Source organism: Mauremys mutica, chromosome 2 (genome assembly GCF_020497125.1).
Source record: "Mauremys mutica isolate MM-2020 ecotype Southern chromosome 2, ASM2049712v1, whole genome shotgun sequence".
In the NCBI taxonomy this organism is placed as follows: Eukaryota; Metazoa; Chordata; order Testudines; family Geoemydidae; genus Mauremys; species Mauremys mutica.
In genome coordinates this window covers 62,999,407-63,240,637 of record NC_059073.1, presented here as the reverse complement: position 1 = coordinate 63,240,637, position 241,231 = coordinate 62,999,407, and the positions used below count along the sequence as shown (strand labels likewise).

The following is a 241,231-nucleotide window of genomic DNA, read 5'->3' as shown; positions in this document are numbered from 1 at the left end:
TTGCTGGGTCTGAGTGGGAAAAGTATAGAACAGGGGCTTTTTTTTGGGTGGGGTGGGGATTGTTAAGGAGTCCAGAGCCGGATTATGACATTCTGAGGCCCTAAACTATGTCAAGTGTAAGAGGCCCCATACCATAAAACAAATGAATTAATTATTTTCACAGAAAGGATATTGAATATATAAACACGAAAGCTTTATACACCTCTACCCCGATATAACGCTATCCTCGGGAGCCAAAAAATGTTACCGCGTTATAGGTGAAACCGCATTATAGCGAACTTGCTTGGATCCGCCAGAGTGCGCAGCCCTGCCCCCCTGGAGCGCTACTTTACCACATTATATCCGAATTCATGTTATAGCGGGTCACATTATATCAGGATAGAGGTGTATTTGCGTATATACAAAGGTGAAGTTGTAAAAATAGAATAATAATCTAAAACACATCTTGCAATATGCCTGTTTGCGTTATAAAATAGTTTCAAATTAACATATTTTCATCTATGATTTCTTAATTAGTAGATATGAAAACTTTATATCTACAGCAATACAAAAGCAGTTACAGTTACACAGACCAGCTTACTTCATGGAAGCAGTACATCCTGCAGTATGTCTGCACATCACATCAATTTTAACACTGAAATTTAAAATACTTTCTTTTATGAGTTTTGGAGAGCAAAGTCATTGATGATGTCTTCACATGATAAGCTATGGAGTTTGTCTCTTTCGATGCACAGAATGCTTAGGGCAAATAGCTTTTCTTGCAGCATTGTTGTCTGCAGTTCATTCTTGATATATTTCAGTTGCGAAAATGACCTTTCTCCTGAGCAATTTGTTAGCATTAGATTAAAAAAAAGCTGCAAAATCACTTAAAAAAAACAGTAAAAAATTATATAATAAATATTGAGATTTTATATAGCTATTCAACTATTAATATATGTATGCCAAAAACCTGTGTTATTTTACCAGGATATTTCTGTGAAAGTTAGTGCTATTTTGTCTATGTTCTCATAGGAAAACAAGATAGGATATGTAATTTTGTTTACACCATGAATAAGGAAAATTATCTTTCTTTTCATATGAATAGATGAAGAAACTTTTGATTAATTTTGTTAGGGAAATACAAAGTTTATCCAAACTATATATTTACAAATGTTTATTCTGATTTTATTTTCACTACGAAACAGTGAATTGTTCTGATTTTTCTTTTGTCATACTATAAAAATACAATATATTATGCATATGATATGTGATTTATAAGTCTATATAAGAATTTTTACATAGCATACTACCTATAATAAAATATTATCTTGTGTGCTCCAAACCCACCAAGCAGAAAATCCCAGTCTTTTTTCTAGGCAGACATCTCTGCTGGTGTTTGCTTCTCTATCCTTTGTCTTCCCCCAGGACTACTAATTAATCTCGAATAAACACCTGGGACACACAGAGTGACAACAAGCTATATGCTCAAAGAATTTATCAGAAAGAAGACTGGTAATCTCTAGACAGGCATTGAGAAAGTGAGAAAAACTAGCCTATTTTCAAGCAAATATAATGAATATTTAATAGCCTATAAATCATATATGCACATAGTTTGAAATAACTTGCTCACCAAGTACTCAGAATATTTTGATATATATATCTTCCTTCACTTCTCTCAAAACCCTCTGCATAGGCGGCAGGTTTGTATAATTTTTGGTGGGGCCCAAAATGGTGCCCCCCCCCCGCTCCCGCCCTGTAAGCCGATATAAAATGAAGCTACAACGCGTAAGTGCCACAAAATTACAAGGGTTAATTAAAAGTGGAAAGTCAGAAGCGGCACTTGCCTACTTCAATATACAGTATTATATTTTGTTGCACCTGTTGTGATGAATTGGGAATGTTCTTAATATTTTCTCTGAATACTGTGTGGGTGCCTCAGTTTTCCCTGCAAGATGCCAACTGAAGGTGTTGGGGACAAAGAGATCAGGTGGCCTCCCTGTCCGGAAGAGACACAGAGGCCAGAGGAGGGAGTGTCAGTTTGGAGCTGTCTGGGGAAATGGGGAGAGACCCAGAACTTGGTTCTGGGCTCCCTACCCCCCAAGATGGACCTGACAGAGGGGTTCTGTTTTCTGTACCAACAAGCTCTGTTTAAACTGTGTTCCCGTCATCTAATAAACCTTCTGTTTTACTGTCTGGCTGAGAGTCACATCTGACTGCGGAGTTGGGGTGCAGGGACCTCTGGTTGCCCCAGGACCAGCCTGGGCAGACGCGCTGTGGAAAGTGCATCATGTGGAAGGGCATGCTGAATGCTCCGAGGTCAGACCCAGGAAGGTGTAAGCTTCTTGCCCTGGAGACAGTATGCTCCAAGAGAGGAGGCTCCCCCAGAGTCCTGACTGGCTTTGTATGGAGTTGTTCCAAAGCATCACAGCATCCCCTTCCACACCGTGCACTTTCCAGAAGTCCGCACAGGCACTGACACTCCCTCCTCCGGCCTTTGTCTCTTTTCCAGGCATTAGGAGGCCACCTGATCTTTCTGTTCTCCAACACCTTCAGTTGGCACCTTGCAGGGGAAACTGATTTGGGAGAAATGAAGTAAAAGCTGCCCAAACCAAGCTTGAGCACTCCTAAATTTTGAGGTGTTCAAATCTGGAAGGCAGGTGCTGGGAGTGGGAGAGGGCTGTGGGCTCTATGGGGGAGCATGGCAGCAACTCTCTGGAGCTGCATGGAGCCAGACACGCTGGTCTGAGTGGCACAGTAAGCGGTTTGGGGGTTGGAGAAGAGGTACGAGGTTCCGGGGGGCAGTCAAGGGACAAGGAGCAGGGGGGTTGGATGGGGCAGAGGTTCGGAGGGGCAGTCAGGGGACAGGCAGCAATTGGATAGGCATGGGAGTCCAGGAGGTTTATCAGGGGACAGGTAGGAGGGTCCTGGGGGGAAGTTGGGTGGGGTCTCAGGAGGGGGCAGTTGGGGACAAGGAGAAGGGAGGCTTAGATAGGGGCTGAGGTCCCAAGGGGCAGTTAGGGGCAGGGGTCTCGGGAGGGGGTAATCGGGGGACGAGGACCAGTGGTGCTTAGATAGGGGGTGGGGATCCTGGGGGGCAGTTGGGGCAGAGGTCTGGGGAGGGGGCAATCAGTGGCCAGGGGCTAGGATTCAAAGGGCTCTGGGCTGCTGGCAGCCATGGGGAGCCCAGAGCCCTTTAAATCCCAGCCGCGGCCGGGAGTCAGAGGGCTCTGGGCTGCCCGCTGCCATGGGGAGCCCAGAGCCCTCTGACTCCCGGCCGCGGCTGAGATTTAAAGGGCTCTGGGCTCCCCGCCGCAGCGGGCAGCCCAGAGCCCTCTGACTCCCGGCCGCGGCTGGGATTTAAAGGGCTCTGGGCTCCCCGCCGCAGCGGGCAGCCCAGAGCCCTCTGACTCCCGGCCGCGGCTGAGATTTAAAGGGCTCTGGGCTCCCCGCCGCAGCGGGCAGCCCAGAGCCCTCTGACTCCCGGCCGCGGCTGGGATTTAAAGGGCTCTGGGCTCCCCGCCGCAGCGGGCAGCCCAGAGCCCTCTGACTCCCGGCCGCGGCTGAGATTTAAAGGGCTCTGGGCTCCCCGCCGCAGCGGGCAGCCCAGAGCCCTCTGACTCCCGGCCACGGCTGGGATTTAAAGGGCTCCCCGCTGCAGCGGGCAGCGCAGAGCCCTCTGATTCCCGGCTGCGGCTGGGATTTAAAAGGCTCTGGGCTCCCCGCCATTGCAGGCAGCCCAGAGCCCTCTGACTCCCGGCCGCGGCTGAGATTTAAAGGGCTCTGGGCTCCCCGCCGCAGCGGGCAGCGCAGAGCCCTCTGATTCCCGGCCGCGGCTGGGATTTAAAGGGCTCTGGGCTCCCCACCACCGCGGGCAGCGCAGAGCCCTCTGATTCCCAGCCGTGGCTGGGATTTAAAAGGCTCTGGGCTCCCGGCGGCTGCCCGCAGCCCAGAGCAGGGGAGAAACCTAGCTCCAAATATTGCTGGAGCAGAGCCCCTGACTGTGAATATTCCTGGGGCTAAAGCCCCAGGAGCCCATATAAGTTGGCGCCCATGACCCTCTATTTATCCTTTTGTCAGCACTCTCTGATATTTGTCAGCACTCTCTGAAGGTTCCCAAAACTGACGGAGGGAAACCAACACAAATTTATCCTCCTCAAGATTCACTTGACACAAGTACCTAAAACAATCACCTTCAAACTCAGTCATGTGAAGCATGGATAGACATGAAGCAGAAAGTGGCATGCATACTAAAATACACAATTGTACATATGTACAGATCAAAAGAAGAAAGAACACTCTAACACTTAAGAAAACAATACATGATGTCACTCCTAGGATGAGTCCCATAGGAGTATGAGCTTGGCAGGATTGCTTAATGACATTGCCATCTCCAACCTCACATTTTTCCTGATTTTATCAGCAGTGAAATTATTTATTTATTTAAATAAGTTATGAAGGCATGGTCAGAATTTTACCAGTAGCAGCTGGCCAACAAAACGCTGCCTTAGGAAACTGATAGCAGACTTATAGAAATACTAATTTTACAAGTGCAATTATCATTTTTTTCTCAGCCCCGGCCTCCCACCTGTCAATAATGAACAATTATTGAAGGGTAAGGGTATTTGTGTAGCCAGATGTGTATATTTTTGTCATAGTTGAACAAAAATGTCTATTATTTAGAGAGAATCTTCTTTTTCCCATATCTCCTTTATTTATCAACCAATTTTGATAAAATCTGAAATGGAGTCAGTTTTTTCTTTTTTAGAGGCCCCTCATAATAGACTCTTATAGATTCATAGACTCTAGGACTGGAAGGGACCTCGAGAGGTCATCGAGTCCAGTCCCCTGCCCTCATGGCAGGACTAAATACTGTCTAGACCATTCCTGATAGACATTTATCTAACCTACTCTTAAATATCTCCAGAGATGGAGATTCCACAACCTCTCTAGGCAGTTTATTCCAGTGTTTAACCACCCTGACAGTTAGGAACTTTTTCCTAATGTCCAACCTAAACCTCCCTTGCTGCAGCTTAAGCCCATTGCTTCTTGTTCTATCCTTAGAGGCTAAGGTGAACAAGTTTTCTCCCTCCTCCTGGTGACACCCTTTTAGATACCTGAAAACGGCTATCATGTCCCCTCTCAGTCTTCTCTTTTCCAAACTAAACAAACCCAGTTCTTTCAGCCTTCCTTCATAGGTCATGTTCTCTAGACCTTTAATCATTCTTGTTGCTCTTCTCTGGACCCTCTCCAATTTCTCCATATCTTTCTTGAAATGCGGTGCCCAGAACTGGACACAATACTCCAGCTGAGGCCTAACCAGCGCAGAATAGAGCGGAAGAATGACTTCTCATGTCTTGCTCACAACACACCTGTTAATGCATCACAGAATCACGTTTGCTTTTTTTGCAACAGCATCACACTGTTGACTCATGTTTAGCTTGTGGTCCACTATAACCCCTAGATCCCTTTCTGCCATACTCCTTCCTAGACAGTCTCTTCCCATTCTGTATGTATGAAACTGATTGTTCCTTCCTAAGTGGAGCACTTTGCATTTGTCTTTATTAAACTTCACCCTGTTTACCTCAGACCATTTCTCCAATTTGTCCAGATCATTTTGAATTATGACCCTGTCCTCCAAAGCAGTTGCAATCCCTCCCAGTTTGGTATCATCTGCAAACTTAATAAGCGTACTTTCTATGCCAACATCTAAGTCATTGATGAAGATACTGAACAGAGCCGGTCCCAAAACAGACCCCTGCGGAACCCCACTAGTTATACCTTTCCAGCAGGATTGGGAACCATTAATAACTACTCTCTGAGTAAGGTTATCCAGCCAGTTATGCACCCACCTTATAGTAGCCCCATCTAAATTGTATTTGCCTAGTTTATCGATAAGAATATCATGCGAGACTGTATCAAATGCCTTACTAAAGTCTAGGTGTACCACATCCACCACTTCTCCCTTATCCACAAGACTCATTATCCTATCAAAGAAAGCTATCAGATTGGTTTGACACGATTTGTTCTTTACAAATCCATGCTGGCTATTCCCTATCACCTTACCACCTTCCAAGTGTTTGCAGATGATTTCCTTAATTACTTGCTCCATTATTTTCCCTGGCACAGAAGTTAAACTAACTGGTCTGTAGTTTCCTGGGTTGTTTTTATTTCCTTTTTTATAGATGGGCACTATATTTGCCCTTTTCCAGTCTTCTGGAATCTCTCCCGTCTCCCATGATTTTCCAAAGATAATAGCTAGAGGCTCAGATACCTCCTCTATTAGCTCCTTGAGTATTCTAGGATGCATTTCATCAGGCCCTGGTGACTTGCAGGCATCTAACTTTTCTAAGTGATTTTTATCTTGTTCTTTTTTTATTTTATCTTCTAAACCTACCCCCTTCCCATTAGCATTCACTATGTTAGGCATTCCTTCAGACTTCTCAGTGAAGACCGAAACAAAGAAGTCATTAAGCATCTCTGCCATTTCCAAGTTTCCTGTTACTGTTTCTCCCTCCTCACTGAGCAGTGGGCCTACCCTGTCCTTGGTCTTCCTCTTGCTTCTAATGTATTGATAAAAAGTCTTCTTGTTTCCCTTTATCCCTGTAGCTAGTTTGAGCTCATTTTGTGCCTTTGCCTTTCTAATCTTGCCCCTGCATTCCTGTGTTGTTTGCCTATATTCATCCTTTGTAATCTGTCCTAGTTTCCATTTTTTATATGACTCCTTTTTATTTTTTAGATCATGCAAGATCTCGTGGTTAAGCCAAGGTGGTCTTTTGCCACATTTTCTCTCTTTCCTACCCAGCGGAATAGCTTGCTTTTGGGCCCTTAATAGTGTCCCTTTGAAAAACTGCCAACTCTCCTCAGTTGTTTTTCCCCTCAGTCTTGATTCCCATGGGACCTTACCTGTCAGCTCTCTGAGCTTACCAAAATCTGCCTTCCTGAAATCCATTGTCTCTATTTTGCTGTACTCCCTTCTACCCTTCCTTAGAATTGCAAACTCTTTGATTTCATGATCACTTTCACCCAAGCTGCCTTCTACTTTCCAATTCTCAACACGTTCCTCCCTATTTGTTAAAATCAAGTCTAGAACAGCTTCCCCCTTAGTAGCTTTTTCAACCTTCTGAAATAAAAAGTTGTCTGCAATGCAGTCCAAGAACTTATTGGATAGTCTGTGCCCCGCGGTGTTATTTTCCCAACATATATCTGGATAGTTGAAGTCCCCCATCAACACCAAATCTTGGGCTTTGGATGATTTTGTTAGTTGTTTAAAAAAAGCTTCATCCACCTCTTCCACCTGGTTAGGTGGCCTGTAGTAGACTCCTAGCACGACATCACCCTTGTTTTTTACCCCTTTTAGACTAACCCAGAGACTCTCAACACTTCCGTCTCCTATGTCCATCTCCACCTCAGTCCAAGTGTGTACATTTTTAATATACAAGGCAACACCTGCTCCCTTTTTCCCCTGTCTATCCTTCCTGAGCAAGCTGTACCCATCGACACCAACATTCCAATCATGCGTATTATCCCACCAAGTTTCAGTGATGCCAACAATGTCATAGTTGTATATATTTATTAGCATTTCCAGTTCTTCCTGCTTATTACCCATACTTCTCTCATTTGTATATAGACATCTAAGATACTGGTTTGATCTTGCCTCCCAGTTTTGCCCTGACCCTTCTTTCTCTCTGCCATTATAGCCCACGCTCCCTCTTGTTTCCAACCCATTTCCCAGGTCTCCATGTTCCCCACTTACCTGTGGGCTTTGCTCACCTGTCCCCATCGAACCTAATTTAAAGCCCTCCTCACTAGGTTAGCCAGTCTGTGTGCAAATAGGGTCTTTCCCCTCCTCAAAAGGTGAACGCCATCTCTGCCTAGCAGTCCTTCCTCGAATAGCATCCCGTGGTCGAGGAAGCCAAAGCCTTCCTGGCGACACCATCTTCGCAGCTAGGCATTCACCTCCATGATGCACCTGTCTCTGCCCGGGCCCCCACCTTTGACAGGAAGAATCGAAGAGAATATCACCTGCGCTCCAAACTCCTTCACCCGTACTCCCAGAGCCCTGTAGTCACTCTTGATCCGCTCAGTGTCACACCTCGCAGTATCATTTGTGCCCACATGGATGAGTAGCATGGGGTAGTAGTCAGAGGGCTGGATAATCCTCGACAATGCCTCTGTAACATTTTGGGTATGTGCCCCCGGCAGGCAGCATACCTCCCGAGATGAAATGTCGGGGGGCAGATGGGCACCTCCGTCCCCCTCAGCAGAGAGTCTCCGACCACCACTACCCTACGTTTCCTATTCACAGTGGTGGCAGCAGACCTCCCAGCCTTAGGGGTACGAGGCTTCTCCTCCTTTACTGTAGGGGGTGATTCCTTCTCTCCTGTATCAAGAAGAACATAACGGTTACCTATTACCACGGCGGGAGGGTTCGGAGCAGGGGTGGAGCACTGCCTGCTGCCAGAAGTAACCAGCTGCCAGTGTCCACCCTGAGCCATCTCCTCCTCCACCAGTGTGTGTCAGCAGTCCCGTGTACTGGGACAGCTACCTCAGCTGTCTCCACATGGACACTGTCCAGAAATTGCTCGTGGATTCGGATGCTCCTCAACCTAGCCACCTCCTCCTGTAGCTTTCCCACCTGCTGCCTGAGAGATTCCCCCAGCAGGCACCTTTCACATTGGATGCCCCTCCCCCCGCCCCAGCCTGGATATCAGTAAGTGGAAATTGCAAATTACAGTCCCTGCAAAACCACACCAGGATCTGGGTGGAAGCATCCATGCTCAGGTGCTCTGTCTGGCTACAGGCGCAGGTGGAGGAGACAGAAGCAGTGCTGGCACAGGTGTTGCGGGTCTTCCTAACCATCATAAGCCTCCCTCTGTCAAACTCCCTCTCAAACTCCCCTGTCTGCAGCTCCCTGTCCGCTCTGCTCCCCTGATTCCTCTGCCTCTGGGTGGGGAAATTGTATGCAGGGCAATAAATGTAGGGCTGGGGCAGGAGGTTGGGGTACAGGAGGCAGTGCGGGGTGTGGGAGGCAGTGCAGTGTGTAGGAAGGGGCTATGGGCAAGGGGTTGGAGTTCAGGAGGGATGCAGGGGGCTCGGCAGGGGGTTGGGGTGCAGGAGGGGTGTGGAGTGCAGGAGGGGGCTCAAGGCAGGAGGTTAGGGGGCTCAGGGCAGGGGGTTGGAGTGTGGGGTGCAGGAGGGGTTCGGAGTGCAGGCTCCGGCTTTGAGCAGCTCTGGGGTGGCAGTGGTGTGCAACGTATGGTTATGTTGTAAATGTCCTGGAGCAGGAGAAGTAAGGTAAAATGAGGTAATCTTGGTTCTAAAGCAAAAACAGTTCAAACAAGCATGTGCAGAATGAGATAATGTATGACATTGAGCATATACAGTACTCAAAGTAAAAGGGTGACAGAAAAGTTCAAACAGCCTTTACCTGAACTGGCTTCAGCCAGCTGAAGGTTCTTTCCATTGGTTATTAAAAATGAGGAAATGTTTGGTAGTGAGCATTGTCAGTATGAAAGGTGAAAGGACAGCTAAGTAGGTGAATCAAACATGCTCAGTAGAGGTCTGATGGCCGGTGGAACAGTATACAAGTTATTAATTTATACTCCTGGGTGAATTCTGCACCAGTGTGCACATGCCTAATTCATGTGCAGCACATATTTGTTATATTTTTCCACAGAAAATAACTTCTGCTGGAAAGTGCTGCAGTTCTCCCTCTTGCCCACCGTGGAGGGCGCTGTGGTGCTAGAACAGAGCAGCTGCTCCCAGTCAGCCCCAGCTACCATAGGGAAGAGAAAGAGCTTGCAGTGCCCCCTTCACAGTGCCTGTTGTGCCAGGTCATGAGACAGACAGCGTGAGGCACATTTGGCTGCTTGGGGTCACAGGCAGGGGTTCATAAGGGCTAGTGGGGGAGGACAGACTGGGGCAGGGGTCAAATAGGAGTGGACACGCAGGGCCATAGGCGGGGAGAGGGGTCCAGGGCCATATGGGGGAAGAGGCTGAGTGGGGGGCACAGAGACACATGGGTACGGAGGAGGGAGTGTCTGAGTGGGGGTGGAGGAACACATGTGGACGGGGGGTGAAAAGACACATAAGGACAGGGGCAGATATGTCTGACTGAATTGGAGATGCCAGGGGTCAGCCAGAGTCTGCATGGGAGAAGCTCCCTAATAGCAGTGCCAGATGAATGCATAAGCTAACTACACTTCAGCTTAGGGCAGGGGAGGGTAAAGTACGGCCCATGGGCCGAATCTGGCCCATCACGGCTTTCAATCTGGCTCACGGGATTGCCAGCCTCATGGCAATAGTAATTTTTCCTATTGGGCATGCTCAGCCAAGAGGTACTTCATGGACAGACTTCTTAGTCCATCTTTCTCCATCTAACCTCAGCGTCATCGAGCTCAGTTTATGCAGTAGTGTGAGGGAGCGGTTCCCCAAAAGGGAAGGAGAATGGACTGAGAAAATGTTGTGGTTTAAAAGGCCTCCTTTTACTTCGCCCTCCCACACTCACAGCGTAGACATCTAGCTATGGATCTCAGGCTTCGGAAGTGCCATTTATCACCCTGGTAGCGGGGCGCCTTTGTGCCCAATGTTGCATACGACTAGCAGCTAATGGGGGAATGCCTGTGTAGGGTCCAAAAATTGACGTCAGAGGTCGATGGTCTGTGAGAAGAGTAAACTTTCGCCCAAACAGGTACTGATGAAACTTCCGAATTCCAAAAACAATTCCTAATGCCTCACGTTCGATTTTGGCATAGTTAGTTTCTGCTTTGCTTAGAGTGTGTGAAGCAAAAGCAATAGGTCTCTCTTCTCCCGAAGGCATAATGTGTGACACAACTGCTCCCACTCCATAAGGGGAGGCATTGCAGGCCAATTGTAGGGGTAAGGATCGATCAAAGTGCGTTAGAACTTCAGAATTTAACAATGCATCCTTAGCTTTGTTAAATGCAACATCACAGGCTTCAGTCCACTTCCAGGCTTTGTTCTGCCCAAGGAGCTCATGAAGTGGTTTTAGCAGTGTGGCTAACTGTGAGATGAACTTTCCATAATAGTTCAGTAGTCCTAGAAACGAGCGCAGCTGGCTTACATTTCGAGGTCGGGGAGCTTCCACAATAGCTTTAACTTTTGCAGGGGCCTTATAAAGACCTGCAGAATCAATGATGTGTACCAAATATTCAAAGGGCTTGAAGAATTCACACTTGTCTTTGCGAACTCGTAAGCCATACTCTTCCAGTCTTTGTAGGGTAGCCTCTAAATTCTTTAAGTGATCCTCTTCATTTCTTCCAGTGACCAGGATATCATCCAGATAGCACTGAACTCCTGACAAGCCACACAAGATCTGGTCCATAGCCCTCTGGAACAGGGCGGGAGCAGACGTTATTCCGAAGGGTAGGCGACAGTATCGATAAAGCCCCTTATGAGTCACAATAGTCAACAGCTCTTGGGACTTTTCATCGACGTGCATCTGTAAATATGCTTGACTCAGATCAATCTTACTGAACTTTTGTCCCCCAGCCAGGCCTGCGAAGAGGTCATCGATGCGGGGAAGCGGGTATTGCTCTGCACACAACACTGGGTTGACAGTGACTTTAAAATCACCGCAAATCCGGAGAGAGCCATCTTTCTTCACCATTGGAACGATAGGAGTGGCCCATGAGCTATGGGTAACTGGTATTAGGACTCCATTGGTGACCAGGCGCTCCAGGTATGCTTCAACTTTTGGCCTGATGGCATATGGCACAGTTCGGGCTTTTAGATATTTTGGTGGACTGTCAGGTTTAATGTTCAATGTCACAGTGATTCCCTTCATACTTCCCAAATCATCTCCAAAACAGCAGCATGTTTCCTTAGTATAGGGGTTAGACTGGTTTCTTCTGCCCAGTTCAGTTGAATCTTCCCAAGCCAAGACCTACCCATTAAGGCTGGGTAGTTACCTCTCACCACAAACAGTGGCAATTTAGCAGCCTGTCCATTGAGCTCCACCTTAACATCAATAGTGCCCAACATGGGCACAGCTTCTCCCGTATACGTCTTCAGAACAGTTTTTGTTGCCTTAAGCGGAAGATGCTGTAGCTTTTCTTTATACCCAGTCTTGGAGACCAGCGAGACGGCTGCACCGGTGTCCAGTTCCATGCGTATAGCTTTGCCATCCAACAACGGGGTTACCCAGTATTCATGTGAGCCCACTGCCAAAGACAAAACATGCAGTGGCACTTCCTCTTGCGATGAGGTGTCACCTTGATCATCCTGGGTCTGCTCTAGGGTATGCAGGGTTCCTCTTTTTGTCGGCCAGACCACAGGCCTCTTTTTCTTTTGTTTACAGGCACACTCAATGTGTTCCTTTTTGCCACAGCGTCGACACACCAGGTCCTTACACCAGCATTCTGATGCCTGGTGACCCGGCTTACCACAGCGGTAACATTCTTGACACTGCACAGTTTTGTGGGTCGGTTCTTGTGACACTTTTTGCACCCTAAGGGATGCACCGATGTATTGCGCCTCCCTTGTAGCCAGTTCCATGGAGACAGCAATATCAACAGCCTTCTGTAATGTAAGCTGAGCCTCTGTCAGTAGGCGCTTCCGTATAGCTTCACAGTAGAGGCCACACACTAACCTGTCACGCAGGGCATCATTTAACATCTCTTTAAATTCACAGTCTTCTGCTAGCTTTTTTTTAATTGCTACAAATTGTACAACTGTTTCATCTTCCTTTTGGTCTCTTTTGTGGAACCTATATCTTTCAGCAATTACCAGTGGTTTTGGGGAAAAATGGGACCCCAGGATTTCCACAATGTCACTGTAAGATTTAGTCTCAAGCTTAACAGGGTGTAGTAAAAGCTGCGTAGCAGCGAGTAGGTTTTAGCCCCTACAACACTTAAGAATATTGGCATCTTCTACGCTTCTGTAATGTCATTTGCAATAACAAAAAGCTCAAAACGCTCAGTATACACATGCCACTGCTCTATATTCTCATCAAAAGTTTCCAGTGGCCTGGTCAGAGTAGCCATGATTTTTAGTTTCACTTTCACAGTCAATGCAAACAAGCAGTTTTTTGTTTGTTTGTTTGTTCTTTACCTTGACTTCTACTTCCTACTGTTACTGGAGCAGCACCGGAATCCCATCCTCGTCGCCACTTGTTATATCCTTGGGGGCAGCCAGTTTAGGAAGAAATCACTTCAGGCCAGACAGCAGACAGCTAAAAAAACTACCATTTTATTTACAGACACAGAGCTCACCCAACCAGCTGAAACTGGCTGGGCTATCCCCTAATAATCTAACTCAGTTGCCATAGGAACAAAAACCATGACAACCAAATACACAACAGCTGGTTCAACTCCGGCTCAAAGGAGTGGGCTTTTGTTTCCTCGGTTACACGCTCTTCTTTAGAGCGCCCACTCTGGCCACCGCCATGCTTTCCTCCATTCGTGCGAGACTGGCCGCTGGAAGTCTGCTGCATTTAAAGCACCACTTGCCACTACTTTCATCTACCACACCTGCTTCCAAGTACCTAGGCCACAGTTTACGCCTTTATAGGCAGAGTTCCTTTTTCTTCGCCCTCCCGCACTCACAGCGTAGACATCTAGCTATGGATCTCAGGCTTCGGAAGTGCCATTTATCACCCTGGTAGCGGGGCGCCTTTGTTCTTAACAGAGACCGGCCGTAGCTATGTTCCCAAGCCGTCTCCGGTGTTTTTTGCATGGGGCAGAGGTGCCGCGGGGACGTAGTTTCTGGTGGCAGGGAGTGGGGGAACGTAGGGGGAATAGGAAAGGCCCTTTAGTGGCTGAAAAGGAGAGTCCCTTGTCCTTCAGCCTCAACCGATTGTGTGCGCTGCTGACGGCGGGCTATTATGCTCAACGTTGTAGCAATGTGTGCGTTTCAGTGGTTTGCTCTCTCTTTGTCCATCTTTCCTCAGCGTCATAGAGCTCAGTTTACGGAGTAGAGTGAGGGAGCGGCTCCATTTCTTTCCGTTTTGGGCTTTTGTCCATCCCATTGGTAGAGCTGGGATTTCTTCGGGCAACCGTGATTGCACATAGTGTGTAAAAGGCTTCTGGCGGAGAATTGCTACAAGCCCGATCTGGCGGACTTTCTGGCAAGGAGCTGCCGGGCTATCCGTAGATAATCCGAAGCTTTGCTGTCCTTGACCTAGGCGGGCAGGGAGGCAACTCGTCCCCTTTCCTTTGCAGGTTTTGCTCTTCTTGTTGTCATGAACAGAGGCGTTAGGTGTGTGTGGGAGTGCAAGGCCTGGGCGTGTGTGAGTTTCTCTGATGGTCTCCGGAAAGGTTGGTTGAAAGGCAAGAAAGGGGAGCAGCGTTCTTTGCTATGCCACGTGTCCTTGTTGAGTGGAGGTCCTTTCCGAGGGGGTGTGCAAGCATAAAGGTAGTTTGTTTTGCGGTGTGAAGCGATCGCTGGATGGGGTTTGCGCTGAGTTGACAGTGCATGGCGGAGGGGGCGGGTCTCACGGTGTGGGCATGGGGAATTAGCTCAAATGGTAGAGCGCTCGCTTAGCATGTGAGAGGTAGCGGGATCGATACCCGCATTCTCCAGGCTGTTGCTCTTTCTCTTTGTTTCATCCCCACCCGCTTGCACCCACCTGCACCATTTAATGTCTGCGCAGAAAGGAGCGTTCCGGTCTGCTCTTGGCTTTGCGGTAAGCCTTTTGTCCTGAGGGAGCAAAAGGGGCAGCTTCTCTTTCAGGAGTGTGTGTGTGTGTGTGAGTTCTTTTCTGTTGCCAGTCGCTTTGTGTTTGTTTTTCCTGAGGTAGGCGTGGGAGGCCGAGACGGGTGTGAAAGGGTACGAGCGGGAATGTGTCAATTATTGACGAAGGGGAAGGGGAATGGACTGAGAAAATGTTGTGGTTTAAAAGGCCCCTTTGAAGCCAGGCAGGAGGCCGCAAACATGTTTTCCGTTGCACCACTGTCCCTATTCTGGGTGGGAATCAGGGCTGGGGTCCCAACATTGTGCTGCGCGTGCTTGAGACAATCCCGGGTCCCTTGCGGGTCAGCGGGAGGATGCGGCGTCCCGGCTAGCAGGCAGGGCTAGCGTCGCGCCCCCGGCGTTCCGTTCTTACCTTGCGGCCTTGTCTTCGTGCCATGCCTGTTAGGGAGCCTTTGAGTGGTAGCTGTGTGCGGGCTTCCCGGTGGATGAATTGAGGGTAGACTAGGCGGCTACCCAGCCCCCGGGGCAGCCGTGAGGGTGAAGGGCTAGGCGTGTGTCGCTTATTCCTTTCAAGGGCTGGGCAGAGGCAAGCCTATAATGATGAGTGAGTGCCAGTGGCAGTTCTGCCTGACACCTTGAGTGACTCGTGGCCCTTTGCTCCTGTCTTCCTTCGATAGCTCAGCTGGTAGAGCAGAGGACTGTAGGCTTCGCTCCCCTGGGAATCCTTAGGTCGCTGGTTCAACTCCGGCTCGAAAGAGTGGGCTTTTGTTTCCTCGGTTACACGCTCTTCTTTAGAGCGCCCACTCTGGCCACCGCCATGCTTTCCTCCATTCGTGCGAGACTGGCCGCTGGAAGTCTGCTGCATTTAAAGCACCGCTTGCCACTACTTTCATCTACCACACCTGCTTCCAAGTACCTAGGCCACAGTTTACGCCTTTATAGGCAGAGTTCCTTTTTCTTCGCCCTCCCGCACTCACAGCGTAGACATCTAGCTATGGATCTCAGGCTTCGGAAGTGCCATTTATCACCCTGGTAGCGGGGCGCCTTTGTTCTTAACAGAGACCGGCCGTAGCTATGTTCCCAAGCCGTCTCCGGTGTTTTTTGCATGGGGCAGAGGTGCCGCGGGGACGTAGTTTCTGGTGGCAGGGAGTGGGGAACGTAGGGGGAATAGGAAAGGCCCTTTAGTGGCTGAAAAGGAGAGTCCCTTGTCCTTCAGCCTCAACCGATTGTGTGCGCTGCTGACGGCGGGCTATTATGCTCAACGTTGTAGCAATGTGTGCGCTTCAGTGGTTTGCTCTCTCTTTGTCCATCTTTCCTCAGCGTCATAGAGCTCAGTTTACGGAGTAGAGTGAGGGAGCGGTTCCATTTCTTTCCGTTTTGGGCTTTTGTCCATCCCATTGGTAGAGCTGGGATTTCTTCGGGCAACCGTGATTGCACATAGTGTGTAAAAGGCTTCTGGCGGAGAATTGCTACAAGCCCGATCTGGCGGACTTTCTGGCAAGGAGCTGCCGGGCTATCCGTAGATAATCCGAAGCTTTGCTGTCCTTGGCCTAGGCGGGCAGGGAGGCAACTCGTCCCCTTTCCTTTGCAGGTTTTGCTCTTCTTGTTGTCATGAACAGAGGCGTTAGGTGTGTGTGGGAGTGCAAGGCCTGGGCGTGTGTGAGTTTCTCTGATGGTCTCCGGAAAGGTGTATTTGGTTGAAAGGCAAGAAAGGGGAGCAGCGTTCTTTGCTATGCCACGTGTCCTTGTTGAGTGGAGGTCCTTTCCGAGGGGGTGTGCAAGCATAAAGGTAGTTTGTTTTGCGGTGTGAAGCGATCGCTGGATGGGGTTTGCGCTGAGTTGACAGTGCATGGCGGAGGGGGCGGGTCTCACAGTGTGGGCATGGGGAATTAGCTCAAATGGTAGAGCGCTCGCTTAGCATGTGAGAGGTAGCGGGATCGATACCCGCATTCTCCAGGCTGTTGCTCTTTCTCTTTGTTTCATCCCCACCCGCTTGCACCCACCTGCACCATTTAATGTCTGCGCAGAAAGGAGCGTTCCGGTCCGCTCTTGGCTTTGCGGTAAGCCTTTTGTCCTGAGGGAGCAAAAGGGGCAGCTTCTCTTTCAGGAGTGTGTGTGTGTGTGTGTGAGTTCTTTTCTGTTGCCAGTCGCTTTGTGTTTGTTTTTCCTGAGGTAGGCGTGGGAGGCCGAGACGGGTGTGAAAGGGTACGAGCGGGAATGTGTCAATTATTGACGAAGGGGAAGGGGAATGGACTGAGAAAATGTTGTGGTTTAAAAGGCCCCTTTGAAGCCAGGCAGGAGGCCGCGAACATGTTTTCCGTTGCACCACCGTCCCTATTCTGGGTGGGAATCAGGGCTGGGGTCCCAACATTGTGCTGCGCGTGCTTGAGACAATCCCGGGTCCCTTGCGGGTCAGCGGGAGGATGCGGCGTCCCGGCTAGCAGGCAGGGCTAGCGTCGCGCCCCCGGCGTTCCGTTCTTACCTTGCGGCCTTGTCTTCGTGCCATGCCTGTTAGGGAGCCTTTGAGTGGTAGCTGTGTGCGGGCTTCCCGGTGGGTGAATTGAGGGTAGACTAGGCGGCTACCCAGCCCCCGGGGCAGCCGTGAGGGTGAAGGGCTAGGCGTGTGTCGCTTATTCCTTTCAAGGGCTGGGCAGAGGCAAGCCTATAATGATGAGTGAGTGCCAGTGGCAGTTCTGCCTGACACCTTGAGTGACTCGTGGCCCTTTACTCCTGTCTTCCTTCGATAGCTCAGCTGGTAGAGCGGAGGACTGTAGGCTTCACTCCCCTGGGAATCCTTAGGTCACTGGTTCAACTCCGGCTCGAAGGAGTGGGCTTTTGTTTCCTCGTTTACACGCTCTTCTTTAGAGCGCCCAATCTGGCCACCGCCATGCTTTCCTCCGTTCGTGCGAGACTGGCCGCTGGAAGTCTGCTGCATTTAAAGCACCACTTGCCACTACTTTCATCTACCACACCTGCTTCCAAGTACCTAGGCCACAGTTTACGCCTTTATAGGCAGAGTTCCTTTTTCTTCGCCCTCCCGCACGCACAGCGTAGACATCTAGCTATGGATCTCAGACTTGAGAAGTGCCATTTCTCCCCCTGGTAGCGGGGCGCCTTTGTCCTAAAAAAGACCGGCCGTAGCTATGTCCCCAAGCTGTCTCCGTTGTTTTTTGCATGGGGCAGAGGTGCCGCGGGGACGTAGTTTCTGGTGGCAGGGAGGAGAGGAACGTAGGGGGAAAAGGAAAGGCCCTTTAGCGGCTGAGAGTCCCTTGTCCTTCAGGCTCAACCTTTTGTGTGCGCTGTTGACGGTGGGCTATTACGCTCAACGTTGTAGCAATGTGTGCGTTTCAGTAGTTCGCTCTCTCTTTGTCCATCTTTCCTGAGCGTCATAGAGCTCAGTTGATGGAGTAGAGTGAGGGAGCGGTTCCATTTCTTTCCGTTTTGGGCTTTTGTCCATCCCATTGGTAGAGCTGGGATTTCTTCGGGCAACCGTGATTGCACATAGTGTGTAAAAGGCTTCTGGCGGAGAATTGCTACAAGCCCGATCTGGCGGACTTTCTGGCAAGGAGCTGCCGGGCTATCCGTAGATAATCCGAAGCTTTGCTGTCCTTGGCCTAGGCGGGCAGGGAGGCAACTCGTCCCCTTTCCTTTGCAGGTTTTGCTCTTCTTGTTGTCATGAACAGAGGCGTTAGGTGTGTGTGGGAGTGCAAGGCCTGGGCGTGTGTGAGTTTCTCTGATGGTTTCCGGAAAGGTGTATTTGGTTGAAAGGCAAGAAAGGGGAGCAGCGTTCTTTGCTATGCCACGTGTCCTTGTTGAGTGGAGGTCCTTTCCGAGGGGGTGTGCAAGCATAAAGGTAGTTTGTTTTGCGGTGTGAAGCGATCGCTGGATGGGGTTTGCGCTGAGTTGACAGTGCGTGGCGGAGGGGGCGGGTCTCACAGTGTGGGCATGGGGAATTAGCTCAAATGGTAGAGCGCTCGCTTAGCATGTGAGAGGTAGCGGGATTGATACCCGCATTCTCCAGGCTGTTGCTCTTTCTCTTTGTTTCATCCCCACCCGCTTGCACCCACCTGCACCATTTAATGTCTGCGCAGAAAGGAGCGTTCCGGTCCGCTCTTGGCTTTGCGGTAAGCCTTTTGTCCTGAGGGAGCAAAAGGGGCAGCTTCTCTTTCAGGAGTGTGTGTGTGTGTGTGTGAGTTCTTTTCTGTTGCCAGTCGCTTTGTGTTTGTTTTTCCTGAGGTAGGCGTGGGAGGCCGAGACGGGTGTGAAAGGGTACGAGCGGGAATGTGTCAATTATTGATGAAGGGGAAGGGGAATGGACTGAGAAAATGTTGTGGTTTAAAAGGCCCCTTTGAAGCCAGGCAGGAGGCCGCGAACATGTTTTCCGTTGCACCACCGTCCCTATTCTGGGTGGGAATCAGGGCTGGGGTCCCAACATTGTGCTGCGCGTGCTTGAGACAATCCCGGGTCCCTTGCGGGTCAGCGGGAGGATGCGGCGTCCCGGCTAGCAGGCAGGGCTAGCGTCGCGCCCCCGGCGTTCCGTTCTCACCTTGCGGCCTTGTCTTCGTGCCATGCCTGTTAGGGAGACTTTGAGTGGTAGCTGTGTGCGGGCTTCCCGGTGGGTGAATTGAGGGTAGACTAGGTGGCTACCCAGCCCCCGGGGCAGCCGTGAGGGTGAAGGGCTAGGCGTGTGTCGCTTATTCCTTTCAAGGGCTGGGCAGAGGCAAGCCTATAATGATGAGTGAGTGCCAGTGGCAGTTCTGCCTGACACCTTGAGTGACTCGTGGCCCTTTGCTCCTGTCTTCCTTCGATAGCTCAGCTGGTAGAGCGGAGGACTGTAGGCTTCGCTCCCCTGGGAATCCTTAGGTCGCTGGTTCAACTCCGGCTCGAAGGAGTGGGCTTTTGTTTCCTCGGTTACACGCTCTTCTTTAGAGCGCCCACTCTGGCCACCGCCATGCTTTCCTCCATTCGTGCGAGACTGGCCGCTGGAAGTCTGCTGCATTTAAAGCACCGCTTGCCACTACTTTCATCTACCACACCTGCTTCCAAGTACCTAGGCCACAGTTTACGCCTTTATAGGCAGAGTTCCTTTTTCTTCGCCCTCCCGCACTCACAGCGTAGACATCTAGCTATGGATCTCAGGCTTCGGAAGTGCCATTTATCACCCTGGTAGCTGGGCGCCTTTGTTCTTAACAGAGACCGGCCGTAGCTATGTTCCCAAGCCGTCTCCGGTGTTTTTTGCATGGGGCAGAGGTGCCGCGGGGACGTAGTTTCTGGTGGCAGGGAGTGGGGGAACGTAGGGGGAATAGGAAAGGCCCTTTAGTGGCTGAAAAGGAGAGTCCCTTGTCCTTCAGCCTCAACCGATTGTGTGCGCTGCTGACGGCGGGCTATTATGCTCAACGTTGTAGCAATGTGTGCGTTTCAGTGGTTTGCTCTCTCTTTGTCCATCTTTCCTCAGCGTCATAGAGCTCAGTTTACGGAGTAGAGTGAGGGAGCGGTTCCGTTTCTTTCCGTTTTGGGCTTTTGTCCATCCCATTGGTAGAGCTGGGATTTCTTCGGGCAACCGTGATTGCACATAGTGTGTAAAAGGCTTCTGGCGGAGAATTGCTACAAGCCCGATCTGGCGGACTTTCTGGCAAGGAGCTGCCGGGCTATCCGTAGATAATCCGAAGCTTTGCTGTCCTTGGCCTAGGCGGGCAGGGAGGCAACTCGTCCCCTTTCCTTTGCAGGTTTTGCTCTTCTTGTTGTCATGAACAGAGGCGTTAGGTGTGTGTGGGAGTGCAAGGCCTGGGCGTGTGTGAGTTTCTCTGATGGTCTCCGGAAAGGTGTATTTGGTTGAAAGGCAAGAAAGGGGAGCAGCGTTCTTTGCTATGCCACGTGTCCTTGTTGAGTGGAGGTCCTTTCCGAGGGGGTGTGCAAGCATAAAGGTAGTTTGTTTTGCGGTGTGAAGCGATCGCTGGATGGGGTTTGCGCTGAGTTGACAGTGCGTGGCAGAGGGGGCGGGTCTCACAGTGTGGGCATGGGGAATGAGCTCAAATGGTAGAGCGCTCGCTTCGCATGTGAGAGGTAGCGGGATCGATACCCGCATTCTCCAGGCTGTTGCTCTTTCTCTTTGTTTCATCCCCACCCGCTTGCACCCACCTGCACCATTTAATGTCTGCGCAGAAAGGAGCGTTCCGGTCCGCTCTTGGCTTTGCGGTAAGCCTTTTGTCCTGAGGGAGCAAAAGGGGCAGCTTCTCTTTCAGGAGTGTGTGTGTGTGTGTGAGTTCTTTTCTGTTGCCAGTCGCTTTGTGTTTGTTTTTCCTGAGGTAGGCGTGGGAGGCCGAGACGGGTGTGAAAGGGTACGAGCGGGAATGTGTCAATTATTGACGAAGGGGAAGGGGAATGGACTGAGAAAATGTTGTGGTTTAAAAGGCCCCTTTGAAGCCAGGCAGGAGGCCGCGAACATGTTTTCCGTTGCACCACCGTCCCTATTCTGGGTGGGAATCAGGGCTGGGGTCCCAACATTGTGCTGCGCGTGCTTGAGACAATCCCGGGTCCCTTGCGGGTCAGCGGGAGGATGCGGCGTCCCAGCTAGCAGGCAGGGCTAGCGTCACGCCCCCGGCGTTCCGTTCTTACCTTGCGGCCTTGTCTTCGTGCCATGCCTGTTAGGGAGCCTTTGAGTGGTAGCTGTGTGCGGGCTTCCCGGTGGGTGAATTGAGGGTAGACTAGGCGGCTACCCAGCCCCCGGGGCAGCCGTGAGGGTGAAGGGCTAGGCGTGTGTCGCTTATTCCTTTCAAGGGCTGGGCAGAGGCAAGCCTATAATGATGAGTGAGTGCCAGTGGCAGTTCTGCCTGACACCTTGAGTGACTCGTGGCCCTTTGCTCCTGTCTTCCTTCGATAGCTCAGCTGGTAGAGCGGAGGACTGTAGGCTTCGCTCCCCTGGGAATCCTTAGGTCGCTGGTTCAACTCCGGCTCGAAGGAGTGGGCTTTTGTTTCCTCGGTTACACGCTCTTCTTTAGAGCGCCCACTCTGGCCACCGCCATGCTTTCCTCCATTCGTGCGAGACTGGCCGCTGGAAGTCTGCTGCATTTAAAGCACCACTTGCCACTACTTTCATCTACCACACCTGCTTCCAAGTACCTAGGCCACAGTTTACGCCTTTATAGGCAGAGTTCCTTTTTCTTCGCCCTCCCGCACTCACAGCGTAGACATCTAGCTATGGATCTCAGGCTTCGGAAGTGCCATTTATCACCCTGGTAGCGGGGCGCCTTTGTTCTTAACAGAGACCGGCCGTAGCTATGTTCCCAAGCCGTCTCCGGTGTTTTTTGCATGGGGCAGAGGTGCCGCGGGGACGTAGTTTCTGGTGGCAGGGAGTGGGGGAACGTAGGGGGAATAGGAAAGGCCCTTTAGTGGCTGAAAAGGAGAGTCCCTTGTCCTTCAGCCTCAACCGATTGTGTGCGCTGCTGACGGCGGGCTATTATGCTCAACGTTGTAGCAATGTGTGCGTTTCAGTGGTTTGCTCTCTCTTTGTCCATCTTTCCTCAGCGTCATAGAGCTCAGTTTACGGAGTAGAGTGAGGGAGCGGTTCCGTTTCTTTCCGTTTTGGGCTTTTGTCCATCCCATTGGTAGAGCTGGGATTTCTTCGGGCAACCGTGATTGCACATAGTGTGTAAAAGGCTTCTGGCGGAGAATTGCTACAAGCCCGATCTGGCGGACTTTCTGGCAAGGAGCTGCCGGGCTATCCGTAGATAATCCGAAGCTTTGCTGTCCTTGGCCTAGGCGGGCAGGGAGGCAACTCGTCCCCTTTCCTTTGCAGGTTTTGCTCTTCTTGTTGTCATGAACAGAGGCGTTAGGTGTGTGTGGGAGTGCAAGGCCTGGGCGTGTGTGAGTTTCTCTGATGGTCTCCGGAAAGGTGTATTTGGTTGAAAGGCAAGAAAGGGGAGCAGCGTTCTTTGCTATGCCACGTGTCCTTGTTGAGTGGAGGTCCTTTCCGAGGGGGTGTGCAAGCATAAAGGTAGTTTGTTTTGCGGTGTGAAGCGATCGCTGGATGGGGTTTGCGCTGAGTTGACAGTGCGTGGCAGAGGGGGCGGGTCTTACAGTGTGGGCATGGGGAATTAGCTCAAATGGTAGAGCGCTCGCTTAGCATGTGAGAGGTAGCGGGATCGATACCCGCATTCTCCAGGCTGTTGCTCTTTCTCTTTGTTTCATCCCCACCCGCTTGCACCCACCTGCACCATTTAATGTCTGCGCAGAAAGGAGCGTTCCGGTCCGCTCTTGGCTTTGCGGTAAGCCTTTTGTCCTGAGGGAGCAAAAGGGGCAGCTTCTCTTTCAGGAGTGTGTGTGTGTGTGTGAGTTCTTTTCTGTTGCCAGTCGCTTTGTGTTTGTTTTTCCTGAGGTAGGCGTGGGAGGCCGAGACGGGTGTGAAAGGGTACGAGCGGGAATGTGTCAATTATTGACGAAGGGGAAGGGGAATGGACTGAGAAAATGTTGTGGTTTAAAAGGCCCCTTTGAAGCCAGGCAGGAGGCCGCGAACATGTTTTCCGTTGCACCACCGTCCCTATTCTGGGTGGGAATCAGGGCTGGGGTCCCAACATTGTGCTGCGCGTGCTTGAGACAATCCCAGGTCCCTTGCGGGTCAGCGGGAGGATGCGGCGTCCCGGCTAGCAGGCAGGGCTAGCGTCGCGCCCCCGGCGTTCCGTTCTCACCTTGCGGCCTTGTCTTCGTGCCATGCCTGTTAGGGAGCCTTTGAGTGGTAGCTGTGTGCGGGCTTCCCGGTGGGTGAATTGAGGGTAGACTAGGCGGCTACCCAGCCCCCGGGGCAGCCGTGAGGGTGAAGGGCTAGGCGTGTGTCGCTTATTCCTTTCAAGGGCTGGGCAGAGGCAAGCCTATAATGATGAGTGAGTGCCAGTGGCAGTTCTGCCTGACACCTTGAGTGACTCGTGGCCCTTTGCTCCTGTCTTCCTTCGATAGCTCAGCTGGTAGAGCAGAGGACTGTAGGCTTCACTCCCCTGGGAATCCTTAGGTCGCTGGTTCAACTCCGGCTCGAAGGAGTGGGCTTTTGTTTCCTCGGTTACACGCTCTTCTTTAGAGCGCCCACTCTGGCCACCGCCATGCTTTCCTCCATTCGTGCGAGACTGGCCGCTGGAAGTCTGCTGCATTTAAAGCACCGCTTGCCACTACTTTCATCTACCACACCTGCTTCCAAGTACCTAGGCCACAGTTTACGCCTTTATAGGCAGAGTTCCTTTTTCTTCGCCCTCCCGCACTCACAGCGTAGACATCTAGCTATGGATCTCAGGCTTCGGAAGTGCCATTTATCACCCTGGTAGCGGGGCGCCTTTGTTCTTAACAGAGACCGGCCGTAGCTATGTTCCCAAGCCGTCTCCGGTGTTTTTTGCATGGGGCAGAGGTGCCGCGGGGACGTAGTTTCTGGTGGCAGGGAGTGGGGGAACGTAGGGGGAATAGGAAAGGCCCTTTAGTGGCTGAAAAGGAGAGTCCCTTGTCCTTCAGCCTCAACCGATTGTGTGCGCTGCTGACGGCGGGCTATTATGCTCAACGTTGTAGCAATGTGTGCGTTTCAGTGGTTTGCTCTCTCTTTGTCCATCTTTCCTCAGCGTCATAGAGCTCAGTTTACGGAGTAGAGTGAGGGAGCGGTTCCGTTTCTTTCCGTTTTGGGCTTTTGTCCATCCCATTGGTAGAGCTGGGATTTCTTCGGGCAACCGTGATTGCACATAGTGTGTAAAAGGCTTCTGGCGGAGAATTGCTACAAGCCCGATCTGGCGGACTTTCTGGCAAGGAGCTGCCGGGCTATCCGTAGATAATCCGAAGCTTTGCTGTCCTTGGCCTAGGCGGGCAGGGAGGCAACTCGTCCCCTTTCCTTTGCAGGTTTTGCTCTTCTTGTTGTCATGAACAGAGGCGTTAGGTGTGTGTGGGAGTGCAAGGCCTGGGCGTGTGTGAGTTTCTCTGATGGTCTCCGGAAAGGTGTATTTGGTTGAAAGGCAAGAAAGGGGAGCAGCGTTCTTTGCTATGCCACGTGTCCTTGTTGAGTGGAGGTCCTTTCCGAGGGGGTGTGCAAGCATAAAGGTAGTTTGTTTTGCGGTGTGAAGCGATCGCTGGATGGGGTTTGCGCTGAGTTGACAGTGCGTGGCGGAGGGGGCGGGTCTCACAGTGTGGGCATGGGGAATTAGCTCAAATGGTAGAGCACTCGCTTAGCATGTGAGAGGTAGCGGGATCGATACCCGCATTCTCCAGGCTGTTGCTCTTTCTCTTTGTTTCATCCCCACCCGCTTGCACCCACCTGCACCATTTAATGTCTGCGCAGAAAGGAGCGTTCCGGTCCGCTCTTGGCTTTGCGGTAAGCCTTTTGTCCTGAGGGAGCAAAAGGGGCAGCTTCTCTTTCAGGAGTGTGTGTGTGTGTGTGAGTTCTTTTCTGTTGCCAGTCGCTTTGTGTTTGTTTTTCCTGAGGTAGGCGTGGGAGGCCGAGACGGGTGTGAAAGGGTACGAGCGGGAATGTGTCAATTATTGACGAAGGGGAAGGGGAATGGACTGAGAAAATGTTGTGGTTTAAAAGGCCCCTTTGAAGCCAGGCAGGAGGCCGCGAACATGTTTTCCGTTGCACCACCGTCCCTATTCTGGGTGGGAATCAGGGCTGGGGTCCCAACATTGTGCTGCGCGTGCTTGAGACAATCCCGGGTCCCTTGCGGGTCAGCGGGAGGATGCGGCGTCCCGGCTAGCAGGCAGGGCTAGCGTCGCGCCCCCGGCGTTCCGTTCTCACCTTGCGGCCTTGTCTTCGTGCCATGCCTGTTAGGGAGACTTTGAGTGGTAGCTGTGTGCGGGCTTCCCGGTGGGTGAATTGAGGGTAGACTAGGCGGCTACCCAGCCCCCGGGGCAGCCGTGAGGGTGAAGGGCTAGGCGTGTGTCGCTTATTCCTTTCAAGGGCTGGGCAGAGGCAAGCCTATAATGATGAGTGAGTGCCAGTGGCAGTTCTGCCTGACACCTTGAGTGACTCGTGGCCCTTTGCTCCTGTCTTCCTTCGATAGCTCAGCTGGTAGAGCGGAGGACTGTAGGCTTCGCTCTCCTGGGAATCCTTAGGTCGCTGGTTCAACTCCGGCTCGAAGGAGTGGGCTTTTGTTTCCTCGGTTACACGCTCTTCTTTAGAGCGCCCACTCTGGCCACCGCCATGCTTTCCTCCATTCGTGCGAGACTGGCCGCTGGAAGTCTGCTGCATTTAAAGCACCGCTTGCCACTACTTTCATCTACCACACCTGCTTCCAAGTACCTAGGCCACAGTTTACGCCTTTATAGGCAGAGTTCCTTTTTCTTCGCCCTCCCGCACTCACAGCGTAGACATCTAGCTATGGATCTCAGGCTTCGGAAGTGCCATTTATCACCCTGGTAGCGGGGCGCCTTTGTTCTTAACAGAGACCGGCCGTAGCTATGTTCCCAAGCCGTCTCCGGTGTTTTTTGCATGGGGCAGAGGTGCCGCGGGGACGTAGTTTCTGGTGGCAGGGAGTGGGGGAACGTAGGGGGAATAGGAAAGGCCCTTTAGTGGCTGAAAAGGAGAGTCCCTTGTCCTTCAGGCTCAACCTTTTGTGTGCGCTGTTGACGGTGGGCTATTACGCTCAACGTTGTAGCAATGTGTGCGTTTCAGTAGTTCGCTCTCTCTTTGTCCATCTTTCCTGAGCGTCATAGAGCTCAGTTGATGGAGTAGTGTGAGTAGGGAGCGGTTGCATTTCTTTCGGTTTGGGGCTTTTGTCCATCCCCTTTGTAGAGCTGGGATTTCTTCGGGCAACCGTGATTGCACATAATGTGTAAAAGGCTTCTGGCGGAGAATTGCTACAAGCCCGATCTGGCGGACTTTCTGGCAAGGAGCTGCCGGGCTATCCGTAGATAATCCGAAGCTTTGCTGTCCTTGGCCTAGGCGGGCAGGGAGGCAACTCGTCCCCTTTCCTTTGCAGGTTTTGCTCTTCTTGTTGTCATGAACAGAGGCGTTAGGTGTGTGTGGGAGTGCAAGGCCTGGGCGTGTGTGAGTTTCTCTGATGGTCTCCGGAAAGGTGTATTTGGTTGAAAGGCAAGAAAGGGGAGCAGCGTTCTTTGCTATGCCACGTGTCCTTGTTGAGTGGAGGTCCTTTCCGAGGGGGTGTGCAAGCATAAAGGTAGTTTGTTTTGCGGTGTGAAGCGATCGCTGGATGGGGTTTGCGCTGAGTTGACAGTGCGTGGCGGAGGGGGCGGGTCTCACAGTGTGGGCATGGGGAATTAGCTCAAATGGTAGAGCGCTCGCTTAGCATGTGAGAGGTAGCGGGATCGATACCCGCATTCTCCAGGCTGTTGCTCTTTCTCTTTGTTTCATCCCCACCCGCTTGCACCCACCTGCACCATTTAATGTCTGCGCAGAAAGGAGCGTTCCGGTCCGCTCTTGGCTTTGCGGTAAGCCTTTTGTCCTGAGGGAGCAAAAGGGGCAGCTTCTCTTTCAGGAGTGTGTGTGTGTGTGTGAGTTCTTTTCTGTTGCCAGTCGCTTTGTGTTTGTTTTTCCTGAGGTAGGCGTGGGAGGCCGAGACGGGTGTGAAAGGGTACGAGCGGGAATGTGTCAATTATTGACGAAGGGGAAGGGGAATGGACTGAGAAAATGTTGTGGTTTAAAAGGCCCCTTTGAAGCCAGGCAGGAGGCCGCGAACATGTTTTCCGTTGCACCACCGTCCCTATTCTGGGTGGGAATCAGGGCTGGGGTCCCAACATTGTGCTGCGCGTGCTTGAGACAATCCCGGGTCCCTTGCGGGTCAGCAGGAGGATGCGGCGTCCCGGCTAGCAGGCAGGGCTAGCGTCGCGCCCCCGGCGTTCCGTTCTCACCTTGCGGCCTTGTCTTCGTGCCATGCCTGTTAGGGAGACTTTGAGTGGTAGCTGTGTGCGGGCTTCCCGGTGGGTGAATTGAGGGTAGACTAGGCGGCTACCCAGCCCCCGGGGCAGCCGTGAGGGTGAAGGGCTAGGCGTGTGTCGCTTATTCCTTTCAAGGGCTGGGCAGAGGCAAGCCTATAATGATGAGTGAGTGCCAGTGGCAGTTCTGCCTGACACCTTGAGTGACTCGTGGCCCTTTGCTCCTGTCTTCCTTCGATAGCTCAGCTGGTAGAGCGGAGGACTGTAGGCTTCGCTCTCCTGGGAATCCTTAGGTCGCTGGTTCAACTCCGGCTCGAAGGAGTGGGCTTTTGTTTCCTCGGTTACACGCTCTTCTTTAGAGCGCCCACTCTGGCCACCGCCATGCTTTCCTCCATTCGTGCGAGACTGGCCGCTGGAAGTCTGCTGCATTTAAAGCACCGCTTGCCACTACTTTCATCTACCACACCTGCTTCCAAGTACCTAGGCCACAGTTTACGCCTTTATAGGCAGAGTTCCTTTTTCTTCGCCCTCCCGCACTCACAGCGTAGACATCTAGCTATGGATCTCAGGCTTCGGAAGTGCCATTTATCACCCTGGTAGCGGGGCGCCTTTGTTCTTAACAGAGACCGGCCGTAGCTATGTTCCCAAGCCGTCTCCGGTGTTTTTTGCATGGGGCAGAGGTGCCGCGGGGACGTAGTTTCTGGTGGCAGGGAGTGGGGGAACGTAGGGGGAATAGGAAAGGCCCTTTAGTGGCTGAAAAGGAGAGTCCCTTGTCCTTCAGCCTCAACCGATTGTGTGCGCTGCTGACAGCGGGCTATTATGCTCAACGTTGTAGCAATGTGTGCGTTTCAGTGGTTTGCTCTCTCTTTGTCCATCTTTCCTCAGCGTCATAGAGCTCAGTTTACGGAGTAGAGTGAGGGAGCGGTTCCATTTCTTTCCGTTTTGGGCTTTTGTCCATCCCATTGGTAGAGCTGGGATTTCTTCGGGCAACCGTGATTGCACATAGTGTGTAAAAGGCTTCTGGCGGAGAATTGCTACAAGCCCGATCTGGCGGACTTTCTGGCAAGGAGCTGCCGGGCTATCCGTAGATAATCCGAAGCTTTGCTGTCCTTGGCCTAGGCGGGCAGGGAGGCAACTCGTCCCCTTTCCTTTGCAGGTTTTGCTCTTCTTGTTGTCATGAACAGAGGCGTTAGGTGTGTGTGGGAGTGCAAGGCCTGGGCGTGTGTGAGTTTCTCTGATGGTCTCCGGAAAGGTGTATTTGGTTGAAAGGCAAGAAAGGGGAGCAGCGTTCTTTGCTATGCCACGTGTCCTTGTTGAGTGGAGGTCCTTTCCGAGGGGGTGTGCAAGCATAAATGTAGTTTGTTTTGCGGTGTGAAGCGATCGCTGGATGGGGTTTGCGCTGAGTTGACAGTGCGTGGCAGAGGGGGCGGGTCTTACAGTGTGGGCATGGGGAATTAGCTCAAATGGTAGAGCGCTCGCTTAGCATGTGAGAGGTAGCGGGATCGATACCCGCATTCTCCAGGCTGTTGCTCTTTCTCTTTGTTTCATCCCCACCCGCTTGCACCCACCTGCACCATTTAATGTCTGCGCAGAAAGGAGCGTTCCGGTCCGCTCTTGGCTTTGCGGTAAGCCTTTTGTCCTGAGGGAGCAAAAGGGGCAGCTTCTCTTTCAGGAGTGTGTGTGTGTGTGTGTGAGTTCTTTTCTGTTGCCAGTCGCTTTGTGTTTGTTTTTCCTGAGGTAGGCGTGGGAGGCCGAGACGGGTGTGAAAGGGTACGAGCGGGAATGTGTCAATTATTGACGAAGGGGAAGGGGAATGGACTGAGAAAATGTTGTGGTTTAAAAGGCCCCTTTGAAGCCAGGCAGGAGGCCGCGAACATGTTTTCCGTTGCACCACCGTCCCTATTCTGGGTGGGAATCAGGGCTGGGGTCCCAACATTGTGCTGCGCGTGCTTGAGACAATCCCGGGTCCCTTGCGGGTCAGCGGGAGGATGCGGCGTCCCGGCTAGCAGGCAGGGCTAGCGTCGCGCCCCCGGCGTTCCGTTCTTACCTTGCGGCCTTGTCTTCGTGCCATGCCTGTTAGGGAGCCTTTGAGTGGTAGCTGTGTGCGGGCTTCCCGGTGGGTGAATTGAGGGTAGACTAGGCGGCTACCCAGCCCCCGGGGCAGCCGTGAGGGTGAAGGGCTAGGCGTGTGTCGCTTATTCCTTTCAAGGGCTGGGCAGAGGCAAGCCTATAATGATGAGTGAGTGCCAGTGGCAGTTCTGCCTGACACCTTGAGTGACTCGTGGCCCTTTGCTCCTGTCTTCCTTCGATAGCTCAGCTGGTAGAGCAGAGGACTGTAGGCTTCGCTCCCCTGGGAATCCTTAGGTCGCTGGTTCAACTCCGGCTCGAAGGAGTGGGCTTTTGTTTCCTCGGTTACACGCTCTTCTTTAGAGCGCCCACTCTGGCCACCGCCATGCTTTCCTCCATTCGTGCGAGACTGGCCGCTGGAAACCTGCTGCATGTAAAGCACCATTTGCCACTTCTTTCATCTACCACACCCGCTTCCAAGTACCTAGGCCACAGTTTAGGCCTCTGTAGGCAGAGTTCCTTTTTCTTCGCCCTCCCGCACGCACAGCGTAGACATCCAGCTATGGATCTCAGACTTGAGAAGTGCCATTTCTCCCCCTGGTAGCGGGGCGCCTTTGTCCTAAAAAAGACCGGCCGTAGCTATGTCCCCAAGCTGTCTTCGGTGTTTTTTGCATGGGGCAGAGGTGCCGCGGGGACGTAGTTTCTGGTGGCAGGGAGTGGGGGAACGTAGGGGGAATAGGAAAGGCCCTTTAGTGGCTGAAAAGGAGAGTCCCTTGTCCTTCAGCCTCAACCGATTGTGTGCGCTGCTGACGGCGGGCTATTATGCTCAACGTTGTAGCAATGTGTGCGTTTCAGTGGTTTGCTCTCTCTTTGTCCATCTTTCCTCAGCGTCATAGAGCTCAGTTTACGGAGTAGAGTGAGGGAGCGGTTCCATTTCTTTCCGTTTTGGGCTTTTGTCCATCCCATTGGTAGAGCTGGGATTTCTTCGGGCAACCGTGATTGCACATAGTGTGTAAAAGGCTTCTGGCGGAGAATTGCTACAAGCCCGATCTGGCGGACTTTCTGGCAAGGAGCTGCCGGGCTATCCGTAGATAATCCGAAGCTTTGCTGTCCTTGGCCTAGGCGGGCAGGGAGGCAACTCGTCCCCTTTCCTTTGCAGGTTTTGCTCTTCTTGTTGTCATGAACAGAGGCGTTAGGTGTGTGTGGGAGTGCAAGGCCTGGGCGTGTGTGAGTTTCTCTGATGGTCTCCGGAAAGGTGTATTTGGTTGAAAGGCAAGAAAGGGGAGCAGCGTTCTTTGCTATGCCACGTGTCCTTGTTGAGTGGAGGTCCTTTCCGAGGGGGTGTGCAAGCATAAAGGTAGTTTGTTTTGCGGTGTGAAGCGATCGCTGGATGGGGTTTGCGCTGAGTTGACAGTGCGTGGCAGAGGGGGCGGGTCTTACAGTGTGGGCATGGGGAATTAGCTCAAATGGTAGAGCGCTCGCTTAGCATGTGAGAGGTAGCGGGATCGATACCCGCATTCTCCAGGCTGTTGCTCTTTCTCTTTGTTTCATTCCCACCCGCTTGCACCCACCTGCACCATTTAATGTCTGCGCAGAAAGGAGCGTTCCGGTCCGCTCTTGGCTTTGCGGTAAGCCTTTTGTCCTGAGGGAGCAAAAGGGGCAGCTTCTCTTTCAGGAGTGTGTGTGTGTGTGAGTTCTTTTCTGTTGCCAGTCGCTTTGTGTTTGTTTTTCCTGAGGTAGGCGTGGGAGGCCGAGACGGGTGTGAAAGGGTACGAGCGGGAATGTGTCAATTATTGACGAAGGGGAAGGGGAATGGACTGAGAAAATGTTGTGGTTTAAAAGGCCCCTTTGAAGCCAGGCAGGAGGCCGCGAACATGTTTTCCGTTGCACCACCGTCCCTATTCTGGGTGGGAATCAGGGCTGGGGTCCCAACATTGTGCTGCGCGTGCTTGAGACAATCCCGGGTCCCTTGCGGGTCAGCGGGAGGATGCGGCGTCCCGGCTAGCAGGCAGGGCTAGCGTCGCGCCCCCGGCGTTCCGTTCTCACCTTGCGGCCTTGTCTTCGTGCCATGCCTGTTAGGGAGCCTTTGAGTGGTAGCTGTGTGCGGGCTTCCCGGTGGGTGAATTGAGGGTAGACTAGGCGGCTACCCAGCCCCCGGGGCAGCCGTGAGGGTGAAGGGCTATGCGTGTGTCGCTTATTCCTTTCAAGGGCTGGGCAGAGGCAAGCCTATAATGATGAGTGAGTGCCAGTGGCAGTTCTGCCTGACACCTTGAGTGACTCGTGGCCCTTTGCTCCTGTCTTCCTTCGATAGCTCAGCTGGTAGAGCGGAGGACTGTAGGCTTCGCTCCCCTGGGAATCCTTAGGTCGCTGGTTCAACTCCGGCTCGAAGGAGTGGGCTTTTGTTTCCTCGGTTACACGCTCTTCTTTAGAGCGCCCACTCTGGCCACCGCCATGCTTTCCTCCATTCGTGCGAGACTGGCCGCTGGAAGTCTGCTGCATTTAAAGCACCACTTGCCACTACTTTCATCTACCACACCTGCTTCCAAGTACCTAGGCCACAGTTTACGCCTTTATAGGCAGAGTTCCTTTTTCTTCGCCCTCCCGCACTCACAGCGTAGACATCTAGCTATGGATCTCAGGCTTCGGAAGTGCCATTTATCACCCTGGTAGCGGGGCGCCTTTGTTCTTAACAGAGACCGGCCGTAGCTATGTTCCCAAGCCGTCTCCGGTGTTTTTTGCATGGGGCAGAGGTGCCGCGGGGACGTAGTTTCTGGTGGCAGGGAGTGGGGGAACGTAGGGGGAATAGGAAAGGCCCTTTAGTGGCTGAAAAGGAGAGTCCCTTGTCCTTCAGCCTCAACCGATTGTGTGCGCTGCTGACGGCGGGCTATTATGCTCAACGTTGTAGCAATGTGTGCGTTTCAGTGGTTTGCTCTCTCTTTGTCCATCTTTCCTCAGCGTCATAGAGCTCAGTTTACGGAGTAGAGTGAGGGAGCGGTTCCATTTCTTTCCGTTTTGGGCTTTTGTCCATCCCATTGGTAGAGCTGGGATTTCTTCGGGCAACCGTGATTGCACATAGTGTGTAAAAGGCTTCTGGCGGAGAATTGCTACAAGCCCGATCTGGCGGACTTTCTGGCAAGGAGCTGCCGGGCTATCCGTAGATAATCCGAAGCTTTGCTGTCCTTGGCCTAGGCGGGCAGGGAGGCAACTCGTCCCCTTTCCTTTGCAGGTTTTGCTCTTCTTGTTGTCATGAACAGAGGCGTTAGGTGTGTGTGGGAGTGCAAGGCCTGGGCGTGTGTGAGTTTCTCTGATGGTCTCCGGAAAGGTGTATTTGGTTGAAAGGCAAGAAAGGGGAGCAGCGTTCTTTGCTATGCCACGTGTCCTTGTTGAGTGGAGGTCCTTTCCGAGGGGGTGTGCAAGCATAAAGGTAGTTTGTTTTGCGGTGTGAAGCGATCGCTGGATGGGGTTTGCGCTGAGTTGACAGTGCGTGGCGGAGGGGGTGGGTCTCACAGTGTGGGCATGGGGAATTAGCTCAAATGGTAGAGCGCTCGCTTAGCATGAGAGAGGTAGCGGGATCGATACCCGCATTCTCCAGGCTGTTGCTCTTTCTCTTTGTTTCATCCCCACCCGCTTGCACCCACCTGCACCATTTAATGTCTGCGCAGAAAGGAGCGTTCCAGTCCGCTCTTGGCTTTGCGGTAAGCCTTTTGTCCTGAGGGAGCAAAAGGGGCAGCTTCTCTTTTAGGAGTGTGTGTGTGTGAGAGTTCTTTTCTGTTGCCAGTCGCTTTGTGTTTGTTTTTCCTGAGGTAGGCGTGGGAGGCCGAGACGGGTGTGAAAGGGTACGAGCGGGAATGTGTCTTTTATTGACGAAGGGGAAGGGGAATGGACTGAGAAAATGTTGTGGTTTAAAAGGCCCCTTTGAAGCCAGGCAGGAGGCCGCGAACATGTTTTCCGTTGCACCACCGTCCCTATTCTGGGTGGGAATCAGGGCTGGGGTCCCAACATTGTGCTGCGCGTGCTTGAGACAATCCCGGGTCCCTTGCGGGTCAGCGGGAGGATGCGGCGTCCCGGCTAGCAGGCAGGGCTAGCGTCGCGCCCCCGGCGTTCCATTTTTACCTTGCGGCCTTGTCTTCGTGCCATGCCTGTTAGGGAGCCTTTGAGTGGTAGCTGTGTGCGGGCTTCCCGGTGGGTGAATTGAGGGTAGACTAGGCGGCTACCCAGCCCCCGGGGCAGCCGTGAGGGTGAAGAGCTAGGCGTGTGTCGCTTATTCCTTTCAAGGGCTGGTCAGAGGCAAGCCTATAATGATGAGTGAGTGCCAGTGGCAGTTCTGCCTGACACCTTGAGTGACTCGTGGCCCTTTGCTCCTGTCTTCCTTCGATAGCTCAGCTGGTAGAGCTGATGTGCGAATGTAGTGTCTGGTGGCAGTGAGGAATGGAACAGGAAACTCTCTTTAGCGGCTTAGAGTTCCTTGTTGTTGAGGGTGAACGGACACCACGGAATGAGCTTATCTTTCTTAAAGGTCTTTTTCTCTGCTGAATTTTTCAGTGCTAGAGCAAGTATCCCTTGGTGTTTTGATGAGTTGCCAGTGAAGCACTTGACCATGTGCGTAGTCCCATCTAAGTGAATAGCAGTAGACAGGTTTTTAGAGACACTAGGTAATATAGAGTGCCACTGCTAAATATGAGGTGGAACAGTGTTTAGCATAATTATTTAACATATTTCAAGGGACTTTTCAAGGTGAAGTGACCCGTTAAGACTCCGCCTGGAGGGAAAGAAAGGGTGAGGAAGGCAGCTGGTTTTAGACTGTAATAAGCCTCAAATCCAGTGTATTCAGGCCATGATATTTAGTGTCTAGCAAAGTTATGCATTTAAGCTCCCGGGCTTGTCTTTTGAAGGTGTTGTGCAGATTTCGTGTGAGGATGAGTACTGATAGATGAGACATAGCCTGATCACTTTGTGAAAAAAGTGTTCACCCACAGATGATATGGTATTTTTGTCTTTTATCATTTTTCTGTGTGAGTTCATTTCAGAGCATCATGACGTTCTGCCCCCCCCCACATCCCCCCCATTAACTAGTTGAGGTACACTGCATGTTGCGATAGGCATGTGTAGGACCCGTGGATCTTGAAAGTGTGTTGTCGGGGGTACATAGGTACTTAGCTGTTTTGCTAGACTGGGGACTAAAAGCATGTCATTTAATACATATTCACTTAGAATTTCTCTTTCTTGGGAACAGGATCTCTTCCAAGCGTAGGAATTGTCTTCTTTGTAACTTTCTCTCAATATCCTGAAAGATTTTAACAGAAAAGTGTTTTTTTCCCCCTAAGGGCCCAACGTTCTTCCCCTTGAAGTCAATTGCAAAACTCCTTTTCAATGGGAGCAGGCTTAGGGCTCAGTTTTTCTTTTAAGTGTATAACTGCACCTATATTTACTGAATGTGTAGGCCTTGCTTTTTAACATTTGTTAGAAACGGGAGCAAAGCCTAAAACCTTCCCATTCTTCAAACCTGGAATTTCCTATATCCGCCTCGCCAATGACCAAGACTATACCACAGGATGACCTTATTCCTGCAATTTAGTGTGGAATCCAAACTGAGTGTGCCCTGGAGGTGTCTATGCTGGGAAAAAAGTTTCTTTTTCAAAAAATTAATATTATGAAAGTTAATTTTGTATTTAGCTTGCCCTCCTCATGGCTACAGGTTTTGCAGGTGTCTAAAGCTGTCTGTTACTAATCTGATTTTAAAAATAGCTGAGAGGTTTAAGAGAAAATGTTTGTTCATTAAGATTTGAAATACGATTTTTGTCTAGGGGCACAGAGCTTTAAACAGTCATCTGCGTACTCTCCAGTGTAGCAGAAATTTGGCAGAGTACATGAAGTCCTTGTCTTCAAGAAAGCATTTGGACATATAGTTTAAAAACATCAAGGGCTGGATTTCTTACAGTTCTAGCCTGTATCTTTTAACTGAAAGTCATTTTCTAAGTACATTAAACACCTCGAGAATCTCTCTTTTATAAACACGAGGATACATTTTGCATGATTTCATTTCTGAACTGATGTATTTTAAAAACATCCCAACTATAATTGTTACATAACTGATAGGAATCTAGATATTTTCTGAGAAAATTGTTAGAACACTTCCCCCAGAGAGGAAAGTTACGAAGTGAAGCTTTTAAATATTTAAAAAAGCTAGAAGGAGAATGTGGTTAAACTTTTTAAAGATCAATTTTCAGACCTTTTATTCTGTAACATTTAAAAATCTGTCCTGATTATTGAACAATACACATGCTCTCCTATTTCTCCTGGAGAGTGAGATATCTATGTAAAATAGGACCAGCATTGTAGTTACTTCATTTAATGCAGTTTAAAAACACATATGACAACTTGATTTAATTTTTATCACTGAAAACTAATTATAGATTTAAATTTTATATATATATTTGGAGGACAGTAGAATGTTCCCAAAACAACGTGGGCCAGATCAGATGACAGACCATATTAACTGAACCTATGTAGAGAGTGACACCTCAGACATTTTACTATACTTGTATATTTAAAAAACAAAACTAGACTTAGTCAAATATAAGGTGGATAAGGAACTGGTTAAAGGGGAGACTGCAGCGGGTCGTATTGAAAAGTGATCTGTCGGGTTGGAGGGAGGTTACCAGTGGAGTTCCTCAAGGTTCGGTTTTGGGTCTGATCTTATTCAATCTACTTATCACTGACCTTGGAACCAAAAGTAGGAGTGGGCTGATAAAGTTTGCAGATGACACGAAGTTGGGAGGTATTGCCAATTCGGAGAAGGATCGGGATATCCTCCAGGGAGATTTGGATGGCCTTGTAAACTGGAGTATTAGTAATAGGATGAAATTCAATAGTGAGAAGTGTAAGGTTATGCATTTAGGGATGACTAACAGGAATTTTAGTTATAAGCTGGGGACACACCAGTTGGAAGTAACGGAAGAGGAGAAGGACCTCGGAGTCCTGGTTGATTGCAGGATGACTATGAGTCGGCAATGTGATGTGGCTGTTAAAAAAGCTAATGCGGTCTTGGGATGCATTAGGCGAGGTATTTCTAGTAGAGATAAGGAGGTGCTAGTCCCGTTATACAAGGCGTTGGTGAGACCTCATTTGGAGTACTGTGTGCAGTTTTGGTCTCCCATGTTTAAGAAGGATGAATTTAAACTGGAATGGGTACAAAGAAGGGCCACTAGAATGATCCGAGGAATGGAAAGCCTGTCGTATGAAAGGAGACTTGAGGAGCTCGGTTTGTTTTCCTTAACCAAAAGAAGGTTGAGAGGAGATATGATTGCTCTCTTTAAATATATCAGAGGGATAAATACCAGGGAGGGAGAGGAATTATTTCAGCTCAGTACTAATGTGGACACGAGAACAAATGGATATAAATTGGCAGTCCGGAAGTTTAGGCTTGAAATTAGACGAAGGTTTCTAACCATCAGGGGAGAGAAATTCTGGAACAGCCTACCGAGGGAAACAGTGGGGGCGAAGGACCTCTCTGGCTTTAAGATTAAGCTTGATACATTTATGGAGGGAATGGTTTGATAGGATAACGTGATTTGGTCAATAACATGCGACCACTGGTAATTAGTACCGAGGGTCAATGTTGGGATATTGAAAGTCTTTTTCCTGAGTGTCTGGCTGGAGAGTCTTGCCCGCATGCTCGGGGTTCAGCTGATCGCCATATTTGGGGTCGGGAAGGAATTTTCCTCCAGGGTAGATTGGCAGTGGCCCTGGAGGTTTTTCACCTTCCTCCGCAGCATGGGGCAGGGGTCGCTTGCTGGAAGATTATCTGCTACTTGAAGTCTTTAAATCAGGATTTAGGGACTTCAACAGCTGAGTCAAGGGAGAGAATTATTTCAGGAGTGGGTGGGTCAGCTTTTGTGGCCTGCATTTTGCGGGAGGTCAGACTAGATGATCATAATGGTCCCTTCTGATCTTAAGTTCTATGATTCTATGGCACTTTTATTAGACAGATCTTCTCCCAAATTACTAAAGGCTTGTCTATACATTACATTTATTCTGGAATGAGGCAGGGTGTGAATTTAAAGCAGAATAGCTATTCTTTATACACAGCCCTAAGATAGCATGCAAGTATTTCACATTCTTCACTCATGCCTATCTAGGTACATATATGTCAGTACATCTTTGCCAGCTGCCTCTGATCCTGCAATTGACTGCATGCTCCTTCCACACATTTGAGTCTAGGAGGAGCAGCACTCCACCCACACCTTATCAACTGCAGGATTGGGATTTAAGGACCAGTACTGTCCCCTCTGGGTGGTGGGGATGCAAATTTAGTGAATCCCCATTCTGTGTGTGAGCAAGAGAGGTAAGGGGAAGAAAGGCTACCTGTGCTGTGAAACATTCAAAACAAAGGATAACAGTTCACCTCCAAGAAAAGATCAACCCTGGAAAATTTTACCTCAGAAAATAAATATTTTAGAAACTTGTGAACAAGAGAATGCAGAAGATTAGAATGGAAGCTATTTTGCAACCCTTCACTATAGTGAGCATGATCAGAAGTTGCTATAATAACCAAGCTTAGGTTAAAACTGGGTAAAGAAAGAGCTTCAGGATTTATCACAAAAATAAATTTAAATTTTCACCAGTGTTATATGATAAGAGAGAGAGAGAAAGAGAGAGAGAGAAACAATGCAGGTATTTCTAACTTTTCTAATCCTTTTATTTTCTACTAAGACATTTTAACAGTTTGACATATGTAAAACAAGAAAAGAAAAAGGTAAAAATATTACACACCGCTGTCATTCAGTAACCATTATAACATGTCCTGGTACTGCAAGATTATTTTACCAACACTGTGTGTGTGTGTGCGCGCACGTGTGTACATATGAGAAAATTGTACAAACACTTCCCACAGAGAGGGAAGTTATATATACTCACACGAATAATTTTTTTTTAATAGATTTTTTATAAATGTAAATCAGACTTTTTCAAATGCATTCATCAATTATGGCTAGCTGATATTTTACATAGTACTTCAAGTGCTGCAATTGTGCAGCCTTAGCTGGCTGTAATAACAATATTTTTAAGAGTTGAAAATTAAGATGTCTCATGGTAGTATGGTATAAAGAACTGCTAATTTGGAATCTGCATCATGAGGTTCAAAATACCAACACAATTAATGCATTCATTGCACTTTTTAAACATATCTGCCATTTCAATACTCCCAGCTTTCTCACGAATTTCAGGCATCTATCATACAACAAACTATCTCCTTTAGAAAACAAAACAATATGTGCTTCACTCCAGACACAAATAATATCTCAAATGAAGGCAGGTTGTCTTCAACAGCAGGAAAAAAATTCAGATGGTTGTAATTACTAAAGATTGTACGTCCTGAGATGCAGGCATATAAATTAATTTCCTTTTTAATAAAAGTTATGCCATTACAGTTATACACAAGCCCTAAGGTAACTGGGTCTAAAATAAACAGAGAAATTCACAGAGGAAATGATAGATGAATTACATAGGAGTTGAATGCAAGTTTCAGTAAAAAATTCAAGTTCCTAAAATAATATATATAATCCTCTCAAAGGGCTTAAGCATTTCCTATCCATGATGATCTAAACAGACAAACAGGCAAAAAATAGAGTAAATGTTCTTTGTTATTAGTATTACTAATACTTGTTGGATAGTATGGCAGTGTCTGACAAAAAAAATTGAGATGACATCCACTAAATGAATAATAATACTTAGCACTTACATAGTGCTTTTCATCTACAGTTCTCAACAGGTAAGGATCATATCTCTATTTTACAGACAAGAAAACATGCACAAAAATGCCTTACACAGGGTCACCCAGTTGATTCATAGGACGAGTCTAGAATAGAAGCCAGGTCTCTTGAGGCCTAGTCTCACAACCTAGCTGCTGGACCATACAGCTTGCCAGAAGTCTGCAGTTTCAGAAAGGCTTGCATTAAGCAAGTTTTCATAACAAGAACCAAACCAAATGTCACAGCAAATATTTCATACCCTTAACATTTCACAGAAGGGTCAAAACTTAACTTTCCTAAAGTACATTTTCTCATGGATATGACTCTGAGGCTGTGAAAAGTATCACTGTCGTTAATAAAAAATGAGCCCTTAAGGAACAATATCATTTTAAGTCATTAGTTTAGTGTAATTGCTGTTAACTCCAAAATAAATATGCATATTGCCTAACTAACTGGAGACTCCCTGATATCAGTTGTTCCATAAGTCTTGGCACAAAAAAAATCCTATGTGCAATCAATCACTTATCACACCGTATTTTAGCCATTTATTTCTTTTAAGCACTTGTACCCTCAAAATGGATATAGCTTCAAGTTGTTTTTGTAGTATATTTATATTTCAGATAAACAATCAATTTTTGAGTTTCTATATATCTTAGCACAGTGTGACCCCAATTCTGACTGGGGCTTGTGGGCTATAGCCCTACAAATAAATAATCTACTTAACTACTAAGAAATGTACCCTGACTTTAAGTAGCAGTGTAATCTAAAAATGAACAAGTCATATGAGCTTTGCCAAAGGGAAGGAAGAGGAACAAATATTAACCATTGTTAAAAGTTTATGTTCACTTGTGCTTTTTGAACCATGTAGATAAAATACTGATTAACATGTCAACATAATTAATTTACATCTCCTTAACAGAAATGCATTATTCTTACTTTGGAAGTATCTTTGGTAACCAAAAAGAGGTTTTGTAATAATAAATAAAATAAAAAATAAAGAAGAGATGGAGATGATAAAACTTTAAAATAGAGATTCCCTCCTTATTCTGGACTACTTAATCTCATAAAATACCCACTGACATCAATATTCAATGAAATTGCTTGCATAAATAATTACTTGCGTGAGCAAGTGTTGCAGGATTAGGATTTAATTTAGGCAAACAAAATAAACCTATCATATCAGAAGCTAAAGTTGGTGCAGACAGTTTTGTGGAGCAGAACATTTCTTGTAACCTTTACATTGCAAATATATAAGGATCAATTTTCCAGAATGCTCGGTACGCCGAACTGGGGCTAGATTTTCAAAAGAACTCTGCTCCTAAATTAAGTGACCAAGATTTTCAGAAATGCTTAGAACTCACCAGCTTTCTTTGCTGTCAAAGGGAGCTGTGGACTTTGAAAATCTGGCTACATTTGTTAGTTGCTTAAATGGAAGATGGGTGCAGAGTCCTTTTGAAAATCTGGCCTTTGTATCCTGAATATCTAAGCAAGCATGTTTTCAGTTTTGCTAAATGCTGTTTGCAATCACTGATTAAGTATTACCAGTCTTAATCACTTCAGAAATTAGTGATGGGTAAATATACTGAGTAGTTGATACAACCCTTATTGTGGAACTTCACAGCTCAATTCCATAACCTTAAATATTTTGCTATGTATATGAAATCTAAGAATTAATAATAGTGGTACTGCTGCTTTATGTAACTAATGACCCCAGAGATACCATATACATATTGCTCGCAGATGTTGCCTTTGCAGTTTAACTCTTAAAATAATCCAGGAATATAGAAAGAAAATTTGAAAGCTGAACAGTTCATTTTCAATTCAATGTATATATTTAGATATAGTGCAGACATCAGCAACATAATTAATTCCTGAGATGCATGATTCCTACATCTGTACCTCATCATTAACATACAAGTGTTTCTGAAACTCTTATTTTTGCAGATTTCAAATACCACATTCTTACCCAGAATCACTGCAAGTTCTGTGTTCTTCCTCTGTTGTGTTTATTTGCAAAAGGCTGCACTGTACTTGAGTTTATTACCCTATTGTGCAATATTGTGGCTGGTCAAAATATGAAATACTGTCTAGATATTGTTTTATAAATAGGGCCCTACCAAATTCACGTCCATGAAAAACGTGTCAGACCACAAAATCTGGTCGTGTGTGCTTTTATCCTATATTACTCAGATTTTACGGGGGAAACCAGTGTTTCTCAAATTGGGGGTCCTGACCCAAAAGGAAGTTGCAGGGGGGGATCATAAGATTATTTTAGGGGGGTCATGGTATTGCCACCCTTACTTCTGTGCTGCCTTCAGAGCTGGGTGGCCGGAGAGTGGTGCCTGTTGGCTGGGCGCCTAAGTCTGAAATCAGCGCCCTACCAGCAGTAGTGCAGAAGTAAGGGTGGCAATACCATACCATGCTATCCTTACTTCCGTGCTGCTGCTGCTGGCGGTGGCTCTGCCTTCAGATCTAGGCTCCTGGCTAGCAGCCACCGCTCTCCAGCTGCCCAGCTCTGAAGGCAGTGCTGACGCCAGCAGCAGCACAGAAGAGTAGCAGTACCGCAACCTCCCCTAGAATAACCTTGCGTGCCCCCTCCAACTCCTTTTTGGGTCAGGACCCCTATAATTACAATACCATGAAATTTCAGATTTAATTTTTAAAATCCCATGACTGTGAAATTGACCAAAATGGACCGTGAATTTGGTAGTGCCCTATTTCTAAATCAACAATCTCTTAGCTAGAATTTCAAAATGGACTGCACAATATTTGAATCATGTCACAACGTATTATAATATAGTCTTAATGTAGTTGGGTAAAAAGTAGTCTTAAAAAGTATCAGAGGGGTAGTCGTGTTAGTCTGGATCTGTAAAAGCAGCAAAGAGTCCTGTGACGCCTTATAGACTAACAAACGTATTGGAGCATGAGCTTTCCTGGGTGAATATCCACTTTGTTGGATGCATCCGACGAAGTGGGTATTCACCCACGAAAGCTCATGCTCCAATACGTCTGTTAGCCTATAAGGTGCCACAGGACTCTTTGCTGTTTTTAAAAATTAGTAATTCAAGTATAAAACCTCAGAAAAGTTAGTGAACAGTTAAAACAGTGGTTCTCAACCTTGGGCCACACACAGCCCAGTTAGTACACAGCTGCAGTCCAGCTTATCTGTGTGCTAAAGGCAGAGCAAAAAAAAAAAAAAAAGCAAATACAGTACAGTAAACTACTAAAAAAATAAAGGGAATGTTAAAAAAATTGACACTGTAAGGAAACTTTCTGTGCTTGTTTCATTTAAATTAAGATGGTTAAAAAAGCAGCATTTTTCTACTACATAGAGAAGTTTCAAAGCTATATTAAGTCAATGTTCAGTTGTAAACTTTTGAAAGAACAGCCATAACATTTTGTTCAAGGTTATGAACATTTCAGAGTTACGAACAAACATCCTTTCCCGAGGTGTTCTAACTCTGAGGTTCTACTGTAGACAAATAATCAGGTGAGTAAAAGCAGAGGCAATTCTACCACTTTGGCACTATCCAAATGAGAAAATATAATCAAAATGCACCTTCATCCCAGTTCAATGTGCTATTCACAGAAGCACATTTCCATCTTCAAGACAAAAGGATTCATTTAGAGCAGTGGTTCTCAACCTATTTACCATTGTGGGCCGCATCCAATGCTACCTGTATGCCCCGAGGATGTCACATGGGCCGCAGCTCTGTGCTGACTGGGCTGAAATTGGCCCGCAGGCAGCAGATTCAGAACCACTGATGTAGGGGTAGTTGCTCCATTGCCAGAATTTAGTGTGCATTTAAACAGAGAACTGCAAAGCAGCAGTAGTAGTTCTGGTGGGGCACCAGTGCATCCTTGAATAGTTCAGTAATCAGAGAACAAGACTGAAAGGTAGTTTAAGAAGATCTTTCTTTAATAAGGGCATGTACAGTAAAGGAGGTTAGCATCCTATCTATAATTCTGGCTAGTCTCTAATGGTTAGATTTAAAAATACACTTTTCTCCTGTGCCGTGGAGCTTCTACATACTAAAATTAATACAACGCAGTAAAATACAGTACTCACAGGTTGGAAATATCTGAGCATATATTGAGATAGAGGAGAAATGTTGATGACTTCAGAAAGAATTGCGATTTCAAATGCAATTCTCAACATAAAAGTTGGTAATTTCATCTAACACCTCTGTTTGTAACACTAATGGAGGAAACTACTGTGCTTGTTTGAATTGTTTGTATTTTTTACATGCAATTTGTTTTCTAAAAATAAAAATAGTTACCTGCTATCAAATGAAATGTGGTTGTGCAACAGAAATACAGGCCCTGAAATACTGCACTGTGCTGTAAAAATTAAACTCCATGCATACCAGGGATTGAATTGTGTAATCTATTAATTTGTAAATAAGTGATATGTCAAACAGAAGTGTGCAGGATCAAGATCACACATTTCTATACCAAAGAAAGATGACATGTAGCTGTCAAGTCCAAACACACAAGGTTTTCACATTTCAACCACTATTCTACTTAATTAGGTTAGAGACTAGCTCCCTACATTTTTTGAGGCAGTTGGCCAGTTGTGTGTATATTGTTTACCATACATTTTATGATTCTCTATGTTCCGGACTATGCCCATAAATGTGTTTATATAATATAGCTAGCAACTTGTTACTGTTGGGCAGCTTGGAGGGAAAGAAACCGCACTGTGGCCTCAGTGAAAGCCAAGTCAGGAATAGCAATAGGAGTATGAATGCCTCACCAAAATATTAGCAAGTTACTATTTCATTTCCTGAACAGTCCCAAGAGCCTGGCATGGGACACAGGCAAAGTGTGTGCTCAGTAAATGATGAAACAAATTATATAAATGAATAGTAGCTTAGATCTGTATATTTTTGTCAAATTTAGATTAATTAAAAATTGCTATGATTTAGCTAAAACATTATAAAATAGCACCTGAACATCTAAAGTCTGAGTATTATATGCAATAACTATTTGGCCTGATAATATGCAAGTGAAGCTTCAGTTCACTGCCATTTTAAACAGGCAGTTTAAATCTATGAAACCAGGGTTTTAAAAAGTAACTATTAAAACTATATCATGTACACATGCTAAAATACAGAGGATTTCTGAAAAGGCTATATTATACTAACATTTTACATAGATATTTGTACTGTCACAAAACTTGAGATCAGCACTTACAGAGCAAATTCTCACTGATGACTTGAGTTGTGTTTCCAAAGAGATATTTAGTATACAGCTAAAGAAAAACCCATTTTCTAATGTTCTGTGCTTAGTATTCTTATATTGTATTCTTTCTGTGTGATAAAGGTTGCATGCTAGAATGTAGAGTTTTGTGAGCTCTCGTATGGGAAACACTGGGGAAAAAATTACTTTACCCAGTATCCCAATACAGTTGCTGTATTTTTTTTTTTAAGTTTTCTAAAAGGGACTACATACTGTGCAGCTCTGAGCACTGTGTCTGCTCCTGCACAACCTACAGTTGCCAGTGTTAGGTCACAGGGGAAGGCCACGAAGACACTGATGACTGACCATCTTGTGATCATTAAAGATCCCATGGCATTTTTTCCTATGGAGAAGAATTTATGCTGGTGCCCTCACTAAATTTTAAGTCAAGTAATTACATTCTGCCTAAGCTACCCCTGAAGTTCTAATTAATTTCCTTTCTTAAAATTTTGCTCTTAAGTATTTGCTTCATTTTAACTTTAGAGGTGCCTGTATTTTCCTCATGAGTGACATAATTCCATTTTATAACTTTTATTTCTGCTTAAAGTACACAGGAATCCATTTGGATGGAAAGCATTACACAAATGATAGCTATTAAAAATTCTCAGACAAAAGACTGACATCAGGGCATAGTTAAGATTGAGAGTACGTATCAATTATGTAAGGTATAAAGCTTTACAGCATGTTACATGAAGCATATTGTAAATTATCCCCAAAATAAACATTGTAAACACAGAAAATTCAGGATTAAGAATAAACTTAAAAGAAACCTAAACATCTTAAAGTATGGAAATACAGCATAAAGGCACCCAAACAAACTTAATTTAGCCCTGTAGTGACACCACATTATAAGCATACAATTATGATTGATGCATTTTAGTGTTTATAGTCCTAGATTAGATTAAACTGATTTTTCAAGACATTAATTTTTCATCTTTTTTCCCCGTCATGCAACAAGTGTATGTGACAAGCAACAGAGGGAGGGCTGAAAAAGGATAATGGTAATATTATATGGTTACATAAACTTATGTATAACTAGATGGCTTAACTGCAAATTTGTTATTTGACTACTCAGCTATGTCTTACATTTTCAATTACTGTTTGGAATTCTTAAAAAGTTAAAAAACAAAATTTAAAAAGGCAACACATTAAAACGTAAATTAAAAACACACATTCAGCCCTCTTGCAAAAAGCTTTGTTTGCTAATGGTGTCCCCTCACTATAAATGCAAATTATGCACTCAGCAAAAACAGAGGTTTTGTGCATTTGCAAGAAGCTTCTGCTTTTCCTTTTTTTTTTTAATCAAATCCACTTATTTTCAGTTAAGTACTTTAATAGACAGTGCACTAAGTACAGCATAAGAGTCTTCCAGAGAGAAATTGCATGAAGATCAGCTCAAGCATGATAATTTATTAAGACTTAAAACTTTTGAATAAAAAAAAGAAAAACTTCACAGAAGACTAATATTTCAACTGCACATCTTTCTCTGGATGTTTATTTTAGTTTTAGCATACACATTTTGTTTGCCACAATCTTCTTGTTCATAAGGAGGTTAATGACCCTGTATTATACACATATAATAGAGTTACATCAAGGCTTTCAAACATTGAATTATTGGGCTTTCATAACTGCTGATTTGTATGTAAAGAATAACTAAATTAATTTTATTTTCTATTCTCTAATCATATCTGGATGACATTAAGGCATTGTGTACTAATAATTCTATCACTGCCCTGGCCTTCCATTCATTTGCCACTCTTTTTTCTATGAAAGACAGTAGGGTATTAGCAAATAAATTCCACTGCATGGCTGCAAGATATTCTTACAATACATGAATGAGAATAGACCCCCACAGAGTCAATCTGCAAAAATAGGCTATTAATGTTTCAATCAGAACTTTGTTTAAAAAACTAACCTAAAGGGATTCAAGATTTTAAAATTAAAAGAAGAGTTGGGAAAGCATATTAAAATTATGTTCTTAACAAAAATGGAATTTCTTAAATTAGCTTTATTGTCTCTCTGAACTAGATGAATTAGAAGAATTATTCTGGGGAAACAGCAGAAAATAATTAAAAGCTAGAAATAAGTGTTTACAAAAAAATCACTTCCTCATTTTTATTTTTTTTATTGCAGATTGATAACAGATATAAATACTACAGAGCAGCATCTAATAACAGTCACATTTACTTTTCTTGTGAAACAATTATCCAAATTGGTTGTGTTTTATGATAGAGAACAAAGTTTACAATAAATTTCAGAACCATCCGTTCTTTAAAACTGGGCAAAAAGGTGGGAAAAATGATTTAAAGTACTACAAATTAGCTGAATTATCCATTCTTACTTTAATTCCAAAACTGAACATGTTCAAAAGAAAGAAATAACCATGACTTTTTCAGCCTTGGAGATGTGTATCAGCTGGCGATGCGCTTCAAGCAATATTAATTTGATTAAACAGTTTATCCTTAATAACCTGAGACATCAATCCATGTATAGCTTCTATGGTGGTCTTGCAACTGAAAAACAAGCGTAAATTCAACATTGGCTAAACACCGAACTGTCACTGTATTATAAGTTATTCAGCTGTCTCAGGAGTTCGGGGTGCCCATAACCCCATGAATCTTCACAACTGTCCAGATATGAAAAGTCACACAGAAATTTAGTTGCTGTTGCCAAAAGCTATTTGTTATCTAAAAGGGTAAACTGACAAGCTCTTTATATGTCAAGAACCAATTTCAGACAGTACATTTTGTCCAACAGTTTAGGACATTAACCTAAAATACAAGAAACCGAATTCAATCCATTATTTTAGGTTTTAATTTAACTATAGTAAAAGAAATATAAAACCTTGAACTCATGTAATAGAAAATCAGTTCCAATACTTTTTTTTAGCAAGTGTATGTGTGAAATTAAGTATGTTCTGCTGATGGTTTTAGCATAACAAAATAATAACAACAACAACAACAAATAATAGCATAACAAAACCAAACCCTCATTCACTTCTAAAAGAGTTATAGTCTATATTTGATCAGTTCAAATCCCGGTAAAATTAGAAAGGAAAGAAACCACAGTACTTCACTGAAGCCATGCCACTGAAGTGACATAGTGGACTGAGAAAGTTAAGTGTTCTTTTTTGTGACCCACAAGAACTTATTCACTCTAGATTCTAATAGCTTTTTAAGCTTGTTAATAAAAAATGCTATGAATATATGAAAGGACAATAACTATGCCAGAACCTATAATGACCACAAGGTACAATAAGTGGTGGGGCAGCCATCATGCTTGCTGGAGGAAGAAATTTGAGAGGCATGGTGTGATTTTTACAGCAACTTTAGAGCAGGTTAGCATGGGGACACTGACCCATCCTTTCCCACTAGGTGACCAGAAGAGAGGGAATACTATATAGGTCCATGGACCAGATTAGCCAAAGTGTTGTTTTTTTCCTGCCTTCCCCACAGCAGGTTGGCATGGAGGGGGAGGGCGCCTTATTCGGGGAAAACATGAAACAGAAGTTAGGCTACGATGTCAGAACTCATGTAAATATGGGGTGGATGTCCAGTGCAGGTATTGTGTAAGGAATGGATACAGTGGTCAGATAAAATGGATTTGTGAAAGATTTAAAAGAGATATTAGTTAAAGGAGCAGAAATGAGGGGCTCCTGTGTCTAGCACAGCTGGGAGCGAACCCCCTGCCTTTTTAGCCCCCACAACCCTCATTCGAGGGGGGGGGTGCGAGTGAGTGAGGGGGCTGACGGAAGCCCCCGGATGTATATGAAAATGATCATGGAATTACCTGAACTGTACACTTTTATCTGCCGGGTACTCCCAGACTGTTAAGAATAAAGTTGTATTCCAATTAAAGCACATCCAGTGCCTCCTGTCCTTCCAGCATAGCTGGACAATGATGAGTTCTAGGAACACTTATTTGGAGTAAATTACTTGAAATGCTTCTTTCTTACTACACAACACAGGATGACATTTCATAGTTTGTAAAGCATCACTGTTCAACAGTTATATAGTGCCATAGATATACTTTATATGTAACCATATTGGAGATTAAATGAAGTGGTAAAAAAACTGATTTGGCGACTGATGAAAGTTAACAAAAAAGCAACAGGTGATTGCCGAAGAGCTTCACAGCCCGAAAAGGAGGTTGGGTAATACTTTAACCAATCATAGGAGCCCTTCCCCATTCCGTTCCTTTAGCAAGCACCTCCTTTTTAAGTTCTTTACCAGGCCATCTATCTGGCTACTGGATGTCTTCCCCATGGAGCACCTGCACTGGACATCTGCCCCACACTTACAAAATGAGTTGTGATATACAGCCTAACCCCCTTTCCTCTTCACCATAATAAGCCAATATGGTTGTGAAGGAAAAATTCCTTCCCAGCCTCCCTAAAAAGGAGCAACTAGCACAATACCCACAGCAGGTGCTAACCAATATGATATTTGTCACCTTGAGGGGAGGGAGAGTGGGTGCTGCCTTGCTTGCTGTGTGGAGGAAGGTCTTCTAACCTGCCTTTTTAAAAACCATCCGCACTTATGTTCCCAGATGAATCAGCGTCACCCACACTGACCCCCACCCGCCCTTTTTGCAGCAGCTTCTGACCTCCTTCTTCCTCCTATCCATAAAGCACTGCTACCCCTCTTCCAGCAAGCCATGACAATGTCAACCCCCACCCTGCCACGCCCATTTCAGGTGCAGCACAGTCATTTGTGGAAGGAAGTGTTTTATGCAAAAGATGGGAAAAGGCAAGTCCTCAGTTTTTTAAAAGACTAACCACATGGATTAGACAGAACTGTAAAATGCTGTATAGAGAGATGGTGAAAGTCTATAATGTATATATTGATTACTTGTATTTCTCTCCTCTTTCCCATTGTTGGAACCCACTTGCAAAAATAAGAAATTAAATGCTCAACCTATGCTAGCCTTTTGCATTTGACAAATTTCCTATATTTTGGATGGACTTTAACAGATATTTTTGATTAAAAACAGATCAACTAGAAATACAGAATTGGTTAACAACTTTAGTGGAGCCAACATAGAAGGTTGAAATGTCATTTTTATGATGCCCACCAAAGCCATGCTGAAAGCAGGTCAAAGGTCCCTAGCATCTTGTCTGGATGCTTCAGAAGACACAAAAGATTTACAATACATAATAAACCCAAAGGGATTCCTTCATGGCTTCAGTTAATAAATAGTTTACTCACTGTAGTAAATACAAAAATTGTAATTATCCTTGTGATGGAAATAAGAGGTATTTCTACATTTTAATTTCTAAATTACAGCAGTGTATTTTTTACTCCGACTCCTCCAAAATTCTTAGGAACTGGAGAATAATTCCCTACAGGTCATAGTTTAAAGTATGTGAACTTAGGGTTTAAAACACAATAGAATTTCTTATAAAAGAGAATCCAGACATGTATTATCTCACCTGTCCCTTGTTGCTTTAGCAAGTTTGTCTTCTGATTTTCTGTCATGTGTCTCTAAACCCAACATGAAACTCCCTCGGCCCAGCTGGGCTTCTGACTGTTCTAACTTTTCAGACAAATCAAAGACTTGGCCAGTTGTGTAGTCAGCATTCTGTTGGAATAAAATACCATTAAATGTATTATAGATAGAGCTGTAAGTCATGTTGGTATTTATGCACAAAATACACAAGTAAGCAACCTCACAAAATACCTTTAAGTCTAAGTAGTGCTGGACTTAGCTTGGCAGACCAGCTGGAGCTCAACAGATTATACACTGATCTATATCTCGGAGCACCACAGATGGTGGGATATGGAGTATCTCCAAATTCACAGCAAGCTGAACAATTGAATTTAGAGTCAATGATGGCTGCAGAAGATGGAGCCCAACACAGACACAGCAAAGTCTTGACTTCATCACTAACGTGTGAGGAAGCACTGAAGTCTCCTGCTCAACATGTAGCATCCTCCAAAATGTTGGAAGCTCTCCTACTTGTCCCTCCTAAGTCTGCTCCTTGTCTGGTATTTCTTTCTACAGCTCACAGGAATATATAACTACATGTCAACAGACTAGGTTCCTATGGACTGCAGAAAGTATTCAGTTTTCATAAAAAGAACAGGAGTACTTGTGGCACCTTAGAGACTAACAAATTTATTTCAGCATAAGCTTTCGTGAGCTACAGCTCACTTCTTCAGATGTATAGAATGGAATACACAGACAGGAGATATTTATACATACAGAGAACATGAAAAGGTGAAAGTATGCATACCAACAGGAAGAGTCCAATCAATTGAGACGAGCTATCGTCAGCAGGAGAAATAAAACCTTTGAAGTGATAACTGAGATGACCCATGGAAGGTGTGAGGAGAACTTAACATAGGGAAATAGAATCAATTAGTGTAATGACCCAACCATTCCCAGTCTCTGTTTAAACCTAAGTTAATTGTATCTAATTTGCATATTAATTCGAGTTCAGCAGTCTCTCTTTACAACAAAAAAACTTCAAAAACAGACTCCAAAGAGAGACTGTGGAACTCGAATTAATATGCAAATTAGATACAATTAACTTAGGTTTAAACAGAGACTGGGAATGGTTGGTTACACTAATTGATTCTATTTCCCTATGTTAAATTCTCCTCACACCTTCCATGGGTCATCTCAATTATCACTTCAAAGGGTTTTTTTCTCCTGCTGACAGATAGCTCGTCTCAATTGATTGGACTCTTCCAGTTGGTATGCATACTTCCACCTTTTCATGTTCTCTGTATGTATAAATATCTCCTGTCTGTGTGTTCCATTCTATGCATCTGAAGAAGTGGGCTGTAGCTCACAAAAGCTTATGCTGAAATAAATTTGTTAGTCTCTAAGGTGCTACAAGTACTCCTGTTCTTTTTGCGGATACAGACTAACATGGCTGCTACTCTGAAACCCGTCAGTTTTCCCAGGTTAAAGTATTCAAGCAAAGCAGTGCTCTCTGTTCAATTTATGCAACCTCACTGAGAATAATGGATATTATTCTGCTCTAATTTACAAACTATGCAATCCAACTGAATACAACAGACTTGCACAGGTATTACTGTGGGCAGAATCTTTTACTAGGCATGAAGTGCAAGCTGAAAAAAGCAAAGTTTGACTTTCAAATCCCTATTCAAGTTTGCAGGATTAGAAGTTAGGAAACAAAAATATTTTTATTTGCAAATGCAGCAAATTTGATTTGGAATAATCAAGAGAACAGGGAGCCTCACAGTATCATTTTACAGAGTTGCTTTACAAAGTAAAAACACATATTAAAGACTGTGTGCATTCTACCCCTGTGACTAAAATAATCACTATGTGTTGGATTTTTATTGAAGAAAGTAAATGAGATTTTAATCCAAAGTAAACAAGTATGTTTATAACAGAAATACAATTAATGCAATGGACGGTAGTTATCTAGTGGTCAAGTCACAATTCCTACTTGAGGCACATGGTTACAACAAAAAAAGTCCCTTTTTAAAGATACTAATTATGGTTTAAAAAGAGTTGTTATAATAAAATTAGTAACACCACCAATAATATCTAGCCTATATATCTGGTAACCTTTAATGGATACTAATTACTACTGTAAGGGGATACTAAATGTTGAGGGTACATTTAGTAAGGGAATACTAAATGTTATGAGGGTTTAAAAAATAGATTTAACTGAAACTCATCTTAAACAATGAGAATAAACTAGTTAGCTTCACTTTCTGGTTATCAGACAGTAAAACCAGAAAAATGTTTACAGAAAGGTTTTATTTATATTCATGAAAACTTTCCTCTATTATTTGGTTTTGTAAAACCTGATGCACAGAATCTAAATCTGGAGTCAAAATTACTCAACAGTGTCCCATTAAGCAATTTGCAGCAGAGATCCTTGTCTCTACTACCAAGGAGTCAGAGGTACCTGCCCTCTTAAAGGATATGCTATTCTACTTACAGTAAGCAAACTAGAAGAACTGAGTGTGTTCACCCAATATTTGTTCCACAATAGTTCGAGCAATTTACGATCCAAAGATGATTTGAAGTAGGAGACCTCTAAAGCATAATACCTATTTAAAAAAAACAAAGCAAATTTTTCAAAGTTAGCTACCAAAGATTTTACAATCAAATCCTCAAGGTCATAGGCATCTGAAAAGGATAAATAGAAAGTAAATGCATTTCTCAAAAATGCAAAGACTAATAGAACACCGATGTGGCAAATTATACAATGTTTTATGGTCCAACAGTAACACACATTAAGATCTACACCATCTTCCAAGAATGTTTCTCTGAAGAGGGATTTCCCTCCTGTGTCTAATGTATGCAGTTTTAATAGTTATAACTAACCAAATGCTGTTTTCTTCATCTGCTTGGGTTCTGTTGTAACACATCATCTTTGGGGTCAGCTACTGTCCTGTTAATAGTGTTTGTATAATGCATATTACAAAGAGGCCCTGATCCTGCTTGGGACCTTTGGGTGCTATCATAATATTAGTATAATTTATATATAAAAGTAAACTGAAATACTGCTGATCTAGTGGAATGTAATAAGTGGTAATGTTAGATAGTGGTAAGCTTAACAAAGAGCCTATTTATCCCTTGTTATGTATCTTATGTGTTAAGAAGACAGATTTTCCTGATATTACAGAATTCATAACCAAGGAATAAGGAAGATAAGCTATCCTGTTTTGTTTTAAATACATGATTCCTATTGCATCTTACAAGGCAGCAGTACATGTTGCAACCTTCTCTGCTGCTCAGATATTCATTATACTGAAAGTAAAAAATATAAGGTTCTGTATTTTTAAAAAATACTTATTTCTTCCATTAAGCTTTTTTATAAATACAGATGTATATAGAAAGCCTTGCCAACTGAAGAACATATCCCCTTTCCTATTAGTGGGAATTCATCTTAAATGCGTAAATCAAAAGGAACCCTCCTGCCCTCCCTAGCTCATGCCTTCTATAGATTATCTCTTTTGATGTACTCATTCTGAAGTGCTTGCAAAATGGATTGAGGCCTGCAGGAAGAGGAAGAGAAATCAGATTTGTAAAGGAACAAGAAGGCTGCAATAGGACCAGGGGAGAAAAGAGATCTGTACATTTGTTTTTAAGTTTTGTTACAATTTTTCAAACATCTGTTACAAGCAATTCTCAGAAGGCTGTTGGAGGATGTGATGCTCCTGAAAAAAGAAATTTCATGTAAGATTTAATAAAAGGAGAACCTGACACGCCCATAAGGTAATCTTCACTTTAAGCTATGCAAGAACATTTCTATCAATGTACTAAAGGGTCATACTGGGAGTTGGAACATGAGGTACAATTTTTTGGGGTATCAGAGAAGTGAAGTTAAGTTAAACGATTGCTGGGTTTCTTGTTCTTGTGTGGCTACTACAGCATTTACATGGTTTTATTTTGATGCAGCTATAACTACCACTTATACGTTATCCAATTAAAATAACTAAAACATCATTATTTTAAAAAAAATTATTGCCTGTCTTTCCTTGTCACTGCACATAGTTATTTTTGAATAATTTAAATTAAATTATTTAAATGGCACACATCCACTAATCCATTAGCAATGATATATTAACCCTGCTCTTGGGAGAACTGTTTGGTAAAACTCAACCATATTAGGAAAAATGCACTTATAAGTGAAATCTTCTAATGCTGACCAATTCAACCACATAAATGAGCTAGAAAGCCAAAATAATAATAATTGAGTCTTTTATAAAAATTGATTAAACTTCATATTGTTGTGATGCAGAGAAAGATCCTCACTTTAGAGAAAAATTAGGCACAAAGGTGAATTTCCCAAGGAAATCTGTGGCAGAATCAAAATTAGATCCCTGATCTCCCAATTCCCAGGCCTGTGCTATAATCATTTGACAAATAAATCGGCGAATAAACTAGTAAAAATAAAGGAAAATGATGCCCAATTTAAAATATCACAGAAGAGCATATGTGTGTGTGTGTGTTAGGTCATATATCTACAAATATATAATTGAACACAATTTTAAAATGTAAATTAACATGCCAAATATAATTCCTTTTAAAAATTAAATGGCAAAAGTTTCACATTTGCAAAAGTTTCACATTTGTAAATTTACAAGCTAAATGCTTTTTCAACATTAATTGGGGTGCTTATCATTAGGAATTGACACTTTAATTAAGAGAGATGGCATTTGGTATAACACACAAAACCTATTTAGCATTTCCTCAAAGACAACCTCTCTATTAAGTACTGTAATAGAATAGCAGCCAAAAATGAGGTAAAAGTGCACCCACAGGGACTGATGTATAGATTCATGGCTGAGAAGTGTTGGAATGCAGTCACTCCCCGGGGCAGGAGGTGGTGGTGGGGATTGGACATGTGTATAAGATTATAAAGCAGTAGCTCTGCTTTTCTACCCAGTGCCCACTGGCATTGCCAGCATACCAGGACCCAAACATAGAAACTCATCATTAAGGTAGGAAAGAGAAGCCTAGAGAAACTGTCACTAAAACCAGAATTACAAACCCTGGTACAAATACTAGTGGGTGGAAACAACTATTCTAATCTTCTGTGGTACAAATAATTCATTCACATTGCAGGAGAAGGAACATCAGAGACACCACAATGTTAGCAACTCCTCACCCAACAGGCTAAGGCATAGTGTCAGCAATTTCAACCCCTCCTCTTTTTTTCATGGCTATCCTCCACTGGGGAAGATTGAAAGTCCTCTTCCGTAAATCTTTCCATGTAACTTCAAGAAAGATAATGACTTAGAACAGATACTAACTAGCTATCTGAGAGGGAGACTATTATGGTAATTATTACATTTTTCATAAAATTGAAAAATTCCATTTATCTGCGAACAGATTAAAAATGGTAATGGTAAATTTAAAGAAAAAATCTAATGCAACAGAAATGCACAAACAATCACACTTCATCTAGAAGGTTTGCTTTATAATGAATAGTCAGAATGACTAGCAGTTAAGTGTTTGCCAGGGATTTCTACTTTGATGGTAATGCAAATAATTATTAACAGTTACCAGCTGAGATTTTTATAGAGCTTTATTTTTTTAAGTGCATGGCCTTCAAGTTGTTAGTTTGGAAAAGGGAAAAGTGTTTTTTTTTTTGGTTAATATGACAGGAAAGCCTTGAAAGACTATATATATTGCCAATAATGCAATTTTCCACAACTCTCCAGAGTTTTAACTACCTATCCCTTTGGAGTCCAGTCCTTCATCAACATATGAATCATTCAGCATGTAACTCATTAATTCTAGTGAGAGTTGTATGCATAAGTACCAAATGTTCCAAAGAGATAATTTGCTCTCCCAAGTGAATGGGTGTTAAGTAATACTTTATATCAGACGTGATAAACTGACAATAATATGAATTTGATAATTATTTTGAACACTGATTTCCTGAGTTCAAGAGCTCTCAAACTGGGGTTGCAAACTTCAATTGGGTCATGAGGACAGGTATGGAGCAAAAATTGCTGAAACCAAATGTCCTCTAGGACTAAAAGAAAGCAAACTAACAGGAGAGGAGAAACAGCTCTTTTTCCTGCCTCTTTTGATGCTATCAGCCCATTCTCCTTGCAGCAGCTCCTCTTTCCACCCCTACTACACTCTGCTTCAGAGAAGCAATGCTTGAGGATGGCAAGATGCTAGCTGCATTGACCCAGCTGCTCACAGCGTTCATCTGGCTCACTGAAGCAGTGTTCCCCAAATCATCTCCCTGCTGAATGACAGCTAGCAACACCTCTCCATAAAGCTAGCAGCCGAAGAAAACAAAGGCTTGTAGTATTTGGGTCACTGCAAGAAACCATGGCATTTAGGGCCATCGTTGAAGGTGGAGAAAGATTGAGACCTTCTACTTATGATTCAGATACTAATTCATGAGTTACTTACTGTTTACAGTGTACACCAAAGTCTTCTATTTTATTAAGTGGAATAGTCTGGTATTCTGATGGACCTTCATCTGGAGGCTTAAAGCCCTGAAAAGTTAAACAAACAGCAACCACGACAGTAAGTGGAAAAGTAATAGATATATTTCTTTTGCATGAAGAAATGTGTCATTTTAAGGCTGCTTGCAAATGCTATTCAAGTTCCCAATAAAGACAACAACTTCCATAGGGAAAACAGATGGCCCAGCAGACTTATGGATTCTGGAATCTTCTCTCTTGATCCCTGGTTCATCTGGCCTGGGTTAATAGTCATTACTATTTGATGGATGTGCAGAAATGTGTAGGAAGTAAGTTGCTGGTCTCAGACCGGTTCTCATTGGGCAGATATCCCCACCATAAGTGGCCATATCGTTTTCTCTTAGGGCAATGATGGAAGGGGCATGGAGGCCAGACTACTCTCTTCATCCCTAGAAATGATTGCGCCAGAACAGAATTGACAAACACTAGCACAGTAGTGAGATGAACCCTGCACTATTATTGCCCATCTTGTACCTGTCCCAGAACTTCAGTCTCCAATTTAGTCAACAGCAGCCTTCACAACCACTGAACTGGCAAATACTACCCACCTGAATCATTTCCATTACTCCTCTTAAAACATTCTGCTAAAATGAACGTCTAACTGTGATTTGGTTTTTAAGTTTAAGTTACATTTCCTCTTCCTGTTTAGTGCACTGAAAGTATTTATATGAGATTTTTTTGGTTCATAGATGAGTATTTGTTGTTGTCTGAACTTATTTCCTTTTGTTTAGAAAAATAGTCTATGCAGATCTGCTGTTCATTCGTAAGAAAAAGTTACTGCATGAATGCAATGGGGAATTTTTCACACATATTTTTACAATTACAATGTGATGCCAGATTGGAGTCTTCCATAAGACAATAATGTTTTTATTTTCTTATAATAGGATCCACTAGCCCAGATTCTCATGTCCAAACAGAGTCCTTTTGACTTCACCTGTACTCTGCATGAGCGTAAAGGTCCATGCTAACAAATCACATTGCAGAAGTAGGCTCCAATCCTGCAAAGACATGCTTAATTTCATGCACCGTGAGCGATCATACTGAAGCCAATAGAACTACTCATAGTGCATAAGAATGTGTGTAAGTCTTTGCAGGATTAGGGGTTTAACTGGGATTCAAGAAGGTGTAATTATACTTGATTATATATCAACTAAGTTATACTTTTATTTGTATATCATTGATATAAAAATAAAACTAGACTTAGAAAAATTTAGATTTCAGCTTTACATAATTTCAAGTTAAAATAAATATCTTAAGCTTGATATGTTATTATTTGGAGCTTAAAATTTCCATTTCAAAATGTGGTATTTTATTTTTTGTTTTATCCTGTGAATCTGTAAACATTTCTTTGAAAAGACTGTCAAAAATAAAAGTAAAAAGAACGAGGAGTACTTGTGGCACCTTAGAGACTAATAAATGTATTTGGGCATAAGCTTTCATGGGCTAAAACCCACTTCACTGGATGCATGTATGAGATTTTGACTCTTGCTTTTCTCAAAGCAATCGCAATACAGATTCCAGGTTTAAAAATATGTGCAGCCAAAAGCTGATTTTTGAACTAATAAGTCTTAGATTTACTATTTCTTCTTCCCTATAACAGTCCAAATTCTTAGATGCCACAGAAACTTTAGAAGTAGAACAACTATATTTAACTGCTGTAATTATGTTGCAGCTCCAATATCTAAAAATACATTTAATACAACAGGGAATAAAACTCTGTGGAAAGAAGACTGTGTTTAGAGAGGTCGAATTATAAACAACATATAAAGAAGACTATTTAAGTACAACAATACCCAGATTTATTATTTATGTCAGTTAGTAATGCAGTGGAATCCTGAAACAGGAATCAGATTATTTACCAATGTTATTTTTCTTCTAAGAGGCATACATAATATGATGATATTTTAATACTTATTGTAGGTTAGAAAAAAATTACATCTTTTGCTGAAAAAGGAAGATACAGAATATAAAAAAGGAAAAATAGGTCAGATTATGTGCTTTTCAGTCTTAACAGTGACTCTTAAAAATGGGATCCATGCATTTAGTTATATACAGTTTAATAACCTTGATAATAACCATATACTTTTTTTAACCTTAACTTTTACCTTGGGATATGTTCTAAAAGCTCCAAGATTTACTTTTCCTGCAGATATCGTTCTTGTTGGATCAATCTGTAAAAATATAGGTGATTTTTGATATATGCAGGTGGCATGCTTATTGATCTATTTTAACTTTAGTTATTACACTGAATCACTGTAACTTGAAAAGTTGCATTATGTTCTGCAATAAAGCACAGTACTTTTGTAATTGACATCAGTTTATAAGGAGCACTCATGAAAAGAAAGTGGAACATCAACAGCTGCCTATTAATCCCACTTCTCTACATTAACAGAATGGTCAGTATCAGTCTCAGCAAATCCTGTTCTATAGTGTGTGATAAAAATGTTACCATCTGTCAGTCAATACATTGGTGATACTTATTGCTTTTAATTTTAACCCCTGCAATAAATTAGGGATGGAAAAGACCTATTAGATCATCTAATCTATTCTGGGGATAGGGCAGGAGGATAATGCAGGATTATTCTCTACAATCTATTTACTAGTGCATTGGCCAGTTTCATTTTACTAGTAAAACTGAAGGGGCTTCCAACATTTCCTTGGGACACTATGCCACAACATAACAGATCTTAGTGTCCAGAAGTTTTTTCTAATATTTGGTCTATACTTTTCTAATTTAATCCCACAATTTTAGTTAGATTGCCAACTATTCCTTAAATAATTTCATTCTTTTGTTGATGTTTACACTCTTTAGTAGAGCAAGTGATTATGTAAGTTGTTGTTTAAACCAAAGGCTAAATTTTTATTTCAATTGTTGTGACCTGCAGTCCTCAGGGGTTGGAGGGCCCAGTGAATTTCCTCAGAATATATAAAAAAATAATTTTGTACAACTCTCTGATGCCATGTCAGTGACTGCATGTTATATAAGGAATACCACAGTTTAGTGAGCAATTTTGCCCGGTGTCCCTTACTACAGAAGGTTGAGAGAATCACAGAACTAGAGTTTTTAGGTCTAAGGCAGAAGGCTCAGTTTGGGCTATTCAATTCTTTGATGAAGTAACAAGCATGATTTCTAATCTAAGATTAGAGAAAAGATTTTAACAGACTACACCTGGAATGATGAAGTGAATGAAAGCTCTCCAGTCCCAGTGAACAAATTTGTTTGTATACCATTGTCTTGACTTTCTCTTTAGCCCAGAAAGCTTGGCAAGGGAGATATACTGATCTGAAGCCTGGATTCTACCCCGCCATAAAAAAATAATACTATCAGAGGGTTATTTAACAGTATATATATAGAGATATATAGATAAAAACTACAAGTAAATATTTTCACCTCAACACAAAGATATTAAGTTATTGCACCATTCTGTCAGTCTATGGAATGCTTAACTAATAAACTTCTAATACTTACAACCACTGCCACAAATGGTTCCTGAAATTGCTGATTAAGCATCTGAGTACTGACATCTATCCCTGAAAGCCAGCAACCATAGCCAGGGTGGCTGTGGTACCAGCCAATTGCATTTTCTAGACGACCAACCTAATGAAGTGAAAGGGGAAGAAATACATATAGTTAAAGGTCTCTGCATATAAAGAAAGTGACAGATGCCCTCTTTTGGGCTTTTAGCATACTGCAGATACATTATGGGGAAGAAAAAATGCAAGTATCTACATGCACTACTATGCCAAGTTTCAAACCCATATGTTTATTAAATAACCTAAACCTTCTCTGGTTAAAATGTTTTTAGAAGTCATATGGCACAAAGTTATAACTACACTGATACTAACAACTCAATTCCTGGCATCCAACAATTGGTTTTTCCAACATACAATATCAGAGGTGCATGCTTTTGGATTTATACAGGACAACCAGTTCTGCCAAATATAGACCTTGTAACAAGAAACTCAAATCACTAAAATAATAATACAAGACAGAACACAGTGTCTGATTTGCATCCATTGTAATCAATGGATGTTTAGCCACCAACTTTAAACAGAAGCAGGATCTCGCTTAAAATAAAAGCATCTTTTACTTGCTTTACAGTTTACATGCTTAACAGATACAGATAGAAGAACAGATCATTTACACATCACTACATTCTTCCAAGAGAGAGTAATACTTTTTGGTCTTATTAACCCTATAGGTGAGATCTGATTAAATGAACACAGAAGTCAATGTCTCCATCTGATATAAGGGGACACTGTGAACTTGCTATCAGTTAATTTAAAAAAACAAAACTATTTTCAGATATTACAGGTTGAACCTCTCTAGACCAGCACCCTCGGGACCTTACCGGTTCCAAACCAGAGAATTTGCCGAACCATGGGAGGTAAATGCAGAGTGCCAGCGGATCTCCATAGGCACTGGAAGAAGAGGTGCAGGGGTGCTGCAGCACCCACAGGCTTTGCACCCAGCATGGCCCCTCGCCCGGGGTCCTGGCCGCTGGCCCCTCACCCGGGGTCCTGGCTGCTGGCCCCAGGTCTTCCCCCATCCTCCTGGAGACTGAATGCTGCGGATCAGCTTTTCACAGCACTCCAGAAGCTCTGGGAGGGAGGAGGAGGAGTTGGTAAGCCCGGGGCCACCAGCGTGTGAGAGGCATGGGGGGGAAAAGGGGAGCTTGACGCCAGTAGATGCTCCGCACCAATTTTTCCGTTCTCCAGCCCCGGAGCACTCATGGAGTCGGCACCTATGCCAGACCACAGATGTTGCCAGACGAAGGAGTGCTGGATTAGAGACGTTCAACCTGTACTGAAATCATCCCTCAACCAGGGCCTATGAAAGAGCATGCACATGAGCTCCTCATTGAGCAGTGAATGAAAATGAAGTCATCATAGTAGTGCATGAGACTAATAGCAAAAGTGACCATCAACAAAATTAAGACGCTGATTACATATCAAAGTGCTCAACAGCACAAAGTAAAAAGACTGCAGAAAAAATGTCTTTCCCACTCCATTAGAAGTAACCTGTAAGATTATAAACAAATTGGCACAAATTTTTCAGATGAAAATGTAATGTTCACATTAGCTAGATCACTGTAACAAACAATAAATATACATAATACTAATATTTTTCAGATACACATGCATATATTATTGACAAAACAAGCTAGATTAAAAAAATCTCAAAATCACCTGCTTAAAATGGAATAGTGAGGTACCTAAAACAGTCTGAATAAGCATAAAGTTATATTTAAGACAGTAAGAAAATAGCATTCCGCAATTTTGTTGAGAAACCACAACTTTTAAAACACACCACAACCTGTTATAGTTGCTGCAAATTTGAGTGATACTGCAAGCCACTCACTCAAATTTAACCCAGATGCCCCTCTGTCATGACCCAATAACAGTGTTGGGTTTACAGTGGTGCCATGGAGCCGGGCCCATGCTTAGAAGGGTCCCCCCCGGCCTGCTCTGCTTTGCACTGTGCCCTGAGACCCCGCCAAACCGCTGGCTTCCCCCACCCGCCCACTTGCTCCTCTCGGCCTGCAGGCCAAGGACTCCTCTTCGCCCCCAACCCCACCCGCTGGCTTCTCTCTGCCCTCTGGCCAGACCCCAGTGCACCTCCAGCTCCGGGCAGTCTCTGCTTCCCACCACCTGTGGGACTCCACCTGTCTCCCTGGAGTTGAGCCACCTGGTACTGGTGCAGAAGCCTGGCCAGTCTCGGCCAGTTGGGGGTGGGGGGCAGTGTGGGGGGCTTGGCTGGACCCCTCCAGGCAAGTGGGGCCTGAGTGAGGCTGGCTGGGGCAGGCCCTAACCTGGCTGATCGCACCACTCCTGAGGGGCCAGAGCAATTCCCTGCACTGGTAGCACAGCACGGCAGACAATTGCCTCCCAGCAGGGCTGGTGAATGCAGCCAGGAGGCAGAGCGTGGGGGAAGAGAGCCTGGGGGTGCGGGGCTATTCAGGGGCAGGGAAGATCTGTGTGTGCTGGAGCACTAGGGGGTGGGGGTTCTGTGTGGGATGCTGGGAAGTTGTGGGGCTGTAGTCAGGGGTTGCTGGCCAGGGAAGGTGTTGTGCAGGGCATTGTGCATTTATGGCAGGGTTGGGTGGGGACTGGGTATAGTGGGTCTGGGGGGGCTCTGGCCATAGGGAATAGGAGGGCTGTTCCAGTGTTGGGTGGGGGGGGCTCTGTGGCGTGGCATGGGCCCACCCCTGAGGGGAAGGGGCATGCTGGCAGCACAGGGCTGGGCGGGCCACTGTGCATCTGGCAACTGCCAGTTTGTAAATAGGGCCCTTGCACTGGGCTGGGCGGAGCAGGGCCGCCCACGTCAGGCCATGCCCCTGGCCAGCCGCTCGATCCAGGGACCGACCCCCGCCCCCACCATGCTCCATTGCCTCTACGGGGGCCCACAGATATGGTTAATCTGGCCTTCCCAACAGGAGGTGGATGAAAAAGGCGGGGCCGGGCACACATATGGATTGGGGCAGAGCTCTCTGGGGCGCTCACTCCACAGGTGCAATTCCACCTCCACCAGGTGGCATGGGCTAGGCCTAACAAACACCAGCAGCAGCTCCCTTGTGATCTGGAAGAATTCACCTCCCGCGGCTGCCCAGTGTGTGGGGCTTGTACTTCCCACAGGGCCTTGTGCTCCGGGAGAGAGTAGCCTGGGCGGTGACAGCCCCTACATGGCCTCCAGGGGTGTCTGAGCTGGGACTGGTTCTAGTGTCCAGGGGAAAGCCCACTACCCAGGGATAGGAGAAATGTGGGGGGGGTAATCCAGCCCGTTGGAGGGCAAAGGACCCTACTGCCAACTCAACCACCATTTCTATTTTTGGCTTTTTTGTTTTAATGGTATTTGAACTAGTCATACCAAAACAGCAAATTACTAAAAATATAACTGTGGCTGTAAAAAAGTTGTAATTTTTTATAACAAAAATGACCTCTAGTGTGCATGCTCTTTTCTCATATATTATAATCTAATCCAGGGGTAGGCAACCTGCGACACACGAGCTGATTTTCAGTGTCACTCACACTGCCTGGGTCCTGGCCACCAGTCCGGGGGGCTCTGCATTTTAATTTAATTTTAAATGAAGCTTCTTAAACATTTTAAAAACCTTATTTACTTTACATACAACAATAGTTTAGTTATATTATAGATTTATAGAAAGAGACCTTCTAAAAGCATTAAAATGTATTACTGGCATGCAAAACCTTAAATTAGAGTGAATAAATGAAGACTCAGCACACCACTTCTGACAGGTTTCTGATCCCTGATCTAACCCAATTTGCAATTTATACGGAAATCTATAAGTAAACAAAGTGTAAATATAGCAGGAATTCCATAAGAATTCCCTAATCCTGCAATCTGAGCTGCATCACTAACTTTAGAACTCTGCACAAATGAAACGATCTGCCCAATCACATCAGATATAGTTAATGCAGTAAAACTTTTTAAGTATAGACAGGGCCTTATTAAAACTAATTAAACCAGGAGAACTGGATGGGATCTAATGCTCATTCTGCACCACAGGACTATCAAGCTTTCAGTAGACGATTACAATAAAATAAGTATATGATGTGGTAGATGAATGTAAGAGCAACTCCAACCTGGGACAAGCTCTCCAGATCTACCAGAGATTAAAGCTCCAATTCTGTCTGCAGTGACCCTACTGGAAGATCAGGGCCTAAATGTGAATGTAACATGGGAACTTTGTATGGGGGAGGAAAGAAATATTTCACAGTTGTTAATCCTTCCTTCTTGACTCAAACATTCATAGCTTATAAAGTCCAATTACTAGTAAACAGCCTTGACAACTATATACTCCTTTATTTTTATTTTTTCTTCCCAAATTAATTGTAGGGGTTCTTTTGATGGAAAACAAAAAAATTATCCAAAAAGAATAAGCAGATAAAACACTATACCTATTATGTATATGCTATATAGCAACCAGATAAGATAGTTGTGAAATACAAAGATTTAATGCTTGACACTAACTTTAATTTCTATGCCACAAATAATCGTGTTAAATTTGTGAATATGCTCCTTTGCTATTCCATTCTTGAGCAACCGACTGCACCCATAAAAACATTTCCTAGGCGATGAGCACAAATGTAAAAGAAATTACACTAAATTAATTGGTGACCTAACTCTGAATTTAAACTCAGAACTACAAAGGTGAAAGAACATGGCAATATTTAAATATGATAAACAAAGATATTAAACATACAGGAGAAAAAAAAAAAGAGATCAACTTTTTATTGGTCCAGATCTTGTGCATGTATATCCTGGTGATGGGAACTTTATAAAAAACCTACACAGACTATCTCAAAACCCAGTGTAAATTACAACAGGATTTGTTGTTACTGTAGCGCCAATAAAAAATCATAGTTCTCTTTATTTACCTGTTTTGCATTTTCTATATATGCAGCCATATATTCATATGCAGCAGCCTGAGCATTGACTCGAGTTTCAGTGCCTTCTACCGGTAAAGCAAAGCTGTCCATGATAATCATGGTTTCCCCATCCACTTTCCCAAGCATCAGCCCCATCACTTCCAGATTTCCCCCAGACCGGGCATGCATGACCATCTTCAGCAGGGCCAGGGCGGAGATCTTGCAGTATCTGAAGTAGTGGTTGCTGCAAGAAAAAAAGCGGAGAGAGGCTAGGAAGAGGCCAAGTATCTGATCTAAGCAGACACAGGAAACACATGCAAAATACAGATGAAGGAGGTTTATCATAACAGAGCCCCATCTCAACCCCCTCCCACCCCGGAATCGCTCCTTGGTTCATGACCCAAAGTACCCCGGACCCGATGGCCCCCCCCATCCCCCCTTGCAGCCCCGCTGCCTCCCCGGGCCATCGCCCCCATTACCCTGAACTCCCTCCCGGGGCCTCGCGTCCCAGGCCCGCCCCGCTCCTTGCCCGGGTATCCCGGCCCCTCACCCCCGGCCCGGCCCCGGCCCCGGCTCTCACTCCTTGGTCCAGGGCTTGGCCGCCAGGATCTCCTGCTGCTGCTTGCGGTCGTACTTGTAAATCTCGTCGATGCTCTGCGCCTCCTGCATGTTGTTGGCCAGTTCCCAGCTCTTCTGCGCCATCCCGCTCCCGGAGGCCCCGGCCGCCGCCGCCGCCGCCATCCCCCCACCGCCCGACCGGGCCCGCCGCGCAAACCAAGTGCGCCGCGGGAGAACGGGGGGAGCCCAGTCCCGGAATGTCCTCGAGTAGCCGAGGGGAGGGTCGGGAATGGTACATTCCGCAGGGCCTGAGACACCCCGGTTAGCGCGCCCTCTAGCGACCAGCCTCGGAAGTGCCGCCCGAGCTCCGCTCAGAGAACCACGCGCGCCTGCCAGCGGGGTGATACGTAACCAACGCGACACAGAAGCTCCGGTGGATACGCAGGTGCTCTCACGTATTCACACATGCAGGACTGGTGTTCACGCGCGCATGTGCAACACAGGGATGTTCAAATCTGGCAATTAAGAGTTAGGACCTGGGGTGAAGAGTTGCTAAATCTCACGATTTTATCGTGAGTCTCCTGGTATTTGGTGTAAAGAGTGGAAGCAGAGAGGCTAATCTGACAAAAAAAATATTGATAGAGTTCTCATTCTTGATTTTCACTCCCACTTTTTTTTTTATAACAAACTGTACCCACAACCCTCCCCCTCGTAAATCACAATTGTGGAAACACTGCAATGAGAGTTCTTTTACAAACGTTTTGGCATAATTTTTCTGTTAATTCTCAGAGAGGCCAGTGATTACTATTCCTCCCCTTCTTCAGTCACATATCTGTGATCACTCTAGACCAGAGATTATTAAATATTCCATCAAACTATCTGACTATTTTTTCTGACAATTTTCCTCCAAACTTTTACACTTTGGGGGTACCCTTTGATTTTAAATGAAAGTAATTTTACTGATGGTTGAGAGCCCTGTGTATGAAGTCTGTGTGAGGAGGGAGGAGGGGAGATTCTGCTTATGGGGAATCCCAGAGGGTATTTGTGAGGGAAAGGAGGGTTCTCTGTGTATGTGATCTCTCTCTCTCCCTCTGTGTGGTGTGTATGGGAGGATGGGGGTGTCTGTGGGAGGAATCACTGTATGCGTGTGGCGGGAAGATAGGGTAACGAAACGGCAAGTGCAGCAAAGAATCCTGTGGCACCTTATAGACTAACAGACGTTTTGCAGCATGAGCTTTCGTGGGTGAATACCCACTTCTTCAGATGCAAGAAACGGCAAGTGTGAAAAATCGGGACAGGGGGTGGAGGGTAATAGGCACCTATATAAGACAAAGCCCCAAATATCGGGACTGTCTCTATAAAAATCGGGACATCTGGTCACCCTACGGGAAGAGGCCAGGAGTCCTTTGTATGAGATATCTGTTTGTGGGATGCTTGCAGGGCCGGCTCCGGGCCCCAGCACGCCAAGCACGTGCTTGGGGTGGCATGCCGCGGGGGGCGCTCTGCCGGTCGCCGGGAGGGCGGCAGGTGGCTCCGGTGGACCTCCCGCAGGCGTGCCTGCGGATGCTCCACCAGAGCCGCAGGACCAGCGGACCCTCCGCAGGCGGTCCACCGGAGCCGCAGGACCGGCGACCGCCAGAGCGCCCCCCACGGCGTGCCGCCCTGCTTGGGGCGGCGAAATTGCTAGAGCCGCCCCTGGATGCTTGTGCATGTTGGCAGGAGGGGCTCCTCTGTGTATAGGCTGTCTGTGTGGGATTTATGTGGATGGAGAGGAAAGGGGTCCTCTGTGTATGGCGTGTGGTCTCCCGCGGAGTAGGGACTGGCTCCCTGCGCCTGAGCAAAGAGACACGGCCCCGCACAGCCGCTCAGGGAGTCTGGCCCCGGCTCCCACGCACCAGGGGGCGCTGTTTGTAGCGGCGCAGGCGCGGCCCCGGCTGCTGCAGGTCTCCGGAGGAGGCGGTAAAGTGTGAGAGGCGGGGCGGGAGCTGCCGCTTGCAAGCCCGGTGGGTCCGAGAGCGAGCCGGTGAGTGACTCCGCGGGCTGGCTCCAGCCGTGACTGGGGTCCCGCAGGCTCCTGAGGCGAAGGGCCGCGCGCAGGGACCCCCCCCCGGCTCCCAGGGCTGCGGGGGCGTAGTTCTGCCCCGTCACCTGCCTCCTGGGGCGGGCGGGTCTCCAGGGGGCTGCGGCCCCTCGCTGCGAACTGCCCCGGGACGGGAGAAGCGAAGCGAGCACCACTGGGGGTCTGTGCCCCGTTGTGGGGCGGGCGGCTCGGGGCTGTCTGGGGTGTGTGTGTCTGCGGGGTGTGTGTGTGTGTCTGTGCCCCTCGGGGCGGGCTGGGGTGTGTGTGTGTGTGTGTGTGTCTGTCTGTGCCCCTGCGGGGCGGGCTGTGTGTGTGTGTGTCTGTGCCCCTCGGGGCGGGCTGGGGTGTGTGTGTGTGTGTGTGTGTGTGTGTGCCCCTCGGGGCGGGCTGTGTGTGTGTCTGTGCCCCTGCGGGGCGGGCTGGGGGGTGTGTGTGTGTCTGTGCCCCTCGGGGCGGGCTGGGGGGTGTGTGTGTGTCTGTGCCCCTCGGGGCGGGCTGGGGTGTGTGTGTGTGTCTGTGCCCCTGCGGGGCGGGCTGGGGGTGTCTGTGCCCCTCGGGGCGCGGGAGTGAGAGAGGCCTCGCTAGGCCCAGGCTGAAACCGCAGCAGTTTTTGTTGTAACCTGGTTGCCTAACAACGCTGAGAAGCGTCTTAAAGAGGCAGAGCCCGAGGCCGCCGGCGCCGCCGCTCTGTGCGAGGAGCTCGGGGCCGCGCGGCGGGGCTGTGCTTTATCTGCCCCTTGGCTTCACTCCGGCGCCCGGCTGCAGCTTGTCCCCTTATCGCTCTAATACACTCTGCCAGTTTCTCGCAATTCGTATCTCTGTGGTTTAATAACCAGGCATTTTAATTTTTTGTATCTCCCATGACACTGTGTCATGCAGCTGTTTAGAAGTGTTTATTTAACTTTGGGTTTGTTTGCAATATGACAATCAATCTAAAGCTGTATAATACACATTTATTTTGGTAGGTTTATAGGAAAGATGCTATCTTGAACTGCTTTATAGAGTTATAGAGTAGCAGTGGGAGTTTGAAATTAAGAGGTCTAGGCAAAGGAGGAAAGAGTGGTTTTCAAGTGAGATTTAAAAAGAAGTGGAGAATTGGAGGAAAAAGATTCAGGAGGAAGCCCCTTACTGATGGGAAGAGCTGCAGAAATAAGAGGCTATTCTTATTACTGTTCAGAGGGATAGAGGGGAGGCAAGTGCTAATAGTTTTGAAAAATCCAGAAAGTATTGCTGAAAAATTTAAAATAACTTTTTAATATAACAGCTCTGTGGCCATATAATTTGTAAATGCAGTGACTAAATGTGGCATCAAACTGTGGTAAACATTTTTTTTTTAATGTATCAGTTTTTCCCCCTAACACATCCTTTTGGGGATATTACATAGAGTTGATGGGAATTGTGATTCTGTCTGTTCTTTTTGCATAGTAGCACTCTTCCTGCTGTACTGTATTAATGGCAGTATAATATACATAAATAGAAATGCAGGAGATCAGCTTGGATTTTGCTGATCAGTTTTCTTCTTTATAAGTCTGGCGTAGAATTGGAAAAGGGTGTTGTAGGGGGAGAAAGAGGGAGGGAACATGTTGTAGAGACTCTCCTTCACATAAACAATAAAATAGACACAGTGTACATGTAGGTGCCTTCCCAACATCTTAGTATAGTGAATCTTGTTTAGGCACCAGTCCTGCATAGATGTGTCCCCATGCTTAATTTTAATGTGTAGTCCTATTGAAAACAGTGGGACTACTCAAGTAAAGTCATTAAAGGATTAGATTGGAGGGTTGGGGCCTTTGCTGTTAGAAGGAAAATCAGCCAGAGCGTTTCCCTTGATTATTTTCCTGTTCTGTGCTCTGTGTCATGCTTTATATATCTCTAAATTGCACTCGCTAGTTGACTCCTTAATTATTATTAGGTATCACTTATGCAAATTTCCTTTTTTAGATGTTAACATATTTTGCTCTTTGGTAAACTAAATATTACATTGAGTTTTGACCGAGACCAATGCAGGTTCGAGTGAAATATTTGAGTGAGAGAGGAAAATCAAGACGTGACAAATTAAAACTTCAAACCACGTGGCCGTTTATTAACAAGGGTAAATTGCAACTTGGGCTGGGGAGGACCGATTTTACCAGCCAACAATATTATCAGAACAGGAATACACACACACACACACAACTCGAATCAAGAGAAAAACAAGTCACCAATCAAAAAATATCATCAGAGCAGCAATATGCACAACTTGAAACAGTCTATTTACATCCAACGACAAGAAACTAAACAATCTGTGATTAGCCGCTCACTAAAATCTGAAATGGACACGCAAACTGAAATACACCAACTAACTACAATGGCAATTAATACAGCAATATGGCTCTCATATACTATGTACACAACCTTGCATCAAATAAGGAAAGGGAAAAGGGAAAGAAGCTAAACCAACAGAATATTTACAGAAATTAAAATGCACATACCACACTCCAGGTGCAGCTGACCAGCAGTACAGACACCAAGTGCATGACGAATTGGGGAGCGGGGGTTAATCCAAAAACGACACGACATGAGCCGGCAAAATCTGGAGGAGACCCTGGCTGAAAGGGTGATGAGGCCTTTCAGCTAACATGCGGATACTCCTGCCGTTTTTGGCGCGGGACATAGTTTTATTCGAAGACCCTTACTCGTGTCAGCATCTGATTGGTCCCCAGCTCCTGCACCAACCAGGTTCCGAGCTGGTGCCCTCTATGTCAACAGGTACTACACCCGGCACACTAAGTTTATGCACACGATACGCTGGTATTGTAGCACACGGTACCAATGTGACCTACAATTGACCAGACAGAAGGTTCGAGAATAGGCACACGGCACTATAATGTTGCACACCGCAGCTTAGGGTAGCACACGGCACCATGGTGTTGCACACGACACCAATGTGACCTTTTCACCGACAATTGGCCATACAGATGCCATGTTTGAGCATAGGGTTGCGACAAGTTGGTTGTGGGTTTTTTTTTTGTCAATAACTAAACATAGCAGCAATTAACATGATACTTAACACTTACATAGTGCATTACTTCTCTGAACTGAGATATATAACATTAATTAGAGGCAAAGATGTATGCTATCAGAAAATCATTTTTTATGAGTATCCTTTAAAATATTATCTTCTGAAATATATTTTTTAAAAATCCTTTAAAAATTGTTACGGGTTTTTCTCCTTCCCTGTTTTATGTTTAGAAGGGTATTTGGTTGGGCCTGAGAACAATACCACCAAGTATGCTCAGATCCCAACTCTGCCTTTCTCTCTGCACACTTCTGGCTGGTGATTGCTGCTGCTTCATTTTTGGCTCTGGTTCTGTTACTAGTAATAATCTTCCTGAAGGTGCTAGAAAAGTGTGTGTATGGTCAACAAAACAGTGAAAATTGTGATACACAAAGTGCTGTCAAATGCACAAATGAAAAAAAAAAATTTTTTTTCTCTAGTGTATCTGAGGTACAGTAATTTGTGGTCCTGATACCAGAATAAGCTCTGCTTGGGATCTCTGTAAACCACATGGAGCCTGACTGAAGTTAATGGAGCTCCATGTGATTTTAGGGGTTTAACACCTACAAAATTCTTTGCAGGATTGGCACCTACGAGGTTACTTATAATTCTAGAAAGAATATTTTCAGATGAAAGTATGATTTGTATGTTGAGGTTGTCCCTTTAATCCTCACAGCATCCCTGTTCAGAAAGTAATTTACTTTGATATCTTTTGGCTAATTTCTAAATTTTTATGGAAAAATAAAATAAAATTAAATGCTGAAAAAATGAAATTGGGTGCGTTTTCTGTGGTTTTCAACTAAAAAACAGAAACTATTAAAAATGAGGATGACCTCTTAAGGTGCTACTATAGATCACAAAATTGAATAGAAATAAATCATTCACATTTTTATTAAGCATAAATATTTACTGAACCAATGTATACAACAACCCTCAAAATGTTAATACACCTCTATCCCGATATAACACTGTCCTCGGGAGCCAAAAAAGCTTACCTCGTTATAGGTGAAACCGTGTTATATCGAACTTGCTTTGATCTGCCGAAGTGCGCAGTTATGTAATTTTTCATGATGCTTTTCAGCAATCTCTGCTAAAAAGTTAAAAAACATTTAGTGTCTTCATATTATCTGTATTAGAGCTTACTAACATCCATTTACCAATTTTTAAATTCTCTTGAACCAGGTTTGGCATCATCACGCTATTGTGCTGTTACTTGAAACAGAACTCTTTGGAAACAATCCCAGTGTTTACACATGCTAGTCTAAGTGAAGGTCAGAAATTCAATTGCCACAGTCCAATGAGATTTCTTTTGGTGCATGACTAGCACTGCATTGGTATTCTTGCAGGTGAGTATGCTGCAGTGGATAGTTGGTGTGAGCAAAGGTGGAGTACTAGGGAATTTACTATGAAAAGTTACTTTTTCCATTCAAAATAACTTCTGTGATTAAGTGATCCTTCTGTAGCGTTGCAATGCTGAGTATAATATATGTATGTGGCTGGGAACATTTGTTCTTTTCAGGTTACTTTTATCCTTTGACTTTATCAGTATGCAAAACTTATGAGATTTAGGACAATCAGATGGGGAATTTATTTTCAGAATTGATTGTCCTATATCACTAGTAAGACAACTGGGTTGTCCCAGGACTGCTTCATTTATGAGAATCGCATAATATTTTTACAATACTAATTAAAGAATAACATATAATTAATGATATTGCTTTATGCAAAGATTTTACTGTAACTCAGGAGTCAATATTTTTTTGCTATCACATTACACTGCACATACATTTCATTTTTATTGCAGTGATTTCTTTCTGCATTGTCACATTCCAACTATCTCTTCCCATTTCATATTTTTCTTTCCAAATGTGTTTTTTGTTTAACCGCATTAAATCTCACCCCTTAAGGCTTTGCCCATTTTTTAAACTCTCTTGGCCCTTTGATCAGGATGTGCAGGCAAATAAATAATGGACACATGGGTAGAGCCCTGCGCAGATACAAAATTTGTATCCGCATCTGATCCACGATCCGCAAACATGGTCTGCGGATATCAGCATCTATATCTGTGGATATAAAGCAGATATCCGCAGATTTGTAGTGCTCTGCACGTGGGATGGATTTAAATGGAAGGTCACAATTTTATTAATTTAACACTGGGAAGAGGTGCTGTATCTCCTTTACCTGTTCTAACAGTCCAGGCATTTAATTGAGTGCAGTGCAGGGTTAAAGGGCTCCCACTTTGTCACCAGCATTTTGAGGAGGACCTGCTTAGGCCCGCCGCTAGGATTCAGATCACTTTTTATTCTAGGGATGGGGACGGACAGGATGAGAGAGCAAAGCAGCTAACCTATCCCCAGCCAGTGGGAAGATGATAGATGGTGGTCCTGAGGGGGCAATCGCTTTCTTGGAGCGCATGCGCTCTCACATCCCCCATCCTTCCTTCAGAGCACTGCCTTACATCCCCCTGTTGACTGTCGGGGAGGGGGTATGTTCATTTTCTGTCTCTGCTAGTATAGTCTCAACAGTAAGTTTACAAAGTGAATTCTGTGCAATTTATACTTAGGCCCAGATACTGCAAACACTTACCCACATGCTTAATTTTATTCACTTAAATAGCTCCTTTGGCTTCAATGGGGCTATTAAAGTGATTAAAATTAAACACATGAATAATGTTTTAAGGATTTGGGATTGTAATTATCACCTTAGTTTACAGTACCATTTATGTGTACTTTCTATGGACTTAACGTTATAAACCCTTACTCCCAACACAGTCACTGGAACTACTTGCATGAGTAAAGATTAGCAGGATTTGGCCTTGTGTGCAGTTCATTGGCTTTCTTTTCATACTTAGCTTTTAATTAGATAGTATATGTTTAGTCAGAATGTCATTTAAATATCATATTGAAGAATTTACTAACCTCTAACTGTTGGGCCAAACTCATCTCATGTGTAACTTAATTGAATTTGACCTATTTGAATTTGTATTATGATACTCCTTAAAGGCCTAGGTGCTAGAACTAGAGGTGGGGGGTGCTGCCACACCCCCTGTCTTGAAATTATATACAGGGTTTACAGTTTGGTTCAATGGCTCTCAGCATCCCCACTATAAAAAAATGTTCCAGCTCCCCTGCTTAGAGGCCCCAACTGAAATCAGGGCTGCTATGTACTAAATAGACATTGTACTAACATTAAGTAAGAGAAGGTTCCTGCTCTGAGGCGCTTACAACTAAATTGACAAGACAGACACTGGGTGTGGGGGAAAAGAATTGGCAGCCTTCTCTTGATCTACAAAACTTATAATTTTATGATATCTAAATAAAAGCAAAGTATGAAAAGAGCCAATTAATAAACTGTACTTGAGGCCAAATCCTGCTAACCTTTACTCATGCAAGTAGTTCCATTGACTTTGTTGGGAATAAGGATTTATAGGGTATTAAGTTATAAAGCTACTTCTGCAAAACTAGTAACATTTTAAAAGTGGGGCACTTTGCTTATTGAACATATTAACGTCCTAAACTTGCAAACATTTATGCATGCACTCAAAGTTAAGTGTGTGTAAGTGTTTGCAGGATTGAGGTTTAAAGCAACAACATTGAACTGGAGTTTCATTACGCATAAAATAATCAGTTATTGGAACACAATACAAATATAATACATCATATGAACTACAGGCTCTATAATGGGTCTCTTTCCCTATCCCTTTGCATCATGTTGACTAGTAATCTTGATGTTTCTCTCCCCTTCTCCTATAGGTGGAAAGTGTGGGAGGACATGGCATTCCTCTGATCTCATTCCCAATTTAAACTGCTAAACTAATCAGTGCTAAATATTCTTTTCAGCGGTTTTAGCAGTTGAAAATCTGTCATATTTAGGAGCTGCTCAGTATTATTCTCGTACCGGATTAAATTATTTTAGGTAATAAAGTAATAATTGGAGATATACCAATCTCCTAGAACTGGAAGGGACCTTGAAAGGTCATCGAGTCCAGCCCCCTTCCTTCACTAGCAGGACTAATTTTTGCCCCAGATCCCTAAGTGGCCCCCTCAAGGATTGAACTCACAATCCTGGGTTTAGCAGGCCAATGCTCAAACCACTGAGCTATCCCTCCCTGTTTTGTTTAAGAAAAATCTTTTAAAAGAGAATCAGAATAATCTATATTTGAAAAAATTATTGGGACTGTCTTTTGGAATCTTAATTTCTCTCTGAAGAGAAATTTTAAAGGTTGCAACATTGATCAGATATCTCTAGGGAGGAGGTTGTCTTAACATTTTTTAACATTTGCACCTCTTAGGCAGATCAATGCAGTAATTTGATGACTAAACTTGAGTTGATTAAAGCTATTAATAGTTTAACTGATAGTAAATTTCTGCTGATACTGAAGAGGAACCATATTAGCACAATGATATGTATCTTTCCTAGAATTGAAGAAATGATGGCAAATGATTTAGATCAGTTTATTGAAGATCAAAAGGCCAAGTTGGCACAAGACAAAGCAGAACTTGAAAATGATCCTCCTTATATGGAGATAAGGGTAAGACTACTACATTATTTACCTATTTCAAACAGTTTTATGTTTGGAATCTTGGTTTAAGTCTGCTTCTATTGTACTGATAAGAGCTTCCTCTTTATAAAGGTATTGTATTACTGAGTTACCTGTTGTAAAATAATTTCTAAGGTGTCTTTCTCCATCTTTGCTTATAGGGACACTGTCAAATCAAATTTGCCCCCACATTTAACTTTTATATTGGTCTTCACATTTGTGAATGTTTATTTAAAAGTTTTCATGGTTTTTCTAAATTCGAATGGAAGCCACGCCAAGAATTGCACTCATACATGAGAACCTCAGGGTGAAATTGCCTAGAAATGAACGTCTGCTTTCATTATCCAAGCTTAAAGAATGCAAAAAATAAACAGTACAAATAGCATAAATATTTTTTTATGGTCAGTTCAATAAGGTACTATTCATACCACAGGTAAGAACACTAAAATATTAAATTTTTATCCTGATAGTTCCTTCATTATTACTAGGATATATTTTTTGAGTATTTTGTGTCTCAGGTATTTACTGTTTATTCAGGAGCACACTAAACAATGTCAAATTTTTTTTGCTTTATTTAAAAAATATGGTCATAGGTAAATTTTGTTAATGTTTTTGCGATCTGAAATTTATTTGCTGTTTTATTTTTGTACAGATTATCATAATCAGGGATTGTCACTATTTATTCAAAAACTTTTCATGTAAACAGTATTTCAGAATTATTTAAAAATAGAACCCCCCCCCGTGTTGTCAAGTTAGCATTGTAGCATCGAGACTTCATGAGGTATCAAAAGTATTTTTTTCTTGTAAAAAGTACTGATAATGTCCCCAGTCTTGCAAATATGTAAGCATGTGCATAACTTTACTGACACGAGTAGTCTCATTGACATCAGTGGGCCTTCTCACATGAGTAAAATTATGCATATGCTTGTGTTTGCAAGAGTAGGGCTGAATTCATTGTTAGAGATTCATCTGAATGATGATATGAGCTGGAACATGCAGTTACCTATGGGAGGATGTCCAATAAATATGTTTTTTCACCAATATTGCTCAAAAGTTTCCAAACATATACAATATTTTGGAAAGGGTCAGAAAAGTAGTGACTTGCCTTCCCATGTTGACAACCTTGCTAACTCTACAGTTGTGCATTGGTATTTATAATGTGATTTGATACTGGGGCTACATGTGGGAGAAGGTTCTCTTTAAAAACTTGGGCTGGCATACTCCTTGCCCTGTTTGAGTGCTGTGCACGTAATTCTAAAGCTATAAAGATTTGATAATCTTGCAGATCACCTTAATTTGCTCAGTAATGGGAGTACTAACATGGAGAAAGTTTTGATTTCTACAACTCTGTCCTAGCTATCCTGAATCATGACCTTGATGAAGAGAAGGTTTTGGTTAGTCAACATTGTATGTTTGCACCTGTTGGTTCTGACCTATAAAGCCTTAACTGGCTTGGGGACTTGCTTACCTCCTTCTGTATGTAAGAGAAGGAGTTGCTAGTAAGACTTTCTCTGAGTCAGGTTGAGACTTTGGAATTTGCAATCCTACCTAGTCTGCATATTGACATCTAGGGCACACTGCAAAACATATCTGGTCAGATGTTTGGGGTGGGTTGTGGTTTGGGTATGTTCACAAATAAACATTCCATTATGGATTTTGCCAACCCACGTATTGCAATGCTGAAATTTAAATTAAATTTCAAATAGTTTATAAGCACTTTTATTGTCCAAAATGACACGTGTGATCAGAGAGAGTCTTCCATTTTGTTAACTAGTAGTATTTAATTACAAATACACAGGTTACAGCTACTGTCTGCAGAACACTCGGACATAATCCACACATCAGCATGATAAATTTCAATACTAATTGGCTGCAGTCTTGAACCAATATGCTTGGCTGTATATACCTTAAATCATGTTCTGAGACAAGGATTTAATTTAATTTTTGTTGGAGGGGTTTGTCTCTCACTTCCCTCAAGCAATATTTCAAGTGGAGGGAATTAACTGCTTTTCACTTTTGAAGGGGGATGCAAAAATTAGTTTGGGGTGGGGGTGTTGACTGTCTTTCAGTTACCAAGTCTAGTAATTTTGTATTCTTATTGAATTGGTAGCCAATGACCCTCAAACACAAGCCCTACTTTAAAGTGAAGTAGATTACTTTTAATTAAACTTTCCTTTCCATGTCATGCTTCCCATTATCCTGCCTGCAGTTGATTTTAGGTTCCAGTTTGCCTATCCTGGGACTCTCTTCTGGGATGGTGGGGGAAGGTTAGTCAGAGTTCCTGCTTCTAGAATACATTTTTTTTTTTGTGGTTCACCAATCCTGTATTTATTCTTCCCCTTCCTCTGCCTGCCCTCCTGTGTTTGTCTCTTCTATTTGTCTCTTTGCTGTGTTTACTATTTCTTATTGCACCCATTATAATCTTATTCCCCCTTCCTTGTGTCTCTTGCATGGTCCTCATGTTTTCTTGCGTGACTATGTACCCATAATTTTCAGGGTGCTGAGAGGAGACAAGCTTTCATCTTTGCCTCCCCTAAAGTTGCTGCCTAATCGCTGTTCAGAGCAGCTCCAAGGAGTGGGGTGAGATGAACGAGTCATCCCTGTTGAACTGCTTGGGTGCAGTGTGCAGTGTGGGTGTACAGTGAAGACACTGGTCTGAACTTCATCCATCATGCCCAGATATTCATTTAGCACAGTAGTTTTCAACCTGTGGTCTGTGGACCTCTGGGGGCCCACAGACTAAGATTTCCAGAAGGGTCCACACCTCCATTCACTTTTTTTAGGGGTCCACAAAGGAAAAACAGTTGAAAACCACTGATTTAGCCGATGACTAGTCATGGTGCCAAATAAGGTGGATTAGATCTCTTGGGAAAAATACTGAGCATGGAGAGGCTATGAAATCCCTGTGAGTACATAATCAATTTAAAGTGCTGTTGGGGATCAAATGTAGCAGAGTAATTATTGCATTAATACAGGAGCTACTTTTTAATATAAGTGAAATACACTATTACATGTATTAAAAAATAACCAAAACCCTCTCTTTTCCAGTCAAACATTAAATCATGTTGTTTCAGGTATGTTATGGTTATTTCCCTTATCTATTCTTGCAAAGACATACATTTTTTTTTCTTTTCAGAGCAAAGGTGCAGAGAAGCTTTCTGAGACCAGCAAAGCATTAATCTCTATGGCTAAAGAAAATATACCACCAAACAGTCAACAGAACTATCTTCTAGGTATGATATGTCTTTAATACATAGTATTTTAGGTGTAGATAGTGAAGTGCTATCTTAGAGATCTAATTAAAAATGAATTCTTTTGATTCTTAATTATAGGAGCATCACAATAATTCAGGCACTTAGTGTTTATATCCTTTTAAACATCTTGAGTTTTTTGAGGTTGCATTTGTCCTCTGAAAGTTAAAATTCACTCAGTTTTTTTATCGAAACAAGGTGGCTGAGGGAATGTCTTTTATTGGGCCAACTTCTGTTGGTGAGAGTGACAAACTTTCGAGCTTACACAGAGCTCTTTTTGTGTCTTGTGCTAATGTCCATTTGCCGGTCTTTGAGAGAGGGTTTGTGTCTGTCTTTATGGTGTTCAGGGTTGCTGAAAGAAAACTGTATGTTGGGATAGCATTTCAAGTGGATCGCCCATTCAGCTGTCTGCCAGAAGTTCTGCATCTGTGCTTGGAGCTAGAGAAGCAAGATGCTTTTTCTGTCAGCCTCTTGGGATAAGGTCCTGTCCTGTCACCATGGCATGGCTGATAGGAACTCAAACAAATAGACTAAATCTCCTGAGAAGCCTAACAAGGCAAAGATAATCTAGATGGATGTCAGACTTGGAACTGCAGTGTCTCCTTTGGGTTGGCAAGGGCTGCTAACAAAGAAAACATTGAATCTCTGAGAGCAAGCAATGCCTCATGTTATTTAAATAACTGCCCCCCAGCCTACCACGATCAATTACGCCCTTTCCACATTACAATTTTAGCTAACTTTGTAACCAATTAGTAACACGGTTGACTTTAAACATGGGACAAGACTCTCAAATTTGGGGGCATAACTACTCTTAAGTCAGTATATAAGCTCTTAAATAAATGGCTTGATTCTCAAAGGTGTTAGGTGCCTACAAGTTCAGTTGAAGATAATGACAGCTGAGGATGCTCATCATCTTTGAAAATCAGGCTATTTGTGTAAAAGCTTACATTTGGGCAGTTGAGTCTGAAAATTTTGGCTATGGTTTGTGTGTGCACACCATCTGGTTAACACTAAGTTACTAAACATTGCAGCTAACAGTTTCACCCTTGCCAGATGCCTTATTTTGCATGTGATTGTGTTTCTGAGACTGGTTCAGAACACTTTCTTTTTGCATTGTGTCTGGACCCTCTAACCTTGCCTGTGGTAAGACATCTCAAAGTGCATTGCCACATGTGCTGCTGATGTTGCTCTTTGTGTTTTTTCTTTTGGACAGTCGTATCGCTTGCTGAGGTGCTACAGGGCAGCTGCTCTGGTTTCCCCAGAATGTAACAAACAAACAAGATTAGGCAGTATGTTGGGTACTACATTATACTTACAATTCTTCACCCACTGCTTTGAAAGAGAAAAGCTGAAGAATGGCCAAAACTCAAACCATGTTTGTTGTAAATTGTGGTCAAGAAAGTGTCACAGATTGGTTACAAAAACATGCTTGTAACTGAACTGGGAACTGGGCCTTAGAGTGGCACTGAGGGTTTGTGCTGTGCTCTCTCCTGTAAATACGACATCAGATGGGCTGAGAGATTTAGACTGAATAAGCATGGGAAGTTGGAGGACACCCTCAAGCCCCTTTCAAAAATATGGAGATGTCCTTTCTTCACCTCCTTTCAAAGAAATAATAATGCTGCCATTAGCATTTTCTAATTTTTGTGTCTGAGGCCTGGTCTACACTACGCGTTTAAACCGAATTTAGCAGCGTTAAACTGATTTAACCCTGCACCCATCCGCACAACGATATAAAGGGCTCTTTAAACCGATTTCTGTACTCCTCCCCGACGAGGGGAGTAGCGCTGAAATTGGTATTGCCATGTCGGATTAGGGTTAGTGTGGCCGCAAATCAACGGTATTGGCCTCCGGGCGGTATCCCACAGTGCACCATTGTGACCGCTCTGGAAAGCAATCTGAACTCGGATGCACTGGCCAGGTAGACAGGAAAAGCCCCGCGAACTTTTGAATTTCATTTCCTGTTTGCCCAGCGTGGAGCTCTGATCAGCACGGGTGGCGATGCAGTCCCAAATCCAAAAAGAGCTCCAGCATGGACCGTACGGGAGATACTGGATCTGATCGCTGTATGGGGAGACAAATCTATTCTATCAGAGCTCCGTTACGGAAGACGAAATGCCAAAGCATTTGAAAAAATCTCCAGGCTATGATACAGAGTCCACAGCACAGTGCTGTGTGACAAGCGTAACAGAAAGCCAAAGAATCAAATGGATGCTCATGGAGGGAGGGAGGGAGGGGGTACTGAGGACTCCAGCTATCCCACAGTCCCCAAAAAGCATTTGCATTCTTGGCTGAGCTCCCAGTGCTTGAAGGGTCAAAAACATTTTCCCGAGTGTTTCAGGGTATATGTCATCAATTTACACCCTCCCACCCCCACCCCCCGAAAGAAAAGGGGAAAAAAAATGTTTCTCGCCTTTTTTCAGTGTCACCCTGTGTCTACTGCATGCTGCTGGTAGACGGGGTGCTGCAGCGCTGAACACCAGCATCCCCTTCCCGGTGGCAGATGGTACAATATGACTGCTATCCATCGTCATCATCAGCCTGTGAGTGCTCCTGGCTTGCCTCGGTGAGGTCGGCCGGGGGCACCTGGGTAAAAATGGGAATGACTCCCGGTCATTCCCGGCAGATGGTACAAAACGGCTGGTAACCGTCCTTATCATAGCAACTGGAGGCTGAACTCTATCAGCCCCCCGCCCCCTTTCATGTCTAAAGAAAAGATTCTTTACTGCCTGGACTATCATAGCAGCTGGAGGCTTCCTCCCCCTCATTTTATCTCACTAAAAAGTCAGTGTTTCTTATTCCTGCATTCTTTATTACTTCATCACACAAATGGGGGGACACTGCCACGGTAGCCCAGGAGGGTTGGGGGAGGAGGGTGGGGTTGTTGCAGGGGCACCCCTAGAATAGCATGCAGCTCATCATTTCTGCGGGATCTTTGGGGCTCTGACATGGAGCGGCTGTGCTCTCTGGTTCTCTAGTACACTTGCCCCATATTCTAGGCAGGACTGACTCTATTTTTAGACAAAACATAAAGAAGGGAATGACCCGGGGAGTCATTCCCATTTTTGTCCATGCGCCCCCGGCTGACCTCAGCGAGGCCAGCCAGGAGCACCCATGACAGCAGCAGACGGTACAAAACGACTGATAACCGTCATCTCATCGCCAATTTACAATGGCAGACGGTGCAATAGGGATGGTAACCGTCTCTGCTACCTTGCAAGGCAAATGAATGCTGCTGTGTAGCGCTGCAGTACCGCGTCTGTCAGCAGCATCCAGTACACATACAGTGACAAGGCAAAACGGGCTCCATGGTTCCCTTGCTATGGCATTTGCCAGGGCAATCCAGGGAAAAATGGCGCGAAATGATTGTCTGCCGTTGCTTTCACGGAGGAAGGCTTGAGTGATGACATTTACCCAGAATCACCAGCGACACTGTTTTTGCATTGGGATCTCAACCCAGAATTCCAATGGGCGGGGGAGACTGCGGGAACTATGGGATAGCTACGGGATAGCTACCCACAGTGCAATGCTCCAGAAATTGACGCTTGCCTCGGTACATGGACGCACACCGCCGAATTAATGTGCTTAGTGTGGCCACGTGCACTCGACTTTATACAATCTGTTTTACAAAACCGGTTTATGTAAAATCGGAATAATCCCGTAGTGTAGACATATCCTCTGTAAAATCACATGTAAAATCGCTTCTTTAAAATAGAGAGAGTAAACTGCAAAAGTTCTTATTCAGTGATGCATGTTAATAACATCAGGTATAACAGCAGATGGCACTGCAGTCAGTGGATATTTCTTCTCTGTGTTTTTAAAGAATGTGAGGACTTGATAAGACCAAAAAGCCACAGGGATATTTTTAGTTTCAAAATGAAATAATATTTCTAAAGTGCCCCATGTCATGGTGTTGCAGAAATAATTAATAGCTGCAATGATAAATGGGTAAACAATTAAAACTTTATGGAATATAGTACCCAAACCACCTCGATAAAAGGATTTTTAAAAGTGCGGGGGTTATGAACTTGGGAGGACATCCATGTGGAAATAGTTCTTCTACTCAGGGCCCCCACAGTCTAACATGCAGTGGTGGCATCAGGGCATAGGTATCTGTCAAGCTGATGATAAAGGAGGTGGTGCCAGATGTAGCCAGATAAACTTGTCTTGTTAATTTCTAAAGGTAAGTTAAGTTCTCTAAATGAAACCTATATTAGTATTGAAAAGTAATGGTGTATATTTCAAATATACATTCATATAATACATGGGATTTCTAATCTTGGCTGTAGCACCAACTCTGTTTTGTGGCTTTGGAAATCACTTATCCTCTCTCTCTCTCTCTCTTAGTTTTCCAAGCCATAAAATAAGGCTTGGGATACTTACCTTCATCTCAAAGGTGTTGTGAGGATTGATGTTTTTAAAGTGCTTTGAAGATGCAAGAGCATTACTCTCCTTGAGTTATTACTCCTGAGTTCAGAAGATAAGTGCTTTTGTAATGCCCACAGGTGTACTAGAAACTTAACAGAAAACACTTAAGACAGGCCCTTGCTCTGAATAATTTATAATCTAAATAATAGACATGACAGACAAGTGAGATATAACACATACAGAAAAAGTAGAGATGAGGAAGGACTGTGTTCAATGTACAAGTCTCTCCCCAGCTCTTGATTGTAATGTTAACTAGTGAATAAACTATTAGGTACTGTGACAATTTCAGCACTGAAAAAAATAACCATCAAGCAAATTGTGATGACTCCAGAAGTGTGCTTGATTGAATGATAATTTCGAAAAATAAAATGTGAAATCCTGGCCCCATTGAAGTCAATGGCAAAACTCCCTTTGATTTCAGTAGGGCCAGAATTTCATGCAGGAGTGGTTGTACATAAAAGTATGGTCTGTTTAATCATGTGTTGACTTTACATTAATTACAGTGTTAAAAGAGAGGTTAAAAACAAATATAATATCTTGCCTGCATTTTAAAATATGCCTACATTTTAAAACAGAGGACTATGTATTATTGTCATTAATGTTACTCTATATGAAATGACATCACTAGGAATGACATAAAATGACAATTAAGAGTTGCTTGTCACCAGAAGTCAAGGGTAAACTTGGGTAGAAGACAACACATGAATAAGTATGTGCCTCAGATTTTTTGCCACTTTCATTGTTGATCAGTAAGTTAGTTTACTATAGTCATTAGTGTTTTATTGATTTAACTGTAGAAACATAAAATATAGAGAAATAGTACTGGTGGACTAATTATTTTACTCTTCCTTCCCCCACCCATGACTGTGACGAGGCCCCTTCAGTTTCACTAGATATATCAGTAATATCAGTTGTTAATGTGCTGTAATGAACTGACAAAGACATGTATCCACTGGATAGATTAGGAAGCGTTCAACTGTCTGAGGGCATTGTATTGATAAGAGATAGTAAAGTTTTTATTTTGTTTAAGTATTAGGGTCTTGAGTGTTTGGTAAAGGCGCATGTGAAGTATATTTCCTTTGTTGCCACAAAGCTGCTAATGACGATGATGTACAGTATAGTGATAACAGTGAAATTCCTAAATGTGTATAGATTTATTACAGTAACAACATGAAAATGCCAGTTACACAATAGCTATTTCTTATGTCAGAAAAAGAATGAGGTCCAAGTAGTGTGGTAAAAAGATACAACTCAGTGGACGGTGAGACTAAAAACAAACTCTGCCTATGATATTATTGTCACCTCTCTATGTGGCATAAGAGATTGTTTGGGCCAGATTCTGATCTCTCTTATACCCAAGTAAATTTGGAATAACTCCACTGAGGATCATGCCAACACTTCTGGTTTAAAAAATGGAGAACAATGAAGTTGATCTGGACTTGCGTGTAGATCAAAATCTTTCTTTTTATGTTCAACAGCTGGGCCATACACTGTGATATTGGGAACTCATTTTTGTGTCTTGGTGATGTTTTGTCTCATCCTAACCCCCTCCTACCAACAGATAATTAAAAATTAACTAAATTTTAATAAAAATTTAAAAAATTGAACTACGCACATCAAATTACTCACTTTCCAGGTACTGTAATGGATAGTATAATCATACTCTTGTTAAAGTGGATGGTTACATACATTAATTCAATTAAAAGGAAACTCAGCCTCCTGATTCATTGTTGAGGCAAAGTCCATCCTTTAGCAGAAGTAATCCAAAGAGGTGGTGAGAATCTTCTCTGCCATGACAGGGACTCTGGGCCCCTGTATGTGGTCTCTGAAGGAATAGAGGGAAGACCTAGCGTGAGGACACTCTCTGTGGAGGTTATAATTCCAGGGGTGATCATAAAAGCAAAAAGACTAAAAAGAAGTGGAGAGTCTTCGTAGGGGACCAGAAATGCTTCCGGTCCAGAGAATGAAAGTGAAATAATTCCAGAGCTTAGTGGAATCGGCCACCACATATGTAACTTCTTATCTTTTATCAGAAATATTTCCATGATGTCATAAAGGAATAAGTTATAACATAGTGTGTGTCATTGCCATTGTCATGCTTCATGCAGATTATGAGGCGCAGAAGTAGTGAGCTCTAACACCACATGACCTGAAGTGCCTTATTACTGTAAACAGTCCCTCAGATTGGTAACCAAATGTATTCACTTTGTTTAAACAAAATTAAATAATCTAGATTAGTGACCTGAAAGCTGCCTTAAAGGCCAGCTAGCATACAGCTGACATCATCAGCTCTAGGCTATGCATCCCCGTCCCGGGAGGGTGATACATGGCCTGTGGGGCCATTATAAGTTGATGTGATTTAGAACAGTCCTGAGGCTGCTTTAAATTGCAATAGAGGCCAGATGTGGGGGTTTTCCTCTTTGCTTTTTTGAGCATTTAGCAGTGTGTTGTCAGTCACTTGGAAAGTGAAGTTATTCAGTACAATCATGCTTTAATAACTTAAAAAATAACATATAAAGTAGTAAAATATATTTGTAAAAGTTTTTATTTAAATACACTTGAGGATGTGACATTTCATTTTTTTTTAAATTATTGCCTTTATTAGTTCAAAGGTTGTCCACTGCATACAGAGAAGACCTTTAACACTGTATTGAGTAAACATATGCATAAAACCAACAGAAGTGAAAGAGCAAGGCTAGGACTCAAAGTTAGTAGAAACATAGTTTTAGTATTTTTGCTCCCCTAGTCCCTCTCATAGTCCAAGCCTCTATAAAAAGAAAGTTTCTAAACCTATCCAAAACCATTCTTTTCGGAGTATCTGTCCACCCTGCCCCTGCATAGGCCCTCACTACAACTACACCTCTACCCCAATATAATGCGACCCGATATAACACGAATCCGAAGGGGCGGGGCTGCGCACTCTGGCAGATCAAAGCAAGTTCGATATAACGCGATTTCACCTATAACGCAGTAAGATTTTTTTGGCTCTCGAGGACAGCATTATATTGGGGTAGAGATGTATTAATAACAGTAGTAAACTCCCAGGTTACTATCCAGTTGTGATTGTTATCTTCAGAGTTTTTCTGGATGGATAATCAAAAAGATAATTTAACAAATAAAATGAAACTCTAAATACTTTCCCGCCCAGTACCTTATACTTTGTGACAAAAGACTGGATTATGATTTCTCACTGGTTTTACACTAATGACATTTCATTGGCTTCAGAGGATTTACTGCTGTAAGTGAGAACAGAATTAGGCCCAGATTCCATAGACTTTTTTTAAATTGGCATTTCCAGGTCTCATTTTTTTACTCTAATACCCTTGGCTTTTTTATTTATTTATTTTTTAAAAGTTGATCCAACCTTAAATTCCCTAGGAATCTAAATCAACAGCAGGCAGCTGAAATTTCTTGATGGTTGGCTGCTGTTTCTATGGAAACTATGGTTAGAATAGCTTTAAAAAGAGTGTAGCTTTAACAAAATAAAGAGTGGAGGTAAAAATTTTTAAATAAAACACACTTACTCTTACCTTATTCTTGCCAATCTGTCCCACCTTTTTATAAAAACTGAACCAGATTGGCTGCTAATAGCCAGCAGTTATGGATGGAAGCTCTCCTTGTCAGCCAGCAACTGAAATCTATAAATGCCAGTTTGAAAATAACAAACACAAAAATGTGTTCTGATATTCTTCTATTTCTGAGTCCATACTTAACAGATGGCAGATTGGCTCACAAATTCTGACTGGATTGGTTATGCCCTAACCTGGCTCAGCTGGAACTGCCATAAGCCAATCAAGTGCATCCTTTCATTATGCCATTTTTTTCTTCTTTCTTTATAAAGATAGTAATGACAAAATGAGTTATCAGTCATCTAAAGTACAAACAGGAGAATATGACTCCAGGATTAGCGATTCTTAACATTTACATAGTGCTTCATGTATCAACACACTATACAGACATTAACTTATTCTCACTATGAGTAACTGCAGTGATGGAAATCAGGCAGAAGATTTGCCTAAAGCCACACGGTAAATCAGGAACAGACCTGGGAGTAAAATTTTAAAATTTCTTGCTTCTAGTCCACTGGCTCACTCCAGTTAGACCATGCTAAACTCGAAATACTTTCAAGGTTATCACAGGCAACAATACTTTACAACAATCTTCCACCCCCTCCCCATTGTAACTAAAGGATAAAAAATTATATAGTGCTGGGGAAGAAAATTAAAAGCTTTGTTTACAGGAGAATGATTATATTCATCTCAGTACATAAATATATGGACTGAGAAGATTAAAAAAAATGTTAAGCCTTCAAAATTTGGCTCTAGGTCTGTTTCTTGTCCTGTTAGTTTAACTTTGTGACATTCTCTCAAATTTTCTTCAGATGCCAAGTGAAATAATTAGTCTTTTGAGGCAAAAAGATATTTCTTTCTAATTTCTCAGACTCAGTTTTGATTTCAGAGGATGCTAAAATATATTTCCTACCCAGATTAGTGTGTAACAATTTCAAAATCCTAAAGCAGTCTTGAAGCAGGGCTAAATATTAATCTGTCACAGCATATTTAATAGTCTAAGTGACGTGAGAGAGAATTCAGAACTTTAGAGTAGAAAGGTTGAATGAAGAAACAGCATTGCTTCTTGTGGCCATGAGTCTCTTCAAAATTGTATTTGTGCCAGTGTATATCGTATATATGAGTTTCATACTAAACAAGTAGAATGTTATAAAATACATTCTCTGAAGCATTTGATATTGCATAACAAGCACAGTGTGAAATATCAGGTAATAAATTATTTATTTCTACAGTAACATTTGTCTTAAAGAGAAGTGATTTGCTTCAAGATTAAATATCGATTATAGTGATTGCATGGGGTAATCTAAAATACTGCTGTTTAGAAATGTTTGCAAACCTATGCTTTTGAGTTCAGATTGTGGTAAATTTGCTTCTAAGGCAATGAAATATAGGGACCAAAGGGGGAAAACTCTTTATAATTAGAAAAAAACAGGCACTACATTTTCATAATGCTTTCTGCATGATTGTTTGCAGTTGATCTTTCATAATTTAACATGATTACTATTTGAATAATTTAGGGTTTTTTTTCCTTTTGTGTTACCTGGTAAAAGCTAAAAATATCTTTTCCAGCAAGTAACACAACTCTTATTTGTACTGTTTTGTATTAATAGAAGGTGAATAAGAATTGCATTAAACTTTACAGATGAATATGGCTTGAGTTTGCCTCTTGGAGATGAATATGAAAGAAAGAAACATAAGCTAAAGGAGGAACTTCGACAAGATTATAGACGATATCTTTCTCAGGTAAAACCTCTTTGAAATTAGTCTCTGATTTTAACAAAAAACAAAACAAAACCCCCACCATGAAAAAACTTTTTGAGAAGACAGAATTCATTCTGAGCTGTGACAATTTCAAAGACCTGCTTCCAGAATAAAGGTAGTTTAAAATGCTAACCCTATGAAGGGCTATATGTTCTAGACTTTCATATATCCTGCTGTCTTGAGATTTTAAATTACTATAATACAACTTGATTAAAAATGTATATATTTTTTGTTTGCTCTCATCTTTTTTTACTCTTCTTGGGTGTTTAACATGCCAAACAGGTATTTGCTTAATACTATTATGATCTTATAACTTATAAAGAAGGCTGATCTTATAACTCATATAACTTATAAAGAAGACTGTTGCTGTTCTGCTTAGTGCAGTGTATGAGATGCCACTGTGATGATTTAAAACAAACTTGTATGGAAGAAGCTTGGCACAGTTTTCATCTTTTGTGTGTGCGTGTGTGTGTGTGTGAGAGAGATTCTAAATCCGGTTTTAATTTATCAGATTTTAAATGTTAAATGAAAAAAATTTAATGTAATTTTTGCTGTGCGTGTTTACTGTCATTGCTTGCCAGTTTGTTTAAAATAGATGAATAAATAGTTTTTTTTTAATTGTTTTTTTATTGGTAGAATCAAATGGTTTTAATGGAAGACACTTTATGAATAGTCTGTTTTTCCCTGACTTTTAGGGTATTTCACAGGCAAAAAGAAAGGTAGGGTGCTGACAATATGTTTTTTCTGCCCTGCCCAAATTAGCTTTTTGCTTTGTTATAATCAGGTTTGTACAAATGAAATGGGTTAAAAAATCATGATTTTTGTGTGAGTTTGTGTGTGCTGCTGTTGTGATTAACAGTACTTGTATGCTTGCTTATTGCAAGAAATACACCTCTACCTCGATATAACGCTGTCCTCGGGAGCCAAAAAATCGTACTGTGTTATAGGTGAAACCGCGTTATATCGAACTTGCTTTGATCCACCGGAGTGCGCAGCCCTGCCCCCCTGGAGCACTGCTTTACATGTTATATCCAAATTCATGTCATACAGAGGTAGAGGTGTACTATGCTTATTATTTCCCATTAATAAAATTATACCGCATTTATTGATTTCTTCTTTGCATTTGCTATCATTGCTATATCATGCTGACTGCTCAACCGTTTGTTTCTTATGGTAGACAGACTTGCTACAAAGCATGCTCCCCAGTTTTCATCAATTACATTAGACAGGCACCATACATAAAGAATTTTTTAATGGAACTTTCTGAAGTTAGTCAAGTTTTTGAAAGAGCCCCCAACTAGTACAGTATGTGAAGAAAAAACAAAAGCTAATTTTCAGGGGCTTCCTGCTCCTTTAGTACTATAGATGCCTCTTCAGTGAGGTTAAACTGACAGACTACATAGAGGAACAGTGAAACTGACTATGCATCAAACATTGGTGCCAATGCGCAAATTAAACAAACTGGAGGGGGGAAAAGCAAGAGGAAAATAATTTGTTGACAATTTTTTTTAATTACATCTAATCTTAAGCATTACTTATAACTATAGTAGGTGCGGACAGAATTGTGATGTTGTTGTTGTTTGTTTTTAATTTAGTGGTGTCCCTTTTAAGTAATTTAAATTAAAGCTTAAATAAAGGAGTGATGGGTGGCATGGTATAAAGAGCAGCATTAAAAGACTAAATGCAATATGTTCTGTGTTCAAATTATTCAAAATATTCAAATTACAGAATATTTTTATGTGAAATACTAACTCTTACTGTTTAATATGTTCAGTGTAAATAACCGCACTGGTATGCAACAGAATTATCATATAGCAGTGGCAACTGTAACAATTGGCCTTTTAATCTCTAATTTAAGTGAGCTTTTGTAAAACAATTACTGTTTTTTTTTCTTGGTTTAATTTGAAATTAATATACAATTTTAATTTAACATTCTAATAATTAAAATCTTGATTTATATTGAATTGCTTTATTCTTGTTCAAAACATCCATAAACATCAAATTTGATTTTACTTTTATATTTAGCATTTTGATTGCAAGAATTACTGCTTGTTAATTCCATTCCTGATTGAGATTCATTTAGATATTAAGATTTTCTTTTGTCATACATATGTTAGCCATAGTAAACTTTTAAAAGTTGGAGGAGGATATTAGACTTGATCTCTAATTTCAGTCTCCAAAATAAGGTGATACTGTGATTCTGAGCAGCTCTTGGAGTATTTTGGTTGGTAACTTCTAAACCGTATGCTTATCTAGAAAACAAAATTTTCATATCAATTCTGACTTTCTTTAAGCATCTTTTTAAAAATGGGAAGTTTGTCATGAGAGCTGGGTAAATTTTGGCAGTAATTAAATATTGGTAAGGAGTACAATGAATACATTAATATTTTCCAGACAAAAATATCATTCATCATTCTTTCTGTTAATCTAGCCCAATTTCAGTATCTGGGTATTTGCATATAGTAGAACCTCAGAGTCACAAACACCAGAGTTATGAACTGACCAGTCACCCGCATACCTCATTTGCAACTGGAAGTACGCAATCAAGCAGCAGCAGACACATAACTCCCAAACCCCCCCGCCCCGCAACCCATAAATGCAGTTTAGTATTGTGTTAAATTTTTTTTGACAAGGTAAGGAAACAATTTCTGTGCTTGTTTAATTTAAAATTAAGGTGGTTAAAAGCAGCATTTTTCTTCTGCATAGTAAAGTTTCAAAGCTGTATTAAGTCAATGTTTAGTTGTAAACTTTTGAAAGAACAAACAATTTTTTTTTCAGAGTTATGAACAACCTCCATTCTCAAGGTGTTTGTAACTGAGGTCCTACTGTAGTTAACCCTGCTAAATCTATTCACTTGTAATTGCCAAGTGTGATTCATAATGATACAGATTTAGACTGGAACAGATGGAAGTTGTCTCATCTGTTTCTGCCTCTAGGGTTGCACAAAACGTATATACATTATAACAGTAGAAAATTATGCTAGTGAAATAGGACAGCAGACATGGAAACACAAGTGGACAATATTTTATTTAAAATGTTGTGTTTTATAAAATAAATAATTGAGGATACATTGGAGATGATTTTAGAGCAATCCATAGTAACTGTGCTAAAGGAGACCAGACAAGGTGGGTGAGATAATATATTTTATTGGACCAACTTCTTCTGAAGAGCTCTGTGTTGCTCGAAAGCTTCTCTCTCTCACCAGCAGAAGTTGGTCCACTTACAGATATTACCTCATCCACCATGTAGTTGTGTCAGTCCCAGGAGATTAGAGAGACAACTATTCTGCATACAATTTAGGGAGGCCACTCACTTTTGAAGTTGTATGTTTGCTATAGAGTTGTAAGATTGGAAGGGCTGACATTGACATTTTGGTATGCTGTAGAGTATAGATATTAGTAATATTGATATACAGATTAGTAAATATACATAGATATTAGTAATAAAGCAGATTCCCGTTGCTGGACTAGGAAGCATGGGCATATTTTCTTTAGTTGTTGATAGTGAAATTCCTTTCACCTTTTCACTCATCAACAAGGTAACTTCTTGGAGAATTCTTTCATTCGCTTGTATTTTAACAGAAGGATTTAATAATGGTTATATGTAAACAGTATCTATTTTTAAATGAGAAAGGCAGTAATTCATATAGCAACTCTAAATAACTATAAAACAAAAGATAACAGAAAAGCTATAGCAAACATTGAAATTGGGATCATTCAAATTAAGGCTAACAGGCCATCATTAATACATATTTATAGATATAAAACCTTTTACCTGCAGTTTTCTTGGCTTTTGTTGGTTTGTATTCCAAAAATATCCTACATTTCCAAAAAGTGAAAGTTGCCTTTCATTTCTCTTTTATTAAAGTGGAGCAAATTGCCCTGTCATATTCCAGAAGGTATAATTCCTAGATCCTGTGCTGTATTTGGCAAGTAAAATTAGATAGTTCAAAACGTATTGAATTATTCATTTTGTTTTATACAGAAAAATTATCTGACAACAAATGAAGTAGATCCATATACTCAAGGACTGTCTCTTCCTATTGTCGAGAGGAGGTCAGCCAAGGTAGGTGTGCAGGTGTAAATTCAGTAAATATTGTATATAACTAATGAATTAAAAAAACTGAAGTTTTCAGTGTTGTGCAAAAATAGACTTTCCAGTTGACAATAAAAAACCGGCCAAACTTTTTATCCACTTCATATATGAACATATTCCTTTACACCAATTTTAAATAAAGTGAAGCCTTCTAATTCTATAATAAACATTTCTGAATGATTTAATTATCAAGATTCTTTTTCCTTGGGTAATCCAGTACATTGATTTGTAGGTAATGAAATGGTCAATTTTTTCTTTTAAGAAGAGCTATCGATTAATTGCAGTTAACTCATATGATTTAATGAAAAAAATGAATCTAATTAAAAACACTAATTGCAATTAATCGCACTGCTAAATAATAGAACACCAATTGAAAGTTATTAAATATTTTTGGATGTTTTTCTACATTTTCAAATATATTGATTTCTATTATAACACAGAATAAAAGTGTACAGAACTCACTTTATATTATTTTTTATTACAAATATTTGCACTGTAAAAATGATAAACAAGAGAAATGGTATTTTTCTATTCACCTCATACAAGTACTGTAGCAGTCTCTTTATCGTGAAAGTGTAACTTACAAATGTAGATTTTTTTGTTTGTTACGTAACTGTACTAAAAAACAAAACAATGTAAAACTTTAGCGCCTACAAGTTCACTCAGTCCTACTTCTTATTCAGCCAATCACTAAGACAAACAAGTTGGTTTACATTTATGGGCGCTACTGCTGCTTGCTTCTTGTTTACAGTGTCACCTGAAAGTGAGAACAGGCGTTTGCATGGCATTTTGTAGCTGGTGTTGCACGGTATTTACGTGCCAGATATGCTAAACATTTGTATGTCCCTTCATGCTTCGGCCCCCATTCCAGAGGACCTTGCACCCCTCTCGTGCAGACAAGCTCTTAGTTTACACTGACTTTAGTTCCCCACCTTCCATGCTGATGATGCTCGTTAAAAAATAATGCGTTAATTAAATTTGTGACTTACCTCCTTGTGAGAGAATTGTATGTCTCCTGTTCTGTTTTACCCGCATTCTGCCATATATTTCATGTTATAGAAGTCTTGAACGATGGCCCAGCACATATTCATTTTAAGAAAACTTTCACAGTAGATTTGACAAAATGCAAAGAAGGTACCAGTGCGAGTTTCTAAAAATAGCTACAGCACTCAACCCTAGGTTTAAGAATCTGAAGTGCCTTCCAGAATCTGAGAGGGATGAGGTGTGGAGCATGCTTTCAGAAGTCTTAAAAGAACAACACTCAGATGTGGAAACTACAGAACCTAAACCCCAAAAAGGAAAATCAACCTTCTGCTGGTGACCTCTGATGCAGATGAGGAAAATGAATACATGTTGGTCCACTCTGCTTTGAGTCATTATTGAGCAGAACCCGTCATCAGCATGGACGCATGTCCTTTGGAATGGTGTTTGAAGCATGAAGGGACATATGACTCTTAGCGCATCTGGCACGGAAATATCTTGCGATTCTGACTACAAGAGTGCCATGTGAATGCCTGTTCTCACTTACAGGTGACATTTTAAACAAGAAGTGAGCAGCATTATCCCCTGCAAATTGTAACCAAACTTGTTTGTCTGAGCAATTGGCTGAAGTAGGACTGAGTGGACTTGTAGGCTCTAAAGTTTTACATTGTTTTATTTTTTTGAATGCAGTTTTTTTTTGTACATAATTCTACATTTGTAAGTTCAACTTTCATGATAGATATTGCACTACAGTAATTGTGTTAGGTGAATTGAAAAATACTATTTCTTTTGTTTTTTACAGTGCAAGTGTTTTTGTAATAAACATAAATATAAAGTGCACACTGTACACTTTGTGTTCTGTGTTGTAATTGAAATCAGTATATTTGAAAATGTAGAAATATATTGATATTATTTCTTGTATTATCATAGTGCCTAAGAGCCTTAGTAATGGTCCACACCGCATTGTGGTAGGCACTGTACAAACAGAACAAAAAGATAGCCTCTGCCCAAAAGAGCTTACAGTCTAGTCAGTTTTCAAGTACTCTGCCAGTTGCACACTTTTCCACATGTTTACGTATGAAGAGCAAGACATAGAGATGTAGTGGTTCAGTTACTATAAATATATAAAGACATAATACTTTATCACATTATATATCCTTTTTTTTTTAATGGTGAAGAATCTAATGACTGCTAAAATATGGCAGGCTGTATAGCACTGAAGTATTATGAATATGCCATAGCTAATGATTTTACATCAACACTTGAATTTCTGTAACCTCTGCCATGTGTAAAACCTGCTGGGTTTTAATATTCACTGTGTGTGTTGAGGTCCCTGTTGAGCAGTATTGCCAACTTTGTGTCCTTAAAGCTATCTCTACTTTTTTATCTTTTTTCCTTTGATAACTTCTTGCTAGTTTTTCATTGTCCTGCGAGAAACCACAAACACCAAAAGATTAAAAATGTAGCTGTTGTGAACATCAGCTTCATTCAATAAACTATTATCAGCATGTCAGACCCATGGTGATAACTCTACAGATAAGTGGAGTTGTGAATTCTGCTTGAAAATTTACCATGGAGTGCAAGTGAATGTATATGTAGTGTTTTGTATATCATTATCCATTTTGACTGTGGGAGTGAGGAAGCAAAAAATACTGCCAAAGGTGCGGAAAATCATGTTCATATGACTAGTATATTTATTTTTATTTATATTACAGTAATGAAAATTAGGATTGGGCCCCATTATGCTAGGTGCTACAAAAGACAATCCTTCTGAAAACTGAGGGCAATAATCTCAGGAAAATTTTTTAGTTGATCACCGTTTTATTTTCCTGCTGTTGCCTCTGGAGACTGTCAGTATTTTATTATCCGTTGGCATATTATCTCCATTTATTTTAAGGTGTATGGGGGGTTGGCCCTGACTCTTGTCACTCTCAGGAGGGTAAATCCATTTTTATATGGGGGGGTGAGTGGGGGAGATTGTGTGGTTTTTTCTCTCTCTCTCTCTCTCTGGTTCTTCATCCATCATACTTGTATGGCTCGGGTTACCACAGTATGTGAATAGCCTCATAACACCCCTGAGAGATGTAGGTACTCTTAGGGTATGTCTACACTACGGGATTATTCCGATTTTACATAAACCGGTTTAGTAAAACAGATTGTATAAAATCGAGTGCATGCGGCCACACTAAGCACATTAATTCGGTGGTGTGCGTCCACGGTCCGAGGCTAGCATCGATTTCTGGAGCGTTGCACTGTGGGTAGCTATTCCGTAGCTATCCCATAGTTCCCGCAGTCTCCCCCACCCCTTGGAATTCTGGGTTGAGATCCCAGTGCCTGATGGGGCAAAAATCATTGTCACGGGTGGTTCTGGGTAAATGTCGTCAGTCACTCCTTCCTCTGGGAAAGCAACGGCAGACAATCATTTCGCGCCCTTTTTCCCTGGATTGGTCTGGCAGATGCCATAGCATGGCAACCACGGAGCCTGTTTTGCCTTTTGTCACTGTCACCGTATGTGTACTGGATGCCGCTAACAGAGGCGATTCAGCAGCGCTACACAGAAGCATTCATTTGCTTTTGCATGATAGCAGAGATGGTTATCAGCCGTTCTGAACCATCTACCATGCCATTGTAAATTGGCAATGAGATGACGGTTACCAGTCCTTCTGTGCTGTACCATCTGCTGCTGTCATAGGTGCCTCTGGCTGAGATCGGCCGGGGGGCGCAAAAGACAAAAATGGGAATGACTCCCTGAGTCAATCCCTCCTTTATGGTACCTAAAAATAGAATCAGTCCTGCCTTAGAATATGGGGCAAGTGTACTAGAGAACCAGTGTATCAGAGAACCAGAGAGCACAGCCGCTCCGTGTCAGATCCTGCAGAAATGATGAGTTGCATGCCATTCACAGGGGGTGCCCCTGCAACAACCCCACCTGTTGATTCCCTCCTCCCCCAGCCTTCCTGAGCTACCGTTGCAGTGTCCCCCCATTTGTGTGATGAAGTAATAAAGAATGCAGGAATAAGAAACAGTGACTTGTTACTGAGATAAAATGAGGGGAAGGCAGCCTCCAGCTGCTATGATAGTCCAGACAGGACATTAAGCAGTGTGGGGGAGAGGAGCCCAGCATCCTGCTGCTATGATAGTCCAGGCAGTACAGAATCTTTTCTTTACACATGAAGGGCGGGGTCTGATGGAGCTCAGCCCCCTGTTGCTATGATGAAGATGGTTACCAGCTGTTCTGTACCATCTACTGGGAATGATCAGGAGTTTTTTACCCAGGCGCCCCCAGTCGACCTCACCGGAGGCCAGCCAGGAGCACTCATGGGCTGATGATGACGGATACCAGTCCTATTGTACTGCACCATCTGCCACAAGGCTGATGATGACGATGGATATCAGCCATATTGTACCATCAGCCACCAAGGAGGGGGGGCGAGGATGCTGCAGTTGACTGCTGCAGCATCGTGTCTGTCAGCAGCATTCAGTAAACATAGGGTGACATTTAAAAGAGTCGAGAGGATTTTTTTCCCTTTTACTTCTGGAGGTGGGTGAGGGGGTAAATTGACGAGCTATGCCCTGAACGAACCGCGGACAATGTGTTTGACACTACAGGCATTGGGAGCTCAGCCAAGAATGCAAATGCTTTTTGGAGACTGCAGGAACTGTGGGATAGCTTGAGTTCTCAGTCCCCCCTCCCTCCCTCCATGAGCGTCCATTTGATTCTTTGGCTTTCTGTTACGTTTGTCACGCAGCAGTGTGCTGAGTCCCTGCTGTGGCCTCTGTCTGGAGATTTTTTAAAAATGCTTTGGAATTTCGTCTTCTGTAATGGAGCTCTGATAGAACAGATTTGCCTGCCCGTACAGCGATCACATCCGTACGGTCCATGCTGGAGCTCTTTTTGGATTTTGATTTCGGACTGCATCGCCACCCGTGCTGATCGGAGCTCCACGCTGGGCAAACAGGAAATGATATTCAAAAGTTCGTGGGGCTTTTCCTCTCTACCTGGCCACTGCATCCGAGTTCAGATTGCTGTCCAGAGCGGTCAGTGGTGCACTGTGGGATACCGCCCGGAGACTAATAGCGTCGATTTGCGGCCACACTAACCCTAATCCGATATGGTAATACCGATATTAGCGCTACTCCTCTCATTAGGGAGGAGTACAGAAACCGGTTTAAAGAGCCCTTTATATCGATATAAAGGGCCTCTTAGTGTGGACGGGTGTGGCGTTAAATCCGTTTAACGCTCCTAAAACCGGTTTAAACGCGTAGTGTAGACCAGGCCTTAGCCTCTGTGTCAGTTGCCCATCTGTAAAATGGGGTTAAGTGACTTGCCCAAGGTGTGACTGGGGTTCCGTGAGGGGGCCACCCTCAGATTGCTCAATCTGGGCAAACTGCAAATAATGGGGCAGACAATCCCTCAAAATGGTGGTTATTTCTAATAAACTCACCAAACCAACAACAAAACAGCTTCTACAATGCCTTACTGCTTACCCAGAAGCCAAAAAATACAGTTCCCTTAAGCAATCCAGCCTTGGGCTCCCATCCAGACAGCCAAATCAAATATGATAAGGATTACTGAAAATCTTGTTCATCATATATAAAGTTCTACCAATCCCAAAAGATTGGACACATTATCCACCAGGTCAATGAATATTTCAGATCTTCCCCAAATACACACTTACAGCCAGTTCTTATTAACTAAACTAAAATTTATTAAAAAAGAAAAGAGAGAGCGAGTACTGTTTAAAAGTTCATTACACATACGGATACGAATAAAGTTCTTACATCAGTTTCATAGTAGAGATGGTGAGCTTCAGCATTGCAAAAAGTTCTTTCAGAATTTGTTCCTTAGGTTATAGTCCAGTGTCCAATATCAGGGTGATCCAGACAAGCTGCAGACCTCAGTCTTGTGACTTAAATTTCCCTTGACAAAGCTTAAGGAGATCTGAGATACAGGATCAGAGTTCTTTTATAGGTCTCAGGCTATCAATAACTTGCCAATTGACCGCAGGTATTACTTGGGTGAAGTATTGTGGCTTTGAAGTAAAACCACCTATTTCCTATGCATACACAGGTAACTAGTTGCATTCATCAGCATAAGGTAATTATCCAGTAAGCAGTTCATAGACAGTTTACTACAAACTTCAAAAAGAAATATAGACAATTATATTGTTACACCCAAGTTCCATCTAACTGTTACAATTCCCTTTTGATCTCTGAATCAATAGAATATAGTAACAGACAGGAACCATCTACATGGTTAACATCTAACAAGATATAAGTAAACAAATCCAATTAGTATTTACCTATAATTCCCTGCCAATACAGGTTTGCATTTCAAAGCTCTAGTCTATCTAACAGAGTTTTGTTAGCTATTTATAAGAAATAGCGTTAATTACCATTTACATACAGTACTTCTCTAATATGTCAAAGTTGAATTTGGGTCATATAGCCTGTTAGTTGCTTAACCCTTTCTGTCTCAGTGTCACACAAGGTCACAGAGGAAGTCTGTGGAACAGCGGGTACTTGAATCCAGGTTTCCCACATCCTGTGCTTGCACCCTACCCACTGTAGTGTGTGTGTGTACGACAATGACTGCAGAATCTGTCTCCCTTTGAAGAACAATTCAGTAGAAACGTCTTAGATTTTTAGCAGTTAAATACACAAGAAGATTATGCCCACACTGGGCATGCTCTGGGTTGGGACTGAGCCTATTTCTCCTATGTTTTCATTGATTCCCTTGATGGGCCCAGGCAGCATGGAGGAGGAAGCTGTCTAATTTGAATGTTGAGGGGACAAAAACTGGACTTGCTGGAGAGTGGGGGAAGAGTAGAGTCGCGCAAGGAGCCTAAGGGGTTGGAGACTGGCAGGTGGAAGAGACGGAAACAGGGAATGAGAGTTAGTTTAGAGAGGACTGCAGCTGGCTGGGCAAGGAGATTGGGAGCTGGGGGGGTACATGTCTGGGAGCCAGTAGATCGGTAAGGAGACTGAGGTTGGATGAGGAGCCAATGGGGAGGCAGAGATGACTGTGCAAGGAGGTGAGGAAAGAGGAGAGACATCTGAGGAGGAACTGGGTGTCAGGGTGAGAAGTGGGACTGGCTGTGCAAAAAGACTTGGATAATGAAGCTGTGGGGTGGGGGGAGATGCAGAGAGTGGGTAGGAGCTAAAGGAAGGAGATGAAAATGGGGAACGTGGGTGGGAAAGCAACTGGAGGTTAGGATGGGGGTGAGAGATATTAGATGAGAAGCTGGGACAGGGGAACTGGGACTGGCTGGGCAAGGAGACTGGTGGCAAAGAATTCAAGGGTGGGGAGGACTTGAAATGATTGGACAGCGAGACTGGGATGGGGAGCCTGGAGTGGTGAGACAAGGACTAGCTAGGCAAGGAAACTGGGATTGGAATGAGAAGTCTGAGGAGTGGAGAATGTGACTGGCTAGGTGAAGAGAATGGGATTGGCATGAGGAGCCAAGGGTGGGCAAGAGACAGGACTGGGATAATGGCAGGTTGGAGGGGATAGGGCAGAAGGAGTCATGCTTGGGGAGAAGACTGTGACCATTAGAGAACTCTCCCCTCCAGAGCCTGGAATGGAACCCCAGATTCCAGAGTCTCTTAATATTCTTCTGTCAGCAGATACCTATGAAACCTACTGGTAAAAGTGTCCAATCCCATTTTAGTCCTTGTCCACATAGAACGTGACGGCTTACTACTGCTGTCAGTTACTCCGTTATCTTGAGTGGCAGAGGTCTTTGTAGTTGATCTAAAGATTCCAACCCTGTTGATGTCCCATGTAGATGTCAGTATAACTCTACATGATGGAATATCTGGGGTTTTTTTTTCAGTTTGCTTCCTTAAAAATGTAGGAAATTACATACAAGCTGCTTTAAAAGAACATTATTAAGGTTACAAAGTCAAGCACTGAAAAGTTAGGAAATACCAGAATCAGGGTTGCCTGTACAAGGCCTTGTTCATCCACCAATACCTCTGTGTCAGCACCTAAAAGCAGAAAGAAGTACTATTCCAAAGATGAACCCACGTGCAGGCCACCTTACCCAGCACCTAGCAAGAGACTAAAAGACTCACCATAACTTGCCCTGAGCTCTTCCCTTGAAAGGGCATAAGGTTGTAAAGACTTAGTTTTCTTCGAGTGGTTGTCTATATGTATCCTATTGTTTATGTTCATGCACCCAGTGTACTTGAGTTCAATTTGTTTTGTCCAGCACTGTCTTCTGGGGACTATGCCTGCATTCCAAATGTCCTTGTGTCTCTGACTGAAAGCATAAAGGATAAGGCAACCCCAGTCACTTCTGAGTTCCTTCTCACCATGCATGACTACGAGCTGGAACTTGGAGTGTCCAAACTTATTTGCTCTCTGTGTGGCTATTCTTTATGTAAGTAGTTGTACATAATTAGGTAGTTATTAGTGTTAAGGAATCTCTCCATCCAACCTCCAGTACAACTGCCTCTCCAGCAACATGTAATATCTCAGGGTACGTCTACACTACGGGACTATTCCGAATTTGCATAAACCGGTTTTGTAAAACAGATTTTATACAATCGATTGCGCGCGGCCACACTAAGCCCATTAATTCGGTGGTGTGCGTCCGCGGTCCGAGGCTAGCGTCGGCTTCTGGAGCGTTGCACTGTGGGTAGCTATTCCCTAGCTATCCCATAGTTCCTGCAGCCTCCCCCGCCCCTTGGAACTTCCGGGTTGAGATCCCAGTGCCTGATGGGGCAAAAATCATTGTCGCGGGTGGTTCTGGGTAAATGTCGTTAGTCACTCCTTCCTCTGGGAAAGCAACGGCAGACAAGCATTTCGCGCCTTTTTCCCCTGGATTGCCCTGGCAGATGCCATAGCATGGCAATCATGGAGCTTGTTTTGCCTTTTGTGACTATCACCGTATGTGTACTAGATGCCGCTCACAGAGGCGATTCAGCAGCGCTACACAGAAGCATGCTTTTGCTTTTGCATGACAGCAGAGATGGTTACCAGTCATACTGCACCATCCAAACCCTTCCATAAATTGGAACTGAGGATGATTATGGCTACCAGTCCTTTTGTACCATTTGCTGCTGTCATAAGTGCCCCTGGCTGCTCTTAGCCAGGGGCGCAAAAGCCAAAATTGGGAATGACTCCCTGAGTCAATCCCTCCTTTTTGGTATCTAAAAATAGAATCAGTCCTGCCTAGAATATAGGCAAGTGTACTAGATAACCACTGTATCATAGAACCAGAGAGCACAGCTGCTCTGTGTCAGATCCTGCAGAAACTATGATCTGTATGCTATTCACAGGGGGTGCTCCTGTAACAACCCCACCTGTTGATTCCGTTCTTCCCCCAGCCTTTCTGGGCTACCGTAGCATTGTCCCCCCACTTGTGTGATGAAGTAATAAAGAATGCAGGAATAAAAAGACATGGTGACTTGTTAGTGAGAAATGAGTGGAAGGCAGCCTCCAGCTGCTATGATAGTCCAGACAGGACATTAAGCAGTGTGTAGGAGAGAAGCCCAGCATCCCTCTGCTAGTCCAGGGGCAACTGAATCTGTTCTTTACACATGAAGGGTGGGGGCTGATGGAGCTCAGCCCCCTGTTGCTATGATGACGATGGTTACCAGCCATACTGCACCATCCACCATCCACCAGAAAAAATTAGGGCCAGGCGCCCTTGATCGACCTGACGAATGCTAATCAGCATGGTTACTGCCCCATGTGCCAATAGGCTGATGACGAGGACGGTTACCAGTCCTTTTGTACCATCAGCCACCCATGGCAGGGGGGGGAGTGAGGATGTTGGTGTTGACGGCTGCAGCATCGTGTCTATCTGCAGCATTCAGTAAAGATAGGGTGACATGTAAAAGAGTCAGAGGATTGTTTTCCCTTTCGCTTCTGGGGGTGGGTGGGGGGGGTGCGTAGACTGCCAAGCTATGCCCTGACCCACCGCGGACACTGTGTTTGACCCTAGAAGCATTTGGAGCTCAGCCAAGAATGCAAATACTTTTCGGAGGCTGCAGGAACTGTGGGATAGCTTCAGTCCTCCAGTCCATGACCGTCCATTTGATTCTCTGGCTTTCCATTACGCTTGTCACGCTGCAGTGCGCTGAGTCCCTGCTATGGCGTCTGTCTGGAGATTTTTAAAAAAGGATTCTGAATTTCATCTTCTGTAACGGAGCGCTGATAGAACGGATTTGCCTGCCCTTACAGCGATCACATCCGCATGGTCCGTGCTGGAGCTCTTTCTTTATTTTGATTTCGGACTGCATCGCCACCCGTGCTGATCGGAGCTCCACGCTGGGCAAACAGGAAATATTCAAAAGTTCGCGGGGCTTTTCCTGTCTACCTGACCACTGCATCCGAGTTCAGATTGCGGTCCAGAGCGGTCACTGCTGCACTGTGGGATAGCTCCCGGAGGCCAATACCGTCGATCAGCGTCCACACTAACCCTAATCCGATATGTTAAAACCGATACTAGCGTTACTCCTCTCGTTAGGGAGGAGTACAGAAACCGGTTTAAAGAGCCATTAAAATCAATATATGGTGCCTCCTAGTGTGGACGGTTGTGGCGTTAAATCGGTTTTACGCTCCTAAAACCGGTTTAAACGCCTAGTGTAGACCAGGCTTCAGAGTCAGTCATATCCTCCATCTGTATCCACACTCTCTGTGCCTCATGGCATGGACACTGGCTGGGTAACATCAGTAGAGATTATCTTAACTGAAGTGCAAAACATTCTTATCCACAGTAGAAAGGCATGTTTAAGGGCATGTTTAATCTGGCAAGTGGAAAGGATTCAGTGTCTGGGCACAACACAACCAGTTATCTCCATTTCTCACTTAGATACCAGACATATGGTGGTACCTTCTGTTATTAAAGAACTCTGGATTTTCAGTGAGCTTTATGAAGATTCACCTGGCAGCCATCTCAGCCTCCCACCCTCCAATTTAGGAGTATTCCACATTTTCACACCCTACAGTGGTTTGGTTCCTAAAAGGCCTTCTGAGGGTATATCCCCCAGTCAGAGAACCCTCCATCTCCTTGGGATCTAACTATTGCACTGATGTGTGTTTATGTGCCCACCCTTTGATCTACTAATGAAAGAGGGAACATGTCAACTTTCCATCAAAACAGCCTTTTCGGTAGCAATAACATTGACCAGAAGGGTAGGTGAGACCCAAGCATTAATGCAGGGCACCCACATACAGCTTTTCATAAAGAGGGGGTGTAATTGAGACCTCACCCAAAATTTATACAGAAGATAAGCTTGATGCTTATCGGTTTCAGCTAACAATTAAACTCCGCTGCTGCCTCTGGGCATCCCGGCTGCCACTGCCTGCACTTGGGGACCCCCACTGCTGTCTGGGCCTGGCATCCCAGGGTCCTGCATGCCGGGTGCAGCAGCGGTGGCAGCAGCAGCAGCGATCCCTGGGTGTGGCGGTGGCAGCAGTGGAGCCCTGTGTAAAATGTAGGGGTGCTGCAGCACCCCACACACGTCTAGTTCCCCTGGGGGTACTAAGAAGTCTTCCGGGGGTATACCTCTAAATCAATGTTTCTTGACATGGGGCAGCTCAGTGAGAGCCAAGGAGTGATTCCAGGGAAGATTTTGTATCCCCTGAGCTGTGCTCCAGTACACTATTCTTACCAGTAATAGTTGTGGCCATGCTGGATCCCCCTGTGTATAGGTCTAGGTCTCCCTCACCTAAGAGGCAGATTAAGCCTCCCCAGTCACCTCAGCTGCTTGAACCTTCAGCTACTTGAGAGGCAAGAGGAATAACAATTTCTAGGGAAAGAGCATCTAGTTCTGGTTGCAATATTCTCATCTTCTTCTCACAAGCCAGAGAGCTCACATACATTGGCATCTGTGGGCATATTTAAGGTTTTCCAGCACTTAATAAAGCGGATGGTATAAATCTTAAACATTCTCCTGAAAACTGTTCATGAGAAAAAAAACAATCTCTTGGACATACTGCACTTGTCAACTCCAGGCAGGTTAGCCATGACAATACATGATAGTCTGCTGGAACCTGCTAAATCCATCTGGCGTACTCTGGCTTCTGTTTCTGTCACATGCAAAAGAGCAGATAGGAGAAATTGAGTGTGCAAAAAGGGATCTGAATATTTTACACTCATCCTGTAGCCATCTTTCTTGTGCAAGCAGTACAAGAGAGAACGAAATAGCAGGGACCACTAAAATGGATCCAATTTAATGGTCCCGGGGGGGGGGGGAATTCCCCCAAAACTGATTCTTTTTGGCCAGAATGTATACTAGTCTGCAAGCCTTCAGATGACAGTAACAAATTATCAAGTGCTGCTCTCTAAATACGACTTTTTAGATAGGGAGCAAACTGTCTAATTGCACTGATAAATTGCCCAAGAAGCACCTTAATGTCTAAAGACCCTAATGGCTGAAAGTCAGCCAACTACACACACAACTCTGCAGGCTTTGCTGGATGCCTCAGCAGCATGTACAATGGCTACAGCAATAGGGTTGTCATGGCTTCAGTCATCCCCTAGAGAGGTCCAGGCAACAATTGAGGACCTCCCAGTTGAAGGTAATAAACTCTTCAGCAGTGGCACTGACAAAGTCCTCTGTACAAAGTCCTGGGCAACTCTGGTCTTTTTAGTGCTTGAGGTTTCTGAGTCTTAAGAGGAAACAGTTGAGACAATTCTATGATTAGCCACTGAGATCTTTGGAGCCACAGAGGAAGAAGCAGAGATTCTACAGGAGGTGACCTTTTGCTGCCTCCTTAGCTGCCCTGCTGTCTGGGACTTCAGATAGGCAGGCTTACTACCTTTGTCAGGAACCTATTTGAAGCCTCCATGTTGGAGAGACAGGATATGAAGATCATGGTCGCCAAAGGAGGGGGAATAGTTTAAAACAAAAAGGGTCCTCTGGTTTAAGGGCAGGGCTTTTATTCCCACTACTTTTTAATCTTAAAAAAAAGGGGGGAGGGGCGGGTTGAAAGCAAATCCTCGACCTTTGTCTCAAAATCTTCATCCACTTCTACAGATTCTGAATGATGACCCTAACTTCTGTAATCCCTTCATTTGATCCTCAGGGCTGATTTGCAGCTCTTGTCCTGCCAGATGCTTCCTGTCATATCTCATATCTTCACAGTCAAGCTGGAAGGGCAAGGTTCAGTTCTGGGTCTGTTTCTGTTCAGTATCTTCAGCAGTGATTTAGATAATGGCATAGAGAGTATACTTATAAAGTTTGCAGACGATACCAAGCTGGGAGGGGTTGCAGGTGTTTTGATGGAGAGGATTAAAATTCAAAATGATCTGAACAAACTGGAAAAATGGTCTGAAGTAAATAGGATGAAATTCAATAAGGAAAATGCAAAGTACTCCACTTAGACAGGAATAATCAGTTGCACACCTACAAAATGGGAAATGACTGCCTAGGAAGAAGAACTGCAGAAAGGGATCTGGGGGTCGGAGTGGATCACAAGCTAAATATGAGTCACTAGTATGACACTGTTCCAAAAAAAGCAAACATCATTCTGGGATGTATTTTGCAGGTGTGTTGTAAGCAAGACATGAGAAGTAATTCTTTTGCTCTACTGTATGCTGACTAGGCCTCAACTGAAGTATTGTGTCCAATTCTGGGTGCCACATTTCAGAAAAGATGTGGCCAAATTGGAGAAAGTCCAGAGAAGAGCAACAAAAATGATTAAAGATCTAGAAAACATGACCTATGAGGGAAGATTGAAAAGAAATGGGTTTGTTTAGTCTGGAGAAGAGAAGACTGAGGGAGGACATAACAGTTTTCAAGTACATATGAGATGGTTACAAGGAGGGAGGAGAAAAATTGTTCTCTTTATCTCTGAGGACAGAACAAGAAGCAATGAGCTTAAATTGCAGCAAGAGCAGTTTAGGTTGGATATTAGGAAAAACTTGCCTAGGGAGTTTGTGGAATCTCTGTCATTGGAGATTTTTAAGAGCAGGTTAGACAAACACCTGTCAGGGATGGTAGATAATACTTAGTCCTGTCTTGAGTGCAGGGGACTGGACTAGAAGATTTCTCAAGGTCCCTTCCAGTCCTGTGATTCTATGAAGACAACTGGCTCACAATAGATACCTCAGGTTCCTACTAGGAACATCTCACTACCAATGCAGAGTCCTGGCCACCAGCCTCTCTTCCATACTCGTGTTGTCACCAAATGTCTGATGGTAGTTGCAGCTCACCTAAGATGACAAGGAAGCCAGGAGTATTCTTACCTAACCAACTGGCTAATCATAACTGGTGATCAGCTCCTTTCAAGCAATCCTGAAGTTCTCTGCCCCACCAAGTTTCAAAGGCAATAAAGAGAAATCCATGCTCACTCTGACTCAGAGCAAGAGTTCATAGGAGCAGTGTTACTCTAGATCAGCGTTGGCTTACCTTCCACAGGAGAGATTTTAAACAGTAACAAACCTCATTAATCAACTTCAACCCCACCCAAGAACACCAGTGAGACTGTGTTTCAGACTTCTAGGATAAGGTTACCACAGGGTTATTTACTCTACAGTAGCTGTGGTTCTTTGAGAGATGTTGTCCAAGCAGATTCCATGATCCACCCTATTTCCCTGCAACTACTTAGATGGTGTTCTGTATTAGAAAAAGAAATGAGGGGCAGTTGTACACACTCAGCACTTTATATCTTTGCATGGTGGGGTGGCACGAGGGCACGTTGGTGTAAAAGTGGCCTGAGCGGACACTGCTAGACTTGAAAAATCTGATCTCATATGTATGAATGAGGTGCATGTGTACAAAGAGTGGGATAAGTGTGGAAGACAAATTGCAAAGAACCACAGTTATTGTAGGGTACGTTATTGTTCTGTGCAGAGACAACCTTAATTCTGGCATTTCCTAACTTTTAAATGCATGACTTTGCAACCTTAATAATCTTTCAACGTAGTTTTTGTGTGTAATATATAAAATGTATTCCTTAAACAATTACTAAATGCATGCCTGTAGGAACTGAGTACAGATATACCGAAAGTAATACTCTGGGGCCCTGGGCACATGCACCAGATGAACTTCATCCACCAATGGGGCTCATGATTAGTTGTCCATTAACACTCAACTAATCTTGGGGTCACCAGCAGACCTTAAAAGTGACCTTTAAAGGATTATACCCAATATTGGTTTGTGCTCTTTTGTGATTCTTTTTTGTGTACAAAGAAGGCCTGGAATATTTTTATAAACGGTTTCTTTTCCCCATCTTTTTTACTTTAAAAATATCAGGAATGCCAATTTTACTCTTCCCTGGTTTGCTGGAATATCTCGTGTTGTCTCAGAACATGCGCAGTATGAGCTTTCACACCTTTTAACTCATAAGGCATTTTTTCTCCAAAATGTTTACTAGATTTTGGCATTTAATATGTGTTAAGATGAATGGTTTTAGGTAGTCTAACTAAAAATCTTTCTCAGTTGATCAGCTTTCAGTCTCTCGACTCTTGCAATGTTCTTTAGTCACCAGAGTCTTTCAGGTTAGACAAAATCTAAATTTCAAAGTAAAAAACAAAATAAACTGCCCTTTTCTTTGAGTGGGAAAAGACCACCTTTCCAGGCCTCCTGTATACATCACAATAAAGAGAGATCCATGCTATATACATCACAAAGAAGGGTCTGGGTTCAAGTCCATTTTTTTCTTTGCGGATAACCTTCAATATTTTACCACAATATTTTACTTATTTATTATTGCTTTATTTTTAAATTTCTAGTATCTTTTAAAGAGTAAATAAACGGCCTTAACCCAAGGGAACACATAACATTGAATTTTTTTACGATTCACAAGTTTTTAGCAAACTATTCCTATGATGTCTGACATTTTTCTCCCTGTAATTTGATGTTTATTCAGGGAGTTTACAGTTAGGTGCATGTGGTATTATTACCAGGATAGTTTCAATAGCCATGTGACCACTGAGGCACTTTTTAATCAAGTTAGCTAAATTGAGCTGGGTTAACTCAATTGAAATCTCCACCTGATTCTAATGTAGATCCATTTTAACATGTTTAATTCAAATTTAGGTTGTTGAGTTATAGTCTAGGCTGTAACTGACTGATGTCCTGTCTACATACAAATATTGTACCTCTTTAACTATAGTGGCCTAGTTAAAAAGGTACAATCCTGACCCAACGACAAACCAATAAAAACTAAATACCATCAGGCCCTATTTGTACATCAAAAAGAAGCAAAAAAGAAATAAATTATTATTTTAATATCTCCTGCAAAGTTAAAAGCCCTCTCCCTAAAGCACAAAGTTATGAAGCACTTTCCAATGTCTGTTTCAGGAGAAACTACGGCTTGAAAGAAACAGGGAATACAATCAGTATCTCAGGGACAAGGAAGAGTGGAATGAAAGGTTAAGGAAAATAGGAAAGAAAAACACAGAGGTAATACAGATTTTGCTGAAGTCAATTCACTTTGAGAGAACTTAAATGAGGTTGTTAAGAATTGTTCTCAATGTCAGTTGTCTAATTGTTCTGGAGGTTTTACATGTGATACATTCTAAGTCTCTTCAGAAGAAGAGCAGTAAAGAATATGTATTTGCTGATAATATTCCTCCTCAACACTCACCCCTTTTTTCCACAGGAAGATAATTTTAGCAATTATCACTATTCTGGGGCCATTTTTACTTCTCTGATTAGTCTCTGTCCCTCTAGTACCCTTGTTAGTTGTTTCTTTTTTGTTTTAATTGGAAGAAGAGGGGAACTTATTTTAAAGCAAACTGCATCAAGGTATGTGTATATTAACAGTCTTTACTCATCTTTTCCCTTCTTGATGCATGTGATATCCCTTGTTTAGACTGTAATCTCAGGAATCTATCGTGTGTGTGTGTGTGTGTGTGTGTGTGTGTGTGTGTGGGACCTGTCACTATAAAACAGTAATAGAGGAAGAATATTTCTTAATATTTTAGGCTCTCTGTCTACAATATCTACAGATATAAAAAAATCTACAATATCTAACACAGCACAATAATATATTTTAAACAATTTAATGTTTTTAACATAATATAGCCACACTGGGTAGATTGATCCCAATTTTGATTTTTTTTTCTGTCAAGTTTGCCTTATTACTGGGGGAAATGGAAAATGTGGCATAAAGTATGACGTCTTACCTAGCATGCTTCCAATGTTAAGGGCACAGTTAAATATATAACTAGTTAAATGAATGCAAAAATAAATATAAAGCTATATGTTTTTTAAAAGATATACCCACACCCTTATCCATCCCTTCCAACTAAGTATGTGGTCATAGATAATCTGTGTGTTGCCCTGTGAAGCAGCCTATAAGTTTGGCTCTAAAACATGGTCTTACTGTCCTTACTCAGGCAGGGGCAGCTCCAGGCACCAGCACGCCAAGTGCGTGCCTGGGGCGGCAAGCAGGGTTGCCTTCGGCAGCATGCCTACGGGAGGTCCGCTGGTCCCACGGCTTCGGCGGACCTCCCGCAGGCGTGCCGCCGAATCCGCGGGACCGGGAACCTCCCGCAGGCAAGCCGCCGAAGGCAGCCTGCCTGCCGTGCTTGGGGCGGCAAAATACCTAGAGCCGCCCCTGTACTCAGGTTATGTCTACAGTAGCGTTTTTGTTGGTATAACTTATGTTGCTCAGGGATGTGAAAAAAACACCCCTCCTCCCCCAAGCAATATGAGTTTCTCCGGTGTGGACAGCACTGTGTCAGCGGGAGATGCTCTCTGGCCAACATAGCTACTATCACTCATTGGGGGTGGCTTAATTATGTCAATGGGAGAGCTCTCTCAGCATAGAGTGGCTACCCGGGAGATCTTGCAGCGGCACAGCTGCGTCTGTACAGCTGTGCTGCTGTAAGGTCTCTAGTGTACACATATCCAAAACGCTCACTGAAGTTAATGGGAGTTTTGGCCAAATAAGATTTCCAAAAGCAAGTTTTATGTTTTTGTGGGATGCTTAAAAGTCTTCAAAGGGTAAAGTTTTGAATTACTTCCCTCCTGGGAGAGGAGCTTCCTGCATTGGAATCACTAAATGGCCCTTTGGTACCTTACATGCATTAGAGAGAGAAGAGGTGTGTGTGTGTGTAAGTGAACTAATGATATATATATACACAGAGTGATTCCATGAACTTGGTAAATGTAGGAAAAAAGCCTATAAGCCTGGTGCCTGGGGAATTCAGCCTATTCTTACACTACAAAAGTCCTTCCTCCCATAAGGTGCAGGCAGTCTGTAAGATTTCCTTGCTGAGCAGGAACACCTTTTTGAGCCTAAATGCCTTTTGAGCCTTCTCTTCCTTTTTTCTCTGCAAGTAAGTAAAAATATTGCCCACCCTTCCACACAAACACTTTGTGACTAACCATGCAGGGTCTTTTTCTGATAGTTTTAGTCAGTTTGAGAGTAAAAGGCTAGTTTGTTCTCCAGGCACTAGTGATGTGTGAGATCTTTTTCTAGTGGATTGGAAAAAAGCTGATCATCTTAAACGGGCAGTATGGCACCTTTAACTATCAAGTGTTGAATAGCTTGGGTGTATTGTCTCTTCTTATAATGTCTTGCTTTAGTAATTGGATAAAGGTCAGCATGAGTCATATCAGTGGATAACCCTGGGAGACCATTTCCAGTATCCATCAAAGAGTCTTGGTCTGTTGCCATTAAGCAAAAATTGACAGGTTATCCCCTGTACCTTATGTTTGATGTGAGAAATACTGGTTGTTGGCTGTTATCCGCAGTTCTTGTTTGAATAGTGCTGCTGGTGCTAGGTGTGTCCTTTCCTGTGCAACTTAAGTTTTGTGATCTGTGCCATGATAGCTATAGTGCAGTGTTTTTGTGGACTGTCTTTACAGAACAGTTGAAAGGGACTCATTTGGTGTTGAAGTTCCCAGGTATATATGGATTCTGGAAGAAAGATTTTCTCTTCAAAAGAGGTGTCCTTCTGAGAGCTTTTTGGAGGGTCTCTGTGTGGGTATCTTCTCACCATGGCCATATTTATAAGTACTTATCCGCCAGTGTATTGGATGAGATTCTAGGATGAGAGTTTAGTTGAGAATTTTACTTCATCTAAAGAGAGATGGCCGCAAAGGCAGCAGTCAGACATCTTTTTTATGTTGGAATTCATTATCTAGTCCGGGCTGGATTCTGAGCATTGTACATGCTATAGGATAGTGGACAGAACTGAAACTTGCATTGATGCTGCTGAGGCTTCAGAATTCCAACCCATAGTTCTCTAGCTGCCTGTCTCCTGGATCTTTTGAAAGATTTTACAGCACCCTCATCCAGTGATGACACTGGATATCTGAAAATAAGGCATTTTGTCTTGTAGGCAACTGTAGAACCTTGTGTACAGTCTGTTAAGGGGCTGTCTCCTGTTCAGGTGTTCCCGTCTTTCCAGGCTGATGATTTCAATCAAATCTATTCAGAGGATCTGAGGATTTTTTTGTGAATTTTCTCTTGGGTCTTGAGAACTCTGCTCACTTTGTCCACACTGGAAATATAAATAATCTTCTTGGAGTTGGCACAAAGAATTAGGCAGAAACAACTAGACAGGGTTTCTAGGTCTGATTCCTCCGTGTCTGACCCAGAGGAATTAGAGGAATATGATTCTCTTTAATTTGCTTTTAAGGTTTTTTTCTTATTTGCTATTCCTGTAGCTCTTTTTATTTATCTGGGAGAAGGGAAGGAAATCCTGGAAAGACATTCCACCTTGTTCAGAAGATTTGGAAGATCTAGAAAGAATCCAAGCAATCTCTAAGAAAACTTTTGGGATAGGGAGAAAATTCTTCTTTAAGGTCCTCCTTCCCCTTTTGCTTTTGGAGGTGTATTTTCTTGGGTCTCTGAAGTGTGAGCACATACATGAGGACATGAAGAAAGGCTTCAGGGAAATAGTGTGAAGAGGCATCTTGCACCCCAGAGGTTAAGAGGAGGTGGGAGAAAGCTGAGAGTAATTCTTGATAAATTACTGCTTCTTTGTCCTAACTAAGGGCATCTGCTTCAGAACTGATGGAGCCCTCTATAACCCCTCCAAACCCACTACTGGAGAAGAGGCAAATTTGTGCTGATTTGACAGCCCCAATGGGTAGGCACTTCCTGGAGTTCTGGATTCTACTGGTGAGGACAGACTTTGACAGTGCATCTTGTACTGCTTCAGTAGAATGGGCCAGTGTACTGTGCTATGGGAGGTCAAGGACTGAGTTTGTCTGATATGTGGTCCAATTGAGTGTCGTTGCTGCAATCCTTGCCAGCTCTGTCCTCAGTAGCATCTCATGCAGTTTAGGAGCTTTGATCGGCTGCAGACAGTCTTGTATTTACTTTTGAGGTTTGTTCTACCATTTTGTTTGCTGCTGGTAAGCAGAGGTGGCTCCAGGCACCAGCATGCCAAGCGCGTGCCTGGGGCGGCAAGCCATGGGGGGCGCTCTGCTGGTCGCCGCAAGGGCGGCAGGCAGGTTGCCTTCGGTGGCATGCCTGCGGAGGGTCTGCTGGTCCCGCGGCTTCGGCGGACCTCCCGCAGGCGTGCCGCCGAATCTGGGGGACCGGGAACCTCCCGCAGACAAGCCGCCGAAGGCAGCCTGCCTGCCGTGCTTGGGGCGACAAAATACCTAGAGCCGCCCCTGCTGGTAAGGAAAGGCCTCATGCACCACAGCAGAGCTTGGAGATCAGCTTAGCCCCTTTTTCTCAAAGTGACTGAAACTCTTTGAGAGATTTATTTATTCTTATCTGTCTGTTGTATTTATATGGACTCCATTAGCGGCTCACATTCTTCAATGTGTTTATCATCATAACACCTCCTCTGAGGTAGAGAAATACTATTATCTGCATTTCATGGATGGGGAACTAAGGTACAGAGAAACTAAGGCTATGTTTACACTATATCATTTACAAGCTGAACCCCTCAAACCGTGAACAATGTAGGTTATACTGAAGTAATTTGTAGTTTAAAGATAGCCTTAGTGACTTGCCCAAGGTCAGCGGTGGAGCAAGGAATTGAGCTAATGAGTCACAGGCTAGCTCTCTAACCATTATACCATACTTCCACTTAGTAACAGTTTTTGCAGGGAAAAAATAAAAAGGGTTTTTGAACCCCAAAACCATGTTCTGGTCAGACAAAGGAGTATATCAGACTGCCTGAACCTCAGTGCAATCAGGACATCTGTGCATGTGACCAGATATAAGGCTTAACAAACACTATGGAGTTCCTCTGCCTTCAAATCTAAAGGTCATTTCATTATCCAAACTGAATTCATGGGAAGCCTGTTATTCAGGACTGCTGGCCATCCCATTGTCAGTGGAAAATAAGTGATCAGGTAAGCTGAAGAGTATTGTTTTTTCAAGAAAAATTTCCCCAGCATTTAAGTCCCTATTTAAGAGGATTTTTTTAAAATCGTCATTTGGGGAGAGTTTAAAATTAGGAGATTATCATAAATACAGAATCAAACTATTGCTGAAGCACTGATGGAAAATGTGAATTATACTGAGATGATGAATTAAGGTTATTACTTTCTTTGTAGTTGTATCTTTTAATATTGTTTTTTCTATTAAACAGCATGAGACAGAAAGAAGTAAAAAAACTACTGCTTTTACTAGAGTCCAACCAGGACTGCGTTCACAAGTACAGCCCTCTTGTGCAGATTCAGAACCTCCCAAGAAAGATGCTTTTACTTCCACGGAAGCTTATGAAGAGCTACTAAATAGGAGGCGACTGGAGGAGGATCGATATCGCAGACTAGACGATGAGGCTGAACTAAGAGATAGAATATTGCACAAAAAATTTGATGAAGAACTGGACATTTCCAATAGAAAGCATCACAGGTTTGATAGCAAACCTGATATTTCTCCTAGAAGACATCACAGATTTGATGAAGATCGTCATTTTGATAGAAGACATTACAAATTAGACTATGATCCTGAAATAAATGAGGAAATGGACCCTAGATTTAGATATGAAAGTGACTATGACAAAAAGCCTTTGAGGGTGTTCCATGCTGAAAGGTATTTTTTAACTCCGTTTTCCACTTCTTTTCTTTACTTCCTTAATGCTGTTGGTGATGGGATTGTAGCAGTGAAGACGATGAGTTATTCAAGCCATAGGGGGTTATCGTTTAGTGGTACTGAGCATTAGATTTGAAATCTTTAGACTCCCTTGAATCGCAGATTCAAACTCTAGGAGGGTTGATTCTGTTGTGGATCCTTCTGAGGCTGATGCTTTGAATTCTGTGCAGTGTATTATGTGTGTATTTTTCAGGTGAGACCTGAGAACCGGAGTCGTTCTCCCCCCACACACTTTTTTTTGGATGGATGTTAGACCCCCAGGGCTTTTTTTCCTAAAATTAAGGCAAACTTGACCAAAAATTTCCTTTTCCCTGCTATTTGTGTAGTGTATTCTGTAGTGACTGTCTGCCTGATTGCTGCTTCTGCACTAGGGGACAGTGTAAATTGTCCTAAACTGGTGTAAATTGTCATAGGCCAGAATGTTTTATGACAATTTACATCAGCTGAGGATCTGACCCAGGAGTATGCATTTCACTCATGCTGTATGTATATAGTTTATAAATTGCTTTGAAATCTTTCAGCATAAAGAGTGCTTTACAAGTATAAAATATCACCATTAATAATTGGTACACTGAATGCATGCCCTTAACATCTAATGAGGTGATAATTGTATTCAGGTGTCACTTCTGGGGGCAAAAGGTAATATTTTATAGACTCTTGTTAATTTGCATAATTTAAAAGGATTATGTACTGTTTAGTGAAAAATAGATATGAAAATTCTTCAGATTAAACTCTCAGAATTAATGAGGAACTGAAATACTCCAGTGAAAAAGAGGGCATTTAAATGAAATCTTATATTTTAGTCATATAACTAATTTAGGCAATAATTGCAACCATCATCAATATGCACATGATTCATTCTTTCTCTCATCCTCTCCCCATGGGAATTCTGTGTGCTGTGTAGTGTTCTGTTTTTGTAGGGTTTTGTTTTCTTAAATATACACACTTCTATGTGTGGGTTAGAAAAAGCAAGGTTGAAGAGGTACACTTTGCATTTGGAGTGTAAGGTGGAGCGGTTTCATTCTTAGCTCCTGTGGGAGTTTGTTTTATTGTCTTGGACCAGCCCTCCAAAAAGCTCTGTCTCCTGCACAGATGTTTGATTTGGGTTGGGATTTGCGATTCTTCTTTGAGTGATTGCTCATGTGTATTCCACAGTAGGTGTCCATGCTTGCCATGTGCACCGGTGCCGGAAGTTTTTCCCTTAGCAGTACCTGTGGGGGGGAGCACCGCTGCGACCCCTGGAGGGGCGCCTCTATATCGTGCTATAAGGGGAGCTGTGACTCCCCCCCAACCTCAGTTCCTTCTTGCTGCCAGTGAAGGTAGTTGGAACTTCATGCTCCAGCCTTGCTGCAGCTTCTCTAGTTAGCCTTAGTAGTACAGTTCTTCAATAGTTAAATAGTTTCTCCAGTTAGTTGTCTGGGCTCTGGGCATGCCGCATGCCCCAGGCTTCAAGTCATGTGACTTCTGTCGCAGTTCTATGCCAAGAAGTGATCCGCACACGCAGTGTCTCTGCTGCTTGGGCGAGACCTACGTAAGTGAGCGCTGTAGGATCTGTAGATCTTTCAAATCGCAGACTAAGAGGGAGAGGGACATTAGACTTCGCGCTCTCCTAATGGAATCAGCGCTGACCCCGGAACCAGTATGCTGCACGGATTCGGCACCTGGCACCGCGTCTTCGGTACAGAGCGAAGTCCCCTCTACTAGCTGGCACCGCTTCCCTTCAAAGAAGCAAGGGAAGACTCAGAGGCACCGAGAGAAGGATAGGGGTGAGGCCGGACCTGAGCTGGGCAGCCCGCGATCCCCCTCAGGACCCAGGCCTCTGACTCGCGTTGAGCGGAGCAGCCTGGTCCCGTCCGCACGTGCCTCCCCTGCGGTGAGGATGCCGTCGATGCCGGAGGTGGCATAGGCTGCGCATGACATTTTAACCCTCCCAGTACCCGGGGCGCTGCCTGAGATGGGTTCCCTGTCTTGAGGGAAACCACCACTGGGAGCACAACAACCCTCCCTGGCATGGCACAGTCCCCGTTCTGAGGACCGCTTGCCGCAGTCTTCCCGCAGCTCGTGCTGGCCCTCTACCCCGCTTAGGCTGACTGGCTCGCCGCCCACGAGGGAGCCTCAGGGCTTCTCTATGCCCCGTGACTGGGGACACAGGTGCCGGGATAAGCAGCGCCGACGCTCCTCTTCGTGTCGAAGGTATCGTAGCCGATCCCGTCACTGCCGATATAGATGCTCCGACTCGAGTGCCCGCTCTACCAGACATCACCCACGGGACTCATCTCGTGATTCACCGGCACTGAAGCGTCGTAGCTCTGGCCGCCTGGATGAGTACAGAAGCAGCACCTCAGACGGGTACCGATCTTCGTCCTCGAGGTCCCGGTCACGTGGACGGCACTGTCGCGGGTACCGGGCAGTCGACAACCTCCGCATCGGCACCCAGCTGCCTGTCTCCAAATCATGTGGCTCTGCAAGTGCAAACTGCACCGCCCGGCACCTAATTTGGTCAGTGGCACGGAACACCGTGGCAAGGGCAGTGGTGTCAATGGGCACCATGGCCGCAGATCCCCGCCCAGGCGACACCCGCTCGGTGGTGGGAGCGTCTCAGGCTCCTTTGACGTCCTCTCCACGACAGAGGGAGAAATCAACAGGTCCCAAGCTGGTTGCACCGCCCCCGGACTCTGACCTGGGGATCGACCCACAGGTACCGTTCAACGCCTTAGGCTCCATGCCGGTCCCCTCACCGGTGCCAGAGGATACCATAGCGGCACCGCTGCCCGTCCCTCAAGAGGACTTCAGGGCTCACCAAGAGCTCTTCAGGCGGGTGGCATCAAATCTCCAGCTCCAGGCTGAGGAGATGGAGGAGCCGTCTGACTCTCTCTTTAATGTACTGTCATCCTCAGCACCGGGCCGTGTGGCCCTGCCTCTCCACCAGGGGGTAGCCAATATCTCGACTACCCTGTGGCAAACCCCAGCTTCCTTGGCCCCCATCTCCAAGAAAGTGGAGAGGAAATACTTCGTGCCGGCTAAGGGCCACTAATACTTGTACTCCCACCCGGCACCTAACTCCCTGGTGGTAGAGTCAGTTAACCACCGGGAATGTCATGGTCAGCCCGCACCCACCCCAGGACAAAGGTGTCAGGAGACTGGACACGTTTGGCAGGAAGGTTTATTCCTTGATGAGTTTCCAGCTCAGGATGGCCAATCACCAAGCCTTTCTAAGTCGATGTGACTTCAATCTGTGGGGGTCCCTACCAAAGTTTGAACCTCTCCTCCCAAAAAGGAGTTCAGGGCTCTGGTAGAGGAAGGAGTGTCAGCGGCGAAAGCAGCCCTCCAGGCATCACCAGACGCGGCAGACACAGCAGCCCATTCGATGGCCTCTGCCATATCCATGCGCAGAGTGTCATGGCTTCTCCTGTCCGGACTGTCTGCAGAGTCCCAGTCCTTGATGCAGGACCTTCCCTTTGACGGGAAAGCGTTGTTTGCGGATTAAACTGACGTCTGCCTGCATGGGATGAAAGACTCCCGTACAACCCTGCAAACCTTGGGCCTGTATGTCCCTCTGGCGAAGGACAAACCTAGGCCGCAAACTTCGGCTCCTCTTGCTAGGGGCAGATACGAGCCCCCGCCTAAGAGACTGAGGGAACAGAGACGCAGGTCCCAGCGTCAGTCCCGCTCGGCCCCACGGCCTGGCCCCTCAAAGGGCAAAAGGCAGGGAAAGAGGCAGTTTTAACTCTTTGCGGGGGGCCACCAGGCTTGTTGCCAGGGAGACCCCCCCCCCCCGGTTAATAAAGTTTGTGTTCTGCAACCGTTTATTTGCCTTCCAAGTGGAGTGGGTAACGTCGGACCAGTGGGTCCTCAACACTATTTCCAAGGGCTACACGTTGCAGTTCACTTCATCCCCCACGCCCAACGCTGGGCGAGCCTTGGGGACCCGGAGCATGCCCGCCTCCTAGAGCAAGAGGTGGCGCGCCTCCTCCAGCTGGGGGCGGTGGAAAGGGTACTGGTAGAATTTCAGAACAAGGGCTTCTGTTCCCAGTATTTCCTGATCCCGAAGGCAAAAGGGGGACTCAGGCCCATCTTAGACCTCCGGGATCTCAACAGTTTTATGGTCTGCTACAGGTTCCGTATGGTATCCCTGGCCTCTATCATCCCCTCCCTGGACCCGGGGGATTGGTTCGTGGCCCTGGATCTCCAGGACGCATACTTCCATATCCATATTTATTAGGGACACAGGTGTTTCCTCCGATTCCTGGTACGGGAGGACCATTACCAGTTCACGGTCCTCTCGTTTGGCCTTTCCACAGCCCCCAGAGTTTTCACCAAAGGCTGCTACCACCACCAGGCATATCTTGGGAGGAAGGGGGTACAAATTTTCCCTTACCTGGACGATTGGCTTCTCAAGGGCAATTCTCAGTCCGGGGTACAGGCCCAGATCGGACTTCTTCTGTCCACGTGTGCAGATCTTGGCCTAGTGGTAAACGAGGACAAGCCTACGTTAGTCCCGGTTCAACACATACAGTTCATAGAGGCTCTACTGGAGTCATTAGAGGCCACAGCCTCTCTTCCCCAGTACAGGTTTGAGACCCTAAAAGGTCTCATCGCCTCAGTCACAGCCTTCCCAGTGACAACGGCAAGGGTGTGCCTTCAGATCCTTGGTCACATGGCGGCATGCACATCCGTGATTTGCCATGCCAGGCTCAGAATGAGTTCCCTGCAGCTCTGGCTGGCCTCCCAGTATTCCCAGGCTCAGAACACGCTGGACAAAGTTGTCACAATACCGTTCCAGGTAGTTGCTGCCCTACAATGGTGATCCCTCCTGCGCAACATGCTGCAAGGGGTCCCCTTCCGAGAAGTCTCCCCCTCGCTAGACCTGGTGTCGAATGCCTCTGATCTGGGCTGGGGAGCCCACATAGGGAACGTTCAAACCCAAGGGAGATGGTCGGCCTCGGAATTATCCCCACACATAAATGCCAGGGAGCTCAGGGTGATACGGCTGGCGTGTGTGGCCTTCAGCGGGCACCTTCATGGGAAGGTGGTCAGAGTCCTCACGGACAGTACAGCTGCGATGTATTACATCAACAGACAGGGAGGAACGTGTTCCTCGGACCTATGCCTGGAAGCCCTGAGCTTATGGGAGTTCTGTATATCCCATGATATCTCCCTGCGAGCCTTCCACCTATCCAGCATGGCAGGCCGATCACCTCAGCAGGGTGTTTTCCCACCAGTACGAGTGGTCGCTCCACTGGGAGGTCGCCCTACAGCTCTTCCGAGAGTGGGGAGTTCCCCGGGTCAACCTCTTTGCAACTGCCCAGAACCAACGCTGCCCCCAGTTCTGCTCCAGAGGAGAGATGAGAAGGGGGGCGATCTTGGACACCTTCCTCCTTCAGTGGTCGGGCCAACTTTTCTATGTCTTCCCATCTTTCCCCCTGATAGGCAAAGTCCTGCAAAAAGTAAAAGCAGGCAGGATGTGGATCATCCTCATAGTCCCAGCTTGGGCCCGTCAACACTGGTACGGGACCCTCCTGCAACTCTTAGCGGCTCCTCCATGGAGGCTGCCGCTTTGCCCAGATCTCCTCTCCCAGGAGGGGGGATGCCTCCTCCACCCCAGCCTGGCCACACTTCACCTGACAGCGTGGTTGCTCCGTGGTTAGATGAGGAGGCGGGGAGGTGTTCGGAGAACATCAAACGAGTTCTGTTGGAAAGCAGAAAGCCATCCACACGATGGACGTACCTGGCCAAATGGTCCAGGTTCTCTAGGTGGGTGGGGGAGTGGGGAACCTCCCCATCGTCCACATCGCTCCAACTCATTTTCGATTACCTCCTGTCCCTTAGGACCCAAGGGCTAGCTGCCACCTCTGTCAGGGTGCATTTGGTGGCCATATCGGCCTTTCACCCACTGTTACAGGGCCACTTGGTCTTTTCCCACAGTATGACCTCCCGCTTTCTAAAAGGCCTGGATCATTCATTCCCGTATGCTAGGCCCCCCGTGCCGCAATGGGATCTAAACCTAGTGTTATCCCGCCTCACGGGCCCTCCCTTTGAACCCTTGGCTACGTGTTCCTGGTCTCACCTGTCATGGAAGGTAGCATTCTTTGTGACTATTACGTCAGCCCAACATGTCTCGGAGCTTAGGGCCTTGACCTTAGAACCCCCGTATACGGTCTTCCACAAGGATAAGGTCCAGCTTCGCCCACACCCCTCTTTTCTCCTGAAGGTGGTCTCTGCCTTCCATATGGATCAGGACATTTTCCTACCGGTACTCTGTCCTAAGCCCCATTCCTCCAATGAGGAGCGCCGCTTACACATGCTAGATGTGCGTAGGGCATTGGCTTTTTACCTGACCGAACCAGGCCGTTCCGGAAATCCTTGCAGCTATTCGTTGTGTCAGCCGAACGGATGAGGGGACAGCCGATTTCCACCCAGCGACTTTTGCGCTGGATCACCTCATGCATACGCACTTGTTATGACCTGGCAGGGGTTCCCCCGCCACCTATCGTTAAGGCTCATTCTACGAGAGCTCAGGCCTCGTTGGCCACCTATGTAGCTCATGTCCCTATCCAGGACATATGCAGAGCTACCACATGGTCCTCTGCCACACCTTTTCTTCACGTTATGTGATCGTCTCCCAAGCATGGGATGATGCCAGGTTTGGTAGGGCGGTACTGTGTCCCGGAAACCCGGAAACTCCTACTCACCTCCATCGGACATAGCTTGGAGTCACCTACTGTGGAATACACATGAGCAGTCACTCAAAGAAGAAAGGACAGTTACCTGTTCTGTAACTGGCGTTCTTCAAGATGTGTTGCTCAGGTGTATTCCACATCCCGCTCTCCTTCCCCTCTGTCGGAGTTGTCTGGCAAGAAGGAACCGAGGGTGGGGGGAGTGCACAGCTCCCCTTATAGCATGATATAGAGGTGCCATTCCAGGGGTTGCAGCGGTGCTCCCCCTCTATGGGTACTGCTAAGGGAAAAACTTCTGGCACCGGTACACATGGCGAGCACGCACACCTACTGTGGAATACACCTGAGCAACACATCTCAAAGAACGCCAGTTACGGAACAGGTAACTGTCCTTTCTCTTGATCAAACTTAATTGGTAACCTGGCAGGATAGTGTGGGGCTGTTCTGCCCACAGGCCTAGTCTATGGGCTAGATTCATTTTTGCTGCCAGTGAAGTTATACCACAGATGAATTTAGCTCAGTATGCTTTGAATTAGAATACTAGAATGCTGTGTCGACTGGCTATGTGGGCAAAGTTAATTTTCTCTTATAATGATACTCTTGGGAAAAAATAGTTCAGCATTATGTTACCTCTGAACAGGGGCGGCTCCAGGCCCCAGCACGCCAAGCACGTGCTTGGGGCGGCAAGCCACGGGGGGTGCTCTGCTGGCGTCGCGAGGGCGGCAGGCAGGCTGCCTTCGGCGGCTTGCCTGCGGAGGGTCCGCCGGTCCCGCAGCTTCGGCAGACATCCCGCAGGGACGCCTGCGGGAGGTCCGCCAAAGCCTCGGGACCGGCGGACCCTCCGCAGGCAAACCGCCGGAGGCAGCCTGCCTGCCGTGCTTGGGGCGGCAAAATCTCTAGAGCCGCCCCTGCCTCTGAAGGTTTGCTTTCATGTGTATGTTATGCAAGATCCACACATGGAAACAGTTATTTTTTTTATTTAAAAAATGTATAAAGTTAATTTTTAGAAAACTGATTTTAAAATAAACCATAAATATATAAAATACATAATATATATTGGATATAGGTAATGTTTTATACAGTTCCAAAATAGAGACAACAGAAATTATCCCAGGAAACAAGCATGCACAACTATTATAATTTAGATTATAATATGCTCATATGAATATTATTATTTTGAGGTACTAGTGTGTCTAAGGAACAGTATTAGTAAAAGACCATGTGCATCTTGTGTATCTAGTTGTATCTAGTGAAGCTGTAATCCTTTACCAATTCAGATGATATAATAAGAATATATAATATTATTGTTCTGAGCTGAATTTGCTATGAACTTTTGAGGAAATTAAAGACCTAAAATATCCTTATTTTAGTGATAGGCCTTGCTAATTGGACAAGTCTCAAAATGTATAAATAATGTGCCAAATCCTGCAGTTCTTACGCAGTGGAAGTTTGTTTGAGTAATGACTATAGGATTTGACTGAATAGGTTCAAGATAGGTGGGAAATACCTTTTTCTTGTGTTTTGTATCTAAAAATGTATAATATAAATTTCTGTAAGTATTATTAAAAATGATGGTTGTCTTCTCAAGGACACCTTGTTTTTTGTTCTCTGAGGCATCCATTTGGTTGCTTTCAGTAGTTTTTTGTTACAATCCATTTCCACTGATGTACTCTGTGAAAAATCAGGGGTATTTTTACTCATTGATGCCAGAAGTCCAGCAACAGAGTGAAGGCTACCCAGTTTACTGCACCCAATGCAGCATGTATGATTACCTGCCTTATGGGCAGGTGGTGTATGTGTGCATTCAGTGCAAGGAGCTCCTGGCCCTCAGAGACCATGTACAGGCTTTGGAGGCCAGGGTGTCTGAGCTGGAGGAGCTCAGGGAGACAGAGAGGTACATAGATGAGACTTTCTGGGACACAGTAGAATGGTCCCACCCGTGATCTGACAGCCTCTGTCAGGAGGATGAAAGTCTCAGGGAAGGAGGACATCCAACTGGAGCAGAGGGAAATGATCCCATAATTGGGACCCTCCTTCCAGATGATGACGTGGTATCCTCTTGCACTGAGGATACCTTTCTAGGGGAGGGAACTCCAGTTATTAGGAAGAGACAGATCCTGGATGCCAAATTTAGGCTGCCAGGTAAGAGATTGACGTCCAGGACCGACATGGTAGCATTCTCTGAAATGCTTCCAGTTCCACATGCAGGGCCAGTTAAACAGGCAGAACTGCAGGCTCTCAATGTGTGGATGAGATGATGGTATAGGGAGGAGGGTTTCGATTTATTAGGAGCTGGGGAAACTTTTGGGAAAGGGGAAGCCTATACAGGAAGGATGGGCGAAATGGAACCAAATTGCTGGTGCTTAAAATTAGAAAGGTCGTCGAGCAGTTTTTAAACTAAGGGCTGACAGGTGCAGAGGAGGACATGGTTCGGACAGAGACATTCCTTACGGGAGGATCTTTTAATGGAGGTGAGGAGGAGCATGTGGTTCAGACGTCCCTTTGGGGAGGATCTATAAATGGAGATTCCCTATGTCCATTTATAGACATATATAAGGAGAAGAGGATGGAAGATGATAAAATACAGATAGGATTTGATGAGAAACAGTCAAATGTAAAAAAGTCCCATTTAATTACATCATGTAATGACAGGCAGCTAAAAAGTGACACATTTTTAAAGTGCTTACACACCAATACTAGAAGTCTAAATAATAAGATGGGTGAACTAGAGTGCCTCATATTAAATGAGGATGTTGATATCAAAGGCATCACAGAAACTTGGTGGAATGAGGATAATCAGTGGGATACAGTAATACCAGGGTACAAAATATATGGGAAGAACAGAATAGGTCATGCTGATGGGGGAGTGGCACTATATGTGAAAGAAAGCATAGAATCAAGTGAAGTAAAAATTTTAAATGAACCAAACAGTACCATAGAATCTCTATGGATAGTAATTCCATGCTTGAATAATAAGAATATAGCAATAGGGATATATTACAGACCACCTGACCAGGATGGTGATAGTGACTATGAAATGCTCAGGGAGATTAGAGAGGTTTTAAAATAAAAAACCTCACTAATAATGGGGGTTTTCAACTATCCCTATATTGACTGGGTGCATATCACCTCAGGAAGGGATAAAGTTTCTTGACACCTTAAATTACTGCTGCTTGGAGCAGCTGTTCTTGGAACCCACAAGAGGAGAGGCAGTTCTTGATTTAATCCTAAGTAGAGCACAGGATCAGGTCCAAGAGGTGAATATAGCTGGACTGCTTGGTAATAGTGACCATAAAATAATTAAATTTAACATCCCCCTGGCGGGGAAAACACCACAGCAGCCCAACACTGTAGCATTTAATTTCAGAAAGGGGAACTACACAAAAATGTGGAGGTTAGTGAAACAGAAATTAAAAGTTTCAGCACCAAAAGTAAAATCCCTGCAAGCTGCCTGGAAACCTTTTTAAAGACACCATAATAGAGGCTTAACTTAAATGTGTACTCCAAATTAAAAAACATAGCGAGAGAACCAAAAAAGTGCCACCGTGGTTAAACAACAAAGTAAAAGAAGCAGTGAGAGGCAAAAAGGCATCCTTTAAAAAGTGGAAGTTAAATTCTAATGAGGAAAATAGAAAGGCGCATAAACTCTGGCAAATGAAGTGTAAAAATATAATTAGGAAGGCCAAAATGAATTTGAAGAACAGCTAGCCAAAGACACAAAAAGTAATAGCAATTTTTTTTAAATACATCAGGAGCAGAAAGCCTGCTAACCAACCAGTGGGGCCACTGAACGATCGAGATGCTAAAGGAGGACTCAAGGACAATAAGGCCATTGCAGAGAAACTAAATAAATTCTTTGCATTGGTCTTCACTGTTGAGGATGCGAGGGAGACTCCCAAACCTGAGCCATTCTTTTTAGGTGACAAATCCATAGAATTGTCCCAGATTGAGGTGTCGTTAGAGGAGGTTTTGGAACAAATTGATAACTAAACAGTAATAAGTCACCGGGACCAGATGGTATTCACTCAAGAGTTCTGAAGGAACTCAAACATGAAATTGCAGGACTACTAACTGTTGTCTGTAACCTATCATTCAAATCAGCTTCTGTACCAAATGACTGGAGGATAGCTAATGTGATGCTAATTTTTAAAAAGGGCTCCAGCGGAGATGCCAGCAATTACAGGCCGGTAAGCCTGACTTCAGTACCTGGCAAATTGGTTGAAACTATCGTAAAGAACAAAATTGTCAGACACATGGATGAACATAATTTGTCGGGGAATAGTCAACATGTTTTTTTGTAAAGGGAAATCATGCTTCACCAATCTACTGGAATTCTTTGATGGGGTCAACAAGCATGTGGACAAGGGGGAATCCAGTGGATATAGTGTATTTAGATTTTCAGAAAGCCTTTGGCAAGGTCCATCATCAAAGGCTATTAAGCAAAGTAAGCAGTCATGGGATAAGAGGAAAGGTTCTCTCATGGATTGGTAACTGGTTAAAAGATAGGAAACAAAGGGTAGGAATAAATTGTCAGTTTTCAGAATGGAGAGAGGTAAATAGTGATGTCCCCCAGGGATCTGTACTAGGCACAGTCTTATTTAACATATTCATAGATGATTTGGAAAAAGGGGTAAACAGTGAGGTGGCAAAATTTGCAGATGATACAAAACTACTCAAGATAGGCAGACTGCAAAGAGCTACAAAAGGATCTCTCAAAACTGGGTGACTGGGCAACAAAATGACAGATGAAATTCAATGTTGATAAATGAAAAGTAATGCACATTGGAAAACATAATCCCAACTATATATATAGAATGATGGGGTCTAAATTAGCTGTTAGCACTGAAGAAAGAGATCTTGGAGTCATTGTGGATAGTTCTCTGAAAACATCCACTCAATGTGCATCGGCAGTCAAAAAAGTGAACAGAATGTTGGGAATCATGAAGAAAGGGATAGATAATAAGACAGAAAATATCATATTGCCTTTATATAAATCCATGGTACGCCCACATCTTGAATATTGCGTGCAGATGTGGTTGCCCCATCTCAAAAAAGATATATTGGACTTGGCAAAGGTTCAGAAAATGGCACAAAAATGACTTCAGGTATGGAACAGCTGCCGTATGAGGAGAGATTAATAAGACTGGGACTTTTCAGCTTGGAGAAGATGACTAAGGGGGGATATGATAAAGGTCTATAAAATCACTGATGTGGGGAAAGTAAATGAGGAAGTGTTCTTCTTCAAGTGCTTGCTCATATTGATTCCAATTAGGTGTGTGCGCACCGCGTGCACAATCGTCGGAAGATTTTTACCCTAGCAACACTCGGTGGGTCGGCTGAGGCGCCCCCTGGAGTGGCACCCTTATGGCACCAGATATATGCCCCTGCTGACCCAGCGCCCCCTCAGTTCCTTCTTACCGCCCGTGACGGTCGTTGGAACTGTGGAGTGCAGCATAGCTGATCTCCACCTCCCTAGCTCTTTACTCGTTGTACTGTAGATAGTTGTTTAGTATAGTTGTTAATAGTTTTCACAGTTATAGTGCAGTTAATAGTAAGTTTTGTATATAGTGTAGATAGTACTTGGAGGAAATGGGGTTTATCCCCGTCCCTCCTCCCTGGTACCAGCGCCCATGCCCAGGTCTCCAGGTTTCAAGCCTTGCTCAGCCTGTCTCAAGCTGATGCCTACGGGAGACCCCCGCAACTCCTGCTTGAAGTGCCTCGGGGAAGCCCATCAACCAGATAAGTGTCGCATTTGTAAGGCTTTCAAGCCTCAAACAAAAAAGGAGCGGGGACTTTCATTTAAAACAGCTCCTAATGGAAGCGGCACTTAGCCCGGTACCTTTGGTACCGCGCGCAGACCAGGCGCTGTCGATCCAAAGCATGCCTCCGGAACGACATGGCACCAGCAAAGACTCTCAGCACCGGATGTCTCGGCACAAACCACGTGCTGCTCCTGTGCAGTTGCAGGCGCCGCTTGTGCCCCCATTGGAGCAACAGCCCAGGCCGGACTGCCCCGCAAAGGCGCCAGCTCCGGCACCGTCGATTCCGGTGTTGCAAGGGCCATTGAGTCCGGTGCACACAAGCTTCCCGGTGTGCTCCGTGGTTGAGCTCGGCCTGCCGTCCACTCTGGAGACCTTCTCCACCGCTCATGACTTGATCGCACTGACTGAGCCTGGACCGTTTCACCCTCCGGCACCGCTGGTACAGACTGTTCCATCCATAGGGAAACACGCCTTCATGCGATCTTCCTTGCAGAGTGAGACAGCTCGGCACCAATCTCGGTCCCGGTCCAGGTCATGGTCCCAATCCCGCCGATGGTCCCGGACTCAGCACTGCTCACAGTCCCAGCACCGATCTCCATCTCGGTGCCGGTCATACTCGCAGTGCCGCTCCGCCTCACGTAGGTCTCCCTCTCGGTATGATCGGTACCGATCCAGCTCCTGGCACCAGTCCCAGCACTGATCGTCTCGCAGTTGATCCTGGCACCTCCCGGGCCGTAAATCCTCATTGAGGTCTAGATTGGCCTCCCGACACCGTTATGACCATTGGTCCCGATCCCGATTGCGGTACCGCCCGTGATCACGGCACCGGTCTCCAGCTCCCAGGCACGGAGCGACAGAGCAGGACGGTGCAACGCTGCATGTGCGTTCAGCCCTGCCTTGGTCTTCACGACCGAATTCGACGTCGTCCCAAGCGGGGAGTGGCTACCACATCCAGGGCCATGACGCTGATGGTGCTAGCCAGGGGCAAGATGAAGGACAGGATCCTGACCAGGGACCCCCACAATGGTCCTTCTGGACTCCTTGGGCATACCACCAAGCCCAAGGTGTACCCTCAGGTGCTTCTCGATCTGCCCATTCGGAGCCTCGGATGCCTGAGGCCACTGTGAACCGCCCTCCCCCGGTAGCCTCGGAGGTGACTGCCCTGCCACCAGATCAGGCCCATGCCAGTAGCGTGGGGGACCAAGGGCAACCGGACCCTCCTCAACCAGACCTTCCCCAAGATCTGCTAGTCCCGAGGGTGTCCTCCTCATCCTCGCCTGACTAGGCCATAGCAGGCACATCCTCCTCTGGCCCACCGCCTATAGATCTTCGTGCACCCCACGAATTGCTACGTAGGGTGTCTCAGAACATGAACCTCCAGGTAGAGGAGGTGGTGGAAGTTGAGGATCCGGTGGTGGACATCTTATTGGCCGACGCCCCCACACTCTAGGACTCTAGCCTCGGGTGTGGCTATGCGCCGCATTTCATGGCTACAAGTGTCCGGTCTTCCACCAGAGCTGCAGCAGACGATTCAAGACCTGCCTTTTGATGACCAGGGGGTATTCTCAGATAAAACTGATCCCAGACTTCAGAGTCTGAAGACAACCAGGCCATCATGCGCTCATTGGGCATGCATACCTTGGTGACGCAACGTAGGCCCTTCCGGCCCCAACCGCAGCGCACCTACCCTAACCCTCGACCACAGCAAGACTTCGCTAGAAGGCGTGGCCATGGTAATAGGAGGAGACAATCTGGTTCTCAATCAGGCCAGAATCAGGGCCCCCCCAAAACCATCGGCAGGGCCCAAGCAAAACTTTTGAAGGTGCGCCCGAGGACAGAGCACCAGTCTCCTTGCAGGATCCTTTCCCACCTTTCTTCAACCGCCTCTCCTATTTCCTCCCTGCATGGTCCCGCATAACGTCAGATTGCTGGGTCCTACGCACGGTGGAAACTGGATACCATTTTCAGTTTGTTTTGCCCCCCCCATCTCTTTTCAGGGACCCCTCTCACGAGCAATTCCTCTTACAGGAGGTACAGGCGCTCCTGGCTATCGGAGCGGTGGAAGAGGTCCCAAAGGATTGGCATGTCAGGGGTTTTTACTCCCATTACTTCCTAATCCCCAGGGCAAAGGGGGGACTATGGCCCATCCTGGACCTGCATGGACTCAACAAATTCATGGTAAAGTTGAAGTTCCGCATGGTTTCCCTGGAGACCATTATCCTTTCCCTGGATCATGGAGACTGGTACGCCGCCCTCGACATGAAGGACGCATACTTCCACATAGCAATTTACCCGCTGCACAGGCGATTCCTTCACTTTGTGGTCAACCAGCAGCATTTCCAATTTACCATCCTTCCCTTCAGCCTGTCCACAGCACCAAGGGTCTTCACAAAGTGTATGGCTGTTGTAGCGGCCTCGCTCCACCAACATCGGATACAAGTGTTCCCATATCTCGACGACTGGCTCATTTGGGGTCGTTCCGAGCTACAGGTGCGGTCTCATGTTTGCTTCGTCCTGAGCTTGTTCAGGCAACTGGGCCTGCTGCTCAACTCCGAAAAGTCCACTTTGGAGCCAACCCAGAGAATAGACTTCATTGGGGCGATCCTGGACTCGAATCTCGCCAGGGCGTGCTTGCCGCAGGCCCGCTTCCAGTCCATGATGACCATTATTCATTGCCTCCAAAGCTTCCCGACCTCAACAGCACGCACGTGCCTTGGTCTTCTGGGCCACATGGCCTTGTGCACTTTTGTGACCAGACATGCCAGACTACGCCTCCGTCCACTTCAGACCTGGCTCTCGTCAGTGTACTGTCCAGGCCGAGACAGTTTGGACACAATACTCATGGTGCCGACAGAGGTCTTATCCTCTCTGGGTTGGTGGCTGAACACCAACTTGGTTTGCGAGGGGATGCCATTCCATGCCCCATAACCCTCTCTAGTCCTGACCACGGATGCGTCATCTCTGGGCTGGGGTGCTCACCTGGTGGGCCTTCGCACACAAGGTCTTTGGTCCACACAAGAAATAACCCTACACATCAACATAAGGGAACTATGAGCAGTACGCCTGGCGTGTCAGGTATTCCGCGAACACCTTAAGGGCCCTTGTGTCACAATCTTCACAGACAACATAACGGCCATGTTCTACATCAACAAGCAAGGTGGAGTGCGGTCATCCCTCCTCTGTCAGGAAGCCATACATCTCTCGGAATTTTGCATAGCCCATTCAATCGACCTGGTGGTGTTGTTTCTCCCAGGAGTTCGGAACACCTTGGCAGATTGCCTCAGCAGGTCCTTCCTAGCTCACGAGTGGTCGATTCGCCTGGACGTTATCCATTCTGTTTTCTGGAGTGAGGGTTTCCCCACATAGACCTCTTCGCCTCTCGCGAGACTCGGAAGTGCCAGGTGTTCTGCTCTCTCCAGGGACGCTGCCCGGGCTCCCTGTCGGACACCTTCCTGATACCGTGGAAAGACCACCTGCTCTATGCCTTTCCTCCATTCCCATTGGTCCACAAGGTCCTTCTCAAGTTACGCAGAGACAAGGCCTGCTTAATCTTGATCGCTCCGGCGTGGCCCAGACAGCATGGTACAACACTCCTCGATCTGTCAGGGACCAAACCAATTCCTGTACCATTGTGGCCAGATCTGATCACTTATGTCATCCAGACCTACAGTCCTTCCATCTCACAGCATGGCTGCTGCATGGCTAACTCAATCTGAGCTGCGTTGCTCCAGTTCAGTGCAGCAAGTACTCTTGGGTAGCAGAAAGCCCTCCACTAGATCCACATACCTGGCCAAATGGAAGCGATTCTCCTGCTGGTGTGCCCTGAGCAATACTATCCCTCTGGAAGTGCCAGTACCTACCATCCTAGAGTATCTTTGGTCCCTGAAACAGCAAGGCCTAGTTGTCTCATCCATCAGAGTACATCTAGCAGCGATTTCAGCCTTTCACCCTGGTGAGAATGGGTGCTCGGTGTTCTCCAATCCTATGGTCAGCAGGTTTCTCAAGGGTTTGGAATGTCTGTACCCACAAGTTCATCATCCGGCCCCTACATGGGACCTCATTCTGGTCTTATCTAGACTTATGGGTGCCACCTTTGAACTGATGGCCACCTGCTTGCTTCTGTACCTTTCCTGGAAAACAGCTTTCCTCATCGCTATCACATCGGCGAGGCGAGTGTCGGAACTTCGGGCCCTCACAGTGGACCCACCATATACGGTGTTCCATAAGGACAAGGTACAGCTGCGACCACACCCTGCCTTCCTCCCTAAGGTGGTGTCTGCCTTCCATGTCAATCAAGACATCTTCCTCCTGGTCTTCTTTCCGAAGCTGCACGCTTCGCGACGAGAGCAACAGCTACATTCCCTAGATGTTTGTAGGGCTCTCGCCTTTTACATCAAACGAACAAAACCTTTTAGAAAGACATCCCAGCTGTTCGTAGCAGTGGCAGACCAGATGAAGGGCCTCCCGGTCTCTTCACAGCAAATCTCATCTTGGATTACATCATGTATCCATGCGTGCTATGACTTGGCTTGTGTCCCAACTACCCACTTCACTGCCCATTCTACTAGGGCTTAAGCTTCGTCCTCCGCCTTTCTGGCTCATGTGCCCATACAGGAGATCTGTAGGGCAGCGACTTGGTCATCCATGCATACTTTCGCTTCCCACTATGCCGTAGTACAGCAGTCCAGGGATGATGCGGTATTTGGTTCAGCGGTCCTTCACTCCGCGACATCTCACTCCGACCCCACCGCCTAGGTAAGGCTTGGGAGTCACCTAATTGGAATCGATATGAGCAAGCACTCGAAGAAGAAAAGACAGTTACTCACCTTTGTAACTGTTGTTCTTCGAGATGTGTTGCTCATATCCATTCCAAACCCGCCCTCCTTTCCCACTGTCGGAGTAGCCGGCAAGAAGGAACTGAGGGGGCGCTTGGTCGGCAGAGGCATATATCCGGTGCCATAAGGGCGCCACTCCAGGGGGCGCCCCAGCTGACCCACCGAGTGTTGCTAGGGTAAAAATCTTCCGACGATTGTGCATGCGGCGCGCACACACCTAATTGGAATGGATATGAGCAACACATTTCAAAGAACAACAGTTACAAAGGTGAGTAACCGTCTTTTATTTACTCCTCCTCATAATACAAGAACTAGGGGCCACCAAATGAAATTAATAGGCAGCAGGTTTAAAACAACAAAAAGGAAGTATTTTTTCACAAAACACACAGTCAACCTGTGGAACTCCTTGCCAGAGGATGTTGTCAAGGCCAAGACTATAAGAGGGTTCAAAAAAGAACTCGATAAATTCATGGAGGATAGGTCCATCAGTGGCTATTAGCCAGGATGGGCAGGGATAGTGTCCCTAGCCTCTGTTTGCCAGAAGCTGGGAGTGGGCGACGGGATGGATTACTTGATTACCTGTTCTGTTCATTCCCTCTGGGGCACCTGGCATTGGTCGCTGTCGGAAGATAGGATACTGGGTTAGATGGATCTTTGGTCTGACCCAGTATGGCCGTTCTTATGTTTTTAATTTTAGCTGGGAATTGGACTGAGCATCTGATTCCTTGACAAAAATATTTTTTTTTTCCAGAGTCTTCTGAGAAGGCTGGTTGAGAGGCAAAAAATAGGAAAAAATATAAATTTTGTTTCTTTAGATCAAGCCACTTGCAGGAACTTGTAATCTCAGGTCTTGATAGGGTTTGGAATGTTGTGGTTATTCTTCAGTCGTTCACTTAAAGGAATTGGTTGGGTCGTCTAACCAGGTGCTGCAAGCAAGACAAATTTGTGGTCAAACAAACAAAAACTTGGTGTTTATGGCATCCCACAACCAAAATTCAACAAAATTAAGAAAACAAAGATTCCTGGAAACAGTCTCTTAAATATGCTTCTGCCTTGGGGAGAGTCTGTTCTCTTAATTTCCTGAGAAATAGAGAAACCTCCCTTTTTTATAGTGCTTCCAGATAAAGGTATGCCTGGAATAATTTCACGATGAAAAGGTTTCTTTGCAATTCTTGCAGTGAGGGAAGACATTACTTAATCTCCCTGCTCAGGAAAAGTTTTAACTCTCTCCCTGAAAAACACAAAAAAAAGTCTACATATCACATCTCGGCAATTGTAATACCATGTTCAGATTTCACGGTCTATTATTAATTTGCTAGTGGTAGTTCTAAATACTCTTTCTGTGTGGGTCATATCGTATGCTTGTGTAGGTAGTTTGCTGTGAAGTAGAGTATTGCAAAATAATAATTGGTGGTGATGGTGGGGAAAAGCAGATTGAAAAAGCTCCTTCACTAAAAATAAATTACTAAAAGGTATGAAGCTGTACCTCTTTCAAACTCCAGACAGTAACAGTGCATAAATATTTGTAATACATCTGCGGAAGACAGCTTTGGATATTCCTTATCAGTCTCTAATTTTAAATAAGTTCTAACAAATTGAAAGACTATATATGTGACGAGGAAACATCAAGAGTCTTTAGGAAAATACCGGCTAGAATAGTATAAGGGATTTATTTCCCACTGGATTAATTTGAGGGTTTTTCTCAGATAAATTGTTGTGGTTCCACACACTGGTTGGTGTCTCATTCCTCATTAATTAGTCCACTTTGGAAGCAGACTAACTTCAATTTGGAATGAATTATTCCACAATAAGATAGGTGCAGATGCATCTCAATTTCAAATGAACTATTCTGCTTCTGACAGTCTTCCCACTGCTTTCCCACTCTGTGATGCTGCACACCTGCATCAACCCCACTTTTTACCTGTATGCCCTTTACTGTTCTAGGGTTATCTCCCAATTGAAATACTGGATCAGAGCCAGGTGTGTCCCATTGTGATTCCAGCTTGTGACAAGTTCACACACCTGGAGTCACATACAGATTATAGCAGCCATGTCTTGTGTTTCTGTGCTGAAGTTCATCCAGGACTTCCTTGTCTTGTGGGGAGAAGATCGGATCCAGTCTCATTTTAACAGCAGTCACTGGAATGCCAAGATATATGAGAGGATATCAAACCAAATGAAGGAGAAGGGGCACTTCCGGAATCCAGTACAGTGCCTCACTGAAAGAAAGAGGCTGTGGCAGAGTGATGATAACACACCAGGATTAATAAGACTTCTGGCTAAAGTTGCAAGACCTATGTCTACTGTGAAAAGCTGAACTGGATTTTGCAAAGAAGGCACCGCCACCAAACCCTGGCTTGTTCTGGAAATTACTGAAGATACCCCAGTGAACACTGACAAGGAGAAGATTGTTCTGGACGGCCAAGATTTCTTCAGCTAGCAAAACCCAGGGCAAGCCCCATGGCAGACACAGCATCTGAGATTCCACCCCCAAATCCCAGACAGAGAATCAGCCTGACAGTGCTGGGGAGGGGACCTCTTCCTGTAACTATTATGTACTATATCACATGACAACTGTATAGGGAGATTTAAACAACTTTGTTCTGGGTGCCATCTTCAGTGAGTGAGCCACTTCTTGTTTGCATGTAACTGACAGATCTGGTTCTGTCTTCTGAGCTAAAGACTCACTGTAAAGGATCAGAGGGGTAGCCGTGTTAGTCCGGTTCTGTAAAAAGCGACAAAGAGCCCTGTGGCACCTTATAGACTAACAGATGTATTGAAGCATAAGCTTTCGTGGGTGAATACCCACTTCGTCAGACGCATGTGGTGGAAATTTCCAGAGGGAGGTATAAATATGCAGGCAAGAATCAGTCTAGAGATAATGAGGTTAGTTCAGTCGGGGAGGATGAGGCCCTCTTCTAGCAGTTGAGGTGTGAACACCAAGGGAGGAGAAACTGCTTTTGTAGTTGGCTAGCTATTCACAGTCTTTGTTTAATCCTGAGCTGATGGTGTCAAATTTGCAAATGAACTGAAGTTCAGCAGTTTCTCTTTGGAGTCTGGTCCTGAAGTTCAACCTCCCTGGACACACAATAGCAGATTTAAAGATAGTCATCCTGCAGCAAAAAAAACCTCAGGTCCATCAGTGGCGATTAGCCAGGATCGGCAGGGATAGTGTCCCTAGCCTCTGTTTGCCAGAAGCTAGGAATGGGTGACAGGAGATGGATTACTTGATGATAACCTTTCTGTTCATTCTCTTCGGGGCACCTGCCATTGGCCACTGTCAGAAGACAGGATACTGGGCTTGATGGATCTTTGGTCTGACCCAGTATGGCCGTTCTTATGTTCTTATGAAGCCCATACATAACTATGTGAATAGTGCAACTTCAGTGGGATTACCTATGTGCTTTCAGTTAGTGCCTGTGTTAGCTACACATGTTTCAGGAACAGAAGAATAGAAGAAATCCACATTTGATAGTTGTCCCCTTCCTTGTTGTAATAGCTACCATCTGTAATGTCATCTACAATTTCACAAGAGCTTTCTCTCATAAATGGTTCACATAGTAATTTAATTGTATGTTTTATGCTTCACACTGACTTTTAGCCAATATTTTAAGTTTTGAACATTTTTTCTTTTACAGAAATCGGGCACAAAGCAATTCTCCAACTAATGAACAGGCAAAGTCCGCCACTGGTAAAGATGATGTTCCATATGCAACAGGGCTCATTCTTGGTATGTATAAAAGCCCAGCTAATGATGGGTATATTGTGATATATAGTGCTTTTCTTCTTTGAAATGATTGAGTTAATTTATTCTTGCAATATACTCCTGATATTGGTGGTAAAGCATTAAGTTAAATTAAAAAAATAAAACTTTGTAGCACCTCCTCTTGAACATGCAAACAGTAACTGCTTGTGATGCATTTAGTAGAAGGGGGCTCAAATGGATTCTCAGATTTCTCTAGGTCAGTGAACCACAATGGAGATATGTTTATTTCTAAGTTTTGTAAATCTGTTAGAAATTTTACAGAGTTAAAGTTAAATAGGATTGAGTGGTGAAAAAGTGGAAGATGTTTGTAAGATTTTTTTGTTTTGTTTTTGTTTTTTACCATTGGATACCTAATGACCTAACAGGTCTTTAAATTAATGTTGTATACTGTTGGAGAGCTGAAGCAAGCAGGTCACCAATTAAAGCTGTTACTGGCCCATCAGAAAGAGTAAAAGTATTTTGGGACTTGAGGTGTAAATCCTGTACCTTGGCTAATGTCGAAGGGGGGGTTGAGTTTCTTTTTTGTGTGTTAGTGCAAAAGTGCATCTTATGAAGCACAGATTAGAGTGAAACAGCTAAGGAATTGCATATTCTTACTCCATTTCATTTCACAGGCACACACATTGATGAAATGCTTATGCATGGTATTATACTTCCTGCCCTTTCAATGGGGAGGGGATGCCACAGTACCTGGAAAAAGACGAGGGGTAATAATGAGCAAACACATGCTTGTCAAGATGGCAGCTGGCCCATCCCCCTCCTCAGGTCCTCTGCCTCCCCATTGGTTGGGGTTGGGAGGACTGGGCTGGCTGACTCTTGTGCATCCTTTTTTCTACTGCCGTTTAAACTGTCTGAGGCTTTTCAAAAGCCTCTTGTCCCTGTTAGCTGCTCTGCCCTCCCTCCTTAGTTGTAGCGTAGGAGCTATGTTTTTCAAGTTGCTATGACACACCTGTTTGGGGATCAAATCAGGAAGGAATTTTTCTCACTGGACCAAATTGGCAGAGATCCAGTCTTTTTTTTTCCCTTCACCTTCCATGAAATTGACAATTCCTCCCTCTTTCCAGGGAGGGCCTGCGGAGGACTCTGCAGCTTTCACTAGAGACCTCCTTTAGTCTCATGACTCCCAGGCAGCTTTCAACTGCCCTTTCCCTGACTTTTTTTTATTTTTGCAGAGGTGGTGTAGCCATGTTAGTCCCAGACCTGAAGAAGAACTCTGTGTAGCTTGAAAACATTTCTTTTTTACCAACAGAAGGTGGTCCAATAAAAGATATTACCTTACCTATTTGTGTCTCTCTTCCTGACTGACCCTCAGGCAGCTGTTCCATTTATGTGGTTCAGGTGGCTTCTCTTAAACCCAATTAGGAGGCAGCTGAGGAGTCACAGGTGCACTGGTCCTGCTCGCTCTTAAATGGCCAATGTCACCCTGTGACATGCACAAATTGTATTTGTCTCTGTACTTTGCCTTCTTGTTTTTATTCATTTGAAATTGTCTTTGTTGGAAGACAAAGATGAGTGTGTTTTTCATGGAATGTTTATGCTTCCTACCTTTTCATTAGGTGGTCAAGACCGAGAACTTACTCAAAGAAAAAAAGAGAAATACAGACAAGAGCTAATGGAACAGATTGCTGAGCAACAGAGAAATAAGAGACGGTAATGGAAACCCATTGTAATTTGGACAAAGACTTAATGAAAATTAAAGTGGCTTTTATGATTGTGAAATGTATGCAAAAATTTCTTTTAAAAATAATGTACAATTATAGTAGATATCTTATATAAAGTGCACATTTTTCATTAAAACTAAATTCAGTTGGAAGCTTCTTCATCCTTCAGAAATTTACTTTAAAAAAAAAAAGTTCTTTTACCGTTTGGAAACTTTCTCTTTTTTCCCCATTTTGCACCCTGAGGTTGTTTGTACTACTACTAGACATCTCTCACTGTTGTATTTTTATGGCTGTCATACAGTATATAACTTATAAACCTCAAAGGGACCACTTTAAATACTTTTTATAGCTTTGATTCCCTTTTCTTTGTAGTATATTTCTAGAGGCTTAATGATAACACTTTTATGATAACACCCTTCCTGGTGAGGGTAATAGCGCTAAAATCGACCTTGCTGGGTCGAATTTGGGGTAGTGCGGACGCAAATCGACGGTACTGGCCTCCGGGAGCTATCCTAGAGTGCTCCAATGTGACCGCTCTGGACAGCACTTTGAACTCTGATGCACTAGCGAGGTACAGAGGAAAAGCTCCAGGAACTTTTGAATTTAATTTCCTGTTTGGTCAGCATGGCAAACTCAGCAACACAGGTGACCATGCAGTCCCCCCAGAATCATAGAGCGTAGAATGTTTCTACACTCCCCCTATCATCTCTGTCCCCGAGGTTATCACAGATTAGAAGGCGAAAAAAACACACTCGCAATGACATGTTCTCCGAGCTCATGCAGTCCTCCCACACTTATAGGGCACAGCTTAATGCATGGAGGCATTCATTGGCAGAGGCCAGGAAAGAATTAAGTGAGCGCGAAGAGCGGAGGCAGGATGCGATGCTGAGGCTAATGGGGGAGCAAACGGACATGATGAAGTGTCTGTTGGAGCTGCAGGAAAGCCAGCAAGAGCATAGACCCACACGGCATCCACTGTATAACCGCCTACCCTCCTTCCCCATGTTCCATAGCCTCCTCACCCAGACGCCCAAGAACGCGGGGAGGAGGCTCCACTCTAGAGGATGCCCCAAGCAACAGAAGGCTGTCAGTCAAACAGTTTGATTTTTAGTGTGGCTACAATAAGCAATGTGGCCGTGTCCTTCCCTCGTCCTCCACCTCACCCGGGCTACTTTGTCTGTTATCTCATTTTTTTTTAATTAATAAAGAAAGACTACATGGTTTCAAAACAATAGTTACTTTATTTCGACGGGGGGAGGGTGGTTGGCTTACAGGGAATTAAAATCAACAAAGGAGGTGGGTTTGCATCAAGGAGAAACACACACAACTGTCACACCGTAGCCTGGCCAGTCATGAAACTGTTTTTTTTCAAAGCCTCTCTGATGCGCAGGACTGCCCGGGGTGGGGGGCAAGTAGGGCAATTTGCCCCAGGCCCCACAAGGGCCCCCACAAGAATATAGTATTCTATAGTATTGCAACTTTTTTTTATGGAAGGGGCCCCCAAAATTGCTTTGCCCCAGGCCCCCTGAATCCTCTGGGCAGCCCTGCTGATGCGCAGCATGCCTTGCTGTGCTCTTCTAATCACCTGGTGTCTGGCTGCTTAAAATTGGACGCCAGGCAATTTGCCTAAACTTCCCACTCCACCATAAACGTCTCCGTCTTACTCTCACAGATATTATGGAGCACACAGCAATAACAATGGGAATGTTGGTTGCGCTGAGTTCTGACCTAGTCAGCAAACAACACCAGCGAGCTTTTAAATTGCGTGACGGGGAGCTGAGTGGGCTCCATGCTTGCCGTGGTATGGCGTCTGCATGGGTAACCCAGGAAAAAAGGCACGAAACAATTGACAACGATTGCTTTCATGGAGGGAGGGGCAACTGACGACATGTACCCAAAACTACCCGCGACAATGTTTTTGCCCCATCAGGCATTGGGAGCTTAACCCAGAATTCCAATGGGCGGTGGAGACTGCGGGAACTATGGGATAGCTACCCACTGTGCATTGCTCTGTAAGTCTATGCTAGCCATGGTAGTGAGGACGCACTCCGCCGACTTAATGCGCTTAGTGGGGACATACACAATTGACTGTATAAAATTGATTTCTAAAAATCTACTTCTATAAAATTGATTTAATTTTGTAGTGTAGACATACCCTTAGGCATTTTGTTTTTGAGTCAGATGAGGTGTTATATCGTGTTACGTTATCTGCCATAAGAAACTCCAGTTTTATAGCTAAGTAAGGTAAATTAGGTCTGATTTAAAACAAACAAACAAAAAACTCCTTAAAGAACAAGTGTAGTTATTTGTTCAACAGCTCATTTTCTGACTTCAACCTGTTAATTTTTTTTTATAGTGAAAAGGAACTTGAGCTCTCAGTTGCAGCTTCTGGAGCTCTGGACCCAGAGAAGGAGGTAAGAAATTTTAGTGTTCTGCTTTTCATTCAAGCAAACCTTTTATTAAATAATATGTGTTAACAGTGAATCATTATGCTGAAAGCAGGATTTATTGTGTGCAAAAGAAGGATCCGAAAGGGATTTTCCCCCCTCCCCAGTGTATTCTGGAAGGTGTTTTTTATCATCTCCTTCCTCTGAAGCATCAACAGTAGCCACGGCTGGAGATGTGACATTGGCTGGCTGGTTCTTGCTCACATGCTCGGGGTCTAACTGTTACTGTAGTCATTTGTGGGGTTGGGAAGGAATTTTCCCCTACCTCAGATTGGCAGTGACTTTGGGTTTTTTTCACCTTCCTCTGTAGTGTATGGGTGAAGGTCACTTGCTAGGATTATTTGGGTGTATCTCAGTTAATCATTTCCCTGCCATTGTGGGGGCCTTGAACACTAGTGTACCTTGGTCTCTCCTGTTCTCTGTCTGTGGCACATAATAGTCTAATCTCCTGTAGGTTGTAATACTTTGGTCTCAGTTTGGTTGATGCCTTTAGTGTGCTGGTGCTAGGTAGTGTTGGTGGCCTGATATATACACTAGGTCAGAGTATATGATCTAGTGGTCCCTTCCGGCCTTAATCTCTAAGACTATGATAAGAAGAAAAATGATGTCTCTTTCCTAATTTGACATTAGTGACAATAAAAATAAACCCAAGTCAAAGCTATATAAGAGAGCTGTTAAATTTGGTAAACACATACTCTGCTTAAAGGGAAAAGTTGGAATTGGAATGTTAAGACATTTTCATGGTGGTGCGACTACATGGAATAACATGCTGCAGGCAGTGTAGGTCATGGAAGAGACATGTGTAATGCCTGATAGTAGCTTGTACAGGGCTCGTTTCCAGGCTCTCATAGAGGAAAGCAAAATGGTTGCCAGAACCACTCTCCAATCAGCAGTAGATGCTGCTGATACATCTTCCAGGACAATGGCTACTGCCATCATGATGTGCAGGGAGACGTGGCTCAATGCTTCGGGGTTTCCCAAGGAGGACTTAACCTTCGATAAGACTCAATTATTTAATCAAAAGACAGAGTCCTTACACACTTTTCCAGAGCCACCCTCCACTTCCTGAGCATATATACACCTGCCCCAAAGAGAAAATTTCAAGGGTAATCATACAAGCCTAAACTGATGGGTCAGCAGTTCTTACACCAGAGACGTTGTGAGCCACCCTATAGGAGGGGAGGGTTCAAAAGATTTGCTTTGCCACACCTTCCACAACAGATTCATCATCCCAATTTTTGGCTAAATGTTATTTTTGAGGGAGCTTGAGAGCTGCAAACCTCTAAGTACAACACTTCCCGACTTCCATGCATCCTTTGGGGAATCATCTAGCTCTCTTTTTCAACACCTGGAGCAGAATAACAGACAAATGGGTGCTGAGTGTTATGCATTCTGTCTATATGACAGAGTTTGTCTCTTCCCCTTTAAAACTCCTACCCCATCCCTTTTGGGGGCCACTTTCACAAGAACATTCTTAAACAAGTGGAATATCTTTTACAGTGAGGAGTGATAGAGCGCATTCCTCTTCAGTACTAAGAGAGTAGTTTTTACTCAACATACTTGCTAGTATCCAAAAAGGATAGTTGGTGACCTCCACCATCTCAAACACTTTATTCACAATCACAAGTTTTGCATGGTCACATTGGCATCTAAATTCCATTCTTGGAAAAGGACATGTGGTTTACAACTCTCTACATGAAGTACACCTACTTTCATGTGGACATCCACCCTGCTCACAGACACTTCCTCAGATTTATTGTGGGCTGTGACAGGGCACTGTTGTTAACATCCGGGTCACTGATGTTGCTGCAGCATGAAGATGGCTGCAGGGTTCAGCTATGAGCAATTAAACACTTTCTGTTGGGGGATTATGAGCACCTGGATGGTAATCACTGGGCTAACCATGTAATTGGGAGGAACAGGAAGCAAGGAGAGGTCAGAAGGTAGCTCAGAGGATGAGCCTGGGCTGAGGAGTGAAGACTGCGGGGAAGCCTTCACTTGCTGTAAGCCTGTATTACACTGTGATGATTTGTAAGAAAAGAATAAATTCATATCTTGGTGAAAGGGCAACAACTTGGTGTACGTTTGTGACCATGAAACCATCTGTATTGTCTAGGCAGTGAAGTACACGGGGTAGCAGTGGAGTCACCCTGTGACACAAGCTCAGGCCACTTTCAATACAGAGTACTCTCTTTTGGCATTGGTACCACCCCCAAGGTCTTTACCAAAGTGTTCTCTATAGTAGCAGCCTGTATCAGATGCTGTGGTTTCACCGTTTTCCCTTACTTCAGTGACTAGCTCCTTGTCACCAAGTCATGCCAAGTGTCACAGCCAGAGCATGGGCGGTCTGACCTAGGGGTTGAAGCAGGAGTAGGGACTCAGGCTGGGTCAGATACCAAGAGGTCAGAAGCCATGGCAAGCCAGAGGGCAAAACCAAGAGACAGATGTCAGGATGCAGGCAGTGTCAGGTTACCAGGAGATCAGTAGGTGGTAGTAGGAGCAAATATTGCAGGGGAAGCAGCCCTAAGCAGGGAGAACCCGGTTCCATGCACAAGTTCCTGTTCTTGTGCTTGGTTTAAATAGAAGCTGGGGATCGACCAGGGCCCCCAGTGTTCCACCAATCAGATCCTGAGACTGGAGTTCTCTGTCAAAGTTCAACTGCTATTCTGGCAGCTGATAACCGATTACTAGGTGGCAGGTCAGGACTGCCTAGCTCTTAAGAGCCCTGTGAACCCGCGTTCAAGACCCATGGTCCCTGACACCAAAAAGCCCATGCATTGACTTTGACAATGCAACAACTCCTCTCCTCTTTGGGGGTCAGTGTAAATACTGAAAAATCCATCCTCACCTGAGATATTGGGCTTTCCTTAAATGCAGTCATGGCAAGGGCCTGCCTGTTGATGGACAGGTTTCAGGCTATGAATGATATCATAAATGAGGTCATAAGCAACCCCCAAGTGCCTATCATGACCTCTCTCTCTCTCTCTCTCTCTCTCTCTCTCTCCTATGCCATGTGGTCTCATGAACTTATGTCATGCCATTTGCATGACTCCACCTTTTGTTAGCAACAAGTGTGGCTCCAAATTGACAGTCCATGAGCACCATAGTGACTGTTCCCACCAAAGTGATATTGTCCCTGTTATGGTGGAAGAATCCATGTTAGGTATGCATCAATGTTCCCTTCCTTGCCTTCGCACCAGACAGGGCAGTCATTACCATGTATCCCTGTTGGAACATCTTCAGAGTCCATCCAGGATACACATCTGTGTTCTAGAGCTGTGAGCAGTTTGAAGATTTTGTGAACCCTTTCTCCCATTCATTCAAGATCACCATGTCCTCATAATGTCAGACGAATTCATGACTGTCTTTTATATCAACAAATATGAGGGAGGGAGATTCTTCCCCTTGTGTGCAGAAACGGACAGTTTGTGGAATTGGTGCATCAACAATCAGATTACCCTATTGGCAGTCTGACTCCCAGGAAACCAGAATGTGCTAGCAGAGTCTCTCAGGAGACACTTTGGTGTTGATCATGAGTGGGAGCTACATGACTGTGTGGTGAACAGTATTTATGGTAGATTGAGATCCTTGCCAGGGACTTGTTTGCCTCCCAAACAAATAAGAAATGCAATCCAGAAAGACTTTGACAAGGTCCCTCACCAAAGGCTCTTACATAAATTAAGTTGACATGGGATAAGAGGGAAGATCCTTTCATGGATTGAGAACTGGTTAAAAGACAGGGAACAAAGGGTGGGAATACATGGTACATTTTCAGAATGGAGAGGGGTAACTAATGGTGTTCTGCAAGGGTCAGTCCTAGGACCAATCCTATTCAATTTATTCAGAAATGATCTGGAGAAAGGGGTAAACAGTGAGGTGGCAACGTTTGTAGATGATACTAAACTGCTCAAGATAGTTAAAATCTTCAAAAAGATTTCACAAAACTAAGTGATTGGGCCACAAAACGGCAAATGAAATTTAACGTAGATAAACGTAAAGTAATGCACATTGGAAAAAATAACCCCAACTATACATACAATATGATGGGGGCTAATTTACCTACAACTAATCAGGAAAGAGATCTTGGAGTCATGAGGATAGTTCTCTGAAGACATCCACGCAGTGTGCAGCAGCAGTCAAAAAAGCAAACAAGATGGAACAGGTCCTCAAGGAATCAATCCTGAACCACTTAAAGGAGGGGAAAGTGATCAGGAACAGTCAGCATGGATTCACCAAGGGCAAGTCATGCCTGACTAACCTAATTGCCTTCTATGACGAGATAACCGGCTCTGTGGATGAGGGGAAAGCAGTGGATGTACTATTTCTGGACTTTAGCAAAGCTTTTGATACAGTCTCCCACAGTATTCTTGCCAGCAAGTTAAAGAAGTATGGGCTGGATGAATGGACGGTAAGGTGGATAGAAAACTGGCTAGATGGTCGGGCTCAACGGGTAGTGATCAATGGTTCCATGTCTAGTTGGCAGCCGGTATCAAGTGGAGTGCCCCAAGGGTCGGTGCTGGGGCCGGTTTTATTCAATATCTTCATTAACGATCTGGAGGATGGTGTGGACTGCACCCTTAGCAAGTTTGCAGATGACACTAAACTGGGAGGAGTGGTTGATACGCTGGAGGGTAGGGCTAGGATACAGAGGGACCTAGACAAATTAGAGGATTGGGCCAAAAGAAATATGATGAGGTTCAACAAGGACAAGTGCAGAGTCCTGCACTTAGGACGGAAGAATCCCATGCACTGCTACAGACTAGGGACCAAATGGCTGGGCAGCAGTTCTGCAGAAAAGGACCTAGGGGTTACGGTGGACGAAAAGCTGAATATGAGTCAACAGTGTGCCCTTGTTGCCAAGAAGGCTAATGGCATTTTGGGTTGTATAAGTAGGGGCATTTCCAGCAGATCGAGAGATGTGATCATTCCCCTCTACTCAGCACTGGTGAGGCCTCATTTGGAGTACTGTGTCCAGTTTTGGGCCACACCTACAAGAAGGATGTGGATAAATTGGAGAGAGTCCAGCGGAGGGCAACAAAAATGATTAGGGGGCTGGAGCACATGACTTATGAGGAGAGGCTGAGGGAACTGGGATTGTTTAGTCTGCAGAAGAGAAGAATGAGGGGGGATTTGATAGCTGCTTTCAACTACCTGAAAGGGGGTTCCAAAGAGGATGGATCTAGACTGTTCTCAGTGGTAGAAGATGACAGAACAAGGAGTAATGGTCTCAAGTTGCAGAGGGGGAGGTTTAGGCTGGATATTAGGAAAAACTTTTTCACTAGTAGGGTGGTGAAGAACTGGAATGGGTTACCTAGGGAGGTAGTGGAATCTCCTTCCTTAGAGGTTTTTAAGGTCAGGCTTGACAAAGCCCTGGCTGGGATGATTTAGTTGGGTTTGGTCCTGCTTTGAGCAGGGGATTGGACTAGATGACCTCCTGAGGTCCCTTACAACCATGAGATTCTATGATTCTATGTTAGGAATCATTCAAAAAGGGATAGAGAATAAGACGGAGAACAACTTATTGCCCTTATTTAAATCCATGGTACGCCCACATCTTGAATACTGCGCACAGATGTGGTTTCCTCATCTCAAAAAAGATATACTGGCATTAGAAAAGGTTCAGAGAAGGGCAACTAAAATTATTAGGAATTTGGAACCGGTCCCATATGAGGAGAGATTAAAGAGGCTAGGACTTTTCAGCTTGGAAAAGAGGAGACTAAGTGGGAATATGATAGAGGTATATAAAATCATGAGTGATTCATACCCTTTTGACTTTGAATATAGTTGGTGTGGAAACAGGAAGCTAGTAGCCAGGAGTATTGCAGTAGTGAAGCACTTCATACTCTCTGCATCCATTACAGTTAAAGAGAGACTGAACAGTATTTGTTGTAAGAGCAAACTCACACAACCAGCATGAGTCTGTGACACACACAGTGACCTGAACACCACTAATTCAACTGAGGGCATCCCAAATAAGTAGAATTACTGTCCTCATTAAGTAGCAGTCCATGCCATTGAATATTACTGGGTTTAAATTGGCTCTCAGAGAGAGGTTCAATGTTTACTGGTTAAGTAGTGTGTGTGTGTAATATGCCTACAATAGCAGGCCCTGGCCTACACTTAAAATTTAGATTGACCTAGCCACCTTGTTCAGGGGCATGAAAAATTCACGCTCCTGAGTACCGTAGTTAAGCTGACCTAACTACTGGGGTGGCGGCTTACCTTCGTTGATGGAAAAATCTTTTCTGTTGATGTAGGAAGTGTCACACTATGTGTTGCTGTAGCACCTGTAGTGTAGATGTGGCCTAATGCACTGTTGGTTTAAAAAGTAAATTAATAAGTTGTCTCTAGGGATAGAATGGCTAACAGACATACTGGGTCATAGCCACGTCTTGAGTAAAATAAAAGATGCTGCTGGGTTAAAATCTAGACCTGATAACTTTGGTATGGGGCTCTGGGAACACATGAGGAACAACTCTCAACAAGCATATTTGTGTGAAAGGGTGTTTTAATATGCCACTGATGAAGATACAAAAAGGTAAAAGAGTGTAGAATGCTTTGTAATTAATTTAAAACTAAAAGATGTATAAATGAAATCTTCTATTTGATAAAAACCTCTTGTAATTTTAAAGTTAAATATAATAAGCTTAAATGTTAAATTCTAATAGGTTTTAATAATTTAATAAATTTCTTTACACCTGAATTCTCCAGTTCTGTTCATAAGTAGATGAGAGTACTAATGTCATTGTATATACTGTCTTGCAGCTAAGTGAGGAGGAGGTAAACATCTAATATATTGCTGCTATCTCAAATACTTATATACTAAGTTGGTTATATAGTACCCAGTTGGTTATATAGTATTCAACAGCTGCTGGCACAGGTTGGTCCATAAATGCATGTTTAGTGAAGCACCTTTGGTGTTAAGGACCAGCAAAATTGTTAAATAAATTCAATTTTTCTTTTGAAATAGTTGAATAATCTTTACTTTCTACTAATTGGTTCATTTTTTTTTAAAATGTGGAAATATTTCTAAAGTGCATAGCAGCTGGAAGGGAAATATCTTTTGGGTGTATTAGGATAGTTTTGAAACTAGCTTGCATGCTTTTTGCATTTGCATGTTACCTTCATTTTTTTGCTGAGGCTACCAATTATCAATAAACATTTTTTTTAAAATTAGATATATAATAGATACAGCAGTTTTTTAAAAATATATATAACTTCTTTGTTGATTTGAGCATCTAATAAAAATATAACAAAGAATATCTCCTATTCCTTTCTCTTTAAATGCTAGTGTTCTGAAATGTTTATTGTTAAAAGTCTCAGTATTTCTTTCTTTTGCAAATTGAACTGTTACAGAGCTAGTATTGTTCTTTGAAGCATTCTTTCAAGAATTTACCTAAATATATATAGGAATGAAAATGCTGTCAATGTAGAAATCTGGCAGTTTTAAATACTACAGTATATAGACTACTGAAAATATTTGTATTCTGGACATTGCAATTATTTATTTCCTAGAAAATCCACAAAAGCTTGGTTTTAGAGACACTGTGACAGTGTGTAAATGTAGATTTAAGTGTATTTTTAACTTTCTTGAAAATTTGTATTAATTTACTTAAAAATCATTTAAACAGACGTGTACATTTGCTTATAGCTACTAGAAATGTGACAGTTGAGGGGTACAGGAGGGTTTGGCACTGTACACAATTGAGATTCAAAATATTTATGGCTATGGACATAATAAATTAACCATATTTTTTATCTTTAGCCTAACAGACTGAAGCAGTTTGGTTTGACAGAAAGAGCTTCTGAAGAGAAGGCACCGCCTGAAAGGCCCAGAGTAGCTTTCCAAACTCCTGTACCTGCACCTACTATTTCACCAGTGAATGAAGACTTTCACAGAGGATTATCCAACACCCTTGGTGAAATAGTGGCTCCCAGGTGCTTGTCTATAACGTTTGTATTGTGACTGTATGTTTGATAAGTTGGTTAGATATGACATCTGTGGTTGCACGGATTATTACCTTTCAGAATGTCTGCAAAGCAGACCATTGTGGTGCTTTTCCTTTCCCTCTGAATAATTAGCTAAGAGTGAAAGCAAATATTTTCAAATTTTTATTTTTTAAGTTAGTGAAAAAAATTATCTAGATAAAATAAAATAAACTTAATGAATGTGCTTATTTCGGTAGACCCCATTTTATGTATGTATTTATTTACACACACACACACACACACAAAACGCACACACACGCTTGTTTGCACGCTCTCTCTGTCTCTCTGACTGAGGGTTTGTCTGCACTGCACAATTAGGTCGACATAAGCTGCCTTGTGTCAACCTAGCTCTGGAAGTTTCTTCACTTAAATTTGGCACTTGCTGACATAAGTGCCTCTCTACACCGATATGGTAATGCTATCTCCGTGAATGGCGTAGAGTCATGGTCGATGTAATTAGGTCAGTGCTGTGTCACTGTAGACACTGCTTTGCTTACGTTGATTGTTAGCGGCCTTCAGGAGCTGTCCCACACTTTCAATACAATCAGTACAAGTGCTCCTAGTAAGGATGTGCTCTACCAACACAAGTGTGCGCCCACACAAGCAATTTAATAACTGTGGTGGCTGTAAGCTGACATAAGGTAGGCCAACATAATTTTGTAGTATAGACATGGCTGTAATCTTTTCAGGTGTACATTTTTGTTTTCTTTTAGACATGCCTATTGATTGAGAAATTTTGGGAGGCTGTATTGATGAAAATCATAACACTTTCTTAGTGAATGTTTTCATGGAGTTACTCAGTCATGAACTGTAGATTTATTACATCTATCTAGGCATTTTCATATTGTGGGGCATTTAAGTGAGATGAGTGTACGATATAAAAATCAAGGCAGTACAGTTTCACAATTGAGGCTCTATGTTTTAAATGTGAAAAGTATATATTACTGTTTCCCTGTTAGAACACTAGACATAAAGGATATAAATCTCAAATTTAAGAAATGGGGACTCAAAGTCTTGTGTTTCATTTGGAGATTGTGGAGTAAACAGTCCTAATTGAGGACCAGATTTGCATGGATCTTAAATGGTTGAGCAATATGGAGAGGGTACAAAGAACCTTCCTACTACCCACACCTGGCCTGTGTAAGGGCCAAGTAGGATTGCAGCCCTTGTGCATGGGAATGTGTGTTGTGATTGGACTGCTTGATTAGTGCTCTTCAGGGGTGTGCTTACAAGGCACAATCAAGTCTTCAGTGAGAAGTTTTAACTGAATTAATTCTAGAACTCGCCCATCCAGTGACTTCTCTGATTTTGTTTTTGTCCTGCTTTCTCATTTAGTAGCAGAATAAAATATTAAAAAGGCCTTGTTCCTTTCTTTTGATATAGGATTGCTCCTCTACCTCCACCTCCACCCCCAACTTTGACAGACAACTACAGAACTCCCTATGATGATGCATACTATTTCTATGGGGCTAGAAATCCTTTGGATCCTAATCTTGCATACTGTAAGTTGACTGCTTGGCAAACATCCAACCAATAAACCAAAACAGAAGCAAAAGGTTATTTCCTGAATGGAAGAAGAAACAAAGGGAGAAATAACAGTTGGAAGTTGAACAAATTGTTCTGGTAGCTAAATAAAACAGATAAAATGAAGGAAAATGTCCTATAACACAAATATAGTTACTAGTAGATTTAAAAATCAATTTGTATCAACTGTGGGGGATGACTTTCAAAAGTGCTGGAGGTATTTAGGAGCACAAGTCCATTGACTTTCACTGTAAATCTCTTCTCACTGTGAAACCTAACTGCTCATGATTTTGGAGTATTTTTAAGATAGTGATAAAAACTGAGCCATTTCTTTATGGTAGAATTTTCTTTATGAAAACTTTTCTGCAGGAAATCCTTTTATGTTTGAGGCCAAAGATTCTTTTAATTTAAAAAAACTGTAAGCACAGTTTCTTTACATTATGTGGACATTAGAGTGGGCCGATAGCTAAGTTTGAGACTAGCTTACAGTTTGATAGCCATTTATCTAAGTGCTCTAAATTTCACATGCATAATTGGATTGGCTTGAAAACAGCTGTGCCTCACTGAGAGGGGAATGGGGTTAGTGGTCCGAATTTGAGGTTGTGTGAGCAAGGGGCTGCCAAGATACTGCCCCCTTAAAAAAAATATGTTACAGTTCTTATAACTGTTAGACGCATGGGGCTCAAACTCTGGCTCTGATCCTTCTCAATCTGCTATCACCTGTTTGGGATTGATTTTAGCTATTGTAGAAAACTCCCCCACCTCTTTGAGGAAGTTAGAGTGACGTTGATAAGCCAAAGGAAGTCATTGGTGCAAATGCAGCAGGATGAGGTTTGTTGCATACCAGAGGGTTTGCAGGCAACTTGAGGTCAGAATAAGTGGGTGACTCAAGCTGACATTGTGTGCTCATAGAACTTCAGCAGTAACCATGTACTGTGAGTTCAAGTCCTGCACGGGGCAGCTTTTTGAAAATGTGTATTATGCACATTAATCGCTCTCTGACTACTTTCTGCAAGTGTTCTTCTGGAAGATGTTCCAGAGAGCAAAGCTTCTGGTTTAAGAGCCAGTATTTCAAAGTCTAAATACTCAGATTTTATTTTAGAACGATTGCCAAAGATAATAGCTTTAATTTAGGCTATATCTATACTAGCACTTTTGTCGGTAAAACTTTTTTCAGTCGGGGTGTGAAAAAAATACACCCCGACCGGCATAAGTTACACCGACAGAAGCGCTGGCGTGGACAGCGCTATATCAGCAGGAGAGCATCAGCCACCGACATAGCTACTGCTGCGTGTTGGGAGTGGTCTAATTATGCCGATGGGAGAGCTCTCTCCTGTCGGCATAGAGTGGCTACATGGGACAACTTATAGCAGCGCAGCTCCATCGGTACAGCTGTGCCGCTGTAAGGTCTCTAGTGTAAACATAGCCTCAGTAGAGGGAAGATGGAAGAATCTAATAAGCAGCAGCATTAGAATAACGTAATCATGCTGCATGTCTCCTCACCCATTTCTAATACCACTTCTTCTTCGAGTGCTTGTTCATGTGCATTCCAATCAGTTGTGTGCGTGCCATATGCATGACAGCTGGAAGATTTTTTCCCCTAGCAGTATCTGTAGGGTCGGCCTGGGCGTCCCCTGGAGTCACACCCTCATGGCGCTCAGTATAGTGCCCTGCCAACCCAACCCCCGGTCAGTTCCTTCTTACCGCCTGTGACAGCTAGCTGGAACTCCCTGTTCCTCTTGCCTCAGCAAACATATGCTTCACAGTATCGTGTGTGTTTATAGTTAGATTCAGTAGTTGTTTAGTTAGTATAGATAGTTTTCTCTCAAGTATCCTTTGGGGCTCCCCAGCTCTGGGTTATGCCTCGGTCCCCGGGCTTTAAGCTGTGCTTAGACTGCGGCAGGTTTATGCCGAGAAGTCACTGCACACTTCGTGCTTGAAGTGTCTTGGGGAGGTCACCTTAGGGACCGTTGTAAAATCTATAGAGAGTTTTGCCCCAGGACCCTCAAGAAGGCAGCCCTTCGGCCTCAGTTGGACCCCAGAGCGACGGACCCGACCCCAAGCGTTGCCTTCTTGATTAAAACTATCAGCGATGCCACGAAGACCCTGTGGCCGATCCCATCCTCATTGCTGCCTACCACCAAGAGGTACAAGCGAAGATACTTTGTCCCTTCAAAGGGGTACGAACACCTTTACATGTATCCCCAGACGGACTCCCTGATAGTGGAGGCAGCCACCCAGGGCTACCAGGGGCCCTCTCCCAAGAATTGAGAGGCCAAAAAGCTGGACCACTCTGGAGAAAAATTTATTCCACAGGGGGGTTTCAGCTCTGTATCGCTAACCCTCAGGCGGTGGTTAGCGGGTACAATTATAATACTTGTGGGGCCCTGCAAAAATTTGCAGAACTCCTCCATATGGATTCTTGTGCGGAGTTTTCTGCGCTAGTAGAAGAGGGTATATTAATTTCCTGTGCATCCCTGCAGGTGGCCCTGGATGCAGCGGATGCGACATCTCGCACCATGGCTACCAGGGTGGCCATGAGGAGAAGTTCCTGGCTGCAGGTCTCTGGTCTGCCTTATGAGGTGCAGTAGACAATCCAGGACCTCCCCTTTGAGGGTCAGTCTTTTTTTCCGAGAAGACTGACTCTCGTCTGCACAGCCTCAAGGACTCTTGAGCCACCTTGAAGTCCCTTGGCCTCTACACCGCTGCCACCCAACGGAGGCACTTTAGACCCCAGCCCTCTCCGAGGAATTATCAAGCTCAGAGTATGTAGGACGGGTCGCGCAGGAGAAATAGGAACTCAAGGAAGAGACCTCATCCCTCCTCTGGCCAGGGTTCTGGCCAGTCTAAACTCTCCTCAGGCCCAAAACCAGCCTTTTGAAGGTACACCCAGAGGCAATGCACCTGTGCAAAGACTGAATCCATCCTGCTTTACCTTTTTGTCCCGTCTTCGTCCCTTTCTGCCATGCATGGGACCGTATTACGTTGGACCGCTGGGTGCTCCGCACAATAGAGAGTGGATATTCACTCCAATTCTCTGCCCTCCTTCCCTTCCACTCCCCTTCCCCGTCCCTCTTCAGGGACCCTTCTCATGAGCAACAGGAGGTGCAATCGCTCCTCTTCGCAGTGGAAGAGGTTCTTCAAGAGCAGAAGGGCAAGGGCTTCTATTCCTGGTATTTTCTAATACCGAAAGCCAAAGGCAGGTTCAGGCCCATCCTAGACCTCCAAGAGCTCAACAAGTTCATGAAGAAACTCAAGTTCTCCATGGTCTCCTTGGCCTCCATCATCCCTTCCTTGGATCCAGGGGACTGGTATGCCGTCCTCGACTTGAAGAACACGTACTTTCATATAGCAATTACACCATCCCACAGAAAATACCTCAGATTTGTGGTGTACAACAATCACTTCCAGTTCACAGTCCTTCCGTTCGGCCTGTCAGCGGCACCTCGAGTATTTACCATGCATGGCAGTCGTGGCTGCGTTTCTGCGCAGGCACCGTGTGCAGGTGTTTCTGTACCTTGACGACTGGCTGATCATGGGCTGCTCCAGGGCTCAAATAGAGGCGCAAGTTGGATTCATCATTGCAACATTTGACAAACTGGACCTTCCCCTGAACACGGGGAAGTCAACTCCGTCCCCTGCTCAGAGGATAGAGTTCATAGGGGCAGTGCTGGACTCGACCCAGGCCAGGGTGTACCTACCGGAATTGAGGTTCCAGGCCCTGGGCAACATCATTTAGAGTCTCAGGCAGTTCCCCACCACCACAGCAAGGAATTGTCTCTAACTCCTGGGACACATGGCCTCTTGTACCTATGTGGTGCAACATGCCAGGCTCATACTCCGGCCGCTCCAATCATGGCTTGCCTTAGTGTATCGGCCAGTCGGGGCAGTTTGGACAGGCTCGTGACTTTGCCTCTCCTGGTCCTCGACTCCCTTCTCTGGTGGCTCAATCCACAGCTAGTGTGCACAGGGGGTCCCCTTTGTCAGCCCCCAACCAACACTCTCGTTGGTTACAGACACATCGGACTTGGGCTGAGGAATGCACCTCAGAGACCTCAGGACACAAGGCCTCTGGTTCCAGGTGGAGCTCGCTCTCCACATCAGTATCAGAGAGCTGAGAGTACGCCTGGCATGTCAGACTTTCTGAGCCCACTTAAGTGGGAGATGTGTATCAGTGATGACAGACAATACCATGGCGATTATTCTATATCAACAAATGGGGGGAGGGAAGGGTGTGCCAGGAAGCCCTCATGCTGTGGGACTTCTGTGTTGTGCAGTCAATACACCTTCAAGCATCATACCTCCCTGGGGTACAGAAGGAGTTAGTGGACTACCTCAGCAGGTCGTTCCACGGCCACAATTGATCCCTATGTCGCAAACTCCATTTTCCATCAGTGGGGCTTTCCCCAGGTACACCTCTTTGCCACACGGCATAACAGGAAGTGTCAGGAGTTCTGCTCCTTCCTGAATCACAGCCATAGCAGACGTGTTCCTCCTTCCCTGGGGCGGCCATCTCCTATACGTGTTCCTGCCAACCCTTCTCATTCACATGGTGCTCCTCAAGATACAGAGGGATCGAGCGGTGGTAATATTGATAGCCCCAGCCTGGCTCCGCCAACACTGGTGTTTATTGCTCTTGGACATGTCTGTGGAAGCCCCAGTCACTTTGCCACTCTTCCCGTACGTGATGACTCACGATCATGGCCATCTCCAGCACCCAAACCTTAAGACGTTACACCTCACGGCATGGAAGCTCCGTGGTTATATCCAGTGGAGCTTTCCTGCTCGGACCAGGTTAGACAAGTCCTCCTTGGCAGTAGGAAACCCTCCACCAGGGCTACCTACCTTGCCAAGTGGAAGAGATTCTCAATCTGGTTGGCACAGCATTGTTCGTCCCTGACGCTCACCTCTATTCCACTCATATTGGACAACCTTCTCCATGTCAAACAGCAGGGACTGTCCATGTCATCAATAAGGGTTCACTTGGCTGCCATCTCTGCTTCCATCCAGACGCAGAGGACTGGTCGGTCTTTGCCAACCCTATAGTCATCCGTTTCCTTAAAGGTTTTGACAGGCTATATCTGCAAGTTCGACAGCCGGTTCTGGCCTGGAACCTCAACGTGGTCCTTTACAGACTCATGGGACCACCGTTTGAACCACTTGCAACGTGCTTCCTGCTCTACCTCTCGTACAAGGTGGCGTTTCTGGTAGCGATAACCTCAGCCAGGACGGTGTCTGAGCTCAAGGCCCTAACGTCAGAGTCTCCTTACATGGTGTTCTATAAGGACAAGGTTCAACTCAGGCCCCACCCGACTTTCCTCCCGAAGGTTGTCTCCCTTTTCCACATGAACCAGAACATCTTCCTCCCAGTGTTCTATCCTAAGCCACACTCAAGCGGCAGGGAGCAGAGGCTTCACTTGTTGGATGTCTGCAGAGAGTTAGCCTTTTACATCGAGAGAACAAGGCTGTTCTGAAAGTCTGTGCAACTTTTCATGGCTGTGGCAGACAGAATGGAAGGTCTTCCAGTCTTTTCTCAACTAATTTCGTTGTGGATCGCGTCCTGCATCTGAGAGTGTTACAAACTGGCAGAGGTGCCTGCCCCTCAGCTCACTGAGCACTCCACTGGGGTGCAGGCTTCTTCAGCAGCGTTCCTGGTGCAGGTTTCCACCCAGGAAATATGCGGAGTGGCGACGTGGTCTTCCATACATACTTTCACTGTGCATTATGCGATTACCCAGCAGGCCAGAGACGATGCAGCTTTTGGTAGAGCAGTACTCCAGTCAGTGGACAACTCTGACCCCACCTCTGTAACTCAGGCTTGGGAGTCACCTGATTAGAATTGATGTGAACAAGCACTCAAAGAAGAAAAAAGGGTTACTCATCGTCTCGTAACTATTGTTCTTCGAGATGTGTTTTTCATGTCCATTCCAATACTCACCCTCCTGCCCTGCTGTCGGAGTAGCTGGCAAGAAGGAACTGAAGGGAGGGTCGGGTCGGCAGGGCACAATATTGAGTGCCATGGGGGTGCGCCCAGGCTAACCCTACGGATATTGCGAGGGGAAAAATCTTCTGGCTGTCCTGCACGTGGCGCGCGCACACCTGATTGGAATGGACATGAACAACACATCTTGAAGAAAAACAGTTATGAGAAGGTGAGTAACGGTTTTTTCTTCCAAAAACAGTGGAAATTCACTTTCCATAAATTTTAGTGCAGTGCCTGGTACCCTTCTAGAATGCTGAATGCATATATGCTTAAATCTCTGAAAAACAGAAATCAAAGGGTTAAGATGCACATTAGCCCCACACCACAACCTTTACTATGCCTTCTTTCAACCTCCTCCAGCAGACATCACAGTTCTCTATCCTTGCAGGTGATATGAACCACTGAAGAAACACAGCACTGGAGGATAGTAGGAAAAACTGTCAGACCATGTCCTTGTTGTATTTAGGGCAGACTTAATGAACAGCAGTTGGCTACATCTGGCTTATACTTGACCACTTCTGCTTTGCACAAACCACCCTAGAGTTTCCAGATGTTAACACCCCTTGATCCTTGTCCTGAGGGCTCCCTCTGGAATGTTGCCTGCACTTATCTCTGCCTTGAAGTACACTGTCATGTATGCTCCTAGGCTGCTACAAATCCTCTCCCAATAATAGACTATTACGCTTCTCTCCTTGTCCAGCTCTGTAACAGCACCGAAACAAGGGGTCCATGGTCCCTTTCAGTGCACATGCACCTCTTGTATCGCAGTATAGGCTCTGGCAAATTGCTGCAGGTAATCGTGGCACCAGTCAACACAGCTGTCTCCAACAGCGTGAGGGGCAGTTGGAGTGCATGCAGACAAATGAGGGAATTCAGTGTTGTGGTACAACACATAACATAAGATGGCGCATTTACTTATTCCTCATGTCTGTTTATTACAGGGCTGACCTGTCTGAAACATACTAACAGTACATCCCCAGTGACTTTTGCGAGCTCTAGGGAACATAGTTAAGATTACAGGTCAGGACAGGATGGTAACTCTGGATTTCATGGTTTTCAGAGGTTTAAGTATTAGGTTCATTTGACTTTCTGGAAAGGGTCCTCAACCTTAATTATGCATTTAGTTTTTGGGCAGTCAATTATATTTTCATCTAGATAATGGAAATGTGTGTCCATGTCCATGCTAGATTGAAATGACTGTCTTTTACTGTTTAGATGGCACAGGAATGATGGGAATGCAGCCTGCACCTAATATTGAGGATTTTCCAGGGAAAGTACCAGCAGATCAGGCTGTGTAAGTATCAGCTATGTTCATTTAGTATTATTTTAACTTCTGGTGTATTTGCTAACAGGGATACATCTTTGAAGCAAGAGTATTAAAATAAATTCTTCAAACTTCTGGTCACGAGTTTCTGAAGTATAATTTAGTATATGAATTCATAAATGGATACTGAAAATAACAGAGAGAGGCTGTGAGAAAAAGAAAAAAATTCTCAAGTTTCACTTTTGTGTTTCAAGCAGGAATTACTTTTTTTTTTTTTTTGCATTAAGCTGTATTAATTTTCTTTGTATCTGTTTTTTTAAATTCAGAAGTAACATTGGACAGAGAAACACAGGTGATCGACCCAGAGGTCTAGGGATATTTCCTGATGAAAAACCAAAGCCCTTTAAAGAGTCAACTTTATCTTATCAAGAAGAATTGCAACAGCAGGTATTAAAAAGTTTGTTTTCTTACCAGCTAGGTATGCAAATTGAGATCTGAAAGTAAAACTGTGTTCATTCTTGTTCATCCACTGTCACCAATAATAAACATTTTGTAGTTGGAGCTTAGCTTACAGTTCAGTTGATAATGTATTTTGTGGAATAGAATTCAGCCTACTCTCCCTTAGAAATGTGGGTTCTGTGGTGCTTGGTAAAACTTTGCTACTAAAATTGAACAGATATGAGTCTGAATACAAGCAGGAACAGCTGGCTTTGCCACTTCCATATAGAAATATTCCTGACCATAACCATGCTTTAATACTTCATTGCAAACTTTCAGGTACAGTAGTAAAGAGGAGACCAAATATAAATGTGCCCAGAAATGTGGTGGTTATACTGTTGGTGTACTATTAAAAAGCCACATGTAACAGCAGTGTAGTCAAATCTGCCTTTATACCAACACTGCAGAAAAAAGATATGTTCTTACTTTCTTTCTCGACTAAGTCTAATGTGTATTCTAGATCAGTCAGACTTCACCAAAGCACAGCATCCCGTTTGGTCTAAAAGACACTTAATTACCACCAGTGACCTTTACCAACCCTTTTCTTCTTTTGCATTTTGAAAGTTTTCTTCTTCTACCATCTCTAGTTCATGGTAGAAAACCGTCAAAAACTTGTGGTGAGGGATTGTAATATAAGTTCTTCTGATTGGAAAAAAATACAACAACATCTTCACTTTTAAACAATGAAGAAATTAAAGAAGAAATGGGGGAGGAAGGAAAAATCTCCCTTTTTGATGATCTATATGAAAAAGGTATTGAAGCAAACAGAGACGACAACTGTTTAGCTCCTTTCATCCTCCCCAAAGCCTTTCACAGATTGTATACCAATTGCAGCACTGAAATGCAGCCATCTCTGAGGTGAAAGATTGAGGCCAAAAAGTACACAGGATTATTATTATTATAATTCAGTCACTGAGAGAACCTGGCACGATAAAGACAAATGAAAAAGATACTGTCACTATCTTTGAAGGGCTTGCAATCTAAGTAAGAATATGACTGTCAAGAGGAGGGAAAAGAGTATAACAGTTACAGCAATGAGAGCCCGTGGTAATTTGGGTTTGTTGCACATATCTTGGTGGTTAAAAAAATTATCATCAATAGCTATGGTTTTAAAGAACTAGAGTTGTATTAGTAGTTCCTTGATTGGAAGGGGGGGCACATGAAAGAAGGTAAGTAGGGGAGACATGAAATGAATGTGAATATATAAGCAAAATAAAGGTCAAGGGAGAAAAGGAAGGAAGGTTGTAAAAGGATGGAGAGAGCGAGCGTGTGGAAGGCAGAGAAGGGTAAAGAAGGGCAATAAAAAGGGGTTGTGTAGTGTAACAGAGATAGAAAAGAGAAAAACTACAGAAAAGTCTACTTGTGGTGTTGTCAGGAAGCTGAGACTATGAAGGCTCTTCTCCTCATGCCCAGCTTGTGCTTGTCAAGGACAAAGTCCTTTTATTAAACTGCTTTCAGAGGGGAGCTGGAATTTTGGCTTTGTTAAGAAAAATCTATGAAGAACACATTGACAGCATCCATTTAATGATAAATCTGGGATTTGAAGTAGTTTCAGATACTGCACTTGTCCTTGGTTTTTTTGGCAATATTTATTGTTTCACAATCACATTATCATATTATTTAAAAATGTTTTCTCCCTCATTGCTGTATGAAAGACCCATGCAAAGAGACGAAACTGACCCTCTTATCTGATTAAAGGAGAAACAGCAAGACTGGTACTGTCAAATGAACAGACTAAAAATAGAGAAAATATTTTTTTTTTAATCTTTCAACTACAGCAGTATTAGGAATAATGTGTAAACATAGTAGGTAAATACATTTGGACAGAAGTGTGGTTTTTAAGTTGATGTCTTTCTGATCTTTCAAAAATCTGTTGCACACATTTTGCGGAGGTTAGTTTAAGTTTTATCCTGCTGTCTGTGGAGGGAAAGAGAACTGAAGCAAAGGTGATATAGAAGTGAGGCATCAGCAAACATATCACCCCATGACTGCACTACATTACAAATGGTAGAGCTGTGTAACATTTTATTGGGATTTTTATTTCTATCTGTCCACTAGTAAAACCGGATTGCTAAATTGTCATCAGTTCAACCATACAAAGTTCTGAGGGACCCAGAAAACTTTTCAAAACATCTAAAATAATGTTTAGGGTTCCAAAAAAAATCTATGATAAGGTCTGATAAACTAGGTCTTTCCAGGGGTTAGAAGCAAATATTGGCAATCTCTTATTTTTAGTGGCATGGTTTCCATTTCTATTCCTATAGGATCACAAAATTGTGATCCTTTAATCTGTTATTGGTATGAGACAGGAGTAATGGCTGTTCCTAGACTTGGATGTTTTGTTGTGTGTGTCCCCCTGTGTTATCTATATGTGTGAGTGTGCCTTATGGCAAAGGTGTTTGGTAAAACTGTATGCAGTATGTGGTTTGGAGACATTGGCTATGAAGTTTTTGTCACTAATTTGATGTGGATACCTAAGAATACAAAGGAAAACAATAGCACTCAGCTTGCTCTGAGTTCTTTACTTCCAAATATATTTATTTTTATTAGAAGTTTGTGTAACTGATTGTTATCCTTTCTTTAGATAAGAGAAAGAGAAGAACGACGCAGACGAGACAGAGAGGAAAAGAAACGATATGAAGCCAAGTTAGAAGCTGAAATGAGAAATTACAATCCTTGGGGAAAAGGAGGTGGTGGGGCTCCTCTGAGAGATACAAAAGGAAATCTGATAAGTATGTTTGAAAATGTTGGTCTTCTCTTTAAGACATCTATTGTTTTTTTCTCTTTAAGTTATTAGCTTTATTCTGACAAACGTTGTTGTTGTTTGTATCACATCATTGGTGTATATGGCACTTTACAGGAAAGGAAGAACACTTGGCCAGTGCCCTTAGAAGCGTGCAATCCTAGGAATCAGATCCTGTTTGCCTTATTTAAGGGAATGGTTTCATTGGCTTCAATGGAACTATTTTCCCGAGTAAGAAGAGCAGGACTTAAGTTGTCCATCTGTTTGGGATTAACAAGAAATGACAGCAGACAAGGGGGGTATTGCTTGTGTATTAATTATGCTGATTACTTAAGAATTCCCAGTTAACTCTGAGGTTTGCTAAATTCTTGTCCCAAGATCAGACCTACTGTTCTTAAAATTAAAGTTTAGTTGGGAACCCTGATGTGCACTGTTGCAACACACACACTTTCTGAATTTGCCATAGTTTTATTAACAGAATTAGAAAAGTTACAAACATTCCAACCCAGCAAGGTAGGTAGAGATACTACAGAACATGCGTCTGAGGATCTATATGCTCTCACTATCCCTTGCAAAAGGACCAAAAGTGTTAATTATCCTCACCACCATCACTACCACCAGTGGTCATCATCCTGGCATCTCCCAAGAGTTACATCTCCCAAGGCACACAGGCTGGGATACGACTTTTATAATGTGTTATGCTGACACCACTATACCTAATGCATATTCCATAGGGGTTTCTCCCCTTTTCCTTATTTGTATTTCCTCACCCTACTAACGTTGGGGTGCCCTTCTCCCACAGATTAGTAATCTGTTTACCTCAAGTTTATTAGCATATAAATCAGTTAGTTACCATGGCATTTTTGTGGTCAGACATCTGCTGATGTTCCTAATTTAAATTATCCCAAGCTGATATAAGCTAGCATCTTGTGATTACCTGGTGGCAATTTAGTCATTACAGCCTTCTGTCTTGTGATATCTTATGATCTAGGGTTACTCCTTGTTAGCTGCTTATGCTAAGGCTTTTGGGCCTTATGCTTTATTTGCTAAACTATTGATTTACAGGCCTTGTAAATTCATTATATTACTGCCTTAATTTATACCCATGCCTTACCTAGCAAATACCTATAACTATAAGCTACAGGGTCAAGAAAAGGCAACAGAAAACAAAGTGGAAAGGATTGCTAGATGAAAAGATTTCCAGTACATTAGACCTTGTAATACCTATTTATGTGTGTTTGGTGTGATGTACTTTCATTTTAAATGTTTCCATAGGAGCAGTACATTACAACAATATCACTTCTAATCATGGACCCTCTACTTGAGACAAATAGACTAAGAACAAATCTGAATGAGTCCATAAAGGGAAGTGGAATATTATTTGAGCTTGCCCACTGTGACAGCCTTGTAAATTGTCATATAAAGACAGTCAGATACTAATAATACTCAGCATTTATTTATTCTTTGTGTTTTGCAAAGTACTGAGTACTTAATCATCACAGTACCTTTGTAAGAAGGAGATGGAGATAGACAAACAGGGAAACTGCAACACAGGGAAATAATTTATCCAAGGCTGCAAAACAAGTCAGTGGCAGATTTGGGATTAAATTTCGAGTTCCTGGGTCCCTATCCTGAGCTCCGTCCCCCAGATCAGGCTAGCTGAGAGTGGTTGGGAAAGACACAAGTTACGTTGTTTACCATGAGCTCCTGAACAATAGTTTCTGTATTAAAAAAAAAAAAAAACCATTAGAGGAAAAAAAAAAGTTTGTTTGACTTTCAGCAGGCCCAGTCAGATCTGTTCAACTTAAAATAAAATGCAGTAAGGTCAAATTCATTCCAATACAGAAAGTCTCCTATACTATTTGCTATTTGAGCCAAATATCCTATCTTCCTCCCACAAGACTGCAGAGCAGCTGTGGAGCCCCTTCGTAGAGGTTGCTTTATCTCAATGGGTGAAGTAGCCTTTGTGGGCTCGTATATGGTCCTCTCTGTGAGGAGAGATTGGAAGATCTGCATAGAAGAATACCAGCCGGGTTTTCACGCCTCTTATTGGCTTACCTACACACCATTCCTTCCTGCCCTCAGTGCATTATTGTGCAGGAATCTCTTACCTAGCTGGCCCTGTAGCCATGGCGAAGAGGGGTGGATTTGTCTGTACAGACTTAAGTGATCCATAAGGCTTTATGTGGGCCTTCTGTGGGTAAATTTTGCTGTAACAAGCACTTTTTCTCAAAGAAGCCTAATTTCAACAATGTATTTTCATGTTTCTTCACTGCTTGGTCATTTAACCAAGGGGATAATAACCTGAGTAGCACTGTTAGCATCATGTCTAGGTGTTCTTATAATTTGTACAAACTCAAAGGTATAGGGGTTTTGTATTTTTTTTTTCTTGATGCACTGAATGCCACTCATGAGTCTTCAAAATAAGTGAATGTTTGATGATTACCCTCAGGAAGGGAAAGTCGGTTCTTCTAATATAAGTAAACCTCCTATTCACATTAATATACAAGTCAATTCCCTCTATTATTTCAAGGGTTTGGGATATGTATGTAATATTGAGAAATGCCCAATGCAAAGCACAACATGGTAAAGGAAAAATTAATAGTTATGGCTCACAGCATGTTATCATGCTTAATCTAAATTAGTACTTTTATAGTGCTCAGAATTTCAATTTGCAGTTCTTGTTTCTCTGTGCAAAAGGATATTGACCTCGCTGTCTGGTTTAGGTTGAATCGTATTCTGTTTGACTCTAATTCTTCTTGCATTTGAAGTGAATGCCCAACAAAAAAAGATGGAAGAATTTCTGAAGTCGGTGTGCATTTCATTATTATATCAAAACTTCAATATAACATTGAATTAGAGTACTTGATGACATCAATATAAAATACTGCTGAATTCAGGACCAACGCAGTTTGTTTGGAAATTAAGGCTAGCCAACATTTTCAACACTGTGTGCCTAAAATATAGATTTAGGAACCTAAGTTTTAGGTTCCCAATTTCAAAATTTTTGGTCATATCCACAGCTTTGTGTGAAATGACATGGCATACCATGTCATATGGAAATATGAGTTATTACTCCCATATATATGAATTACTTTCTATTGTGCATCATGTTCCTTTTTCATCCCAGTGAAAATGTCTGTTGACTGGGTTTGTGTACTGTGTTTATAGTAATTTCTAAGTAGTTGCTTCTAAGAGAGGAATATAATTTAAAATTCTGGGAATATCCAGTCTTAAGTATCCAGACAGATTAAAAATGGTCAGTAACAACAAATGCAGCTGTCCTTAAAACTGGTTTTAGTTTAGCTATTACTCTTTTCCGGGTATATGATAGTATAACAATTCCTCATTTGTGGCATTCTCATAGCATGTGATAGGTTTCCATTTATCTTGGCAATTTCTCCTTTTTGCCTTGTAAATATTTTGAAAACCTATTAATTTTTAAAAATGTTATTGGAGAGAATCATGAATTCATAGGTTGGTAGGCTACTTTGCGGGGTCCTTATATACCTACAGATTATATTATATTTTTAATATCTCAAATTAATTTCAAATGTATTCCTTACAGAATTGCTAAAAAATTGATCTTAATCTGGTTAGGTGCGGAAATAATCCGTTATCTGGCAAAGGAAAACCTAAATTAAATCTTGCACTGTTAGATAAAAATGGCAAATGTTATTAACTAGTTCTACTAGAACTTCGCTCTTTGAACTATAGCACGATAATCTCTCACTTTGAGATTTTCTGCTCTCATTTGCAGCAAGGGGACTCAAACTGATATTTGAATTAGTAGCTCTGTAGTGCTACTATACTAAGATTAATAGAGCCTTTTGCTAGTAATTCTTCATATTGGCAAGATTTGAGCCAAAAATATTAACAGTGGACAAGATTTGTAAAAGTGATTGATGATTTTGGGTGCCTCAGTTTTTGTGTGACAACTTACGGGGGGGCCAGTTTTCAGAGGGTAGGGGCATAGCACTTTCTGAAAATCAGGACTCTTTAAAGTGTATCATATTGGGCACCCCATAATCGTCACTTATGAAAAATTATCAAGTGTCTTTGTAGTAATGAATATAGCGCCTGTAAATTATGTTGAAAAATCTGTAAAAATAATCACTAGATGATAAGTTTCAGTCCTGGTATAACTTTGAGGATACCACATATTGTGAATGTATGTTTACGTATCACAAAGCAGTAGCTGGATTATTAAAGAAGGTGAGAAGAACCAATTCACATGAAATGATGCACAACATTCAACATTCTTGAGAGAAATGAAATAAGCAGTATAGATACTCACTAATGTTAAATCAAAGTATTTTACAACCTTTTTAACAGAGGAGGATTTTGGAAACAAACACAGTCATGACACAGTGTATCAACTGTGTCATGCTTCAAGCTTTTTACCTTGCTTTTTGCGTTGTTTTCTGCTTTTTGCTGAGAAGGGTCATTGCTGACAAAAACTTTCTGAGTAAAAAGTCATTGGTAATTTATTTCCTTGTTCAGTAAGTTCCAGATGACCACTTTTCTCATTAGTAACTCACATCATTGTTTTTTTATTTACTCTTTTGTTCCCATAGTTGGTGTGTCCTGAAAGTAGACCTGGTGAAATATTTCTAATTTTTGAAAATACACGTGCCTCTTGTGGGAATAAAATATTATAAATAGCTGTTTCCCCTCTCCTTTAGCTGACTTGAACATGATGCACAAGCAAAATGAAGATGCGTATCATAACCCAGAGGCAAGACACTATCAAGATAAAAGGTCTATTGTATCGGTTGACCAAAGTTTGGCCTCCCCAAGACCTGAGAACACAGAAGCATCTACAAATAAAACAGCAGGTTTTTAAGAATACTATGTTATCAGTTATAAACATTAATAGGTTTTGATGGTCAAAATTCTTAAGCTCTTGTACCTCTCTCTTTTTCTGTCACCTCATAAAACTGTCAGTCATGCCTGTTGTGTGAGGCACACTCCCACCTCTTTTCCAATAGTCTTCTTGCCTTGTTGTTGGAAGCAGTAGTGGGCTAGCGGTGGCCCTTCCCCTCTGGGTCAGTGGCAGGCCGCTCCGCCTCACTACGTCATGGGGCGTTGCTCATGGTTGGGGAATCAGCTGAGTCACTCTCGGCTTGTAGGTCTGGTCTGCAGTCCAGGTAGAGCGATAGGCAGTCAGGGTCCCTAGCCTGCAATCAGGGCAGTGAAGGATTGGTGGCTCAGACCTATGCTCAGGGCTGAGCTGCAAGCCAACAGTTCAGAGGCCAGCCCTTAAGATGGGTCAACAAGTTCTCTGGGCTCAGGCCGGAGTAGAGCACCTAAACACAGTCTTCAGGGGCTCAGGCAGGGTTAGGGCGCCCAAACACAGTCTTTGGGGGCTCAGGCAGGGTTAGGGCGCCCAAACACAGTCGGGTGGGGGAGGGGCTCAGGTAACACAACCTGTCCTGGAGGCTCTAAGACTCTGTGAATTCTACACAGCAATGCAACAGCCCTGCAGCCCAAACCCCGTGAACCTGAGTCGGCTGGCCTGGACCAGCTGGGGGTGTCTAGTTGCTGTGTAGACATACCCTTAAAGACACTGAGCAAATTAGATGTTTGAGGCCACAGTGTTGTTGGCTCTTAGTATTCAGTTGCTTCTTGCTATGTGGGATTTCTCTGTAGTTGTTTTTTAGTCAAAGTGATGGGGGCTGAAGTTTTGATGTTCGAGGCAAGGCAGAAGCCTTTTTCATAGGTTATGGAGTAAAGAGAGACATTATGACAAAGAAAAGTTATTTAAAAGTAATAGTTTGTCATAGTCATGTTGTTTGTCCCACCCCACCCCACCATTTGCTGCTCTCTTGTATTCCCTCTTGTATTAATATTTGTTTGGTTTCTTTGAGAGTTGTTTGGGAAATCACTAGACCAACAGAAAAGCCATGAAGCAGAGGCTTATGTTATGGGGATGATTTCCAGTTTTTTGACTTCCACTTTCTGGTAGATTAAAACATAACTATTTCGATTAAGGAATAAGGTCACAGAATGGGGAAAAGGAGATGATGAAAACACAAAGTTACAGGCCAATAATTTCACTGTCGATTTCAGTTAAATCCCTATCCTGTTAATTTTTAAAAGCATGTTATTAGGGTATTTATTTGAGGAAAAAAATAGATTGAGTATTTTAAAAAAATCTCCTATTGTGCAAATTCTTGAGAGAACTTTTTTTTTCCTGGAACCAATAACTTAAAAACATTTTAATTCAGCGAATTTTGTTTGCTGTGTATGAGATTTGAAAAACTGAGTATTTAGTTTGCCAAATTTCCATCCCAAAGTAAACAATGTTTTTATGATTATGTTAAAATGTTAAATAATAATGGCAGACTCTTAATTGTGACAACACTGCTTGGTGTGGTACTTACAGTCAAGCAAGACAATAGAGCCCTAGAGTGAAATTCTCCTGTGCAGAGAGTCTTGAATAGTGCTAATGTACCATTTTTGTGGGACTTAAATGGTGTGTACTGTATAGGCTTTAATCTGACTTTCCACACAGGTGAATTTCCCATTGAATGTCATAGAGAAACAGGTATATTCAGTTAAATTGTGAAAAGTATTCTATTGCATATAGGTTCTTATATGGTGCTCACCACTGTTCCTTCATCATCACTGTATTTATGATTCCACGAGAGGAAAACTAAATATGAATTTAACATTATAATGTTTTTGATTTAGAAATTAGACAGGCATAGGTTGTATACAGTAGTTTAAGGTTAGATTGTAACAGCAGCCAAAAGGGAATAAATGGGACTTGACTGCACAGGAGCTACACAGATCTTGAATCTGGATGTAGGGTGGAGTGTGTGCAGAGAGAGCACACAATTAAAGGGGCGGCTTTGTGCTTAATATTTCCCTCAACCCCTCTGAGCAAGCGGGTGGGTGGGGAACAGATAAAGCCATGACTCTTCCACATACTGTCAGTGTACCATTCAACTAAGCAGGCTGGATGTGAGCGGAGGAGAAAGCAGTATCTGATGAAGGGCCAAGGCATCATATCCTACATAAAAACGGCCATACTGGGTCAGACCAATGGTCCATCTAGCCCAGTATCCTGTCTTCTGACAGAAGTTAATGCCAAGTGCTTCAGAGGGAATGAACAGAACAGGTAATCATCAAGTGATCCATCCCCTGTCGCACATTCCCAGCTTCTGGCAAACACCATCCCTGCCCATCCTGGCTAATAGCCGTTGATGAACCTATCCTCCATGAACATATCTACTTCTTTTTTGAACCCTATTATAGTCTTGGCCTTCACAACATGCTCTTGCAAAGAGTTCCGCAGGTTCACTGCACTGTGTGAAGAAATATTTCCTTTTGTTTATTTTAAACCTGCTGCCTGTTAATTTCATTTGGTGACCCCTAGTTCTTGTGTTACAAAAAGAAGTAAATAACGCTTCCTTATTTACTTTCTCCACTCCAGTCATGGATATTATTGAGTGCTATCATATCTTCCCTTATTCATCTCTTTTCCAAGCTGAAAAGTTCCAGTCTTATTAATCTCTCCTCGTATGGAAGTTGTTCCAGACCCTCTGATCATTTTTGTTTCTCTTCTCTGTACCTTTTCCAATTCTAATCTCTTTTTGAGATGGGGTGGCTAGATCCGCATGCAGTATTCAAGATGTGGGCATTCCATGGATTTATATAGAGACAATATGATATTTTCTGTCTTACCTATCCCTTCCTGAAGGATTGCCAACATTGTGTTTGCTTTTTTGACTGCTGCTGCATATTGAGTGTATGTTTTCAGAGAACTATTCACAGTGACGCCAAGATCTCTTTCTTGAGTGGTAACAGTTAATTTAGATGCCATCATTTTATATGTATAGTTGGGATTATGTTTTCAGATGTGCATTATTTTGCATTTATCAACATTGAATTTCATTTGCCATTTTGTTGCTCAGTCACCCAGTTTTGAGATCCCTTTGTAATCTTTGCACTCTGCTTTGGACTTAACTATCTTGAGTAGTTTTGTATCATTTGCAAATTTTGCCACCTCATTGTTACCTCTTTTTCCAGATCATTTATGAATATGTTGAACAGTACTGGTCCCAGTACAGACTCCTGGGGGACATCACTATTTACCTCCATTCTGAAAACTGACCATTTATTCCTACCCTTTGTTTCCTATCTTTTATTCAGTTACTGAACTATGAGAGGGCCTCCTCTTTTATCTCATGACATCTTATTTTGCTTAAGAAGCTATGGTGAGGGATCTTGTCAAAGGCTCTCTGAAAATCTAACTACACTATCCACTGGATCACCCTTGTCCACATGCTTGTTGACCCCCTCAAAGAATTCTAGTAGGTTGGTGAGGCATGATTTCCCTTTACGAAAAATATCTTGACTCTTCCCCGACAAGTTATGTTCATATATGTGTCCAATAATTCTTTACTATAATTTCAACCTGTTTGCCCGGTACTGAAGTTAGGCTTACTGGCTGGTAATTGCTGGGATCACCTCTGGAGGCTTTTTTAAAAATTGGTGTCACCTTAGCTATCTTCCAATCATCTGGTACAGAAGCTGATTTAAATGATAGGTTACATACCACAGTTAGTGGTTCTGCAATTTCATATTTGAGTTCCTTCAGAACTCTTGGATGACAACCATCTTGTCTTGGTGATGTATTACTGTTTAATTTATCAATTTGTTCCAAAACCCTCCTCTAATGACATCTCAATCTGGGACAGTTCCTCAGATTTGTCACCTAAAAAGTATGGCTCGGGTTTGGGAATCTCCTCACATCCTCAGCTGTGAAGTCAGATGCAAAGAATTCATGTAGTTTCTCCGCAATGGCCTTATCGTCCTTGAGTGCTCCTTTAGCATCTCGATCATTCAGTGGCTCCACTGGTTGTTTAGTAGGTTTCCTGCTTATGATGTATTTTAAAATTTTTTTGCTGTTACTTTTTTGAGTCTTTGGCTAGCTGTTCTTCAAATTCTTTTTTGACCTTCCTAATCCTCTCTTCTTCTCCACCTGCTTTTGGAGAACAGGATATCCAGGGGAACTGCAACTCTGAGGGGTATGTCTGAGTCAATCTTCCTTTCAAGTGCTGCTCCTGGAGCACCACAGGTCTGAGCTAACCCTTACTTAGAGTAAACTGTCAGCTTAACCCTTAATGATAGCATTTTCAACAGACTAACCAGAGTGGCTGTGCTGAAAAAGACCGTTAAAATTCATAGTACAGTATGCTCGTTAGAGCAGAGGAATTTGTATCACTTGATTCTAATCTATGCATTTGCTGTAGTGCCCATCATCCTGTTATCTAAACATTAGTCTAATGAAGATGTGTTTTTGTGTTGTTTTTTAAATTATGTTCTGGTTTTAAAAAATTTAGTACATTTTAAGAACAGCTATTGAGTTATATTTGATAAATCTGCTGAATGGTAATAACAAGCAATGAAGTGTTGAACTTAGAAACTTTTTTGTCTAATTTAAAAAAAAATAGAACTGTAAACCCTGGTGCACATATGAAAGCAGCTGTATAGATTTGGTTGTGGCAGACTGTGTTTTTCATCATAAACATCAGAATACTAACATGACTTATATAATCATTTATTTGTTGCTTGATATCCTAAAATCCTTTACTTATTTGAATATTTTTGTACAAACTCAAATAACTAACTCATATTAATTGAACAGTGAAACTCATACTAAATTCTGCACATAATTTGGATAATGTATATTGTAAACTACCACGGGAGAGAAATGTTTGTGTTTCTTTCGTCTGGTTTTCTGTCTCAAAACTAGTTTTGATTATATTTGGAAAACCATCTTCTTCTAGGTTTTACATTTGCACAAACCTCTCCCTATGTTCGAGGTAACATATTTGGTGAGCCACCATCTGAACAACAACTTTTGCGGCAAGAGGCATACAAGAATTTTCTTCGTTTGCAGGTGAATGCATGTGTCAATATTACCCTGTTAAGTAAAAAAGCTCAGATGCTTAAATACAACTTATCAAGGATTTTATCTAATACATGCTCCCCAAGGCCCCAGTCCTGCACAGACTTATGCATGTGACTAACTTCATGCAGATGAGTAGTCCCATTGAATTTCATGAGAGTACTCACATGCTTAAGTGTTTGTGGGATTGTGCCTGAATCCGTGAAGTCCTATAAACCATCTGGAAACAGAAAATTGATGCCATTACTGATTGACCTAAATTCTATTGTGTTTTTAAATATTTTTTTGAGTCCCCAAAGTGTGCTAAGAGCCTCATAAAAACGTGAAGGCACAGGCCTTGCCCTTAAGAATGAACAGTCTAAATTCAATACGACACAAGTGAGAATCATAAGTAGAGAAACAGGAAGAACAAAAGCAGCAATAAGAACCTAGTTATTTTTAGTAATGCATGTACACAATAGTTCTGCTAACAATTTTTTTTTGTTGTGTAACATGTTTTATAGTGTAACTGACCAGTGCCATAATAGTTAAAAAGAATGGAGGAGGAAAAATGGGGAAAAAAGTATGTTGTATATTATTGTGTATGAAATTAATGTTGTTTGACCAATTTTAAAATTGTGCCTCGGTTTGGCATGGCTCTCTGTGGGAGAAGTGATTAAGTTTTTTTTGTGTTTGAAAAAAAAAAAGAGAGAGCTTTCAGTGTTTTATATACATCAAAAAGATTTAAAGACTATTCAAACAGCTAGTCTAAACAAATCAAAAGTTAATTGAGCCATAGTGCAGGCAGGTCCTGGAATTCCCTTGCAGTTGCCTTGTATGCTCCTTAATGCTACAAATGCAGGGTTCAAGCATCTACAGAGTGCCACACATGTAAACAAAAAGAACAAAGAGTACCTGTGGCGCCTTAGAAACTAACAAATTTGTTTGGGCATAAGCTTTCGTGGGCTAAAACCCACTTCATCAGATGCATGCAGTGGAAAATAATTGAGTGTCCAGGGAGGTTGAAGTGTTCTCCGACTGGTTTTTGAATGTTATAATTCTTGATGTCTGATTTGTGTCCATTTATTCTTTTGCGTAGAATAAAAAAAAACAGTCAGAGAACACTCAATTACAGACATAAAAGTCGCAATTCTTCAACAAAAAAACTTCAAAACCAGACTCCAATGAGAAACTGCTGAACTGGAATTAATTTGCAAACTTGACACCATTAAATTAGGCTTGAATAAAGATTGGGAGTGGATGGGTCATTACACAAACTAAAAACTATTTCCCCATGCTAATTTCCCCCTACTGTTACTCACACCTTCTTGTCAACTGTTTGAAATGGGCCATCCTGATTATCACTACAAAAGTTTTTTTTTCTCTTGCTAATAATACACCACTTTAATTGTTTAGTCTTGTTAAAGTTGGTTTGGCAACCTCCATTTTTTTCATGATCTCTGTCTGTCTGTCCATTTTCCTTCCTACTGTATTTCCACTGGATGCATCTGATGAAGTGGGTTTTAGCTCATGAAAGCTTAAGCCCAAATAAATTTGTTAGTCTCTAAGGTACCACAAGTACTCCTCGTTCTTTTTGCTGATACATACTAACATGGCTACCACTCTGAAACCTGTCACATGTGTAAACATTGTTCATTGGACACTAATGAATGTTAGCGTTGTTCTCTAGATTGAGGAAAAGAGACTCAGGGAAGAGGCAGAGCGTGAAAAACTTAGAATTGAAGAAGAAAAAGAAGAAAAGCGACTAGCTGAACAGAGGACCAGAATTCAAAAAGAATATGAAGAGGAACAGGAAAAGAAAAGAAGGAAAGAGGAGGAGGTATGCTATCTAATTCTAATTTTTTTAAATTTTTTTTTCCTTACCCCTAACCAGCACATTGAAGCATTTGCATTTTGCAAACTCTAAGGAAGCTCATGAAATACTCTGTGGGCTTGGCTACACTTACAAATTTGCAGCGCTGCAGCAGGGTGTGAAAACACACCCTCTCCAGCGCTGCAAATTGCGGCGCTGCAAAGCGCCAGTGTGGTCAAAGCCCCAGCGCTGGGAGCGCGGCTCCCAGCGCTGTCCGTTATTCCCCACAGGGAGGTGGAGTACGGACAGCGCTGGGAGAGCTCTCTCCCAGCGCTGGCGCTTTGACTACACTTAGAGCTTCAAAGCGCTGCCGCGGCAGCGCTACCGCGGCAGCGCTTTGAAGTGTAAGTGTAGCCAAAGCCTGTGTCAGAAAAAGGCTTGTGGAAGCTCACTGGAAAACTAGAATGTAGGTGGGGCCCACAAGTAGTCAGCAAAATCCTTCCACTTCCCTTAATCTTAAAAGAACTCCCATCAATTTGAAATCTAGTCAGATTTAAAAAAAAAAAGTTGAAATATAGTCAAGTATTAAACCTATCTGTGGGCCTAATGTTGGTTTTTGTGGACTTACAGTTGTTTTTTCTTATTTTAAGAACATTTTTTTTCACCTGCTGCTGTGTTAGCACAGAGGAGATTGATCATACAAGGGGAATGTAGACTAGTGTCAAATTCACCAAGTAAACAAACTGAAACATAGGGAGGTATTTTTTGTCTAATCTTTTAGTTGTAGAAGACTTTGGAAATACTTGTAAATGTAGTAGGGGTAAATATTGCAGATGAAGCTTGATTTTTTTTTAAAAAGTTTGCAATGTTCATTTGGACAAGGCCAGAATACTTATTTTTGAAAAAAAGTGCTAATTTCTTGACGTTTGCCCTGATCCAAGTGGAAATGAAAATTGTTATTGCAGTGTGCAGTTTTAATGTAATTCAAAATAAAAAGCTTAGATGTATTTTTCAGTTTTAAAAAGTTGAATTAATTTGATTGTATTTCTTCCCATAGTTAACGTGGGATAGATAGCTTGTGACCTTGTGTTATGTCGCTGTGCAGGGAAGTAACACCTCCTCTAATCCTCTGCATGGCTGTGTAAAACCTTTGTAGATCATAGCCTAAGGCGTGACATGGACCACGATCTCAGCGTTCCAGATTCTGCCCCTTTGCTCCCATTTATGAGCAATTTGGTGGGGTGGGGACAGGAGTCTTGTCTCAGTCTCTCTCAGGAGGTTGACTAACAGAGCTGGGCTTGTATAATGAGGGAAATTAACCCTACACTGTAAAGTATTGTTGCAACTTTCCTCCAGGAGTAGGGGAATAATTTTGACTGAGCAACAATTTATTTTTGAGGATCTTGTGGGTGTGGCACAGCTATGTACCATTGTTTACTCAAGGCTGAGTCTTAAAAGCCTTGAGAGACTGCTGAACTTGAATTAATATGCAAACTAGATACCATTAACTGTGGTCTAAATAAAGACTGGGAATGGTTGGGTCATTACACCAATTGAATCTATTTCCCTATGTTAAGTTCTCCTCACACCTTCTATGGGCCATCTTAATTATCACTTCAAAAAGTTTTTTTTCCTCCTGCTAACGATAGCTCATCTCAATTGATTAGACTCTGCCTGTTGGTATGCATACTTCCACCTTTTCATGTTCTCTGTATGTATAAATATCTCCTGTCTGTGTGTTCCATTCTATGCATCCGAAGAAGTGAGCTTTAGCTCACGAAAGCTCATGCTACAATAAATTTGTTAGTCTTTAAGGTGCCACAAGTACTCCTGTTTTTTTTGCGGATACAGACTAACACGGCTGCTACTCTGAATCCTGTCATTAAAAGCCTCTGAGCCTCAGTCTAGCTCTGAATGAGACCAGTGCATCAGAGGTGAAATCCTGGCCTTTCTGAATTCAGTGGGGGTTCTGCCATTGACTTCACTGGAGCCAGGATTTCACTTCAGATGTTTTAGCGGTATATGGCAAAAGTTCTAATTTGAAAACTTTGTTCATTAGATCAACTGCATGTTGTTTTTTCCATTCATATTTACCACTCACATATAATTTTAATTTCTCAAGCAAAATAAAAAAACCCTTAAAAAATATTGATTATTTTTTGTTTTTATTCACCAACAATATTCTCTTTACAGCAAAGATTAAAAAATGAAGAGCTAATTCGATTAACTGAAGAAAGACGAAAAGAGGCTGAAAAAAAGAGGAAAGAGGAGGAAGAAAAACAGAATGAACAACTTAGACAATATTATGAGCGAGAAAAAATAGCAAAGATGGAAGAGAAAAAAAAGGTGGTACACTTTAAGGACTTTCTAAAGTCTAAACATATCGTCCTATTTTATTTTTAGTAAGACAATTGCTAGAAAAATTGAATCATGGTAATAAAACTGCAACTGTTTTCTAGCAGCTGCTGAAGGCCCTGTCTTCACTAGTCCTCCCTTTATATCTACCGACATTAGCAATGGTGGGAAATTTTGACAAAAAAACCTAGTATATGCACAGAGTGACACGGTGGGTGAGGGTAATGTCTTTTATTAGACCAGCTTCTGTTGGTGAAAGAGACAAGCTTACACAGAGATCTACACATCTGGGAAAGGTGCTTAGAGTCTCACAGCTAAATACAAGATGTAACAGATTGCTTATCATAAGAAATTAACACATGTTGCAAGAGACCATTCAAGGTGAAGTGGGCAGTTAACACCTCTGCAGTCATAGGACAAAGGAGAGTTAGTGGGTTACAGATTATTGTAATGAGCCATAAATCCAGGGTTTTTACTGAGTCCATGATTTTTAGTGTCGAGCAAAGTTATGAATGTAAGCTCTTAGGCTCATCTTTTGAAAGCATTGTGCAGGTTTCCTTTGAGTTTGAGAACTGACAGGTTAGATGTAGAATGATCATTTTGTGAAAAGTGTTTGCTCACTGGTAAATATGGTGTTTTTGTCTTTTGTCATTTTTCTGCATGAGTTCATTTAAGAGCATAGTCATTGTCTCGTTTTCAGTCACATGGTTATTACTGGGGCACTTTAGTGCACTGAATGAGGTACCCCACTGTGACAGGATCCCCAGGGTACAACCTGGAACTGGGGTACTGCTGTGCCCCTTAACTCCCCAGCCTGGGCTGTCTCTCAGGGTACGTCTACACTACGGGACTATTCTGAATTTGCATAAACCGGTTTTGTAAAACAGATTTTATACAATCGATTGCGCGCGGCCACACTAAGCCCATTAATTCGGTGGTGTGCGTCCGCGGTCCGAGGCTAGCGTCGGCTTCTGGAGCGTTGCACTGTGGGTAGCTATTCCCTAGCTATCCCATAGTTCCCGCAGCCTCCCCCGCCCCTTGGAACTTCCGGGTTGAGATCCCAGTGCCTGATGGGGCAAAAATCATTGTCGCGGGTGGTTCTGGGTAAATGTCGTTAGTCACTCCTTCCTCTGGGAAAGCAACGGCAGACAAGCATTTCGCGCCTTTTTCCCCTGGATTGCCCTGGCAGATGCCATAGCATGGCAATCATGGAGCTTGTTTTGCCTTTTGTGATTTTCACCGTATGTGTACTAGATGCCGCTCACAGAGGCGATTCAGCAGCGCTACACAGAAGCATGCTTTTGCTTTTGCATGACAGCAGAGATGGTTACCAGTCATACTGCACCATCCAAACCCTTCCATAAATTGGAACTGAGGATGATTATGACTACCAGTCCTTTTGTACCATTTGCTGCTGTCATAAGTGCCCCTGGCTGCTCTTAGCCAGGGGCGCAAAAGCCAAAATTGGGAATGACTCCCTGAGTCAATCCCTCCTTTTTGGTATCTAAAAATAGAATCAGTCCTGCCTAGAATATAGGCAAGTGTACTAGATAACCACTGTATCATAGAACCAGAGAGCACAGCTGCTCTGTGTCAGATCCTGCAGAAACTATGATCTGTATGCTATTCACAGGGGGTGCTCCTGTAACAACCCCACCTGTTGATTCCGTTCTTCCCCCAGCCTTTCTGGGCTACCGTAGCATTGTCCCCCCACTTGTGTGATGAAGTAATAAAGAATGCAGGAATAAAAAGACATGGTGACTTGTTAGTGAGAAATGAGTGGAAGGCAGCCTCCAGCTGCTATGATAGTCCAGACAGGACATTAAGCAGTGTGTAGGAGAGAAGCCCAGCATCCCTCTGCTAGTCCAGGGGCAACTGAATCTGTTCTTTACACATGAAGGGTGGGGGCTGATGGAGCTCAGCCCCCTGTTGCAATGATGACGATGGTTACCAGCCATACTGCACCATCCACCATCCACCAGAAAAAATTAGGGCCAGGCGCCCTTGATCGACCTGACGAATGCTAATCAGCATGGTTACTGCCCCATGTGCCAATAGGCTGATGACGAGGACGGTTACCAGTCCTTTTGTACCATCAGCCACCCATGGCAGGGGGGGAGTGAGGATGTTGGTGTTGACGGCTGCAGCATCGTGTCTATCTGCAGCATTCAGTAAAGATAGGGTGACATGTAAAAGAGTCAGAGGATTGTTTTCCCTTTCGCTTCTGGGGGTGGGTGGGGGGGGTGAGTAGACTGCCAAGCTATGCCCTGACCCACCGCGGACACTGTGTTTGACCCTAGAAGCATTTGGAGCTCAGCCAAGAATGCAAATACTTTTCGGAGGCTGCAGGAACTGTGGGATAGCTTCAGTCCTCCAGTCCATGACCGTCCATTTGATTCTTTGGCTTTCCATTACGCTTGTCACGCTGCAGTGCGCTGAGTCCCTGCTATGGCGTCTGTCTGGAGATTTTTAAAAAAGGATTCTGAATTTCATCTTCTGTAACGGAGCGCTGATAGAACGGATTTGCCTGCCCTTACAGCGATCACATCCGCATGGTCCGTGCTGGAGCTCTTTCTTTATTTTGATTTCGGACTGCATCGCCACCCGTGCTGATCGGAGCTCCACGCTGGGCAAACAGGAAATATTCAAAAGTTCGCGGGGCTTTTCCTGTCTACCTGACCACTGCATCCGAGTTCAGATTGCGGTCCAGAGCGGTCACTGCTGCACTGTGGGATAGCTCCCGGAGGCCAATACCGTCGATCAGCGTCCACACTAACCCTAATCCGATATGTTAAAACCGATACTAGCGTTACTCCTCTCGTTAGGGAGGAGTACAGAAACCGGTTTAAAGAGCCATTAAAATCGATATATGGTGCCTCCTAGTGTGGACAGTTGTGGCGTTAAATCGGTTTTACGCTCCTAAAACCGGTTTAAACGCCTAGTGTAGACCAGGCTTCACAATGCTTTGCTAGTAACAAGTAGCAAACCCCTCCGGGAGCTTTAATCACTCACCACAACAGCAGGTGGAGCCCCACACCCAGCTAAATTGCATGAAGGGATCCAAAGCCTCTCATGAACCACACAGAGAAAGGCACCAGCCAACTCCCCCCTGCAGGTCCCCAGCCTAGGATCCCAGAGCTGTATCATCTTGCCTTGGTCAGAAGCCTGACCAATATAAGTTTATTACCCAGTCCACCCCTCCCTCAATGTGAAGAGGACATGCACCAGCTTTTGTACAATAAGCGGAGGTTCCCCAGAACTTAAAGCAAAATATACTGTTTTTGGTAAAATATAAAACAGGTTCATTAGCTACAGAAAGATAGATTTTAAGTGATTGTAAGTGGTAGGCATAATATGATGTCATATATAACACAACAAACGTCCTAAACCCAATATCCCTTTCTAGCCATCTGTGTGCAGGAGGGTCTCATGCAGGCCCTGTGTACGGGTTGATTCTCCCTTATCTTGAGCTGGAAAAAAATGGTCAAAGACTGCAAATAAATTAGCTCCTTGCTTTTTAAAAGCTTCCAGTCTTCTCTGTCAGGTAACTCCCTTGCCAGTCTTGCCAACTTCCCCAGGTGACTCCAAGGCGTCCTCTCCTGTGACAAACCAGGTCTCCTGGTTAGGAACTATCTTATTGTCTAAAGCAATCACATTTCAGTGGTTCAATATTTTAAGTCAATGACCCTCTTTTGTTGTTAGCCACTAGTCTTTGGAATGTCATCTCAACAGGGAGGCAAACGGGAGGCAGAAGCCTGTACATTCAAAATTGAGTTTGGATCTTGATAAAGATACATACAGACAGTTCATGATCTCACACAGAATTCATTGATTACACAGACAGATTCTCAATTTGTCATAGATTAATTTCATTGTATGCGTGTGTGTTGGAGAAATATTGTACAAAAATGTGGTAATTGAATAGAGGAAATAAGAGGACATGTGACTTAGTTAATTATAAGATTTAAAAATGATGACTAAATAATTATAACATGCATACATTTTATAAAGGTAATTTCTATAAGTACAACACAAAATGCATCTAAGAACTAATTACAAAGGCTGAAATCTTTATCATGATTATATGTAAACAAAAAAGGCAACTATCTGTATAATATTTTTGTTAAAACAAATACTTAAACATTGAAAGCAAAATGTGTAAATGATAAAAATAAAATAAAAGAAAGTCCAAGCAAATGAAATTATATTAAAATACAGCTGATGAATATATTAAAAGTATTTTATGAAGAATTAAAAGCTTCAATAAGTTTTTATTTTAGCCAGCTCCTCCTTTTAATATAATAATTTATTAAGCATTAATAGGAAACTTGTTACAATCATGTACGTTTTCCTCATTTTCAGTTTTCAAGGCAACCTTCCCCTGTCATTCCTGCTCTTCAGAACAAGTCCTTACAGAAGGATGAGAGGCCTCCTTCTGTTGAAAGCCATATGTCTTATTACACGCAAGTATGATTCTTATATTTCAAACTTAATAATTAGTGTACAAGTGGTAGTGTGTGAAAATATCAGTGACCAGTTACAGTTTTGACAGATCAGTGCAAATAATTTGTGATGCACTTGCCATAGCCTGTGACATTTGGTGTGCAAACTTTTTGAATATTAAAGTATTTTTTTAAAATCATCTGCTCTGTCTAAATTCTTAAATGTATTCTGGATATATTCTTTCTGAAAGGGTCAATACCACCCTTCTATTTTATGTAAGATATATAGACAATAACTGAGATGATGGAACTGACATTCTTCTGAACTGACATTTGTTATAAGTTCTCAAGTTCTCCCTTGCATCACAGAATCACAGAAATATAGGACTGGAAAGGACCTTGGGAGGTCATCTAGTCCCTGCACTGAGGCATGACCAAATAATCCTAGATCATCCCTGTCAGGTGTTTGTCTAACCTGGTCTTAAAAACCTACAATGATGAGGATTTCACAACATCTGTCCCCCAATCTTCTTTTCTCAAGACTAAATATGCCGGTTTTTTTAAAACCTTTTATCATTTTTGTTGCTCCTCTCTGGACTCTCTCCAATTTGTCCACATCTTTCTTGAAGCCTGTGCCCAGAACTACACTCAGTGCTCCAGCTGAGGCCTCACCAGTGTTGAGTAGAACAGGGAAGTTACCTCCCATGTCTTACATACAGCATTCCTTTTAATAGACCCCAGAATGAGATTAGCCTTTTTTGCAACTGCATTAGTTTATCTGCTTTTAACCTTCTGATACTTTTCAGCAGTACTACCACCTTGCCAGTTATCCCCCTTTTTGTAGATATGCATTTGATTTTCCTTCCTAAATGTAGTACTTTGCACTTGTATTTATTGAATTTAATCTTTCTGAATTTAGACCAATCCTCTAATTTGTTTTAGTCCTTTTGAATTCTAATCCTGTCCTCCAAAATTCTAGCAATCCTTCCCAGATTGGTGTTATCTACAGATTTTATAAGAATACTCTCCATTCCATTATCCAAATCATTAATGAAAATATTGAATAGTACTGGACCTAGGACAGATCCCTGCAACCTCACCTATGTCCTCCCCAGTTTTACAGAAAACCATTGATAGCTACTCTTTTTAAGTATAGTCTTTCAATCAGTTTTGCAGCCACCTTATAGTAATTTCACCTAGACCACATTTCTCTAGTGTGCATATGAGACTGTCATATGGAACTGTATAAAAAGGCTTACTAAAATAAAAATATATCACATCTGCAGCTTTCCCCTCCCCCATCCAAGACCAATAACCGTGTCAAAGAAGGAAATTTAGGTTGTCTTGGCACCCTTTGTTCCTGACAAACCCATATTGACTATTTCTTGTAATCCCACAATCCTCTAGATGCTTACAAATTGATTGTTTAATAATTTGTTCCAGTATCTTTCCAGGTATTGAAGTTAGGGTAACTGGTGCATAATTCCCTGAGTCCTCTTTGCTCCCATTCATAAAGATAAGTTCTATGTTTGCCCTTCTTCAGTCTTCTGGGATCTTACCCATCTTCTGTGAGTTCTCAAAGATAATCACTAATTGTTCCGAGATTGCTTCTGCTAGTTCCTTAAGTACCCTCAAGTGAAATTTCATCAGGTCCTGCTGACTTCAAGACATTTAATTTATCTAAATATTCTTCGACCTATAATTTCACTATTTTGGCTTGTGTTCATTATCCCTTGTTGTCAATATTAATTTATCTTTTTAGTCAAGAGTGACGCATAATAGGCATCACTCCTCAGCCTTCTTGATGTTGTCTGTTGTTTTCTTTCCTTTCCTGCTAAAGAGCGGTCCTACATTTTTCTTCATCTTTCTCTTGCTTTTATTTCTAGAACTTCTTCATATTGCTTTCTATAATCCTTGCTAGGTATAACTCATTTTGTACCTTAGGCATTCTGATTTTGTTTGTGTTTGCTTGTGCTGTTCTTTTGTACTCATCCTTAGCAATTTGTCGATGTTTCCTCTTTTTTGTAGGATTCTTTTTTGATTTTCAGGTCAATAAAGAGCTCCTGATGGAGCTATATTATCTGCTCTCTCAAAGAAGAACTTGACATTAGTTTTAATGGTTGAGGTAACACTTATCCCTGGAGCGATGGTTGCTTTTGTATCCATGTCTCTCAAGGTATAAAGAGAACTGAAAGTCTTAAACTAATTCAGTGTTCAATAGAATATATTTTACATCAAGAGCTTGGATGCATATTTTCCTGTACAGATAAGTTATTTCTTAACAGGTAATATCACAGTTTCCTCCTTCACATCTGTCACGGATGCTCTTGCACAGTTCTGGAACAGTCCCTGGGAGGACTCTTTCAATGTGTCAACACCGTTAGGGTCACATTCTCACCAGAGCAAGCTGCTTGGCTTCTCCGCCTCCTGGCGCCAAACCTCAGAGCCTTCAGCATCACTACTTCTTGCCAGGAGCTCTCTTCAGTGAGTCCACCTGAGTGGGACACCTGAGGGAGAGTTACACACCCAACGGGGTGCGGAGTGACTCTCAGCCAATGTTGTAAAAGCAGGAAGGTTTATTAGATGTCTGGAACACAGTGTAGAAAATCCTTAGTTAACATGGAGAACAGAAAGTTACAGCATAGTCCATGTGGGTCAGTTCCAGAGCCCTCAGCGCCTCTTGAGTCCCAATCCAGAAGCTTCTCTAACAAGTTCTCTGGGACAGGATCTGTCTTTTATTCATAGGTTTGTGCAGCACCTAGCACAGTCGGGCCTTGGTAGTCCTTGATAGGGACTTCTAGATATTACCACAGTACAAATAAATGATGTTGGTGATTTTAGTATGTATTTAAACAGCAGATTTTTTTAAGAAATAGAGATTACTAGAGACTATCAGATTCTCATTCTCTCTCCCTCATTCTGCCAGTAGTTTCAGTATGATCAGGCACCAGATATTTTTAGGTTCAGTACTTTTTAATTTCTCATCTGCCTGAAGTGCTTACTTACTGTTAAGTATGAAAATGACACATTTGTTATATTTGTTAGGATATTCCACAATCCAGGGTTCCGTCTCCTCCAGTCCCAGCTAGAAGAAACCAGATGCGTGCATATGGTTGGTATTCTCTTTATTCCATGATAGCATAACTAATATACACTTAATATATGTTAATCTCCTCTTTCTCTGTTGTCTTCTTTTCTGATATTGACTGTAAGTATCTTGTGGAGAGAGAAACTCCAGACACTTTTAGATCCCAAAGATATCAGCAAATACTTTTATTTGAATTTTTTCTAACAAACATTTTTTTCACATACCCTCGTGGAAAAATTATTGATCTTTTGTTTTCGGATATTGGCAATTATATTTGAAAATCACCCTTAATTTAAAGAAGTTTACTGTGCATCAATAAGAGTGTTCTGTTTTCAACAGAAGTCTCATGTAAGAAAATGCATTTGTTTGCATGGTATTAGTATTAATCATGTGTCTGCTTTAGGGTAGTACATGATATGAGTATAACTAGGGCTACTGTTATGAAATAAAGAAAATTAATTTGTGCTGGTTATAAGGAAATTTTCTTGGTAGTGAGATTGGTTAGACCAGTGGTTCTCAACCTTTCCTGATGACTGTACCCCTTTTCAGGAGTCTGATTTGTCTTAAGTATCCCCAGTTTCACCTCACTTAAAAACTACTTGCTTACAAAATCAGACATAAAAATACAAAAGTGTCACAGCACACTATTACTGAAAAACAGCTTACTTTCTCATTTTTACCATATAATTATAAAATAAATCAATTGGAATATAAACATTGTACTTACATTTCAGTGTGATACTTGGGCCTGTTTTTACTTGTGAGCCTTGTCTCACAAGTCCTGCCGCCCGGGGCTGAAGCATGTAACTTAGTTTTGTGGGGGGGGGGATGGCAATTGCCCTACTTGTCACCTCCTGATGCCAGCCCTGCCATTTGCAACCCCCCTAAACCCATCCCATGACCATTCTCGGGGCTGCAAGCCTCAGGTCGAGAAACACTGATCTAGATGAGTTGAGTACCCCCTGGAAGATGTTTGAGTACCCCCAGGAGTACACGTACCCATGGTTGAGAACCACTGGGTTAGACAGTGGGATTGTCTTCCAGTACAAGTGCTAGAATCCTTATTTGGGACAGTTGCAACTACAGTGAGCATAGCACTCCAGAATTACTGTAGGGAACAGTCCTCCACTGGCAGAAGTAGACTAGATTATCTAATAGTGAGTAGGGCTTTTCATTTGTGATTTCTGTCGTTCTTGCTCCCAATACATTTTTCCATTTATAAACTGTATATTTTCTGATTGTTAATCTTGGATGCCTCTTACAACTCTGTAATCTGTTCCTTGGGATGTCTCTAAATATAAGCTCTATACTAATTTAAAATGTATAAAAGGCTGCATCTTGATCATGTTGATATAATCACTAGTACTGTAGTTGAAAGCCTGTGCTGTTGCATGGGGGTAATAATAAAGTCATATTTGTAAAAAAGCCAATAATGGCTGAGAACTTAAAAACTGGACCATGATAGACTATGAATCCCAGTGATGGGATTGAATCTAGTGATATTCTAAATATAAAGAGCTCTCAACAATGCTTGTAGCTTTTTCCCTCTCTTCACACGGACTCAACAGACATTCTAGTCTTCAGAATGATGTTTGGGGTTATTGTATGTGCTGGTTATGTTCTGAGAGTGATTGTGTTGATTTATGTTTGGGGGGATTGTACTGGGACTTTTGTGTTGGCTTGTGTGCGTGACAAATCAGGGGTGTGTGCTGCTTGAGGGACTGTGTTTTGGGGTTATTGTGTGTGCTTGTTGTGTTGTGTTGTGCTGGCAGTTTTGAAGAACCGTGGCAATTGGGCCAGGCAATCCACCATCTGTGCAGTCTCCATCATATAACCAATGAAATCGTTGAATGCAAATTAGCGGTATAGTAAGGGTGGTTGGTTGAATTACTTCTGGTATCATAATGGTCTAGGACTCTTGGCATGGCATAGATACATGCTTTGCTGTGGCATGTGTGTAATTTGTACAGTCAGAATGACTGGATACTTAAAAATTGGACAGTAACAGACTTCAAAACCCAGTGGTGATTGAACCTGGTAGTATTCTGAACAAGAAGGGCTCTTGACCATGCTTATAGCTATTCCCATAGCTTTGCACTGACTCTACAGACATTTTAGGTTTCAAAGTGACACACAAACTGACATTCCTGCATTTTTATTATATGTATTATCTTAGTTTTAACAACAATCACCGTATTTTTACACTTTAGATTTCTGAAGTGGCCAAAACAAATAGTGTTCCTCTATAACTTTTTTTTTTTAAATTATCTATGTTAAATTCCAGAGGAAAGAAAGAATGTGATAAATGAGCTGTCAGAGATGAGGAAACAGCTCCGAAGTGAAGAGCGGCGACTTCAGGAACAATTGCTCAATGTAGCCAGTGATGATGATGTAGCCATTACAAGGTAAGATTTTTTAAACACACACTTCTAAAGCCAGTTCTCGCACTATGCCTAAAGCTATATTAACCTGCCAGAAGACACTTGAGCAAAAACAAAAATATGAAAATACACCTCTACCTCGATATAACGCTGTCCTTGGGAGCCAAAAAATCTTACTGCGTTGTAGGTGAAACCATGTTATATTGAACTTGCTTTGATCCACTGGAGTGCGCAGCCCCGCCCCCCCGGAGTACTGCTTCACCGCATTATATCCAAATTTGTGTTATATCAGGTGGCGTTATATCGAGATAGCGGTGTAGTTACGGGATTAAACTTGCATACAAAATGTTCAAACTCTTTTATAATACAGCATTACATTGTTGAGCATAACACCCTGCAAAATGCATAATTTAGGGTGTTCTGTGGCCCATGCTTACAGGATGGGGAACTCTATCCTGGGAAGCAGTGAATCTAAAAAAGACTCATGGGTCAGAATGAATAATCAGCTGAACACGAGTTCCCAGTGTGTTGTGGCCAAAAGGGCTAATGCAATCCTTGGACGTATAAATGGCAATATCTGGCAGGATAACAAGGTTCTATTACCCTTGTATTTTGCTCTGGTGTGACCACTGGTGGAATACTGTGTCCAGTTCTGGTGACCAAAATTCAAGAAAGATGTTCTAAATTTCAGAGGGTTCAGAGAAGTGCCACAACAATTAAACAGTTGGAAAATATGAGCTATAGTGAAAGACTCAAGGAGCTTAATCATTTGAGCTTGTCAAAGAGAAGGTTAAGGACTGACAGGATCGTAGTCTCTAAATACTTATGTGGGGAAAAGGACGTTTTGATAATGAAGGGTTTTTCAGTCTAGTAGGCAAAAGTATAAGAAGATCCCATGTTGGAAGATGAAGCAAGACAAATTTAGATTAGAAATAAGGAGCAAATTTTTAACAATAAGGGTAATTAACCATTGGAACAGTTCACCTAAGGTGGTTGTGGTCGTTCCTTCACTGGAAATGTTCAAATATTGCATGTTTTCTAAAAGATATATGCTCTTGTTCAGACAGGAATTAATTCAGTGAAGTCCAATGGTCTGTATTATGCAGGAGATCAGACTAGATCAGTGGTCCCCAACCTTTTCCAGGTGGTGGGTGCCAGATGACGAGCCACCGAGGACCGTGGCTGGCGGACAAGCATCTGCTGAAATGCCGCCGAGAAGCAGCAACGTCAAGAGGCATTGCCACCGAAATGCCGCCGAAGTAGTGTCATCAAGAGGTGTCGCTGCCAAAAATCAGTGGCATTTCGGCAGCGGCCCCTCTTGGTGATGCTGCTTTTCGGCAGCATTTCGGCAGCGGCACCTCTTGGTGACGTGGCATTTCGGCGAATTTTTGTCCTCCGGCCAGTACACAGGCGCACATAGATGCCCCAGCGGGCACCTCATTGGGGACCACTGGTCTAGCTGATCATAGTGTTCCCTTTTGGCCTTATCTATGAATTTCATTAATATATGCTTTTTCAAAGGAATTATCCAGTTGGTTATTATCTATATCCATTGCTTTCTAAACCTAATATTTTAAGGGGAAAATATAAGTCTCTGATGCCAGCTGGTCTCCAGTTTCCATTTCTTGCAGTAAAGCATGCGTTTACACCCGGAAAATACAACTCCAACATTAGTTCTTACATCTACTGTTGTACATTGCTGATGCTAGTTATCATTTCATCTGAATTTAAATTGAAATAGATTTCTCCTTTTGTATGTCTTAAGTATAGAAAATACTTGACCCAACAAATAGCTTCTTGTATTTTTTGAATTTTATTTTTTGGTTTGTTGACTGTTTACATTCCTTCAGACATACACTAGAATCTTGCTAATTCACATTTCACTAGTCCTTTTTCCTCAGGCCATAATGTGTGTACAAGGCCAGCAGTGTCTGTATAATAACCTACTGCTGTTGAGAGAGACGTTGTTATGAATACTTCATTACAAAAATATAGCACAGAACATTTACTAGTGTACTGTATAACTATACTAACATAAATTATTAGAACTGCACTGGTTAAGTAAATGAATTTTGCATTATCCTTCTTTTATGTTTTGATTATTTGCAAATCTCATCACATAGTAATCATAGGACCATCCAGCTCATTTCCATGTCATCAGTGTGAACTTAATGGGTTTAGATACCACACTGCTTCCATTTGTAACACACAGAGAAATTTAATTATTTTAAAAACTGTCTTCAAATTTCAAATAGTTTTATTCTTTGACTGGCAGGATACAATATCCAAGTAATAGTGTTCACTTGGAGTAATACTGAGTGACATGTTCAAATAAGTTATGAATGGGGAACTGTTACCGACACTGAATGTTTGGTTTACAAACTTTTCAAGCAGGAAAAGAGAGAAAAATGTAATGGATGTATTTGAGATGGCCAGGCTTCGGATGCAAGCTCCAGTCAGGCGACCTTCATCAAAGGGTGCAGCTGACCCTGTCAATGTTCAGAATATCAGGGAGTTCAATGAACTTAAATACAAAGGCAAGTGGATGTTATCCTTTCTGATTGGAGATTTATTTGCATCTCTTAATCATTTCCTAGCATTTAAAAGAAAATTCAGTAATCCTTCTCACAGTTGCCCTTAACACAAACACTATGGACAGGGTCCTGGCCCTCACCGTATCTTCTTTCCTACTGGCATTCTGGTTTAACTAGTGAGCTGAGGAGTCCACTGCTTGCTGCACCATGGCATAAGTAGTATGGCCAGGGAACCACTATATCCAGCTCATTCCTGGCTGCTAAAACAGCCCCTTGGAATGTTTTTAGTGGCATTCTCTAACACATTCTGTGTTGTTTTTGTGGAGCACGTATGTCAATTTGCAGTGCAAAATATTTCGGTTCCCCAAAATGATGATATACTTAACTTCCATTAAACAGGAAAGCATAGGAATGTTTCAGCAGCTTTTTTAATGCACTTGTGTGTGCAATGATCCTTTCACAGGAAGGTGCTGAGAGGTGTTTTTGAAAATCCCAAAGTGGCTTTGGAGCACAAGTCCCAGTGAAAGTCTACAGAATTTGTGCTCTTAAATAATAGAGGCACTTTTGAAATCCCGCCCTCAGTGTCTGATGGCAGTTTACATCTGACATATCTGTGCTTTCTTATTAACCAAAAGAAGTATCACCACAATCAAAATTCACTGTGTCAACCCTTTAATTTAGTTGTTGTCATTACCATAGAATCATTGAAACTCCTAATCCAACCACTACTAACAATCCCAGGTATTTATACATTGTTACGGTCTTTGGGTTTGTTTGTTTTCTGGCAAATTGAAGTTGCTTACAGTTATTTTTTTCATTTGATACACTTTATTGCCGTCTTTGAATTTTTTTTATGAAGTGGTATTTTAACATATTATTACAAGCCATCCACTTTTTTGCCATTATTAGTATTGATGGTCCTAATGCTTTTTAAATGCATGTAGTTCACATTTTTAAAGTAAATGTTTCTGAAATAGTATTGTGATGAAATTTAAAATTCACAATCTATGCAACAGATTCAGAAACACGAGCAGACTTAAGATATATGTACCCCGATTCCCCAAAAGATGATCAAACCTTAGAGATTCAACAGCAGGCATTGCTAAGAGAGCAGCGGAAGAAACTCAACAGAATGAAAATGAGGAGGGATGCAGAAGGTAAGAAAAGAGTGACTTGAGAGAATTAAATGTATTTTTATTGGCTTTGTTTTTGATATAACTGTAATAATCCTCAATTATAGTTTTAAATTTCCTTTAACTCATTGGCTTGCTCTGAAGAATGCATGCAGGTTCACAGTAATTTGTTGTAAAACAGAAAAGGTAAAGCTACTGTTGCAGTTCTATATATTTTAATAGTACATAATAAAGAAAAAGCCAGTCTAGCTGTCTGCATTTCCATTGTTAGAGTGGATGCTTCTCCTTGGTTCTTTGGGAGTAATTTTATTGTGAATTCATGCTTATTTTAAAAAATATAGCAGAAGTTTAGGGCAGTTCCTGTTTCTTAAAATCTAAAGAGTCGTCAATACTTTCCCTTTCTGGAAAGTTGAGTTTGACAGAAGTGACTGAAGATGATCTTCAATCATTAGCAGATTAGTTCTGCAAGACAACAATACTTCCTCACTCAATATAGATAGTTTTGGAAACCAAGAATTATTTAGACTGAAGTTAGTGTAGCTACTAATGTGTCTTTGACTTTTAAACAAGAAATATGCTGAGGATTAGTGAAGACGAAGTTCTGCTGTTTTCAGTCTCAAAACCAGCCATTGTCATAGAAGCCCCATATCAGATGTAGCAACTTAGATAGCCTTACCCTGCAGGTCCCCTTTTGGAGTATTGAAGACAGTGGGGCAGGTCCTCAGCTGGTGTTAATTGTCATAACTCCATTAAAATTCAGTGGAGGATTTGTTTCTGTTTCTTGTTAGGTAAATTAACTTTTTCACCTTCAATAATACAAAACGTCTTTGAACCAGTCATCTGCCATTTCAGTACCTTGGATCTTATCTTCAAAGCCATCAGTGGGTTAGGATGCAGCTTCATAAGTGACCACTTCTCCATTCCATGATGCCCTAAAACAGTTGACCTTCTCTGTAAAAATACAGTTGACAAAGCACATGAGAATTGAAGTCAAATTGTACTCTGAGAAATTTTAGCTGTGGAATGAGCTTTCAGGGTCTGACCACTTTCAGGCAATGTTGCAAAATCCTCCTCAGCATAACTTGGTTAATTGGAAAAAAGAAAGAACGAGAGATACAGATAAAAACAAAAGAGATCCCGATCAGACCTTCCTCTAATAGAGAAGGGAGAAGAGCAAAAGACCTATGAAGTACACTAGAAGCTTTGCTATACAGATCTAATTGACTTGGGAAGCAATTAAATACTACACTGAGGGGCACTATAGAATGCCCTAAGATCACTAGATACATAAAGCTAGAAAGACTAAATTAGTATAAACTTTATGTCCTTCATGGTGGTAGTTTTGAGGCTACAGCCTTCATGAAAGGGGGAAGAAGACCCTACCTGAAAAAGTAGTAATCTCACAAATTCTGCCTCTACACCAAATCTCCACTCACTTGAAATGCCAAAATGAATGCTCCCTGCAGTAGATTGGATACAGGTTATCATAACATAATAATCAGGCTTTGTTGCATACTGTGGATTCAGTGACATCATCTAAATGTCATCTTTCTTTCTTACATATTTTAGTTAGTTCACATTATTGAAATTCATTTCTATCAGTAATGTTCAGAGAAAATGTCCATTCAGGTGAATGGAGCAGTTCTCACCTCTGCCAGAGCTGTTGTTTCAGGATCTCTGAAGACTCAGGTAGACATAATGGCATTTGCTTCACAATTTTTGAGGTTATTTTGCTGCCATAAAAGCTAGATACTTTTTGTTTTAAAGAATGCTCAGATTCTGGAGTGCAAGACGCATTATTACAGGCAAGCTGTTACTTATCTATCTGCCCAAACTTGTCCAGCACAGCTCCTGGGGAGAAGCCCTTCTCATAAAAATTGCAATTTGGAGTTTCTTGCTGACCTAGAGCTCCAGTTGCTAAGAGTTTGGAATAAATGCTAGTAAAGGCTTTAGTATTCCTGCCACTTGTAGCTTTTGTTGGGAAAAATAGTTCTTTTGCAACTGTCCTAGGAGACCTGGATAGTATCTTACTCTACAAGTCTTCCCAATATGAATAAGGGTGACAGAATTGATCTTGAAGGACAAAAGTTGTGTGTTTATTGCGTGATGAGCTAAAAATATGTTATGCATTAATGAGGAAAATGAAGACTATTTCTTGGGTTGGTTCTTTCTGTGACAGGCTTTTCCGATGTTCATGTACACTATAACTTTTATATACCGTATATAAAAAAAAGTATATAAAAATCTTAAGACTTATTGTCTTAAATTGTGACCTTCTTGGGGCAGGGATCTTTTGAACTGTAATATTTTCCCAATCAGATTAAGTTTCTGATTAACAGGCCACATTGCCTTTGAGAAGGCTCTGATTTATCTAGAGGAGTGTGCTTTGCCAGCTATGAAAGACAATTTTGACTCATTCCATTAATTTGAGTACAGATTGTCAATTTAATCTCTTGACAATTATGAATGGATAATGTAGTTTTAAATAACATTAATCTGAACAAAGCCAGATGTTCCCTTTTGCAGGGCAGTTTAGATTGCCAGACAAGTAACTGAACCCTGAGCACAATTCCGGGAAATTTCTTTTTATTGTTAAGCTGCTTCATGGTCCTTGTAGAGGACACTCTCCCCAGCCCACCAATTCTTTGTTCTCCTTTGTCTTATGACTTTCATTGTCCATCTTCTATTTTACACTTACCGGTACTTATAGTCTGTTACTGTCACTTCCTACTCTGTAGTTCTGGGCAAGAGAAATATGTGTTCTTTGCCTTTTTCTCTGTTAATTTTCCAATTTACCTTCCTCAGAGTCAAATTCAGCTCCTTTTTCTCCAGTGAAAATGGATCAGATGTTTTTCTTGTTGTCTCGTTCCAGGGAAAAAGAAATGAGTGAGATATATATAGTATGAAAATTACACTGCTGTTGGCTCTAGAGGCAAAGACCAACCTATTTTCACAGTAATTCTAGAGATTCTGCTATCGTTGCTTGGGGAGCAACAGATTACAAAAAAATAATTATGTGGCTATGATGCAACTCTTCTTTACCTAAACATTTATTACAGTATTTTCCCTAGGTTTTTAAATAAGAGAAACATTTTAAATGTTAGCTGCATTGTAACTTTAGAAACTAACAAATTTCTAAACATATGACAAAAGTAGTTTCAAATACTACACTTGCCCCTGACTCCTGGCAATTTTTGTCATTTTGCAATCTCATGCTTTTAATTGTTTTCCTTTCTCTTCTTGCTGTGTGAGAGAGTCATACAAACAGGAGAGATGAGTGAATAATGTACAAGTGACTTTATGACTTTTTATACTTAGTCTCATTCTTTTTAAAGTTTAACCTTAAGTTACAATTCCCTGGTTTTCTAATATTTGAGATGTTAATCGTACAACTTTTTTTTTTCATTCATTCAACAGTGCTTTGTGAAAATTAACTCCAACTTACCCAAGTTTTTGGTCTAAGAATTCTTTTATTACTCCTAAGTTCCATTTGGCTATTTTTATATAGTAACTATTCAGATCAGATAGATTTTAAAGCCCTGAAGTTTGTTTAATCCTAATGACTAATAGAATATTGAATATGGCTATCCCTTAAGATCCTAAATCTTTTTTAATTCACCAGTTTATTTTAGATAAGTAAAAATATTTATTTCATTTATGAAGAGTGGGGCAAGAAAACAAAAATATTATTATAGAGGTGGAAATCATCTTTATTATAGCAGAATGATACACTTATCTGAGTCCTTTGGCACATCTTGGAAGGTTAACTTTCTATTTGAATGCTAATTCAGGGTGCAGAATTAATTTAGAGATGGATTCCTTTGCTTGAGCTATATGATTAGCATATTTTAATTTAATTTTTATATTTTATTTGCACTTGTTAATGGGAATGCTGCAGACACTGATTTTAATGAAAAGATTTGTGTAAGAGGTAGTTTTAAGGCTTTGCACATCATTCTTATTATTATGTATATTATAGTAGTGCCCAGAGGAGCCCGGGTCAAGATCAGAGCCTTGTTGTGGTAGGTGGTATACAGACCCAGAGTTAGACAAGGTTCCTGCCCCGGAAACTTGTCTGTGAGAAGACAAACAATACAGCAAGAGCAGGGTAGAGGAAGAAATACTAAATATTTGCAATTTCTGTATACCTAAATACACTGTTCTTCTTTGAGTACCATTTCCTATGTGTATTCCACACATGGGTACTCATGCGCGATGTCTTTTGGCCTGCATATGTTCTTGTAGCTCTTCTCGTGCTCCTGATTAAGAGTGTAAGAGACCGTGAGATTGTCTCTGAGTTCCATATCAATCAAACAAAATACTTACCTGAATTTTTTCCAAAACCCTGCTCTTCCTCTGAAGACAAGAGACTTCACTCCATCAATATTCAGCATGCCCTGGCATTCTACCTGCAAAGAACCAAACCCATTAGGAAATCACCAAGACTTTTTATTGCCACAGCAGAGAGATATTGTGGACAAGCCATATCCTCCCACTGCTTGCCAAGCACCCACATGTGGAATACACATAGCGACCAGCACTCGAAGAAGTGGAGGTTACTTACTGTAACTGGAGATTCTTCAAGATGTGTGGTCGCTAGCCATATTCCACTACCTGCCCTCCATCACCTCTGCTTCGGCTCCTATTGGATTTGTGGTAAGAAGGGGAACTGGAGAGGCATCCAGCCACACTGCCTCTTATACCCTCAGTTGGGACCACGAGAAGAGCTACTGCACATATGTGGGCCAACAGACACTGCTTTGAAGAATTTCCAGCCTTAGTGTACATGCACACCCATGTGTGGAATACAGATAGGGACCACACATCTGAAAGAGCCTTCAGTTACAGTTAAGTAACCTCCTGTTAAATGAATGTTTGTGTGTTGTTTTTTTTGTGTTTTTTTTTTAATTTTATAAATATCAACTTTTCCAACTGTCCTCAGCTTAGCCATCATGTTTCCTGAATAATTGTAGGCATCATGGTTAGAAGTGATTTTTGAGAAGAGGTTTGTTTGTAGGAGGGAGAGGTGAGCAAGTTCAGGGATGGTGTGTGATGTATTGTAATTTGAAAATAGTTAATAGCTTAATTGAATCGTTTCTGAACACCTGATATTGTCAGAAGTTTCCAAATGAAATTTAAAGCCACCAAACATGACTTTATAGAGAAGAACTTGGCAGGGAGATGAGTTACTCCATGGCACCCATGCAGTAAATAATACAGTTTTAGATAATGTTCTGCAGCAGGTTCTGTACTTATGGGCCTGTACAAAATTCCAAATTTTTGAGCTTAAAACCAAAAGTATACCATATTATCTAAAACAAGCTGGCTACGTAAAAAAGTTAATTTATTATTTTATGAAAATTATTTTAAATGGTGTATTCTCTCAATAACACTACTGTAATTCCATTAAATGAAGACAGTATGCAGTTCTTGTGGTAAGAAACAGTACTTCTTACCAGCTACGTGAGTAGTTGTTGTTTATTATATGTATTACAGTAATACCAAGAGGTCCCAACCAAGATCACTGCCCCTCTGTCAGGCGATGGACAAACATAGTGAAATTCATAATTCATGAATGTATTTAAATTCAACAGATGTCTTGCACAAAGCCAAGAAATAACCAAGTGGTTTTGCCACTTAGAAATATAGTTCTGACATGCAAATATATTACATTTTGTTCTTCATTGGGAGAGACTTGTGAATACACACTTGGGGGGAATATTGTGTATTTGTAACAATATCAGATTTCCTTCAATAACAGTTTGAATATTTAGATTAGGTCCATCTAGTTACACTTAAATTAATATTAAGACAGCTAAAGCAAATTTTGCATCAAAATATTCCCAGTTTATTTATTAATACAGTGAACGTGACTGTAAAGATAAGACTTTAATAAGGAGTGATTCATTGTGGTGTCCACATTTGTGTAACAGTATTCTGCTAAAATGTTTAAATATGTTCTTGTATAATCAGTGTTTATGTCCATTACTTTTTTTTCCTCCCTGGGCTGTGATGGCAACTATAGACCATGATGATTCTGTTCCTGACTTTAACCCACGAAACATGGGACTGGTAAGAAGAAACTGAGCTCCTTCCCTCCTCTCCCCAATATCCTGTTTTCATTTTGTTCAACTGTGCAGAGTGTTGTGGCTTGTAGTTATGTTAATTTTGGATGGAGTGTACATTAAAGTACTATTGAAATAGAAAACTAAATTTAACTAAGCTTGCAATCTGTCTGGATAACTGGCAAGCTAGAGGAATAACAAATAGGATACTTTATTCAGGTCTCTTTGCTGAGGCAGGAAATAAGTTCCATGGCTATATATCTTGATATATACATATGGCTGGATTCTTCACTGCCTTTTACCCTGTATAGTCACGTACATCTGTGCAAAGTTAGGAGCAGAATGCTGTACCTAGTGTGAGTTAGTGGAGAATGCTTATTTGGTAGAACTTTACACAGTTATATATGACTAAACAAGGTACAAGGCATAAAAAATCAGGCACTGTTTCCAACAAGATATACAAAAGCCATAGAGCTTATTTCCTGGTTCAGTGAAAAGAACTGAATAAAGTGCTATCAAATTCCAATTCTCCACTAATTCACACTGGCCACAACAAGTGCAATGAAGAATCAGGCACTTAGAATGTCACTTAAACTATTACTCTGAGATCCTTGCATTGCCTCATGATGCATAGCTAATAGAGCAGTTATGTGTTCAGCATAATGTTAGTGAACTTTGGTTGTAAATAGCTACCTGAAATTCTCCTTTGGAGGGTTGATTTGCAGTACATTTTCAGTTTCCATTGTCTCTTTCCTCTTTGAACTCAAAGTTGATAGACATTATACTGATTCTCAACACAGAGAAATCCCTTTACAAAACCAATTCTGTAATAAATTGTTGCAGCCATGTTGTTTATTACAAGTTCAACCTTTGAAGTATGTAATAAGGATAGCATAACAACAAATACTAAGCTATGTTACAGTTGCATAGAAGTACATTTTTTTTAACTCTGTACCATCAAGGACTTGATGTCACAGGGGATTAGTAAAGGCTTTTGAATCTTTTTTGTCTAGATCACTACTTTGAATACAATCCAAAAGTCATGAAGGATATTCAGTATCTTTCGTGAAGTAAATTGCCATTCTGGGTTTAATTCCTAATGGACATGGATTCATGTTACACAAAGCACAGTCACAATTGACACCCATGTAGACAGTTTTAGTAGACAGGATTGTTGTGGAAAGTGGCCAAAGTATGAATTGTTAGGGAAAGTCTCAAATATCTTTAATCCTATTATTTTTGCCAATAGAACAGGACTGAAGCACATTTGAGAGCACTGCACTGTTTTGTAGGTATAAAGAAGACTTTAAATTTCCAGTACTGTGCAGTGTTGTTCTAGCCGTGTCAGTCCCAGGATATTAGAGAGACAAGGTGAGTGAGGTAAATCTTTTATTGGACCAACTTTTGTTGGTGAGAGAGACAAGCTTTCAAGCTATACGGAGCTCTTCTTCCCAAATGGGAAAGGTACTGAGAGAGTGTCACAGCTAAATACAAGATCAAACAGATAGTTTTGCGTAGGTAGTTAGCATATATTCTAAGGGACCATTCAAGGTGAAGTGGCCCGTTAACAATCCTGTACTCATAGGACAAAGAGGGGTGTTAGTAGGGTACAGATTGTTGTAATAAGCTGTAAATCCAATATCTTTATTAAGACAATGATTTGTAGTGTCTAACAAATTTGAGAATTTAAGCTCCCAGGCTCATCTTTTGAAAGTGTTGTGCAGGTTTCCAGTGCACTAACAACTATGAGAGTGAAACCAGGAAATCACTATGCTCTCAAATGAATAGGAAAATGACAGAAGACAAAAACACCTGTGGGTGAACACTTTTCACAAAGCGATCCCATTATATCTGACTAGTCAGTCCTGATCCTCAAAAGAAACCTGGACAACGCTTTCAAAAGTCGAGCCTGGGAGCTTAAATTCATAACTTTGCTAAATGCTACAAATCTTGGTCTTAGGCCAGGTCTATACCACAGGCTTATATTGGTATAATTACTTCGCTCAGGGGGTGATAAATCCACACCCCTGAGTGATGTCGTTATACCGACCTAAACCCTGTTGTAGATAGAGCTTCTGCAGTCAACATAGCTACTGCCTCTCAGGGAGGTGCATTAACTATGCCAACAGGAGAATCTCTCCCAGTGGTGTAGTAATGTCTTCATTTAAGTGCTATAATGGCACAGCTGCACCGATGCAGTGTTTTAAGTGTAGACCTGCCCTTAATAAAGACACTGGATTTATTGCTTATTACAACAATCTGTAACTCACGAACCCCCCTTTTTGTCCTCTGACTACAGCTATGTTAAGGGGCCCCTTCATCTTGAGTGGTCCCTTAGAATATGTGCTAAATACTTAAGGGTTCTCAAACTGGGGGTCGTGACTCCTCAGGGGATCTTGAGGTTATTACGTGGGGGTTGTGACCGGTCAACCTCCACCCTCAAGCCCTGCTTCACCTCCAGCATTTATAATAGTGTTTAATATAAAAAAATGTGTTTTTAATTTATAAGGTGAGGTTGTACTGAAAGGCTTGCTGTGTGTAAGGGGTCACCAGTACAAAAGTTTGAGAACCAAGCTATTTGTTCCATCTTGTATTTAGCTGTGACACTCTGAGTACCTTTCCCAGACCAGAAGAGCTATAAGAGCATAAGAATGGCCATACTGGGTCAGCCCACTGTCCTGTCTTCTGACAGTGGCCAATGCCAGGTGCCCCAGAGGGAATGAACAGAACAGGTAATCATCTAGTGATCCATCCCCTGTCACCCATTCCCAGTTTCTGGCAAATAGAGGCTAGGGATACCATCCCTGCCCATCCAGGCTAATAGCCATTGATGGACATGTCCTCCATGAATTTATCTAGTTCTTTTTTGAACCCTCTTATAGTCTTGGCCTTCACAACATCCTGTGTCAAGGAGTTCGACAGGTTGACTGTGAGTTGTCTGAAAAAATACTTTCTTTTGTTTGTTTTAAACCTGCTGCCTATTAATTTCACTTGGTGACCCCTAGTTCTTCCTTATTTACTTTCTCCACACCAGTCACGATTTATAGATCTCTATCATATCCCCCCTTAGTTGTCTTTTTTCCAAGATGAAAAGTCCCAGTCTTATTAATTTCTCCTGATATGGCAGGTGTTCCATACCCCTGATCATTTTTGTTACCCTTTGCTGAACCTTTTCCAATTCCAAAATATCTTTTTTTGAAATGGGGCGACCATATCTGTACACAATATTCAAATGTGGGCATTCTGTGGATTTATATTAGAGGCAATATAATGTTTTCTATCTTATTATCTATCCCTTTCTTAATGATTCCCAACATTCTGTTCACTTTTTTGACTGCCACTGCACATTGAGTGAATGTTTTCAGAGTGAATGTTTTCAGAGAACTATCCACAATGTCTCCAAGATCTTTTTCTTGGAGCTAACAGCTAATTTAGACCCCATCATTATGTTTTCCAATGTGCATTACTTTGCATTTATCAACCTTGAATTTCATCTGCCATTTTGTTGCCCAGTCACCCAGTTTTGAGAGATCCTTTTGTAGCTCTTCGCAGTCTGCCTGGGACTTAACTATCTTGATTAATTTTGTATCATCTGCAAATTTTGCCACCTCACTATTTACCCCTTTTCCCAGATCATTTATGAATATGTTAACTAGGACTGGGCCCAGTACAGACTCCTGGGGGACACCACTATTTACCTCTCTTCACTCTGAAAACTGACCATTTATTTCTACTCTTTCAACCAGTTCCTGATCCATGAAATGACTTTCCCTCTTATTCCATGACTGTTTCTTTTGCTTAATAGCCTTTGGTGAGGGACATTGTCGAAGGCTTTCTGTAAATCTAAGTACACTGTATCCACTGGATCCGCCTTGTCCACATGCTTGTTGACCCCCTCAAAGAATTCTAATAGATTGGTGAGCAATGATTTCCCTTTACGAAAAACATGACGACTATTCCCCAACAAATTATGTTTGTCTATGTCTCTGTGGCTTACGTTTAAAGAAGTTTAAGGAATGTTACGTGGATCTAGCCCCCCACTCTCCCACTCCCCTTCTCAACTCCCTCACAAAACTCCCCTGTTAGCGCTCCTGTTCACTCCTCTGTTCGCTCCTCTGGTGGCTTAGGAGTGGGCTTTTTAAAGCCCTGGGCTTCCTGAGTAGTCCCGCCCCCTGGTTAAGGGCTGATGGAAGCTGAAGGGGGTAGGGATCAAAGCTCCATTAAGAAGCTCTCAGCCTTGCCTATCAGGCCATTTGGCTCCGCACCCACACGTTCAGCACACCGTCCCCAAACAAACAGACCACATGGTATATTTCAGTCCAGCAGCAAGCACACCACAACAAACACAAATACACACACAACAGACATCAAAACTTACCCCAAGAGTCACGTAATTGCTCCTTCACCTGGAGAAGTCTGTTGCAAAACTCCCCCGTTAGCTGCTCTGTGTCTCTCAAAAGCTTGTATCTTTTACCAACAAAAGTTGGTCCAATAAAAGATATTACCTCACCCATTTTGTTTCTCTAATTTCCAGTGCCATCAATCTGGCACTTTTCAGAACCACTAGAATACTAATAAACAAACCAGCAAGCAAAAAGCAAGAAAACCCCCAACCAAACAAAACAAATCAAAAAACCACTCAGACACTAGTACAGCTGAACTGAGTGTCTTCTGTTTTACTTTTTTTAGTTCAGAAATGAATCCAGTGAATTCTTGAAAAATTCACTATTGGAATCTGAGAGTGCTTTCATTGGTGAGTTTATGCCTCTATATTTAGCAGTATTTATGTTTATGTTCTACATGACATTTGATATAGTGGTGGTATTGTTCTCAAACAAAGTGATTATGCCTCTATTTTAAAAGTCTCAAACCAGTAGACTTTTCCAGTGGAGTTGGTAATTGTCAGCCCTAATTATATGTGTTGGGAAAGTCCTCTCTAACTTAAAAAGTGGATGTTAATGTAATCACCTACTCCTTTTTGTCCTCCTTTCTGTGCTTTGCTTTTCATCAGTGCTGTACTATATAGCTCTATTGTTACTGTAATCATTTTCAAACCTTAATGTGCCATAATAGCTTGCAGTTTTATTTCAGACATAGTGTAAGAATTCTTACTTGTCCTTCAACTACCAAAGTCTTGTTTGATTGTTTGATTGAAGTTGGAAATGGAAATGAAATGGAAACAGAACAAATAGCCTAAATCCATTCTCTGTTATCTGTACTACTAATTAAGACAAGGCATTCAGACTAAATTGATTCCCCCAACTGAAAGTTAGCATTGTCTTTTATACGAGCCACATCTCTAGCTGGACCTAAATTCCATTACATTGTCTCCAGATTCTGCAGCATTGTGATGCCACTGAATGAGAATTCTCCATAAGCTTCATTTTTATAAAGAATTGAAGTTTTAACATGAGTTAAATATTGCGGCTTATTTTGTTATCAAATTCCATTTATTTTATGCTCTCCCCACATTTTAAACTTTCAGTACATCAGATATTTGTACTGAAATTGTCCAGGTGAACCTGGATGTTTTGGCAAGTTGGTAGTGGACAATGGGACTTTTGGCACCTGGGGAGCGATGGGAGGCAATTTTGTGATTGTGGGATAAGCAAGTTATCTGGATGTTTCTGCTAAAATGATCAGCAGTGAAATACACAACAATATTGATTGATAAATATTCTTTTGTTAGATTTCATAGGACTTGTCTGCACTTAAAAAGTTCAGGCCCTGCAGCTGTGCACCACTGTAGTGCTTAAGTGAAGAACCTACCTACACTGTTAGGAGGGGCTCTTGAAGGCAATCTGCTTCCCCATCAAGCTAGTGCTATCTACTGGGGGTTAGGCTGGTTTAACTGCATCGCTCAGTGGGGTGAATTTTTCACACTCCTGAGCAATGTAGTTATAGTTGCCTAATTTTTTAGGTAGACTTGAGGTGAATAAGACTGTTCTGAGCTATTGTTTCATGCAGCTCCATTGGCTTGTGCTTGATTTATATTTGGAAGATTGATTTTCAGAACTAGGATGATTAAAATGTGTATACATGTGTATGTTTATGTGTATATTGTAAATGAGCTTAGAGTCTGTAGCACAGTTCTTTGGCAAGGGTAGGGCAAGATGACAGTTCTTCAGCAAATGCTTTATAATCATAGATAGATAGAGGTCTCCACCCATTATGCAAGAAACAGAACAATTCATTCAGCAGCTTCAGTTTAGAACTACAGGTCATCCATTCTGAACCAATGTAGTACTTAAAAAGTCACAAACTTGAAATCAGCAGGTCAAGAGCTCCTTCCGAAATTCGGGGGCGACACCTCTCGATGACGTCACTTGTTGGCGACAAGCGTCGTCAATGAGAGGCGTCCCCGCCAAAATGCCGCTGCGGCATTTCAGCGGGTGCTCTCCCAGGGGCCAGGACACGGGCACATTAAGGTGCCCGGCGCCCGCGGGCACCGCGTTGGGGACCCCTGGTCTAGTATGTGCTTCTTTAAACCCTTGATATCTATGTGTAAAAGTGAAATTATATTTTTCCTCTCTGTTTGTCATGTTCATTTGTCACATCTTGTTTCAAATTAGACTGTAAGTGCTCAGGACAAGGCCCATGTCTTCCTGGAATTTGTATACAGAACCCAGTATAACAGAGCCTGTGACCTGTTTGGGCCTTTGGGTGCTGGCCAGTATAGATGTCAGCAGGAATACTTTCTTGGGCATAAGGGTGCCTCAAATTACCCTTTCTTATCACCAAAAGGTCAAAAAGCCTGCAACATTTATTCTTTATGACATAGAGTGTAGCCTGATTTGGGGAGGGTTAGTAGGGACAGTGGAATTTATCCACTTAATTTAGTTTTATTTAATAATTAATTTTCTAATTAATTAGTAATGTTAATAATAATTGATAGATATTAATAATATGGGTATGGCTCGCCAATATGTGTGATCAGAAGATAAAGTTCGTCTTGAATCAGGCTTCACAGAATTTATACAAGGAGATTGGGGTATGTGACAGAAAAACTATACTGAGACAGAATTAGTCAAACAAGACCTTTTATTTAAAATCAATGAAACAAGAAGTAAATGTAAAATGTTAAAAGCAGTTTGAGATTACAAAGTTACAAAATATCACAGTTCTTTAAGAGATATAAATCTATAATAATACACAGTTCTAAATGCACTCTGTAGCAAATAGGATGTTGTTCACACCTTTGATAGAGGAAGTTATAAAGAAACTGGTTATGAGTTAAACCCTTTTTTAAACTAGATGTTTTAAAGTAAAACAGAAATAAGACTTATTTCATACTTACAGCTATGAAAAGACTTAATACTACGACTTAGTATTGACAGCTTTCGTAGGAGAAAGAGGCTTCGAAGCAGGTTGAGACAATAAGAATAGAAAGATGTATCGCCTGTCTAATGGAGGATTGTCACCCTTTTTATAGGGAGAAATCCTTCCTCCTATGCCCAAATTTGTCTTTCCCCCATGGAAAGGTGAGGGTACCTGTTTTCATAGGTTGACCTTTTATGTGCGTATGGATGACAGCTATTTACGTATCTTGTGGTGTACGTGTTAGATTTGTGGGCAGAAATACCCCACTCTTCACCCTAACTAGGTGAAAGGTTAGCAGACATTCAAAAAGTCCCTAGACAATTTGCGTAGGTTTGTATCCTATTATTACTTTTCTGAGTAAGGGTCTTAAAGGTTGCTTTCAGCGTCACAGAGGAAATAGGCCAGGATGTCTGGCCTAGAAGCTTCTAGGTATCTTGCATTACAGCTTATTGTAAATAATTCTATTAATCTATGCAGCCTACACACTTATCAAAAAGACATTTTATACAGACCAACAGATTAATCCTCAGGGCTACAAGAGGAAATATAGAAGTTTTATGCCTGTAAATTGTTTTATGAATCTAAGAAACCCTATTTATTCTGTATTTCCCCCTACACCCAACCTATGAGTAATCACTGCCTTTGGCTCCAGGTGAGGGGGAAGAAGGGTGTCAAGTTTTTTGTCAAATGTGAATTTCACATTAGAAAACATTCAAACTCATTGTGTTAATATATAAATATTGGAGAGCATGATATAATCTGACATGAGCAGGGGCATGCACAGGATCTAATTAGTCTTTTCCATCTCTTTGATTCTATGAGTAGACTGCACCAATCTCTCCTCACTCTCAGAGATGTTATTTATTATTTACTGATTAAGTGATGAAAGTATGCTCAGTGTTGTACCAAATGTAAATATTGAGAGTAATTGTATAGAAGACAGACATAGAAAGACAGAGAACCCAGAAAATTCTGGAACAGACATCCAAGAGGAACAATGGGGGCAAAACCTCTAGCTGGCTTCAAGACAGCTTGGTAAGTTTACGGAGGGGATGGTATGATGAGATTGCCTAAAATGGCATGTAACCTATCTGTGACAGCTAGCAGCAAATATCTCCAATGGCTGGTGATGGGACACTGGATGGGGAGGGCTCTGAGTTACTCCAGAAAATTGCTTCCCGAGCGTCTGGCTGGTGGGTCTTGTCCACATGCTCATGGTCTAACTGATTACCGTATTTGGGGTCAGGAAGGAATTTTCCCCCAAGTCATATTGGCAGAGACCATGGGGCACGGATCACTTGCAGGTTTAAACTAGTGTCACTGGTGAATTCTCTGTAAGTTGAAGTCTTTAAATCATGATTTGAGGACTTCAGTAACTCAGCCAGCAGTTAGGGATCTATTACAAAACTGAGTGGATGATGTGTTGTGGCCTGCAATGTGCAGGAGGTCAGACTAGATGATCACGATGGTCCCTTCTGACCTTAAAGTCTATGAGGATACCCTGGGAAACTCAGAGGAAGTGGTCACAGTAGGTAGCTTTTTAAAATCTAATAATGCTGATATGGAGATACTCTGTTTTTTGTCTCTAGATGGAGTATGTTCCCAAGAAGAACTTGCAATCAATCTAAAAGTCCAGCTAAGAGCAGGGAATGTGTTTAACAGGAACAGTACACTAGATTTTTACTTGTGGTGACATAGTTTCAAATATTAATCAATATGTGATATCTAGGCAGATGATCAGTGAGAGTGATTTTTGTGGTTTTGTTATAATCCCCATTTGTACATCCCAAAACCACCGTACAACAAGCAAAGGTCAGAACTAGTATGGAGGGCATACAAGTCTTTTCTCCCATTCATCTGCACTTACCATGTCCTTATAATGTTGGAGAACAAATGCCTGTCTTCTACGTCAACAAGCAAGAGAGAGGAAGATCTGCTTCCCTGTGTGCAGAAGTGGTAAGCCTCAGGAAGCAGTGTTTCAGCAATCACATCACCGTATCAACAGCCTGCCTTCTGGGGAAGCAGAATGTGCTCACAGACTGCTTCAGCAGACACTCACACTCACCCACGAATGGAAACTTCACAACATGATGCTGCACACCCCAACCAGAGATCTATTCGCTTCTCAAACAAACAGCAAATGCACCACGTATTGGTCCAGAGGAGCCCCAGGTCACTGCTGCCAGAGCAATGCACTGCTTCTTACCTGGTCAGGCCAGTTCAACTATGCCTTTTCTCCGATGCTGCTCCTGCCACAAGTTCTACACAAGATCTGACAGAACATAGCAAGGCCCCCTTCTGGCCCAGACACTTCTGCTTCCCCAGCATCCTGCGTATGTCATTTTGCCCATCAGTTATCCTCCCAATATTCCCTGGGTTCCTGACTCAATGCAATGGCAAGATCAAACACCCCAATCCATGACCACTCCACCTCAGAGCATGATATTTGGATGGGTGGGATCCCTAGAACATTCATGTTCCTCATCTGCATGAAACAGCCTCTCTAATAGCAGAAAAGACTCTGCTAGGAAATATTACCTATCTAAATAGAAATGCTTCTCATCTTGGACACAACAAAGAAGCGTCCCACCAGAGATTACAGATATTCCTCTCATCTTAGACTATATTCTATCTTCGAAGACCTTGGGTCTATCCATCAGCTCCTCATCAGTCCACTTAGCAGCGATTAGTGCATACCATTCACTTGCTCGAGGCTACTCGATTTTCACATACCTACTAAACTATGAATTCTGGAAAGACTTTCCTGCCTACTCAGAAGAATCCACCCCAATGGAACCTGAATCTCATTCTCTCAGTGCTAACAAGACCCCCCCGCCCTCCTCACCCTCCTTTGAGCCTTTAACTACTTGCTCCATGTCCCTCCTGTCCATGAAGTTCACCTTTCTTGTAGCTATTACATCAGCAAGAAGGGTTGGTGAACTGGGAACAATGACGGCAGACTCTCCATAAACTATATTCCGTAAAGATAAAGTTTCTTTGCATTATACCCCAAATTTATCTCCAAAATTATTTTGGAATTTCATCTTAACCAATACATTAACTCACTTGTGTTCTTCCCGAAACGGCATGCTTCCACAGAAGAACAAAGACTCCATTCCCTTGATGTTTAACAAGTCTTGGCCATTTACCTGTACAGAACAATATCAATCAGGAAATCTTGGAGACTGATTGTCGCCATGGCAGAGAGCATCAGAAGGCATGCCATCTCCACCAGGAGAATCTCCACATGGGTATCTGGATGCATTCTACTTTTTTATCAGCTCTCAAACCTCCCTCAACCAAAGGCTTCTCTTCAGGATGTACCCCTCCTGGACATCTGCATAGTGGCCATGTGGATTCATAGATTCTAGGACAGGAAGGGACTTCAAGAGGTCATCAAGTCCAGTCCCCTGCCCTCATGGCAGGACCAAACACTGTCTAGACCATTCCTGATAGACATTTATCTAACCTACTCTTAAATATCTCCAGAGATGGAGATTCCACAACCTCCCTAGGCAATTTATTCCAGTATTTAACCACCCTGACAGTTAGGAACTTTTTCCTAATGTCCAACCTAAACCTCTCTTGCTGCAGCTTAAGCCCATTGCTTCTTGTTCTATCCTTAGAGGCTAAAATGAACAAGTTTTCTCCCTCCTCCTTATGACACCCTTTTAGATACGTGAAAACTGATATCATGTCCCCTCTCAGTCTTCCCTTTTCCAAACCCAATTATTTCAGCCTTCCTTCATAGGTCATGTTCTCTAGACCTTTAACCATTCTTGTTGCTCTTCTCTGGATCCTCTCCAATTTCTCCACATCTTTCTTGAAATGCGGTGCCCAGAACTGGACACAATACTCCAGTTGAGGCCTAACCAGTGCAGAATAGAGCGGAAGAATGACTTCTCATGTCTTGCTCACAACACACCTGTTAATGTATCCCAGAATCATGTTTGCTTTTTTTGCAGCAGCATCACACTGTTGACTCATATTTAGCTTGTGGTCCACTATAACCCCTAGATCTCTTTCTGCTGTACTCCTTCCTAGACAGTCTCTTCCCATTCTGTATGTGTGAAACTGATTGTTCCTTCCTAAGTGGAGCACTTTGCATTTGTCTTTATTAAACTTCACCCGGTTTACCTCAGACCATTTCTCCAAGTTGTCCAGATCATTTTGAATTATGACCCTATCCTCCAAAGCAGTTGCAATCCCTCCCAGTTTGGTATGATCTGCTAACGTAACAAGTGTACTTTCTATGCCAATATCTAAGTCGTTGATGAAGATACTGAACAGAGCCGGTCCCAAAACAGACCCCTGTGGAACCCCACTAGTTATACCTTTCAAGCAGGATTGGGAACCATTAATAACTACTCTCTGAGTATGGTTATCCAGCCAGTTATGCACCCACCTTATAGTAGCCCCATCTAAGTTGTATTTGCCTAGTTTATTGATAAGAATATCATGCAAGACCGTATCAAATGCCTTACTAAAGTCTAGAAATACCACATCCACCGCTTCTCCCTTATCCACAAGACTCGTTATCCTATCAAAGAAGCTATCAGATTGGTTTGACATGATTTGTTCTTTACAAATCCATGCTGGCTATTCCCTATCACCGTACCACCTTCCAAGTGTTTGCAGATGATTTCCTTAATTACTTGCTCCATTATCTTCCCTGGCACAGAAGTTAAACTAACTGGTCTGTAGTTTCCTGGATTGTTTTTATTTCCTTTTTTATAGATGGGCACTATATTTGCCCTTTTCCAGTCTTCTGGAATCTCTCCCGTCTCCCATGATTTTCCAAAGATAATAGCTAGAGGCTCAGATACCTCCTCTATTAGCTCCTTGAGTATTCTAGGATGCATTTCATCAGGCCCTGGTGACTTGCAGGCATCTAACTTTCCTAAGTGATTTTTAACTTGTTCTTTTTTTATTTTATCTTCTAAACCTACCCCCTTCCCATAAGCATTCACTATGTTAGGCATTCCTTCAGACTTCTCAGTGAAGACCGAAACAAAGAAGTCATTAAGCATCTCTGCCATTTCCAAGTTTCCTGTTACTGTTTCTCCCTCCTCACTGAGCAGTAGGCCTACCTTGTCCTTGGTCTTCCTCTTGCTTCTAATCTTTGTGCCTTTGCCTTTCTAATCTTGCCCCTGCATTCCTGTGTTGTTTGCCTATATTCATCCTTTGTAATTTGTTCTAGTTTCCATTTTTTATATGACTCCTTTTTATTTTTTAGATCATGCAAGATCTCGTGGTTAAGCCAATGTGGTCTTTTGCCACATTTTCTATCTTTCCTACCCAGCGGAATAGCTTGCTTTTGGACCCTTAATAGTGTCCCTTTGAAAAACTGCCAACTCTTCTCAGTTATTTTTCTCCTCAGTCTTGATTCCCAGGGGACCTGACCTATCAGCTGTCTGAGCTTACCAAAATCCACTTTCCTGAAATCCATTGTCTCTATTTTGCTGTCCTCCCTTCTACCCTTCCTTAGAATTGCAAACTCTATGATTTCATGATCACTTTCACCCAAGCTGCCTTCCACTTTCAAATTCTCAACGCGTTCCTCCCTATTTGTTAAAATCAAATCTAGAACAGCTTCCCCCCTAGTAGCTTTTTCAACCTTCTGAAATAAAAAGTTGTCTGCAGTGCAGTCCAAGAACTTATTGGATAGTCTGTGCCCCGCTGTGTTATTTTCCCAACATATATCTGGGTATGTTCTGTTCACACGTTGGCGAGGTATTATGCCCTGAGACATGACTCTGCTGCTGATGCCGCCTTCAGGTCAGCGGTTCTCTGCTCCAGCCTACCATCCATATCCTTGCACCCTCCTCCTACTTAGGTACTGTTTGTCAATCACCCATAGTGCAATGCAATAGGGACCATCACTCAAAGAAGAAAAGGAGATTGCTTACCTGTAACTGGAGGTTCTTCGAAATGTGTGGTCCCTATCTGTATTCCACTAACTGCCCTCCTTCCCCTCTGCTTCGGATCTTCTCTGATTCCTGGTGGACAAGGAACTGGAGAGGCAGTCGATCTGCCCCACCGTTTATCACCTTGCTCAGAGGCACAAGGTGAGCCAGGGCACACGCACACACCAATGGACACTACTTTCCATTTCTCTGGCTCCAGGCTTATGGTGTGCATGCGTAATCCCACTGTGGAATACAGATAAGGACTATGCAGGTTAGTAACCTCCAAGAGGTTAGTAACCTCCTCTTTCAGAGCCAAAGATGTTTAAAGTAACAGGTTGTGATAAGTAGCAGAGGTGAAATAAATGCTTCTATTCTCAGTTCTTCTGTTAAGCATGTGATTTTATCACAATATACTATGGAAATATTTCAGAAACTAAGAACAATGGTATTGTTATGTATCGTCACCAAGAATACTGGTGTTTTTAAGGTTGACTTTTAAATGATATTTTTAGGTAGAGAGACAAGGTATATGAGGTAATATCTTCATCTATTAGACTAACTTTTGTTGGTGAAAGAGACAAACATCAAGCTTACACAGAGCTCTTCTGGCTTTTATTTAAGACTTAAGTTAGCTGGCTAAGTATTATGAAATCAAAAAGTAATGCAAAACATTCACAACTTATTTGTTCCAGTTCTTCTTTCCATGTTGTTTGAAAGTATGTTACAAAAGGTCGTGAGAACTTCAGGTATACCTGCGACACAGTAGTGTCTCTTTTGACATAGTATCAGAGGGGTAGCCGTGTTAGTCTGGATCTGTAAAAAGCAACAAAGAGTTCTGTGGCACCTGATGAAGTGGGTATTTACCCACGAAAGCTTATGCTCCAACACATCTGTTAGTCTATAAGGTGCTACAAGGCTCTTTGTTGCCTTTGACATAGTGTCATCTCCTAGGCCAGGACAAAGATGCCCCTCCTATGACTTCTTTTATACATTGTTACCAACCAGTTACATATTACATTCCAGATATTGTTACAACCTTGTACCCTATAGTTTGAACAAAACATTTTCATCTGTACCTTTACGAGGGGTCTGTGTGTTCTTGTACCGTCTTTTCTGATCAAGAATGTGCTTAGTTGGTTAGGTGATACTTAGATGTTACACTTCTGACAAGGCCTATTTTGGTTCACCGCCTTTGGTTCATACTGTTAGCCATGCGTAGCGCTCTAGCAAGGCCTACACCAGATACCAAACTTATGTTGTTGGGCATAAAAGGTGCAAACAGGAGCCTGAAATAGGCAGTGGAGACAAGTTTCATACACTGTGTGTGTTTCACAACAAAGGAGGGATTGAAAATCGTTGTTAAAGGAAGACAGGATCATCATGAGAAAGACATGAAGGACATAAACACCACTTGAGGGTACATCTATACTAGTCAGAGGATACACATTTGTAACTTGATCCTGTTTGAATAGTTTTGGGGGGCTTGTTAATGTAAGTGGGACTTAACATATTATTATGTAATCAGGCTAATAACTCAGATATGATCAAGAAGCCTGATTACAGAATGTTGTTAAGGAACACAATCACCCATAGATCTCCCTAATAAACAGAAATACCAAAAGCGCCAACTGGCAGAGGGCATAAGAGGCGTACAGGGGTTTACAGGGATCCCCTGGGTCTGATGTCTGCATAATAGTGAGCCAAAGGATGTCATGTGAAGTCTCTACTAACAGCCAGTAACACATTGGTCATTTTAATCATTGAAAGATGTCTGTATGGATGATATTTAAATAGTTTTCAACATAGACAGATAACTATGTTCTTCAGGTATGTGAGTTAAGACGGGTTACCAGAGGGTGATATAAACAGGTTCTGTTTAGTCAGGGGGTAGTAGATGCTTATCTCTCTGGTTAGTCAAAATGTATTTTGTGGCTTACAGTTTAAGACTTTTTACATTACTGAGCCTGATGCTAATGAAGAGATTGTGAATTCACATAAGAGAAGATCTTCAGGAAAAAACAAACACAGCAGGGGGCATCATGTTTGATTAAAGACAATGGATTTTGGGGGTATAACTTGTGGGTACTGAGGAACACCTGGAATTGTTCACTTAGGAGAGGAACTGTCAGTGTGTTCTGTCTTGCAAAAGGAGGATCACAGCCACCCTGGCTGGAAAACACTGCTAAGACTTTAGGTGAGCTAAACTTTATTAGACAAGACAGCATGTTGTTAATTAAGTCCAGTGCTTGATTTCAGTGTAAATGTAAGTGTTGTGGGTTAAATGGAGCGGTGATCTGAAGGGAAGCTGGTAAGCTGGTGTGTATTGTTCTTTTGGAAGCAACTCATTGCTCCAGGAGGATACTTGGAGAGCTCAAGGGTTGGAGTGTGCCTATCACTGACCTGTAGAGAGAGAGGAGGGCCTGCTTAAGCCTGGAAGGGAATGCTTGTGTTGCCCGTGGCGAACAGAATTGGGGAGCTGCCGTCTGACAGGTACAACAAGGCTTCCTCATTCTAAGGGCAGCTAGTAGGGAGGAGCCTTGCTGGGTACTCTGAGAAGTATCACACATACCCATTACATACAAGTCATTGTTATGCAGTATCACTAAGCTTAGTGGTTCCCCATGGGATGTCCTGATGAAAGGTATTTCTTCCTTTAGTGTATCTGTGTCAAGTTGTGTGTGCTATATTAGCACTGCTTGTTTAACAACTAAATGTAATCAGACTTATCACAGTGGTGATTTGATTTTCTTGAGAGATTTGTTCACTTTCCTTTTTCCAGGCACTAATGGGGAAACCTTTCCAGCTTTCGAAGAAGTTAATTTATCTTCACAGCCACCGCCATCTGCAAGGGAGAGGAGACGAATAAAGAAGAAAGCAATGGAGTTTACTGTATGTATGAAATGTTCCTTCCCGCACCCCTCCACCTCTCTTTTGCATTTGATGGAGAAATCTCGGGGGTTTCTGAGAAGAGAGACTAATACGAGTAGTGGTATGGAAAAACTGTTGTATAGAGAGATTGAGAAGATTGGGGTAGTTTACTTTACAAAGGAAACTAATAAGAGGGGACATGATAAAAGTATATAAAATAATGATTGGTACAGTATAGAGAAGATAGATTAGGAGCTTCTCTTTTCTCTTTTTTATAACACAAGAACAAAGGAACAATCAGTGAAATCAAAAGGTGACAACTGAAATCTCATGAAAGGAAATCTTTTTTTTTTTAAACATGATATGTAGTTAAACTGGAACTCATTACTACAGGATATCATTGAGACCAAAACCTTAGCAAGATTCAAAAAGGAATTAGACATTTATATCTACAGTTATAGTAGCTAATGCGTGGAAGAGATATTAAACCTCTTTTTTCATGGCAAATTAATTTCTAACTGTTAGGAATTGGAAGGAGATTTGCCTATTGTGGAGTGTCTTGCATCTTCCTCTGAAACATTGGTATTGGCCACAGTCAGAGAGAATACAGTAGACTAGATGACAATTACTGTGTTTCCTATTTCAATAGGTGACATATTATATGGCTGTAGATTATGTGTATATACATAATATAAATGGGTTGTATACCTAGTGGCCATTCGGCAGGAGCGTCATATTTACTGAAATCTTCCCATGTTTTCTAAATCTGCAGGATGATGTCCCTTTTAGCAAGTCACCGGCGCCACAGCCTGACAGCTTCTCTTTGCACTCAAGCTCCAGTCTCAATGTTGATCAGCTGAAAGCCAGGAATGAAGAACGATTGCGAAGACTGAATGAGTTGCAGAAGAAATCTGTTAACCTAGGTATGACTTTGTTGGATGTTAAAGATAAAGAAACAGATATTAACAGACAAACTACTTGTAGACTAAACAAGAAGAAATTGGCTAAAACAGACAAATTAGATTATTTTGACATAATTTAATACTCTACATCACTGGTTTGCTGGAAAATCAGTTGATAAAAAAGGTTTGAATGGAAGTTTGTTGCAAGTTTTGAGAGGTCAGGGATATAATAAGGAAAATGAAAGGTTATGTGATACCAACTCAAGACTTGTGTTGTGACTAGGATAGTGGTATACAACCTAATATCTGATGCATCTGTGAAAAGAACTAAAACCCTTCAATAAAACCCATAATGCAGCTGGGCAATTGAACCATGAATATGGAAGCTATATTCTTTTTTACCTCCTGTGGAGATCAGCACATGCTATGAAGCATTATGTTTCAGTACTCCACTTTTGGCACATGTAACTACAGATTATGTTGGTGATAAAATTCTCAAATAGCAGTACTGAACTCTGAGCTGCTGTCACAAAGAATTCCACAGGCTGACTTTATGGAGAAGCATTTCCTTTTTGTTCTGAAAGTGTCTGGTTTTGATTACATGTACTGATTTGTCCCCCAGTCAGTACTTTGGGACATACTCAGTTGTGCTGAAAATACTCTTTGGCATAAGTCTCAAATCTCATCTTCGAGTATAACTAATCAACATCCTGTCTATGCAGTTTTAAAACCAGTGTTTTTTTTATTTGACCGCCATTATTCAGAAGGCATCACAAAATGCTTTACAAACTGTATGTATTTGATTTTGTAGCAAATGGCACTTTTACAACCAGAGTTGTTCCTGTCATCACTGGCTCGCTGTAATTTTCATCCAGTAGAGCAACAGTGGTGAAAAACCCAACATGCTTGACTTTCTTTGTGCTTTTACTCTGCCTTCTATTCATTTCTGTCTTCTTTGCAGTTAAACTCTCTTTTGAAACCCTCCTTACGCCATACAATTCAAATATATCTTCACCATATTCAGTCCTCTCCTGTCTATCTACCCAACTTCTTTTCTTGTTCAATCACACTCCTCATGGTTTCACTTAGTATTGTGTGAACAAAGTTGCTATTAATTATATATAACTTGGTTGGTCTTCCTTTTTTTGAGCCAGTCTCAACGTTTTCTTCCTTTGCTACTTAGTCCTGCTTTGAGCAGGGGGTTGGACTAGATGACCTCCTGAGGTCCCTTCCAACCCTGAGATTCTATGATTCTATGATACTTTGACTGCCATATCTCTGAATGAGGGTCTTCCTTCTTACTATCCATTTATATAACTAGTAGTATTTTACTAGATTAAAAAGTTGGATTTTACAATGGCATTTAGTGTAATCTAAGCATAGCCTATCTGTCTTTTAGTGATTGTCCACGTGGATTCCATTCTTGGTGCCCATGAGACTTATGCATGCGAGATCGGATTCTTTTGGCCAGCATTGTCTTTGTGACCCCCTCCCCACTCCAGGTCATAAAGGATGGAGACAGTTCAGCCATCCCTTGGCTCCTTCTTTCCCCCTATGGCAGCAAGATGGAACCCTTGCAGTGTCCACCTGCTTTCCTAGCAATAAACACTGTCCTGTTACTGAATTGTTATTTATGAGTAAACTGGTGTTAGTTGATAATGTAGATCAGGGATTCTCAAACTGTAATATGCATACACTTGAGAGTACGTGAGACATCTCTGGGACTATGGGGGAGAAATTGTGTAATGGTGGTTTTTATTTATTAATTATTTTATTGATTGCATTTTCATAATAGGCTACTCAGATGAAGCTTTCAAACTCTGTGGGAATTAGTTATATAAAATACAGTAGTTAGTTTACTTCAAGATGTACCAGTGAGAACAGATACCTAGAGACTGTCACATACAGAGCCCTCACCTCCAATCACTGTACAGCGCGTGTTCAGTTGCCCAGCAACTGTCCAGTCTAACTGAGCTCAAAATTAGGGGGAGATTTTTTGGTTGTATATTTCACACTACAACTATATCTGTATGTAACAGTGAAATACGGACAGATGGCTAATGACAGGTAGTGTTAAGAATAACACATAAATTATCAGCAATGAGAAGGGCAGGGGTATGTGGGCAGCTGGTAGATCTGGAAGGGAGACACAATAAGAAAAGTTTGTAAACCTCTGGTATAAATAATTAGTTTTATTTTGCCCATTGGCATTAAAAGAAAGCCTTTTTATCAGTTAATATGCCTGAAACCTCTACCAATGCCATCCTCTACTCAAGTAGAGGGGATATTAGCATGCTCATACACCTGAAGGGATTGCCTTACCTCTAATCCTCCCTGTTGGTGCACAATAGGGACTTCTCTCTCATGCATCCTCCTTCTCCTCCATGGGGAGCCCAATGGGAATCTGGGAAGGACTCTAGGGACTGCTCTCTCAGGAGGAAAAGACATGGATCTCATAGAAGACGGGCCTCCTGGAATCTTCCTCTGTGTCCAGCAGTCCATTACCCATATGTCTATCAGCCTGAGCCTATTGGGGGCCCTGGGATGCAACCTCATTCACATAACCCTGTGTCTACCGCCCCCCACTTCCAGAGCTAGATCCCCTTTTCCCAAGAGCCCAGTATAGACTTTTCTAGCCAGTCAAGTATTGCAGTCTGAGATATTAGAGAGGTAGGATTGGAGAATGACACAGATCAAACAGCTGAGGGAGAAGAACTAATCCTGGCTGCAATTTCCTCATCTTTTCTCAATTAAGCAGTAAACCCTTTGATGTCTGCTCCAGTTTACAGTTTTAAGGCACTCCAAGACCTCATTAAATGTATGGCTGAGGCTCTCAACATACTATGGAAGATGGTTCAAGAGAAATCACAACTTGCTGGACATTCTGCACCATTCCTTGCCTGGTAGACCCTTATTTATACACATGATGAGCCTGTTAGTGTTACAACCTGCAAAAGATCTATGGCAGATCTCATCCAAGTATGCAGACTGAAGGTACCAAGTCCCTTCTAATGGATTTGAGTATTTCTGCTCTCACTCAGTGCTAGGATCTCTGGTTGTAGATGCTGTCCAGGAGAAGTCCAAACAAGGATCTCTCAAGCCAACAACTAGTGAGAAGGACCCTGAAAAGTTGGTCTTATTTGGATGTAAAATCTACTTATCACCCAGCCTTCAAATGAGAGTAGCTAATAATGAAGTACTTCTCACAAAGTACAGTTACTTCCACCGGGACAAGCTGTCTCAATTTACAAGCAGGTTTCCTATGGAATATAAGGAAGAGTTAGAATCTATAATGACCAAAAGGCAGCTGGTGGCTTGCATTTCCCTACATGCAACTCTAGATGCATCCGATACAGTGGCACACATTGTGGCCACATCTGTGGTGATGAGAAGATAGTCCTGACTACAAGCATTTGGGTTACCCAGAGTGGTTTCAACCACTTGAAGCTCAGCCAAAGATATCAGTAAGAACATGCCTCAGACTTCTGGGACACGTGGCCTCATGCACCTACTTAATGTGGTTTGCCAGACTTCACCTACCCTCCATTCCAGGGTGGTTGAAATCAGCGTATCTGCTCATGAGGCACCAAATGAACATGGTGGTCATGGTCCCTTAAAGCAGCCTCTCCTTGTTAAACTGGTGGAAAGACCCTTTTCTGCGTCTCGACCTACCAAAATTGGTGACAGATACCTCCAAACAGGTTGGGAGAGCTCATTGACATAATCTTTAAACTCAGGGTGTGTGTTTCCTTCAGGAATCTCACCTATACATAAATGCCTAGAGTGGAGAGCCATCCATCTGGAGGTATAAAACATTTCTGCTTTTACTCCATGGTCCACAGTCCAGGTGCAGACAGACAGACACCACATTTATGCATTTTATCAGTAGACAGAGAGGAGCCAGGTCATCTCTGCTCTGTCAAGAAGCTGTTTGACTTTGGAATTGGTATATTCATCTCCAGATCATACCACTGGCCCTGCATCTGCCAGTCATTCAGAACTCTAGCCATTTACTTCAGTAGACAGTTTAGATAGCCACGAGGTGTTGATCAAGGATGCAGTGTTGCAGAACATTTTTCTCAGGTGGGGTTATCCATCAGTAGAGCTACTTTCCACAGACCAGAACAAGAAATGTCAAGTGTTCTGCTCCAGAGGGGCCCCAGTCCTGGCTCCCTGTCAGATGCCTTTCTCATCCCCTGGATACCAGGACTGATACATGCCTTTCCCCTGATTCCCATGCTACTGAGGAAACTGAAAGATCTGCAGTATTGGCCAGACAGTTTGGAATTCAGGTCTGGTGAACCTCTCAACGTAAGCCCCAAACACTGTATGTCAGACAGAGCAGGCAGTCTTGCAGACCAATGGTCAGATCCTGCACCTGGACCCCAATCTGTTACATCTGGCAGCCTGGATGCCAGCTGGGTGACATCCACCAAAAGCTGTTCCAAAATTCTACCCCGAAGCAGGAAAGCCTTAAACTAGACTTTAAAAAGCTAAGGAGAAGTTTTTTGTTTAGGCATCTCAACATCAACTCTCTCCTTTTGACATCACCCATTTCAGCATGTACTAGCCCTTAAGCAGTCTGGAGTTTCTGTCAGCTCCATAAGGGTACATCTAGCAGCAGTATATGCATATTACTCTCCGATACAGGGTCATTCTGTATGTTCCAACCCTATAGTGATAGGGTTCCCTAGGGTACATTAACAGGGTTGATTGGCTCCCTCCTTGTTTTGAGCCGTTAGTATCCTGTTCCCTATATCACTTTCCGTGAAGATTGCTGTTTTAGTAGCTATTACATCAGCTCAGAGGGTAGAGGATATTCACACATTCACGATGGGTACCCCTTATGCAGTGTCTCCTAAGGATAGGGTTACTCTTGTGTCTAATCCCAAGTTCCTGACTGGAGTTGTTTGAGTTCCAAATTAACCAATTTATTCATCATCTGGTTTTCTTCCTCAAGTCTCACTCAACCCTGGGGAAAGGAAAACTTTATACACTTAAGTAATACGGCCATTGTCAAACTATCTTAACAAGATTAAATTGTTCAGGAACACACCTAGACTGTTTATTGCCTTTGCTGAAAGGATTACGGTTGAGGTATTTTCCTCAGAGACATTATGAAAATGTATCTCCAACTATGTAAGAGCAGGATATGAGTTACCGGTATTTATTTTAGAACCACCTGCCCACTTTAGAGCTCATACCACTAGAGCTAAGACAGCCTCTGCCACCTGTTTGAAGAATGTCTCTATTTCTGAAATCTGTAGGGCAGCTGTGTGGAGCATGGTCCACACCTTTTCAAGATACAACTTTTTGGTAGAGGCTTCCAGCTTGGATGCCCACTTTGGTAGAGATGTCCTGCAGCCATTGTTTAAGTAGGACTCCTACTTCCAAGCAAACAGGTAACCACAGTTACAGTAAGGTAAGTTATCATTCCTTTTGCAGTTAGCACATCAGTTCTTTCCTTGTTAAGGAGATATAATGGATCACTTCATTTCCCTGGAGATGCAGCCAAGTCTAGGGTGGGTAGTAACAATGTTTTCTTCAAAGTAAAACTTTTTGATTCCATGTAACAATTAGAAATAACAGATACAAGAAGAAAATTTGCTAAAGAAGGGCTATCAATTGATATTTGTTATTAATTAACAAAAATGAGTAACTGTATAAGCTTTACTGCTGGAGTGTTTTTCCTGGGAATTTAATACAGAGTAATCAGATATCGAAATCCTTTCCCCAAACTTCTGTATTTTTTCTTAATAGGTTAGTTTTTTCATCACCAGTTTCTGGACTCAATTATTTTGACCATCACTTTTATAAAGTGATGGTCAGGGTGAGTAAGTGACCAGACTTGGTCTTTTTCTTTCAAAATATATTTATCTATAGAAACAGATATCTTTGGAGCCTCCAGGGGGCCCTGATTTTTTTAAGTAAGAAACTTTGTTTCCCCTCCTGAGATTTTCTTAGATCCTCAGTACAGGATGGCCACTGTGAAAGAGAGGCGCAGTGCCTGTGCTGCCTCTCCCACTCGATGCCATCATCACTTCCTCCGGCTTTGGATTGGGTGGAGCCTGTGTGATGTACCAACAGGGTCCTTTCTGAGAAGTCCCAACCTGAAGCAAAGGAGAAGTCTAGGCCTGAAGAGTCAGAGGTCTGTGCTCTCCCCTCCTTTCAGAAGTAGGAGGGAGTTTCAAGATCAAAGGTGGAAGGCTTAATTGTAGCCAGATTACTGAGGTGCCCTGCAGCACACAGCCTCCCTCTCTCTTTGTAGGCCTGGATATAAGTAACTTGACATAAGTTACTTGCCTCATTTCTTAGTGGGCATGACTGAGAAGATAAATGGATCAGTAGGCTAGAGACAAGATGTCTTTACTGGCTAAGATACAGGAACACGCAGGTACCATTTAGAATAAACAAGATACACCTGGAATGTAAGATGAGGTAAAGAGTACGTGTGCCTGCACATTGTGTGGCCAGAGCATGCTGCACAGGGATTGGTTCCTGCAAAGCAACCAAACCAATCCAGAAGCGTATGATGCAATGTATAGTTAAGGATGTATATGTTGTTAGTCTTGATAAAGATGCTAAGGTAAAGTGCTTCTGTGTAACTTTATAGTGTGGTATGCTCTATACCCACCCCGTATACTTGAGTCTGATCAACTCAATGTAGCTTTGCTCTATACCAAATAAAAGGAAAAGACGGTTACTCACCATAGTAACTGTTGTTCTTCGAGATGTGTTGCTCCTATCCATTCCAGTTAGGTGTGCGCGCCGTGCGTGCACGGCATCTCGGAACTTTTTTACCCTAGCAACACCGGCGGGCCGGCTGGGCGCCCCCTGGAGTGGCGCCACTATGGCGCTGAATATATACCCCAGCCGGCCCATCCGCTCCTCAGTTCCTTCTTGCCGGCTACTCCGACAGTGGGGAAGGAGGGCGGGTCTGGAATGGATAGGAGCAACACATCTCAAAGAACAACAGTTACTACGGTGAGTAACCGTCTTTTCTTCTTCGAGTGATTGCTCCTATGCATTCCAGTTAGGTGATTCCCAAGCCTTACCTAGGCGGTGGGGTCGGAGTGAGACGTGGCGGAGTGTAAAACCGCTGAGCCGAAGGCTGCGTCATCTCGAGACTGTTGCACCAACGCGTAGTGGGTAGCGAAGGTGTGGACTGAAGACCAGGTGGCCGCTCGACAGATGTCCTGGATCGGAACGTGGGCCAGGAAGGCAGCCGACGAGGCGTGCGCCCTCGTCGAGTGTGCGGTGAGGCGGCATGGCGGCACGCGAGCAAGCTCGTAGCAGGTCCGGATACACGCGGTGACCCAAGAGGAAATCCGCTGGGAGGATATCGGCTCGCCCTTCATGCGGTCAGCAACCGCTACAAACAGCTGGGGCGAACGCTGGAATGGTTTAGTTCGCTCGATGTAGAAAACGAGCGCCCTGCGGACGTCGAGGGTGTGCAGCTGTTGCTCCCGAGGCGAGGCATGCGGCTTCGGGAAGAACACCGGGAGGAAAATCTCCTGGTTGAGGTGGAAGGCTGACACCACCTTTGGGAGGAAGGCCGGATGTGGTCGAAGCTGCACCTTGTCCCCGTGGAAGACGGTGTATGGCGGACCAACCGTCAGAGTGCGGAGCTCAGAAACTCGTCTCGCTGATGTAATGGCGACAAGGAAGGCCGTCTTCCAGGAGAGGTAGAGCAGGGAGCATGTGGCCAAGGGCTCGAAGGGGGGACCCATCAGCTTGGCCAGCACGAGGTTCAAATCCCAGGTCGGAGCAGGGCGCCGGACCGGCGGGTATAAGTGGTCCAGGCCTTTAAGGAAGCGGGAAACCATCTGGTTGGAGAAGATGGACCGACCTTCCAGCGATGGACGAAAGGCGGACACTGCTGCCAGGTGAACCCTCAGGGAGGAGACCGCAAGACCTTGCTCCTTAAGGTACCAGAGGTAGTCCAGGATAGTAGGGACCGGGACTACGAAGGGATTGAGGCCTCGTTGGTCACACCAGAGCGCGAACCTCTTCCATTTCGCCAGATAGGTGGAGCGAGTGGAAGGCTTTCTGCTCTCTAGCAGGACTTGCTGTACTGCCGCCGAGCAGTCCCTCTCTGCGTGGGTCAACCACTCAGGTACCAAGCTGTAAGATGGAGGGACTGCAGGCTCGGATGGCGGAGCCTGCCGAAGTCCTGGGTGATGAGGTCCGGCCACAACGGAAGGGGGATGGGATCCCGAACGGAGAGCTCGAGCAGCAGGGAGTACCAATGCTGCCTCGGCCAGGCCGGAGCTACGAGAATGACGGTGGCTCTGTCCCTCCGCAGCTTCTGAAGCACTCGGTGAACGAGGGGGAACGGAGGGAAGGCATAGAGTAGGCGATCCTTCCAGGAATACAGGAAGGCATCCGACAGGGAGCCCGGCGAGTGACCCCGGAACGAGCAAAACAGGTGACACTTCCTGTTCTCCTTGGACGCGAATAGGTCTACTTGGGGAAACCCCCACCTCTGGAAGATCGTGCGTACGACATCTAGACGGAGGGACCACTCGTGGGAGAGGAACGACCTGCTGAGATGGTCGGCCAGCGTGTTCTGCACTCCCGGAAGAAAGGACGCTTCCAGGTGAATGGAGTGGGTCACGCAGAAGTCTCACAGGAGCATCGCTTCCTTGCAGAGGAGGGAGGAGCGGGCTCCGCCCTGCTTGTTCACGTAGAACATTGCTGTTGTATTGTCCGTGAACACTGTCACACAGCGACCTTGCAGGTGGGTGCAGAAGGTGCGACAGGCCAGACGGATCGCTCGCAGTTCGTGTACATTGATGTGGAGAGCGAGCTCCTGCGACGACCACAGACCTTGGGTGTGAAGGTCGCCCAGGTGAGCCCCCCAACCGAGCGCTGAGGCATCTGTGGTCAGCGTGGCGGACGGGCGAGGCGGATGGAACGGGACTCCCGCACAGACGACCTGCGGGTCTAGCCACCAGTCGAGGGTCGGCCTGGAGACTGTGACCACCATATCGATGGGATCGCGATTTGGTCGGTACACCGACGCGAGCCAAGACTGGAACGGGCGGAGGTGGAGCCGCGCGTACGCGGTGACATACGTGCATGATGCCATGTGGCCTAGGAGGCGGAGGCAGGAGCGCACCGTCGTGGTCGGGAAGGAGACGAGGTCCCAGATGATGGAGACCATGGTCTGATGTCGAGATTGTGGCAGGCAGGCTCGGGCTATCACGGAGTCGAGGACCGCTCCAATGAACTCCACCCACTGTGACGGAACCAAAGTGGACTTCTCGGCGTTGATGAGAAGCCCGAGCCGTTGGAAGAGGGACAGAATGTCTGTCAACTGGCCCATCACCAGCTGTTGAGACTGACCGCGAACCAGCCAGTCGTCGAGATACGGGTAGACATGTATCCGACGACGGCGGAGGGCTGCGGCAACCACTGCCATGCATTTGGTGAACACCCTCGGTGCGGTGGAGAGCCCAAACGGCAACACGGTGAACTGGTAGTGGGCGTTGTTGACGACAAACCGGAGGTAACGTCGGTGAGGAGGATAAATCGCGACATGGAAGTAGGCGTCCTTCATGTCGAGGGCGGCAAACCAGTCTCCCAGATCCAGGGAGGGAATGATGGTCCCCAAGGTAACCATGCGAAACTTGGGTTTGAGCAGGAACTTGTTCAGCTCGCGAAGGTCCAGGATAGGACGTAGCCCCCCTTTCGCTTTGGGGATGAGAAAATAACGGGAGTAGAATCCCCTGCCCCGCCTGTCTTGAGGCACTGCCTCTATGGCACCCACGCTCAACAGAGTCTGGACCTCCTGTAAGAGGAATTGCTCGTGAGAGGGGTCCCTGAAGAGGGACCGGGAGGGTGGGTGGGAAGGCGGGGGTGAAACAAATTGAAGGCGGTATCCCGACTGGACTGTCTGAAGCACCCAGCTGTCTGTTGTTAATTGGGACCACGCCGAAAAGAAATGGGAAAGGCGGTTGTAAAATAAAGAGGAAGGATCCGGTAGGGAGAGTGATGGGCCGTCCTCGAGCGTCCCATCAAAAGGCCTGCTTGGCCCCCTGAGGAGCCTTGGAAGAGGCCTGGCCCTGGCTACGCCGATTGCCGGAAGGACGACGGCGATTTTGAGCCGGTCGCCGGCTATTGTACGGGCGATAGCGTTGCTGGTAGAAGGGCCGGGAGGGTTGCTGCCGGAAGGACCTGCGTTGTGTCGCCGGCGTGTGCATCCCTAGGGTGCGGATGGCAACGCGACCGTCCTTTAGGGTCTGGATCCGTGAATCTGTCTTTTCGGAAAAAAGACCCTGCGTGTCGAAGGGCAGGTCCTGCAGTGTATATTGCACCTCCGGTGGCAGGGTGGAGGACTGCAGCCAGGCGATGCGCCGCATCGACACGCCGGAGGCTAAGGTCCGAGCTCCGGAGTCCGCAGCGTCAAGGGCTGCCGTGATGGAGGACCTAGATGATCTCCTCCCCTCCTCTAACATTGCCGTGAACTCCTGGCGGGAGGCTGACGGCAGGAGCTCCGTGAACTTCGCCAGGGACGTTAGGATATCAAAGACGTATCTGGCTAGGAGGACCATCTGGTTAGCAATACGCATCTGTAGGCCACCCGCCGAGTAGACCTTGCGGCCTAGCAGGTCCATGTGCCGGGCGTCCTTGGACTTCGGCGCAGGGGCAGGTTGACCGTGCCTCTCGCGGTCATTAACCGATTGCACCACCAAGGAGTCCGGGGTCGGGTGGGTATAAAGGTACTCATAGCCTGTAGGGGGAACTGAGTATTTACGCTCGACCCCTCGGGCCGTGGGAGGGATGGAAGCGGGTGTTTGCCAAAGCGTGGTGGCGTTCTTTTGGATTGTTTTCACAAAGGGCAACGCCACTCGCACGGGAGCGTCCGCACCAACCACGTTGGTAATAGGGTCCTCGTCCTCTTGGACCTCCGCTACTGGGAGATCCATGGCCGTCGCCACCCGGCGAAGCAGGTCCTGGTGGGCCTTCAGGTCAATGGGCGGCGGCTCCTTGGTCGAAGCACCGGCCACCGCCTCGTCCGGGGAGGACGATGAGGACAAGCCCTGCACGACGGCCTCCTCCGCAGGGGCTGCTGACTGCGCCTTGGCTGGGTCGTGCTGCACGGAGGACCGGCGGTCCGGCGGAACGGAGGGCTCACGTCGAGGCGAAGGGGCCGCCTGGCTAACCGTTGCCTCGGGGGCCCTGCGCTCGGAGGCCGAGTCTCTCGGGGGAAACGGTACCCCCTGCGCTTCATACTGGGCCCAGGGAACCCAGAAGCCCCACTTTTGAACCCCTTGAGGATCACCGTGAAGGGTTGGTGGCAAGTGCGCATTATTGTCCGCGCCGGAGGCCACCGATGCCGGGCGGGATGGCCAAGGAGGTGCTGAGGCGCTGACTGATTGTACCGCCGAAGGCGGTAGTCTGTCCGCAGACGGTACCGAGAAACAGTGTCTGTCCATTCGGTACCGGGACGGTGACCGAGACCGTCGGCCACCGCGGTGCCGGGAGCTCGACCGGTGCCGGGAGCTCGACCTGGAGCGGGATCTGCGGTGCCGGGAATGGCTGCGAGAGTCGCGGTGCTGGGAACGGTGCCGGGACTGAGACCTCCGACGGTGCCGACGCGACGGCGATCGGGACCTGGATCGGTGCCGAGAGTGCGACCGGTACCGGGATGACGAACGGTACCGGGACTCCGACCGGCGTCGGGATGGCGACCGGTACTGGGACGGCGAGCGGTGCCGAGAGCGAGATCGGCGGGATGGCGACCTTCATTGGGACCGGGAGCGTGACCGGGACCGGGAGCGTCGTCTGTGCCGGCGGTCCGCGGAGGGCGGCCGGATCATCATTGCCGGTTTGCCTGCAGACGCGACAGCCCGCACCGGCGGTGCCGGGGGCCGGAGGCTCGGTGCCTCTACGAGCTGTATCAGCTCACGCGCCGCGGAGAAAGTCTCTGGCGTCGACAGCAGTCGTGGCTCAACCGCGGACGGTGCCGGGGAGCGTGGCGGTGCCGGACTCGATGGCCCTTGCGGCGCCGGAGTCAACGGCCCGGTGCCCGCCTGGTGCACGGCCACCGCGGGAGTGGCAGGTGGCGCAACAGTCTTGGCTGAGTCCTCAGCGCGGGACTTAGCGATTGCCTTCGCCAGCCTGCGTTTCCTAGCAGGCGAAAGGGAGCGGTGCCGGGTCTTCGGAGCCGCCGGCTGAGGCTGCGGTGCCGGAACGGCTCGGAGCAGCCGGTGCGCTCTGCACCAATGAGGCTCTCGGTGCCGGCGCGGCCGGTGCCGGGGGCTGTAACGACGCCTCCATGAGGAGCTGCTTAAGTCTATAGTCCCGCTCCTTACGTGTTCTCGGCTTGAAGGCAGAACACATCTGACACTTGTCTGTCCGATGGCCCTCGCCTAGGCAACGAAGACAGGCGTCGTGCGGGTCCCCGATGGGCATAGGCCTCTGGCAGATTGCGCAGGGCTTAAAGCCCGGTGCCTTGGGCATGAGCCCGCACCGGGAGAGGAAAGGGAGGGGAAACCCCCCTAACCTTAACACTAAACCTAACTAACTAACTATAACAACTATCTACACGAACTAAGAACTAACTATATACAAAAAACCTTTAGCGAAAGCTAGGGTAGTGGAGGACAGAGAGCACTCCACAGTTCCAGCTGGCCGTCATGGGCGGTAAGAAGGAACTGAGGAGCGGACGGGCCGGCTGGGGTATATATTCAGCGCCATAGCGGCGCCACTCCAGGTGGCGCCCAGCCGGCCCGCCGGTGTTGCTAGGGTAAAAAAGTTCCGAGATGCCATGCACGCGTGGCGCGCACACCTAACTGGAATGCATAGGAGCAATCACTCGAAGAAGAACCTGAGTGATAAGACTGGAGTCAAAATGAGTTCTTGGGGAACCGAGTGGAACAGGTCTCGGAGAAACCCCAACACTGTTCACTGTCACTTGGGGGCATGGGGAAATCTGTTTTTCCCTACATGATTCTTTGGAGCTGTCCCGTATTTATGCTGGTCCTATTTCCTACTCTTGCCGGGTGAACCTGAAGCAGGGAGAGGGACTAAAAGATGTGACTGACTTAATAGATTCTTGTTAAACATGACAAGAATTGAATAGAATCTTTGGTTTAGAGCCTGTTTTGCTTCAGGGATTTTAGTGAGAAATGAACCCTAATAATCTATAAATGTTAGATTGTATGGTGTGTTTTCCTGCTCCCCTTGCCCCTTTGTTTTATTCAGTGTTGTTGTAGCCATGTTGGTCCCAGTATATTAGCGAGACAGGGTGGGTGAGGTAATATCTTTTATTGGACCACCTTCTGTTCGTAAGTGAGACAAGCTTTCAAGCTTCACAGAGATTTGCTTCAGGTCTGGGAAATTTATGTAGAGTGTTAAAAGCTAAATACAAGATGGAACAGATTGTTTGACATTAGTAGTTAAGACATATTTCAAGGGACCATTCAAGGTGAAGTGGAGGGGGGGATTGTTAGTGTGCTATAGATTATTGTAATAAGCCATAAATCCAGTGTCTCTATTCAGTCCATGATTTTTACTGTCTAGCAAAGTTATGAATTTAATCTCCCAGGCTTGTCTTTTGAAAGTGTTGTGTAGGTTTCCTTTGAGGAAGAGAACTGATAGGTCAGGTAGAGAATGATAGCTTTGTGAAAAGTGTTCACCCACAGGTGATGTGGTGTTTTTCATCTGTTATCATTTTCCTGTGTGAGCTCCAAAACTTCACTCCTCTGATGGTTAGAAACCTTCGCCTAATTTCAAGCCTGAACTTGTTGATGTCCAGTTTATATCCATTTGTTCTTGTGTCCCTTCCTAACAAGTGAATCGGGAGGGAACAAGGAGTAATGGAAGATTTGGAGTGGGAATAGAGGAGAGAAGACAATTTGAATAAGGAGTTAGTAATCAGTTGAAAGTCCCTTCCTATAACTGCCTCTTCTTCTTTGATGGTTCCTATTGTATTCCACTGAGGGTTATACGCGTGTGCCATGCGTCTGGAGCTGGAACTTTTGAAAGTAATAGTGTGTGTTGGTCCATGCATGCACACTTGATCCACCTTATGGTTACATCCAAGGTGATAAAGAGTGGGGTTGACTGACCGTGCCCTCAGTTCCTTCTCATCACAGCATCATCCAAGTCGGGGACACTTCTGAGGAAAGGTCTCCCTGCCCTTGTCTCCTCGGAGGGTGCGTTTCCCCACGCTAGACTTGCCTGCTTTGGGCTGTGTTCCCACCCGCTCCCCTGAGGCTCCTGTTATTCCAACAGCATTGCATTTGAACTGACCTCTGATTTCTCAGGGTCGGAGGACTAGGATGGCACTCAGGATCCGCCTTTCCTGTACTGCTGATGTGACTACTCCAAGGCCCTGCCAGCTCCATGGCAATATCGTCTCTTTACACAACACTAGGGTCATTGGTACCCTGCTCGTGGGGCCCTCATCAGCATCCGTCAGAACTGCTGGAATGGCCGTACTGGGGATCGTGGCCGCAGTATCCACCTCTGGAACCTTCCCACTCTGCTCGTAAAGAGTCTACTGTCTCCCCCCTTCAGCCATCATTGAGCAGGCATTCTAAACTGCTATTAGAAGATGTGCTGCTTTAGTCTGACTCTGACGGTACCACCAGAACCTGAATGCTTCCCTTTGTCTTCCCTGGATACCACGGTGTCCTTGGCTCCCTTCTCGCCCCTGGATGACTACCAACAATTCCAGGATCTGCTCCATAGGGTGGCTAGTGCCCTCAACATCCCACTGGAGGAAGTGCAAGATAAGCAACAACAACTAGTTGATATCTTGCATACCTTGGTACTGGCTCAAGTGGCCCTACCAATCAACGAGACCATCCTTCAACTGGCCTGGACTGTCTGGCACACTCCAGCCACTTGCACACCCGCCCCCAAAGGGGCAGAGAAGAGGTCCTACATGCCTCCAAAGATGCGCGAGTTTCTTGTTCACCAACCACCCAACTCCCTCATCATTCAGGCAGGGACGGAATGGGCCCGTCAGCAGCACCCGCATACTCCGCAGCAGATAAAGAGGGCAAATGCCTGGACCTTCTGGACTGCAATGTATTTTCCTCTGCCAGTCTCCAGTTTCATATTTCAAATTACTTGGCTCTGTTCATGAAATATGACTTCCTTACCTACAGCAAGCTAATGGATTTCACAGAGAAACTGCCTCAGCAGGATCAAGCCCGATTCCAGACTACTCTAGAGGAAGGAAAGCTGGTTGCGAGAACAATGCTGCAGGCAACAGTGGATGCAGCAGACACTTCTTCGTGCATGATGGCTATGGGGATTGTCATCTGAAGAGAGTCCTGGATACATTCGTCTGGTTTCCTGAGGGATTTCCAGATCACCATTGAGGGCCTTCCTTTTGATGAGTCTCATCTCTTCAATCAAGAAGGCTGTTGACTCCCTTCACTCCCTCAGAGTCTAGAGCCACTCTCCAATTGCTGGGGATTGACACACTGGCGCCCAAGTGTAAGTTCTACTGCCTACCGCCAAGTCAGCGATTCAGAATTCCCCAGTTCTTCCAACAGCAGTCCTGTGAGCCTCCTTGCGAATGGTAGAGGATCTAGTGACCCTGTCTCTCGGGTTCATCATCGTCACAACCTTCTGCATCTTATGACCAATCTTCACAGAATTGTTGTTTCTGAGTACACTTTGAGAGCAGCTAACCATCATGCTTTATACCATGCACCTGAACCACTCCCTTTGGAGGGTGCCTAGTGCTCTTCTTACCAACTTGGAGTGCGATAACAACAGACAGGTGGGTCCTGGATGTTATTTGACATGGCTATATGATCGAGTTCAAAACACTACGTCACCCACATCCCTGCCTCAACCCCACTTCGGTGATCACTCTCAAGACCATATTCTTGCCCTAGAAGTGGACTCCTTGGTGCAAAGGGGGGTGATAGAACCTGTTCCCTCAACCTGTCAGGGAGCGGGGTTCTATTCCACCCACTTCCTAGTCCCCAAGGAGAAGGGTGGGTGGTGACAGATCCTGGATCTCTGCTGTCTCAACTGCTTTATATAAAAGCCAAAGTTTTTTTTGTATGGTCACCCTGGCAGCCGTCATTCCTTCCTTAGAAGGAGGCATGTGGTTTACAGGTCTCGATATGCAGGGTGCTTACTTTCATGTGGATATCCATCCTATCCACAGCTACTTCCTGAGACTCATGGCAGGTCGTCGTCACTTCCAGTACAGACTCACCACTGCTCCATGAGTCTTCCCTAAAGTCATCTCGGTAGTGGCAGCCCAACTCTGGCGTCAAGGTGTTCTTTTATTCCCTTATCTCGACGACTGGCTGCTGGTGGCCCGATCAAGAAAGGAAGCTCAAGCCTCGACCTCTATGCTGCTCACACTCCTCTCCTCACTAGGGGTCAGCATAAATGTCGAAAAATGTACTTTGGATCCCACTAAATCCCTAGAATTCATTGGGGACACGCATCAACACGATCTCAGCTCATGCCTACCTCCAGAGGACAGGTTCCAGACCCTGCAGGAGCTAATTTACAGGGTGCTATCCAGTCCTTCTGTCCCAGTCAGAACCTGCCTTTCTCTTCTTGACCACGTGGCGGCTTGCATTTACATGACTGTCTTCACTTTTGCTGCCTACAACAGCTGCTGCTGTGGCTCCAGAGGGTCGGCTTTTCCATGCAACACTCTATGGACTTTCTACTCACTGTTCCCCATGAGCTTCTGTCCTCTTTTCTCTCCACTGGTGGATGGATCTGAGTTAGGTTTGTATTGGGATACCATTCCTTCTGTCTTCCCCTTCCACAACAATTATCACAGACGCATCATCTGCTACGGATGCCTTGTTCGGAGTGGCCCACATGGATGAGCATATGACTCAGGAGACATGGACTGCTCGAGAGTCCCGGATGCACATCAACATCCTGGAACTTCATGGTTTCCCAGAGAGAGAGAGTGAGTGTTTCTCCCATCCATTCCCGTCACATCCTCAACATGTCAGACAACACCACCATCTGCTACATCAACAAGCAAGGGGGCTTGGGATTGGTGCATTGCCCACAAGATCCTGTTGTCGGCAGCATACCTTCCCAGCACTCAAAACATGATTGCAGACTCTCTCAGCAGGAAATTTGTGACCAACCATGAGTGGGAGCTTCATGGTGCTGTGGTCACCAACATTTTCAACTGCTGGGTGACTCCTACCAGGGACCTCTTCACCTCCTAAACCAACAGCAAATGCACCCAGTACAGCTTCAGGAGAGGGCTTAGTGCCCTTTTCCAGGGTGATACCCTAGTCCTCCCCTGGTTGGATCAGTTCAGTTATGCCTTTCCCCCTCTGTCGCTTCTGCTGTGAGTCCCGCACAAGGTCAGGTGGGAGAATGAGACTTTTTTTCCTATGACGCCATTCTGGCCTCCCCAGTTCTGGTTTCCCCTTCTGTGAATGTCAGCGCACTCCCCACTTTCACTGCCACCTCTCCCAAATGATGGAACCATGGAACAGAGAACAGCCACACCGAACAAGGCATCCGTAGCAGTCTTGCACCAAGGCATAATGGGAAGAGAAGGTATGTACTGAGCTCCATGTGACTGCCTTACATATGTCTGTAAGAGCACATCGTGAAGCACAGCTGTAGTTAATGTTTGTGCTCTGATGGAGCAGGCCCATATCCCACAGGGCAGAGACAGCCCTGATAACTGGTAGCAGAGCATAATGCACCCTGACACCAACTTCGAAATCCTCTGAGTGGAAATCACTTGCCCCTTAATGTGTTCAGCTATAGCGACAGTTTGGGGGACTTCCTGAAGGGTTTCATCCACTGCAGGTAGAAGGCCAGGGCCCTGCGGATGTCAAGGGAGTAAAGGTGTCTTTCCTCCACCGAGGTGTGAGGCTTTGGAAAGAAAGAAGCTAAGTGTATAGGCTGGTTGAGATGAAAACTAGAGATAACCTTAGGAAGACACTTGGGGTGCAAGCGTAGCGAAACTTTGTCTTTATGAAATGTAGTAAATGGGTGGGGTGTCCGTCATCATGGCCCCCAGTTCGCTAACCCATCTCGCGAATGTGATACCAACCAGGAAGGCGACCTTCATGGAGAGGCGAGAAAGAGAGCACAGGGCCACAGGTTCAAAGGGTCACTTTGTCAGCGTCTTCAGGACAAGGCTGAGGTCCGCTTGGGGAGCGATGGGCTGAATAGGAGGGAAGCTTCAAAGGAGGCCCTTCCAAAACCTGGAAGTCAATGGGTGAATAAAGAAAAAACGCCCCTCCAGCAGAGGGTGAAAGGCACTGAGAGCAGCCATGTGGACCTTGACAGAGTTGAGCGCAAGGCCAGACATCTTTAGGGAGAGGAGGTAGTCTAGAAGAGGAATGTCCACATCCTCAGGACCTTTCTGCTGGACCCAAGAGATGAAATGCTTCCATTTAGTCTCATAGGATCGCCTTGTGGATTCCTTTCTGCTGCTCGAGAGGATGGTCTGCACTGCTAACAAACATTCCCACTCTAATGAAGATGTCCATCCAAAACCCAAGCCTGGAGGTGAAGAGTCTGGGCATCAGGGATGCCGAATCCTTCCACCTTATTGTGTGAGTAGCTCTGGGAGAGGTGGCACTGAAAGTGGGGAGCGTGCTGACATGCAGGAAAGCAGAACTGGCAAGGCCAGAATGGGGCTATCAGAAATGACCACCACTCTCTCCCACTTGACCTCATGCAGGTCTCATAGCAGAAGTGACAGAGAGGGAAAGGCATAATTGAACTGATCCAACCAGGGGAGGACTAGGGTATCACCCTGGAAAAGGGCACCAAGCCCTCCCCTAAAGCAGTACTGGGTGCATTTGCTGTTGGTTTGGGAGGTGAAGAGGTCCCTTGTAGGAGTCCCCCAGCCAACAACAGGATCTTGTGGACAATGCATCAATCCCAACGGTGAATTGCTTCTGTGTAGAGTGCAGGAGACCTCGTGCCCCTTTGCTTGTTGATGTAGCAGATGGTGGTGATTTTAACATCTGAATTATTTTTAGCCAATGTCCTTTAGAATGCTGGATTTTCCATAAATTAACTTAGCGGTTATAATAAACTGTTAAGACTGACCATATAGAAAGCGTCTCTGTAGATTGTTTGTTTGTTTTAGAACATTCTGGATTTTCAGTTTGGGATATTTCAGTTTATTAAAATAAAGCTTCTTCATGTTAATACCACCTGTTGTAATTCCTTATACTTACATGAAGTATGCTTTTTTTTTTCATGTACCAGTAGCAATGAGCTCCTTGTACCAGATTGTAAGAGCAAATCTTTGTGGGAGAGAGGAGCATGTATGTGATTTAATCTAATAAAATGTTGCAAGACCAGTTTAAAATATGTAAAACATTGGGGTAGCCAGTTAGGGAGGTGATGTATAGACATATCTTCTGCCTGCAGGGAAGTTAAACCCACTCTGCATCAGGCCTGTAGTATTTTAGTCACCCTCGGGCTGAAAAGAGATATATGTTTATAGGCAAAAGAAGATAGTGTTTGGCAACACTTTTTTTTTTATAACCTTGGAATGCTCCTTTTTTGTATCGGACTCATTGACTGACTTTTCAATGGGGTGTTTGACCTCAGTCCACAAAAACAGGCTCACTATCAGAGAGCAAGAATAGTCCTCCACATCAACCATCAGGTATGGAGGAGGGCTTGTGTATTTGCAACCCAGTTCCGTCCAGTGACGGTGAGCATTTTATGAGGCAGCAACTGCTCAAAAAATCCATGGGACATTGGAGAGCATCATGACCAAAAAAAGGACTTTTAGTATCTTCATATCTACTGAACCTTTAATTTAATACAGATATGGCCTGTTCCTATACAGACTTGCTGCATTTGAGGCATGTCATTGATAAGTATTTGGGTGATAACAGGTCTCTCATCCCTTATATCATTAAATATGTAGAAGGAATAAACATTAAATGTAACAAGAAAGTTGCATTGTGTTGATGGGATTATTTTAAAGAGGAAACTATAAGCCTGTTTCTCTTCCTCCACAGGTGATGATATTTCCCTGGGAGATGCTGATGACATTTTGAAGCAGTTTCCATATAAAGGTGGCAGAAGGCCCACCTCTGTTGACACAGTAGCAACAGACCCCTGGCTGCGACCTGGAACATCAGAGACTGTGAAAAGATTTATGGCCGGGCAGTCAAACCCGGCTAAACTTTCTTCTGAAAACACATTACCCTTTGGTTGGCAGGGACTGTCAACTGCACATGGTTAAATAAATCTATATTGAAACCAGCTGTGCCTTTAATCATAGAAGGAATGTTAATCACTACTGCACTTTTAACATGTTCATTTTATGTTCTCTTGTAAGAATAGTCTTATATGTAAATATTGTGAGCTATATGTATAAGGTTTTTTTTAATGAAATGTTAAAGAAGCAGAAGCTGTAATGTAAATGATTTCTTTAAAAGGGAAAACAGACTGTGTACAGGATGTTTATTATACCAAGGTAGGGAAGTGGAGGTTTTTTGCACTCTTTCTATAAGTTACACTGGTCAGTATGGTACTGATATTTCCAGTCTTAGATTTGAAGCGTGTGTGAATGTAGTATTAGTTTTTATGTTAAAAGTTCTCTTTTATCTAAGAATCTAGAATGATTCTGCCAACATCATAGCATAAACGACAAAGCTTGTATTCCTTTTACTCAAGTACTTCACGTGATTTTTACCTCAATGCAGCAGTAGCTATTTAAAAACAGTGGTAAGGGGTGGTTATTATAGCCTGTATTTGTCCACTATTCAAGAGTTACTGAATCACTATTATGGGATCTACATGGACAAAAGATTTATGTAAACAATTGGCCATTGCTGTTCCACTTACTAACATTTTGCTTTCTTTTCCCAATCAATTGTGTGCTAAAATTCTAATTATACATTTCTGCTTCTTACTGTTTGTGTTGATAATGCAGATATTGTTGAGTGAGAATTGTTAATATTTAATTTATGGTCATGATTTAAAACAATTGATGAAAATAAATTATATTTTATTACCAAAATTTAAAGCTTTCTCCACCTTTTTTGGAAATGAGGGTGAGAAGTCTTAAAGGAAGGCTTAGCTTCTATAGGTACACTAGCTTCTGCCTATGGCATAAAGGGGGTCCAAGGACTAGAAAAAAGGTTACTAACCTTTTTGTAACTGTTGTTCTTCAAGATGTGTTGCTCATGTCCATTCCACAGTAAGTGTGCATGCATTGCATACACATTTGCCACAGATTTTTCCCTGAGCAGTATCCGTTGGGCTGGCTCTAGCACCCTCTGGTGACATGGACTCATGCACCGAGGGCAGGATGGGTGCAAGGATGTTTTGCGCCCTAGGCAAAACTTCCACCTTGTGCCCTCCCCCCCGAGCCCTGTGGCAGCCCTCCGCCCTAAGGCGCCCCCCCCCGGGGCAGCTCACAACCCCACCCCTCTGCCCTGAGGTGCCCCCCCCGCGGCAGCTCCCCCCCCTCTGCCCTGAGGCGCCCCCCCGCGGCAGCTCCCCCCCTCCGCCCTAAGGCACCCTCCTGTGGCAGCTCCCCACCCCCCTCTGCCCTGAGGGCCCCCCCCCGCGGCAGCTCCCCTCAGGCCCGGGGAGCCGTGTGGCAGCTCCTCACCCCAGCTCACCTCTGCTCCACCTCCTCCCCGAGCACGCCGTCGCCGCTCCACTTCTCCCGCCTCCGAGGCTTGCGGCGCCAATCAGCTGTTTGGCGCCGCAAGCCTGGGAGGGAGAGAAACAGAGCAGGGCGGTGTGCTCAGGGGAGCAGAGGTGAGCTGGGGCAGGGAGCGGTTCCCCTGCGCGCCGCGCCCTCCCTTACTTGCTGCAGGCGGCCCTCCCCATGCCCCGCTGTCCCAGGTCCCTCCGCCTAAATGCCGACGATGACTGGAGCGGCTGAAGATCCGGCCACCGCAGCTGCTGCCGAAGGACCCGAAATGCCGGCCCCCAAATGCTAGCGCCCAACCTAATGGGTTGCACTGGCCCTGACCGAGGGGCCCAGTCAGTTCCATACCCTCTCAGTTCCTTCTTTCTGGCTAACTCCAACAGAGGGGCCGAAGGGTGGGTCATGGAATGGACATGAGCACATCTCGAAGAACATCATTTACAGAAGCTTTTTCTTCTTTGAGTGCTTGTCCATTCCACATTAGGTGACTCCCAAGCAGTATCTTAGGAGGTGGGCTCCGTTCATGGACATGCAGATTGCAACACTGCTCTACCAAACCCCTCATCATCTTTAGCCTGCTGAGCGATGGTGTAGTGGGATGAAAAAGTATGCACGGACAACCAGGTTGCTGCTCTGCAAATATCCTGGATTGGGACTTGGGCCAGAAATGCTGCTGAGGAAATTTGAGCTCTTGTCAAGTGGGCGATCAAGAGGGCAGGAGGTGGGGCTCATAGCACATGTGAATGTAGGAAGTGATCCAGGATGAAATCCTTTGGGCTGAAACTGGCATACCTTTCACTCTGTCTGCTATTACCACAAAGAGCTATATGGACTTGCAGAACAGTTTGTCCCTTTCTGTATAGACGGGGCACGCCTAACGTACATGTGGAGATGCTGCTTCTCCATATTCTTGTGTTATTTTCGAAAGAATATTAGCAGGAAGATAGCCTGATTACTATGAAACTGTAAAACCACCTTCAGAAGGATCATGGGGTAAGCGTGAAGTTGAACCTTGTCCTTCAAGAACACGGTATACTGGATTTCTGACACAAGGGACCTGATATCTGAGATCCTCCTGGCTGAGGTAATCGCTACCAGGAAAGCAACCTTCCAGGAGATGTACGACAAGGGGCACAATGCCAGCGCTCAAAGGGAGGGCCTGTAAGTCTTGAAAGGACCAGGTTTAGATTTCACAGGGGAATTGGTTCACAAATCTGTGGGTATAGTCTCTCTAAGCCCCTAAGGAAACGAATTGACATTGTGTGAGGGGAAAAAAACTACCTACCATCCACCGGAGGGTGGAAGGCTGAGATGGCCACTAGGTGTACCTTAATAGACAAATTGGCTACGCCCTGATGTTTCAATTGAAGCAGATACTCTAGCACAGACTGGAGAGGTGACCTAGCGGGTGAGAGGCCTCGTTGGGATGACCACACAGAGAAATACTTCCACTTTGCAAGGTAAGTCACTCTAGCAGATGGTTTCCTACTACCTAGTAATACCTGGAGGACTTGCTCTGAATAGGCCAGCTCTGCTGGGTTTAACCATGAAACTTCCATGGGGTCAGGTGGAGAGCCTTGAGGTTTGGGTGGAGTAGATGGCCGTGATCTTGAGAGATCAGGTCTGGGAGAGGTGGGGAGGGAGTGGCATCGGGGTCATTACTGACAGGTCATAATGTGTTGAACCAGTGCTGGCATGGCCATGTTGGGGCTATAAGAATAACCTTTGCTCTGTCCCGCTTGACTTTGAGTAAGATTTTTTGCATGAGAGGAATGGAGGGAAATGCATAGAACAGGTGCTTTGTCCAAGGGAGCAAGACGGCATGTGAGAGTGAGCCTGAGCTATGCCTGCATTGAGAGCAAAACTGATGCTTTCTACTTTGCTTGGTTCCAAACAGGTCTACAAGAGGAGTCCCCCACCCCTGGAAGATGGCCTTGGCTATATCGGGGTGAAGGGACCACTCGTGGTGAGAGGAGAAAGATCTGCTGAGGTGATCTGCCAGATTGTTCTGGGCTCCCAGAAGGTGAGAAGTTTCAAGGTGGATCAAGTGCTTCACGCAGAATTCCCACAAGCAAATGGCCTCTTGACACGTGGGAAGAGTGTGCCCCTCTCTGCCTGTTGATGTAAAACATGGCTGCCATGTTGTCCGTAAGGACTCTCATAACCTTGCTTGCAATCTGGGGTAAAAACACCTGGCATGCTGGGCAGACCGCTCTGAGCTCTCTGACATTTATATGTAAGGAGAGTTCCTCCTGGGACCACAGACCTTCAGTCCTGAGGTGCTCGAGGTGAGCCCCACAACCTACTTGGATGCATCCAAGATTAGTCATACTGAGGGTTTGGGAATGAAGAAGGGAACGCCAAAGCCTACCAACTGGGAGTCCCTCTACCGATCTAGAGATGTGAGGACCTGGGTGGAACAGTAAACCCGGAGTCCAAATGATGACCTATTGATGAGTCGCCATGGCCAGTCATGCTTGAAGGGCTCTGAGGCATAGTCTCGCGTGCTGTACCACTTATGTGCACATGGCCATATGACCCAATCGTCTGAAGCAGAAACGGCCTGTCATGATGGAGCGGGCCTTGACCTGTGATATCAGGGATGACATTGTCTGGAAGTGGGCCACTGTGAGGAAGGCTCTGGCCTGGGTGGAATTGAGCACTGCACCAATAAACTATCCTCTGAATGGGGATGAGCGTTGACTTCTGCTCGTTTATCACAGGCCCAGTACTCGGAGGGTAGCTTGAACCAGGTGGATGGTGGCTCTCACCTGGGCCTCGGACCAACCCTTGATCAACCAGTCAGTCAAGGTAAGGGTAGACTTGCACCTCCTGAGGAAGGCCGTCATTACCACCATGCATTTCATGAAAACTGAGGGGCTGCTGACAGGCCAAAGGGGAGGACGGTGAACTGGTAGTGGGTCTGGTTCACAATGAACCTGAGAAACCTTCTAAGGCCCCAAAATATGGAGGTGTGAAAATAGGCATTGTTTAAGTCGAGGGAGGTGTACTAGTCCCCTGGATCCAGGGAGGGAATAATGGAGGCCAGGGAGACCATGTGGAACTTCAGTTCCTTGAGATAATGGTTGAGGAAAAACAGGTCTAGGTTGGGTCTGAGATCCTCTTTGGCCTTCAGGATTAGGAAATAACAGGAGTAAAACCCTTTCCCTCTCAAGCTCTGAGGTACCTCCTCCATGGCTTCTGCCCGGAGGAGGGCTTGTACCTCCTTGGCTAAAAGTTGCTTGTGAGAAGGATCCCCTGATGGGAATGGGGAGTGAGAGGGAAGGGTGGAAATAAACTGTAGAGTGTAACCTTCCTCCACCATAGTCAGCACCCAACCGTCCGAAGTGATGAGGGATCACTCTGGGCTGAAGTAGGAGAGACTGCCTGAAAACAAAACAGGAACAGGATCCAGTAAAGGAATATAATGCCCTAGGGCACCAGTAGCCACGGGAACATAGGGCTGGCTGGGTGCATGACTCCAACTTAGATGAGTCAACCTGAGGGGACCATGGAGGAGTGGTACCTGTCAATTCCACTGGCCCGTGCAGGGGTTGGGGAAATGGTGCGTGCCGGAGCAGGGAAGTCTTAGCCGACATCAGCAAAGTCGGTTTCCCTCTGAACGGTACCGGAGGACCCAGTATCAAATAGGAACTTGTGACAACATGCTCCCTTCTGCTTGTCTTCACCACCGGCTCTTGTTTTGCTGGTGATGGTGGTACCAAGAGCACCTGTAAGTCCCTGTACACAACGAACACCTCCAGGATGGATGGCACCATGATCCTGCTAGCACCACAATGTCCTCCCAATGGCTGATCCTGCACCAGACTTAAATGTGTCTGCAAGTAGGGCAGAGTTGACTGTGCAATTTATGGAGGGGACAGGGGAGTGGCCCAATGCAGAGCGCCCCCTGCTGGGCTCCCCATGCTTTTTCCTCAGATCGGTGAATGTCCCCTTACGAACAGCTGCTTTGTGTGCCAAGAGTCCCATGCCACAGGAGGAGCACTCTGTATTGACACCGAGGTACTCGGTGCCATGTCTGACCAGCTTGTCTCCAACACTGGTCTAGGTGCAGCTTCCATCAGGATTGACCTTAACCTAGCATCCTTGTCCTCTTCTTTCGTACGAGGCTTGAACTGGTGGAAGATTTGACAATGCTCTTGACACTTCAGTAGCTGGAGTGTGGGTCACTCACCGGCATGGGCTTGCTTCAGGCAGCACGGGGTTTGAAGCCCAGAGACCGAGGCATGCCCAGCTCCAGGAGCGGAGGATGCTCTGTTAGCTGGACTCTTGCATCTGTCTAACTATTTACACTGACTACCAAGAAGACAAACTGAAAATACAGCAAGAACCACTGAGAATTGCCTTGCGGTCCTGTTCCAGTGACCGTCGTGGGTGTTAAGAAGGAACTGGGGGGGGGGGGGGAGCTGGCCTGACCCCATATTACCAGCGCATGAGCACATGGCACCAGAGGTGCTATAGCCAGCCTGACGGATACCACAGAGGGTAAAATCTGCAGTGACTGGGCATGCAGCCTGCACACACCTAACAAGGAATGGACATGAGCAAGCACTTGACGAACCAACACATACTAAGCACCAGCGGAGGGAATGGTAGAGAGAGGTATGGTCAGGTGGTGTGGCATGGATTGAGGTAGGATGTCTCAGATGGTGTCAGTTTTGCCTTTGAAGAAATCAGCAAGAGCATGAGTAAGAGACGAATGTATAGAGAAAGGGTAGAAGCAGTGGAGGGGAAAAGAGTTGAGGGAGAGCCTGCATCTGAGAGAGAGTCTTATTCCTATGTAGGTATTCCCTCTCAAAGGGCAGTCAAAGCTGGGAGTGGAGGTACAACTAAACAGTGGGAAATAGCAAGTTCCTCAAAGCTTACATGGCAAAAGGGGGTGGAGTCCAAGCCTACGGGTTGGCTCTGTACCTGTCTGCAGCAGATAAATGGCCACAGCTTCTCCTCACAAGCAGTAAGTGAGCAATCAGGAGTATAACTAATTAAAAATGTAAATATTTTTAGAGACATCCATTTGGAAATCACAATAGCCTAACTTCTGTGGCAGTGATTACAACTTTTTCATGTGTAGGCTTGTTCTAAAAATGGGTTTCTCCATTTAGCAGGGTCAGGTCTGTGGTACAGTAAGAAGGTTTAACTGCTGATTCTGCAAAACATGTTTTCTCCCTCTTGGCGTCTTCACAAGGGGTCACCAGCCCTCTTGTGTGCTGAAGCACACAGAAAGCACTTTCAGTTTCACAATATATTCAGAGGTTTTCCTTGTGGGTGTTGGCCTTCTCGGCTTTCCTTGCTTTACCCCAGGTAGTGGCTGCTCAATACCCTCAAGATAGGGAAGCTCTCCAAAATGAAGGAAGAATACAGAATGTGCTTCCTCTGTCTTCCTATCTTCTCTGTCTTGCTGTGAGGGGAAACTTTACTTCTGCTCCACAATGATCTCTCTTCACTGAGATCTTCCTCAAGCAGCTAGTCCCTAACAGCTGCTCCTTCAGTGCTAGCACCAGTTTCAGCTGTGTACAGAGTAGCTTCTCTTGCTGTGCACCCCCATGCTCCCTGTCAGAGCACTGGGAGGGGACAGGGCTCAGCTGCCAGTTCTAAGCCAGCTACACCCTTGACACCAATTCCAAGCCAAATTGTGTTGTTGTTTATTCTTGGTGTTCTAGGGGTGCCTAAAGTCCCCAACCAGTTTTAGGTAATTTACGAAGTTTCTACCCTGAAGAGCTTCCAATCTAAGGCTGTCTCTACACTATGAGCTAGAGTGTGAATCCCCAGCTCCCACACACCTATTAGCTGAACAAGAGCTAGTGCGAGTATAAAGAGTAGTGTAGCCATGCAAGCATGGACAGTGGCAGCAAGGCTGTGTATGTACCCACTGGTTTCAGGGAGATACCAGCATGGCTAAGCCCTGTCACTGCTGGCACTGCAGCTACACTACTATTTATACTTGCACTAGCTCTCATCAAGCTACCATGAGTATATGTGTGAGAGCTGGGAATCACACCCCTAGGTCATAGCACAGAAGTAGCCCTAGGTAGGTCTATGCTATGGAGTAACACCATGTTTAATTTTGAACTGCTCTACCCAGCAACTTTGCAGCATGGAGACTGCTAAAGCTTTTCTTCTGAGCTTGCTGTGATAGTCCTCCAACAATTCCTGGTGCCTCTTTGTTCCAGCCTGTCTGCCTACTCACTTCCTTCTCAGCCCATCTCTACCGGAAGCTACTTGGTTGGTGTTTAACACTTCAGTTCTGCACAGCTCTGCAAAACACCATTAGAAGATGTCCAGCACCTGGTGTGCTGCTAGCCAGTTGGAGGTGCATGCCAAGGCTCTCGCTAAGTTGTGGCATAAGTACAGCAAGCAGCATGATTTTGGGAGAAGCGTTGGAAATGTGCAGGTGGGGATAAACTGAACTGGTGTGCAGTGCAGGGAGCACCTCAAACACTTAAAGACCCTCTACTGCAAAGCTAAAGGATGGCAACAACAGTTCCGGGAACTGCCCTGCTATCTGGCCTTATTAAGAGGAGTTTGAGCAGTTGCTTATGACTGCCCTGAGCCCAGAGGCCTGCATGACATACTTTTGAACGTGATGATGAGAGCAGAGGGAGAGGGATCGCACCAGAAGAGAAGGTGGATTCTGAGGAACAGACCAAGGCTGGTAGTTCAGGAGCAGCCCCTGTGGCCAGATGGGTTTGTGTACATCCTGGATCAGTTTTTCTAGGTCTCATTCAGGGATGGGCCCAGAAAACAACCTGGAGTGAGAGAGAGAGGGGAGTGGCAGCAGGAACTACATCCACAGCTAGGCTAAGTGGCATCTGCCATCTTCATTATTACCATAGGGGAAATTCTAGCAGAGGTGGGGGAGGGATTTCTGCCTTATGACTTGTTATGGAGATTACAAGCAGTGTGATGGGTTTTGCTTCAGTTGAGGGTGGCAGTCACAACATTTTCCTGGTGCCACTGCTGCACCTCCCTATGTGACCTTGAATGAAAGCCAGCCAAGGGAGAAAAATGTAAACACAAAACTGATTGTTACTACCTTGGCATTTTTTAAAAAGATGCAGGGTTACAGACTGGACTAGCACACATACTGCTGTGTTTGTAACTGGCACAGCAGAGGAATGGTAGGTGGATCTTTACTAGCATTAAAATACTATCTCAGACAGCATGATTTAAGACTCAGTGGCTGCATTTAGTAGAAAAGTCCCTTGTAGACTGTCAGTAGCATGCTGTCCAGATTGGAGCACAGGGGAGGGGAGGAAGTCAGTTGTGCTTGTTTGCAACCTTCTGCATTCTAGTTCAGCATCCTGTTAGTCAAGTATCAGAAGGGTAGCCGTGTTAGTCTGGATCTGTAAAAGCAGTAAAGAGTCCTGTGGCACCTTATAGACTAACAGACGTATTGGAGCATGAGCTTTCGTGTGTGAATACCCACTTTGTCGGATCTGTTAGTATATAAGGTGCCACAGGACTCTTTGCTGCTCATCCTGTTAGTGTTTGCCTTAATCTTCCCCCACTCCTAGCAGGTGCTGCTTGAGAATTGTTCATGCAGAAGAAACTCAAGACAGATAGATCCTATGTAGGGCAGACTTCCAACTACCCTAGTGGTAGCTTGCCAGTCCTCTTGATTCCTTAAACTGTGTTTAGTTCCCACTTGATGACAAGCTCCTTTGTATAGATGGTATTCCAACAGTAGCCTGGAAAATTTAGTCCGTAGTGTGTGATTTCCAGACCAGTAATATCCCAAAGCCTTCTCCAGCCTGAATTAATGTTGAAACCAGCACTGATAACAGGCCCCTGATCTGACTGGGACATGTTTTTTTGGAGGAGGGGTGTATGGTAAAATTTTTAAAATGAATTAAATCTGAAATTCTTACCATAGGGTATCTTTGGTCAGGATACATTGCAAGAAGGAGCTTGTGCATAAGCAGTGTATACAGATAGCAGAAAAGCATACCAGATTGATAACAGTATCAAACTGTGGCTCTGTCTGATTACAGAATGTAAAAGGGAGAGGGGAGTTATTGGTGTCTAGGACCCATAGTCATAGCCCAGAAACCTACTGTGTTAGGTGCTGTACAAATCTTTCCATTTTTATCCCATCACCTAATGAAAAATTGTGCGGGTTCATTTTATTGGCCATGCACTTCCATAATTACACAGGATCCTCAACCAGCATGGGAAAAGGAAGAGGGTCATAGATGACCTAGAGTGACCAAAAGTGAAGGAAGATGATGAGAGGACTAGGCCTCAGGCCCAGATCACCCCTAGGCTGTAGCCTTCAGTACCAGCACCCATGCAGCTACTAGAAAGCTCAGGAGCTAGGTGGGCTGGGAACAAGTCAAAAAACTAGAAGAGAGAGATGTATCCTGTGCACTATACCCCCCAACAACCAGAGGTGGAAAGAGACCAGGAGGCATTGGGTTCCACAGGCTGGGAGACTGGCATGTGGTCTTCAGTTATTTACATTATTTTGCACACTTGTAAGTAGTTATTGATGGACAGACACCTGGTATGTCTCCATTGGCTATGTTAATTAGTTGATCTGACTGTACAGTAGCTTTGTGATGAGTGCTTGGCACTTGTCTGACTCTTCATTCTTTTTCAAAAGTGTCACATTCTTGTAGTAATATAAAACGAATAGCACTGGTAACCAAATAAATGAACATGTCTACAGGGGTACACATCACCTCATTCCCCTCACCCTGTGATGCAAGTATGTGGGCACATAAGGCATCTCTCCTTTCTCATGCTGACTTGGACCCCAACCCTAGTGATGAGATGCACTTGGATTTTCTGTAGCGGACCTACAAACTATGAGAGGGCCATGAGCTCATATCATGTGAAAATTCTTGCCTTTATCCTTAGATGTGCAGAGTGAGTGCAACATCCCACAACAGTACAGATAGCACTGACTACAAAACCATTTTCATCATCCTGCAACTGCTACATGTGCAATTAAACCTTTTTGTCAGGGGCACAAGGCACAGTTTCATGAGCCGTGGCAGCAGAAGGTAAGGAAGGAGAGGAGGCATGCTCGCATCCCCTAACAGTGGGCCCAGACCCATTGATGGGGGGAGGGGGGGAGAAGAGGAAGGTAACCACAAACTTTCAGCACCCTGCCATCATGCACTTTTTCAGTACATTCCAGGTTGGTGTTCATGACCCTGCCTCTATGGCTGACCAAGCTCTACACAACACTGTTGTAGTAATCCTTTGGGTTGATATTCACTTGATCCTTAGGGTTAGCACTGCATTCTCTGCAAGCCAGCTATTTATACCTACAACCTAGGGGTAAAGCACAGTATTAATTGCCTCAAATCTCCATAACCCCCCCAGCTTAGCTAGGTACCTATAACAGGCTGGGCTGGGGAGTTTTTAGATGGCAACAGCACCCTGCTTCTGGAACAGCATTACCTGCCTCATTTCACTGCTCCATGAAAATCTATTTCCTCCTGGGGAACTTCTGGCCTCACTGCTGGTCATCCCATCATGGTGTGCTAGTTGTCCTGCACCAGAAGTGTTGATCTACATAGGGAGAATCTGCATAAGCTGCAGCAATTGAGGGGACTCTGAAGCCTGCCCCTGAG

The 241,231-nt window shown here is 43.9% G+C and overlaps 2 protein-coding genes and 16 non-coding genes across 30 annotated transcripts; 17 read left to right on the top strand and 1 right to left on the bottom strand.

The window, feature by feature from the left end:
* Positions 1 to 14,446: 14,446 nt before the first annotated feature.
* On the top strand, positions 14,447 to 14,519 carry TRNAA-AGC. The gene has a single exon. It is a non-coding gene; the product is annotated as a tRNA-Ala (tRNA).
* A 779-nt stretch (positions 14,520 to 15,298) lies between these two features.
* On the top strand, positions 15,299 to 15,388 carry TRNAY-GUA. Its single transcript is given in 2 exon segments — positions 15,299 to 15,335; positions 15,353 to 15,388. It is a non-coding gene; the product is annotated as a tRNA-Tyr (tRNA).
* A 1,126-nt stretch (positions 15,389 to 16,514) lies between these two features.
* Positions 16,515 to 16,587, top strand: TRNAA-AGC. The gene has a single exon. It is a non-coding gene; the product is annotated as a tRNA-Ala (tRNA).
* Positions 16,588 to 17,368: 781 nt separating this feature from the next.
* Positions 17,369 to 17,458, top strand: TRNAY-GUA. The gene is given in 2 exon segments: positions 17,369 to 17,405; positions 17,423 to 17,458. It is a non-coding gene; the product is annotated as a tRNA-Tyr (tRNA).
* A 1,974-nt stretch (positions 17,459 to 19,432) lies between these two features.
* TRNAY-GUA lies at positions 19,433 to 19,522 on the top strand. Its single transcript is given in 2 exon segments — positions 19,433 to 19,469; positions 19,487 to 19,522. It is a non-coding gene; the product is annotated as a tRNA-Tyr (tRNA).
* Positions 19,523 to 21,501: 1,979 nt separating this feature from the next.
* On the top strand, positions 21,502 to 21,591 carry TRNAY-GUA. The gene is given in 2 exon segments: positions 21,502 to 21,538; positions 21,556 to 21,591. It is a non-coding gene; the product is annotated as a tRNA-Tyr (tRNA).
* Positions 21,592 to 22,718: 1,127 nt separating this feature from the next.
* TRNAA-AGC lies at positions 22,719 to 22,791 on the top strand. Its single transcript has one exon. It is a non-coding gene; the product is annotated as a tRNA-Ala (tRNA).
* Positions 22,792 to 23,570: 779 nt separating this feature from the next.
* Positions 23,571 to 23,660, top strand: TRNAY-GUA. Its single transcript is given in 2 exon segments — positions 23,571 to 23,607; positions 23,625 to 23,660. It is a non-coding gene; the product is annotated as a tRNA-Tyr (tRNA).
* A 1,127-nt stretch (positions 23,661 to 24,787) lies between these two features.
* On the top strand, positions 24,788 to 24,860 carry TRNAA-AGC. Its single transcript has one exon. It is a non-coding gene; the product is annotated as a tRNA-Ala (tRNA).
* Positions 24,861 to 25,639: 779 nt separating this feature from the next.
* On the top strand, positions 25,640 to 25,729 carry TRNAY-GUA. The gene is given in 2 exon segments: positions 25,640 to 25,676; positions 25,694 to 25,729. It is a non-coding gene; the product is annotated as a tRNA-Tyr (tRNA).
* Positions 25,730 to 26,859: 1,130 nt separating this feature from the next.
* TRNAA-AGC lies at positions 26,860 to 26,932 on the top strand. The gene has a single exon. It is a non-coding gene; the product is annotated as a tRNA-Ala (tRNA).
* Positions 26,933 to 27,711: 779 nt separating this feature from the next.
* On the top strand, positions 27,712 to 27,801 carry TRNAY-GUA. The gene is given in 2 exon segments: positions 27,712 to 27,748; positions 27,766 to 27,801. It is a non-coding gene; the product is annotated as a tRNA-Tyr (tRNA).
* A 1,127-nt stretch (positions 27,802 to 28,928) lies between these two features.
* On the top strand, positions 28,929 to 29,001 carry TRNAA-AGC. Its single transcript has one exon. It is a non-coding gene; the product is annotated as a tRNA-Ala (tRNA).
* Positions 29,002 to 29,782: 781 nt separating this feature from the next.
* On the top strand, positions 29,783 to 29,872 carry TRNAY-GUA. The gene is given in 2 exon segments: positions 29,783 to 29,819; positions 29,837 to 29,872. It is a non-coding gene; the product is annotated as a tRNA-Tyr (tRNA).
* A 1,126-nt stretch (positions 29,873 to 30,998) lies between these two features.
* Positions 30,999 to 31,071, top strand: TRNAA-AGC. Its single transcript has one exon. It is a non-coding gene; the product is annotated as a tRNA-Ala (tRNA).
* Positions 31,072 to 31,848: 777 nt separating this feature from the next.
* On the top strand, positions 31,849 to 31,938 carry TRNAY-GUA. The gene is given in 2 exon segments: positions 31,849 to 31,885; positions 31,903 to 31,938. It is a non-coding gene; the product is annotated as a tRNA-Tyr (tRNA).
* Positions 31,939 to 46,003: 14,065 nt separating this feature from the next.
* Positions 46,004 to 65,789, bottom strand: COPS5 (COP9 signalosome subunit 5). 2 transcript variants are annotated; one of them, XM_045006011.1, is made up of 8 exons: positions 65,505 to 65,789; positions 64,880 to 65,114; positions 59,949 to 60,077; positions 58,585 to 58,650; positions 56,406 to 56,491; positions 52,462 to 52,573; positions 49,969 to 50,117; positions 46,004 to 47,050 (listed from the first exon to the last, which is right to left on the bottom strand). In XM_045006011.1, exons 1-8 carry the CDS (start codon positions 65,609 to 65,611, stop codon positions 46,966 to 46,968), a joined length of 969 nt encoding a protein of 322 aa, XP_044861946.1. In that variant the 5' UTR covers positions 65,612 to 65,789; the 3' UTR covers positions 46,004 to 46,965. The 2 variants fall into 2 exon arrangements, with proteins under 2 accessions (XP_044861946.1, XP_044861945.1); XM_045006010.1 differs by having other exon boundaries at positions 65,451 to 65,781.
* A 1,594-nt stretch (positions 65,790 to 67,383) lies between these two features.
* CSPP1 (centrosome and spindle pole associated protein 1) lies at positions 67,384 to 230,981 on the top strand. Of its 12 annotated transcripts, none has more exons than XM_045006697.1 (31): positions 67,384 to 67,451; positions 71,728 to 71,891; positions 74,965 to 75,076; positions 78,222 to 78,318; positions 87,976 to 88,076; positions 88,790 to 88,813; positions 92,079 to 92,159; positions 108,435 to 108,536; positions 113,645 to 114,090; positions 135,063 to 135,154; positions 136,747 to 136,840; positions 139,208 to 139,265; positions 147,064 to 147,236; positions 148,671 to 148,789; positions 156,010 to 156,088; positions 156,385 to 156,505; positions 159,141 to 159,288; positions 163,985 to 164,137; positions 169,100 to 169,212; positions 170,891 to 171,040; positions 173,207 to 173,359; positions 177,731 to 177,835; positions 180,856 to 180,922; positions 183,183 to 183,303; positions 185,674 to 185,816; positions 186,830 to 186,970; positions 192,972 to 193,018; positions 197,701 to 197,764; positions 209,020 to 209,129; positions 209,881 to 210,031; positions 229,981 to 230,981. In XM_045006697.1, the coding sequence occupies exons 3-31, from the start codon at positions 74,975 to 74,977 to the stop codon at positions 230,205 to 230,207; spliced, it is 3,582 nt and encodes a 1,193-aa protein (XP_044862632.1). In that variant the 5' UTR covers positions 67,384 to 67,451; positions 71,728 to 71,891; positions 74,965 to 74,974; the 3' UTR covers positions 230,208 to 230,981. The 12 variants fall into 12 exon arrangements, with proteins under 12 accessions (XP_044862632.1, XP_044862629.1, XP_044862639.1 ...); XM_045006694.1 differs by having other exon boundaries at positions 185,671 to 185,816; XM_045006704.1 differs by lacking the exon at positions 229,981 to 230,981 and adding an exon at positions 215,278 to 215,399 and having other exon boundaries at positions 185,671 to 185,816.
* Positions 230,982 to 241,231: the final 10,250 nt, after the last annotated feature.

Coding starts and splice junctions, on each gene's coding strand:
- CSPP1 (XM_045006694.1), top strand. CDS start 74,975: ATGATGGCAAATGATTTAGATCAGTTTATTGAAGATCAAAAGGCCAAG. Junction 88,077..88,789: donor ATAGACGATATCTTTCTCAG/GTAAAACCTCTT, acceptor CCTGACTTTTAG/GGTATTTCACAGGCAAAAAG. Junction 114,091..135,062: donor AGGGTGTTCCATGCTGAAAG/GTATTTTTTAAC, acceptor TTTCTTTTACAG/AAATCGGGCACAAAGCAATT.
- COPS5 (XM_045006010.1), bottom strand. CDS start 65,611: ATGGCGGCGGCGGCGGCGGCCGGGGCCTCCGGGAGCGGGATGGCGCAG. Junction 65,115..65,450: donor GCCAAGCCCTGGACCAAGGA/GTGAGAGCCGGG, acceptor TTTTTCTTGCAG/CAACCACTACTTCAGATACT. Junction 58,651..59,948: donor AACCATTTGTGGCAGTGGTT/GTAAGTATTAGA, acceptor ATATTTTTACAG/ATTGATCCAACAAGAACGAT.